The sequence below is a fragment of the Stenella coeruleoalba genome (genome assembly GCF_951394435.1).
Source record: "Stenella coeruleoalba genome assembly, chromosome: 10".
NCBI classification, from domain to species: domain Eukaryota; kingdom Metazoa; phylum Chordata; class Mammalia; order Artiodactyla; family Delphinidae; genus Stenella; species Stenella coeruleoalba.
The window spans coordinates 88,929,522-89,217,879 of record NC_137156.1 but is presented as its reverse complement, the minus strand read 5'-3'; the positions used below and the strand labels follow the sequence as shown (position 1 = coordinate 89,217,879).

The following is a 288,358-nucleotide window of genomic DNA, read 5'->3' as shown; positions in this document are numbered from 1 at the left end:
CGATGGAAACAAATTTCTAATTCTAAGCACTGGAATACCATTGATGGTATTCCAATACCAAGATGTATTTCATTGAAAAAAATCACAATTTTCCCAACAAGTAGACTGACATCTTTATTTGATCATCAAAACAGACCTGGAAGAAAGTCAAAGAAGCTAGACAAGTCCTCCCCCAGTATGAGACAGGTTTTACTTAGATGTCTGTAGACTAATTTTTTCTTTCTATAAATATTTATGGAGTTCCTCCACGTGCCAGGAACTTTGTCAGTAGAAGGAGACATATTGACGCATAAAGTAAAAGTAGTATCCTCAAGTAGCTCAGAACCCATGCATCTCTATTTTCATATCCACGTTTTACCAATCTCTATTTTCTTTCCTTTTCTTTCTTTCACCTTCTAATTCCCTTTTAAAAAATAGTCCTTCAGCAAACACTCACTTCATACTCACTATGTGTGAGAGAATGTACTAGGTGATAGTATCTAGCTGCTCACGGTACATTCAGAGAGACAGACACATAAACCTACAATTACAGCACAGTGTGGAAGCTTAGTGATAAAAGCAGGAAAAAAAAAAGAGGATGTTTTAGTTCATGACCTGATCCAACCTTCAGGAAAACCTACTCTGAGAAGTTGACAACTGATTTAAATAATAAACTATCAATTTAAGTTAGTCAGCTAAGCAATAGTAGGTCTGGGAGAGATGGTCCAAAACTCTACGTAAAGGTAAAAGCAAGAAAAAGGCAAGGTGAAGAGAAAGAGCAGGAGTTGTATATGGAACTAAAAGTTTCGATTTCTTGCTGCAGTCCAAAGGCTGGAAATTGAGCCCTAACCAGACCACTCGGACTGAAGTGGGAAAGAGATCCTTTGATGGAGAAAGGTGGGTGATATTTGGAAGGCCAATAGTCCACGCCAACATCAGCAACCACTGTGAGGTCTTAAGCTCAGAATTTTTGACAGATCAAGTAGAGCATAATAAAGAGGACTCTAGTGCCATGCTTCTCCAGAGATACAGGGAAAGATATGGAGATAACAGCAGGGTTATCTGATTTTTTTTTTTTTCCAAGATGTCTATTAGTGTATCCTCACTCTACTCCCAGCCTCATAAATCCAGAGATTTTGATACATCCTTGAATAGAGAATGGGAAGTAGATGGGGCTCAGCCATATTCATTTTCTTATCATGATTTCACTCCTCTGCTCCATCACCATTTAAAATCAATGACATAGAGGATTTGAATAATATATTATATATGATTGAGTTCATAAATACACAAAAAGATAATACATAATATTTAACTGTAGTGCTTGCAATGCAATAACACTAAATATTAGCAGCAAAGTTTTAACCACTTGTCAACTACTTGGAAACTGGATAACAATCTGAGACTTATTTGGGTATCAATTTTGATTAAAAAAAACCTGAAAGACAACTAGAGGCTATTTAGAAAATTAAAAGTGATAGCACAGCATGTTAAGTCACATGGAATGCTTTCAAACCTTTTTTAGAGGCAAATTCACCATATCTGTATACAAAGCCTTGAAGATATGGTACCTTCTCACAGATTTCTGCTGAGTAATAGCATCGATTCCTTCCCTATATTTATATAAGTTTGAAGTGCCCTAACATTTTTTATTTTTCTCTTAACAAACATTTATTTATTTATTTATTTTCTTCACATCTTTATTTGGGTATAATTGCTTTACAATGGTGTGTTAGTTTCTGCTTTATAACAAAGTGAATCAGTTATACATATACATATGTTCCCATATCTCTTCCCTCTTGCATCTCCCTCCCTCCCACCCTCCCTATCCCACCCCTCCAGGGGGTCACAAAGCACCGAGCTGATATCCCTGTGCTATGCGACTGCTTCCCACTAGCTATCTACCTTACATTTGGTAGTGTATATATGTCCATGCTTCTCTCTTGCTTTGTCACAGCTCACCCTTCCCCCTCCCCATATCCTCAAGTGTGTTCTCCAGTAGGTCTGTGTCTTTATTCCTGTCTTACCCCTAGGTTCTTCAAGGCATTTTTTTTCTTAAATTCCATATATATGTGTTAGCATATGGTATTTGTCTTTCTCTTTCTGACTTACTTCACTCTGTATGACAGACTCTAGGTCTATTCACCCCATTACAAATAGCTCAATTTCGTTTCTTTTTCTGGCTGAGTAATATTCCATTGTATATATGTGCCACATCTCCTTTATCCATTCATCTGATGATGGGCACTTAGGTTGTTTCCATCTCCAGGCTATTGTAAATAGAGCTGCAATGAACATTTTGGTACATAATTCTTTTTGAATTATGGTTTTCTCAGAGTATTTGCCCAGTAGTGGGATTGCTGGGTCATATGGTAGTTCTATTTGTGATTTTTTAATGAACCTCCATACTGTTCTCCATAGTGGCTGTACAAATTCACATTCGCACCAGCAGTGCAGGAGTGTTCCCTTTTCTCCACACCCTCTCCAGCATTCATTGTTTCTAGATTTTTTGATGATGGCCATTCTGACTGGTGTGAGATGATACCTCATTGTAGTTTTGATTTGCATTTCCCTAATGATTAATGATGTTGAGCATTCTTTCATGTGTTTGTTGGCAGTCTGTATATCTTGTTTGGAGAAATGTCTGTTTAGGTCTTCTGCCCATTTTTGGATTGGGTTGTTTGGTTTTTTGTTATTGAGCTGCATGAGCTGCTTGTAAATTTTGGAAATTAATCCTTTGTCAGTTGCTTCATTTTCAAATATTTTCTCCCATTCTGAGGGTTGTCTTTTGGTCTTGTTTTTGGTTTCCTTTGCTGTGCAAAAGCTTTGAAGTTTCATTAGGTCCCATTTGTTTATTTTTGTTTTTATTTCCATTTCTCTAGGAGATGGGTCAAAAAGGATCTTGCTGTGATTTATGTCATAGAGTGTTCTGCCTATGTTTTCCTCTAAGAGTTTGATAGTTTCTGGCCTTACATTTAGGTCTTTAATCCATTTTGAGCTTATTTTTGTGTATGGTGTTAGGGAGTGATCTAATCTCATACTTTTACATGTACCTGTCCAGTTTTCCCAGCACCACTTATTGAAGAGGCTGTCCTTTCTCCACTGTACATTCCTGCCTCCTTTATCAAAGATATGGTGACCATATGTGCATGGGTTTATCTCTGGTGCCCTAACATTTAATAGGGAAAGTTAACAGGAAGTACAACTTGAGGGAATAATTTTAAAACATGACATAAAAATAATTATCTTTTACATATAAGGAGTGTTTATAAGTGGATAGAAAAGGGCACACGCTATAATAAAAAAGAGTCACATGACCTTAACAGGTAATTTAAGAGAGATACATGTAGCTAGCAAGCATATTAAAAATCTCAAGTTTATTAGCAAACAAAAAGGATGAAATTTATAACTAGATGTCATTTTTTCTGATAAGAATTTGAGCTAATACTTATTAAATATTTAATCTATAAGAAGGTGCTGTGTAAAGCTCTACATGTATTAGTACATTTAATACAACCATCTTATAAGGGTGGGTACTATTATTATAATAGTTTTTATAAATGATAAAATTGAGACATACAAAGGCTATGCATTTGTCCTTGGCAGTAGATCTTGAATCAAACTGACAATTATTTAATACACAGCAGAACCTAGTGCTGGAGATGCTATAGCAGAATGGCATGCTTGCAGATACTGCAAGTTTAACTTGGTACAATTTTCCTAAAAAGCAACTTGTCAGCATAAATGAAAAGCTTTAAAGTCCATAAAATCTGGAAAATGCTCCACCTCTATGAATTTGTACTGAAGGAAAAAAGAGATCAGTGATATTTAAGGAAGTTCACAGGAATGTTATGAACAGAGCACAATTTTATAACCAAACATGAAAGGTATTTGGTTACAAATAATATGGTATACCCAGAAAATGAAATCCTGAAAGGTCATTTAAAATAATTAACATAAGGATATGATAAGGTGGGTAAATGGCCATGATATAATGAAATAAATAAAAACGGTATTCAAGGGAGGTGGTTCAAAATGGTAGCATATGGAGATTCTGAACTCATATCCTCGCACAGACACTACAAATCTACAGCTGCATGTGAAGCAATTCCCTCTGGGAAGGACCTGAAAACTAGTTGAACACCTCTTCCACAACAAAGAATAAAGGAGCCACATCGATATGGGTAGGAGATGCAGAGACATGGTCTTGCCAAAAACTCCGTCCTTGGCATGGCAACCCACAATTGAGAGGGATTTCAAAATATGAAGCTTCTTCGTGAGGAGTGAGGGGTTTGTGCCCCACATCAGGCACCTCAACTCTTGAGATCTGCATCAGTGGGATGAGTCACCACAATGCCTGGATTTGAAAACCAAAGGGGCTTGTGTCCAGGAGAACCATAGGGCTATAGGGTATGGAGAGTCTGCTCTTAAAGGGCTCATGCAGACGCACTTGCCCCAGGACCCAGTGCAAAAGCAACAGTGTGAATAGCAACTAGAACACACGAGAAGGAGATTCATTTGTTAGTGTTATAGCAACTGCTGGAGGAGCATGAATTTGTTGGGATCTTTTCCAGGGACAGAGGCACTGGCAGTTGCCATTTTTACATTCTCCATCTACCTTGCTAGTCCTGGCACTGGAGAGTACCATTTTTGCAATCTCTAGAGCTGATGGGCACATCCATCCCCCATTCTGCTCCTGCAGTCCTACCAAAGTCAGCTGGGCATGCACAGCGCACACAGAGGACACCACTAGAGCACCTGGCTCTGGAGGATAGGGGCGGGGTTGCAATTCTGGGCTCCATGGGTCTGAAACTACTGAAGAGGCACTTCTAGGCACCCTCAACAACCAGGACCTTTCAAGAAAAAATCATGCTGCATAGACAATCACAAAGGCTCTAAGAGACAACAATGGGTGAGAGCATACTTAAATGATAAGGCTCATCTCCTGTCCAAGACCACTCCTTCAAGACTAGGAAAGATAGCTAGATAGCTGTTCCATATAATATGTAAAAATAAACCTAGAGAGGTAAGCAAAATGAGGAAACAAATGAATATGTTCCAGATGAAAGAACAAGATAAAACCCCACAAAAGACCTTAATGAAATAGAAATAAGTAATTTGCCTGATAAAGAGTTCAAAGTAATAGTCATAAAAATTATCTCTGAATTCAGGAGAAGAATGAATGCACATAGCAAGAATTCAACCAGGAGAGAGAAAATATAAGACAGTACCAAACAGAAGTCTCAGAGCTGAAGAAAGCAATAACTGAACTAAAAAATACACTAGAAGGGTTCAACATCAGAATAGATGAAGCAGAGAAAAGGATCAGAGATCAGGAACACAGGTCAGTGGATCTCACCCAAACAGAGCAGCAGAAAGAAAAATGAATTTTAAAAAGTGAAGACAGCTTAAGGGACCTAAGGAAAAACATCAAAAGGAATAACATTTGCATTACTATAGGAGGTTCCAGAAAAAGAAGATAGAGAGAAGGAGGTAGAAGATTTATTTGAATAAATGATGAATGAAAACTTCCCTAACCTGGTGAAGGAAACAGACATTCAGATCCAGGAAGCTCAGAGGGTTCCAAACAAGATGCTCTTAAAGAGACCAGCACCATGTCATAGTAAAATCAAAATGTCAAAAGTTAGAGAGAAAATCTTAAAAGCAGCAAGAGCAAACCAACTTGTTACATACAAGGGAATCCCCATAAGACTATCAGCAGAATTCTCAGCAGAAACTTTGCAGACCAGAAGGGAGTGGCATGATATATTCAAAGTGCTGAGAGGAAAAAAACCAAAAAACAAACAAAAACAAACAAAAAAACAACTTTCAACCAAGAATACTCTACATCCAAAATTGAAGAAGTGATAAAAGAGCTTTTCAGGCAAACAAAAGCTCAAGGAGTGAATCACCACTAAACTGGCCTTACTAGAAACGTTAAAGGAGTTTTTTAAGCTGAAAAAAAGGGCATTAATTAGTAAAAAGAAAACATATGAAAGTTAAAAAAAAAACTCACCGGTAAAGGTAGATATATAGTAAAGGTAGTGAACTAATCACTTATAAAGCTAGCATGAAGATTAAAAGATGAAAGCAGTAAATATAACTATAATTACATTAATCAGTTAAGGGATATACAAAATAAAAACACATAAAATGTGACATCAAAAATATAAAATGTGTTGGGGGGAGCAATAATTTAGAGTTTTAGAATGTGTTCAAACTTAATTTACTATCAAAATAAAACAGATTGTTTTTATGTATATATGGAGGCACATATATGTGAGCCTCATGGTAATATAAGATACACAAAAGATAATGAGAAAGGAACCAAGGAGCCTCAGCATAACACTAAAGAAAATCATCAAACCATAAGGAAATAAAGCAAGAGAAAAACAAAAGAACAGAAAGGAGCTACAAAACAGCCAGAAAATATTGAACAAAATAGCAATAAGTACATACCTATAAATAATTACTTTAAAGGTAAATGGGCTAAACTTGCCAATCAAAAGACACAGAATGGCTGAATAGATCAAAAAACAAGACTCATCTATATGCAGCCTACAAGAGACTCACTTCAGATATAAGGACACACATAGACTGAAAGTGAAGGGATAGAAAAAGATGAATCATGTAAATGCAAACCAAAGGAAAGTTAAGGTAGCTAGGCTTATATAAGGCAAAAAACAAAACCCCTGAAAAACTGTAAGAAAATAGAAAGATAGGCATTACCTATGATAAATAGTTCAATCCATCAAAAAGATATAACATTTGGAAACACTTATGTACCCAGCATAGGAGCACCTAGATATATAAAGCAAATATTAACAGCCCTAAAAGGAGAAACTGACAGCAATACAACAACAGTAGGGGATTTAGATGGCCAAAAAGCACATGAAGAGATGCTCAACATCATTAATTATCAGAGAAATACAAATCAAAACCACAATGAGGTATCATCTCACACTGGTGAGAATGGCCACCATCAAAAACTCTGCAAACGATAAATGCTAGAGAGGGTGTGGAGAAAAGGGGACCCTCCTACACTGTTGGTGGGAATGTAACTTGGTACAACCACTATGGAGAACAGTATGGAAGTTCCTTAGAAAACTAAAAATAGAACTACCATATGATCCAACAATCCCACCCTTGGGCATGTATCCAGACGAAACCATACTTCGAAAAGATACATGCACCTCAATATTCACTGCAGCAGTATTTACAATAGCCAAGACATGGAAGCAAGCTAAATGTCCATCAACAGAGGAATGGATAAAGAAGATGTGGTACATATATAGAATGGAATATTACTCAACCACAAAAAGAATAAAATAATGCCATTTTCAGCAATATGGATGGACCTAGAGATGATCATACTAAGTGAAGTAAGTCAGCCAGAGAAAGACAAATATCATATGATATCACTCATATGTGGAATCTATTTTTTTTAAAAAAAGATACAAATGAACTTATTTATAAAACAGAAATAGAATCACAGATTTTGAAAACAAACTTATAGTTACCAAAGGGGAAATGTGGGGGGGGGGAGGGAAAAATTAGGAGCTTGGGATTAACACACACACACTACTATATATAAAATAGGACCTACTGTATAGCACAGGGAACTCTACCCAATATTCTGTAATAACTTATACAGGGAAAGAATCAGAAGAAGAATGAATATATGTATATGTATAACTGAATCACTGTGCTGTACACCTGAAACTAATATAACATTGTAAGTCAACTATGATCCAATAAAATAAAACACACACACACACAAACACACACGCATACACACAATAGTAGGGGATTTAATACTCTACTTACATCAATGGATAGAGCATCCAGACAAAAAATAAGGAAACATTGCCCTTAAATGATACATTAGATTGAAAGAACTTAATAGATATATAGAGAGCACTGCATCTTAAACCAGCAGAATACACATTCTTCTTACAGGCACATCAAATGTTCTTTAGGACAGACCACATGTTAGGCCACAAAATAAGTCTCAAAAATTTTAAGAAGACTGAAATCATATCAAGCATCTTTTCTCACCACAATGGTATAAAACAAGAAATCAAATACAAGATGAAAACTAGAAAATTCACAAATATGAGAATAAATAACATGTACTGAACAACCAAAGCATCAATGAATAAATCAAAGAAGAAATTTTAAAATACCTTGAGACAAATAAAAATGAAAATACAACATACCAATACTTATGGGATGCAGTAAAAGCAATTCTAAGAGTAAAGCTTCTAGACATAGAGGCCTATCTCTAGAAGCAAGGAAAATCTCAAATAAACAATTTAACTTTCCACCTTACAAACTAGGAAAACAATAAATAAAATGCAAAGTAAATAGAAGAGAGGAAATAATAAAGGCCAGAGCAGAAATAAATGAAACAGAGGAAAAAAATAAAGAGAGAGAAAGAGAGAGAGAAAAAGAAAACAGGAAAGATCAGTGAAATTAAGACCTGGTTGTTTGAAAAGATAAACACAAATGACAAAAGTTTAGCTAGACACACTAAGATTAAAAAAAAGAGAGAGGAGTCAAAAAAACAAAATTAGAAATGAAAGAGAAGTTACAACTGATACCAAAGAAATACAAAGAATCACTAGAGACTGCTGTGAGAAATTATATGGCAACCAATTCCTAGATTTGTTGAAATTATATGGATAAATTCCTAGAAACATACAATCTTCAAAAACTAAATCATACAGAAATAGAAAATCTAAGTAGACTAGTTACCAGTAAGGAGATTGCATCCGTAATCAAAACAAAACAAAACAAAGCAAAAAACCCTCAAAACAAACAAATATGCAGTTACAGAATGTTTCACCGGTGAATTCTACCAAACGTTCAAGTATGATTTAATACATTTCTTTCTCAAATTTTCCCAAAAAATTACATAGGAGGAAATGCATCCAAACTCAGTTTACGAGGTCAGCATAACCCTGATATGTAAACTATACAAGGACAACACAAAAATGAAAATTACAGGCCAATATCTCTGATGAACATAGATGCAAAAGTCCTCAGCAAATTACTAGCAAACCAAATACAACAATATGTTAAAAGAATCATACACCTTGATCAAGTGGGATCACTCCAGGAAATTAAGGATGGTTCAGCAAATTCAAATCAATCAATGTGATGCAACACATTAACAAAAGGAAGGATACTGCAGATATACAAAGGATCATGAGAGATTACTACAAGCAACTGTATGCCAGTAAAATGGGCAACGTGGAAAAATGGACAGATTCTTAGAAATGCACAACCTGCCGAGACTGAACCAGGAAGAAATAGAAAATATGAACAGACCAATCACAAGCACTGAAATTGAAACTGTGATTAAAAATCTTCCAACAAACAAAAGCCCAGGACCAGATGGCTTCACAGGCGAATTCTATCAAACATTTAGAGAAGAGCTTACAACTATCCTTCTCAAACTCTTCCAAAATATAGCAGAGAGAGGAACACTCCCAAACTCATTCTATGAGGCCACCATCACCCTGATACCAAAACCAGACAAAGATGTCACAAAGAAAGAAAACTACAGGTCAGTATCAATGATGAACACAGATGCAAAAATCCTCAACAAAATACTAGCAAACAGAATCCAACAGCACATTAAAGGATCATACACCATGATCAAGTGGGGTTTATTCCAGGAATGCAAGGATTCTTCAATATATGCAAATCAATCAATGTGATACACCATATTAACAAATTGAAGGACAAAAACCATATGATCATCTCAATCGATGCAGAGAAAGCTTTCAACAAAATTCAACACCCATTTATGATAAAAACCCTCCAGAAAGTAGGCATAGAGGGAACTTTCCTCAACATAATAAAGGCCATATATGACAAACACACAGCCAACATCGTCCTCAATGGTGAAAAACTGAAACCATTTCCACTAAGATCAGGAACAAGACAAGGTGGTCCACTCTCACCACTATTATTCAACATAGTTTTGGAAGTTTTAGCCACAGCAATCAGAGAAGAAAAAGAAATAAAAGGAATCCAAATCGGTAAAGAAGAAGTAAAGCTGTCACTGTTTGCCGATGACATGATACTATACATAGAGAATCCTAAAGATGCTACCAGAAAACTACTAGAGCTAATCAATGAATTTGGTAAAGTAGCAGGATACGAAATTAATGCACAGAAATCTCTTGCATTCCTATACACTAATGATGAAAAATCTGAAAGTGAAATTGAGAAAACACTCCATTTACCATTGTGACAAAAAGAATAAAATATCTAGGAATAAACCTACCTCAGGAGACAAAAGACCTGTATGGAGAAAACTATAAGACACTGATGAAAGAACTTAAAGATGATACAAATAGATGGAGAGATATACCATGTTCCTGGATTGGAAGAATCAACATTGTGAAAATAACTCTACTACCCAAAGCAATCAACAGATTTAATGCAATCCCTATCAAACTACCAATGGCATTTTTCACAGAACTAGAACAAAAAATTTCACAATTTGTATGGAAACACAAAAGACCCCGAAGAGCCAAAGCAATCTTGAGAATGAAAAACGGAGCTGGAGGAATCAGGCTCCCTGACTTCAGACTACAATGCTACAGTAATCAAGACAGTATGGTACTGGCCCAAAAACAGAAATATAGATCAATGGAACAGGATAGAAAGCCCAGAGATATACCCACACATATATGGTCACCTTATCTTTGATAAAGGAGGCAAGAATATACCGTGGAGAAAAGACAGCCTCTTCAATAAGTGGTGCTGGGAAAACTGGACAGGTACCTGTAAAAGTGTGAAATTAGAACATTCCCTAACACCATTCACGAAAATAAACTCAAAATGGATTAAAAACCAAAATGTAAGGCCAGACACTATCAAAGTCTTAGAGGAAAACTTAGGCAGAACACTCTATGACATAAATCACAGCAAGATCCTTTTTGACCCACCTCCTAGAGAAATGGAAATAAAACCAAAAATAAACAAATGGGATCTAATGAAATTTAAAAGCTTTTGCACAGCAAAGGAAACCAAAAACAAGACCAAAAGACAACCCTCAGAATGGGAGAAAATATTTGCAAATGAAGCAACTGACAATGGATTAATCTCCAAAATTTACAAGCAGGTCATGCAGTTCAATATCAAAAAAACAAACAACCCAATCCAAAAATGGGCAGAAGACCTAAATAGACATTTCCCCAAAGAAGATATACAGATTGCCAAAAAACACATGAAAGAATGCTCAACATCATTAATCATTAGAGAAAGCAAATCAAAACTACAATGAGATATCATCTCACACTGGTCAGAATGGCCATCATCAAAAGATCTAGAAACAATGAATGTTGGAGAGAGTCTGCAGAAAAGGGAACACTCTTGCACCGTTTGTGGGAATGTCAACTGATACAGCCACTATGGAGAACAGTATGGAGGTTAAAAAACTACAAATAGAACTACCATACGACCCAGCAATCCCACTACTGGGCATATACCCTGAAAAAAATCATAATTCAAAGAGTCATGTACCAAAATGTTCATTGCAGTTCTATTTACAATAGCGAGGACATGGAAGCAACCTAAGTGTCCATCGATAGATGAATGGATAAAGAAGATGTAGCTCATATATACAATGGAATATTACTCAGCCATAAAAAGGAACGAAACTGAGTTATTTGTAGTGAGGTGGATGGACCTAGAGTCTGTCATACAGAGTTAAGTAAGTCAGAAAGAGAAAGACAAATACTGTATGCTAACACATATATATGGAATCTAAGAAAAAAAAAAAAGGTCATGAAGAACCTAGGGGCAAGACGGGAATAAAGACACGGACCTACTAGAGAATGGACTTGAGGATATGGGGAGGGGGAAGGGTAAGCTGTGACAAAGTGAGAGAGTGGCATGGACATATATACACTACCAAACGTAAAATAGCTAGCTAGTGGGAAGCAGCCGCATAGCACAGGGAGATCAGCTCGGTGCTTTGTGACTACCTAGAGGGGTGGGATAGGGAGGGTGGGAGGGAGGGAGACGCAAGAGGGAAGAGATATGGGAACATATATATATGTATAACTGATTCACTTCGCTATAAAGCAGAAACTAACACACCATTGTAAAGCAATTATACTCCAATAAAGATGTTAAAAAAAAAAAGGAAGGATAAACATCATATGATCATCTCAAAAGATGGAAAAAAAAAAAAAAACAAAGCCTTTGGATAAATTAAGAAAAAAATTCCCATTTACAAAAGCACCAAAAAGAATTAAATATTTACAAATAAACTTAACCAAGGGAATGAATGGCTTGTACACAGAACACTGTAAGAATCTGGTAAAAGAAATGAGGACACAAATAAATGGGAAGATATTATATGTTCATGGATTGGAAAAATTAATATTAAAAAGTCCATACTCCAAAGCATTCTATAAATTCAATGCAGTCCCTATCAAAGTTCCAATAGCATTTTTCACAGAAATATAAAAAACAGTCCTAAAATTTGTATGGAACCACAAAATAACCCAAATAGGCAAATAAATCTTGAAAAAGAAGAACAAAGCTGAAGGCATGATGCTTCTTGATTTTAAAGTATATTACAAAGACATAGTAGTCAAACTAGCATGATACTAGCATGAAAGTAGATACAGAAATCAATGGAACAGAACAGCGATCCCAGAAATAAACCCATGCATATATGGTCAATTAATTTATAACAAAGGAGGCAAAAATAAAGATTGGGGAAAGGACTGTCTCTTCAAGAAATGGTGTTGGGAAAACTGGACAACCATATGTAAAAAATTGAATCTGAACCACAATCTTACACCATACACAAAAATTAACTTAAAATGGATTAAAGACTTGAATGTAAAACCAGAAGCCATAAAACTTCTAGAAGAAAACATAGGTGGTAAGCTCCCTAACATTGGTTTTAGTGATTTTTTCTCTTTTTTTTAGTTGTCTCCAAAGGCAATGGCAACAAAAGCAAAAATAAACCAATGGGACTACATCCAAAAAAAAAAAAAAAATCTGCACAGCAAAGGAAACCATCAACAAAATACAAAGGCAACCTAGTGAATGGAAGAAGATATTTTCAAGTCATATATTCGATAAGTGGTTTATATCTAAAATATATGAAGAACTCATACAACTTAACAGCAAAAAAAAAATCCGATTAAAAAATAGGCAGAGGGCTTCCCTGGTGGCGCAGTGGTTGAGCGTCCGCCTGCCGATGCAGGGGAAATGGGTTCCTGCCCCGGTCCGGGAAGATCCCACAGGCCGCGGAGCGGCTGGGCCCGTGAGCCATGGCCGCTGAGCCTGCGCGTCCGGAGCCTGTGCTCCGCGACGGGAGAGGCCACAAGAGTGAGAGGCCCGCGAACTGCAAAAAAAAAAAAAAAAAATAGGCAGAGTACTTGAATAGACATTTTTTCAAAGAAGACATACAGATGTCCAACAGGCACATGAAAAGATGCTCAACATCATTAATCATCAGGGAAATGCATATCAAAACCACAATGAGATATCACCTCATCACACCTGTCAGAATGGTAATTATCAAAAGGATAAGAAATAACAAGTATTGGTGAGGAGGTGGTGAAAAGGAAATTCTCATGCACTGTTGGTGGGAACTGAAAACAGTACAGAGGTTCTTCCAAAAATTAAAAAGAGCACTACCATATAATCCAGCAATTCTACTTCTTATTCATCCAAAGAAAATGAAAACACTAATTTGAAAAGATATATGCACCCCTGTGTTCATTGCAGCATTATTTACTATAGCCAAGAAATGAAAAAAAACTAAGTCCAGTGATAGATGAATGGATAAAGAAGATGTGGTATATGTGTATACTGTGCAATTCTACTCAGCCATAAAACAGAACGAAACGCTGTCATTTGCAACAACATGGATGGACGTTGAGGGTATTAAGCCAGGTAAAATAAGTCAGAGAAAGACAAATATCACATGACCTCACTTATCTGTGGAATATGAAAACACAACAAAGAAAACAAAACAGACTCACAGATACAGAGAACAAATGGCTGGTTGCCAGAGGAGAGGGGGTGAAGGGGTGGGTGAAATGAGGGAAAGGGATCAAATGGTGAAACTTCCAATTATAAATAAGCCATGGGGATGTATTGTACATCATGGACTATAGTCAATAATACTTGGCCAATTTTAAAGTTGCTAAGAAAGAAAATGTTAAAAGTTCTCATCACACAAAAAAATTTTGTAACTCTGTATGGTGACAGATGGTAAATAGACTTATTATGGTGATCATTTCAGAATACATGCAAATGTCAAGTCATTATGCTGTACACCTAAAACTGATACAATGCTGTATGTCAAACATCAACAAAGAAAAAATGTAAACACTAGAAAGTAAAACGTGTTTAACCATGCTGGATCATTTTCATACATTGAAGAATAATGAAACAATGAACTGTTATTTTGCAACTGCTCACTTACTAAAAAACAGTATTCAAACTTTAAAAACTATGAACATAAAGTTTCATTTTACAAATTCTGTAATTAAACACATATATTAACACACTCACAGATACAGTAAATATAAGGAAAAATAAACGAAAAAATTAACAGAGGAGAGCCGTTAGAAGGCATACTTTAGTTTTCTCCTTTCTGCATAATTTTTACAAGAATATTAATTTTTTTAATTACAAAAAAAGGAGATTAATATTTAATGTGTGCATTTCATGTGTCTCAGATTTTGAGGCCTGTAGAATCAGGTAGAGTCAACACTGTCACAAAATGACAGCTGTTATCAAACATAGGGTCTCATTTAAATTAATGAGTAAATATCCTTCACAGCAGATGTGTAAACAGGACCCTGATTAATGAATATGCTAACTGCTCTCTGCTACACATATTAACCTCTGTTTGGTTTTTAATTGCCACACAACCTTATGAGAAAATTTATCATTTCCAGTCAAATCCCAAAGTTACAATTGCAGAACTTTTCTAACACTGCTTTCCTGACGTCGAGAATTGTCTGGGATAAGGATGACATATAGTCTCTTGTCACCACCTACAGCTCCCATTTGTTTGCCATCAGCTTTCCTGGAAAGCTCTCAGGCAGGTCCTGTTTAGGGAATGGTTCCTATTCTGGTAAGATGGGAATAAAGATAGCTACCTGCACACAGTGCAGGAAACTGTTAAGCCAGGGAGTCTTTTTTTGAGCCTGACTCCACGTGTCCCTGTCCTGTTCTTTTCATACTTTTCTGTTTAATTCTTTTACAAGAGCTCTGAATTCTGCCACAGTATTCCCATTTGGACTCCCAGGTCTATGGCACAAACGGCAGCTCCTATAATTGCATATTGTAGAAACTGCAAAAGTCCTTGTTTACCTTTACTCAGTACCACACTGCTCAAGCTAGACTCTGAAATCAAGCTTCCTGGGCTTATCTCTGGTTTCTATTTTCATTTCTAAGTCAGTGATTCTCAACCTTGGCTCTGCATTGGTTTAACCTAGGGAGCTTAAAAATTTTCCAGGGCCCACTATGACAGCAAGCACGCAAGAACAATTAAATCGGAATCTTTGGAGGTCTGTCCTAGGCAAATGTAAAGTCCCCCATGTGACTCCATTGTGAAGCCAAAGCTGAGAGGTCTAAGTTTTGGTCTTCTCAAAGTGAAGACAATTTCAATACAGTCAGCCCTCCATATCCTTGGGTTCCACATTCCTTGATTTAACCAACCTGGGATCAAAACTATAAAAAAAAAATTCTAGAAAGCTCAAAAAAGCAACACCTCAATTTGATGCATGCTGGCAACTACTTACATAGCATTTACATTGTATTTACAACTATTTACATAGCATTTACATTGTATTAGGTATTATAAGTAATCTAGAGATTATTTAAACCATATGGGAGGGTGTGCTTATATGCAAATACTATACCATTTTATATAGGGGTCTTGATGTGCAGATTTTAGCGTTCACCAGGGTCTGGAACCAATTCCCTGCAAATACCAAGGACTACTACACTTATTTTTGAGACCTTTTTTCCATTCTATTCCCTCAGGGCAATTCTGAGCCTCCTTAGCAGTATCAGAGACACCTATCAACTGAAATTAAAAGATGTCAAAACTGCCATCAACCCAAACAAATTAGTTAGCAAGGTAATGAACCATTTCCCACTCTAGTCTTCTTTTAGTGCAGCAGAAATGGTAATAACATGCTGGAGATGCAAGACAAGGAGCATCCATGAGCTACTGATTTCTTTCCACTGGTTTCCACAGTAGTAGCAGGAGAGAGGACAGGCAAATATCACGCACAACACTGTTCCAGGCACATGGTTTTATTAACGCTCCTTTACCCACCTCCCCAACCACCCAAGCCTTACCCCAACGGATCTCGCTTATGTCATCTACTCTTCGTCATCTAATCCCAAACTCCATTTAAATTTACTCCAAGTGAAGCTCACTGGAATGTTGTTTCATACTATACAGGTGTTCATTTCATTAGTTAGTGGCTTGTTTTATCTGGCTAAATGTCCCATGACCTAACATCACCAATTAATCACATGTTGTTTCTACTAAGTACATATAAACTCAAAATGTCTTCATATATATGTGTATCTATATAAGTATACATTTGTTTGACTGAAAAAAAAACTTTTTATTTATATAATTTTTTTGGAGTTAATATTTAACTTAGAAATCCTTTTTTTTCTGATACGACCAATGGCCCTCCTAAGCAATATTACTTATTGTCTACTTCAGCTGGTTGTGTAGACAGAGAGAGGTCCTGGATAGCTTGTAGAACAGTGGTAAATGCTGGCAATGATAAACGTTCTAAAATATGTGAGCAATTGCTTTTGTAGTGACCCAGATCAGGTATTGACTCTCAACTAAACCTGCCCTTTTTAAAAAAGTATGGACATATTTACAATGAATATTACTCAGCCATAAAAAGGAACAAAATTGGGTCATTTGTACAGACGTGGATGGACCTAGAGACTGTGTCATACAGAGTGGAGTGCAGTAAGTCAGAAAGAGAAAAACAAATATTTTATATTAACACATATATGTGGAACCTAGAAAAATGGTACAGATGAACCAGTTTGCAGGGCAGAAATAGAGACACAGATGTAGAGAACAAACCTATGGACACCAAGCGGGAAAAGTGGCTGGGGGTGGGGGTGGGGGTGGCGGTGGGATGAATTGCGAGATTGGGATTGACGTGTATACACTAATATGTATAAAACAGATAACTAATAAGAACGTGTTATATAAAAAATTAATAAAATAAAATTCAAAAAAAATGTATTGAACACCTGTGTCAGCTACTGTTCTAGGCCCTAGGGATATAGCAGTGGGGAAAAAAAGAAAAAATATCTCTCTTTGTTGGAGTTGATATTCTAATGTGAGGATTAAAACAACAAAATAACCGAGTAGAAAAAAAAAGTATGATTTTATAAAGTCAGCAAATAGGTACTTATTTAATATAACAATTCTCAAAAATTTAAATGCTATGCAATTTCTCAAAAATAAAATGCTGGGGGGCTTCCCTGGTGACACAGTGGTTGAGAGTCCGCCTGCCGATGCAGGGGACATGGGTTCGTGCTCCGGTCCGGGAAGATCCCACATGCCGCGGAGCGGCTGGGCCCGTGAGCCATGGCTGCTGAGCCTGCGCGTCCAGAGCCTGTGCTCTGCAACGGGAGAGGCCACAACAGTGAGAAGCCCGCGTACCACAAAAAAAAAAAAAAAAAAAAAAATGCCAGGCTTCTCTGGCGGCACAGTAGTTAAGAATCCGCCTGCCAATGCAGGGGACATGGGTTCGAGCCCTGATCTGGGAAGATCCCACATGCCGCGGAGCAACTAAGCCCATGTGCCACAACTACTGAGTCCGCGCGCCACAACTACTGAAGCCCATGCGCCTAGAGCCTGTGCTCCGTAACAAGAGAAGCCACCACAATGAGAAACACGCGCACCTCAACGAAGAGTAGCCCCTGCTCGCCTCAACTAAAAAAAGCGTGCATGCAGTGACCAAGACCCAACACAGCCAAAAATAAATTAAATAAATAAATTTATTTAAAAATAAATAAATAAATAAAATGCCTTTGAACTGGAATAATATCCTTTTCATAACCTGAACCCTTTCATTAGTGATTTTGCAACAATACTCTTATTTTTTCCTTCAAATTAAGCAAAGTTATTTTGAGAATCAAATGAAAGAAAAGTAATTATACTTCTGTTTGTATCTGTGAAAATGGATGTATTTTGAAAATAAGTATTGACAAATGTATCCATAGCTTAAATTAGCTTAAGGAAAGTCAAGTAAAATAAATTAGGCTGCAAGATTAAAAGAAATTATTGTACTATGTCTTTTCTACCTTACTCCTCATTGTTTGGTTTTCATGGGGATCTAAGGCTAGGGGAGAATTTAGAATGCATTAGCTGCAGCAGAAAGAATAGCAAAAGTGAGAGAACATGGAGTTTGGAAGGAACAAAAAGGGAGAGGTACATAGGAAAGAATGGAAAGGATGGGCAATGCTGAGTGTCACAATTTCCAGGACCTCATTCTCCTCCCTTCTTAGTTATGCCTCTGGGGATTGTGGGTGCTGTAAATTTTAAAACAGATGTTTGGCATGACATGAGGTTTTATGATTGTGTAGAATAATCACACCATGAGAATGAGGAAAAGCTCAGTCCCATCCTAATTCAGAGAAAAGCTTTCAGCAAGGTTTTATAAGTTCTAAAAGTATAATAATTCCTAAGTCCCTGCCAAGAAATCTATCACCTTCAAACTTTAAAATACAGTCACTGGCTTCCTTATTGGGGGCAATGGAGAAGGTGAAATGCCCCTTTTAGGAGAGACAACTGGAGTTTCCCATCTTAATCTTCTTTCCTGGGCAGTTCTGTTGTGCCCAAAACACAACATACACATGATATAGAAAAGGGTTCATAGTGACAAGCCTTGACAAATGCACACATCTCTAAAATTTAGATTTTATATGCCAGAAAGTGTGAAGCACAAATTATATCCTTTTGCCATTAAGAGAACTGTTTACAGAAAGGTTTAACTGAGGTCAATGTCTGCAGGAATATTTGTTTAAAACAGACATTTTCATTATGATTAACAAACACTTATATAGCATGTAAGTACCAGGTACTAGTCTAACTTTTACAAATATCCAACTTATATAATCCTCATATTAATTCTACTTAGTAGACAATTCTATTATCAAACCATCTTTTAAAATGGGGAAATCTGAAGTGGAGATAGTCTTAAGTGACTTGTCCAGTGGAGCATAGTTAATAGAGATGGAGCTAGGATAAAATGCAGGGGCCCTGGGGCCAGAGGCCATGCCCCTAGGCACTCTGTCATTTAACCTTTAACTTAGTGAGGAAAGGAAGCCTTTTTGGCCAATGCATGGGCATGCAAAGCCCACCTGCCCAGAGAATTCTGGCTTAGACTGGCAGGTGGGTCATAGATTTAAAGTTTTCTGTTTAACTTTATTTACAATTTAACTTTCATAGTAGATGTTCAGATAATTATAAACAATATATATGCTAACACAAATCAGCAGTTTAAATGAAATAGCTGCAAATGAAATTTTTGAAAAGAAATGAAAGTATTAACAACTATTGTTGGAATACATGTTCCTGGATCCTGAACTGTAGACTTAGCTTTTAAAATCCCCATTTTATGCTAAGATTAAGTAAAGACTTACCATGTGCTAGGTACTTGTCAAAGTTATTTAATTCTAATAACTTATTAACGCCTCATAACAAATCCTACAAGGTAGGGGCTATTACTATTCCCATGAGGAAAGTAAAGACGAGAAATGTTAAATAACTCTTAGCAAGTACCTTAGAGATGCTTGTTTTAGGTGGGTGACTTGGACTAGGGGTACTGGTCTTGGAGACAGAAAGAATGTGAAATGAATTTGAGACACACTTTGGAACTCGAACCCACTTAGTGCTTTCATGGACACTTTAAGGTGAACATGCTAATGCCAAACAAGCCTAATTAGTTGGTATTTCTTGTGAGGGGCTTTTCCTTTTCTATTTAGAAATATGTCCTGACGTTTGTAAAGGGGCTTTCAATTTACAAAGCAGTTTCTTCTTCTTTTTTTTTTTTTTCTTTGGTACACAGGCCTCTCACTGTTGTGTCCTCTCCTGTTGCGGAGCACAGGCTCCGGACGCGCAGGCCCAGCAGCCACGGCTCACGGGCCCAGCCGCTCCGCGGCATGTGGGATCTTCCCGGACCGGAGCACGAACCCGTGTCCCCTGCATCGGCAGGCGGACTCTCAACCACTGCGCCACCAGGGGAGCCCGTACTTTCTTCTTAACAACAGCAATAAGCAATTACAACCACTGAACTGAGTACTCACCATGTAGTAGAGGTGGGGATTCTATGGCTTGAAGATGTTAAGTGCTAAGAACTTCAGAGGTATATGTGTTCTGACTTACTCTTGTAAATGTCTTCTTAAAAAAGTAATGCTATTACTGTCTCCTATTTTACAGATGGGGACTCTCAGGCTGAAGAAGGCTGGTAGCTAGCTAACAGTTTCTCCTAATTCTAGGCCTGGGTTTGTTCCTAACACTACAGTTGCCTCCAGTCAGGTGTGGAATCCAGTCTCAAAAAGTTGAGAAAGGGGCTTCCCTGGTGGCGCAGTGGTTGAGAGTCCGCCTGCCGATGCAGGGGACACGGGTTCGTGCTCCGGTCCGGGAAGATCCCACATACCGCGGAGCGGATGGGTCCGTGAGCCACGGCCGCTGAGCCTGCGCGTCCGGAGCCTGTGCTCCGCAACGGGAGAGGCCACAACAGTGAGAGGCCCACGTACCGCAAAAAAAAAAAAAAAAAGTTGAGAAAGATCTTTACAGGTACAAGAACTCTTCCTTCAGCCAGTGGCCTTGAATTGCCCAGATTGTCTGCATTTATAATCAGAGCCTCATTCCTAAGGGGACTCACACTTTACTAAGCTGTGTAAAACACATGCACCCACACTCACGCACAACGCACAACACACACACACACACACACACATACACATATGAATTATCTCTGGAAATATATAGGAATATGAAATAGTCTCATGTTAAACATATAAGCTATAAATGAGTATGAAATATAAACTTGAATATATATATATATATTCAAAGTTGAATATATATACATTCAAACTTGAATGTATATATATATATATATGTGTGTGTTCCCTAAGTACCTCCTACCAAAAGAATGCTCTATTTCCTATTATGGCCAGTCTCCCTAGCTATTCTTTTAAAACCAAGTTTACAATTCACAGCACTATCAGAAACCTAAAAGAAAGCTCAGGACTTTACTCCTTTTGCAATTTATGAAAGCAGAAACCTACACGCTGAGCCATGACCCATAAGAAAAAAGGAGGCCCTAGCAAATATTAAGGCCTTCAAAAACATGGCATATCTGTCAGCTACCAGCATGCAAACATGTAAAAACTAGAGAAGTAAACGTATAGCCACTCCTATTTCTCTAGTGATTGAACAGAGAAATCTGTACCTGGAGATGGGCGCTAGTTTTGATGAATGAAAAGCAAGCACGGGCTCTGTCCCTTTAATAGAATAAATTTTTAAAATGTACTAGCTAATCATTCCAGACATTGCCTAGCTTAAAATGCTCTGTGTAGATTGGCAAATATTTATACTAAGCCATCATCAAAAATCTGGGGGGCTTGTCAGTCCAAACGGAATGATTCATCTGTAAGATAAGCAATCAATAACAAAGAACTCGAAATTCTCTCTTACAATAATTCAAAAAATGAGAAGAGCGATTCATTCAATTTTTAGTAAATTTTTATGGTTTGCATATAATGTGTCAGGTTCAGTTCTAAGAATTAGGGAGAGATAAACAAGGCAGGTATTAATCTTGTAGTTAGGAGAATTCTAAGATGACCCCCAACCCTGATGCCTCATGCCCTTGTATAAACCTCCTCCTAATAGTAGGTGAGACCTGGAAATAACAAGAAGATATCATTCCTATGATTAGCTTACTAATCAGTTGACTTTGAGTTAATCAAAAGGGAGATGACAACTGGTTGGTCTGACCTAATCTTGTGAGCCCTTAAAAGAAGGCAAAGCTCTAGAGAGATTTTCCTGCTTCCCAGAAGGAAGAAAGCAAATAGTTCCCATGTGCCTAGAGAGAGGGAAGCCTCTGAAAGCTGAGGACCTCAGTCCTACAGCCACAAGGAATTGATTTTTGTCAATATCTTCAAGGAGTTTGGAAGAGGACACTGAGCCTCAGCTTAGAGTGACCCTCCCCCCACCACCAGACACCTTGATTTGAAGTCTTCTGAGACCCTGAATAGAGGATCCAGCTAACCCCCCACCCATGGGAACTTCACAATAATAAATGTATGTTGGTTTAAACCACTAAGTTTATAGCAATTTGTTACATAGCAATAGAAAATGAATACAGCTTTTTGGTAGGACAAATGATGAAATTCTCCAGCCTCCAAATTTTCCCTTTCTTTTGTAATTCCCTAACCTTTCATGCCTGAGATTGTATCCCCCTGCCTCTATAAGTAAGGTGTCAGGAAGGTGAGCAGAAAAACGAAAGAAAGGGGAAGAAATACATGACCTCATCAAATCATATGCTAGACAAAAGGAAATGGAGCCAGTAAACTCATTTTCTCCAGGATGATAAGCCCTGCTACCATGATGATCAATAACATTATCTTCAAAGCCATCAACTGAAGAAATGCAAAATCAAGGGGTAACAGATAAGGCCATCAGAAACACCAGTCCCCAAGAGGAGTGGGTTCCAAATAAATGAAATGACCAACTTTCAGGACACTTTATAACAGGAACCAGAGCATAGCAGGTAGATACCCCTAGGCAAAAGGAAGTTCAGGCAGAGGAATGCACACTTTGTCTCCCTCTGAAAAGTAGTTTGGCATTGATGCATACATTGTAACATAGGAAACTAATTGGCACCAAATGTAAGAAGCAATTTTTACTGTGAGTGTTAAAAGTTTCTTTTCTCTTTGAAATCGCACTTTTAACTTGGAACCACACACAATGCAGACTTCAGCTGCTGCTGTGTCTAGATTTTCATTAAAACACACATGCCATATGCAGTATTTTGATCTTGGAAGTGCTTGATATGTTAATAGTCTTGCTTTCTATTTGTGAACTTGGCATCACTCTTATTTGGTGGGCGTGATGAACGAAAAAAGGCTGGGTGGTGGGAGGACAGAATGCCCTTCACTGAACAAAGGCGAATGCTTCTAAACAGGCTATTATCTCGCTCAGCCATGGTCAGAGAACCTATATATATATATATATATATATATATATATATATATATATATATATATATATATAAGAATTACAGTCGACTTCTGCAAGAGTAATGCTCTATTAAAAAACTCACTTGGCCCTTTTTTTCATTGCTTCCAAAAATTCACTTGAATCGCAAACTCCTTAGGAGGAGATCATGAACTCCTTTCTACTTAAAATCTCTATGACAGAAACCCACAACACCTAAATAAAAAGGGAATTGAAGCTCCACTGTGATGATCATTCAATAGCTAATCTCAGATCCCCAGGCTCCCGTTAAAAAAAAAAAAAAAAAAAACCTTTCTCAGTAGACATCTCCTATGTTCGGAATCTCTTTGAACACTGATTTTCAAAAAAACACCCAAAGACAATCAGTTCAGTAAAAAGAAATGAGCCACCGTACAATAGTTCTGATATAAGTGCAATTAAAAAATATGCCTAGTGTCTTGCTTTGATAGTCATTATAATCATGAAAAATATATCTTCATGTGAAAATCAAATCTTAACATTTTTCTGAAAGTGCAACATTGGAAAACACCTGTGCTAAGAGATTTGGGAAGATACAAAATACAAATGAACACATGAATGGACAAACATGCAAAAATAAGATATTCCTTGCCTTCCAAGAACTCATTATCTATTGAGACAGAGGCATACATGGAGAACTCTGATACTCAGCTGTCCCTGGTTAGTGCTACAGTAACATTATTTTAAAAAGAACACAACAGAAAGACAAATGAGTTCCAGCTGGGGAAACCAGGAAGACTGCTTGAAGGAGGTTTTAAGGAAAGATGTTCATAACTCTAGAATTCAGATAGTGATTATAATAATGGCCCTTCATGTCAACCATGTGTCAGATCCTACGATTGATGCTTTTTTTATTGTTTTTATTTTGAGATAACTGTAGAGTCACATGCAATTTTAAGAAATTAACACAGAGAGACTGTACACCCTTCACTCAGTTATCAAAATGGTAACATCTTGCATAACTATAGTACAGTATCAAGGCAAGAAATCAACATTGACCTTAATCAGACCTCATTTCACCAGCTATACATGCACTTGTGTGTGTGTGTGTGTGCATGTGTATTTAGTTGTGTGTAATTTTATCACATGTGTAAATTTATGTGACCATCACCACAGTAAAGATATAGAACAGCCAGTGGGTTTTTTTTGTGCATGTTCACATTAATATTTACAGATGATATTTACTGCGTTCTTGTTATGTACCATCCTCGGCACTAGGCATTTACCTTCATTGGTGATATAACTGTTCTCTACAGAATAAATGGCAGAGACATCCATTGTGTTTCTCAATTGGCCTTCTTAGGTAACACTACTCTAATATTCCTCTGGATAACCACCCTGTCCTCCACCATTAGTCTTTGTGGCCTCTAGTGATTGACTCCTAACTATAGGTTCAAGGTTGAGCATACAACTCAGATTTGTTTGTCTTGGCCTTGTGATAGGCACACAACTTAACTGGAGGTATTAAGACCTCCAGTTAAGTATGTATTTCTGAAAGTCTTTCCTCCTTCACTGAACTTGACCTGAAATGTTGTAGATGTAGAGGCACCGGCAGCCATCTGAATACTTCATGGAGACTGACAATGATAGCGACATGAAGGAGAGTGGTTGATACATGGAGAGACAACATTCTAATGGTGTCATTTAAACTCCTGAAAGCAGAAGGACCTGGCAACAGGCTACCCTTTCATTTTTCAGTTAACTGAGCCATATTCCTATTTCCTTAAGCCAATTTAAATCAGGTTTTCTGTTACTTGTAGCAAAATACTCCTAACTGATATAAAGATACTCTTATTATATACAATTTTAAATGGGAAAACTGAGGCACAGAGATCTTAAAATAATTTGCTATTTTAAGGAAATAAGATAAAGGAAACCCAGTTTGTACAGAATGCAACCAAGGTTGAAACTAGACACTATGAGTCTAGATGCTCTACTCTAACGGCTAGGATATTATGGACCAATGTCATTATGTCATTTGGACCAATCAACAGGGGGTTCGATTCCTCATTGTATAGATGAGGAAATAGGTCTGAGAAGTTTGGAAGATAATTGTAACAAGTTGCTACATTAAAAAAATACTTCAAAACTTAATGACTCAATACCGTTTTACCTGCTCATGATTCTTTTTGCCTGCAAATTGGTCCAGTACAGCAGGGGAAATCTTCTGCTTGTCTCTCCTGGAGGTCACTCACGTGGCTGCAGCTAGATATCAGATAGTCTGTGGGGTGAATGGTATGGGAAGCATTAACTAGGATGGCCCATCTGTGATCCATGGCTCATTCATCCTCACAGGTAAGCAAGGTGAGCAGTAGTGGAAGAGTTTCCAGCAGCAATAGAGGGGCAAAGAGCAAGTGCTTTTCAAGCTTCTGCTTGTATCACATTTGCTAATGTCCCATTGGCCAAAGCAAGTTGTGAGGCCAAAGCTTTTGTATCGTATCATATTGTACCTCTCCCATATACATGAAGAAAGGGTTACTAGGCAGAAGGAATAGGGACAGGAAGGTGTTAGATGAGATCGAATACAGTGAAAGATCAGGAAAGCAATGTTAAGAGGACACAACGACGCTAAAGGTTTCACGAAGGAAGTGATATCAATGGGTCTCACAGTAGCAATTGAACAGAGGAAATGGAGGGGAGGAGGGAGGATGTGTAGCTAAGGGAAAATGCTTTCAATTAAGTAATGGAGCTGCTTATGTTCCTGGAGTCACATAGGCTGCAATACAGAATGAATGAAGAGAACTGGTCTGAGAACAGTTTACAAAACACTCAGAAGACATGTTGTGGAAGGTTAAGAGCCTTCTACCTTCCAGGCCGAGGGAGCTACAGGTTACTTGGGCAACACGGCATTTTAAACTCTTCGGATTTTAACATTTTCTAACTAATTGCCCTTTCAGTTGCTCTGCCCTACTGCTACTATGAAGGAGTTATATTTTATGTCAATAGATTTAATACCTTTCAAATTAAAGAAAATAAATACAAGTACTTTGAAATTATGCATATGCTTCAGAATCACGTGTTAAGGCCATCTATATCTACATAAAATGTAAAAAGTTATAGATATTTCCTATTTTGGGTAATCTCTAGAATTACCAGAAATGTAATTATGCAACTGCTAATAATCTTGGTTATTTAGCTGAGAGCCATATAAATTTTATAAGGCAATAAATCTTATTAAATGTTCCCTGGAGTATCAATTGATTCGTTAACTTATAATAAATGCTTTTAAAATGCAAATTAAATAACAACTGGAAACACCTCAGTTAAATGTCACCAGGATACCTATTATATACTTCTAGTAGAGACATGTATTTTCTCTTCCCTTTAAAGCAGTGTGTTCATAAGCAGTTAGTCAATAAGATGGTTACTATGGTTGGGGGGTGTCGTGGGGGTGTGTGGGTATGGAGAGGAGGGCTTGGTGAATTAAATTCTAACTTAAAATGATCAATCAGATCATTCAACTCAGAATGTCTTTTTTAAGAGTAAGTCTTTGTACAGCCACTCTGAAAAGCTACTTGGCAATATATCAAAAGTGTCTTGTCCTTCCACTCAACCATTTCACTTCCAGGAAACTATTTCTGAAATAATCAGAAAGCCATTCAAAGACATAGGTGTAAAGACATTCATTGCGGTATTCTAAATGTGTGACAATGTCTAAATCGATCTGGTGTTTTCATTTGATGAAATATTATTCAGAAATTTCCAATGGTATATCTAAAAGATATCTAATTACATGCGGGAAATTCTTATAATGTATCATTAATGGCTTTTGTTATAATATTTATTTTTTTGAAAAGATGTAAAACCATATTTCCAGCTTCATCCCAATTTTATAAAAATATACATTTATAGAAAAACAGACCAAAGCAAGTTCTTTCAGTATTGTGTGGTTATAGCTGTACAGTGGTATAATTAATAATGATTTTTAATTCACCTCCTTTTGGGACTTCTGTGACAATTTTAAATTTTAAAAAAGTCTCTAAAATATTGGATTTCTAATTTGGAGAAATAAACATGTTACCTAAAGAAAAGAGAAACACAGAAGCAACCTTATTTATTGAGCATAATAACGGCTTCAGATTTTAATAAAGAATATTCCAGTTGGTGATAGAAATATATAATCACTGAAACTAAGGGAGAGTAACCCAATCACATATAAGAACATAACTTTGTAGGGTTGTGCTCATGCAGAGCGAAAGAAAGATGAAAACATACTGAGAAAGCTGACAAACAAGAGTGTAAAACATTGCCAAATTTAAAAATAAGCCCCAAAGCTTAGAATTTGATATATTAATTCATCAGGTGGATTGAAAATAGACTATAGCATGTGAAATGTTTAGGTTTTGTTTTTTTTTAATAAACTGATTGATTGATTGATTGATTTTTGGCTGTGTTGGGTCTTCGTTGCTTTGTGTAGGCTTTCTCTAGTTGCGGTGAGCAGGGGCTACTCTTCATTGCAGTGCGCGGGCGCGACTCTTCGTTGCAGTGCACGGGCTTCTCATTGCAGTGGCTTCTCTTGTTGCAGAGCAAGGGCTCTAGGTGAGTGGACTTCAGTAGTTGTGGCACGCGGGTTCAGCAGTTGTGGCTCACAGGCTCCAGAGCGCAGGCTCAGTAGTTGTGGCACACAGGCTTAGTTGCTCCATGGCATGTGGGATCTTTCCGGGCCAGGGCTCGAACCCGTGTCCCCTGCATTGGCAGGCAGATTCTTAACCACTGCACCACCAGGGAAGTCCCTGAAATGTTTAGGTTTTATTGCCACTGGAATCATTACATAAAAGTATGGAATTAATCTATTTAAGCATGACTTTAATTTCAGTACTTTATTAATATCATTCATTTTCAATCCTTTATTCCCACAGATTTTATTTGTTCCATAAGTATATTTTTTGTTCCAAAGTTAATATAGTGACTAGATTTAAAAAGGTACTTACACAAAAGTCCCTGTAAATTTGATTTTCCAAGGCATAAATAATGTTGATAACTCCCATAGGTCTAAAGAGGGAGCTATTGACTAAGAATGGCTGCAATATGTCAAATTGAACAAAGATAGTCTCACTTCACAAAGAAACCCTTGTACATATTACTAACTGAATTTGACACTATCGATACTTGATTGAAAAAAGTAGGTTACTTTATGAAGCAACTTCAGCACTATAAACTTGAAATACTGTTTTTTCACTGACATCATTTTCCTTGATTCAACAGCTGCTCATCCCTACTACTATAAAAAAACTTCCACATTTGACAAGTATTGTTTTAAAGGTTCTATAATAAAACATCATATATTGCCACATCTCTGTTATACATCTTCTTCACAATATTCCTAAGTGATGGTGTTGTCAGTATGGTTAACCTTTGAAAGTGAGAAACTTGGCCTTTGGAGGATCATGATTTCTTAAAAAGTTAATCTACTTAATAACTTGGAATTGCAATGGATTATAATATCTAAAGCACAAACTTGGTACTAAAAAAGCATGGTTGAATAATAACAATTTCTGAAACATCAGTTATCCACAGTATATGTAAGTACTTTTTGACAGTGATGGTCAACTTCAGGTACTAGTTATTCCAACCTAGTGATTCATAAGTCTAAGTAACATTTCTGACATATCCTCATTAAGGGATATAATCAAGGCCGTTTCTGCCACATACAATCCTTAATTCCAAAAAGCATTCGGAGAGCAATGCCAAGCACAGCACGGTTTGTATTTCTAAAACTCCATTCAAATGCTGTGTCAATAAATTTGAATGAATGCATGTAATGTTCCACTGAAGGCAACTAATTCGTGAGCCGACTGGCATCTACTTCTTTTCATCAGCAAAACTAAATATCTTGAGGGATCTTTCCTGGTGAATTGTCAATACTTCTGTGATGAGGACATTTTCATAAAATGACTATGACTGTGACGTATGACATGGATCACAACTATTTCCCTCCTATCTGCTCTGGGAGATCTATGAGATGTGACCGGTGGTAATTGGAAAAAGGTTCAATCTAAAACACTGTTTCTTTCAAGTGTGATTTTGACAAACCCTCAAAATCCTCTAAGACAGTCTGCTAAGATTTTAAGTTGGTCCCATACAGTTATTCAAATATTCTTCAAGAATAATTGATGAAAATATAATAAACGTACATTGACAGTAAAACTTGAGCAGCTAAACAAATATCCAAATTATAAGGAATTATTTTCATTGTTAAAAAAACACACATAAATTAGGCATATAGTACCCAAAGCAATCTACAGATTTAATGAGATCCCTATCAAATTACCCATGACATTTTTCACAGAACTAGAACAAATAATCCTAAAATTTATATGGAACAATAAAAGCCCTATAATTGCGAAAGCAACCCTGAGGAAAAAGAACAAAGCAGGAGGCATAACCCTCCCAGACTTCAGACAATACTACAAAGCTACAGTAATCAAAACAACATGGTATTGGCATAAAAACAGACATACAGATCAAAGGAACAGAATAGCGAGCCCAGAAGTAAATCCATACACCTATAGACAATTATCTTCTACAAACAAGGTCCTACTGTGTAGCACAGGGAACTATATTCAGTATCCTGTGATAAACCATAATGGAAAGAATATGAAAAAGAATGTATATATATATGTATAAATGAGTCACTTTGCTGTACAGCAGAAATTAACACAACATGTATATATGTCAATCCTAATCTCCCAATTCAGCCCACCCTCCCCTTCTCTCCCTGTATCCACCCATCCGTTCTCTACGTCTGCATCTCTATAAAAAGCAACCTCAAAAAAAAATTAGACACATGCCTGAATACAAAAAGTAATAGATAAGTCCTATGTTAAATTTATAGATAGGTTTTAAATTTTAAATTTTTAAGAGGAAAGATAATTAAAAACATATTTTTACAATGGGTAATGTATGCTCTTAAACTCTGATGTTTTCAATGACAGAGAATACATACTGATTTAGCTCTTATCTAGATGCACTATAAAACTTTATTGAAAAGTCATTTTTTGGGTTGAATAGAAAATAACCTTACAATTACTCTTTTTCTTATATCAAGTTATAGATCATTAGCTCAAAGTCACATGGTTATCAGAAAGGAAAACAAAGGAGATTAATTGTTTTGTATTTGAGATCAAAATTTGCCTGAGGGAGATAGGTACCCAGAGTTTAGTAGCACATGTCTAGATTGATTTCCCATATATAAATTTATTCACTATAAAAGAGTGCAGTAACTTTAGTACCTAGGCCATCTGGGATTTGGAATCTGTAATCATTTAAAATATATACCACTTTTAGAACACCTATCAAATGTGAAGGCAACATTACTTTCTCTGACCCAACTTTAAGTTGTATGTTTTATTATATTTTTTTATAATTTACACTGGTGACTTAACATTAAGCCAGTTAAACTCTTTAACATCTCTCTGAATTGCAGCCTCAGTCTCTGAGTTCGTGGTTTAGGATATGAGTTGCAAGTTGGTCAAGAAGTTTTCTCTATGTGATGCTAACTGTCCCCATGAGAATGATTTTATGGCACTGACCTCTCTGCTCTCTGTAAGCAAGCTAACAGGTTTAGGTATTTTCTACAAACAATTTATGGAACAACATGAATTCTTTCTTACAAAAAATAACTATCAAGATCTTATTTTTTACTTTACAAATTTCAAGCATATGGCATTATAACTTGACATCTGTATATATTAAGTGATCCCTACCACAAGCCTAATTGCCATCCATCACCATACAGTTGACTCCCTTAACCCATTCCATGCACTCCCAACCCTCTTCTCCTTTGGTAACTACTAATCTGTTCTCTGTATCTGTGAGTTTGCTTTTGCTTTACTTTGTTTCTTCATTTGTTTTGTTTTGTGTTAGATTCCACATATGAGTGAAGTCATATGGTATATGTCTTTCTTCATCTGACTTATTTCATGTAGCATAATACCTTCAAGGTCCAACCATGTTGCTGCAGTTGGTAGGATTTCATTTTTCTTATGGCTCAGTAGTATTCCATTGTGTGTGTGTGTGTGTGTGTGTGTGTGTGTGTGTGTATATGTATGTATATTTATATATGTATATATATGCCACATCTTCTTTATCCATTCATCCACCAGCAGACACTCAGGTTGTTTCCATATCTTGCTGTAATGGACATAGGGGTGTATATATCTTCTCAAATTCGTATTTTTGTGTTCTTTGGATAAATACCCAGAAGTGGAATAGCTAGGTGATATGGTAGGTCTACTCTTAATTTTTTGAGGAATCTCCAACATCTCTTCTTAATGTTTCAAGACACTTGCATGTACCATCAATCAACACAATGAGTATGGCAAATTTGGTAATTACTATTTAATAACATTTTAAAGCTTGATATAGGTAGTAAACTCATTAGGTTACCATAAACAATTCAAAGGCGGGTAAAAAAAATACTTAAATATATCAATTTAAGTGGAATTATGAGTTTTCCAATGTAATATTAGCTTTCTCACTGCAAACAATTAGCACTAGGGATTAAGAAGAAATTAACATCATGGTAGGTCATAATCATAGAACCCCATGGTTTGAAAGTTTATTCCTAATATTCATCAATGCTAACATATTGCAAGTGTCTTCTTTAGTACAAAGATGATAGCTACATAAAAAACCAGTAAGTCTCATTTTTAGAATTGCCAGTTTGATTCAAAATCGCTGATTAGTTCTGCTGGGAGGATGGGGTCATTATGAGCTATTAGAGAGCTCAGTTATTTGTAACAGACATTTTCAGGGTCAGAGTTAGTGAGTAAGAGCAATATTCCTGTACTATATATAACAGCTGTTGCAGTTTGGAAGTCTATAGGGAAATAAAAATCTATCGAGGTACTTTTCTGCATTTATATTTTATTTGGACAACAGTCATCTCATTTTCTAAAAGGTAAAATCTTCATTCAGATTATTCATTTATTCAACAAGCATTTATTCAGTGTCCAGCATGAAAGTGAGGGCTCAAAAATGAATAAAAAGTTGTCTCCTCTCAAGGTGCTGCATTTCTGAATCAATTTATTTTTAGCTCACTCCACATTTTGATAAAATGGGATTCCTATACCATTATTTAAAATTATTTAAATTCTAAAACAAATGCAACAATGTTACTAAAAAGAGATAACATTATTTTTGAATTACCCACATGCCTCTCAACCAGTAGAAAATTCTAACATGAGCTCCATCCTCTACCTCAGTCCATCACAGCCTTTCTTTTTCTAAAAAAATAAATAAAATTATTTATTTATTTTGGTTGCTCTGGGTCTTTGTTGCGGCATGTGGGATCTTTAGTTGCGGCATGTGGACTTCATAGTTGCGGCATGCATGTGGGATCTAGTTCCCCAACCAGGTATCGAACCCTGGCCTCCTGCATTGGGAGCAGGAGTCTTACCCACTGGACCACCAAGAAAGTCCCCACAGCTTTTCTTAATTAACATTTTTTGATATGGAGCTGGGAGTCCCATACATTTTTCAGATGTTATAAACTAAAGAGTTCAAAAGCCTCTAATAAATTAAAATAATAACCTCTTAGGAACAGAAAACATAGATAAGGATTGATTTTTTTCCTCTTTCTTTTCTTTTTATAGTATCTATATGAGAAGATGGATGTTATGTGAACCTAGTTGTGGTAATCATTTCACAGTCTATGTAAATCAAACCATTATGCTGTTTGCCTTAAATTTATACAGTGACACACGTTAATTATTTCTCAGTAAAACTGGGAGAAAAACGGATTGCTTTCAATTTGGCATTTACTATCAAAGATACTTTAAAAAAGTTACATAAAATATGTAGAAATATATCCCACTACAAAAAAGCATCTTAACAATGAATGGGAACACACCCCAATTTTTATTTCCTCTTTAACAGAAACCACACAAGGAGTAGATGACATTTTATGCCAAATAATATATGCTAGAATCTTATTTTAATATATTATAAAAATAAATCTTTAATATTTTGCCCAAATATTGAAAACTTAAAATCTTAATTTTTTTTCTGTATTCTTCACCTAAATCAATGGCCTTTTTTTCACCTGTTCCCTTTTTACTCTTTTCTCTTCTTTATAACTCATTTAAAGACCACAATGTTTAGTATCTGTAAGTCTTGTAAAGGTATTTAGACAAAAGCAATAAAGTTCTGACTGGGAATAATAACAAATAAGTTGGGGTGTGTGTGTGTGTGTGTCTGTGTGTGTATTTTCCTCTGGATGTTCCTCTAAATAAGGGTCCAGATTCTATAGATAATGGGAGTGGACAGGGTCGTATTTGAGAATAAAAACCTTTTTGGGCCTCTGAGACCAAAATAGTATCATTTGAGTTTCCAGGAAAAATATGGAATCTAATATTTATTAAACACCTCCCATATGTCAAGCATTTTGTTAATCTTACCCTAAGTCCCATGTGCCCATATTCTTTATAAATTATCCCGTATTGTGAAAAGTAAACAAGAATTTTCACAACTGGAAAAGATGCATACCTTCTTTGCTCCTTGTCTGTTTAAGGCAAGGACAACTGATCAGCTAGTTTCTCTTGAGACCCCGCTGATGAGTACTGGCTGCTTAGGACACAATGATGAAAAGGATTCTGAGGTTGAGGCTGAGTTTTACAGGAGGAAGCTGACTGGTCATGTCTGTGTTCCTTGCAGGAACAGGCGATATGAGTGCATATTTACTGTTTCTGACTTAGATACTGCAAACAAAGTAGCGTATCTGCCTCTTACACTTAATTCCATAAGGTAAGTCCAATGAGCAGAATATATCTCACAGACTCTGCAAACTATATAAGAACATCTTCACAAACATACAATTTGATGTTACTTTGTCACCATGTGCCTATTCTTATCCATGTATTTAATAGTTTACTACAGCTTTCCCTATGATATGTTTTAAAAGATGGATATATAGAGCAATAAATAGGAAAAGGCAAATCTAAAGTATTATTAAATAAGAAATGACAGATCTAAAATTAAAAATCAATATTTAATCAACTTAATATATTAGTGACAGGTGAGGCTGAGTTTACTATTTCTGAATGCTTTCAGTATGAATTAAAAGAAGCTCATAATTGAGTAAGATTCATGATTTATCATAGGTCACAGGAATCCATAACTTGTTCCAGCTTTCATATTCCCATTAATATAAGCACTTGTGAAACACCAGACAATTTCTGGCAATGATGGTCAGCTGAATTATACAGATATGAGAACTGAGGAGTTCACATCCTAAAAATCTAAGTTTAAGGTGGAAGCTATAAACGGCCAAAGAACAATAGGTCTTTAACATAAAACTGTTACTTCCACTGCCTCTCATGTTGAAAGAACTGAAAATTAAATTCAAACATCTTTCCACAGCCTTCCAGGTCCTATACGATCCAGTCCTGCCCACCCCTCTGATGTCAGCACCCATCATTCTCCTCATTTCTACTTTGCTCTCCAAGCTCTGGAGTTATCTCCAGTCTCCTGAGTCAGTGAAGTCTGTTGCAGCCTCAAGGCCTGTGCACTTCTTATTTCCCCTGTCTAAAGGGTTCTTCCCCAGATTTTCATAAGCTTGGCATATCTTGTCATCTAGGTCTCAGCCCAAATCACACATCCTCAGAAAATCTGGCCTGACCTTCCCTCATCTCTGATCACTTTCAATCTCATTATCTTGCTAACCTCAAGCACTATTTTAAAGTATCTTGGGGCATTCCTGGTGTCACAGTGGTTAAGAATCCACCTGCCAAAGCAGGGGACACGGGTTCGAGCCCTGGTCTGGAAAGATCCCACATGCCACAGAGCAACTAAGCCCGTGTGCCACCACTACTGAACCTGCACTCTAGAGCCTGCGAGCCACAACTACTGAGCCTGTGTGCTTAGAGTCCATGCTCTGAAACAAGAGAAGCTACCACAATGAGAAGCCCGCACACTACAACAAAGAGTAGCCCCCACTCGCCGCAACTAGAGAAAGCCCATGCGCAGGAATGAAGACCCAACGCAGCCAAAAATAAAATAAAATAAAATAAAATGAATAAAATCATCTTAAAAAAATAAAATATCTTAGTCTTTCAATTATTTATGATTGTCTGTCTTTTTCCATCAGAAAGTAAGCTCCAGGCAGGCATTACTTATGTCAATATTGTTTATTCCTACATCACCAGAGGTGAGACCAGTGCCTAGCCTAGGGGCTAGGAAAATACTTACTAAAGAACTGAGATAGTAAATAAAAAAAGGAACTATTGAATATGAATGCTTTTCCCACTTTATTTTAATGTCAGATTGTCATCTATTCTGAGAAAGTAATGTATTAGACAACATTCCCAAGACAAAAGCAACACTGAGGTGTATAGAGTTGAGTCTTTAATAATTTTATGGTTAATTTTCTTGTTTAGCATCTCGGCTCTGTTATCATTGATAGCTCTTGTTGGAAGGTACTTCTTAGACCACCTTCCCTCTTGACTTAGTTTGTACTAACTTCTAGAAGTTTTCTTTTGTAATGCTGCAGCACAATAAGCTCAATTAGTGAACAAGAGTGTACACAGCTATGAGAATGAAGATTTGTATAGTAATTGCTGACAGTTTCTTTACTATAATAATAACAGTTAAGACTGCTGGAATAAGAGATGACATTAATTCAGAAAGAACACCTTTTTTAAAAATTTATTTTATTTATTTTATTTTTGGCTGTGTTGGGTCTTCGTTGCTGTGCTCGGGCTTTCTCTGGTTCTGGCGAGCAGGGGCTACTCTACGTTGCGGTGCGCAGGTTTCTCATTGCAGTGGTTTCTCTTGTTGCGGAGCACGGGCTCTAGGCACACGGGCTCAGTAGTCGTGGCACGCGAGCTCTAGAGCGCAGGCTCAGTAGTTGTGGCACATGGGCTCAGTTGCTCCGTGGCACGTGGGATGTGGGATCTTCCTGGGCCAGGGCTCGGACCCGTGTCCCCCGCATTGGCAGGAGGATTCTTAACCACTGCGCCACCAGGGAAGCCCCCAGAAAGAGCACTTTTTTTTTTCAATTAATTATTTATGGCTGCGTTGGGTCTTCGTCGCTGTGCGCGGGCTTTCTTTTTAGTTGCAGAGAGTAGGGGCTACTCTTCGTTGCGGTGCGCAGGCCTCTCATTAAGGTGGCTTCTCTTGTTGCGGAGCAGGGCTCTAGAGCGCAGGCTCAGTAGTTGCAGCGCATGGGCTCAGTTGCTCCGTGGCATGTGGAATCTTCCCGGACCAGGGCTCGAACCCGTGTCCCCTGCATTGGCAGGCAGATTCTAAACCACTGTGCCACCAGGGAAGCCCCCGGGAGCACTTTTTTAAATGTAGTTTTTCCTTATTCTGTCAGCAGTGGGAGTGTGCCCAACTATGTATAATAGCATTTTATATCAACTCTACCATGTGTTCATATGAAAGAAGTGATTAGAGTGCCTGCAAAATAAACATTAGCCCAATAAAAGATCCAGTTCTAAGAGTTTCAAACATACTACGGTTTTAAATTTATGTATAATAGACTTCATGTGATTTTTCACGATTTTAGACCTTAAAGATATTTGGAAATGTATAATTATCATAAAGCAATCTGATATTTATCAAGTACTTTCTAAATGTTAGGAGTATTCATACTTGTATAAAAGACTCTCTGACCTCTAAGAGTATATTAGGTAAGAAGAGGTTGCATTTAAGAGACCAAAATCTCAAAATAACTGAGATATAAACACAATAGAAACATTTCTCCTAAGTAAAATAAGGGTCAGTTTAGGGCTGTTCAGTGTGGCACAGAGGCAATGACCTAGAGTTCTTCTGCAATGCTTAGCATTCCTCGTCCTTAGCATGTGGCTTCCATATCATATACTGAGATGGCTAGGCCATTGCCAGCCCCCCACCCCACCCTGGTCCCCAACACAACTGACAGAGTGAAGAAAGGATGAAAGGATGATAAACTTCTTTTTAAGGAGAACTTACACTGATATCTGATTAGACAGACTTAATTCACATAGATGCATAGGAAATTTAGGACACAGAGTCCTTATTCTTCATGACCATGTGCCTAGCTAAATTTTAAAGATTCCGATTCTAAGCAAGAAAGAGAGAAAAGATATTTGGGGGAAAATAGAAGTCTCAGCTATAAAGACAAAACATAGAAACAGTAAAAGTTAAATATCTAATTTTTCAATTATTATTTTGGGTAGTAAATCAGGGTGGATAAGTGAGAGCTTTGGAGTTAGGTCACCTGGATTTCAAGTTTGGGTCCATCTTTTATTTGCATTTGTGAACTTGGTCAAGTATTTAAACTTTCCAAGCCTCAGTTTCTCACCCATAAGTAGAGAATAATAGTAACTTGTATCTTACAGAGTGCTATTGAGATGATTAAATAAAATGATGGACATAGAACTTGCTTACCTTTATGCAATAAGTACTGATAATGAAGAAGACAATGATGATAGTGATGTTAATGGGTAATAGTGGAAATAATGGTATTAGTAGTATTATTATAATTATAAAACATTATGATTACTATGATTAGTAGCAGAGAATGTTGGAGGGCTTCATAGAATAGGAAGTACTGGAGACAGACCAGGATGGACTGGTTGAATTTACAAAGCTAGAAAGGAAAGAGACGTCCCAGATGAGTATATTAATACACCATGACCAAGTACAAGATCAACCTGCAGTGTTCAAATTCTCCATAACTTCACTGCAAAAGGATTTAAAGCACTTGGGACACTGAAGCTTATTGAACTTAGATGTAAACATTATCTAATGATTTGATTATTAATACAATTATTCTACTGCAGAATATTATCTGAGTTGCTTCTTAGGAAAATACAAATTATAAGTGTATTTGAGAGAATCCAACTAAAATCCTTAGATAGCACCTTTGGATGGAAAACAAATAGCCTACTTTTATTTTGATAACAGTAATCTCAATGTTACCCAAAAAAAAATCTAAAAATCCTCACTGCTGATAAACCATTAAGAAAAAGTATGGTCATCATACCTATTTTTAATCCAGTATTTGAGAAAAAAAAATATATGCCTAATCTTTTCTTCAAAATGTGAGAAGCTTTGGGTATACCTTCAATTGCAATACTTAATTTATTCTAGCCTGAAACACTAAAATGTTCACCTGGGTGTGAATGCTTCATCTTTCCACCATTGGAAATCACTTGAAAAGTTCTACCACCATTAGAAAGCCTAATTGAAAATTAATATGCATACATTTTCTTTCATCTTTTAAATATGCAAAAGTAAGCTGTTTCTCAGTGATGAAGAACTAAACAGTAGTTTGAAATGCCACTTATTTGAATTTCATAAGTCAGTCTTTCCCTATATCTTTTTTTCTTCCTTTAATGTCACTCAGAGAATTGTAGGCAAACAGTGGGGAACTAAGCAAAGCTCTCTTTAAGGCCTGAGTCTTAATCATACAGTTTACTCAATCGATGTGATGTGATTACTATCAATTAAGGTTATTTTTATCCCTTACTATGTGCCAGGCACTCTTCTAATATCTTCGCATTCCCTGTCTCATTTAATCCTCACCAGAAATAGATGAGGTTGACACTATTATTGTACCAATTTCAGAGCCCAGATAACTGAGACACAGAGAGAATAAGGACTTTGGCCAATGTCATGCAGGTGATAAATGGTGGAGATGGGATTACAATCCATCCAGCCTGCCTCTACGTAACACATACTTAACTCCTGCATTACTTTGCCTCTCCTGTACACAGATCCACTTCCAAGCCACTGGGTAGAAAGAAATCTTTCCTTCCTTAGTTGAAAATTGTTTTATAGCTATTTCCACAAAGATAACTGTTTTCTTGTATGGCATCTGTGGCTTCATTTCTCAGTTCTACAAATTATTGGCTGAAAGCATTATACATATAGTCTGGCTATAGAAAACATGCTGGTGAGCCCACATTTACACTACAGAATTCAGTTATATCCAGAGAAATGACATAGTAACATGTTTGATTTTCTCACAGAAAAATCTACTTCAGTGTCTACACACTTGCCTGAGACATAGTGAACTCTTTTTCAAGGCAGAAGAGGAAAAACACTGTGCATGGAAAAATACTGGCTGCTTTGTGTGTGTATGAGACTAGCTGGATCTTTACAAGAGAAACACTCCATCTGATAAAAAGCTATGAGAGCTGCACAAGCACCTAGCAGAGGACACGCATAGCTTCTTAATAATTCCTTGTTGTTTTAACAAACACACATCATCATAGCCCATTTTGACAGCCAAATAATGCTACCACCAATGTGTCATGATAAAAACAGAAACCCAATTGAATGTAAATGGGAAAACCCATTTAAAATACGTTGAAATAATAAACATATACCAATCTAATCAAGATGGTAAATAGATTTTCAGTCACTCAAGTCCTTTATGGAAAGAGGACGTGAAGATAAATTAAAGAACAGACAGACTTTTTTCATCAAAGGAAAAAAGAATTACATATGCACATACACACACAGACATAGACATTAGATATGCAAATGGATTCCTCAGTTTATCCAAGTGAACTGCTTGAAATTTATTATAAAGGAAGGATGATGGGTATCTTCCAAAGGATGGAGTATTTTAGAATGAACAGGATAATCTGTGTATGCTTCATTAATGCCAAACCTCCCAGAAAATAAAGAAAAGGCAGGGCTTCCTCAAGGAGCAATCAATCTGGGAAGTGCTTTAAAATTTGCCATCATGCACATCTTCTCCAAATAGGCGCCCAAGGTAATTTTTGAAACATAACCCAACTATATCACCCTCTCCCCTGCTTGACTCTCAATGGTTTCCTGTTGCTTTCAGGATGAAAACAATGCTTACAAGGCTCTGTATATCCCTTCTTCCACCAACCACTAGGTTCCAATTCATAACTCCTCCACCCCATGCTCCAAGCCCATCAATCTTTTTTCAGTCCCTAAAAAAACCCATGTGCTTCCTTATACCTTAGGGCCAGTCTCCAAGTCTCACTGTGGCTATTACCCCAGTACCTAGTTGAATATACAATGACTGAATACATGCTAGCCCCTGTTTCTGCTCTGTTCTCTCCCCTTCCATTCTTCACTTACGGAAGCTTTCTCTTAGTCTAACAACATCAAATGTTACCACATCCCTCTCTTCCTGGCACTGATCAAAGCTGTAACTCCACATTTATTTCTGTGATAGTTTGGTTAGTACCCACTTCCTTTACTAAACTCTTATTTCCATGAGAAGAGTAGCCAAGCCTTTTTTTTCTCATCATTGCTTCCCCAGTGACTGATATAGCAGCTCTCACATCAGGCAACTCATAAATGCTTGTTTGAATATGTGAGTGAGTGAGTAAATGAATGAATAAATTAATCACAAAAGAAAAATCCTAGGAAGAGTGAAGTCCTCCAACGTTTCAATAAAGTAACCCAGGTATCACATTCACTCTGTCAAATAAAGGAAGCAGACGGTAAGAACTCCAACCCACTGGCTAATGGTAAAGTACTTGGAAGTATAGTATTTAAAATCTGTTGTGAAATTTAAATAGTTTTGACTATTTCTCTACTAATAGTTTCAAGCAAAGTATATGCTTGCCACGTCTTCGCCACGCGGCATGTGGGATTTTAGTTCCCAGACCAGGGGTTGAACCCCCGCCTCCTGCAGTGGAAGCGCGGAGTCTTAACCACTGGACCACCAGGGAAGTCCCACATGTCTTATTAATGGTTGTATTTCTGATACTTCAACTTTGGGCTAAGGAAGAAAATCCCACCCAGTTCCAGGGGGAGCAGTACAGCCTCTGGGTCAAAGGAAACTGGTTAAAAGTTATTGGAACTCTACAAAAATACATGAAAAATAATTGTTCCACAGTATTTCATTCTGAAAATATATAGGTGAATCTTCGAAATGGTGATTTATTTCTAACCACTGTTTTAAAAATAGTGTCCTCATGCAAATGTACTGGTAATGGCTTGCGGTAGTAGTAGCTAAATTAATTCCTTTCCAAATTAATGAAGTCAATGAGTCAGACACTTTAGAATTGTAAATGAATTTCAAAAAAAAAACTCTACAAGATAAAATCTCAGATGAATTATATAAGAACATCTTTGTTTTCCTTCTTTATTTTGCATACTTCTGTAGTATTTCTCTCTCTGGGAGAAACACAGATATTTGAAAAGGGCAGCCTTTATCGTACTGTCTCTTCGGCAGCCAAATTCCACAGGTACCTTGTGGCAACGGCATGGAAGTTACAAAATATGATGAAAAACCCACAGTGTGCATTTGCCATATGTTGTCAAATGAATCATTTTTATTTATTTCACAGGGTTTCACAGGGTTTCTATGTCAGTTATTAATTAAAATTAGAGTGATCTCATTATAAGGGTTTGTACCCTAGAGCAAGATTCTCATCTGAAGTGGGAATCTGACCTTTACAGAGATCTTTACTGGCTCAACTCAAACAAAAACATGTTGATAACTCAAGTTATCAAGAATGGATGTTTGCTGAAATTCTTAAATATGTCTGCAATATCCATTTTAATGTCGTACAACATATTCCCTATGTTTAAAGGATTCTGAGGTTCATAGCCATTTAGGGGAAAGTAGAAAATAATTTAGATTAATAGTTTATAAAAAGAAAGAGAATCAGGAACATACTATTGATTCCCTCTATTTGCCATTTCTTCTTTATTCAGTTTAAATTTTTATTCCCACCTCCTCTTTCCAGTCTTTCGAAAATTCCATTCACTTCAACTCATAACTTTTTTCGTCAAATTTTCTCTGAAAATACACTGCCTTGAGAGTTTTCCCAGAGACAGGAGAATGAATTTTTAAAAGAAAAAATTCTGAACTTAATGGCCTTTCAACTGGTGAGATTTTATTTCTATTTTATTTATGTATTTATTTTTGGTAGTGCTGATATTAGTTTGAATGTTCAAAGATGGGAAAAATAAAGAGCTTCCCTCCTAACCTAATTTAAAAAATGGAAAGTAGGTCAAAAGTCACTGTACTGCAGCTGGCTCAAATAATTTCTGACATGTAATACAGGGATGACCATTAAACTGGCATGATTTTTGCACTTATGGCTTTAATATTTTGTCCAGAATAAATGTTCAGCAATAAGGGCAGCCTCTGATAAACAGTAATTTCTGTGTTGTCTTGCAGGGTCAAGAAATGGATTATCCTTGTTGTACAAGCATTCAGTTTAATTAAGCAATCAGTCATTCATTAAGGCCCTATTTAGGCTCAGCACTGTGCTAGGTGCTTTGGGGGAAAAATAAGTACAAGATAGTGCCTGTGCTTAAGTGTAAAACTTATGTATGACTACGGCACTCATGCTAACTAAGGGGAGAAAAAATGGGATGTAAAGGTTTGACAAAGAATGACGACTACAGTAATTATCAACGGCTCCAGGGAGGAGTTTGGATATGATGTGGATAGGAGGGAGTGTACGGGAAATTATTTTGATGGGAACATATTTCAAGGAAGGAGAATGATATTAGAGTTACTGGAAACCTACATTCCACAATCATGCAATGAGAATACAACAAAAGTATGCTTACTGTTAAATGATACAGGGAAAACATCAAAGCCTGTTAGATAACTTAATAGTCTACTACATCTTTACATACACAAATGAAAGTCATCAATCAGCTTTAAAGTATTTTAAAACTCTTCATATCTGATGGAACAATTATTTTCTCCTCCATAATTTTAATAACAGCTTTTTTAAAGATTAATCTAAAGTCTGTTGTTACCATATCTTTCAAAATGTACATATAGTTTTGAAAAAATACACTGGTTTTTCCTGGACAGGATTCGTCTCTATTCATAACTTTACTTAAAACATAAAACATTAATGCTTTAGCCAAAAATAGTTACTTATAATGTTACCATTTTGGAATGACCCTAAAACAGAGTCTAGGTCATATTCATTTTGTGAATAGCTAAAGCTCTTCTCCTTCTTAGCACTATACCTACCCTATTTTTGCCATTATATTACTCATTTGTTTTTGCTTATTTAAAAAATAAACATTTGTTTCTAGACTTCAACTTCTTAAAGCTCATGATTTTGAAGTAATTTTCTACTTACAGAAATGTTGCAGAGAGAGCATAGAAAGTTTCCATATACCCTTCAGCCAGCATCTCCCATTTTTAAGATCTTACCATGGTACATTTATCAACATTGAGAAATTAAGACTGGTACAATTTTATGAACTAAACTACAGACATTATTTGGATTTTCCCACATTTTCCACTAATGCCTTTTTTATCCTGTTCCAAGATCCAATCCAGGTTATCATCTTGCATTTAGTCATTATATCTCCTTGGTCTCTGCTAATCTGCAATTTCTTTAGTCTTTCCTTGTTTTTTCATAAAGTTGATACTTCAAAAGAATACTGGTTAGACAATTTGTAGAATAGCCCTTAATTTGGATTTGTCCAATACTTTCTCATGATTAGACTGACGTTATGTAATTTTGGAAACAGTGCCACGATGTGCCCTTCTAATGACATTATATCAGAGGGTAAGTAATATCAATATGTTTATGACTAGTAATGTTAAGCTTGACCACTTGGTTAAGATGGTTTCTGCCAGGGTTTTCAACAGAAAGTTACTATTTTTCTTTTTCTATAATCTCCTTTTTAGAAGTGATGCATTGAGTCCAGCTCATACTTAGGGGGAGGGAAATTAGGTAACGTTTTCCAAGGGAAGAGTATCAATAAATTTGTGGACATATGTTAACACTATCACAGTGATTAATAAATATATTGAGTATAACACTTTAAGACTATACAACTGTCCTAACTGTCCTTGAAATTTTGCCGACTAATTTAATCATTCACCAGTGGACCTTGCCTACACCAATGACTAAAATCATGATCTAAAGGTGGCTTTCTATTTCCCTCGTTCTGTCTATATTCAATAATTAGAATAATTCTATAAGGAACAGCTCTCTTTTCCACATTTATTTATTCAATCACTTATTTATATCAGAATAGATTTGTGAATATCCATGTTATTCTTTGGGCTATATTCTAATACTATATATAATTATGTAATCGGCTGCTTATATTGCTCCAACTTTGGCCATGGGAGAGTTTTCAAGTTGCTCCTGTGCCCATCTGACATGCTCCCATGATCTTTTTTCTCGTTCTCCTCCTTCTTTGGCATCATAAGATGCACCAAGTTCATCTTATATTTTCCCTGCTCAAGCCCTGAAATCAACCGTCCCTGCAATGGACCCTGATTCCTTTTTTGGAGGATAATTTCTAGAGATCAAGATCTGATCCCTGGGTGTGTTCACTGCTACTGTGGTGTTACTGCTGTGGAAATAAATGAAACCAGCCAAATGAGAACAAGCAAAGTTTATTTATTTAAAGCTTGCTATAGCAAGGGAGTCAGCCCCCATTACTTGTGTTTGACAGAGACTCAAAGTAGATAGGTAGAAGAGCAGAAAAGCTTTATAGTGAAAGGAAGAGAACACTTCGGTTATGCCCTTTTTGGAGGCAATGACATGGGGAAGGCTTATGTAGGTGAGCTAACTAGAAGCAGGACAGCCTATGTGACTGGTTAGGGGTAAATATTTGGTTTTCTCTGGTTGGTCGTAAGTTGGAGGCAGGGACAAAAATTAGAGAATCTGCCTGTTATTAAGCAAGTCGTGGCCACTCTGGGACAACTCTTACAGGGTTTGTTGTTTAGCTTCCTGCACCAGTTGCTAGAGATAGCAGTCTGACTTCCTACAAGTCTGACTTACAGGTAGGCGGCAGGCTTCCTAGGCTGGTTACTGTAGATAATGGATGGGTTTCTTGGGCTGGTTGCTGAAATTATGGATCAGAGTTCTATTTTTATTTCCATGCTCTGGCCATTGTTCATATGCATATTCAAATTTAGGGTGTTTCTAAGCACCCTAAGAGAACAGTTAGGAAATGTATGTATATATTACAGACCCATGTATATACACACATCTCTACTTATTTCTGTATCTATTTATATTTCTGTAGATAAAATAAATATGAATTTACACTGATGCTGACAACTCTAATCCACACAAAGGAGTCTATTCTAGCATCTCCTCTTTGTTTATTTGTAACTAGTTTCTCCAATAGTAAGAAACTTGGCTCTCATCTATGCTCTATTGTTTTATAGATCCCAGGGTGTATGTAAAGTTGTTTCACGATTCTACTATAAGATGTCACTTCACACCTGTTAGGATGGTTATTATATAAAAAAAAAGACAAGAAATAAATGCTGGCAAGGATGTGGAAAGAAGGGAACCCTTGTGTATTGTTGGTGGGAATGTAAAATGGTGCAACTACTATGGAAAATAGTATGGAAGTTCCTCAAAAAATTAAAAATAGAATTACCATATCATACAGAAATCCTACTTATGCAAAGGTACAAATATCCTTTGGTATCTACGAGGGACTTATTCCAGGACCCTCTCACAGATACCATCAAGTCTTTTACAGTTGACCCTCTGTACATCTGCAGATTTAACCAACTGTGGAATGAAACACTTTTCAGTCTGTAGTTGGTTGAATCTGAGAATGCAGAACCTGCAGGTACAGAGGGCAGATTGTACATACCCAAAGGAAACAAAATCATTATTTTGAAGAAACATCTATACCTCCATGTTAATTGCAGCTTTATTCACAATACTCAAGGTATGGAAGCAACCTCAAAGTCCACTGACCAATGAGTAAAGAAAATGTGATATATACATATAATGGAATACTATTCAGCCTTTAAAAAGAAGGAAATTCTGTCATTTGTGACAACATGGATGAACTTGGAGGGCATCATGCCAAGTGGGAAAAGCCAGACGGAGAAATACCATGTGATATCACTTATATATGGAATATTTATTTTTAAAAAAAAAGTTGAATAAAAGAAGCAGAGTAGAAAACTAGTTTCCAGAGGCTAGGGTGTAGGGGAAATAGGAAGAGGTTATTAAAAGGGTGCAAACTGAGCTTCCCTGGTGGCGCAGTGGTTGAGAGTCCGCCTGCTGATGCAGGGGACACGGGTTCGTGCCCCGGTCCGGGAAGATCCCACATGCTGCAGAGCGGCTGGGCCTGTGAGCCATGGCCGCTGAGCCTGCGCGTCCGGAGCCTGTGTTTCGCAACGGGAGGGGCCACAACAGTGAGAGGCCCGCATACCGCAAAAAAGAAAAAGGGTGCAAACTTTGTTAGAAGATGAATAAGTTTTGAGGTTTTAATATATAACACAGTGACTATAGATGATTACACTGTATTGTATAACTGAAGTTTGCTAAGAGAGCAGAACTTAAATGCTTCTACCCTCCTGTCCCTGCAAAATGGAAAGTATGTGAGGTGATGGGTATGTTAACAGCGTAAAAGGGACCCCTTTCACAACGGATACATGCACCATATCATCGTGCTGCACATTTTAAATATCTTATAATTTTGTCAATTATATATCAATAAATCTGGGGAAAAATGGAATCTGTCACTGTATTAATTTTGAGTTAACATTGCAAAATATTGGGGGATTTCAGGGTAGATATGTGTTTTTCAGAGGAAACCAATATTCCATGTTCTTAAAGCAATCTTCTAGACTTGACTCTGTTCTTATTCTTCCTAGCCTCTTGAGCACCAAGCTCACTACTATGAGAGAAGAAAGATCCTTTCTTCCTTTTATAAGTCTTATGAATGAATTTCTCTTTTAGTGAGCTCCGTTTGCAATGTCTCTGTAAATTTTGATTGGAGGGGTTAGAGTGGTCTCTTCCTTGTGAATAAGGATATGGTTGCATGATCTAAATAAAAATTTCTGAAATCCCCCCCCTCCCACTTTTAAATGTACAACAAATTTACTGTTTTCCACACCCATTTACCTTGGTGTGACTATTATAAATTTTTATTACTTTTTTTCCTTCAAATATTGGTTTAAGTCTTAGAGTCTCTCAGAAACTGAAGTATTATTTTAATTTCACCAGGATATACCTCATTATTTCCCCCTAAGTTTATTATAATTCTCAATTTTGTCTATAAATGAAAATTTAGATCATCTCAAGTTGGCCATATGTTATCTGATACTACCAACTTCAGTTTGGTTTTAATACAGAAAGAGATCTCCAGAGTTTTTAAAAAAGTGTTTTCCTATCCAGACCACTAAGTTTTCAGGACCAGAATACAAAGTAAAATTCTAATTATGTTCTAAGGGAAAAATAAAAATCTGGGGGGGAAAGAGTTAGATCTTAAATTAAAAAAACTAAATTGTGTAATTAACTGTGACTTTTTAATTTTAGTTGCTTCCTATGCTTTCAAGTCATTATTAATTAAAAATCAGCTATATTGATAAATCAAAATCTGTGTAAAAGTTTATGGACACAAATTTAGTCTCATTTTTAAAAATTAATAATGCCTATTAGGAATTACAAATATTTTAACTTTAGCAAGGCTAGAGCAGGGCTTTTTAAAAAGTTTTATTTCTTAAAATTATGATTAGCACATAGGAGGTGTTTAACAACCTTGAAAAGAATTTACAACTTTTGTCATTTAAGTTACATTATATAAATATTAAATAAGAATATTCATAAATACACATAAATTATTCCTCAAGTTATTATTAATATTTACTGCACTATTGTAAACAAGTGAAGTCAATGTTCATCTTATAATTCAATTGGAATATCAACAAAAAGACTATTTTAGAAAAGCAAAGCTACTGAGGTCACAAAAATATTTTTTCTATTGGTACATTATCGATTTAGCTCGTTTATATGGAAAATTTTCATCGTTAATATTACTTTGTTTTAGTAAAATAGGGAGACAATCTATTTACATAAACTATTTTATTTTTGTATTCTTTTTTTTATTGGAGTATAATTGCTTTACAATGTTGTGTTAGTTTCTGCTGTATAGAAAGTGAATCAGCTATATGATATATATATATATACGTACATATATACACAGATATATCCCCTCCCTCTTGGACCTCCATTCCCCCCCCCCCACATACCACCCAACTAGGTCATCAGAGAGCACCAGGCTGAGCTCCCTGTGCTATACAGCAGGTTCCCACTATCTATCTATTTTACACATGGTAGTGTATTTATGTCATTAAAACTACTTAAACAGATTTGTTATGGCATTAACAAATACTTTATGAAAGTAATTGTATGAATATAATACCCGCATTATATGTTATTTTTTTAACCCTCATTCATCCCCAACCATCCATTCAAATACAGATCTCCCTCAACTGACAACAGGGTTACATCCTGATAAGTCCATGTAAATGGAAAATACAGGCATATCACAGAAATAGTCCAGGTTCAGTTCCAGACCACCCCAATAAAGCACATATCTTAATAAAGTGAGTCACACAATTTTTTTGACTTCCAAGAGCATATAAAATTATGTTTACACTATAGTATAACATAGACTATAGCGTAGCCTATTAAGTGTGCAACAGCATATGTCAAAAAAAAACAACGTACATGCCTTAAGTAAAAAATACTTTATTGCTAAAAAAGGTTAACCATCATCTGAGTCTTCAGCGAGTCATATATCTCTGCTAGTGGAGGGTCTTGTCTCCATGTTCATGGCTGCTGACTGATCAGGGTGGTGGTTGCTGAAGGCTGGGGTGGCTGTGGGAATTTCTTAACGTAAGACAATGAAGTTTGCCTGATCAATTGACCCTTCCTTTCACTTGAACATTTAGAGGCCACTGTAGGGTTATTAACTGGTCCAATTTCAATATTGTTGTATCTCCAGGAATAGGGAGGCCCAAGGAGAGGAGAGAAATAGGGGGAACAGGTGGTCCATAAAGGAGTCAGAACACATATAACATTTATGGATTAACTTCACCATCTTGTATGGGTACAGCTCATCATGCCCCCAAATAATTACAACAGTAACATCAGAGATCACTGATCACAGATCACCATACCAAACACAGTAATAATGAAAGTTTTCAAATGTTGTGAGCATTATCAAAATGTGACACAAAGACACAAAGTGAGCAAATGCCGCTGGGAAAATGGCGCCAATAGTCTTGCTGGATGAAGGGTTGCCACAATCCATCAATTTGTAAAACACACAGTTATTTGGGAAGCACAATAAAGCAAAGTACAGTAAAACAAAGGTATGCTTGTACTGTAAGTCAAAATGCATTTAATACACCTAATTCACTGAACATCACAGCTTAGCCTAACCTACCTTACAGAACACATACACTAGCCTACAGTAGGACAATATCATCTAACACAAAGACTATTTTATAATAAAGTATAGAATATCTACTGTAATTATTGAAGACTGTACTGAAAGTGAAAAATAGGATGGTTGTCTGGGTATAGAATGGTTGTAAGTGTATCTGTTGTTTACCCTCATGATCACGTGGCTGACTGGGAGCTATGGTTCACCCCCCAGCATCAAGAAAGGGTACAATACTGTGTACTGCAAGTCTGGGAAAGATCCAAACTAAAAATTTGAAGTAGGGTTTCTATTGATTACATATCACTTTCCCATTATCTTTAAAGCTGAAAAATCATAAGTCGAAACATTGTAAGTCAGGGACTATTTGTAACTACAAATCTCATGTGTTTCAATGACAGATAGGCCTTTATCACCCTAATTCTTGAAGACAGATATTATTTTTGATTGTCTAAATGACAAAGTCACTTGAGAAAATCTGAAATCCCTATTTAAAAATAGTTTCAAATCCATATTCCAGCTCTTTCTAACTGTGCTTCCTTAACTGGATTATCTGAAACTCTATTTAACTTCTCTCTATAAATAAGGAGCCTCGTACCTATCTTACAGGTCTGTTGGGAGTGTATAATGAGCATACTCAGCATTATTTTGATGTTATTAGGGGGGTTCGATCCTGGTCTTAATTTTAAAAATCCTGTGGCTACCACAGACGTCAGGAACAGTAACCAATTAATAAAAGAGACTTTAAATGTTATAATTCTGCCATATAAGTTAATGGTGTTTTAATAACAATGGTAAAAAAAAAAAGGTAAATTTAAAACCATGATTAAGTGAGGTCCAATTGGATAAACTATCAATGTTGTCCAAAGTAACAGATTGCATCTCTGAAGGTTTACTGAAAAATAGCAGATCAAGATGGATATTAAGTTTTTTTTAATATAAAGACCACAAAAGGATTATGTGATTTCCAGGTTAAACACTATATTTCTAGTTATTAAAATATAATGTTTCTTGTTAATATTAAGCACAATTATCAATAAGAATACTAATGAAAAAATACTGAGAGATTATTGTACATTTTATCATAAGGGAGACAGTTTGTTATAGTGCAAAATAATTAGGTTTTGAAATAAGAAGTATGTATATTCAGGTCCAAACCTCCACTGATCAACTGAAAAATAGCCACACTTTTGAATCATTAATTCTCCTCATCATTAATATAGGATTAATGAAATTTCTCTTTTACAGTTGTTGTGATGTAAGAGATATTTATGAAGAGATTAGTGTGCAGTTTGGTATCTAAAAAGCCCTCAGTCCATGATTATAGTTCCTATGATGACAATGTCTTCTGCTTTTACAAGCATTCCTACCAAAAATGTAGGGAGACTTTTTGACATGTATCCGCTATGCATTCAATAAATGTATGAATTCATTCATTCACTCACCACAATGTTTCAGGCAGTAGGGCCAGTGACAAGAAGGAAATCAACACATGTGACCACAACGCAAAGCAAGAGATCAATTACTGAAGGAGAGACAGTTCCAAGGATGTGAGAAAGGGAAAATGTGTTGGAAAAGTATCACTTAAGAGCTAGAATTTAAGACTCATCATAGAAGATATATATGGTTCTTAACATTTGAGAAGATTGTACAGAGGACTTAAGACTGTGAAAACTAGAGTAAATTCCATGTACTACCTGAATAAAGTTCTGAGCCTCCTGTGACCCAATCTTTGAGCAAATAGACTCCAGTCACAATAAGAAAGTAATTCCAATTTTCTTAATTGTCTCTCAAAGAACATCAAAGGCACTCAATTTAAAACCTACTTCTGCAGTCATTTTGACCAGCCAGAAGAACCTGGAAGGGTAGAGGGCAATTTCTTCCTACCCAACAGCTGGGATGAGAATGGGATGCAACTTTACTGGCTGGATACTACTTGCCCCAAAGCTGTTGCAGTAAGAGATGCTGGGACACCTGATAGAAGCCAGCAGAAGTTAAGAATTCCTACCACATCAGTCAGTCTCCTGGATCTCTGCCTGCAGGGTCTGTTGGAAACAAGAGTGCTGTGTGGCTGACAAGGTCTTGGTGCTCCGGCCAGGTGTCAGGCCTGAGCCTCTGAGGTGGGAGAGCCGAGTCCAGGACATTGGTCCACCAGAGACCTCCCGGCCCCACATAATATCAATCAGCGAGAGCTCTCCCAGAGATCCCCGTCACAACACTAAGACCCAGCTCCACCCAACAGCCATATGTATGTGTATATATATGTATACATACAGCCGATTCACTTTGTTACACAGCAGAAACTAACACAACATTGTAAAGCAATTATACTCCAATAAAGATGTTAAAAAAATAAAGTAAAAAATAAAACCTACTTCTGCCATCCTTTTCATTCTTTATGTTTTACCCCCTTCTGCTTCCCCTGAAGCATCCCTTCATGTTTCTCCTTCTCTACACAGCATCAAAATACACTTCATCCCAAGAGGTCTTTCCTTTTTCATTTCCTTTGTTATATTTCTCTTTATTCTTATCCCTAGTAGAAGTTACTCTTGACACAATTCAGATTCCCTATTCTGATTTTTCCCTCCACTGGTTAGCATGATCTGCATAAAAAGGTCCCAGAACTAGGGCAGGTGTTCTCTTCCGAGAGATTCAAGGAAAGTACTGCATTTCAACATAATTGGGTTTCTCCTTATATCCTATGCATTTATTTTATGCATTTAGAAACATCATTCTGAGAAGTAATCCACAGGTTTCTTTAGGTTGCCAAAGAAGTTTGTGGCACAAAACAAGTTTAAACACCCTTAAAACTAGGGAGGAGGAGGTACAATGGCAGCAAGTATTTATTCATTCAAATGTTTGTCCCTATTTCACTTGAAAGGACTTGCAGTTTTGCAGGATGCAGTGAGCAGTCTACATGGCCAAAACTTATCATGAGGACAGGAAGCAAAGGGAGATGAGACATTGATTTCCATGAGAACAGAAACAAAAGTGACATACAAATCAGCCACTATCCTGTGCATAAATAGTAGCAGCCTTTTCATAAAAACATAAATGGCACATTCCCTCTATTTTCCCTTCTATCCTCTCTTAGATTACCCTGCTTCTTCTCTCATTAGTTTTCCCCAAATGATCCACAGTTCAAATCTAGCAAAGAAATATTCAAACTTACTAAAACTTCTGATTTCAAAGCAGATTAGTTGCTACCCCAATTAAATGGAAATCAGCTGTCACAGTTCAAATATTTCACAGCAGTTACCCAGCCATCTAATTCCCATCCTGTCTCCCCTTATACCCTCCACACCTCTCCTAATACCTTAACTAGAAATCTTCAAGGAAGTAGATTTCTGAAAGACAACCCTGTCAGCTCTTAGTGATGTTGAAAGATCAACCCACCTGCCACCAGCCGTGTGACAGTTTCGATAGTGTTGCCAGGCCCATAATGGTTCAGAGTATTTGTGAATATATTATTTTTGGCAGGTTCCTCTCCCAATTAAGGACCATACAGAACTCTCCATTCACAGTCAAAATTCCCAGCAGTATTATCCCTTGAGTAGCTAAGGAGTTTTACAACTAGGGAAAAATAAAATCTGTAGGTTTTCAGTGGGATCTGGGAAGGGACACAAATCAGTGGGCAGCTCATTCTTTTACATTAGTGGGTCAGTCTTCAGGGGCAGTACTGGCTGCCAATTTGCAGGATGTTAAGTCACCTTCTGCCACCAGCTTCGTGACAATGGCAAAACTATCCCATAATACCCAAACTTTTGCTTTTGTGAAATCAGCAGAATCCCATTATTCTCACAAATAGAAGACTTAGAACTGACCAAACTACACTTTAAGTTTTTCTCTTGAAGACAGATTGAAAATGGCAGCCCCTTTCAAGTAATGACCACTTAAAAGATCAACCTACTGTATGAAAATTCAGAGATAACATAAATTTAAACTGGTCCTCATGGTTTACAGTCAATGGTCAATGAGAACTGATTTTCTTTTGCAATTTAACTTCCCTGAAAACTTCAAAATTTATGACTAATATTATTGGCGAGTGGCTTATGTTAGCTGATGTGTATTCTATCACCAATAAATATAAAATTCAGAAAATTTATTGAGTGCTTAGTACATACCAAGCATTTCACACGTATGAATCCATCTAATTTCCACCCAAATACTTTTACTCTGGTATGAAGACTATCGTTTTAAAAAGGAGAAAATAAGTGACTTGCTGAAGCTAGCACTAGGCAGAGCCTGGATTCGAGGGCAGGCAGTCTGAATCCAGAGGCCAATTGTGATTTTGACTGTTGGGCAGAGCTCCACATACAAAAGGACCCCAAGGGCTTCCCTCGTGGCGCAGTGGTTGAGAGTCCGCCTGCCGATGCAGGCGACATGGGTTCGTGCCCCGGTCCGGGAAGATCCCACATGCCGCGGAGCGGCTGGGCCCGTGAGCCATGGCCAGTGAGCCTGCACGTCCGGAGCCTGTGCTCCGCAACGGGAGAGGCCACAACAGTGAGAGGCCCGCGTACCGCAAAAAAAAAAAAAAAAAAAAAAAAAAAGACCGCAAACTTAATACTCTTTTCTCATTTTCTTGATATTATTAATAATTTTTGGACAAGGGGCCCTGCATTTCTTTGTTGCACCTGGCCCACAAATTACATAGCTGGTCCTGCACACACATGTAACCTGGATGCTACATTGCCCATATTTCACCACCTAGCTCACAGAAAGACCAGAAAACTCTGCTTTACCCTTACCCAGTGCTCACAGCTCTTATTTGTCCTTCTCTTAACTGAAATCTCATTCTCAGCAGAAAACACCACTCTTTAGGGAGGTCACCTCTCAGGTGACAGTCAGAGTTTTGTCTGCCGGCTACTCACTACGTGCCTGAGGGTTTGGAGGGTCTATTGTATTCCATGTTTCTCGCTGCCATTTCTAGACCATTTCTTTTAGCCTCTTGTAAAATAATTCCTGTTGCCTTGAGTACCAAACTATTTGAACAGGCTACTCTTCTCCCTTTGAAAATGTGATCATTTCTAAAGCCTCCTGTTCATTCTCCATCTATTGACCTGAATCTCTGGAACCAGAGCAATCTTTGGAACCTTCAACATCCACACAGTCAACCCATCCTTTCATTACCTGGTCTCTTACTTCCTTGACCTCTAAGTCTCTGACATCCTTGCAGCCACATACTATAGAGGTTATACCTGGGACTTTGTTATTACCAGAAATGGAACCACTTCCTTAATCATAAATTCATATTTGTTACATTTTTGCTACTGCCCTCACTCCTTCCCCTTGAATTGTTTATTTACTCTTTCGACCTTAATTCTTGACCCTGCTGGAACTTCTCATCTTTTACCATCTGATTTTTCCTTATGCCTCAGCTTTTTCCTTTTTTGATGTCTTCTCTTACTCATTAAGATACCATAGGCAACTTTCCTACACTTATGTCAATACCCAAACTCCAATGCACTTATATCTTTTGGTCATACGCCTCTGGCAAAATGTCATCCTAAATTAATCCTGACCAATGCTTTCTCTACGCCTGCATTTTAAAATCCAAGCTTTACTGGATATAGACCCCTACTAGCTTTGAGTCAGATATACTTATGACCACCAGTTTCCAATAGGTCATGAGCCCTGCCAGGCAATTCAATTTGCCAATATTTTTCCAGGGTATTTGCTCTTAGGTCAAGTTCATTAGTGATATTGCTTGAGACAAGAATTCTAAGCAAGTGATTTACAAAGGAGTGGCGAAAGCAGGATAGGACAGGGTAAGAAGTGAGGCACGGGCCTGGGTTCTGCTGAGTTCCAGCCTCAATCTCAACCCATATGGAGTCTGGAACACAAATGGCACTACATAGGTGGACTACCTGAGGCAGAAACAAGACGTTCAGGCTTTTTTATATGGCCCCTTGTAGCCCCATCCATCAGCCTTCAATGCCCTGTGGCGGGAGATAACCTCCTAGACATTTCTGGGCAAGATGGCTACATTCAACCAAGGGCAATTCTCAGAAGAATGCATCTATGAGTTGTTTGCAGCCGACATTCACAGCAGCTGGAGACGAGTGCACTGCGAAGTACATGAGATTTGAGTGGGAGTACCACATCATCTACTACATTCACTTTTTCAATCTCTACTGTAATTACTTAAAAGTTTTTCTATCTTCCTCCTACCTGCTCAGCTACTTCCCCCACACTGAATCCCTGCTACTAGCTAAGGCATTTTCCTTTATTGCATACTCTTAGAATGGTGTTAATCAAATTCAAAGATCTTATTTCATTTCATATGTGTGTTTAATATCTGTCTCCTCAATGAAACTGAAAGCTCCATGAGAACAAGGACCATTTTGATCACCAGTATTATACGTCTTGGATGTCAAAGAGTGGTCACATACGTTCTTTGACGAATGAATGGATGAAAACAGCTATAACTTCTGTAGAAGCTACTGTGTGCCACAGACTATGCCAAATGCTTTATTTAATTTCCATAGCAACCAGTGAACCATATACTAACACTACTCCCATTCCACAGAAGTTAGTTAAGTTAAGGAAGCCACCCAAGTTTCACACAACTAGTAGGAAGAAGATCTGAGATATTAATCCAAGCAGTCCCTGCTTTTATCTGTTACACTACAGGACATTATATTGCCTTTTAAATGAATGACAGAATGAATAAAGGGCTAATGGAGTAAGGGAAAAGGAAGAAGAGTGGAGGAAGGAAGGAGAGAAGGACGAAGGATGCATGTAGAGCTACACATGTACATGCTACATATGATGCAGTGAGGAGCTTTTGAGGCTCTCTGAGTGAATTGACGTTTGTTTACCCAGTCCTCTTAATCAAATATGTTATCACTCAGTTTATAGCCACACTTCTTCATTTCTAATGTGTCGACTCATTATACTAGATTGTAAAGACCAAATACACGGAGTTGATTTTCCCAAATACTCAAAACTAAGATGCTCAGAAAATTTAACCATGCTAGCCCCATCACAAGTCATCCACCACATAGTCTATGTATTAACTAGCAGATGCAGTTCTGAAACTGGGCCCTCCACCAGGCAATGTCTACAGCGATAACAAAGCATTAAAGGAAAGGTACCAGCTTCACACTGTAAATGTATCACTTTAAATAACTGGAAGCCTAGAGCATCTTAAAAATGGAAGAGAAGACGATACTAATTGTTTGAAACAATTTTGTCTCCTAGGAATCCAGATGGGAAATTAATAGTTGCTCAGGTTTGGAAGGGAACTTAAAGGTCATTCTGTCCAAACTTCTCAGTGGCATCTGTCCCACTCAGGGAATTTTATTATTTATAATTTTTCTTTCCTACAAAGACTCTCATTAATGAATTTATTATTATTTTTAAGGTTAAGATTAGAAATTGAGAGCTGGCTGCTTAAAAACTTAGCTGGATTAAAGGTTTGTTTTATCAGATATCTTTTTCAACAAAATGATTCAAGATGTCTTTAGTCATCATCAGAATGTAGGTTGAGCCTTCATGTGTGTGAGAACATTTTCCTCAATTTATTATAATTTCTGTGATTTATGCACAACAGCGATGGAAACAGCTTGGTGTGGGTTTCCAAGGTACAGTGTGGGAGGCACTGTGTGTGCACAAATCCTGTTATTTGTTAATAGGATTTGTCCACATACCTTCTGCCCAATCTGTCCAGTGCTTTGAAATATTGCAGCTGCTTTTCATTTCCTGCTAAATCCGATTGGCAGCAATGTCAGTGCTACAGCTCAACCTGCAAACAGAAGCATGACTCCAAGCAAGAATACACAGGTGGCAAAACAGTCATTAATGCTACCACAAAGCAAAAATTTTCCATAGCAGGATGCCATCTGGGGATTTTCGTTACAGTGCTAGGCCCAGTTCTAAAGTAGGATGTTCCATCTGTACTGGATCCAACACAGTGGTTCTTAACTGGGGCGATTTTGCTTCCCACAGGACATTTGGCAATGTATGGAGACACTTTTGAAATTGTCCCAACTGAGGGGTGATGCCCATCATATGGGTGGAAGGCCAGGGATGCAACTAAAAATCCCACAATACACCTGAAAGTCCTCCATGACAAAGAATTATATTGTACATAATTTCAGTAGTGCTGAGGTTGAGAGCCCTGTACAAGGTATTCCAAACCAACCTAAAAGCTACAAATGATGGGTTCCCTTCTTTATTGCCATTTAGGATACAAACAGCAATGCCTACTAGGGAACAAGAACTTTTAAATGCATGGGAACTGATTTGGTACTATATTTCTGTATTGGTGACATTTATGAATATATCTCTTGCTATGCACTTTGACCAGGATAAGAAGTATCAACAATAAGGAGAAAAGCAAATGAAAATTCTTACAAATGTTATAGCTGGAAGGGACTTTTCTAGTCCAGCCTTTACAAACTCTATTCCCTGAACAACTAGTTCAATAAGACATATCCCATGATTTATAAGCATCCAGGTCGAATGACATAGAGAAATGTTGGTTTAAACAGAGTGAAATATGCTTTGATTATGCATGACCAGTCTAAGAGCCTTAAATTGCCCACAGGCACCATGACTCTTCAAAGGTGACTATAGGAAAATATATGTATATATTTAAACTCAATGGATCATGCAATCTTTTACTTCTGTAATATCTGTTAATATTGCCTTAAGCAAATGATCTAGTCCAACCAGCATGTTCATAAGTAAAGAAGTATGGTACAAAAGTGGAGTGATTTGCTCAGGGTTACTGACCAAGCAAGGGACAAAGCAAGGACCACATCAAATACCACCTAACCCAGTCCATTCTTCCTTCCACTATGCAACGTTTCTCTAAACAGCTATACGTAGTATTTTAAAGATTAGTTAATTACATTATTACACCATAGTCTATAGTGCTTGGAGTAAACATTACTTTACACAGAGCATTTTCAAATTCATTATCCTGTTTAACCCTCACAACTCACATCAGGTTACCTTTTCTCTGCTCTTCTTCCCTTCTTCATTTCATCATCATCTTTCCTCTCATCATCACTACTGCCACTTCTTGAATATAAACTCAATCACTAGAGTTTATCATGAGGTTATGGTCTTTGTTACCCCAATGTTAAAAACGAGCTGTGGCACACTGGAGCCACTTAATGTTTGTTGAATTGATGGATGCCCCATTTTCTAGATAAAGGAAAGGAAGAGGCTAACTTAAGGTAGTACATATTTTTAAAAAACACGCACTTTTCATGTACCTATTGACCATCTGCATTTCCTCTTTGGAAAAATGTCTATTCAGTTCTTCTGCCCATTTTTTAATTGTTATTTTTTTATGTTAAGCTGTATGACTTATTTCAATATGTTGGATATTAATCCCTTATCAGTCATATCATTTGAAAATATTTTCTCTCATTCAGTAGGTTGTCTTTTCTTTTTGTCAACGATTTCCTTTGTTGTGCAAAAGCCTTTAAGTTTAATTAGGTCCCATTTATTTATTTTTGTTTTTATTTCCTTTCCTTTAGGAGATGATCCAAAAAAAAAATACTGCTGCAATTTATGTCAAAGGGTGTTCTGCATATGTTTTCCTCTATGTTTCACAGTATCTGGTCTTATATTTAGGTTTCTAATCCATTTTGAGTTTATTTTTGTATATGGTGTTAGAGAATGTTCTAATTTCATTCTTTTACATGTAGTTCTCCAGTTTTCCCAGCACCACTTATTGAAGAGACTGTCTTCTCTCCATTGTATATTCTTGTCTCCTTTGTCATAGAGTAAATGACCCTAAGTGTGTGGGCTTATTTCTGGGCTCTTTATCCTGTTCCATTGATCTATGTGTCTGTTTTTGTGCCAGTACCATACTGTTTTGATTACTGTGGCTCTGGAGTATAGTCTGAAGTCAGGGTGCATGATTCCTCCTGCTCTGTTCTTTTTCTCAAGATTGTTTTGGCTATTTGGGGTCTTTTGAGCTTCCACACAAATTTTTAAATTATTTGTTATAGTTCTGTGAAAAATGCCACTGGTATTTTGATAGGGATGAACCTGAATCTGAATCTGCAGATTGCCTTCGGTAGTATGATCATTTTAACAATATTAACTTTCCAAATCCAAGAACACAGTATATCTTTCCATCTGTTTGTGTTGCCTTCAATTTCTTTTACCAGTGTCTTGCAAACGAAAACCACAATGAGATATCACCTCACACTTGTCAGAATGGCAATCATCAAAAAGAACACAAATAATAAATGTTAGCGAGGATGTGGAGAAAAGGGAACCCTTGTACACTATTACTGGGAATGTAAATTGGTGCAGTTACTGTGGAAAACAGTACAGAGGCTTCTCAAAAAACTGAAAATACAACTACCATATGACCCAACAATTCCACTCCTGGATATATATCCAAAAATCCCCCCAAATATTTATTCAAATAGATACATACACCCTAATGTTCATAGCAGCATCATTTACAGTTGCCAAGATATGGAAGCAACCTAAGCATCCATCAACAGATAAATGGATAAAGAAGATGTGGTATATATATGTACAATGGGATACTACTCAGCCGTAAAAAAGAACAAAATTTTTCCATTTGCAGCAACGTGAATGGACTTGGAGGGCATTATGCTAAGTGAAATAAGTCAGACAGAGAAAGACAAATCCTGTATGATATCACTTACATGTGGAACCTAAAAAATACAACAAACTAGTGGATATAACAAAAAAGAGGCAGACTCACAGATACAGAGAACAGCCAACTGGTTACCTGTGGGGAGAGGGAAGGAGGGGAGGGGCAATATACATGTAGGGGAGTAAGAGGTACAAACTACTATGTATAAAATAACCTACAAGGATATATTGTACAACATGGGGAATATAGCTAATATTTTATAATAACTATAAATGGAGTATAACCTTCAAAATTTGTGAGTCACTATATTATACACCTGTAACATATAATATTGTACAGCAACTATATTTCAATTAAAAAATAAATATAATAAAAACACAGTATTCTGAAGGCACTATGCTAGTCAATTTTTCATATATCATCTCTTTGCATTAGTGAGAAGTAGTAGCAGCATCAAGAGATAAGCAAAACTGACAGAGGAAAGGAAAAAAACAGCACATTCTTCAAGAAAGTATCTAATAGAAACTACATAATAAGAAGGAAAATTGCAGTACTCGATATTTTTTTCTTGCTTTTGTGCTTTAAGAGAGTGTAGAGGCAGGCTGGACTTACTTTATACTTCAGCATATTGACTCACATTCATTTGATTTTATGCAAAAGGCCAATGACTTTGCTGGGGAAAATTTCTCAGTGGACCTACAAGAAGGGACAGGATGATGAGCAATGAACTTTTCACGACTATCTGGTTAAACTAGCTGGAATTAAACACTTCAGTAGTTTCATTTCAATTTTATTTTTATTTCTTATGGTCATGGAGTCCAGTCAACTTGATGTTTAACTCATAATTCTCAAAAAACAAAACTAAAAAGAACTTACCCCAGAAGTAAAGAGATGAAAGATCATCTCTAATGATGAATTCCCAAACCTGTATCATTATCTAGTAGATGTGCTTACTGAGGACGCTTGTCAGTTCTTCACCAACACAGAGTCCAGCATCACAGAAGAATATCTTAATGAAAGCGCTTGTTATTAGGAAGCAATGCTTAAAATTGGGATATGTTACCAATTTAAAGGGAAGCAAACCTAAAAGGGCATTATACCAAAAGAAGATAAAACTAGCTTTGAATTAGCTCATTTCTAGACCTAAATTAATGTTTTTAATTTCTAGTAATAGTCGCATGTTTACAAAAATCTTAAATGATCTTGAAGCACATAGCAAGCTAAACTGAAAGACTGCCTCAAGATATTTATTAGAAAATCTATTGGTCCATCACACATTCACATATCAATACACACCAACTATGTAGAAAGCACCAGGCTCAGTGCTGTGGAGGATTAAAGATAAAAGACCATGCTCTTAAGGAAGTTATGTGCTGATAAACAGAATAAGATATAAAAAAAGATAACCCCATGCATATGTGCACAAAACTGGGTAAAAAATGCTCATTGCAGCTTTGTATGTGAAAAAAAAATTGCAGGGAACATAAATGTCCATAAAGAGAGAAATGGCTAAAATAATAGGAATTATTCACTAAGTGTAAAAGCGTATCAGCAGCAAGTAGCTCACAAAACAATCGCAATATCCAGAGTTTGATTGAATAAAGCAAGTTGCTGAATAAACATGGCCACATAAATATTATATATTTATGGGCATATAACATGTATAGGAATGATTAGGGAAAAGTTCTGGAAAGACATAAATGAAATGAAAACAGTGGTTCCCTCCAGGTAAAATACGGGAACTGGGGAGATGGTCATAAAATTATAGTTTTACCCGTAATGTTCAGATCTTAAAATTAGAATATATTTATGTATTGTTTATCAAATGTATGTACACAGAGAGATATAGATATAGGTATATATTAACATGATCAATACCAGAAGGAACAGCACATAAAGTGATACATAATTTTAAATGAGTAAAATGGTTTCTTCCAGGAGAAATTATGCAACATTTTGTGTAGGAGAAGCCAAACCTTCTTAGTTATAAAAAGTTCAGAGCTGGATACAAAGTAGTGCTATAATACACGAAAATTAAATAAAAATGGTTGCCATGGTTTTGGAGGGAGGGAAAGAGGGATGAATAGGTGGAGCACAGGGGATTTTTAGTGCAGTGAAACTATTGTGTATGAATTGGAACGGTGGATACATGGCATTACTCATTTGCAAAATTCAAAGAATTATCCAACACAAAAAGTGAACCCTAATTTACCCAATGGACTTGAGTTAGTAATAATGCATCCACATTGGTGCTTCAATTTTAACAAATTTACCACACTAATGCAAGATATTAATAACAGGGGAAACTGTGTGGCGGTATGGTGGGGAGAAGTAGGAAGTGTACAGGAACTCTCTATTTTATGTTCCATTTTTCTGTAAAACTTAAAATACTCTAAGAAATAAAGCCTATTTTAATTTTAAAATGCTATCATAGAAGAATGCATAAACAGCAAGAAGGACATAAATAAAAGAATAATTCATGCTTTGTGTGGAAGCCTTAGCCAGTGGTTATATTATATCCATGACATGAGTTAACACATAGAAGACACAGAGAGCTCTACTGTGGCTGATACACAGAACATTCAGTGTTTTATCTATTTATTTACTTATTTATTTATCTGATTTATCTGTTTGTTTTGTTTATAATTTTTGATATGTCTTAAAGGAGTAGAATTATGCCAGGAAGGCAAAGAGTTAAAAATACTGCAGAGAAAGAAAGAGCTAGATTGATGACACCCCATGTGAAAAAGAGCCCTTGCTGGGACTGGAAAAGAATATGGGGTGGCTGGAGTGCAGACTCATGTCAAACAGACTGGAGATGGAACCAGAACACTAGGATGAGATTAGACTGTGAGATTAGACTGAAAAGGAGTTTGGGTATGGAAATCAAGATTTTTTTTTCCTAAGACCATGACCTACTCACTTCTGTGCTTCTGGAAGATTGATGGGAATGAGAAGAGATGTAGAGAGGCCAGGAAGGGAACAGTAAATGTGTAATAAAGGTGATGGTCTGGGAATTAAAACGAGTGGGTTCAAATTTTGCTTCTCATACTTTCTAGCTGTGTATGTAAACCCAAGACACACATCTTAAATATTTCCAATCTCAATCTCCTCATAAATAAATAAATAAAAGACAAAAAAGGATGAGTTCTGGGCAATGGAAAGATAAAAGGTGTGATAATGACCCAGCTTGTGTTACTGGAAGAATGGTGATGTTAACGACAAACATAGAAAACAAAGAGAGGCAAGAAGTTTGGGCAAAGAGTTTGATCAGAGACACAGGACTTCAAGGTTTTCCAAAATATACAAAGAGCTCATACAACTCAACAACAACGAAAAAACAAACAACACAATTGAAAAATGGACAGAAGACCTAAATAGACATTTCTCCAAAGAAGACATACAGATCGAAAAGGCACATGAAAAGATGCTCAACATTGCTAATTATTTGAGAAATGCAAACCAAAATGACAATGAGATACCACCTCATGCTGGTCAGAATGACCACTAAAAAGTCTACAAATAATAAATGCTGGAGAGGGTGTGGTGAAAATGGAACCCTCGTGCACTGCTGGTGGAAATGTTAAGTTGGTGCAGCCACTATGGAAAATGGTTTAGAGGTTCCTCAAAAAACTAAAAATAGAGTTGCCATATGATCCAGCAATCCCACTCCTGGGCATATATCTGGACAAAACTATAATTTGAAAAGATACATGCACCCCTATGTTCATAGCAACACTGTTTACAATAGCCAAGACATGGAAGCAACCAAAATGACCATCAACAGATGAATGGATAAAGAAGACCTGGTATATATATACAATAGAATATTACTCAGCCATAAAATGGAATGAAATAATGCATTTGCAGCAACATGGATGGACCTAGAGATTATCATACTAAGTGAAGTCAGAAAGGGAAAGGCAAACACCATATGATATCACTTATATGTGGAATCTAAAATATGACACAAATGAACCTATCTACAAAACAGAAACAGACTCACAGACATAGAGAACAAAACTGTGATTGCCAAGGGGGAGGGAAGGTAGGAGAGGGATGGAGTGAGAGTTCAGGGTTAGCAAATGCAAACTAATATATATAGAATGGATAAACAACAAGGTCCTATTGTATAGCACAGGGAACTATATTCAATATCCTGTTATAAACCATACTGGAAAAGAATATAAAAAAGAATGTATATAAGTATAACTGAATCACTTTGCTGTATAGCAGAAATTAACACAACACTGTAAATCAACTATACTTCAATTAAAAAAGATATTCATCCCAAATCCAACTGAAATCAGAGAGTAGTAAGCAATGTGAGGGGGTAAAACAAACAAACAAACAGAGAACTTTAGAGCTTAGGGGCAGGGGACTACATGTGAAACTGAGACATTAACTGATTCACAGGAAATGGGCACCATAGGTGCAGGGAAAACATGCAGGATAATGCCTGTGATGAAGGTGGAAGGCTGTGGAGGAACTATGTAGGAACCACTCACAATTTGCAACCAGTGGGAAAGGAGCAGGAAGGTAAGAGTAGATTCCACGGAGGCTCTAAAGAATTCTCTCTGAAAACCAGTATCCTTCTATCAGCCTACTTCTCTCTTTCTATTTCATCTCATACAGGGTCTCCACACAAATGCCTTAAAGGCACATCTCAGTCTGCATGGGCTGCCATAACAGAATACCATCGATTGAGTGGCTTAAACAACATTTATTCTCATAGCTCTGGAAGCTGGAAGTCCAAGATCAAGGGGCCAGCAACATAGGTTTTGTTCTGAGGCCTTCTCTTGGCTTGTAGGTGGCCAGCAATGCACCTTGTGCAAATATGATCTCTTCTTTATGTGCTCATGGAGAAAGAGGGAGAGGGAGAGGGAGAGGGAGAGGGAGAGGGAGAGGGAGAGGGAGAGGGAGAGGGAGGGAGCTAGCTCTCTGATGTCTCTTCTTATAATGGCATTAATCCTATCATAAGGGCTCCACCCTCATGGCCTGATCACCTCTGAAAGACCCATATCCAAATACAACACACTAGGGGTTAAGGCTTCAACATGAATTTTGAGGGGAACACAACTCAGTGCACAGCAAGGCACTAGTACTTCTTGCAAGTACATCATAGTTAGGACTCATAATTTTCTGAATAATAATTTTCTAACTATCCCTTAAATTTTAGTATTTTCTGCTACTAAGAATAAGAGAAAATGAAAGATCATTGAGAAATATCTTAACTACTCTATTAAATCCATTATATATTTACACACACACATGCACATACAGGCACACAAAACTACAGTTTATAAACAACTGTTCTAAAAAATAGTTTGTAGTGAAAATTTACCTTGTTTAAGATCCATCATTCTTATGACTTTAAAAACTTGGTGCTTTATGAGATATCTTTAAAAGAACATTATTCTACAAAGTCAACACATTTGTTAGAAAATGTGTTTTGTTTTACAGGCAGGAGTAATCTCATATATTAGAAGAAAAAGTGTATATTTTAATACGCCATGTTAAAACATTTTGAAGATTCATAAGAAGGATGTAATGATATACTGGGGGAAATGATAAAAGTGATGTTGAAAAATGAATATACCTATATTTTGATAATTTTTCTCTCTCTTATTAAAAAATGAACTTTGTCATGTTCATTACTATTTTTCACTACATTATTTCAATTACTAAACCAATGGAGTATTGCCTTATTTTTTATAATAATTTTAAAAGTCACTTCTACATTAATTTTGCTCACTGGCATACTGTATCACTGATTATTTTATTCAGTGCATAGTATTTTACAACTGTTACAGAAGGACAAATTGAATTACAGATGTATAAACTCTATCCGGTATTGTTCACTTATCAGATATTTTATTATTCTACTAATTACAGCATCTATCACTTTCAAGGTAGAGGTGAGGGTTACTAAGGCATTAGTATTAGGCTAGGAACTTTAAAGTTAAGTGATTCACTCTTTTCCCTAAACCAATCTCATTGTTTCTCCATCAGACTCAAATTGCATCTTATGGTTTTAATCAGTGACTAATTAATGCCATTTTCCAAAACATTTCTCTGACATGGTTGAGAACCAAAGCCTAATTTACAATACAAAAACAATGGACCATGTGGTCATGGACAGTGGCTTTTACTCAAAAGTCAATGCCAGCTAATTTCAGTGCTTGGAAAGTTGCACAAGGGATCGATGGCAACTTATTCTTTTCAAGGTCTTTCCATTAACAATCCAAATGTCCAACAGTATGACTGTCATCCTGCTAAGAAAGGACTTCAGAAGGCAACAAACAAGATGAAAGCAATAATGACCATAAAGTGCTTCCCACAGTGCTGTGCACATAATAATTGTTCAATAAATGCTAACTAATGACAGTAAGAGTGCTATACTACCAGATTTAGTAAGGATCTTGGTTAAAGTTCAGAGAATAAGCAATATCAAAAATTAAAAGGACTCCAACTTATATTTGATATGCAAATTTCTAAGTATGTCACAGAAGAATCCTTAGTTCAGTTCCTGGAAAATGGCATGTGTCTCTTATTCATTTACTGAATGAGGGCATGAATCAATGCTCTTCAGGACAAACTGCATATGTGAGCAAAGGAGGAGGCATGAGAAACTACTGCAGGAATGTCCCTTTCATAGTCCTTTGTATAATGACCATGCTAGGCTGCTCTTACCTAGGTAAGCTAAATCCCAATAACTGTCACAGGGATCAAACAAAATCTGCACCTTGCCAGGTTTCCAAGCCTGACAGAATCAGGGCAGCTCCTTAAGAGTCAAAACATAATAATTATTAAATAAAAATCTGGAACAATGCCAAAAAATAGGACTTAACTTTTACTCTGTCTTTCCCTACAGGATATATTAAGCCAAAATTGAGGGGAGGAGGACGTGATGTTTTTTATGGTAAATCCTGAGATTCTGTATTAAATGCCTCTAACATAATAAATATTATTTCTTTAATTTGAACAGTATTTAAATTCCATAGATTATTCCACATTTATATAATTTTAGAGTCAGTCTTGGCAGCATCATAATTAGAGAGAAAACACATTTTTTAAAATTACATTGCTATAAGATTATCTTCTTTGTCTTCCCTTCACTAGATATGCATTGATTAAAGTTTTATCCTTCTGTATATATAACCAGTTTAACTTTCTGTTTTCCAAGCATCCTTAAAAGTGTACTTCTGCAATATCCTGAGGGAAATGTTGCTCTAATTGCTTTTTTTTTTTTTTTTTGCGGTACGCGGGCCTCTCACTGTTGTGGCCTCTCCCGTTGCGGGGCACAGGCTCCGGACGCGCAGGCCCAGCGGCCATGGCTCACGGGCCTAGCCGCTCCGCGGCATGTGGGATCCTCCCGGACCGAGGCACGAACTCGTGTCCCCTGCATCGGCAGGCGGACTCTCAAACACTGCGCCACCAGGGAAGCCCTCTAATTGCAATTTTAAATTATTACGTGTGTATGCTGAGTAGGACTTAGTTTATGTCTCTGCCTATTAGGTAATTTTACCTTGAAGTTTGAAATAATTTGTTATTAAACATTGTTTAAATAATTCCATGACAACACTGCAGCCATTAATATGTCTAGCTATGATTATTTATTCATACATAATATCTATCATGTATGCGTTAATGTCACAACAAGCCAGTCACTAACTCAATGTTAAATCCTATATCTAATTCTGCTGCTGCTGATCCCCTTCACTTTAAAACCACGTTTTGAAATTTCTAATTCAGCATTATGTGAGTAAAACCAAGTTGAGATTATATACAAAATTATGTTAACTCTAATGGGAATTATAGGATTTCAGTCTTGATATATGTTATTAAGCTGCAAGTACAAAACTTCATAGTTACAAAGACCTATAATTTTCTAGACTTTTTACCCACAGAGCCTTCCCTTCCCTTCCCCCTATTTTAAAAATATAATGTGGTGGGGGAGGGATGGAGTGGGAGTTTGGGATCAACAGATGCAAGCTAGTATATATAGGATGGATAAACAACAAGGTCCTACTGTACAGCACAGGGAACTATATTCAGTATCCTGGGATAAACCATAATGGAAAAGAATATGAAAAAAGAATGTATACATACGTATAACTGAATCACTTTGCTGTATGGCAGAAATTAACACAACATTGTAAATCAACTATACTTCAATTTAAAAAAAAAAAAATAATGTAACATAACACAGCACAACATAATACATTACACAGAGTTTTAAGACATAAAGCAGGTAAGACTAGGCCTCTCTGGTTGAAGCAGATGAACAGACCCCCTTCTATCCCTCCCTTTTGAGCTGTTCCTGTGGGGTCCCCTAAGTCTGTTCTGTGGAATCCTGGGCTCCACAGAAAACTGCTAAAATCACATGTCCTTTTCTAGATTTGAACATGACAAAACTAACGACAGTGTTGGAGAATCTCTGGTCCAACACCTGTTGTGTTCAGTTAAGTATCTCTGGATAGGTAGTGCAAGAGAAAACTCCTAAGTGCATTTTAATCATTTTTATTGGAAATGGTGACAAAAGTGGATCCCACAAGAGTTTATTTCTCAGGGCCTCTGTTCCAGAATACAATTGGATTAATAGGAGATGCTAAGAAATCATAAAGAATATAATCTATCTGTGTGATACTAATTTTGATCAATTCAGTTGATCATTCAAATACCTCCTTACTGTAGTCTGTGCCACTTTTGAAGCCTTTTTGAAAATCAAATATAATAGATTTCTTTTCTCTTTCTTAGCATACAGCTGCTTTTTAAAAATAATGTGACATTTGGCCTAGGAAGAAGGAAAAGCAGGGACTGTCTTATTTTGTGATCAATTTCTCTGCCAGGAATTCTTTTCTCTCTCTCTTTTCCTCTCTCCTCCCCTCCCTCTCTGTCTCTATCTCTCCATCTCTGTTCCCTTCTCCCTTACTCTGGAAGAGGCCCTGAAGTTAGGGGGAATATGCATCTAACTGTAAGCTACAGCCACCTTAGATTTTTCAAGAGTTTCTCTCTACATATCTGTGCAGTAAAACACACCAATCCAAAGCCTTCCTCACTTCTGTACATATAGTATTCTAGATATCCTGGAACTCGATAAGAATTCCAATCTTAAGATTCTGGATGTTTTCCATGGAAACTCTTATTACACACATTAATCTTTCTTTTTCCTAAGTAGACTCAACTTGTATAAATTCTTTTTCCTTCTATTTCAAATTAACAAAGACCAAAGCTTTCTTAACACAGTATCTTAGATCCAGATCAGTGATTCTAAAACTAAAACTGTCTGAGATAAATCTAGCATAAAGAATACTTTACTTTAATAATTTTTCTAAAATATCTTTATTTTTTCATAGCATTGTACCTTTGTCAAAAATCAAATGACTATATTTGCCTGAGTTTATTTCTGGTATCTCTATTTTTTTCCATTAATTTCTGTGTCTTTTCTTTTAGCACTACCACGAAATCATGATTACTGCAGCTCTGTAAGTTATGAAATTGGCTTATATGACATACATCATGACTGAATTCCCACAAACTCCCATTACAGTTAAAACAATTCTACATATTTCTGAGAAAATAAGCTAGACTTGGTTTTACATAATTTTTGAAATCATTTTGGCTATTCTAGTCTCTCTGTGTTTCCATAGAATTGGCTTGGAAATATCTATCAACAGCAATAAAAAAAATAGCCTGCTAGGATTTTGATTGAGATTGTATTGAATGTAGAGATCAAATTAGGCAGAACTTACATCTTAATGATACTGAGTGCTCCAATTGATGAACATGGTATAACTCTGCATTTGTCTAAGTCTTTTTTAAAAGATTTCTTTAATTAGTGTTTTGTGGATTTAATAAAGATTCTGTACCTATTCTATTAGATGTATATCTATTATTTCATTTTCTGGTGCTTTTAAGAAATATACTGATTTTTAAATTTTCTATTTTTTGTAGCTCATTGCTAGCATATAGAAGTACATATTTTTGCTACCCACAAACTTATAAAACTCACTTGTTCATTTTGGGATTTTTTTTTACATCTTTGGGATGTCTGACATAGATAATCATGCCATCCACAAATAGAGATGATTGTATTTCTTCTTTCCCAAAATGTATGTATGCTTTTTATCTGTTTATTTTGTAAGGCCTAAAACTTTATTAAAAATGATTTTGAGTAGGAACGATGAGACAAAATTCCCTTGAGTTTTGTCTTATCTTAAAGACAAAAAATTCAATCTTTCAGCACAAGATTGTGGAATTTTTCCACATCCACTTAAGAGAACAATATATTATGTTTCATCTCCCAGGCCTACCTCACAATGAAGTCTGAGGGCTCTTTCCAATCTTTGGTGTGTGAGCCTGGAGAGGATTATGAAGAAAGATGTTGCAAGCAAAGAAGGAACAAATTCAGCCAATTTCTGTAGCCCACAAGTGCTTCCCACTGTCCTTTCACAAGAATTTGCCATACTTTGCCTTCATTAATTTGTCATCTAGTCTTGCCGAACTCTTCTAACCAGTTTGGTTGTGTCTGCTCAAGTGAGCAAGTGCTCAGTGTCCTTCCTGTACTCACTTCTCTCTCCTTAGATTTTCGCTTAGTTGGGTGTTCTGCCATTGGCTTCAAAAAATGTCATGGGGGCTTCCCTGGTGGCACAGTGGTTGAGAGTCCGCCTCCCGATGCAGGGGACACAGGTTCGTGGCCCAGTCCGGGAGGATTCCACATGCCGTGGAGCGGCTGGGCCCGTGAGCCATGGCCACTGGGCCTGCGCGTCTGGAGCCTGTGCTCCGCAAAGGGAGAGGCCACGACAGTGAGAGGCCCGCATATCGCAAAAAAAACAAAACAAAACAAAACAAAAAACTCATGAATTTAAAGTTAGTCTTTTTTTTTTTTTTTTTTAAATTTTAAGAGCAAGATCAATACTCCTTCTAATTCTCTACCTATCAGGACAGAAATTCTTGTGATTCACTTACTCTTACTGTCTAAAACAGGCATTTTTTATTTTACTTTAAAAGTAAGTTTACTGCCCACGGCATAATATAATTAGCTACTGAGTATCTTTTACAAAATAAAATCCACATGATTCCTCCTAATGACTATGAACCCTTGAAATGTTATGAATTTGTGTTTAGCTGAAAACTTTGCATTTGTTTACAGTTCCTATAAAATAAGATACAATTATAATCCTAAGAGAAACAATAAGAACAGGGTACAAAAACTGCCTACCTCATTAATAATTAAAGCCAATCTATGCTTTGTTCTATTTTTGCTTAAATGCTCACCAAAATTCCATAAACCACATGAAAGAAATCATAAAATAAATGAACACACCCTGAAATGAAATGCAGTTGTTGAATCATGAGAAATAAAGCTACAGATGCTGAACCTAAACAGAAAACAGAACAAAGAATTGCCTGCTTCCATCTATCATTTCTCATCTGGGAGTAGAAAGCCTCATGGAGAATCCCACACCACAGTTTAATAACAGTAACCCTGGGTATTGGGCTTTGTATTTCATACATTTAACTATAAGGCATTATAATCTGGAGATGAGAAGAGAGCAGATTTTGGAATCAGACAGATTTGGCTCCAACCTTAAATTCAACTCCATCAGTTAACCATAAGTTACTTCATGGTTAATGAAAGAGACTCCCCACGAAAAGAGACTTACGTTAAAATATTTCAGGATTATTTCCAGATAGTATGGAAATTAATGGCCTAATAAGTTCAAATTGACAATGGATACCCAGAAGAACAACCACTGTGATCACGTACTTGCAATTATTTTGGTGAAATTTGGAAGCGAAATAACATATTCTTTGGCATGGCAGCCTTGTTTAGTGAATAGAAAGCACTGACTTTTTGAGCCAAAGACAATTGGTATCTAATTCCAGCCATGCCTTTATTCAGACAGCAAACTTTTGTAAATAAATCATTAAACTGATACAACCTACAGTTTCTTCACCTACGAAACGAGAATTAAAAATATCTTTCTCTCAGAACTGTCATAAACAATGCATGCAAAATGCCTAAATCTCTGTTCCTCCTCCTCCTCCTCCTTCTTCACTTTAAATATCACAGAGCTTGAGAACACAAAGTTCAAGAGTCAATCCCAAATCTAGCTGCACATCCTTGCCTCAACCAAGATAAGAAACATTACCATGCTGTAACGTATTTCCATGTTTATACTTAACAATTAAGATAAAGAATGCCTGAAATAAAAACTTTACAATTGTGATAACACAATAGTGCTCTGAGGTTTTTTAAAAAATGACTTTTAAACTCAATTTAATTATCAATTTCAGCTTTCCAAAATAATCAGGTAACCAGGAATAAATTAGATTTCAGGTATACTAATGTTGCTATTATCAAATATCAAATTAAACAATGATATAGCAGACTGCATGTCATAGACACTCCCTACTTAAACATGTTCTTAGTTCTTTATACTACTTGAAACCTTTGATGTTTTTAATGATTCATTATATAAGGCTATCTTACTGATTTGCCTTATAGTGACCCTCTGAAAATCTTACAAACTTCTCTAAAAAACTAAATTGTACTTTTCCATAATAAGACAAGTCACCCAGGTTTAAATTCATTCTATCTGAAAGTATTTTTACCAGCTTTATTGAGGTATAATTGATATAAATTGTATATTTAATGTACACAACTTGATGAATTCGAATGTATGCATGCATATACCTGCAATACTATCACCACAATTAAGATAATTCCCATATCCATCATCTCCAAAAGTTTCCTAATGCTCCTCTGTTAAGTCTAAGTTTAAAAGTGAATACCATATGCCCCAGTCACACTGACTTTAATAAAGAACACACTGAATGTAAGGAACATTTACTGGGAAGACATGTTATTTGAATAGCCATGTTAGTTTCTGCCATGATGCTTTCTAACATAAACTCAGCTGACAAGTTATTTTAATTAAAAAAAAAAAAAAAAAACTGTTACTGGTGAGGGGACAAAAAAAAAAAAAATGTCTGGTTTTTCAAGTTCCACTATCAGCAAATAGGATTTTTTTAAAAATACCACATGTTGATTTAAATGCAAATAGAGTAATCTTTAGAAAAACACCTTAGACTTCTTAAGATGTCACTGAACGTCAAAATAAATTGTCAACAAATATCCTCAGCAGACATTTCTTCACCTTTGGTTTCCGGCACTGGCTTGGGCCAATATGATTGTCCATTTCCCACTCAGTTTTGTAATAATCACAAAATACATTTCTGATTCCATCTACCTCTGGCCACTGAATGGGGGTTCCTTTTTCAGACCTCTTGGTTCCTGTGGACAGGCTCTCTGTGTATCCTACAGATCAAATATCAAAGAATTCTGGAAAAGCATTAGAGAAAAATTGCTAGATTACATGTGAATTCTGGTCTCTAGCTCTCATAAAATCAGTCTCATTCTCCAGAGTATCTCTTGTCTTTCACGCTTACTGTGTTTCATCTTTTCTATACTTGATAAGGTTTGTTTTTTCCATGCAGGTTATGAGGTTTGCTTTTACCATGCAGGTTACCGTTATACCTGGCATGCAATGTAAACCCAGTGAGTTGTGAGTCCCTTCACTTTTAAGAGACTCTTTCTTTCTTTTTTTAAAACAGTAAGTAGAAACGTTTTCCATATTGTCAATGTAATTTTAGGAAACATAGAGAACTTCACATTTGTTTCTTAAACTAATTTCACTCAAAATATTGAAATATAACCATGAGAAACTATAGTGTAAGAAAAAAATATTCTTATTAATGTAAGCCAAACCCACAATTCTGATTCTAGTTCTAATAACTTTACTTCAGCCAAGACACTGGTCATCCATATATTGGAATATTTACTTAAATCATTACATGAAAAAGGATAGCATTTGACCCTTCGTTGAACTACAAACAGGAAATCAAGAAAAACATCACAGAGAAAGTACAAAGGGTCATGTGAAACTCAGAATGATATGCCATAATGTTGAATGATTATTAATGATCTTTCCAATAAAATTATCCCTCATCTGGGGCTTCCCTGGTGGCGCAGTGGTTGAGAGTCCGCCTGCCAATGCAGGGGACACGGGTTCGTGCCCGGGTCTGGGAGGATCCCACATGCCCTGGAGAGGCTGGGCCCGTGAGCCATGGCCGCTGAGCCTGCGCGTCCGGAGCCTGTGCTCCGCAACGGAAGAGGCCACAACGGTGAGAGGCCCACGTACCGCAAAAAAAAAAAAAAAAAAAAATTATCCCTCATCTGTCATTTTTATAGTTTTAAGTGTCATTCCTCCTAATGTTTCCTAACCAGCTAAACACAATCACTGATCACTTCATCCAGACAACTGACAATCTATTCATCCCTCCATCCTCTTATTCATCAATCCATGCTTTCATCTTTACTGATTATCTACTTATATAAGTCCCTGTGTTAATGCTGAGAGGGACTCAAAGATGGTCAGTGTAGAACTGATTGTTTACCAGCCAGTTTAGTAAAGAGATCTACTTTACTGTTTAAATGTAAAAACTCTGAGTCACAAAGATCTAAATTCAAATCCCATCTCTGCTATTAGTTATGGGTTATGTGCACTTTGCTTAACCTCCCCCTTGCCTAAATTTACTTATTTGTAATGGAGGTTATAAAATCTACATTTGATGGTAGTAGGATGTTTAAATAAGATTATCATACAACCTGTTTGTTGACCTCAGAAATGGTAACTATCATTATTATTCCAGAGATGGGACGAAAAACATAACACAAATAGAAGCTAAGAATCATCAAATATTACTGATGGAAAGAAGCATTCAGAGACATCAGCAGAGTACAATGACATAAAAAGAAAGCAAAGAAAGAGGTTTAAATTTTCATGTAAAGGAGCATCAAATGCTACGGAAAAATTGAAGAAAATGACTATTTCCATGCCTTGGTTCTTCCTGGGAATACGTGAGAAAGTATGATGGATTAAGTTGTTTTTTTGTTTTTTGTTTTTTGAATTTATTTTATTAAAAAAATTTTTTTTAATTTAATGGCACTCATACCTGGAAGCAATGGCTTTGCATAAATAAGCAAAAACAAAAAAAACAAAAAACCCACACATACATCTTTGTATATGTATACAGATATGTATACACACACGTATATACTCTTGTGCTATGTCATACCCCCCCACACAAGACTGATTTGAACAATTATTATACATTTGGATATTAATTTAGAAATGTTTGGATACTCAGAAGCTCCAAATGAGGAACTGTTGTAAAGCTTTTGCTGGTGCTCTTATTTCTGATAAACATAAAATCTACAATTACTTCTTTACTTTCTGGGTAGTGAATTATAGTACTTATTCCTCTAGATTCCTCATATTATATATATAAAGGAACAAGAAAATAAAATAAGAACAAAAATATAAAGAAAGTACAGAACCCGTTGGGATGCCACCTTAGAGGGCAACCATCAGAGGTCTGAATATAATCTAATTAGTTAAAGCTATATGCTACACCATATAAGCTTCAGTGAAGATATATCCTTAGAGTTTATTACATAACTTATTTGAGCCATTATTTAAAAGTGGAAAATACAAAAATAAGGAAGACATTTGATTCAGGTGGTCTCTAATTGTAATGGAAAGTGTGTAGAATTTATAGTCAGAGAAATCTGGGTATTCAAATTACAGATGAGCTTAATCCCCATGGATAAATTACTTTATCACTTTCAGTCTGTTAAGGACAAGACTGTGTGTCAGGCAAACTCCTCCAAGTGTGCCTGAGATTTTCCTGGCTATAGCACTAAGGACCCCATGTTCCAGGAACCCTTAGCTACAGGCAACCTGGGATTGTTTGCCTAGGACTGTCCTGGTTTTAAAACTAAACATTCCACATCACAAAACCCCCCTCAGTACAGGTAAGCAGGACACTTAGTTACCCTACTACTAATACTAACATTATTATGATTATAGCCTTGAATAAAAGAGAGTACTTTTTATTTGTGTGCTGAGTATGTGTGTGTGTATATACTGATACTTGCTTTGTTGACATGAGTAAAATGTAATATAGAAAAAAGACTGCTACACAAATTCCTATTTTGAAAATGATTTGCTGGGAATGATGCAAAGATACATTTGAGATGTTTGCAAGAGTGTGAGCTGTCTTCAGATGCACAAATATAAGCATGTTTAAGTGTTTAGATGTACTTTTTTTTTAATTTATCTATTTATTTTTGGCTGCATTGGGCCAAAAGGCACCTTTTAGGGACCAACAAGGAACACATGTGCCTTGTGAAGTGGCAAATTTCCATCATTTATATATGGGGCATCTACTATTTGACAAGGCAATGTGCTTTTTATACTCGGCTTACTCCAGCAGAAATCATGGGTGACTGTCAGAAGATAGTTCAGGAGGTTCTTTCATGGGATGAGATACCCCCCAAGTCTAAGGTCTTATGATTTTCTATATAAATGTGGTTTTTTCCCTCTTGCTATTGCTATCCCATTGCAGCAAATATTATCCCATCAACACATTAAATGGCATTCCCACAGTTCCCCAGAAGAAAGTACTCAATACACTTTTTGTTAAAGGAACGCTGGCTGGATGAGTGATATGACTTCTAGAAAGAAAGATAAAGAATTAGCAACCAAATAGACTAAATTTTGGTAATTCAAAAAATAAGTGAGCCATTGAATTCCACTTGGCTGACAAATATTAATTCAACTTAGGACACCAGGGTTTCTACTTCCTAATAATCACTTCATCCTTTTTACCACCTCATATGCCTTTTCAGAGCACAAAGACAGCACAATATTATTCTTTTAGACTTTTTAATTTGGGTCTTGGTGAAAATTGGATGAGACAGGACTACTTTTAGGACAGAATGACTTTTTTGCCAATAAGGTAAATGTCATTTTATTGGGAAAATAGGGCAGATCCATGAAAGGATGTGAAAGCTCTGGCACTTGTCATAGCACCTTAAACTCCCTGGGCCTCAGAATTTTAAATGATAAAATGGGGTGAAGATTAGGCCCCAGTTCTTTACATCCATTTATATTAGAGTCTTTTATTTGTATGTTTCCCCCTACCAGACTCTGAGCTTCAGGCGAATTCACAGTTATGTCTTATTCATCTATTCATAATCATAATGTTAAAATTAAAGAGAACTTATTGGTATAGAATGCAAAGTCTGGAGAAGTACTAGCTTCAGGCACAGCTGCATCCAGAAGACCAAACAATGTTTCAACATTCTATCTCTGTCTTTCTTCACATGTTGACCTCTGACAGCTTTAGGCTTGTCCTATCTTTTCACTTAGCAGTTCTACTGAACAGAACACTTCTCTTTAGCTTAACCACCAAAACTCCAGGAATGAGTTTCATTACCTTGGATCACAGACACATGCCTTAAGCAGTTCCTATGGCTCCTGAAGCTGAATATGCTAACTGGTGAGACATTTTTTATTTACTTGCCCTAGGGAGTAAGAGTCAGGGCAGGATAAGATTTAGCCCCATCTAAACTGGTCAGAACCATTTGGACTAAGTATGGCAGAGGAATATTACCCTAAAAATAAACAGAGAAGAAGTAAGGAATTCCAGAAAGATATTCGGGTTATTACAGATCCAAAAGTGTTTGGTTTTTAAATTATCATCATTAGTAGCATAATGGCAAGGGTACTTGTCAGAAAATATTTAGACTACACAAATGAAATATAAGATAACTAGATGAATTTAAAAAATAAAAGCAATGATAGCCAATATCCTGTGTAATTGTTTCTCCTGCTGAATTTCACATTCTATTGAATTTTTCCGCTTGAAGATATTTATGCTTCAAATATTAGATTAACACTGGTTTCATGCAATTCATTTCTAGTCCAAGAGTCTATGCATTTTTTTTCAAATAAGAACCTCTAAAAAACTAGTTTTCTGCTAAATTATAAATTCTACTAAATTATAACTCAAAGTAAACATGGTTTATCAAATCTAAATACATTTTTTCAATCTTTTGAAAATTATGCTAAAATATTATTAAAAATGCAATAAAGATAAAGAGTACAAAAAAATGAATTACTCTGCAAAACTTAAAATATGGGTGGAAGTGTTTCATAATTCTCTATTTGGGGGTCACTCTACTTAATACATTTCCCTTACAATTAAGTGAATTTGAAGAAACAAAGAATATAGGTACACCTGAAATTTTAAAATATTTCAATTTCACAATATTGATTCTTAAAGCAATTGACATGCAGATTCAATGCAATCCCTATCAAACTACCAATGGCATTCTTCACAGAATTAGAACAAAAAATTTTACAATTTGTATGGAAACACAAAAGACCCCGAATAGCCAAAGCAATCTTGGAAAGGAAAACAGACCTGGAGAAATCAGGCTCCCCAGCTTCAAATTATGCTACAAAGCTACAGTAATCAAGACAGTATGGTACTGGCACAGAAACAGAAATATGGATCAATCGTACAGGATAGAAAGCCGAGAGATAAACCCATGCACATATGGTCACCTAATTTACTACAAAGGAGGCAAGAACATACAGTGGAGAAAAGACAGTTTCTCTAATAAGTGGTGCTGGGAAAACTGGACAGCTACATGTAAAAGAATGAAATTAGAACACTACTTAACCCCATACACAAAAATAAACTCAAAATGGATTAAAGACCTAAATGTAAGACCAGACACTGTAAAACTCGTAGAGGAAAACATAGGAAAAACACTCTTTGACATAAACCACAGCAAGATCTTTTTTGACCCACCTCCTAGAGAAATGGAAATAAAAACAAAACTAAACATATGGGACCTAATTAAAATTCAAAACTTTTGCACAGCAAAGGAAACCATAAACAAGACAAAAAGACAACCCTCAGAATGGGAGAAAATACTTGCAAATGAAACAATGGACAAAGGACTAATCTCCAAAGTAGACAAACAGCTCACGGAGCTCAATATCAAAAAAAACAAACAATTCAATTAAAAAATGGGCAGAAGACCTAAATAGACATTTCACCAAAGAAGACATACAGATGGTCAAGAGGCACATGAAAAGATGCTCAACATCACTAATTATTCGAGAAATGCAAATCAAAACTACAATTAGGTATCACCTCACACCAGTCAGAATGGCCATTATCAAAAAATCTAGAAACAATAAATGCTGGAAAGCGTGTGGTGAAAAAGGAACCCTCCTGCACTGTTGTTGGGAATGTAAATTGACATAACCACTATGGAGAACAGTATGGAGGTTCCTTAAAAAACTAAAAATAGAACTACCATATGACCAGCAATCCTACTACTGGGCAAATACCCTGAGAAAACCATAATTCAGAAAGAGTCATGGGGCTTCCCTGGTGGCGCAGTGGTTGAGAATCCACCTGCCAATGCAGGGGACGCGTGTCCATGCCCCGGTCTGGGAAGATCCCACATGCCGCAGAGCAGCTGGGCCCGTGAGCCACAGCCGCTGAGCCTGCGTGTCCGGAGCCTGTGCTCCGCAACGGGAGAGGCTCCAATACTGACAGGCCTGCGTACCACAAAAAACAAAACAAAAAAAAGATTCATGTACCACAATGTTCATTGCAGCACTATTTACAATAGCCAGGACATGGAAACAACCTAAATGTCCATCGACAGATGAATGGATAAAGAAGATGTGGCACATATACACATTGGAATATTACTCAGCCAGAAAAAGAAATGAAATTGAGTTATTTGTAGTGAGGTGAATGGACCTAGAGTCTGTCATACAGGGTGAAGTAAGTCAGAAAGAGAAAAACAAATACCGTATGCTAACACATATATATGGAATCTAAAAAAAAAAAAAAATGGTACTGATGAACCTAGTGGCAGGGAAGAAATAAAGACAGACATAGAGGATGGACTTGAGGACACAGGGTGGGGTGGCGGGTGGGGCACAAAGTGAGAGTAGCATCGACATATATACACTACCAAACGTAAAATAGGTAGCTAGTGGGAAGCAGCAGCATAGCACAGGGAAATCAGCTCGGTGCTTTGCCATGACCTAGAGACATGCGATAGGGAGGGTGGGAGGGTGGCTGAAGACGGAGGGGATATGGGGATATATGTATCCATACGACTGATTCACTTTGTTGTACGACAGAAACTAACACAATATTGTGAAGCAATCATACTCCAATAAAGATCTATTGAAAAAAATAAAAATAAATAAAAATATTATTTCAAATAATAATTACTTTTAAAAGATCCATACATTAGTTTAAAACATATGAAACTTCCATCATTGTAGGTAAAAAGCCACCAAATATTAGACATTTCATATAAAACTACAGTTTGGTAAAACAATTGCCATTTTAGTATCACTAGGAGTTATACGGAGACATTCTAAGGACATTTCTACACATTAAATTCAATATTCATTTTAAGGATACTTTGCTACAGTCTAAACATTGCTTTGAGAAAGGGTATTTTCTGCTACAGTTTTTCTTGAGGTGCTTATTGTCAGTCAATAGTACTAACAGAAAATTGAGTAATTTGGCTTTTCTTTAGAGTATTCAAGCAGGGGAAAGATGAGGAGCTGACATCAAATTATGGGCACCTTGCCTATTTTACCACATTTTCATTTCTCTCCTACGTTAGCCTCATCTTATTGGAAGAAATGAGACAAGCCCTCATTCATAATTGCCAGTATTCATTCATAATTCATTAAAGATCTTTCTTCTACTTCCTTTTCTTACTCTTTCATTCTACTTTGTGCCTTATAACAAAATCCAGATATCTGTGAAACCACAGTACTTTGAATACTTTATGTATGTTACTGTCAATGTTGCCATCACAATATAATGACTGTACACCTTGGGGAACAGGAATGGCCTTATTTATCATCTTTGTATACAGTATCAGAAACGTGCATGTTAAATTATGTACCTCAAAGCAAACTCAAAGACAAAGGCAACATCAAAATATTGTTAAGTATTTCAAAACATATTAAATTCTGTCACAAATGGAAATTTTTGAATGCCTATGTTTCTGGTAGCAGAAACATTTTTATAAGAACATGACTATATTTACCTACAAATAAAGGAAAATTATATAAAATATCACTCACTAAAATTAATTTGTAGTGAATCATCTTTCAGATATATTCAGTAAGGATTTAACTTTCTTTGGTTTGAAAGATATATGAAACAAAGAGATTTATTTCTAACAAAGCTATGAATGCATAGGGCTATAATTTTCCAACACCGTAGAAGTACTTATAATGAAAATAGTCTCCTGTCATATTTCTCCCACTGTACAACCTTCTCCACTTGAATAAAATTCATAACTTGACTCTTTTGGGTTTTAGATTCTTCCTATGGTTGCCTATAAAAGTCTTACATGACTATATAATATTTACAAGGTATCATTTATAGTCTTTCTGCTGTGATAGTTGAAAGTTAGCTCAAAAATTCCAACCCCATCTCCATCTTCCCTCTCAATATATTTACACATCACTTTTTAGTTCCTGCCTAGAACTTTAAACAAAATACTTAAACCTCAATTTTTCATTCCATTAACTTACACAAAATAACTTTTCCAACATGAGGACATAAGCAATCTTACCCTAGCCTAACAATCCCCACCCATCTCTGCTCACCATCTTTGGTCTCTCAGCTTTCATCTGTATTTTTAGTTTTATGTTACCTGAATTTAAATTTCATATTCTTTTCTGAAACTGTAGCCACATGTTCTGAGTTTAGCCATAACCATTGATTTTAGAAGATGTAAACTCTTAAAACTGCTTACACATCACTATGAGCAGGAAAATAATACACATAATAAAGCCAATTAGGATGCTCAGGGTATCCTCTTCCTATAATGTCTTAATTTTTAAATCACTTAATAGAGTGCAGTTCAAATGTATTCAACGTTTTTACACTCCATCAATTACTGTTTATCTCCTTAAGGTTTTTTAAGTTCTCTATCATACTATCAATTCCTCTGATTGTCATGGGGGTCTTTGTCTTGGATATCTTTGTGCTTCTGCTATATTCTTGACTATTTCTACACAGTAATGTGGTTTTCTTCAGGCAAAATCCCCTTGCTGCTTTTCTGTGCTTTCTTGATTCCAAAGTTTCCTGATCCTTTGCATATCTGAAATGTCTTTTTTTTGTCCTCACATTTGAATGACAAGTTTGTCTAGTTATAGAATTCAGTTTGAAAATATTCCCTCAATGTTTTGAAGGAGTGTGTCTGCTGACTTTTAGCATATAGTGACGTTGGTGTGAATCTCATGCTATTACTCATTGTTTTGATTGTGGTCTCTTCTTTTTCTCTTGAAGCTTTTAATAGTTGTCTCTCTTATCCTTTTTAGCTTCTGAAAGCTCCCATTGCCTTGTCAAGTAAAGGTCTTTATTCAGTCTGACTAGGCACTGTGTGGGGCATTTTAACATAAAATCTGTTCTTCAAAGTGTCTATTATTCTTTCTTATTTCATCAGCCCTTGCTAATTTTGTATAATTCTGTTCTCCCACTGGAAATCCAAGTAATCAAATGTGGTATTTTAGTTTCTGGTTCCATTCTTTATTTTTTGTTTTTATTTATTTGTTTTTTTGTTCTAATTTTTAGGTGATTAATTTTATATTCCAATCCATGTTAAGATTTTTTTAACCATATTTTTTAAATTCTAAGAGCTATTTTTTATTTTCTTATTATTTGTATTTCATTCTGTTTGGCCTTTTTTAGATGAAATATATCTCCAAATCTATCTGGTAGTAACAACTAGGAGTGATTTGGGGGTTTTGTTTATTTTATATATTTATTATACTATTGCCTTCATTATTTCTAATCCTTGGTTAGAAAAGGAAAGCAGCATTATGTGTAGCCTAATACAGTGTTTCTCCAATTTAATGTGCAAGTGAAGCACCTGGGAATCATGTTAAAGTGCTGATGAGGGATATTTCCTTAGCAAGTTCAGAGAGGAAAGAACCCAGACTTTGGAGGCAAAAAAAGACCCCAAAAACAAAAAAACCTCAAAAAACAAAAAACCCACAGAACTTAGCCCAGATAATTGATCTTGTGTAAGTTATTTCAATTCTATGTTTACTTTAACTCTTGGATTACATCATCTGTAAAATGGGGCTAAAAATTGTGAGGATTCCAAAAGCAAAATAAGGCTTGTAAAGCACCTGACACATGGGAGAAACTCAATAGATAGTATTCATTGTATTATTTCCATTAGATGAATGGTCTGGCATTTGCAATAGACAGAAGGAAAAGAGGTGTCAAATGAAACACCTAATGTTTGTCATGATGTGAGAAAAAAAAAAAGTCCTTGTTTAGGTTTTCTGTTTGAGTTCTTAGGTTTTTTTTTGTTATTGTATTTGTTGCCATTTGTTTTTGTGTGGTCATATATAAGATTGAAAGCAAAAAAGAAAAAAGAGAGAGAGACAAACTTGAAAGAATTGGCATTTAGTTAATAAATAACCCTGGAGGCAACAGAGAAACCATATTGGGAAATCATACCACCTAGAAATTCAGAATATAAGCTCTAGAATCAGAATGCTAAAGCCAAATAGAAGCTCCAGCACTGAGCAGTTGTGTGATACTGGATAATTTGTTTTCCCACTCTGAGCCTTGGTTTCCTAATCTCTAAAATATGGGTAATAATGATAATACTTACTTGTAGGATTTTTCTGAGCATTAACATATATGTAAGTGACACTATAAGATAATGTAACTGCTCTAAGTGTCTGGCAGTGTGAGAAAATCCTCTGAATAAAATCCAAAGCTGTCTATAGTCTTTTATAGATCTAAAACAATTAATTACTACCACAAAAAGTGACATTGATTTTCTGTGGTAAGATTTTTCTAATAAACTACGTATATATGAAGTATTAAATAGGAAGACATGAATGTTATGGATCTAAGTTACTAAAATTATGCTTCAAGTAGACCTTAATATTATATCCGTTAACTGCATCTAGAAAATCCTTTTTATTTCCTTTGTTTCCTTGTTTTGGTAGGAATTTTTAAAAAGGTTATATTTTCAAAAATATTTGGAGACATTATACTTTCCAAAAATATAAACCAGAAATAAATCAACATTAAGAGTACTTAGTAAGAGCAGCACACAGGGAAAAAGTAAATAAGTAAATAAATAAAACCTTGGGAAGATATGGGTGGTGTGGTGGAAAGAGGCCAGGAGCACATACTCAGAGAACCTGGACCCGATTCCCCTCTTCTTCCCTTGCTCCCAAGTACCTAAGTCACACTTACAACCTGAGTGTTACCTCCTCATTTATAAATTGTTCAACTACCCCAACAACTTAAAGATTCTAGAATCATTTATCCATAAGTTAAAAGCGCCCTTCTGTAGCATCTTGGATAAAATATGTAAATCAGAAATCTATTCTGATATCTTAAAAACCTCATCCAGTGTGATTCTGAGATTTCTTAATATAACTTCATATTTATATCTCCTATCTAGTACTTTCTTCTTTATTAAGTTCTCTAAGATAAACTTCTGTAACCAGCCATAGACAGGAGTGATAAATGCCTTCCTACATGGGACTATAGGAAAGAACATGAGCTTGCTCCTATAGTTTTTCTAATAAGTGTAGAAATGCTTTTATTGGTCAAACACACCTATCGTTAAGTTTAAGAGTATCCTTTTATCATCTTCACTAAAAAGTGCCTTCCAGAGTTCTGTTCAATTCAGCTTCCCTCGAGTTAAATCTTCTTTAAGGAATATTAACTATGATGATATTCAAGTTAATCATGAATAACTAAAAAGATTTATCTTGCTGTCAGTCTCAGCTCAGTTGAATAACTGAGCATGTGAAATTTAAGGAGCTTAAAAATAGTAAACTATGCTAATTAGAAAAGTCATTTTAGGTGTCAAGCACCTTCAACTCCTGTGGGTGTTTATATATGGATAGAAATTTTCCATTTTCATGATATTATTGAAAAGGGCAATAGTGCCACGTTATGGACAATCAAAGTGAAGTTTAAATAAATGACATTTTGGAGTTCAGTTAGGGTCCGATTAGTTCAATGGGTTGGAGCTGTTTCCTACAATTAGATGGGAACTTTGGTTTAATAGTCAAGAAAGTCTACTGTTCTGGTTCTGTTGTCAGCTACTTTCTGTCCTTAGCTTCACTATCACTTTCCCAAGAAGACTTCCTTGACCACTCTGTCATTTTCTATATTACCCCTTTAATTTCCTTCAAAGTATTTAAATAATCAATGATTATGTTATGTTTCTTTTTTCTTAACCGTGTCTCCCCTACAACAGAATGCCAGTTCCACAAATTAGGGGATTTTATCTGTATTATTTTCTAGCTTATCCCCAGCATTTAGCACAATGCCTAGTGCATAGTATGAGCTTAATATATAGTATGAGCTTAATCTATTTTAAGTAGATAAAGAAATACCAGGTCACACATTTAACCTTTTTGGAAGCTATTTTCATACTATTTTCTGACCTGAAGGACTGTAGACATTCCTGTCAATTTCTGTATATAATTTCTGTTATAATGAAGATTATATTAGTTAAGGGCATATTATCTCAGAACCTCAGGATTCTTCCTGTGACTCTACCATCTTTAATAATGGGCTTTCAAGGTCATCCCCAGAAGAGGAAAGAGCCAGAAGAATGGTACACGGCAGGTACACAGCACGGTGGGTCCACAGCGTGGCTGGTAACCTTTGGCCAGAATTCTGTCACATAGCTACCTGTAACTATACAGAGGTAGGGACATGTGGTCTATCTATGTGCCCAGGACGAAGAGAAAATGAATTGGGTGGATATACAGTCAGGTTCTGCCATAGTGATTAATTTGTTATCTATCATCATTTTTTTAAAAACTTGGTCTTTACTCATATCTATCTAACACAGTATCTGAAACATAGCTTATAATCAATATTTATTAAATAAATTATGTTGCAGTAGATACATTAGATTTATGATTTAAGGACATCTTATAAACTCATAATTGTGTGTCACATCTACACACATAGTATATTACGTTTCAGTATTTTTGTCTTATAGGATCAAGTATAAACATAATACTTTTTTGGATTAAGGAAAATAAAGACTTAGTGACAGTCACTGATATTGATAATTCATCAACTCCACACATAGTGGAAACCCCTTTGAATGTCATTTGGTTACAAATATTTGACAAAATTGGATCTGGCACAAGTGCTCTACTTTTCCATGCTTGCTTAAATTTTACAATTTATTGACTCCACAAGATTATTATTAATCACATCTGACAGATATCAAAGTTAATTTAATATCAACATCACATAAGAAAAGGATCTTTCTAGGTCTCAAAACTTTAGTCATTAGTTTTCACTGTTCCACTGTACTGACTTTCAAAGCTGGTTTTACAAAGTCAGGTGAACAGCTGAGTATATCAAAATATGTGCCTACCTTGTTGTCAGAGTGCTAGCACTTAAATCTCAGCTGTGTGACACTAAAAAATTATATAACTTGTCTGAGTTTCAGTTTTCTCACCTGTAAAATGGTGATCATACAACCTGTTCAGAGAGGCCAGATTGTGTGAAAACACTGTGGGAATATAAATCATTGTAGTGAAGTGAGCGACTATTATTCTTAGTGGGCTTGTTGATGTTTCACCTGCTTTTTATCCATATCAACACCTTCGCAATAAAGTTGCAGGGAAGACCTTTTTTTTTTTTTTTTTTTTTTGCGGTACGCGGGCCTCTCACTGTTGCGGCCTCTCCCGTTGCGGAGCACAGGCTCTGGACGCGCAGGCTCAGCGGCCATGGCTCACGGGCCCAGCCGCTCCGCGGCATGTGGGATCTTCCCGGACCGGGGCACGAACCCGTGTTCCCTGCATTGGCAGGCGGACTCTCAACCACTGCGCCACCAGGGAAGCCCAGGGAAGACCTTTAATCAGCTAAATCTCATTGTTCATACATATAATGCAGATTATCAAGAGATCATATTTTCTGAGTTCCAGAAACAGGATCTTTCATTGGGCTTATTTGCATAACAGCCTCAAAATCTCACCAAGGGAAGGTAAATATTCTTAAGGATGAAGATGTGAAAGTTTAAAAAAACAATAGGCATATTATGGAATCACTGGTATATAAAAGGTCTTATGCTAAGAGTTTCAAGATGCAACAAGGGATTGGAATTAAATTAAAATCAAGATTAATATGATTCACTGTAAAATCAGTTAAAGTGACCTTTATGTTTATCAAGGTATTTGTAACAAGAGAGAAACCATGGAAATTTCTAAATAGGGCAGATTTTGAGATCAGATCATCCTCAGTTTGAATCTCTGCTCTACCACTTGTTAGCTAAGAGTATATACCTAGTCTGTTCAGACTTCAACTTTCTCATCCACCAAAATTGGTTAATACTCATAATATACAGCTCAACAGCTAGAAAAGATGATGTGTTTACAGTGCCTAGCGCAGTGTCCCAATACATGATAGATGTCAAAAATAATAACACTAACAGATGGCATAAGGAAGATAAATCCCCCAATCTCCCTACAAACACTTAACCATCCTTTCAGTCTTTCCATTTTCTCTTGTTACTTTTTTTTTAGCCTCTGTATTCAGTCTGGACTTCCGTGATCAGGGCTGTCTTAGGAGAATTTAGCACCCAAATTTAACATTACCACTATCTTGCCAATTTTAAACTCTGGATAATCACTGTTACTGAATTAACCAGTCTCATCACGAAAACTGTTGCCTGAGAATATCACATCCATTCTCAAACCTACCAAAACCACAGTGCTTTCACTAATAGTCAAGAGATCTCTTTCCACTCCGAATATACACACAGTTGTTGGTTTTAGTTTTACCTAAGAGTTTTCTGATTTCTCAACCATTTTCCCCCCAAACCTAAACTGTATTCTTCCTAGTCTCCAAACACATCATCTAGACTAACAGAGGCACTTCCTCAAACTTTCCCTGATCCCTTCACAGAGGAATAATCTCAATCTCTCCCTTTTTGTTTGTTTTTCATTGTGTGTGTGCATGAATGAATGTACGTGTTGTTGATGTTGATACTCTTACTATGTATTTGTACGTTTATGTTAGTGGGTATATATTTGCCTAACAGCTTGTGTGGTACTTTTTCTGTGTGTTCTTTTGTGTGTATGTTTGTGTGTGTGTCCTTGTATCTCCCAGGCCATTCAAACAGCCCCTAAAAAAGAGTTGTTGCTTTTCTTATCCTATGTAACCCCATTGTGATGCAAATTTTATGGATATTCAGTAAATATTTGAATATACTATGACATCTTCTATCCATTAAACACACTCTATATTTTTCTTTACCACATAACTCCCAATACTTAAACACACTGCTAAAAAACATGATCATGCTGGATTGAATATTTTAATATGCAATTTCTTTAGAGGGAATTGGAATAACAGACTCTGGAATTCAATGTGTCATTTACATATTTTTGAACCTCATTAATCCAGGCCAGAAACACTTAACTATTTTTTTTTCCCTAACTTTGTGAATTAGAGCATGAATGTAAGATCCAAATGTATTTTTCAAAATAATGAAAAGGGTTCATGATACACACTGCTGGTTTATCAAATACGATAACATGTCACTCTTTATATATAAAAGGACTTTATCACAATTTCTAAAATAAAAGGAGTTTTTCTATTAGCAATGTAGCAATACCACTTTCTAATAGCATGATTTAGTATTAAGGGTAAAAATGCCAACACCTTTTGGAGGGAATAGAAATATCTGTAAATTGATCAAGTGATAATTACTTGAACTCTGTTTCTTAGGGATGTTGACAATTTTTAAAAAATTATATTTAAAACCTGCTTTATAAATGTAATGGCTTTATAGAGATATAAATCACATATCACATAACTTTTCCTTTTAAAATATACAATTGTTTTTTGCCATATTCAAAGAGTTGTACAACCATCACCACAATCTCATTTTAAATATTTTCATTACTCCCTAAAGAAATACTGTATCCATTACCTTAAAAAGAAACCCTGTACCTATTCTTCCCACTTCTACCCTCCAGCCCTGCAAAAAACCACATATTCTACTTTCTGTCTTTATAGGACTGCTTATTTTATGGAATTGGTAGCCTGATCCCTGAGCAACTCACAAACCACTGTGGTGGTATAGTGTCACTTCCATTACTACTTCCTATATAACCCATCCATGAGATCCCATAGTGAGGGCGGAAGTTAACAGAGGGATAAGAGTGCATGTATTTCATTTTCCTCTAGAATTTAAGAAATTTGGGGAAATATGCAATTACAGGCACAGCCATGAAATAACAGAAGCAATAGAAACCAAAATAACTCTGGCAGTCAGACGCTGTCCTCAGATTCCAGTAAACACCCGAAAAGCTGAAGAAAGTTGGAAAGTTTCAATACAACAACATTACTTTTTTCTTTTTCTAAATATTCACAGTAGAATGGCCTCATTTCATCAGCCTCTAGAGCTTTTATTTTTAGTCCACTCTGCATTATACTGCCTGTTCATTGGGTACAGGAATAGATGCTGGCATTCAAGGACAAACAAGGGTACAGCAGGAGGACAGGTTCAAAATTGTCAAGCTAATCTATATCCGATAAGGGTAATAGAGCACAAGGTTATTTCTTATTCAATCACTTTACAACTTGAGATTTTACATGTGGAGTGGGCTTATTTGTAACAATGTATCTCCTCATGTTTCATAGTTGGGCGGGAGATGACACAAAATACCAAGAAAAAATGGATAACATATCTAGTCAAAAAAAGGAGGGTATACTTTATTGCTTTCATCTAATGGACATATGCTACTTCCTGTAAATAAAAGAAGGATATGGTTATAAGAAGAGGCTGATAACAGCTTTACTTATGCACCCTTGATATTAACTGAAGAAAAATCATCAGACAGAAGTTAGCTTCTGATCAATGTGAACAGTCAACCTATACAGAGAGAGAGAGAATAACACTTATATTTGACATCTTCTCCAAAGGACTTCAGTAGTAGCTCAGATGAAGCAGAGCTGAGGCAGGTCACCCTGAGGATGAACAGTAATACAGGTTCAAACTACAAAATGGAGGGTAAACACAGTTTACCCAACCCTGTAGCACGGGAAGTCTGAATAGTTGTCAAGAAATACAGGGGAAGGAAAACAGGAACATACTCAATTATCAAAGAAGTTTTTAAACTGTCCTTATAATTTTGATTTAAATTGGTATCTCATCTACCCTAATTTTTTAAAAAAGAAATCACAAATTTATTAATTGTACTGGTGATTTCTACAGAGCTTAATTGAAAATTTGTTTCTTGTCAAAAGGGTTAAGAAAAAACACTTTGTTGATTATCAATAGTACTAAAACAAAATAGGTAGTAATTATACCAGCTGAAAACTTCCATATACTAGAAATACACCAAATGCATTTTTTTGGCCAAATTACTTAGGACCAAACTTTTAAATCAATATTCAGATCAAGCCAAGAACAAAATTGATTAATTCTGTCATAGAATGAACTTCTAGAATAAATATGGCTTTTAAAAAAATCGGTCACTATTTAATCATTTACTACTACTATCATCTTGTTATTTAACTTTATTTAAACTTTTCAACATTTGGCTTTTTATTGGAGGGGCCCCTTCTCATCATTATTTGGTCTAGATTGCTCCCATACTTACTACAATGAGCTGCTGCGATACTAACTACTTGCTTGTTTGAAACCTAGCACTGTGCGGGAATGAGGTTATTTCTGACCAGTTCCGCCAGTAAGGGGTATTGCTAACGAAGGGATATTGTTTTTCTTCCCTTACATGCACTCTTTTAGAAAAAGTACCATACATGCACTCTTATCCCTCTGTTTAAATAAAGTTAAATAGTAACTAATTAAGGTAGAGCTATCTTTAATTCATTTTCTGAACTTAAATATCATCGGGGAAGATGCAATTTTACTGAAGCAACTTATAAACTTAATGTTCACATGCTTTCTCAAGAAGATGTTTTCTAAAGCAGATTAAGATTTTTTGCCCTCGCTTTCTAAAAATTTGTCAAATTTGTGTAAATACTTGTTGTTCACACTATCAATTGGGGGAAAAACATACTTAAATCTTGAAACTAGAAATATGGCACTATGGCAATGTAACGGGCTTTTAAGACATGCAAATTGTTTTTAAATTTTCATTGGCATCTAAGATTTCATGGCATGTATACTATTTTCAGGATCTTCTCTGGAGAAGAATGTTAGAAGATTCTTGACAAATAAATACTATCTCCGCCCCCCTCCAATACCTGTACTTTCTAATCACAAGAGTTTGATTCTAGCAAATAAACTAACATTTTTCTCCATGCAAATCTGATTGTTCACAAGTCTTGTATCTTGCCCAAAGCTAAATCTGGCCTATCTCTATAACATTTAAAATATTATAGTGACAATTAAGTATTAAATTCTTTAGAACAGGTGATCTAAAAGCATTTCAGGATTTAAGTGTTCTTTTTCAATACAAAAAAGTTACAAATCCACATTTAACTGTAGTTTTACTACTCACAGAGAGAAAAATCTATGTGCAGACCAAGCACTAAATGGCTTACCAGAGACTCACTGGAAGACCCACAGTTTCCCATCACTGCTGTGAAAGACAAGCTTCCACGCAATTCTTAATTCGTAACATATTTATCTAAAATTATTAACTGAGCACATACCATATGCTGGTCACTGTTCCAGGCACTGAGGATACCCCGAGAAACAAAACAAACAAAATCTCTACCCTTGGGGGCTTACATTCTAGCAAGGAGGGAAAGAGAAAAATAAAAACCATTGATAAGTGCTTTGGGGATAATAAAGTGATAAAGATGAACAGAGGGCACTGACAAGAAAGTTCTTTCCTGTAAATCAAATAAATCATCATCATTTCTCTATGCTTCTGGGAACTTTCTTCAGAAAGATTCTTTTCTAAACTGTGATTTTGTTTGGACTGCTATTCAAAGTGCCAAGTAGATCTATTTTGGACATTTTCTTGCTGTAAAAATTGTGCAGAACAAATCAGGTATTATGTCTCTAATGCTTGAGCCAATATTTTCTTTTGAAAACATTACAACCTGTGACATAAGGACTATCTGTTTTAGCATTAGATAATTTGCTTAGAAATTATATGAAATAACTTTGGGAGCTTCCATTCAAATGCATCATCCTTTGAATAACTCTAATAATGCTCCATAAGAACATTACAGTCTTCAAAAATACTTTACATGTAACCTAACATTTACAACATGATAATTTAACTGAAAAATTAATATTTATATCACCAAATTAATTAAATATGTGACAACATATGTTGAAAATCAAGAATCAAGAGTAAGAAACCTCTGGAATTTTATCAAACTACAGATACCAATAATAACAAATTTCCAAACAAGTTTTAGTATCATTTTTCTATCAGTTTGCATCAAAGTCAAAACATCATTCTAACCTAAATGGTACATATATACCATTTAAATCAATTTTAGCTAATAAAGACCTTCATTTATTTTAAAAATAGCTATTGCTCCTTTCAGATCCCTTTAAAACCACAAAGTATCTCATTTTTATTTAGATGGAATTTCCATTTCTCCTGCTGAAATTTTTCACTTGTTCAACTTTAAGGTTGAAAATACAGTAAGTAATCATAATGATACTGTTTAGCTTTTAAATATTATCTTGGTTTTCTCTATTTTGAATCAGAACTGTTATTTCTAAATATTCTTAGGGCTACTAGAAATGAATTGTGAAATGTCATATTTTAAAGTGGTACCTGAAAAGAACCTCAAATGAAATCATCATTCTAAGAATCATATCTAAAAGCAGATGGTCCGGAACATGACTTTTCTCTTTTTCTACTCCATCTTTGGCTAAATTCTATTTTGCTTTGCCACACCAAGTCTTAAAGAAGGAGAATCTTAAAATATAATGAGAAACCTGAACAGTAGACAGACGGAAATCATTACCATTTAGAGCAACTCCAGGTGAAATTCCCATCACATACAATGTGAAAGGCAGCATAAATAGTCAGGTTTTTACTACAAAAGCTTGTTTACAAGCTTCATTACAACTGTTGAAAACCTTGCTATTTTGTTCATACACTATGTGTCTGGGCTGCAGATGTATGAATGAAAACTAATATGTATATGCTGAGAGCATAATGACCTTTAGAGCAAGAATTGGGCTAATTATGAATGGGTTATGCAAACCAGGATCTAATTGCTTGGGTTTATTACAATGATTATAATTATAATTATCATAAAAAGAGCAGTTTCTACTCACTGAGTGCTAACTCTTGATCAAGGGCTTTCTTAACCACCTTGTGTGCATCATCTCATGGTCTAAACTCAAATAATAATAAGGCAGTGGGCAGTAGTTCAATTAATTCTCACAAACATCTTTATGATGTAGGTACTATTATCCTCATTTAAAGGTGAAGAAATCGAGGCTTAGAAAAATAAAATAAAATAACTTGTAGAAGTCGTGAATTTTGGATTTGATAAATGGCAAAGCAGGGATCTAACCCAAGTTTATTTGAAAATAAGTTTGCATTCTTGTCTACTATGTTTACTGTTTCCCAATAATCATTTTCCTCTTTGCTGTGAGTGACTTCTAACTGAAACTTCTGTCATCTCAGATCTTGATTTCTACTTTGTATCTGAAACATAAGTATGGGTTACTTCCTTTGCTTGCCAACTTGATTTTTCTATTTAACTCTACACTATACCCCAGTTTTGATGTGCCATAACCTAAAAGTTGATTAAAATGGTTGGGCATCCCTCTTCTTGAATACCTGTTCCCATGATATTTTAGACATAAAACTACTGTTTGAAACTGTATGACCATTCGACTTTTCAAAGGCATGCATTATATCAGCTGTAACTCATACTGAGTTTTGGACATTTTTATATATTTTAAGTAGTTGGAGAGAAATTTAATCATTCTATTCATATTTTTTAATGAAAACTAGTATAAGAGCCATGAAACGTGCTTCATTTTTCATTTTTACTTACCCAAATAGATTCTGAAATCTGAAGATTAATGCTTTTAAACAGGCCTATATAAATCAATTAATATATATTGAGATTAATGTTCTCCTTCAAGATTACATAGTCAAAAGCCATCTTCCGTTTAGGTATTTCCTTTCCATTTACAATTGTATCCATTTCTCTGGTACACAATCACACTTCTCCACCAGTAGCTGAGTGGATTGGTCAGGAATCTTGGTTACAAGAGACAGAAATCTAAATTAACTTGGATTAAACACAAGAAGGGAGTCTTGGCTTATACAGTTGAGAAGTTATAAGTGATATTTTATTCTAGGTATTGCTCAATTCAGGGGCTTAAATAATGGCATCCTACCTCAGTTTCTCTCTTTCCCCCTCTTTTTCCTTTCTTATTTTCTCTCTCTTGGCTTAATCCTAGACCCAAACAAGGCAGTTGCCAGCATGTTCAAACTTATTTCACTTGTACTAATAACAGATCATAACATTTTAAAAAAATTATTATTTTATTTATTATTTTTGGCTGCGTTGGGTCTTCATTGCTGCGCGTGAGCTCTTCTCTAGTTGCGGAGAGTGGCAGCTACCCTTTGTTGTGGTGCACGGGCTTCTCATCGCGGTGTCTCCTCTCGTTGCAGAGTACAGGCTCTAAGTGCGTGGGCTTCAGTAGTTGGGGAGCACGGGCTCAGTAGTTGTGGCTTGCGGGCTCTAGAGTGCAGGCTCAGTAGCTGTGGCGCATGGGCTTAGTTGCTCCGCGGCCTGTGGGATCTTCCTGGACCAGGGCTTGAACCTGTGTCCCCCGCATTGGCAGTCATTCTCTTAACCACTGTGCCACCACGGAAGACCCATAACACTTTTTAAAAGCTTCTTTTTCCCAGAAGTTTCCCCAGATGCTCCAAATTGGGGCTCACATACACGGTTTGTGTCACATGACTATGTCTAAACTAATCATGTGGTCAAGAGAGGGAATACATCTACTGCCCATGCCTGGATCACATGACAGCCTGCCCTGGACTAAACTGTCTTCCCCTCACCAAATTCATATAGTGAAACGCTGACCAGTGTGACTATATTTAGAGTTAGAGTCTTTAGGAGGCAATTAAGGTTAAATCAGGTCATAAGGGTAGGACACCGATCCAAAAGGATTTGTGCCCTTATTAGAAAAGACAGCAGCGAGCCCCCCACCTCTTTCTCTGTCATGTGAGCACACAGCAAAAAGGCAGACAACTGCAAGTCAGGAAGAGGCCTCAGGAAAAGAACTTACCAGCACCTTGATCTTGGACTTTCCAGCCTCTAGAACTGTGGGAAATAAATTTTTGTTGTTTAACCCACCATGTCTATGGTGTTTTGTTATAGCAGTTTGAGCAAACTAGCCACAGACAGCCAGAGATTGGATCAGTCTACCCCAAAGCTTAAGGCCTAAAGAGCAGAAAAACGGGATTCTGCAGAACACAACTCAGAAGCTATTTCCAAAAAAAGGTAAAGTAGATATTGGTAAATATAGTTATCAACCCAGTTTTAGCTAAGCCAGAGTCGTGGGACTCCACAACTAGGCTTCTGATACAATGGAATTATGTGCAAAGTTTTGTGCTGTATGCATCAGTGCAAGTACTTGGGGAGATGATTCACAGAGTTCATCAGATCATCAATTGTTACATTAGTCCTCAAAACTGTCTGGATCTGTGTTTAGTAGAAGGGCCAGAAGGATGTGGAGCCAAGGAGGAGAAGGTGTAAGAACGGATTGTGGATCTATTTAAAATGGGAGCTGTTTTACTTTATTTAGCATGATCACCCTGGAAGATAAAAGGATTCACTCTAAGGGTTATAGCAACAAGTGCCAAGTTTATTCTTATCCTGTGAGTTACTTCCTCTACCTCGTGTATCCTAGGGGAGAAATGGATTGTTTCATTCCTGTATTTTTTTATTTTACTGAAGTATAGTTGATTTACAATGCTGTGCCCATCTCTGCCGTACAGCAAAGTGACTCAGTTAAACACGTATATACGTTCTTTTTTTATATTCTTTTCCATTATCGTTTATCACAGGATATTGAATATAGTTCCCTGTGCTATACAGTAGGATCATTCCTGTATTTTTAATGTTACCTATTATTAAAAAGTATTCAGTTACCTTAAAAATAGGGCAGAGTGATAGAAACTCTGAAAAGTTAGTTCAAATGACAGTCTCTCCAGGAGCATGCATATTAAACAGACATTCCTTCACCCACAGCCACTGCTACAAAGAGAAACAAAGCAAAAAATCCTGAACAATATGCTCATAAATAAATATGGTTGTCAAAATGATTACTTTGTAATGCAAGTGCTGATTGGGAGAGCTGGCCTGGGTGAGGTAGAAGTGTTGCCTTTTTCCTAGTTTTTGGAAGTCTGAATAATCTTAATCATTATCTGTTCATATTCGCATAAAAGCAACAAATAAAAGTGAGGGAGAAGAAAATAACTTTGGAATAATAATCACTGGGTCACATTGTTATTTTATGACCATATGTCTCACAAAATTAGCAAGATAATTGAAGCTACAGAATTTGCAACTTGCACAAAATAATGAATTATGTAATTTCCAATCATTAAAATATTTTAAACATGCCATTGTGTACATAAAACAGATTCATCCAAAATACAACTGACACCCAAGTCACCTGAATGAAAGGTGATTAAAAACATAACAACCTACTGTTGTTTCTAAGCAGAGAGTAAAAATCTGCTTTTATTCTGACACTTTATTTTACATCAAACCAGTATCTCATTTCCATAAAGGAAAAGTATAATTCTTACCAGTTTATTTCTTAGATGATAAAAATATTTCTAGACTATCACAATCTTATATCCAAGTTGAATTAAAAGTATATTCAGGGGGCTTCCCTGGTGGCACAGTGGTTGGGAGTTTGCCTGCCGAGGCAGGGAACACGATTTTGTGCCCCAGTCTGGGAAGATCCCACATGCCGTGGAGCGGCTGGGCCCGTGAGCCATGGCCACTGAGCCTGCGCGTCTGGAGCCTGTGCTCCACAACATGAGAGCCCACAGCAGTGAGAGGCCCGCGTACTGCCAAAAAAAAAAAAAAAAAAAAATAGAAAAAGAAAGCTGGAGTAGCAATTCTCATACCAGACACAACAGACTTTAAAATAAAGACTATTACAAGAGACAAAGAAGGACACTACATAATGATCAATGGATCGATCCAAGAAGAAGGTATAACAATTGTAAATATTTATGCACCCAACATAGGAGCACCTCAATACATAAGGCAAATACTAACAGACATAAAAGGGGAAATCGACAGTAACACATTCATAGTAGGGGACTTTGACACCCCACTTTCACCCATGGACAGATCATCCAAAATGAAAATAAATAAGGAAAAACAAGCTTTAAATGATACATTAAACCAGATGGACTTAATTGATATTTATAGGACATTCCATCCAAAAACAACAGAATACACATTTTTCTTAAGTGCTCATGGAACATTCTCCAGGATAGATCATATCGTGGGTCACAAATCAAGCCTTGGTAAATTTAAGAAAACTGAAATTGTATCAAGTATCTTTTCTGACCACAACGCTATGAGACTAGATATCAATTACAGGAAAACATCTGTAAAAAATACAAACACATGGAGGCTAAACAATACACTACTTAATAACCAAGTGATCACTGAAGATATCAAAGAGGAAATCAAAATATACCTAGAAACAAATGACAATGGAGACACGATGACCCAAAACCTATGGGATGTAGCAAAAGCACTTCTAAGAGGGAAGTCTGTAGCAATACAATCCTAACTTAAGAAACAGGAAACATCTCGAATAAACAACCTAACCTTGCACCTAAAGCAATTAGAGAAAGAAGGACAAAAAAAAAACCCAAAGTTAGCAGAAGGGAAGAAATCAAAAAGATCAGATTAGAAACAAATAAAAAAGAAATGAAGGAAACAATAGCAAAGATCAATAAAACTAAAAGCTAGTTCTTTGAGAAGATAAACAAAATTGATAAACCATTAGCCAGACTCATCAAGAGAAAAAGGGAGAAGACCCAAATCAATAGAATTAGAAATGAAAAGGAGAAGTAACAACTGACACTACAGAAATACAAAAGATCATGAGAGATTACTACAATCAACTCTATGCCAATAAAATGGAAAACCTAGAAAAAATGGACAAATTCTTAGAAATGCACAACCTGCCGAGACTGAACCAGGAAGAAATAGAAAATATGAACAGACCAATCACAAGCACTGAAATTGAAACTGTGATTAAAAATCTTCCAACAAACAAAAACCCAGGACCAGATGACTTCACAGGGGAATTCTATCAAACATTTAGCGAAGAGCTAACACCTATCCTTCTCAAACTCTTCCAAAATATAGCAGAGGGAGGAACACTCCCAAACTCATTCTACAAGGCCACCATCACCCTGATACCAAAACCAGACACAGATGTCACAAAGAAAGAAAACTACAAGCCAATATCACTGATGAACATAGATGCAAAAATCCTCAACAAAATACTAGCAAACAGAATCCAACAGCACATTAAAGGATCATACACCATGATCAAGTGGGGTTTATTCCAGGAATGCAAGGATTCTTCAATATACGCAAATCAATCAATGTGATACACCATATTAACAAATTGAAGGAGAAAAACCATATGGTCATCTCAATCGATGCAGAGAAAGCTTTTGACAAAATTCAACACCGATTTATGATAAAAACTCTCCAGAAAGTAGGCATAGAGGCAACTTTTCTCAACATTATAAAGGCCATATATGACAAACCCACAGCCAACATCGTCCTCAATGGTGAAAAACTGAAAGCATTTTCACTAAGATCAGGAATAAGAGAAGGTTGCCCACTCTCACCACTCTTAGTCAACAGTTTTGGAAGTTTTAGCCACAGCAATCAGAGAAGAAAAGGAAATAAAAAGGAATCCAAATTGGAAAAGAAGAAGCAAAGCTGCCACTGTTTGCAGATGACATACTATACAGAGAATACTAAAGATGCTACCAGAAAACTACTAGAGCTAATCAATGAATTTGGTAAAGTAGCAGGATACAAAATTAAAGCACAGAAATCTCTGGCATTCCTATATACTAATGATGAAAAATCTGAAAGTGAAATCAAGAATACACTCCCATTTACAATTGCAACAAAAAGAATAAAATATCTAGGAATAAACCTACCTAAGGAGACAAAAGACCTGTATGCAGTAAACTCTACAACACTGATGAAAGAAATTAAATATTATACAAACAGAGGGAGAGATATACTATATTCTTGGTTAGGAAGAATCAACGTTGTGAAAATGACTCTACCACCCAAAGCAATCTACAGATTCAATGCAATCCCTATCAAACTACCAGTGGCATTTTTCACAGAACTAGAACAAAAAATTTCACAATTTGTATGGAAACACAAAAGACACTGAATAGCCAAAGCAATCTTGAGAACGAAAAATGGAGCTGGAGGAATCAGGATCCCTGACATCAGACTATACTACAAAGCTACAGTAATCAAGACAGTATGGTACTGGCACAAATACAGATAAATGGAACAGGATAGAAAGCCCAGAGATAAACCCACGCACATATGGTCACCTTATCTTTGATAAAGGAGGCAGGAATGTACAGTGGAGAAAGGACAGCCTATTCAATAAGTGGTGCTCGGAAAACTGGACAGGTACATGTAAAAATATGAGCTTAGATCACTCCCTAACACCATACACAAAAATAAACTCAAAATGGATTAAAGACCTAAATGTAAGGCCAGAAACTATCAAACTCTTAGAGGAAAACATAGGCAGAACACTCTATGACATAAATCACAGCAAGATCCTTTTGGACCCACCTCCTAGAGAAATGGAAATAAAAACAAAAATAAACAAATGGGACCTAATGAAACTTCCAAGCTTTTGCATAGCAAAGGAAACCCTAAACAAGACCAAAAGACAACCCTCAGAATGGGAGAAAATATTTGCAAATGAAGCAACTGACAAAGGATTAATCTCCAAAATTTACAAGCAGCTCATGCAGCTCAATAACAAAAAAACAAACAACCCAATCCAAAAATGGGCAGAAGACCTAAATAGACATTTCTCCAAAGATATACGAACTGCCAACAAACACATGAAAGAATGCTCAACATCATTAATCATTAGAGAAATGCAAATCAAAACTACAATGAGATATCATCTCACACCAGTCATAATGACCATCATCAAAAAATCTAGAAACAATAAATGCTGGAGAGGGTGTGGAGAAAAGGGAACACTCTTGCACTGCTGGTGGGAATGTGAATTTGTACAGCCACTATGGAGAACAGTATGGAGGTTCCTTAAAAAACTACAAATAGAATTACCATATGACCCATCAATCACACTACTGGGCATATACCCTGAGAAAACCATAATTCAAAAAGAGTCATGTACCAAAATGGTCATTGCAGCTCTAGTTACAATAGCCCGGAGATGGAAACAACCTAAGTGTCCATCATCAGATGAATGGATAAAGAAGATGTGGCACATATATACAATGGAATATTACTCAGCCATAAAAAGAAATGAAATTGAGCTATCTGTAATGAGGTGGATGGACCTAGAGTCTGTCATACAGTGTGAAGTAAGTCAGAAAGAGAAAGACAAATACCGTATGCTAACACATATATATGGAATTTAAGAAAAAAAAATGTCATGAAGAACCTAGGGGTAAGACAGGAATAAAGACACAGACGTACTAGAGAATGCACTTGAGGATATGGGGAGGGGGAAGGGTAAGCTGTGACAAAGTGAGAGAGTGGCATGGACATATATACACTACCAAATGTAAGGTAGATAGCTAGTGGGAAGCAGCCGCATAGAACAGGGAGATCAGCTCGATGCTTTGTGACCACCTAGAGGGGTGGGATAGGGAGGGTGGGAAGGAGGGAGACGCAAGAGGGAAGAGGTATGGGAACGTATGTATATGTATAACTGATTCACTTTGTTATAAAGCAGAAACTAACACACCATTGTAAAGCAATTATACTCCAATAAAGATGTAAAAAAAAAAAAGTATATGCAGATAAATCAATTTGCAGCCTAAACATCAGAGCTTATAAGGACAATGATACCATTTCCTTAGGGTCTAGTGGGGAAAAGTTGCCAAAGAAATGAGGTCCCCAAGAGGAAAGAAAGTTCCAAACTTACATTAAATTAACTTTACCACAGTCTCAAATGCCCATGACATCAGTTAAAAGGCACCCTTTTAGAAAGTTTTGGTTTGTTTTTTGTTCTTTTTTATAAAACACTTGCTACCAATAACATACATGAATATAATTAAACAATAAAGCAGCAAACACTCTAGAGACCTTTGGTAAAAGTGAATACCACCTCCCGCCCTGCAATGATTATACTTCGTAGCAGAAAAGGCTCACAGGCTGATGAGAGAACTTGCCCTCCCAGTCAGAAGGGCCAAGAAAACTGGCTGGACATGTGAAGTAGAACCAGATGGCAAGGATGAAGGCCAGTGACAACAGCACTTGTGGTCTGGATTGCCACTGGGGTCTGAAGATAGCAATAAGCACATGACTCAAAAACAGATGGTTGCAAAGAGATCTCACTGCAGTGGAGGAGACTTTCAATAATGCGAATGGGGAATAAAACTAGGACTGTATGTCTATGCCTAGTGGCTATTTGAGGGACCAAGGAGAAGCAAGTGGAAAACACTGAAGGACGTTTTTGTCTTTATTGCTTCTAATAAAGAAGGCTATTTTTTCAGTTATAGTGTATTCAGAGTATAGCACAAAAGAAAAAAATACGTATGATTGATAGCCTACCACGTTAAAACAACTACTATAAGCACTGTTGTCTTTTTTTCTTTTCTGATACAAGCTTTTTCTTTAGCTCATATGATAATGCAGATATAACTTTAAAATATTTTCTACCTTTTATAAATAAGCATTTTTTATGTTGTGAAAATACCTTGAAATCTGTCCATGAGAGCACAGCCAACTGTGCTTTGTTCCAATAAATCAGAGTTGGGGATAAAGGCATATGAGAGAAGTAGAGTGGGTATAGATTGTGTAAGGAAGGGAAGAGACACCTATGGATGAATTTTAGGAATTTCTCTCAGATATTGAGAGATGTAAAACTTGGGAGCTCCAGCTTCAAGAATGCTCCTGTTAAGACAGGCATTTTCTTCATTTTTAAATTAAATTTTATTTCATTGATTTTTTAAAATAGACTTTATTTTTTAGACTAGGTTTAGGTTCACAGGAATACTGAGCAGAAGGTACAGAGATTTCCCATACACCCTCTGTGCCCAATATACATACACAGTCTTCCCCATTTTCAAAAGCCCACACCAGTGTGGCACATCTGCTGTAATCAATGAACCTACATTGACACATTAATACCTAGAGTCCATAGTTTACATTAGGATTTGCTTTTTGTGTTGTATATTTTATAGGTTTTGACAAATATGTAATGACATATATCCACCATTATAGTATTAGACAGAGTAGTTTCACTGCCTTTAAAATCCCATGTGCTCTGCCTATTCATCCCTCAGTCCCCCTTAACTCCTGGGCAACCCACTGATCCTTTTACTGTCTCCATAGTTTGGCCTTTCCCAGAATGTCATATAGTTGGAGTCATACAGTGAGTATTCAAACTGCCCCTTTTCACTTGGTAATATGCATTTAAGATTCCTCCATGTCATTTCATGGCTTGATAGTTCATTTCTTTTCAGCACTGAATAATACTTCATTGTCTGGAGGTACCACAGTTTATCCATTCACTTACTGAAGGACATTTTAGCTGCTTTCAAGTTTTGGCAATTATGATTAAAGCTGCCATAAACATCCTTAGGCAGATTTTTATGTGGACAAAAGGTTTCAACTAATTGAAAAATGGATAAATAACCAGGAGTATAATTGCTGGATCATAAGGTAAGAGTATATTTAGTTTTGTAAGAAACTGCTAAACTGTATTCCAAAGTGGCTATACCATTTTGCATTCCCACCAGCAATGTATGAGTCCGGAATTGCTGTTGTTAGCGTATTACGTTTTAGTCATTCTAATAGGTGTGTAGTGGTATCTCTCATAATTGTTTTAATTTGCAATTCCCTGATGACCTATGATGTGACACATATTTTCATATGCTTATTTGCCATTTGTGTACCTTCTTTCATGAGGTGTCTGTTAATTTTTAATTGGGTTGTTTGTATTTTTATTGTTGAGTTTAGGAGTTCTTGTACATTTCGGATAACAGTTCTTCATAAGATATGTCTTTTGCAAATATTTTCTCACCGTCTGTGGCTTGTCTTCTCATTCCTTTGACACTGTCTTTCATGGTAGAGAAGTTTTTAATTTTAATGAAGTCCAGCTTATCAACTTTTTTTCATGGATTGTACCTTTGGTGTTGTATCTAAAATGTCATCATCATACCCAAGGTTTTCTCCTATGTTACCGTCTAGGATTTTTATATTTTGCATTTCACATTTTGTTCTATGAGCCATTCTGGGTTAAATTTTGTGAAAAGTGTGAGGTCTGTAACTAGATTTTTTTTTTTTTTTTGCATGTGGATGTTCACGTATTCCAGTACCCTTTGTTGAAATTAAATTTTATTTTTACCAAATAAATATATGTAAATAGTTTAAATATAAATCATAATTTTTCCATTGCTTCTTCTGAAATGTATTTCCACTTTATGAATATTATTAATATTAATATAATATATAATAAATATAATACTGCTAAATTATTTATCAATTTCTGATGTTATTTATTCATAACAATTATCATTCCTTATGTAAATTCATTACAAATATATATTATGACTAGTAAATAGTTCCTGCAAAGCCAAATACTATACTTTAATAAATTTTCCTCTTTTGCATTGAAATTAGTATCTCCTAAAGTTATTAATTTTCCATCATATCTTGCAAATGCCTATCAGTATTATCTTTCTTTTTTAAATAAAGAACTGTTGAAACATACTGGAAAATACATCACTTCAATTTTTATTTTCCCTCCACAGGTCCTTCACTCTCATGCTTCAATGTGTACATACTCTGTTGGGTTTTTTGTTTTTTGCTTTTTAGGAAAAAATACAAATGTCATTGGAGATCCATATGCAATTGAGTGAATTTTGGCAGAACATATCTTATTTCATAGTCTCCCTCAATCCTATATATCCACCAGCCCCATCAATGTACCTATATACATATCATATTCACAGATAAAATTGCTGTGGATCATAGCTTCATATTTTGGCTGTGATTCATGTTTAATTATATTAAAACAAGGCTTATATATTTTCTCTGACAATATCCTCTCATGCCTTCAAACTACTTATTGAATTTTAATTACATATTTAATTGTTTAGGACTAATGTCTGTGTTCTCAGCTTCCTCCTTTTTCTAATCATTTGAAGACAGTACTTGGTATATGGTAGATTTGCAGAGCTTATTATAGACTTTAATGACTTTTACAAATATATATATGATACACACATCATGTAATCACTTTCCTAATTGAGATGTAGAACACTCCCTCCACCCCAGAAAGTTCCATCCAGCCCCTTTCCAGTCAATCCTCATGAGCAAACTGGGAGTTACCTAGGTAGCAACATTTATATATCACTTTAGTTTACATAAACAAAAAGACAATCAAGACAACATTACTGAATCCTTTCTGCAATGTTTCAGCCAAAGCTAATTTAAAGTGATTATTCTTTTTTGAATCCACATTTTCAAGGAAAGATAAATAATCATTAGAAATCCACATACAATTGAGCACATTTTTTGTAGAATTTAATATAAAATGAAACCGGCTTCAAAAACTTTCCCTTTTTGTTGGGAATGAGAGTAGGTGAGAGGACAGTGTTAGCTCAGAAAACATTCATTATTGTTCAATATGCAGAGCAGCAGGGGAGGGAAATTAAAGCAGAGGAGTGGAGAAGAACAACAGCAGTAACCATGCAAATCAGCAACCCTCCTTAGTGGAAGTGGAAGCACCCAAGGGGAATAGCATCTTAGAGTGTTCCACCTTCTTGATCTTGCTGCACTCTGTGAGAAAATACGGCAAAGCAAATACGCTGCTAGAAACTGAAGGAAAAATAGGTAAATAACTAACTGAAATAGAGCCACCCTGCTGCATTGATAAAGGGGGCTGTTCTTGGATTTACTGGGGCTTGAAGCCTATTTTACATATTAGTTTCCTCACATTATCAAGATAAATATCTTTAGTCCAAAGACAAAGAGATTTCCCAAAAAGTGTCAAATAGTTTAATAAGCAAAAAAGAACAGAAATTGAATGAAAGAAGTAGCAATTACTTGTCAGCTAATACTAGGTAGGCATTGCACAAAATCCCACTTCCTTAGCTATTAATATTTAAACTTGGCAAGCACATTACAAGAAAACAATGAAGCAATCTGACAATTTGGCAAGCTCCCCCACCTAAAGATTTACAAAAACAGAGAACAAGTAGAATATGACATTTGGCGATTGCTGTTTCTGAAGTGAACTGCTAGTACTTCCAAAGCAAGTAATTTCTCAGAAAGCAAAGCAGAAAAAGCAAGCAAACAATAAAAATACCACTGATGAATCTGTAAACATAAGCTGGTTTTTGAACTGAAATATAGGGGCCTCCGTAATGGAAGACAAATTTGGACTGAATAATACGGGAACGAACTCAAATCGCTACTCCAAGTCTATCTGAAGCAAACGTAAAAATTCATTATTCATTTTTGAAAAAACATGAAGTTCTTAGTTCCAGCTGGGACCAGAAGTTGAATAGCCAAATCAGAGAACCAAAAGACATGAGGACTTTGTGATACACACACCTCTTTTGGAAGTGTGAAACAGGAAGTTTTTACGGAAGTATAATTAGTAATCATTTCAGTCTAGCCTTATCAAATTTAAGAAATGTAATACTGCTGATTAGAAAGTGAAAAATACTATCTTCTATTTCTAATAAACCAAAATCACTCCCAGAATCAATTATATATTATTCTATACAAGCCAAGCATGACTCTCTAAGAAGTAACATAGCTCTTATGTGTATTAGAACTGTGTAGTTTTCTCTGCATCACTGTATACCTAACGTGTAGTACCGAGTCCCGTACATAGCAGGTGATCAACAAGTTCTTACTGAATAAATTAATATCACATAAATGCATTTCACCATACTATGATCAAACCAAGTCTTAATGATTCTTAAGAACCTTACATAGAAAATACATCAAAGTAAACACTCTGACTTGGGGTGCGTGTATGCATACACACACACATATATGTGTGTATATATATATGTATGTTTTGTTTGAAATATAGGGAAAAAGAACAGAAATGAAAAAAATATTTTGAATGTCAGAAGTCCAAAAATGGGTTCCATTTTTGAAACTAAAAAGTGAGACACTTTGTAAACTTAGAGATACACCTTATTTCTAAAACGACATCTACGGCAGTGAAGATTGTAATAAGTCCAAATTAGTTACGATGAAGTCATTAACTGTCGAGAAGATACAATCGAGTTTTGTGTACCAAAGCAACATTTGAAATGGTCAAAAGTTATAAATATATTCAACACAAAGAGAAATAGAACATAAACTAAAAATTGAGTTAAGTGTTTATTACTCATTTGATTTCCTAGGGAAGGCACCAGTCTGTGTCTAGGCATTTAGATTTTTTTCATCTTGCTCTAAATCAAATATTCTCTTAAGTTTAATAAGCAAATTTAGATATTTGCTAAAATTTAGGTACATATATGCTTAATTTTGTTTTGAGTATGCTAGTAAGACTTCTGCCTAAGGTTTCAAACATATGGGGAAGTTTTTTTCACTTTAAAAGTAAATTTACGCATGCAATAATTCTTACTTGTCTATATTTCTCAGGGCAGAGCTTTATTCGCCACCACGCCACTGTTTCTGAATTGGTTCCTCCCCGTTATCTTCAGTTTAAAAATACATATTATGACAGTGCTAAGAAATTTTACTAAGGAAAAAAATCTCTTTAACAAGTCTTCAAAAACTACTGATAAAATCTGTGTCACTATCTTTATGTAAACAATGAATTTCAAAGGTCTCCTATTCTAAATATATACCACTGAGAGATACAACAGGTGTTTTCTGAAAGCACTTCAAAGAATTAATAGGAATTTCTTTTCACATCCAAAGGAATAACAGGAAGGCTGTGATGTAGGAGCATCTGCTTTAAACTACTTTCATCAACATAAATTCCAAAACCGAAGTCCCTGGAGAATAATATTTATAATATTTTAAATTTTAAAATGCTTAAATATTTGAAATTTTGCAGAGAATTAGAAGTCTAAAAACAAAAATGAAGCATTTCATCATTCAGTTTTCTTTTTCTAAATGATGAAATATCTCAAATATATGAAAATTACATAAAATTTAAGACAAACTTTGCCATAATTGCTCCATTTTAGCTTAAGCAATAAAACACTAAATATTGCATAATTAGTTAAAGCCCAAGGTAATCTAATTGTGGTTAATTTTATGTGTCAATTTAACTGATCACTGGATGTCCAGATTAAACATTATTTTGGGTGTGTCTGTGAGGGTGTTTCCAGATAAGATTAGCACTGGAGTTGGCGGACTTTGTAAAGGACATTGCCCTCCCCGATGTAGTTGGGCATCATTCCACCCTGTTGAGGGTCTAAATACAAGAAAAGGAAGAGGGAGGAGAAATTCACCCCCTTTTCTTCCTGCCTGCCTGCTTTAGCTGAGAAATCTCATCTCATCTACTCAGGACCTCAGACTGGGAAATACACAATAGGCACCCCATGTTCTCATAAAATTATGCTACTGGTTCTCTTTCTCTGGAGAATCCTGCTTAAACTAATTCACCAAAATTGACCACTATTGTGAATGTAGTATGAATACATTCCAGACTGCTTTTTACATTATTATTATATATTACAATTTATTTAACAAGCTGCTATTTTATGATTCAGGACTTTAAATAAATAAAATCAAGTTATATATATCATTTTGTAACTTTCAAAAATCCAGTATTGGCTTTGAGATTTATTCATGCTGTCATATCTTGATTTAGTTAATTTATTTTAACTGCACTAGATAGCACATTCTCATATAAATATGCATAATCTATTAGTTCATTCCCTTACTGAGGGATACTTAAGATTGTTTTTTGTTTTTAAAATTATTATTATTATAAGCAATGCTGTAATGAATATCTTTGTAAATAACTCTGGTGCCAAGAATGATATTCAAAATATTTAATATTCAAAATAATTGGATACTACCCAGTAAGAATACATGCTTCACCACTCAGACCTAGCTAGCCATAAAAAGAAAACGTATTATAACAGAGTGTACTGGCTCAATATCAGCCCTGATTTATGGAGTATGGACAGATATTTCTCTAGAATAGATATCTGGAAGTTAAATTGCATAATCAAAATCTCTAAAATTTTCTAATTTTTACTTACTGCCAAACTGTTATTTTAATTTCCATATCCATGGTAATTAGTAAGATTAAACATTTTTAATACGTTTATTACCCAATAAATATATGTTTCTTCTTCAAACTGCTTACTCATAAATTTCATCCATTTTGCTCTTTATTGTCATTTCTCTATTGATTAGTAAGAGCTCTTTATATTTTCTCACTAAAAGTCTTTTGCAGATATTTCCACCCAGATCATTATTTTTCATTAAACTCTGTCATGGTATCTTTTATTCTATAGAGATCGCACTAGATCTTCTTGCATTTTTTTATCAAAGTGAAATATTTCTCTCGTTTAATTTGTTCTTCATTGTATAGGTCTTCTTCTAAGATACATACTTAATTTTTAACATACTCATGTAAACAAATTTTTGTCTTTAAAACAATTCATTCCAAACTTCTCTTAAATCTGTTTATTTAAGTTTATACTGTCATACTTTTTGTTCACACTGTCAAATACTTTTCCTTCTCACAATTTCGGACTACATTTTCTTCAGCATTTTCCAATTTACTCTTATCTGATTTCTCTCCTTAAGTTCCTCATGATTTCTGGTCTTAATGTTTTTTCAGAATTGCAGTGGACATATTTTCCCTGAATTCTAAAATTTTTGGCTGCAGTTAAGTAACTCTGGGCTTAGTCCATTATCTTAATCTAACCTCTCTTAATTTTGCAAAAACATTTTTGAATGCAAAAAACACTAACTGGCAAAAAAAGTCCACACCTGAGAGCTATTTAAAGAAAACAACAGCAAGGTGTAGACTTAAGAAATGTGATTTCTCCATGAGGCAGATTAAACATGCGAAGATTAAGGGCAACACTAAAGAGAGAAAATGGAGAGGAAGGTGGAAAAGGCTGAAGGAGTCAACAAACTGTGAACAAGACTGACCTTGAATAAAGGGAAGAAAGGAGGAAGGTTAAATAAAAGAATCCTCAACGGTGTGCAAGTTCAAAAAAAAAAAAACCTTGGCAGGGCTTTTGGGGAGTCCTTACATATGCCTTGGTATCCCTGTGTGATCACTGACTGACTGGGAGTAGCCCATGTGACATGAAGCTTCACTACAGGCATGAAATTGTGAGACGCTTGAGTCCCTAGATTAAAATCTTTGCAACTGGAAGTCTGAGAGGCACATTCTCACTGCGGCCAGGGTGATATATAAGTTTTCCATGTTTTATTAAGAGTTATGTTATTTGAACTTCATCAATTTTCGTTATGTTTTCACTTATTTAGCATGTAACCTTCAGAATGGCAGGCATTGTGGCCAATATATTTTGAACAATACCTGCAGGCTCTTGGTCATTCATTTTACTGTAAATATACTGATTATTACTAATTTAAAATAACAATAATCCTATTGCTATCATTTCATCCAACTGAAATTTTGATAGTACAGAACTGTCAATTGTACTTGTTGTTTATAAATACTGGGAGAACAAAAGGGTTTCTTTAATTCTCTCCATTAACATGCTACATGGATATAATCTTTTCAACACATTCAGTCAAAAAAGTATATCAAAGATCAATAAATAAACAAATTACACATGCAAAAAGGCATATTGGCCAGTAATACTCATGATCAGTACTTTTTCTAAAATTTCCAAGGACTAATTTTATAATTGTCATAAAATGTTCTGTAAACATTTTCATCAGATTTTTCTGTATTTATTTTTTTCTCTTTCATCATTTTCTCATAATTCTTTTCTCTTATGACCATATTACTAATTTATTTAGGCATACTTAATTCAACTAGTTTTAAATTTTCAGTTAAGGCCTCATTTCTTCTCATACTTTTATGTTCTTTTCTAAAACTGCTATAATTTCACGGTTTTGGTATTATGCTTTTATGAGATACATATGGTATTCCAGGTACAGTCTGCCCAACAGCGGAGACAGGCAAGCAATTGCCTCTCCTCTTGGTTCATGACAGGATGCCTTTTCAACCCCAAATCACATAGCAGTTTTTAACTGGCAGCACAGACTGCAACTCACATCTAATGTGCTATCCACAGTCACTTTTCTCTTCACCCCTGTCCCCTTTGGATATCTAGACATTGTAGAGAAATCTAACATACTTTTATTATTTCTCATTGAGCTTATCTCACTTAACAAATGCCACTCTTTATACAGTTAGCAACCTGTGTGTGGAATCTGAATTTACTTTCTCTACCTTAACTCTTGCTTGTAATTTAAAGCAATATTAGTATATTTATGAAAATATTATAGCTGAGTATATAGTAGGCTTTGCTAATAGTCAATAAATGCATGTGGAATTAGTAGTATTAACATAGGGACTTCTTTTCATCTTGATCTTTAATAAAAATGTGACATTACATGTTATGTGGCATAAGCTATACTGAAAACTTAAGTATATCTTATACTGTGTAGTATTTCTTAATTTTAAATGTATACTCATTAAACAAACCAGAAAATATAGAAACCACAGACAAATATACACAGAAGATAAAACTGAAAATAACTCTAAATCCTAAAAATATTTACCCATCTGTGTTTGCCTATATATATATATATATATACACATACATAACTGTATACAAACTGTAGTCACATGTTTAAATGCTTTATATATATGTATATATATACATATATATACCTACATGCAGCAATTATCCATACTTACCATCATACTTTTAAGCATTACAAATATTTATATATTTAAGCATATATATGTATATGTGTGTGTGTGTGTGTGTGTGTGTGTATATATATATATATATATAAATAGATATGTGTGTGTGTATATAGCAATCCTACTAGGATCATTTCCTACAGAGGGAAGTTTTTGGATTTCTGAACAGATGTAAGAGAACACAATCTGAGCATTTTTGCCTAACTCCTGAGTGGCCTTTTTATATGCTTGCTAACATCCCATTACTCCCTTCTTTTAGACTGTCTGTCTCAGGAAGCCAACTTGAAAGAATTAAGGCTCCACACTTTTTGCCCAAGAACCTGCATATTCTGCTTGATATCCAAAAGGGGCTATCATGTACAGAACAATTAGAAAATGACATTGTCTTAATTTTATCCTGGAAGTACTGGGATAATGACCTTCTCACCAAGCTAAAGTGACAGAAACCCCTAAAATATTCCTTAAAATGTGGGCCAAAAAACTTGAAAGAGACCATTATGTTTCTGGAAAGCCTCAAACTAGAATATCAGGTATCTCAAAATCATCATATTCAAGTACTAGGAGGGCCCTTAGATATGAACTAGTTTAATCATTCATTTGACATGGAGGAAACCAGCGATGGATTAGAGAGTGTTAAGGCCTTTATCAGAATCACATAACTGGTATGGAGTAGAGAGCATTACCCAAGCTTCTCACTCTGGATTCTCTTCTTTCATTGGAGGTCACAAACTGGAGCTCCTATTCCACTTGCAGACAGGTTTATTTGGCTGGTGGTGTTTTCTTTTTCTAACAAATTGAATTATATGCTAAGATTTAGATACTAAAAGATGAAAATCTGGAAAAAAATGAGAAAATCTAGCAACTATGGACCCCAATTTCTAAAAAGGTCTCTGGTTTAATTAGTGCTCCCAACTTCAGAAGAGATATGCCCTTCTGAATACATGGCTGTCCCCATCAGGCCTATTTGATTCAGTTGGGTCACATCTGTCATCACTGCAGATATTTGAGTCTGTGACTTGTATACTATTCCAAGTGGCATCCCTGCCATATTAAAGTGAAGATGAACTTCAGAAGGAAAGTGTGTTTCCTATAACATGATTCAGATCATCAACTCACTTTCCAACTGCTTTCATGGTGGTAGGATTTTTGTAAGTGTCCTACTTCTTTAGTGCTCCAGGATTGAAACAATACAGTGTATGTCGCCTGTGTTCACTTAATATATTTTTTCCATGAGTGGAATCTAAACTAATCTTACTAGATGGAGTACCTTTCATGCTATACTAAATGAAGTTCAGGGACTTCCCTGGTGGTCCAGTGGCTAAGACTCCATGTTCCCAATGCAGGGGGCCCAGGTTCAATCCCTGGTCAGCGAACTAGATCCCACATGCCACAACTAAGAGTTCGCGTGCTGCAACTAAAGATCCCACACACCGCAACTAAAAGATTCCGCACGCTGCAACGAAGACCTGATGAAGCCAAATAAATATTTTTTTAAATATTAAAAAATAAATAAATAAATGAAGTTCAAAACCACTGTTATCCCAAAGCAGTAATAGAAGAATTTTCCTGTCACGGCCCTATGGTCATTCAGTCTCTTTTCTGATCCCTAGCTTTTTTTTTTCCTTTTCATTTAAGTAAGAGTCTAGCATCTTTGTACATGATCCTTTGTCGTTACAAATACTTAATGTTTAAACTATTAGTTTTCAACATCCCTGTTTCATAGGAGATGTCACTCTCTCACTAGGAGTGAGTAAGGAGAAGGAAAGTGAATCATAGCACTTAATGTCTTCTTTGCTTAACACTCCAGTGGTGACCCTATGGTCCATTTCTCAGAAACTTCCCTCTTGAAAGTCTCTGAGGATTGGCGTCGCAGAAGTTATTCATATTCTAATCAGTTTTCACCCACAACAGAGGCAAAAATGTTAGTTACTTGCAGCTAGGATTGCTTTTATGACATAATTCTGGCCCATGATTTGTAAGCAGTATTTCCTGGATGAAGTTTCTAAGAGATAGATCTCACAACTGCCATAATGTCTAAAATGAAAAAAAAAAAAAAGTGGGTCATATCAAATGTTGGCAAGGATGTGGAGCTGTGGAACAGACACTCAGTGGGAATATACATTTGTAAAACTTCTTAGGAAAACTGTCCGGCAGCATCTACCAATGTTTACCATTAAGTATGAATTAGGCCTTCCACTCCTAGGTATATCCCCAACAGAAATGCATATGTCTGATTATCAAAACACAAACACACAAGACTATTTATAACACAATTCATAGTAGTCCAATACAGAAAACAACCCAAATGTCCATCAACAGTGAAATGGATAAATTATGAATAATCATAAAATAGAATACTGTACTATAATGAGAAAAAACAGGCTACAGCTATACCCAACACAGGACGAATATCAGAACTATAATATTTAGTAAAAGATATCAGCCATAAAAGAGTACTAACTGTATAATTCCATTTACATAAAGTTCAAAATTATGAAAAACTATGCTATGCAGTTAGAAGTCAAGACAGTGACTGCCACTGTCTGGAATGGAAATGGGGATCTTTGCAGGGGTTGGTAATGTTTTAGATCAATCTGGCTGTTGGTCACACAGGTGCATTCAATCTATGAACATTCAACTATCCGAGTGCTTAAGACTAGAATTATGTTATACTTGAAGTTTACTGAAAGAGAGAAAGATGAAGAAAAAGAGAAGAAGCGAGAGAGCTGAGAGTGAGGGAGAGGGAGACCATAGCTGGCAGGGTCCTTTTTTCCCTCTGGTCCTACCAGACTATTTCCAGCTGAAACACAAATGAGTTATGGATGTGTAACAGTCATAAAGAGACCATGAAGATAAAACCTGTGACCCAGAGAGACAAGTGGGTGAAGACAGATAAAGTACCCAGGGTCTCTGATCTCTGATGACATCATTGAACAACTGTGCCAACGCTGGACTCTGATTTCCGGACTTCCTGTTGCCCAAGGCAAATTAACTCTACTGTTTTTGATGTTATCTGTCAGATTTTTTTTCTTGGCTGCTTTCACATGCAATTCCTATAGCTATTACACAGTTTTATTCTAATTTTTAGCAATTTTCTTTCAAGTTAGTAGTCCCATCACATGTAAATTTAACCCAAACCACTAAATGGCCAGGTTTAGTGGTTTGGGTTAAATTTACACGTGATGGGACTACTCCTGGCCATTTTTGGTAATCCAAGAGAGATTCTCATGGTGGAAAATGCTTAAGTTCAAAATAAGGTATCGTTAAAGACAAACTGGTTGGGGTTCAAGATGGCGATAGAGAAGGATCTGGGGCTCACCTCCTCCCATGGACACAGTGAATCTGCAACTATGTATGGAACAATTTCCTCTGGGAAGAAAACCTAAAACCTAAGCAACTCCTGTGCCTCTAGAGAAGGCCCACATCCGGGTGAGTAGGGGAGGCTGGGACACAACCCACATCGTAAACTCCTTCCCCTGCACAGTGACCCACCGATGGGAGGGGACTCAAAACCCCCAGCTTCTCCCTGAGGAGCAAAGGGCTTGAACCCCCCAGCAGGCGCGCCAACTTTTAAGGCCTGCACCTGAGAAATGAGCCCCCCCACAAAGTGAAAACCAGTCGGGCTCATGTCCACGAGACCCACTAGGCTGTGACCATCGGAGAAAGGCTCTCAAAGTGCTGGTGCGGGGACTCACCTGCCCTCGGGCGCAGGCAGAGGCGGCTGCACATCCAGAGGCGCCAAACTTGCTGTGAAGGAGGCTCCTTTGCTCATCTTCAAGCCCGGCCTGAGGGGCAGACCTGTCAGTAGCCCACAGCCAGGGTCCTGCTGCCGGTGGCCACCATCTTCACGTCTCCCTCTGGCAGCGGGCACCATCTCGCTTTTTTTTTTTTCAAAACTTTTTTCCTGTGGGCGCCATCTACACACCCACTTCTACTTCATTCCAGTCAGCAGGCGCCATCTTTGTGCTATGGCTGGTGGACATCATCTTTTTTTTCTTCCTTTTTCCTTTCCTGGGCAGGTGACATATATCCTCTCACTCTGCCTTCCTCCCGCCGGTGGGCGCCAGCTTCCCGCGCTCCTCTGACTGAGCGCCCAAGTCTCGCGGCAGGCGACTCTTCTGCGTGACTTGACTGGTAACCCTGGTTTCTGCGACTGCCGCCCGCGAGACGCTCCTGGAACCCTGGACTCTGGAGGCTGAGGCAGCTTGTGTTCCTGGGTCCCGCAGGGCTGTAACAACCAGAGACGCGGTTCTGGGCAGGCCGCCCCGGTAGAGCTCAGCACAGACAGCGGGCTGAGATGCACCCCATCTTTCAGTGAAATTGTCCTATTCGTTTATCCTCACAGCTGCAGCGTGAGGGGCGGCTTCTAATTAAACACGTACTAAGGGCGACTGTGAGCCTTTCTAGAGAGCTTGGAGGCTGTTTGCAGCTCTCTCACAGCTGCGCTCCCAACCGCTATTATCTTTTAGAGGCGCTTGTGTTCCCGAGTCCCACGGGACAGGAATCACTGCAGACAGTTTTCAGCGCCCCCAGGGCTCGGCACAGACAGCTGACTAAAATACGCCTGTCTTTCTAAGAAAGAGGCCTGCTTGCTTGTGAGGAGCTCCGGCCTGAGGGCAGCTCAGGTCAGTTGCGAGCAGAGGCTGCTGACAGACGCCGCCATCTTGGCGGCCCCTCTGCCCGCGTAGTTCGCCCGTGTCCGGCACACGGGAGCTTCCACGCTCCTCTGGAACCTGGTATTTGCCGCTGCCGCACACGGGGCATCTGCAGACAGCCTGGCTTCGGCGGCTTCTGCGCGCGGCCCCACAGGACTGCGTATGTGCGCTTCTTTAAGAGCTGCCGTCTGAGGCTGGGCTTCCAGTCAGCCGAGTCAGTGCGGGCCGAGACCTCCCTTCTCTTCAGGACGCTGACAGGGCTGGGCAGAGCCTCACCCACTGGGAGCCGCGAAAAATAAAATAGGCTGCTGGACGGTCACAAAGCCTGAGAGACAACCGAGAGCCGGGGCAGGGCTGCAGGATAAAGTCCATCTACACGAGGCCTCTCCTTCCAGACCAGCAAGGTGGCTGCTTCACTGAATGCACGGAAGCCGGCACCGAGAGTCGAGGAACGTGAAGAAACAGGAATATGTTCCAAGTGAAAGAACAAGATAAAAGCTGAGGAAAAAAACTTAATGAAAAGGTATAGTTTAATTTTTTTATTATTCATGCTTTAATTATTGGCAAAGGTGTCTGATATTTTTGGTAAAAACACAAATATGCTCGTGTTTGCAGAGAGACTAGATTGTTTTGCATCCTCCTCCCATCTTTGATGTGCCCGTTTGACTCTCCTCCACTTACCTGAAATAGAATTAATTATAATCAGTTGTTTCAGTCCATTCTTCACACTAGTTCATGAGGTCTTTGAATGTAAGCACCTGGTTTTAATCTCAGCACTTAGCACTGTTTTGCAAAGGAAAGACATATTACATATATATTTGCTATGTGTTGCATGAATGTATTAGTAGATTTTAAAGCCATGTCGTATTTGGGGAGTATAATGGGTATATGTCATTTTTTTGCTGCTAATTATTAATTCCCCCTTTTCTTTCGCAAGAGTCTGCGAAGGTTTTTCTATAAAAGGCCAGGTGATACATATTTTCAGTTTTGTAGGCCAAATGGTTCAGGGCACGATTATTAACTTTGCCTTTGGAGCTGGAAAGCAGCCATAGACATTTCATACACGAATACACATAGCTATACTCTAATAAAACTTATTTAACAAAAAAAAAAAAAAAGAAAAAAAAAGCAATGATCTGGATGTGGCCATGGGCCACAGTTTGCCAAACCTTGTGTTTGAACTTGTAAGTAAAATTTCAACTGCTTACTCTTACTAGTGAAGCTAAAGGGATCAGAAACTTCTACTCCATTCTCTAAGATAAATGGAAAGGGTTGAGTTTACAGAACGTTGCCAGAGTTCATCTGGATTTTGAATCTGGAGCAAGTGATGCAAGGAATTAAAGAAAGTAGGAAGCCCTTCATTGTAACAGTGGGGCGTGCTGACCAGATTTTTCCTGCCTTAACATTATGGTACTCTGGGCTTCTCACATTTCTGGAGCTCTGATCCTTTTTAAGTGAGTTTGACAATGCAAATTTTATATAAAATCTAAATTTTTAGATTGAAAAATTAGGAAAAGCATAGGGGCCTTACTACTGGCTGATCCATTTAGACTCAGCATGAGTTTACCATTCACACCTCACTGCCTTCCCTATTATGAAGCTTAGTGTCAGTTGCCGTTTTGCATCACATATATGCTGTTGTTTTTCTTAACGTAGAGTTCTTCACTCATTTATGTTCCCTCCCTAGTGTGTGTGTAAATCTGAAGGTTCACCTGTTGAAATAGGTCATCATAATATACCTTTATTTTTAAGGTGATGCCATATCTAGAGCACTCTTGTCTAAATACAATTTATAAGTGGTCTTCTTAACCCAAGTTAAACACAACAATCCAGAAATGAAGGTAAATCATATTCTATACGCACGGAGTATGTGGAATGTCTCATTCCATACATTCTGAGTAGGGATATATGGCTTTTCTTTTAACCATAACCATAAAACAATGGGCTTTAATAGTTTAGGGACAAATAACTCCACCCCTTTATCTCCCCTACCCACCCCACCAAATTTCTCAGAAATTGTGGTTCACCATCACATTGTGTACTTTTCAATTTGGATCTGATATTTCTGGACACAATTTCAGTAATCTTACACATCCTCCTATCTGGAGTAACAAAATACTATTAGATAGAGCCCATTATTAAGCAAACTATTTCTCCTCTATTTTTCCTCTCTGAGGAGGGAGCTCCTTCATGTAACACAACTGGCTCTTCTCTTCCTTTTCACTCCCTCTGTCCTAGAGGAGTATATTTAATTTTCTGCTTTGAGGGTTGTGGAAGAATGTAGGAATGTGCGTACCAGTCCCAGCATTTCTGGGAGCAGGGCTTTCCTCATAAAGTTTTCTGTCTTTCCTACTCTGCAATTCTGCAAGTTTACAAGGGACAGCCTGGGATTGTCAACTCCTGTTTCTGGGAGGGAAATCAGCCTAAGCTAGAGGTACTGTGTTAGAAATCTCATTTTTCTCCAAATTTAAAAACACATTTTCCAATATCAATTCACCAACAAGAAAAGGATATGTTTTGACCCCCATCTGCATAACTCCTTTGTCTTATTTTAAAATACATTCAGAAGCCAGACCGGGAGGGTGCGTCATGTCACTGGACACCCTCAGGATCACCACCACATGTGAGAAACAAATTATTACCCAGAGTGTTACTTGGAGGCCTCATCCCTCCACATTTTTCACTATTAGTCAATTTGATCAACAGGATTTGATTTAATCCTGACCCAAGTAATCAATGCAAATATCTGTCGTTAAGCTTATTACCTCCGTGAGAAGCCACTGCTCTGTGTTAGGTCAGCTCTCTCATTATAACTATTTATTTCGGGGCATCAGTTTACCAGTTACAAGACCATTAGTCTTTTCAGAAAACAGCAAAATTGAACCACGTTTTGTTTTGTTCCTAAGTACCATTACATTTAGCATTTAAGGAGCTACATGTGATTTCTGGTCACAGGAGCAGGTATTTAAGGCCCTCAGTTTGAAAACAGCACAAATACATCACTATGCCCTTTTCATTAAACTGGCAAAAGGGACAATTTGGTTACATGTATCCTCAAAGCCATCTTATATCTAACATACGTCAAAGAGCTCCAGGAGCCCCAATCAGAAATTCATCTCTACCCAGCTAATAGCCCTTTCTTACTGCTTTTCTTGTCAGTGAAAAGATTCTTTTCTCATTCCCATATTACATTTTTAGAATTGAAATTTCACACTTCGCCCTCTGGAACTAGATTTTGGTGATTAATATGGGTACACTAAGAATTAGTAGTCAGCATGCATTTCATTTGTGGTCCCTAAAAATCATAATTATCTGATGCATGATATAGACTACATCTCAGCAAACTGCCAGGCTATTAATAAGGGTAATGGGTTGTTACACATTACAGAATAATTTTATCTTAATTTTTGAAGTTCAGGTTTATGTTTTAAGGAAGTTCAGGTTTTTGAAGTTTATGTTTTAAGGAAGTTCAGGTTTTTGAAGTTCAGGTTTATGTTTTATGTATTATTTAAGGAAAAAAGGAAGGAGAAATAACATTACTTAACAGAAAAAAAGAGAATGAATGTTTTATTGCTTGAAAGAGATTATTGTGGCTGTCTTCTAGTAGCATATACTCTGAAAATACATATAACGAAATAGACTATTCTGGAAGGGAAGAGAAACGTGTAGTTCAGTGCGACACTCTAAAATAGTAACCACTTCTTTATTTTATATTCAAATTATATACTCAAAATGTGAAAAATAGTATAAATAAGTTAATTTTAGGAATTCTAGGTGTATTACCAATTTAAAAATCTGATTCAAAATAATGTTCTTATATTTTCTAGCATTCTTTTAAATATGCAGTTATTTTCTGTTTCTAAACTTGATGTTTGGGTAAAAACGTAGGGCCCACTCCAATGCTATTGATTCCTGTCCTTTTCATTTTTAAAAAATAGTTCATGAATTCTTAAAATCTTATTTTTCCTAAGCCATAGAAAATCTGTCATGGATATCTTATTTCAAAGGGGTAAATGCAAAACTAATGATAAATGAAAATTGTTTGAAAGCATAAACCCAAAGCATGGCACAGGAGCAGATTCTTATTAAGACTATTAGAAGACTAATAGAAATCCTTACTACAGGTCTCTCAACAAATACTATTCCCTCATTCATAAAATTTTTCAGAATTCCATGCATGCAGATTTTTATTAGTGACTTAACAGATAGAGAGCATTGTGCAGGGGGGAAAATGGCTGCCTTGGAACTGCTACCCAGAGTAAATATTTACAAACCTGCCAACCTGGCATTGATTTTTATAGAGTGAGTACAAACAAGAAATCTAAAGCCTGTCTTCTTCCTCTGAAGAAAAATATTTTCAGTGGAGAAGTTGGCCAGTATATCCAAGTATAAAATGAGAGGTATGCACAGTGTTTTACTGCATTATATGGTAATCCCTCCACAAAAATAAAAAGATCTACAATAGAAAAAATCACAGATTTTGAAAGTTTTCTTTCATTATATATCTTATGTCATTTTTTATGTACACTAGATTATAAAATAGTCTATATATTATAGAAAATGTATACTTCAAACTTAGGAGTAAATACAGTCAGTTCTACAAATTCCATTTTACAGTAGTAATAAATGCCTACATGATTTACTGAATGTATATGAAGTAAGTAAACCCCAAAGAAGTCACTTAAAATCCTCCATTCAAACCTATAATTTTAAAAATCTGCAGTTACCTGTTAATATTCTTATCTTAATTTGATTCTTGCTCTCGGAAATTGAATGAGAGTAGATAGTCTTATGAGATTTTTCTTCTTGTCCAGAAACACCATCATATACAACACACATACAAAAGTCAACTCCCGGTACCATTTGTAAGAAAACAGCTTAGGGAGAGCTAAAAAGTTTTAATTTCCCTGTGCCACTATCAAGCTGCAGCTGTAGGAGCAACCCTGAGCCTTTGTAAAACCACTCAGCTTGCTTTTGTTTCCAGGCATTGGCAGAGCCTACTCTTCGGGGGAGGTGAATCTAGGATCATAAATGTGAAGTGCTGTTTTATGGATCTCTCGTGCGTCTAAGCAAGATTAGGAATCAACAAACTTTCATATATGCTAAGAGATATAACGGACTGGCACTGCCACATGGTGCGTCACCACAGATTTTACACACTTACCCTAAGAATTTATCAACCAAACAATATGTAGGAGTTTGCTTTGTAATTTAATTTTAAAGGATATTTAACAGAGGGTTGCTGCTGCTTCTCCCTTATGCCTAGCATCCAATCTGTTGGCATGTCTGGTAGATTTTACCTCTAAAATAACCTCTCCCTGCTATCACTACTACAGTATTAGAAATTGTGAAATCATTCCCTATATTCGTTTGCTAGGGCTGCCATACCAAAGTACCACAGATGGGTGGCTTAAAATACAGAAATTAATTTTCTCATAGTTGTTGAGGTTAGAAGTCCAAGATCAAGGTGTTAGCAGGTTTGGTTCCTTTTTCTTTCTTTTGCTTGCAGACAGCCACCTTCTCACTGTGTCCTTACATGGTCTTTCCTCTGTGCACATGGGCCTCTAAAGTACCTTTTTACCTGTCCAAATTTCCTCTTCACCAAAAACACTAGTCAGATTGGATTGGGATGCACCTTAACAACCATTTTAACTTAAGCATCTCTTTAAAGGCCCTTCTCACCAAATACAGTCACATTCTGAGGATTTAGGGGTTAAGGGTTCAACATACCAATTTTTAGGAAACAAAATTCTGCCACAGACACTATCCAGTTTTCTCTTTATGCCAAACCCCTTTTCCAAACAAAAATTTCTCCTCTGTCAAGTACATTCCTGACCACATCATTCTATTGCTGATTATCTTTCAATGAATTCCACTGTTTCCAAAGAGAAGTTCCAATGTATAGCTTGGCATTCATATCCTTCTATTTTCCAGCCTACCTTTCCAACTACAATATCATCTTTACATCTGATCTGCAAAACAACTAAAAGAATTGGTCTCTCTTCTACCCTGAAAGAAACATCTGATTCGTGATTCTGCTTAACACTGCTCCCTACTCAAATGCTGATAACTCCTAGACCAAATATTCCTTAATCCTTCTTTATAGGGGCTATGCATTGACTCTTGAGCAACATCCATATCCCCATTGTTTGGTAACAGTCTCCTGTATCTGTAATTCCACTCAGAGCCCCAAGAAGGTTTGTGGAATGTCTCTTCCCTATCTCTTAATATATGCAGTTAGGGTGGGCTGATCACAAACCTTCTCACCACAGGTGTAGGTGGGTACATGACTCAGGTCTTGCCAATGATTGTATTCCAACTCCCAGGCTACAGGTATTATTCAAATACAGACAATACATTTATCTAATGAGCACTAATCCTAGGACTTCTGCTGGGACACTAGAGATAAAGGAACTCTTTTAATTGACGTTGTTAAACTAGCAAAAATAAACCTGGGCTGTCGGCACTTTGTCACTCCAGTGGGATAAATAAAAATAATTTAAACCCTGTGAATATTTTGGTTGAACTGCAGAGCATCAGTAATACAGAGCAATTTTAAATGCTACCAGAGGGAATATGTTATTTAGAAAGGTATGACAACTGGACTAACAGCAGATTTCTCATCAGAACAATAGAGACAGGGGAGTTATATCATCAAACATAAGAAAAAAAACTGTCTAGAATTTTATACAAGCTAAAGCAGGAGTAGAGAATAAAATTAAAAACTTGTCATACACATAATAGCCAAGGTAATTTACCATCCACAGACCTAAAAGAAATAACTACTAAAGGATGTGCTTTATTCAGAGGAAGTGATCCACAAGTTAAAGGAAAGAATGAAAGATAAAATAGTAAAAATAGAATTCAGTAAAGTATGTTCATAAGTTTAATGAATGTGCAGCTGAATATACGCACATCCTATGACCTAGCAATTTCTAGTTATATATCTAACATAAATGGACACGTTTTTATATAAATGCACAATAATGTTCAAACACTATTAATATCAAAAAACTCCAAATAAACCTAAGTGCACCCAGAGACAAATGTATAAATTGTGCTATATCTGTACAATGGAATATTATACATGCATGGGAATAAACTAATGATAAACATAATAGTATGGATGAATCTCACAGACACTATGTTAAGCAAAAGAAGTCAGCCAGTAAGGGGCACATACTTAAAAGATTATATTTGTATGGAGTTCAAGGATAGTTAAAACTAATTATGGAGTTGAGCAGTCCCAACAATGTTAACTTTGGGGGGGCAGGTAGAAACTGGAAGGGAGCACAAAATATCGTGTAGGGTTCTAGGAATATTCTATTTCTTCACCTGCATGCTGGTTACACATATGTGTTCACTTCATGACATTTAACCAGATGTTTCACTTATTCTATGTGTGTAAGTCAAAGTGCTTTATGTTAAAATAACAAAAAAATACAGAAATAATCATTTAAAATATAGTAAAATCTGAAACTTCCAAACCTAGAGAGGAGTAAAGTAAGTTTGTAAAACTTAATCAGTTCAATAGAAAGCGAGTAAATAAGCAAGGCAAATAAAATATTTTGTAGGGGACAGTGATTTATTCTTATCCAGCAAATGTTTACAGAGCACCTACCAGGTTCCAGGAACTATTCTAAACACTGAGGATATGTATCAGGGCAAGGAAATAAAAAGCCAGAGGGAGGGAGTATCCATAACAAAGTGGGAAAAAACTCACTAAGTAGATGGCATTATACAAGTACTTGAAGAGGTGAAGTTTCAAATCCAAAATAAGATAGTACCAGAAAGAGCAAACAGCAAGTGCAAAAGTTCTGAAATGGTCAAGTTAGCTACACAAATCCAAAGGACAGAGGCAGATGAGTGTGGCTGAGCAGATTGAGGATGGGCATACTGAAGCAGAGTGAGAATAAAAGCCAGATTATACAGGGCTCTGGAGGGAGCTGCTGAGAGAATGCACATGGGAAGTAAGAAAAATGAAAGATGGCTCTAAGGGTGTCAGCCTAAGGAAATGGAAAGCAGAGTTACCATTTACTGGAATGAGACATACTGTGGAAGAAGCAAATATGTCAGTAACGACAATAAATATAAATGGATTAAACTCCCTTGTTAAAAGAAAAGAGTTAATGGATTTATTCATTTGACACATACAATATTCTTACCTATATGAATGTGTATATACTTCTGAGGTAATTTATGTAAATGTATCTCTTTCCTTTAAACGTCAAGTTTCTTGAAATTTTTTTACAAGAGTCTCTTGAGGCAAGAGATATTTTATAACACCTTAATATATGCAAACAGTTTGTTGTATCTAATTCGGCAACAGAAACAGTTTAAATTTAGGGAGGCAAATTTATCTTTGTACTTATTTTGTTATGGTTTTTATAAGCGTACAATGCAATGTAATTCAGAAATGTCAAGTTAGTAAACCCTTAGTAAATGTTTGAAAATGGCAATATTCTTCTTATTATTATTATTACTATTCATAGGTATAGCAGCTCATTCTCCTTGTACACATTAAAATCATAAGTTTCCGCCTTTATTATACTGAAACCTAGTACTAAAGATGAAGTAATCATCTCCAGCTACTTTGTATACCAAGAGTAGACCCATTTACTTTAGATCTGCTTAGGTAAACAGTAGAGAAAAAGAGATTTTGAAGCAATGAAACTAAAACCCTTAGTGTCTGTTTCCTTTTGGGGGGCTTAAGTTTGTGCTAGTTATATTTCTCAGTTCATGGCACAATAGCAAGCTGAAAGACCCTGTCTTTTTTTTTTTTTTTTTTTTAACATCTTTATTGGGGTATAATTACTTTACAATGGTGTGTTAGTTTCTGCTTTATAACAAAGTGAATCAGTTATACATATACATATGTTCCCATATCTCTTCCCTCTTGCGTCTCCCTCCCTCCCACCCTCCCTAAGACCCTGTCTTTTATTCTCCATTCCCCACTCTCATTCCCCTTTCTGTTCCCTGGTAACCATTTTATTTCAGATTCCTGTCTCATATGTATATGTGTTCTTAAGAAGTTTGTATTAATGTGTTTTTTTTTCCTCTGCAAGTGTTCTCACTTTACATAAATGGAATTGTGCCATAGATCTTATTCTGTTTTGTATGTTCTCACTTATCACTCTTTTCAAGGTCTTTCTATGTTACTGTAGGTATGTACTTCACTGCTTTTAACTTCTGCTTAGAATTTATTGCAGACACAGTGTCCTACTCATGTCCTCTATTCTTACTGCATCAGTGCACATCTGTGAACTTGCAGATACCTGTACCGCATTTCATTGCCTGAGGGCCTGGCCTCCAGAGACCATACTGCTGTCCACAGTATGCCCAAAGAGCTAAGGACATTATGCTTCTTGAAAGCAATCCTCAATGACCAGAGTTGGTGTATAGATTCTCCAGCAACCTCTTCTCTTGTCCGTATGGTATTCTAGGCCAACCTCCAGAGTTTCCCCAAATGGTTAAGCTTCAGTAGCTGGTTGTTGAATTAATGATTCATTCTTTATTGGCTGCTGCCTTCCCATTCATTTGGCACTTCTCTGCTCTCTTACTTGTTTCTTACACATCCCTCAAGAGTATCTTTGTCCCATAGTCTGCATCTAGGTGATCCCAAACTAAGAGAGTATTCCATCCACTTCATTATACTAGCCTATTACCCTAGTGATGGATTCCAGTGATGAACTCCAGATAACTGCCTACTCAACACAATATAATAAGCATTTTCAGCAAGTCCCCTTATTGACGTATGAGATAACTTGTCTGGGTCATATACAGTGGCAGGTTTGTTGGGTCGTGTGGCTCATATGTAAACAGACTAAGAACTGCTAGATTTCTCTCCAAAGTGATGCACATGGTTTTCTAAATACCCTCATCTTGGTCAACCCTACTTTATACATTTGTTAAGTGTTTGAAACTTATTGATGGTTTAGTTTGAATTTCTCTAATACTAATGAATTGGGATTTCTTCACGAGCTTTAGAAATTGGGATTTCTTCATGAGCTTCATGAGCTTCTGATCTGTGAATTGTCCGATCATATCCTTTTCCTATTTTTCTAATTCCATTCAGGACTTTCTTGCATTCTTTAAATCAATTTATCAAATTGAGACATTGCAAATATCATGTCCCAATCTATTATTTGATAACTTTGTGGATGGTATCATGTTTTGAACAGAAATCCTTAATTTTTGCCAGTTATTAATCTGTTATTTTCTCTGTAATATATGTTTTGTAGGTGTTGTTTAAGTAGCTCCTTGTCACTCCTAGGTCATAAAGATATTCACCTAAATTATCTATTACCTTTAGAGTTTTATACTTCATATTTATGTCTTTAGTTCTTTGATTCACCTTTGTTTATGGCTTTAAAAAGTTCCTAAATATTTTAATATATCTATACAGATTAACCAGCTGCACATTATTAAAGGGTAAATGCAAAGTAAATGAGAATCAACAGCAACAGCATAACTTGTTCTCAGTACTTCAGTGAGCACAGCATTTGAATAACTCTTGTTCCTCTCTGAAGGCCACAGTTCTGAGCTTAAGGTATGCCAAAACTACTAGATGACATTCTTGTTTCCCTGGTTTTCATCCCTGCTGCTAGGTGAATTACACTCTTAAAAAGGATACTTTTTCCTTTGACAAATTTGGGGGTTCTGCATTACACATTTTGACTATTTTTTCTCTATTGCCTCAAAAGGAGCAACTAGCTCTCTTTCTGATATTCCTCTGACGTACAAACTATTTCCAAACGAAAAGAATGAGCTTTGTCACTTGCGTTCATTGGGTGAGACCATCAGACCAGCTGGGCTCTGGAGGTGTCCCACAGAGCACGAGATTCCCACCTCTGCCTCCACTGCTGATTTTGTGGGACTGTTGAGTCTCCTCCATTTCCAAATCTATAGTTTCAATGACAGAAAAAACAGACACAGCCTCCTGAGCAACCTGTTCTTTTAGCTTTCATGGAGTTAACCTCAGTCTGTTTCTTTCTGTTAAGAGAAATAAATACTTTTCACAGATTGATTGTAAAGAGCTAGAATCTTCTTTCAGACATCCTACTAGATTTCAAGATACATGAGTCAGGATATAGCAATAAATAGTACACAATACAATGATACAAGCTTGAAATTGTAGGATTGTTTAGCGTGCTTACTATGGATGTTTTTATTCTTTTAATAATGTATATGAAACAAAACAACAGATAGTTAGAAAGTTAATATTCAGAATTACATTTAAGTACTGGATGGAAAGTTAATCCTCACCTACTCAAATCCATCAAATTGGGGTTATAGTGAGAATCACTGTGGGAGCTTATTAAAATAAAGATTCTTGACCACCAGCACTAGAGATTCTGATTCAATCAGGGCCTTTGTTGGAGACTAGGGTTATAAACCAGCTAAGTTTGTTTATCTAGTCAGTGCAAACCACTCATCTTATAAATGAGAAAACACCAGTTAATAAAATATACCCTATGGCAGGACTGCTAATTGCCTACTCAACACCCTTTCTGTCTTTCTTCCTCACTTGCAGGCAAAACACTTTATTTCTCAGTCTCTACATGCAAGAGTCATGATGTGACACAGTCCTAGTCAATGAGATGTAACAGAAGCTCCTGATACAGCTTCTGAAAAAAAAAATCCGTGAAACATGACAAATTTTGGCTTGTTAATCTGATTTTCTTTTCCCATATTTCTTTTTTTTTTGTCCTTTTTACCATGCACCCTTCTTTCTTTTCCTGCTTGGAACATAACTGATGGTGATAGATCTAGCATCCATCAAACGAGCATGAGAATGAGCTCTAAACTATATGCCAAACTGACAGACAGAAGGAGTCTTGGTGCCTGATGACATAATGATGCTACTATAACAGACATGGACAGTCTACTTATATCAGAGCCACAGATGACCACAATTTCTCTTTGATATAGACGTTTATAATTTCCTTTGTGAAATTATACATGTGCCTGTGTAGGCATTTGTGCGTATGTTGTATATGGACACATAGGCAGACACATAAATATACAATCAGTGGACTAGAGCAAAAATCATGAGTACCAACAGAGCTAAAACATAAACTTCCATGACCCTTTATCTAGGGACTAAGACAGAGGTGGATGAGGGACACTGTATTAGTAAAACTTCTGGTAGTTGCAAATAATAGAAAGGCAATTAAAAGTTGCCTTTCAAGGATGAGCTCGTTTAAGTCATGGCTTGATTTAAGATCTTTCGTAATGTCATCAGGATGCTGTCTTTCCCTCTCACTTTTTTAGTCTGCTTTCCTCTATCCTTTGGCACACAACCTTTCAAGGGATCAAAGATGGAAACCAGCAACTTCTCACATACATCTACTAAATTAAAAATACAAGGAAAACAGAATATGCCTCCCTTTTTCCTAATAGTTTCAGGCAACTGCTTGTGACTAAGAAGTCTCAGTAAGATCATGTTCACATGTCTGAACAAATAACCATGGCCAACAAGATAAGGTAATCTGATGGCCAGGTCTGGAATGAATTGGCCCTACCCAAGCAACACGTACTGAGAGTATAGAAGGAGTTGTATACAAAGAAAAGTTATCATGAAGAGTTTGTGATGGGAAGCGGGGTGGGGATTAACACTGGGCATATTAAAAAAAAAAAAAAAAAAAAAAGACAGATGTCCACCACATCACATGATCATTCTGTCATAAGCTCAAGGTAAATAATAAGATTGGAAGGCCACAGTTTAGTCTAGCAAGGTTCCACCCAGTACCTCTTCTCAAATGGTACTAGAAACTCTAGATGTCGTTTACCATTTTAAAATATGAATTTCCAACTTTTGAGAATAATCATTGGAAGATGCATCAGAAATACCAGACCTTAATAAGCTCTAGAAGGGAACTGCTTTGACTTAACTTTTCTTAATGTACTTTTCAATGTGATGATCTGATAGATGTCTAAGATGGCACAGGATAAAAAGGTCATTGTAAGAATCTAAGATACCAGGCTAAAATTACATATATATTGGTGCATGTTTGTGTCCAAATAAAATAAAATTATATGCTAATGGATATATGTTTGTGTATAAAATCTGTGAGTATAAAATATTAGTAATTTATCTACTACTCTATCTCTAGCAGCTAGCACACAGCCTGAAAAACAGTAGAAATTGAATAGATGTGTGATGGGTGAATAAACTAATGGACGAAAGGAACTGAGCTGGATGTCTTTGCATCTCTCCAAGTTAAGTAGGTGATGTAAGGACACAGGAAAACAACCTGTAAAGTTTACTTTGGCAAGTTAGAGAGCACTGTATTCCTAACTCAAACCCTGACTCAGCTGACAAGATATTGGAAAACAGTCAACTTAAAGGTTTTTGCATTTTTTTCAACTTAGGGAACACAGTGGTAAACAAAAACATTTATCAAATACAGAGTCATAAATATCTAGGTAGCTATATTTTGCATGAATGACTCACTCCAACCTTATCATTATAATGCTTGCATAAGTTCAGTAGAAGCACAGAATCCATAAAAAGGCAGAAAACAAATATAAAAACAAGGTACTGTAAATATAGAGGAGTACCTTTACAATTATATTTCTCACCAGGGCCACATGAAATACAATATTATACAGAAAACTATACATCTGCCAAATGTTCCAAAGGACAGTGCATTACCATCAATTCCAATTCATCCTTCCAACAAAGAATTACACTTGTACCCAAAACTTTACTCTGCTTCTTTCTAGAATGCTCGTTACTTAATTTTAATATTATTTTCTGTGAACTACTATTCATTTATTTTCCTTATAGATTAATTTCTATTTTTCATAAATTTAAATTTAGAATTAATTAGGTAGGCATAGGCATTAATGTGCCATTTAAGTAACATAAAGAATCTCATTCTTTTCTGTCCCTATCAGGACATTGTGATAATAACTCAGATTTTTACCTCTAATTATTTCCTTACTAACATTATTGGCTTATGTAAACTGCCTTAAACATGGAGATTTATAGGATGATGAAATCCAAAAGAATAGAATACTCTTTAAAAAGTATTAAAACTATCAATGAGGCAAAATTCCAAATGTATTAAAAAGACAAGAAAATAAATATGTGTTTGTATATGTGTGTAAGAAAGGTAAAAATCAGTCCAATTGTATTTTCTAGAAGGAAAAAGGAAAGGTGGTCACCTCTAAGTGATGAAACTGTGACTAAAAAGTATATACTTCTTTTTTTTCACACACACACTGTATTTTATTTTTTTAAGAGATAAATAAACTGACACTAAGCATTGTAAATGGATGACCACAACAAAAGCAACAATGATTGCAACTACCAAACACGAAACACACTCATACTATGTCATAATATTGACATTCTGTCCAGTAATCCTCCACTGTAACAGCTCCTTTACTTTGCAGTGAAAATTGATTTGTATATTTTTTTGCCTCTGAGTCCTTGTGGGATTTTTTTTTATTCAAACAGAAAGTCACAAAAATTATAATCATCCTCATCAGTTCACTCAGTCCCATGTAATTAATTTTTTTTTCATCTTGATCTTTTGTTAGCACTTTTATGAATTCATCAGTTTTCCATTAGAGTTCTGAAAACGCTTATTCATTCAGTTCAGCAGTATAGTCAGTTACCAGAAACCTGTACTTCTCAGAGTCTTTTCCATGAATTCCTTTAAGATGAAACCCTTTTATAGGAACATTTTTGCGAAAGCATCACAGTACACCCAGAACTGTCTGTAAGTGACAAAAGACTTAAAAATGACCACAGTTAAAGATTTGATGAAAGTTCATAATAATGCAATAGACAAGGAAATTTAGTTATTTCTGAGATATACATTTTAAAGTAATAACTAGAATTATGACTTATAACATTATACCAGCACATACAAGATTTTTAGAAATTTCATGTAATGTCTGAAACATTTATATTAACGTATTACCATACAAATAACCCAAAGAAATTTCAGTATTAGTTGTTTTTTGTTTGTTTGTTTATACTGCAGGTTCTTATTAGTCATCAATTTTATACACATCAGTGTATACATGTCAATCCCAATCGCCCAATTTAGCATACCACCATCCCCACCCCACCGCAGTTTACCCCCTTTGGTGTCCATACGTTTGTTCTCTACATCTGTGTCTCAACTTCTGCCCTGCAAACTGGTTCATCTGTACCATTTTTCTAGGTTCCACATACATGTGTTAAAATAGGATATTTGTTTTTCTCTTTCTGACTTACTTCACTCTGTATGACAGTCTCTACATCCATCCACTTCTCAACAAATGACTCAATTTTGTTCTTTTTTATGGCTGAGTAATATTCCATTGTATATATGTACCAAAACTTCTATATCCGTTCGTCTGTCGATGGGCATTTAGGTTGCTTCCATGACCTGGCTATTGCAAATAGTGCTGCACTGAACATTGGGGTGCATGTGTCTTTTTGAATTATGGTTTTCTCTGGGTATAAGCCCAGTAGTGGGATTGCTGGGTCATATGGTAATTCTATTTGTAGTTTTTTAAGGAACCTCCATACTGTTCTCCATAGTGGCTGTCTCAATTTACATTCCCACCAACAGTGCAAGAGGGTTCCCTTTTCTCCAGCATTTGTAGTTTGTAGATTTTCTGATGCCCATTCTAACTGGTGTGAGGTGGTACCTCATTGTAGTTTTGATTTGCATTTCTCTAATAATTAGTGATGTTGAGCAGCTTTTCATGTGCTTCTTGGCCATTTGTATGTCTTCTTTGGAGAAATGTCTACTTAGGTCTTCTGCCCATTTTTGGATTGGGTTGTTTGTTCCTTTAATATTGAGCTGCATGAGCTATTTATATATTTTGGAAATTAATCCTTTGTCCGTTGATTTGTTTGCGAATATTTTCTCCTATTCTGAGGGTTGTCTTTTCGTCTTGTTTATGGTTTCCTTTGCTGTGCGAAAACTTTTAAGTTTCATTAGGTCCCATTTGTTTATTTTTGTTTTTATTTCCATTACTCTAGGAGGTGGATCAGAAAAGATCTTGCTGTGATTTGTGTCAAGGAGTGTTCTTCCTGTGTTTTCCTCTAAGAGTTTTATAGTGTCCGGTCTTACTTTTAGGTCTTTAATCCATTTTGAGTTTATTTTTGTGTATGGTGTTAGGGAGTGTTCTAATTTCATTATTTTACATGTAGCTGTCCAGTTTTCCCAGCACCACTTATTGAAGACACTGTCTTTTCTCCATTATATATCCTTGCCTCTTTTGTCATAGAACAGTTGACCATAGGTGCGTGGGTTTCTCTCTGGGCTTTCTATCTTGTTCCATTGATCTATATTTCTGTTTTTGTGCCAGTACCATATTGTCTTGATTACTGTAGCTTTGTAGTATAGTCTGAAGTCAGGGAGTCTGATTCCTCCAGCTCTGTTTTTTTCCCTCAAGACTGCTTTGGCTATTTGGGGTCTTTTGTGTCTCCATACAAATTTTGAGATGATTTGTTCTAGTTCCGTAAAAACTGCCATTGGTAATTTGATAGGGATTGCATCGAATCTGTAGATTGCTTTGGGTAGTAGAGTCATTTTCACAATACTGATTCTTCTAATCCAAGAACATGGTATATCTCTCTGTCTGTTGGTATCATCTTTAATTTCTTTCATCAATGTCTTATAGTTTTCTGCATACAGGTCTTTTGTTTCCCTAGGTAGGTTTATTCCTAGATATTTTATTCTTTTTGTTGCAATGGTAAATGGCAGTGTTTCCATAATTTCTCTTTCAGAGTTTTCATCATTAGTGTATAGGAATGCAAGAATTTTCTGTGCATTAATTTTGTACCCTGAAACTTTACCAAATTCATTGATTAGCTCTAGTAGTTTTCTGGTAGCATTTTTAGGATTCTCTATGTATAGTACCATATCATCTGCGAACAGTGACAGTTTTACTTCTTATTTTCCAATTTCTTCCTTTTATTTCTTTTTCTTCTCTGATTGCTGTGGTTAGGACTTCCAAAACTATGTTGAATAATAGTGGTGAGAGTGGACATCCTTGTCTTGTTTCTGATCTTAGAGGAAATGCTTTCAGTTTTTCACCATTGAGAATGATGTTTGCTGTGGGTGTGTGGTATATGGCCTTTATTATGTTTAGGTAGGTTCCCTCTATGCCCACTTCTTGGAGAACTTTTATCATCAGTGGGTGTTGAATTTTGTCAAAAGCTTTTTGTGCATCTATTGAGATGATCCTATGGTTTTTATTCTTCAATTTGTTAATATGGTGTATCACATTGATTGATTTGTGTATATTGAAGAATCCTTGCATCCCTGGGATAAATCCCACTTGATCATGATATATGATCCTTTTAATGTGTTGTTGGATTCTGTTTGGTAGTATTTTGTTGAGGATTTTTGCATCTATATTCATCAGTGATATTGGTCTGTAATTTTCTTTTTTTGTAGTATCTTTGTCTGGTTTTGGTATCAGCGTGGTGGTGGCCTCATAGAATGAGTTTGAGAGTGTTCCTTCCTCTGCAATTTTTTGGAAGAGTTTGAGAAGGATGGGTGTTAGCTCTTCTCTAAATGTTTGATAGAATTCACCTGTGAAGCCATCTGGCCCTGGACTTTTGTTTTTTGGAAGATTTTTAGTCACAGTTTCAATTTCATTACTTGTGATTGGTCTGTTCATATTTTCTATTTCTTCCTGGTTCAGTCTTGGAAGGTTATACCTTTCCAAGAACTTGTCCATTTCTTCCAGGTTGTCCATTTTATTGGCATAGAGTTGCTTATAGTAGTCTCTTAGGATGCTTTGTATGTCTGTGGTGTCGTAACTTCTCCTTTTCATTTCTAATTTTATTGATTTGAGTCCTCTCCCTCTTTTTATTGATGAGTCTGGCTAATGGTTTATCAATTTTGTTTATCTTCTCAAAGAACCAGCTTTTAGTTTTATTGATCTTTGCTATTTTTTTCTTTGTTTCTATTTCATTTACTTCTGCTCTGATCTTTATGATTTCTTTCCTTCTGCTAACTTTGGGTTTTGTTTGTTCTTCTTTCTCTAATTCCTTTAAGTGTAAGGTTAGATTGTTTACTTGAGATGTTTCTTGTTTCTTGAGGTAGGCTTGTATAGCTATAAACTTCCATCTTAGAACTGCTTTTGCTGCATCGCATAGATTTTGGATCATCGTGTTTTCATTGTCATTTGTCTCTAGGTATTTTTTGATTTCCGCTTTGATTTCTTCAGTGATCTCTTGGTTATTTAGAAACATATTGTTTAGCCTCCATGTGTTTGTGTTTCTTACGTTTTTTTCCCTGTAGTTCATTTCTATTCTCATAGCATTGTGGTCAGAAGAGATGCTTGATATGATTTCAATTTTCTTAAATTTACTAAGGCTTGATTTGTGACCCAAGGTGTGATCTATCCTGGAGAATGTTCCGTGTGCACTTGAGAAGAAAGTGTAATCTGCTCTTTTTGGATGGAATGTCCTATAAATATCAATTAAATGTATCTGGTCTGTTGTGTCATTTAACGTTTGTGTTTCCTTATTAATTTTCTCTTTGGATGATCTGTCCATTGGTGTGAGTGAGATGTTAAAGTCTCCCACTATTATAGTGTTACTGTCAAATTTCTCTTTTATAGCTGTTAGCAGTTGCCTTATGTATTGAGGTGCTCCTGTGTTGGGTGCATATATATTTATAATTGTTATAACTTCTTCTTAGATTGATCCCTTGATCATTATGTAGTGTCCTTCCTTATCTCTTGTAACATTCTTTATTTCAAAGTCTATTTTATCTGGTATGAGTATTGCTTCTCCAGCTTTCTTTTGATTTCCATTTGCATGGAATATCTTTTTCCATCCCCTCACTTTCCGTCTGTATGTGTCCCTAGGTCTGAAGTGGGTCTCTTGTGGACAGCATATAGATGGGTCTTGTTTTTGTATCCATTCAGCAAGCCTGTGTCTTTTGGTTGGAGCATTTAATCCATTCATGTTTAAGGTAATTTTTTGTTTTTTTTGAGGTACGCGGGCCTCTCACTGTTGTGGCCTCTCCCTTTGCAGAGCACAGGCTCTGGACGCGCAGGCTCAGCGGCCATGGCTCACAGGCCTAGCTGCTCCACGGCATATGGGATCTTCCCGGACCGGGGCACGAACCCGTGTCCCCTGCATCAGCAGGCGGACTCTCAATGACTGTACCACCAAGGAAGCCCCTATGGTAATTATTTATATGTATGTTCCTAAGACCATTTTCTTAATTGTTTTGGGTTTGTTTTTGTGGATCCTTTCCTTCCCTTGTGTTTCCCACTTAGAGAAGTTCCTTTGGCATTTGTTGTAGAGCTGGTTTGGTGGTGCTGAATTCTCTTAGCTTTTGCTTGTCTGTAAAGCCTTTGATTTCTCCATCGAATCTGAATGAGATCCTTCACGGGTAGAGTAATCTTGATTGTAGGTTCTTCCCTTTCATCACTTTAAGTATATCATGCCACTCCCTTTGGCTTGTAGAGTTTCGGCTGAGAAATCAGCTGCTAACCTTATGGGAGTTTCCTTGTATGTTATTTGTCGTTTTTCCCTTGCTGCTTTCAACAATTTTTCTTTGTCTTTAATTTTTGCCAATTTGATTACTATGTGTCTTGGTGTGTTTCTCCTTGGGTTTATCCTGTATGGGACTCGCTGCACTTCCTGGACTTGGGTGGCTATTTCCTTTCCCATGTTAGGGAAGTTTTTGACTATAATCTGTTCAAATATTTTCTCTGGTCCTTTCTCTCTCTCTTCTCCTTCTGGGACCCCTATAATGCTAATGTTGTTGCGTTTAATGTTTCCCCAGAGGTCTCTTAGGCTGTCTTCATTTCTTTTCATTCTTTTTTCTTTATTCTGTTCCACAGCAGTGAATTCCTCCATTCTGTCTTCCAGGTCACTTATCCGTTCTTCTGCCTCAGTTATTCTGCTATTGATTCCTTCCAGTGTAGTTTTCATTTCAGTTATTGTATTGTTCATCTTTGTTTATTTGTTCTTTAATTCTTCTAGGTCTTTGTTAAATATTTCTTGCATCTTCTTGATTTTTGCCTCCATTGTTTTTCCAAGGTCCTGGATCATCTTCACTATCATTATTCTGAATTCTTTTTCTGGAAGGTTGCCTATCCCCACTTCATTTAGTTGTTTTTTTGGGGTTTTATCTTGTTCTTTCATATGGTATATAGCCCTCTGCCTTTTCATCTTGTCTATCTTTCTGTGAATGTGGTTTTTGTTCCACAGGCTGCAGGATTATAGTTTTTCTTGCTTCTGCTCTCTGCCCTCTGGTGGATGAGGCTATCTATACTTTCTTCTTTTAACTTTCTTTGTTTTCCTACTTTTTTTGCAAAAAAAAATTTACCATGAAATTAAGAAAATAATATTTATACTATAATATAATGTGGTATTTAGTCCTAAATATCTTTAGAACCTCTCAACGGCCTCATTTAAAAAAAAAGAAAAAAACTTTATTGATCTTATCTTGATTTCTTTATTTTTTATACTATGGTTAAGATAATTAAAAATGAAATGATTGAAAGATAAAGCATGATGATAGAACATAATGAAGAAAAAACAGTCTCAGGACAAAAAAAGGTAGGACAATAACAAAAGAACCATTCTTCATATCATTGGAACAGTAGAAGAGAAAGAGATTGAGGCTGAAAGAGTATTTGAAGAAATAATGGCTAGAAACATCCCAAATTTGACAAATACAGATCTATAGACACAAGAAGTTGAATGTGCTATCGAATCAAACTTGGGTCCACGCGACTTCCCGCAGTAAAGCCAGTCTACTGACACTGGCTTGTGTTGAAGGAAAGTGCAGCATTTATTATAAGGTGCCTAACAAGGAGTCTAGGGCAGCTAATGCTCAAAATAACCCAAACTCCCAGTGGGTTTCAGGAAAGCATTTTTAAAAGCAAGGTGGTAGAGAGCAGTTGCAGGGTGTATGATCAGCTTGTGCACAATTCTCTGATTGGTTGATGGTGAAGTAACAGGGTGGTGTCACAGGATTCATTATTATCAATCATCAGCCTCCAGTAGGTCTGGGGGCTACATGCTGATAGTCATCAAGTAGTTAACTTCTTCTATTTGATGGGGATTTTAGCATCTGTAAAGCAACTAAGGATATTTGCATCAGAAACTATTATCTAGATACTTCAGGGAGGAACAAAGATTCTGTGACTGCCACATGGCTGATTTACTGTTTAAATTGTAACAGTTCTCCCCGCCCAACTGCTACTTTCGTCACTGCATGTTCACATCCTTTCAATTATTAATTCTTGAGCCAGGCTTTTGTGACTTGGACTGGGAGACTACAACTTTTCTTATGAACAGGCAGAGGACATGTGGGGAGGGGTCTATCCCACAAAGACTCCATAGGGTCCTGCTCGGTTACAGATGAACTCCAGAGAGGACAAACCTAAAAGAAATCCATACCAAGACACACTGTATTTAAACTTCTAACAAATAAAGCAAAAGATCTTAAAAGCAGCCAGAAAAATGATGCATTACCAGTAGGCAAAGACCAAATTGAATGACATCAGAGACCTTGGGAAGCCAAAAGCAAGTGGCACAATATTTTGCAATTGTTGAAAAAAAACCTGCCAACTGAATTCTATATTTTTCAATACTATTGTTCAGAAATGAGGAAATAAAACCATTATCAAATGTAGGAAAATTAAGAGAATGTGTTGCTTGTAGATCTTTCTTTAAAGACTGACTAGAGAAAGTTCTTCAAACAGAAAGAAAATGATAAAATAAGGAATCTAGGAGCATCAGAAAGGAAGAAGGAACAACAAAGAGAGCAAAATTATGGGCACAAAATACTCTCCTCTTCCTCGTGAGTTTTGTAAATAATGTTTGAGATGAAAAGAAACAATTATAACACCATCTGATACTCAAGATAATAGTATTTAAAAAGGGGACGATATAGGGCCTAAATGGAACTGCAACATATCAAAATTTGTGTCACACAGTTAAAGCAGTACTAAAAGGGAAATTTATAGGACTAAGTGATTATGTTGAAAATGAGGAAAGATTTCAAATCAGTAACCTAACTTTCTACCATAGGAAATTAGAGAAAGAAGACTAAACCTAAAGCAAGTAGAATAAAGGAAATAATAACAGAATTCAATGGAGTTTGAAAATAGGAGAACAACAGAGAACATCAATGAAGCAAAAAACTTGCTCTTCAAAAAAGTTAACTAAACTTGAGAAACGTGTAGTAAAAATAACAAAAAGAAAGAAAGAAAACATAAACTAACAATATCAGCTATGAAATAGGGAATATCACTACAGAGTCTACAGTCATTAAAAAGTTGATGGAATACAGCAAACAGCTTTGTGCTCATGATTTTTTTTTTTTTTTTTTGTGCTCATGATTTTGACAAAAGAAATGGACCAAGTCTTCAAGTACGACAAACTACTAAAACTCAACCAAGAGCACCACCTGCAAAGTTGTGAACCAAGCCTAGTTGTGCATACAGAAGAATCCTTTGTAACCATGCAGAGCTCCTCACCATCCAGGACAGAGCCTGAGATAGGCAGGGAAGGAGGATGGGCTACATGCCACATTTTAGTCCTCCCTGTACCACTATGTTTCAGGATGGGACTTCAAGGAGTTTAGAAGGAACTCAAGAAGCATTTTAAAATTTAACTTGGCATTCCTAGTGATATTGAAGGTATACTTATCAAGCTAAGAGGATAGAACTTTGCATTTGACATTTTGTTATCTTTATTTTATAATTTTTAAACATTTAGAACTATGGTAGGTGAGCCTCTTGGTATATTGTGTAAGGGACTATTGCCTTGAGCCCTTCAACAATGAGTGGCAAGTCCAGGCAGCACTTGTGTGCTGAACTCTGTAGACCCATTGGCCAGGGGAACAACCTGAAACCAACCTGAAACACCTGAAGGATTTTATGTTCTAACATCATCATATAAAGGGTTAACATATAATCATTCCAGCAAATCCTCCTAGGGTTCTAACCAATAATTCTAGACTTTGAGATTTTAGAGAGAAAGGAAGGATGTGGTCTCAGCTCAATAGCGTACAGATCCACTTACAATAAAAACCATGTACCAGGAACCACATTAGATGCTTCGATTGAATTGCATTATCTGATGCTCACAACAACTATGTAGGTGAGCTGCAATCTGCTTCATTATATAGATGAGAAAGCCACAGCTCAGAAGGTATGTCCCAGATCACAGAGTTAGAAAGAGACCAAATACAGTTCTGTCTCACTCCAAGGCCAATGCTTGTAACTACCATTCTTCATGGCAGTAGATATATTTGGAGATCTGTAGGATAACATTACCCTGAGTGCTAGGTTACAGGGAAAGTTTCCTTTGAAAAGGCCACCTCACGCTGGGGAGACATTTTACCAGGGTTGATCCCCAAAATCTACTCCAAGTCTAAGAGTTTATTAACTTGGCCTATTAACCTCTATTGGATTTTTATGTTATTATAGTAATGTCATTTCTAAGACACTATTAGTTTCTGGCATCAAATCCAAGGAAAGGGAAAAGGTCAATGAAACAAGGCTTTAGAATATCAGAGGAAACATGAACAAAAAATTGGATTTATAGAAAAAAAAATCTTAAGAAAAAACATAAGGAAACTCCATGGAGACTATGAGTCTGCAACCTAGTCTGACAGTTTTATGTTGTACTGTAATTCAACATAATGGAGGAATGCAGGCTCTAAAGTGTTCATATTAAATTATTCATGAATAATAAAATCATCTTCATTTTAGCTGGTCACATATTTAAATTATTTTATGGCCTTCCAAATGGTGAGAGTGGCAAGGATTGAATGATGTTAATTTAAAAGCAATGGCTTAAGTTACTTAAGATTTAAATAATTCCTATTTTGAGAGAATGGAAAATTACTGCTGAGTAAATCAAGGAAGGAAGATGTAAATGCATGAAATATCACTGAGAAATGATTGTATTCTAGTTAACACTTATGTAACAATTCATCTTTTAAGGAGTTGGCTCTGGGTTTAGTGCAGTATTTTGTTAATTTTATACAGAAAGTAATATATTTAGCTGCTAAAATACTAGTGCTGTCTAAATGTCGTAGCATCTTCATCTTTGAAATACATGCCCACCAGTCTTCCAAAAAAATATGTTTATATTAATTCGCCATTGAACAAATGATACAGCCTGTAAAAGAAAGGCAAAACTTTCCTTTCCTAGCTTTGCTTTTCAGATAGAATAATATTGTGCCATATCATCTAGTATTGTTACTTACATAAAATTTTCTTCTAGGATGAAAATGCAAGGTGAATGATAAGTTTCCTTTTGAGTTGGTATCCTCACCACAGAAGATAAACCTCTAATACACTGTAAAATCACAAACTGCCTAATGTAATAAATTTCTTTTCCGGAAAGCATTATCTTTCACCTACTTATTTCTTCCATCTTTCATCCATAGAGTTTTACATTATTTTCACTTTGTATATCATGAGCCAGTCACACTTCATAACTAAACAATCTTTACCCTTGACAAATCCATTAACCAAAGAAAGAAAGACCCTGGCTTTAAGCTGGTCATCATTTGTTCTCTTGGCTATAATGCATATGTGAGTTCCTATGGACAAATACATGCATCCTACCTAATTCTATCTAATCCAGGTTTATTTGACTTTGTATCTTCTGCCCACTTTATTTTACGTTCTGTTGCTTTTAGATAGATAGTATGTAAGAAAAACTCACAAGCTTTAAAATTTTATATATATAAATTCTTTTCAGTTTGCCTAACTATTCTGTGAAAATATTTTTCCCAAAAAATCCCAGAATAAAATTTAAAATCCTCATTTGCCCTCTAACTCCCTAGTCCTTCAAAAACTCTTCTCTTTAAATCATCTAACAACATATACATCCAGCTACCAAATATAAATATTTACATATGTATATTATAACCAGCAAACTCACCTTCTCATTTCTTAATGCAACTCATTCCAAATTTATTTCCAGTTTATATCAATAAAGGGTTTTTTCCCCACCTAAAGCCAAAAAATGCAATAAATTTAAAGTCTCCTGCTTATATTCCAAAAAATTATCCCGTGAAAGATGACAGTGGAGTTTTACTCCTCTAGAGAAAGAAACCAATCTCCAAAATAATGTCCTAGGAAATGATTTTTCCCTGAGATTTTCTTCTTTATTTTTATAAAGGAAAAATAGTACAAATAGAGGAGGCATTTGAGCAAATCAAATGGTAAGAAGTTCCATGTTAGACACACTTTGCTTTTTCTATTTAAAAAAGGACAGTAGTTTTATCTTATGCTGTAAATACTCCAGAATATTTAAAAAGGCATTTATTCACTCTCATGTTTTCTGACATTGTTAGTGTCTTTTCTAGGCTTAGTTATTACTTAAATAATGATAATAATCATTACCACTCATGAAGATTATTTTTAGTGGACATGAAAGAGAAAAAAAAATCTTTAAACTGATCTTGAAATAACTGAATCTTGAAATAACTAATCTTGAAATGATCCTTGAAATAACTGGACTTATATGTTAAGAATAATTCAAACCCCCAACAACTTCCTCTAATATTAATTAATTTACAATGGGAAAATCAATCAGTTAAACTCACCTGAAAATACAAACATCTGCTGGGAACAATGTATCCGTGTTTGTGAATAGGTAATATGATATAGATTTTGCAACAAATAGTGCAACATTTAAATCTTTCCTAAAATCATGAAATAGAGATCAGCTTTCATTTCATTATCACAAAATCCGAAAATTTTCAGAAATGTTAAACTTTTACACACTGTGTCCTAGAATGAAACCTTGTTTTTAATAATTCCAGTATTAACAAATTCTAGCATTTGGAGTAAGACAACCTGAGTTCAAGACCCAATTCTTGGCTGACTGACAAATAGCAAATTATTTAATATTCTAGGCCTGCCTCCTCCTGTGTAAAATGGGCATGATAGGGTTTTGTGAACACTAAATATTATCATGCATGTAAAACACTTAGCACCGCCCATTCCTGGCTCATGACATGTGCTCAATAAATGTGATTTGCTACTGCTGTACATGCCGAGGCCTTGGAACACTTGTTCTTTCTGTCATATGTATAGTGATTCCCCTGGATGTAGTCTAAAAGGTGTGTTTGTCTGATTGACCAAACCAGAGCATCAACTGCAAAGACAAAAGAAACATGGTACTCCCATCTGCCACGTTCAGCAAGTGATCCTTCTTATCCTCACACCAACTATGCAAAGTAGGCACTATTGCAGCCTTATCTTAGACAAAGAAATATATGTACACATGGTCACAGAGCTCAGTAAAGGGCAGAGTTTTGGCCCCCATGGACTTTCCTTTGCACCATGCTGCAAACGCACACATTAAATTGAGAGGGGAAAGGAACCATCAGACCCTCCCTTTCACCTGTTTCATAGACAGGAAAGAGTAAAATATTGTTCTACGGTTTGTCTCCATAAAATTTTTGATGTGGGTGGAACTTGAAAGCCCCTCTGACAAACTCACAGATACCTGAGTATGCTGAAGTTTCTCTTAAGCTCCTGTTAAATGAAAACACTCTTTGGAGAGAACTTATTATGTGATCCTTGAGGAACAGTTAGTTGACTGATATCTGAGTGTGTGTGGCTGGCAGAATGGAAGGCAGAATTGGGAAGTGGAGGGGTTTAAAGTGGAAAAAGATATGGAGAGAGGTCCAAGATGGAGACTTAGCAAAACACCAAATGGAAAGATAATTCCCATATACTGAATACTTACTAGGCAGATACTTTATAATTCATCTTTAACTTGGCTATAGTAGCCTAATCATTAGCTACTTTTATTGTTACTAAAATCATCTTCTGTGGGAAACATAGTAAAGAAATACACTGGCTTAGAGGAAAATAATTCTGCCTTTTAGTCACAGTTCTGCCATTTAGTACATGTGTTGCATGGGACAAATTACTACATAGCTCTGATTCAATTTCCACACCTCACAGTGTTGTTATGAGTATATGTTAAAGCTCAAGAGAAAATAAAATAATGTTGGATACATGCAAATTATTATCATGCAATGACTGCTTAAACAAATATTTAACAAGCAAGTCTTTATGCAAGGCACTGTTTTATTATAGAGTAACTGAGGTAAACCAAACGTTCATCTCGGCAGGAATGTCATGTAACAAAATTATTACTAATTACCACTTATTTTTAATTCTCATAGAGAAGCAAAATATAGTGCTACTAAGATGGGATTCCAAGACTTTTAAACAAAGTCACGCATCAGTCAACTCCTAAGCCTAGTGCCCTTGTCAAGGCATGTGTGCTCGTGGTTTCCACGTCAGATCATGCTGTCATCTGTGGGTAGATTCACATTCATCTCACTTCATCTCTAAATTGATCTGAACTTGAACCCAGGCCTCAGGCTAATGCAAATTGGGATGGATCCAGTGGGCAAGCTCAGTATTTACACACCTTTTCATATTCACAAAGGTTTTATCATTCCTACTTGAGTTCTAGCCTAAAAGAATAATTGGGGAGAAAAACCTATTTTTAAAATTCCAAGGAAAATATAATTAATTGCTGCCAAATTTTGGCTGCTCCTGTAGTCTGAAGGGCAGATATTTTACTGAGAGAGAGTCTCAGGCACAACCCTTGGCCCACACCAGTATATCTCATATATCAAGGAAGTGAATTCTTCCAAGTATTTTAATCATGAAATCATAAAGCAGTTCTATCCAAGTCTTCCCTCTAGGCTCTCATCATTGCTTCTATCAGTTATATCACCTATCATACCTTCATGTCCAAAGCTCTGTCCTTCAACAGCAAAAAAGAAATCAAAATTATAAAATTTGGACGTATTCCCATTTATTTTCTTCTAATAATTTCCTTCATTTTTAACACTGCAGTCTTTGTCCTTTGCAATCACTGCATTTCTTTAATCTGTCACCTTTCTTGGACTCTGCTTGCTTACTTCCATAAATGACATCAGGAGAAAAAAAAAGGTGAAGTTGAATTTGATGTTGGGTCAATGAGGATTTGAATCTTTTATTTACTACCGTAATCACAAAAGAGAATTGCTTCCTTCAAATTACACTCATAAATTACCAGCTATTACGCCTGAGTGTATTGTGCAAAGGTTGATGCTGACTAAAGTTTTAGAGGGGCAGGAGAACTTGTAATTTATGTGTCACGTGGTCATGACATAACTACTTGTCACTTGCTTGAGTAGCTACAGAAAGAGAAAAAGAGTGCTAATATACCCATATGGTTGCCAAAACTTCCCCTTGCAAACCTTGTGATGCATCCAAAAACCTAGAATGTGAGGTTTGAGACCAATTTGCTTCTTTAAAGAGCTACTCAGTTTTCAATTTTCAGCTCCAGAGAACCCAGTTATTTCCCTTTAGGAAACAGAATATATGAGGCCAAATAATGAAGCCTACTCATTTTTAGGCACAGGAGATTATCGTCCTCCTAAAGTAAATCAGCAAAACAAAGCCCGTAGATACATGCACAACCATTCATTTACTCCATAAGCAATAGTATATTTATTCCTATCCAGAGGTGGGAGGCAAAATTAAACTCATAGAATATGGACAAGGGATTATTTAAATCTATTTTCCTCACTAAGCCCATCATTCAGGGTTTATGAAGACTCTTAAGCCAAGGACTCATTATTTACCCTGCAGGTAAGCTGACCCTTAGGTGTGCAACTCTTTCAAAATAAGGATAACTTATCTGCATTGTTAGTGGGAACATGTAGTCATTGATGCTAGCTCTAAGATTAAGTTTTTCAGTAAAAAAGTTCACCTAAGTCAAGAGTAAAGTGACAAGCCACAGAATAACAGAATATAATTGTAACTTGGAAACAAAGAAGCCTCACTCAAAATATAAAAACCAGCTCTCCAAATAAATAAGAACACGACAGATAACCTAGTAGAAAAAGAACTGACAAAAAATTGAAAAGGCATTTCATAAGGATGAAATCCAAATGGGTAATAAGCTAATTAAACTCTGCTCACCTCCTTAGCAAATTAGAAAATAAATATTACAATTGCAATGTGCTATCAATATACACCATCAAGTGGGCAAAAAATTAAAGTGTCTGAAAGCAGCGAGTGTTTGTGAACACATGAAACATCTGATAACTCATATATTGTTTGTACAACATATTACATTATACAAATAAGTTGTACTTTAAAAAATAACATCAACCATTAAAGTTGATTTTATATATATATATCCTAAGACACAGTGCTAGGTATACACTCTGGAAGTACACCTGTACATTTGTACCAGGATCAGGTAAGAAGGTCAGTAGCAACATTGTGCATGATAATACCAGACAAGAATAACCCAAATGTCCATGACAATAGAGGGAACATAAAATTATGGCATACTCATATGAAAGAAAACTATGTAGCACTGAAAATAAATGAGCAACAGCTACACAAAACTTCATGGATAAATCAAGTCCAGGAATTATATTGCAAATATTTAATAATTGATATGACATTGGTTTTGAACAGATGGGAAACATGCCAGATATTAATGACTCATACAGATCTGCTGGAAGAATATCAATGAGCACTGGATAAATCTCAAGAAACATCATGTTGCTCAAAAGAAAAAATAAATACTTGTATAAATTTATATAAGTATATAAGTATACTTATATAGAATATATAAATATATATTCTATAAAGTTCAGAAACAAAATTAATTTCACTCTTTAGGAAAGCATCATGATTGATACAACTAAAAATAAAATTATTTTCACGGAAGTCAGTAGTAGTTTAAGAAGGGAGAGAGTGGCTTAAAAGGTGATAGCACATAGTATTATATATGTAATCGGGGCTTTTGGGGAGCTGTTAATATTCTGTTACACTAAAATCATTCATTATATATCTATTCTCATACCTGATATATGCATTTTAATGCTGTCTATGTGTGTGTGTGTGTGTGTGTGTGTGTATTTATTTTACAATAAAAACATACAAACAAGCAAAATAAAAAGAAAAATACCAAAGACATATATTTCATTTGTGGGCATTTTCTTCTAGCATTGGGTGGAGATATTTATTGAATCATGATGTTAGGCTATCATTTTTTTCAAGATTTCCAAAATTCTTACGCAGTTCATACAATTATTTTTGCCTTCACATTTAATTGTCGCAGCTACTTCAGAACTTAATGCTGCTGCTTCTTCTCTCACCTCTTCCATCCAGGCAAGAGTATCTTAGTAACCAGTGTACTGGCACAGGCCAGGAGTAACTCCCTCACTTCTCACAACCACACTTGCCGTCTGCCCAGCGAGTGCTCCAGTCCCCAAATCCATTTAAAAGTTCTTCTTTCTAGGGCCAATTCTGGTACCATTCATAGGCTGGGATTCTCCAAAGCAGGTGCTAAGGTAATTTGCAGGGAGAATGATTCAGGTAACAGAAATGATTCAGAAACAGGAGGCAAGGCCAATATAAGAATCCAGAACTGAGGGTGACTTATACTCAGTCATGCAGAATGCTGGGGGATAAAAAACATTAACTCCTGCACCTCACTGATCAAGAGTAACCTAAGGAGGGTTAAGTTCTTTGCATCTCCAGGTTGAGTGCTGAGGAGCTTATTTCAAGAACATGAAATAAGTGTGAGAGCTGAGGTTCTCTTAGGTTGCCCCTTGTCGAAGTTGGGAACTGGTCACCACGAAAGTGGTGAAGTAATTGGTAGTGACATATACAAGTGGTATCTGGTACCCTGGTCTAAATCTGTTTAGGGACTTCCCAGAATCTATGCACCTTCCTTCATAACAGAATCTACATTACTTTGAGGAAATCCTCAACCTCCACTTTCAACTCCTGTGATTAGTTTGGGGTTGAAGCCACAGCAAGCTCTAGAAGTGAGTGAATCAGACCTGGCCATTCACTGCCAGTCTCTACCTAGGGACCTTCGTTGATAGTGTCAAGAAAAGAAGATTTTCTGGTGTTAAAGCTAGGAAGATGTATGCCTGGAGGTGCTGAGGATTACCACATGAAAGTAGGCTGCCTATGAGTGAAGGCAACACAAGGGAAAGGAGGGTGCAGAGAATGAAACAAAAATTTCTAATACTGTCATTTCAATGTATACAACCATGCCTGAAACCAATATACTATGATATTTTTAAAACATGAGCCAATGAATTCAGGCTCCTCTCTTTTTCTTACCAGTTCTTAGGCACCTCAAAAAAGCTGTTGGGTCTAGGATTTATAAAAATTCATTTTCAAATAAGAATGAGATTTGAATTAACTCAAAATGGATTAAAGAGTTGAATGTAAAACTGAAATCGTCGAAGTCCTGGAATAAAACACAGGTCATAAGCTCCTTGACATAGCCTTGGCAATGGTTTTCTGAATTTGATACCAAAAGCAAAGGCAGCAAAAGCAAAAGTAAACAAGTGGAACTACATGAAACTAAAAAGGTTTTGCACAGCAAAAAAAGAGAAAAATCATCAAAATGAAAAGGCAACCTACTGAATGAGAGAAAATATATGTAAATCATTTATCCAATAAGGGGTTAATAACCAAAATATATAAAGAACTCTACACCTCCATAGGAAAAAAAACAAATAACCCTATTAAAAAGTAGATCGAGGATCTGAATAGCCATTTATTCCAAAGAAGACATACAGATGCCCAATAGGTGCAGGAAAAGATGTTCAACATCAGTAATCATCAGGGAAAAACGAATCAAGATAGCAGTGAGATATCACCAAACATCTGTTAGAATGGTTATTATCAAAAAGTCAAAAAATACGGAGTGTTGGCAAGGATGTGGAGAGAATGAAACCCTTGTGCATTGTTGGTGGGACTGTAAGTTGGTGCAGCCACTGTGGAAAACAGTATGGAATTTCCTCAAAACATTAAAAATAGAACTACCATATGCTCCAGCAATTTCACTTTTGGGTATTTTATTGCAGAAATTGAAAACACTAACTTTAACCCCATGTGCACTGCAGCATTATTTACAATAGCAAAGATATGGTAACAGCCTAAGTGTCCATGGGTAGATGAATGTATAAAGGAGATGTGGTATATATACACAATGGAATAGTATGCAGCCATAAGAAGAAGGAAATCTTGGGAATTTCCTGGTGGTCCAGTGGTTAGGACTTGGTGCTTTCAATGCCAGGGCCTGGGTTCAATCCCTGGTTGGGTAACTAAGATCCTGCAAGACGCGCAGCATGGCCGGAAAAAAAAAAAAAAAAAAAAAAGAAGGAAATCTTGCCATTTGAGACAACATGGATGGATCTTGAGGGCATTATACTAACTGAAATAAATCAGACAGAGAAAGACAAATGCTGTATGATTTCACTTTCGTGTGGAGTCTAAAAAATAAAAACAAGCTCATAGATACAGAGCACAGATCGGTAGTTGCCAAAGGTGGGAGATGGGGGTTAGGTGAAATGGGTGAAGGAAGTCAAAAGGTATACATTTCCAGTTATAAAATAAATAAGTCATGGGGATGTAATATACAGCATGACAACTGTAGTTAATAATACTATAAAGTATTAGTATTAATGAGAATACTAATAGAGAATATATCTTAACAGTTCTCGTCACACACACAAAAACCATGTATGTTGATGGATGTTACCTAGACTTGGGGTGATCGTTTTGCAATACGTGGACGCTTGGACAACACAGGTTTGAACTGCACAGGTCCACTTCTACTCAGATTTTTAAAATAAGTGCTATACTACTACAGAATCCATGGCTGTTTGAATCCAAGGATGTGGAACTAATACAGAGGGCCGACTACAACGCTGTGTTGACTGCACGGGGGCCTGCGCTCCCACCTCCACATTGTTCAAGGGTCAACTGTATATACAAATACCAAGTAGTATCCTGTGTCCCTGAAACTAATAGAATGTTGTATATTGGTTATACCTCAATTGAAAAAGGAAAAGAATGGGATTTGAACCTTAATATGTTGTGGATGAATTTATGATGTTGTTTTTACACAATTACTATAGACATCCAGTTCACGTGTGTAAATCCCTGGTCTTTTTAATAAAACCTATCAGATTCATCGAAGAAGTGAATCTGTCTCAACAGACAACTGTGGCTCCTTAGAAAAAAGAGAAATGTAAATAAAATGCATTCTAAGGATTTGGATAATTGAAAGCATAACATAGGGCCTGGAGGGCTCTTCATTAAGTGTTTCTTTGACCAGTATTTATTGTCTTAGCATTAAAGTTAGTAACTGCTTTAAAAAAAAATTTACCCAAACTTCAAGAATGCACAGGGCAAGGCAAGGACGAGTATCTAATTACCTACAGAGTGCTTTCTTATTTTCTTTAAAGGCACTGTAATGCAGCAGAGAATCATGTTCCTGTCTGTGGAACACGGAGCTGTTAATATACCATTTAGATGCAGTAGTTTTCTGTGGCTGAAAAGATACTTTGATTTTATTCCCTCTTAACAGTTTTGATTTTCTGAAAATTATGATGGAATTGACTGCGGGCAGCTTTGAGAATTCATTACATGGCATTAACTAACAAGAGGATATTGTAAAAACAGGTGTGGCATCACCTTGATATTGACTGAATATGCTGGGCAGAGAGAAAGATGGAAAAATGGACATAGGGAAAGATGTGATCTATTCACGTTAATATCATATGTACAAAGAAAATTTGTGTTCACAAATTACAGTTCACAAATTGCTTTTATACACTTATTTAAGTTTCATAATCCACTCAGGAGGTAAGAATTTTTATCCAAACTTTAGAGATAGTTAAGTGACATTAACCACTGATACAGAGTCAGAAATAGAGCTGAGTTAGAAAATCTGTTTCTTCTTTTTTCTTTTTCTAATATTCTTTCCACTCCACTGGAATTGAGGTTTTTGTTAACAAAGGAATGATGTTTTGATAAAAACTGGCTAGGATTTTAGATTTGTTCAGCCTTCTGTGAATTGTTATTGCACTTGTCGTCAGTACTAATCAACTTACCAAAAAAAATTTTTTAAGGTTTTGCATCCTCATATTATTCTGCAGAATTTCAGAGGATCTTGTACATATATTTACTAAAGCACTAATCATCTTGGATTACAATTATCTCCATGTACTGGACTTCTGGCTGACCATGCAAACACATTGCATACCCTTCTTTTTTGTTAATGTTCAAAAATCAGGTAGTCGTGTGCTTCAATTGATGTTAAGTCCCTCCCCAACCCCACAGCAAACTCATAAGGTGAATTTTGAGTGTTGAAATTTTGAATCTTGAAAACCAGTTAGTATTTCTGTCACCCTTGTTAATGATGAGTTTGGAAATGGTCATAGGATACAATTCTGATCAATGAAAAATGAGGGATGTCTGCTGAGAGATGTGTGAACAATTTTTATTTACTTTTTAAAAAGAATGTAAGATAGTTACGGCTCATCATTCTCCCTCTCCCTTCTGGATTGTGGATGCTGTTTTGTGAGGATGTTATGCTTGGAGGTGCTGCAGCCACATTGATGCTATGAATGGAAAGCCTATGAGTAAAGATAGCTCACTAAGTATGGCTGAGAGAAAAGATGGGAAGAAAAACAACGCTTAAGCATTGCTCTCACCTTTAAGCTACTGGATTTTCCAACTTTTACTGTGCAGAAGTGCAGAGATTTTGTTTCTTGTAGCCTAAAGCATCATATAAGAAACACCATGAATATTTCTTTGTAACAAACTAAATTTTGAGTTACTTGGGGACATACACTCTAGCCTACTACAACGCCAAGCATAGATTGAGTTCTCAAACACTGCTAGTTGAATGAATGCACGAATGAACAACTTTCGAAATAGTGTTATAAAGAAAGAACGATCATGCTAACACTGCCACTTTTTCACCGATTTCTGACAAATAGCTAACTATCAGAATTTTCATTGTAGAAGACTTTAAAGAGGTAGAAAGTCTGAAAATATTTGTTCCATAGGATTAACAACTTGAAATTTTTCAAGTGTGTAGTAATTGAGGTTTATTGAATTCATATAGAAGTAGCTGAAAGTCTTTGTGTTTAAGACAGGGTATCATTCATTTAAACCAGCGATTTCTGTCATGCTCTCCTTTTAGAATGTCTATTAATATGGGTCATCTGGTAGAAAAAGGGCATCACTTTGTTCTCTAGATTCTCTCTCAAGTATGGGAAAGCTCCTAATATGAGAATGACATCTAGCACAGAGACTCAAATAACATGTGAGTACACAGATGGATAAAAAGAAGCCCACAAATGATTGATAAGTAAATGGAGTTATTTGGAAGTTTCATCCTAAAGTTGAAAGGAGAATTTAAAATAAAAAGGAATTCAGGTTTCCACATGGTGAAGGGTGCTAAGCTCGAGGTGACCCCCGCACTCTCTTCTCTTCCTGTGTCACTGAGTGGGGGCTGACTTTTCTCAGTTAAACTTGTCTTATTCCTTTCAGCTGTCAAAGCCATTTTGTCATCATTCTTGAATAGATCATCATAATTTCATTTAAAATATGTACAAACAGAAAGTGTGTCTACTTAGAAGAAAAATGTTAATTTAGTTTGTTACATTTTTTTTAAATGAAGGAAAATTGCCTCCCAGAAAAATATATCTTATATATTATATCCCTAACTTTGGGCTAATATTTCATCTGTAATTTATATATTTTCATCCAAGCTTATCTTCTTCAGCATTTTTTAAAATTGGGATGTTAAATGCAGTGAATTACATGTCTGTTTTTGATTTACATTGTTTCTGGTGTACAAATAATAATTTGATCTCTGTGTACACTACAAAGTAGTCAGCACAGTAAGTCTAATTATTATCCATCACCATACAGTTGATCCCTTCAGCCATTTACCCACCCCTTACCCACTTCTCCTCTCATAAACACCAATCTGTTCTCTGTATCTATAAATTTTGTTCTGTTTGTTCATTTTTGTTTTTTAAATTCCACATATAAGTGAAATTATATGGCAGTTGTCTGATTTAGTTCACTTAGCATAGTGCCCTTAAGAGCCATCCATGTTGTCACAAATGGCATGATTGCATTCTTTTCTTTTTTATGGCTGAGTAGCATTTCATTGTATATGGGTATATATCAAATCTTTATCCGTTCATCCATCGATTGACACTCAAGATATGTTGTTTCCATATCCTAGTTATTGTAAATAATGCTGCAATAACATAAAGGTGCATATATCTTTTGTAATTAGTGTTTTTTTCTTCAGATGAATACCCAGAAGCGGAAGAGATGGATCATACGGTAATTCTATTTTTAATTTTTTGAGGCCTGTCCATACTGTTTTACATAATGGATGTGCCAGTGTACATTCACACCTTTTCTCCACATCGTCTCCAACGCTTATTTCTTGTCTTTTTGATAACAGTCATATTAACAGTTGGGAGGTGATATCTCATTGTGGTTTTGATTTGCATTTCTCTGAAAATTACTGATGTTGAATATAGTTTCATGTGCCCATTGACCAACTGTATTTCTTCTGTGGAAAAATGTCTATTTAGTTCCTGTGCCCATTTTATAATCAGTTTATTTGGATTTTTTACTATTGAGTTGAGTTTAAATATTTTGAGTACTAACGCCTTATTTGGTACATGGTATGCAAATATTTTTTCCCATTCAGTAGGTTACACTTTTGTTTTGTTGATGAAGGTTTTTAGTTTGATGTAGTCCCACTTGTTTATTTTTGCTTTTGTTTTTGAGGTCACATACATGAATTCCACACCAAAACTGATGTCAAGGGGCGTGGTGGTTGAGAGTCTGCCTGCCGATGCAGGGGACACGGGTTCATGCCCCGGTCCGGGAAGATCCCACATGCTGCAGAGCGGCTGGGCCCGTGAGCCATGGCCACTGGGCCTGCGCGTCCGGAGGCTCCACAGCGGGTGAGAGGCCCGCATACTGCAAAAAAAAAAAAAAGAAAACTGGAGCCTACCACCTAGGTTTTCCTCTAGAACTCTTATGGTTTCGGGTCTTACATTTAAGTTTTTAATCCATTTTGAGTTCAGTGTTGCTTATGGTGTAAGATAGTGGTCTTGTCTCATTTTTTTGCATGCATCTGTCCAGTTTTCTCAACACCATTTATTATAGAGACTGTATTTTCCACATTATATATTCTTGGATGCTTTGTTGTAAATTAATTGACCATATGTGTGTGGGTGTAATTATGGGCTCTCTATTCAGTTCCATTGATCTGTGTGTCTGTTTTTATGCCAATACCATACTGTTTTGATTAGTATAGCTTTATAGTATAGTTTGAAATCAGGGACATGATACCTCCTGCTTTGTTCTTCTTTCTCAAAGTTGCCTTGGCTTTTGTGGTTCCAAACAAATTTTAGGATTATTTGTTCTAGTTCTGTAAAAATGCCATTTTTTAGATAGGGATTGAATTGAGTTTGTAGATTGTTTTGTGAAGTATGAGCATCTTAACAATATTAATTCTTGCAATCCATAAGCATGGAATGTCTTTCCATTACTTTGTGTCGTCTTCAGTTTCTTTCATCATTGTCTTAGTTTTCATTGTACAGGTCTTTCACCTTCTTGGTTAAATTTATTCCTAGCTATTGCATTCTTTTTCATGCAATTGTAAATAAGATTGTTTCCTTAATTTCCCTTTCTGATAGTTAGTTGTTAGGGTATAAACATGCAATAGAGTTTTTTTTTTTGTTTTTTTTTTTGTGGTACGTGGGCCTCTCACTGCTGTGGCCTCTCCCGTTGCGGAGCACAGGCTCTGGACGCGCAGGCTCAGCGGCCATGGCTCACGGGCCCAGCCGCTCCGTGGCATGTGGGATCTTCCCGGACTGGGGCACGAACCCATGTCCCCTGCATCGGCAGGCAGATTCCCAACCACTGCGCCACCAGGGAAGCCCTGCAATAGACTTTTGTATATTGATTTTGTACCCTGAAGCTTTACTGAATGGATTTATTATTTTTTACAGTTTCCTAGCAGACTCTTTAGGGTTTTCTATATATAAGATCTTGTTATCCACAAATAGTGCCAGTTTTACTTTTCCTTTCCAATTTGGATGCATTTTACTTCTTTTTCCTGCCTAACTGCTCTGGTTAGGGCTCCCAATACTCCCAATACCACATCTTCTTAATTCAATCATCTGTTGATGGGCACATGGGTTGCTTCCATGTCTAGGCAATTGTAAATAGTGCTGCTGTGAACATCGGGGTGCATGTACCTTTTTGAAACAGTGTTTTCATGTTTTCCAGATACATACCTAGGAGTATAATTGCTGGATCATATGGTAGTTCTATTTTTACTTTTTAAGGAACCTCCATAGTGTTTTCCATAGTAGCTGCACCAATTTACATTCCCACTAACAGCGTATGAGGGTTCCCTTTTCTCCACATCCTCACCAACATTTGTTATTTGTGTTCTTTTTGATAACAGCTATTTTGACAGTTGTGAGGTGATACTTCATTGTGGTTTTGATTAACATTTCTCTAATAATTATCAGTGTTGAGCATCTTTTCATGTGCTTGTTAGCCACCTGTATGTCTTCTTGAAAAAAATGTCTATTCAAGTCTTTTTTATTGAATTGTGGTTTTTTTTTGGTATTGAGTTATATGAGCTGTTTGTATATTTTGGATATTAACCCCTTGTCGGTCACATTAGTTGCAAATATTTTCTCCTGTCCTGTAGGTTGTCTTTCTGCTTTGCTAACTGTTTCCTTTGCTGTGCAAAAGCTTTTAAGGTTAATTAGGTCCCATTTGTTTATTTTTGCTTTTATATATTTTGCCTTGGGAACCTAATCCAAGAAAATATTGTTACAATTTATGTCAGAGTGTTTCACCTATGTTGTCTTCTAGGGGTTTTATGGTTTCATGTCTGACATTTAGGTAATTAAACCATTTTGAGTTTATTTTTGTATCTGGTTTGAGGGAATGTTCTAATTTCATTGCTTTACATGTGTCTGTCATTTTTCCCAGCACCATTTGTTGAAGAGAGTGTTTCTTCTCCATTGTATATTCTTGCCTACTTTGTCATAGATTAATTGCCTGTAGGTGTAAGGGTTTACTTCTGGGCTCTCTATTCTGTTCCATTGATGATGTTTGTCTGTTTTGTTTTGTTTTTTCCCCCCCAATACCATGCTGTTTTGATTTCCATAGCTCTCTCCTTGTATTTATCCCTTTATCGTTATAAGATGCCATTCTTTGTCTTCTGTTATAAAGGTTTTGTTTTAAAGACTGTTTTATCTGATAAGAGTATGGCTACCTATTCTTCCTTGTCACTTTTGTTTGCACAAAATACCTTTTTCTGTCCCCTCACTTTCAGTCTGTGTGTCTTCCACCCTGAAGTGAGTCTCTTGTAGACAGCATATTGAAGGGTCTTTTTTTTTCTTTTTTATCCAAACAGCTACCGTACGTTTTTTGATCAGAGCATTTAATCCACTGACATTTAAAATTGTTGATAGATGTGTACTTACTGCCATTTTAGTCCTTGTTTTTTCCAGTTGTTTTTGTAGTTCTTCTTTGTTCATTTCTTCTTTTTGTTTTTCCCTTTGTGGTCTGATGATTTTCTTTTGTAGTATGCTTGAGTTCCTTTCTTTTTGGTTTTTGTGCATCTATTGTAGGTTTTTGTGTTGTAATTACTGTGGGGTTCATATATTTTGGCCCATAATTATATCTACTTGATTTAAACTGGTATTCATTTAAGTTCACACACCTTCTAAATGATCCCCATTTTTTACTCCCCTACCCCACATTTTGTGTTTTTCACATCATATTTTACACCTTCATGCTTATCCCTTTACTGTTGTAGTTACTGCTGCTTTTACCTTTTACTTTATTTTTGTTTTGTTTTTTAATATGCATATGAGCTTATTTAAGTGATCTTCAATCCTCATTATATATTTGCCTTTCCAGTTGGAATTTTTCCCTTTCCTATAGATTCTTCCTTTGTTTTCATTTAGAGAAGACCCTCAACATTCCTTTTAGGATAGGTTTAGGATTGCTTCTTGTACCTGGATATCTGTTTACAGGTTTAGTTTTGGGAAGTTTTCAGTCATAATTTCTTCATACATAATTTTGATCCCCTTCTCTCTTTCTCTCCTTCTGGAACCCCTATTACACATAGGTTGGCACATTTTCTATTATCCCACAGATCTAGTATGTTTCTTTAGGTTTGTTTCCTTTTTCATTTTTCTTTCTGCCTGCTATTCTGATCGAGTGATTTCCATTATTCTATCCTCCAGATCACTTATGTGTTCTGTATTGTTTAGTTGGCTACTCATTGCTTTTAGATCATCTTTTATGTCAGAAATTGAATTACCTATTTTTGGTTGGGCCATCTTCATAGTTTCTAGTTTGTTGTTAAAATGATCTGTGTTTATATCAATGTTCCTTCTTAATTCAGTTAGCATTCTTATTACTTTTTTTTTTTTAATTCAGGGTCTGGTAGACTAATTATCTCTTTCATTATTTTTTCAGGTTTATCTCTTGTTCTTTCAATTGGGAGCAGTTCCTCTGCCTTTTCATTTCACCTAACTTTCTCTGTCTCTATGAAGTTAGGTGAAACAGTTATCTATTTTGGTCTTGAAGAGGTGTTTTATATTTTATTGGGAGCATCCCAGGGTAGACTGCATGTGCCCAATATCTTTGGTACAAGGGCTGGATCTGATGTGGATGCCAGCCACACCTTTCCACAGGGTGTGCTGGCCACTATCACCTTGACAGGGGTGTGGTCTGTGTTGGAGCAGATAAAGCCTGCTCAGGGTGTGAGGCAGGACCTCCTCTCTGCTCCATGGCTATCTCCACCCTGTTAGAGGCAGGGTCTGATCCCCATTTGCTAGAGCAGAAGCCCTGAGGGTCGGGCTTGAGCAGGCTCTGTTCCCTTTAAGTGTGTGTTTTTCCTTCTCCCCGCACCGGGGCCTTTGCAGGGAAGTGCTGAAGGAAGTGAGGCTCCCTGCTCCCAGCGTTCTGATGTACTGTCTGTGGAGGCATCTGTGGCTCCACTCAGATGCAGAACAATGTTGTGTCTTTTCCCCTGTTGTGGTCGTCCCAGATTTAGTGCAAGGTTGTGGCGTGGAGTGGGCAGGGTTGGAGTGTTTGCTGGGCTGAGTGTGGGGGTTGTGGCCTGTTGGTCATGGGGGCTCAAGCGACTGTGCTGCCACTAGGGGTCTGGGCTGCCTCTGTGGCGCTGTTTGCATATGTGCCAGCAATCGCTGCTGCCTCCCCACCCGGACCACACCCCAGGCCCCCCTTGTTGCCTCTGTGTTGCTACAAGTCTTTTCCTAGGACCTGGCTGCCCTAGATCCCACACCAAGCCCTGACGTGGAGTAAGTGGAGCCAGCGTGTTCACCCAGTTTGCTGCAGTGTGGAGAGGCAGCAGCCGGTAGTGCAGAACTCTCTCCATCCTGTTTGTTGACAAGCCAGCACCTGCATGCTCCTGGCAAGTGGAGTCTAGGATTCTCCACACCCTCTTTCTGTTCCAGTGGTTCTCCCGGTATCCAAAGGGGCTTGTCTCCTCTGTGTAGGACCCCAGGATTGGGATGCCCAGTCTGTGGCTCAGCCCACTCACTCCCCAGGGTGAGTCTCTGCTCATGTGTTCTTTCTTTTTCCTTTTAGACCCCTCCCAGGGGCACAGGTCCAGACCTGATGCTTTTTTTCCCATCCTACCCAGTTATGTGGCTATCTTTCTTGCAGCCTTGGTTGTACAGGAATTCTGCCAGTTTCCAGTTAGTTTTCCATGAGGATTGTTCCACATGTAGATGTATTTTTGATGTGCTGGTTGGGGGAGGTGAGCTCCACATCCTCTTACTCCACCATCTTGATCCCCCTCTCACCAAAGTCTTTACTCTTGACCTTAACAAATTTAGTGAAACGCTATCCTAGGACTTAATTCACCCCACTTCATTGCCAGTCACATTTTATCTTGTTGGCGTCCTGCATATAACTGTATTTAATCATGTATGAACTTTCATCCTCAGAGGTTGGGATATGTATTATGAACTCAAGTATCAGTCTGAGAGGAACATGGTTTAAGAAAACCATAATAGATGGAAGCAAAAAAAAAAGTAGTGGCAGATGTTACCTCCATCCAGGGCTGGTACAGTGACTCTTAAAATTCTGCCATATGGTGAGACTCATTCCACCCTCTTTGTTCAATTTTCCTTCCTTCCTTCCCCATATACTCAGCTGCTATAGTAAGTCTCTAGCCTTATATCTCTGTTACTTACCATTTCAAAACTATTCCTTTCTCAGTAGTGTCTTATTTAATAAAATAGCATGATATAGAACTCAAGGCAACTCTGGCATAATTGGACATTCTCAGGTAACCTGTTTTTTCCGTGAGGCTAATTTCAGGATGTTCTACTATCAAGCAACTACAAGATTAATTAGGCAAACAGTTACCAACCTATACCCACCTCTGAAAGCACTGAAGTATGATCTGGATTTTATGGAAGGTGATATTAGAAGACTAGGAGGAAGTTAACCTGAACTAGTAATAGCAAAATTCCTTGTCTTCCCCAATCAACTCCCCTCTCAATATTCCTCCTCCAGTGACATCCTCACCTCCTCTTCTTTCTCCCCCACAATCACTCTCTGCCCAGTCACTCTACACAGCTCCACTCATCAAAGTCCCTTTGCATTGCTCAAATGTCTGCCCCAGTAGTACAAACCCAAACCATCTTACTGTTCGTCATATTTCTGCCCCACCCCAGAGGGCTTCATTCATCTCAACATAGAATTTTAATGATCAGATCCAATATCATATTTCACTTTATAATAGCAAGAGGGAATCCATTCTTTTAAGACTGCTTCTGATTTATGATGTGAATTTCAAGCAATCAATGTTGATTTTTGCATCTATAAACTAAGAATGTAAATTCTGGTAATTTCCAGTGGCTCAACAGATATCACCAGCTCAAGGTTTTGTGTTCCCAAGGCTGGAGTTGCCCCTGGAGGGAAATAGAGTATGCAAAATGACAGCTGATGATCCAGATTAACACTGCAGATGTTCATGACTCTTCGTGGGACATTTTTCAAAAATTAAATGCCTTTTGTTTCCTATATTTATATGCAAACAGATTTCGCAACACTCAGAATTCTGGCTTCTCTTTAAAGACTGGGAAAACACTGGTACACATTCCACACATCAGTACTCACCAGGGTTTGAGAAGGAGCTGCCGTCTTTCTCGTGGGTACCTGACCTCCCGTCCTCACTCCTTACTGTTTTTCGCCTGGTCCTCTTCACTTGCTTTTCTTGCCAGGCTAGCTCCTATAGCCATTTACGTTTACAACCCTGGCTTAGAAGTAGAGGTTTATATCAGATTATCATAAACATTAGAGAACTACTTACCATTAGATTATAAAGACTCCAGCAAGGGGTATTTGTGAGAGAACTCTGTATATGTACACAGAAACAGAGACATGTGCCCATGAAAATTTAAGCCAAATGATACATGATATAAAAATATGTTAATATACTCTGAAGCAATGGTACATTTTCCACCTTAAGTTGAATGATATTTTTGCTTTAACTAAAAGCATTATGTGAAGTAATAAAAGACTAATAAATTTAAAATTTGTTTGGGGAGAACATTAATGAACTCCATAAAATGTAAAATAATACAAAGGACTCTGAATATTTTAGAAGTTTTATTTAACAGAAGATACACTTATTTTTCCTCAAGTTCAAAATAGTTCTACTAATTAACATTTTTAATCAGAAAGGATTATTTAGAGGGTTACAATAAAAAGATTAAATTATTAGGCCTACAGATCTCTGTTACTGCACTTCATGGATGTTCTCATAATAAAATATAATAGTTTAAAAAACGAATTAATTCCATGCTTCCCCTTCAAGAGATAGACTTGTGTAGTTACTATAGCAACTACATACAATCCCAACTATTAAATTTCTTATTATAGGAAAATAAATCAACAATGACTTAGGTTACTTATGATAACATATGGCTTTGGAAGATACCTATTTATTTACCCAATATTATTACGAAAACTGCTTTACTATAAAAAATCAAAGGCAAATACTTTCTTAAAAATGAGTATGCAAGAAGTGAAGAAAGTGCTAGCAAAATCAGCCAGATTGCCCTCACGCATGGCTCCACCATGTGTCTAGACTAATTACATGTACAATATAACCCACTCTGGCCAGTCATGCCTGCTGTAATAGTGCATGTTATGTTCCTAAAGCGTACCACTAACCTTTGCAATTTCCTTTAAAATTAAAACAGCAGTTAACTTTCTTTCAGTTCAACAAAAGGTTTATGCCCTGGATTTTTCAGAACTGGATTAGCATACGAAAACGTAAATCAATGAGGACTTTTTCCAAGAAAAGCTGTCCAGTGAAATGTTATTTATCATTTGGGGTTTATCTAAACAATTGCTTGATCTACATTACAACCAGTAACAGGTTTGACTCTTGTGGCTTTTTGTTTTGCTTCTTTAATTTTTGTCTCACGGATTCAAATGCTTTGTTTTACAAATGAGCAAACAGTATTAAGGGTAGTTATAAGGCAGGAGCAAAAAACACAAGCCTAGGTCTAGGCAATAACAACATTCTCATCTCTTCAAATCAATTTCATTCAGTTCTAATGGCTTCTGATTACACAGGCTGAGATCTCAGTATCCCACATAGGCTTGTCTTGGTTTTGAAAGAGAATTGTATGATTGAAAAATACTTTCCATTTTGTATTCCAACCTTATTCACTTTATTATCCAGAATATGTTGCAGTCTTTTCATAAGAAAAAACAAACAAAAAACTCGGTCCAAATACTGCTTCTAATACCCTCATCTCCTTTTTCCCTTCAATCGGGGAATCAAAAAAGAAATAAAATTATTTGGCTTTTTGTTTGTTTGTAGCCAAAGGACTGAAATAAAAATGAAGCTGTGTGATATCTGCTAGCCAAAAGGGTTGGTTTTATATTTCACATTGAAAATGGGTCTCATGCTTTACATTTAAAAAGAACATGTTATATTTTTATCTCAGTCCTCTTGTTCCACTCACTGAACGACAGCATCAAAAATTTGGCTCAGTGTGTCAAAAAATTTACTTTTATTTCAACCTAAAACTAGTAAAGTGTAAGACATAAAGGTAAAGCACCAGAATGCTTCGTAGTTCTCTGAATTTTCACATCTGAAAAAGCCATGGCTATTTGTATTATTTTTTTAATATAGGTGAGGTAAGGTACTGAAGGAAATCAGAATGTGTCACCCCAAAATATGCTACTTTGGAACACTGATTATTTTGAATTAAAAGCACTTTTGAAACAGCAGGTTCAGGAAGTTCACTCTGACCCTCATTTTTCTTCCTAAAATCAGGAAATAATATTCCCATATATTATCTGGGAAAGGCACCCTCCCTGTACCAGGAGAAAGGAAGACATTCTTACTAGCCCAGAGATAGCACTGGAGGAATCTGCAGACAAACATTACTCCATTAGTTTTCTCCCATATTTTTGCCCAATGGTTGCCACCCTTGGAAGCCTAAAACTGCTTTCCTTTGTCTTGTCATTTCTTTACAAATTTATCGTTCTTTGTTGAAGATGCTATATAAACTGCAATCTTAAGCACCATTTTGAGTTAATCTCGTTTCGGTTTCTCCCGTGGGATGTGTGCTGCAGGGGTTAATGGCTTTTTTGTTTGTTTTTTGTTAATTTCTCTTTCTGTTACAGGGATCTCAGAATGGTAGAGGGAAAATTACTTTTTCTCCTGTACAGTATAAAAATAGTTCTATTAGATCCCATTTTAGCCAACTTGTTAGATAGTCCCATTCACTCTGATGCATCTGGATTCCCTTTAAATAGAAACAACACTGTTAGAGATTGAAGAGGCTGACCTAATTGACTCCTATAATGACTGAAGGAAATGACTAATTCAGAACATATTGCAGTTTTTCCATTCATCTCCATTGACTTTGTAGCACCTCAATTTCTGCCCTGCCCCAGCCCCACCCAGTCTCTTATTTTTCCGTCATCTTTTCTCTCACTGAACCCTCAAAGGAAGAAATTCGAAATAATCCTTAGCAACTAATCTGGACACATTTCAACAATGGCTTCTGCCACATTAAATATAGTTCTACACCCGAGAAAGTCAACCATAACCACATCTAATTTGCAGATTAGGTAGGAGTGGACAAGCATTGTGTTCACATCTCCATACTGGATTTTCACTTTATTGAATGTGTCGTCACAAGATCAGTCAAGCAGTGTTTAGCTGGACCTTTGCCTCATATACAAGCCTGATCCACTCAGGGCAGCTTCTAATGAATAGTAATACTAAAAACAATAGCAACACTTTGCCTCCTTTTTCACAGTGTTCAAACCATTTCTTTAAATATAGTCAGTGTCTCTCCCTGTTTTCCAATAGATACTGAATGCTTACAAATGTGTAATTACTTTCGTAGGCAGCAAATATTACTCAGTGCATGATTGCTGAAGTGGCATACCTCCTGGCATATGTTTTACCAAGGGCTGGCATAAGCCGTGAGTAGTAGAGAATCTGATCATGCTTGTTTAACAAGGTAACCTTATGTTAAATTTTAGCATATAATTTTCCAGGTGGTAATATTCTTTCTCTGAATGGTTGGTTGACTTGCTGTAGGTATAACTATTTTGAGACAAAGCTCACCCATGATCTAACAGATTTTCCCTGCCAAAGACTAAATTCCCACCCTTCACTTGAAGATTATGGTTTTTCAAAGGGGGCAAATATCTACATTTGTTTAGATTAGTCTATTCTATTTCCATCCCCTTACTTTCAGTCTGTATGTGTCCCTAGGTCTGAAGTGGGTCTCTTGTAGACAGCAAATATATGGGTCTTGTTTTTGTATCCGTTCAGCCAATCTGTGTCTTTTGGTGGGAGCATTTAGTCCATTTACATTTAAGGTAATTATCGGTATGTATGTTCCTATTCCCATTTTCTTAATTGTTTTGGGTTCGTTATTGTAGGTCTTTTCCTTCTCTTGTGTTTCTTGCCTAGAGAAGTCCCTTTAGCAGTTGTTGTAGAGCTGGTTTGGTGGTGCTGAACTCTCTCAGCTTTTGCTTGTCTGTAAAGGTTTTAATTTCTCCATCAAATCTGAATGAGATCCTCGCTGGGTAGAGTAATCTTGGTTGCAGGTTCTTCTCCTTCATCACTTTAAATATGTCCTGCCAGTCCCTTCTGGCTTGCAGAGTTTCTGCTGAAAGATCAGCTGTTAACCTTATGGGGATTCCCTTGTGTGTTATTTGTTGTTTTTCCCTTGCTGCTTTTAATATGTTTTCTTTGTATTTAATTTTTGACAGTTTGATTAATATGTGTCTTGGCGTATTTCTCCTTGGATTTATCCTGTATGAGACTCTCTGTGCTTACTGTACTTGATTAACTATTTCCTTTCCCATATTAGGGATGTTTTCAACTATAATCTCTTCAAATATTTTCTCAGTCCCTTTCTTTTTCTCTTCTTCTGGAACCCCTATAATTCGAATGTTTGTGTGTTTAATGTTGTCCCAGAGGTCTCTGAGACTGTCCTCAGTTCTTTTCATTCTTTTTTCTTTATTCTGCTCTGCAGTAGTTATTTCCACTATTTTATCTTCCAGGTTACTTACCGTTCTTCTATCTCAGTTATTCTGCTGTTGATCCCATCTAGAGTATTTTTCATTTCATTTATTGTGTTGTTCATCGTTGTTTGTTTCATCTTTAGTTCTTCTAGGTCCTTGTTAAATGTTTCTTGCATTTTGTCTATGTTATTTCCAAGGTTTTGGATCATCTTTACTATCATTATTCTGAATTCTTTTTCAGGTAGACTGCCGATTTCCTCTTCATTTGTTAGGTCTGGTGGGTTTTTATCTTGCTCCTTCATCTGCTGTGTGTTTTTCTGTCTTCTCATTTTGCTTATCTTACTGTGTTTGGGGTCTCCTTTTTGCAGGCTGCAGGTTCGTAGTTCCCGTTGTTTTTGGTGTCTGTCCCCTGTGGCTAAGGTTGGTTCAGTGGGTTGTGTAGGCTTCCTGGTGGAGGGGACTAGTGCCTGTGTTCTGGTGGATGAGGCTGGATCTTGTCTTTCTGGTGGGCAGGTCCACGTCTGGTGGTATGTTTTGGGGTGTCTGTGGACTTATTATGATTTTAGGCAGCCTCTCTGCTAATGGGTGGGGTTGTGTTCCTGTCTTGCTAGTTGTTTGCCATAGGATGTTCAGCACTGTAGCTTGCTGGTCATTGAGTGAAGCTGGGTGCTGGTGTTGAGATGGAGATCTCTGGGAGATTTTCGCCGTTTGATATTACGTAGAGCTGGGAGGTCTCTTGTGGACCAGTGTCCTGAAGTTGGCTCTCCCACCTCAGAGGCACAGCACTGTCTCCTGGCTGCAGCACCAAGAGCCTTTCATCCACATGGCTCTGACATGTTAACCTTCAAATGGAAGAATCCTTTCTTTGTGTGAATAAAGGTGGCCTTCGAGGTCCAGGTTTCAGGGAACTGGCACAAGGTGGCCATCCCTGGTTTCACATCAACATGATCTCAGGCACAAACCTCCTTGTTTTTCCATTTTGTCTTTAAGTTACTTGTTGAAACAACCGGCCCGCCGTCCCCACGACTGTCGCGGCTTCGGCCGCCAGGGCCCCTCCAGAGCTGGCAGCCTCAGTGAGGCTGCCCTCCCCTTGGGCTCCGGGGCAGTTCCGTGACGGCGGAGGGAAGAGACCCTGAGCCGGGAGTTAGATTAGTCTATTCTAGATAGACAGAGCTATGTGGATTTCCAAAGCACCCTTCAAGAGGTGATAAATTATATTAATTTATGCCCCCAGTCTATGAGCTGACTTCATGTAGTGACATAGGAATCATACCAAATACATTTTTACTCGGATTTTTTTTTAATGGTTATTGTGTGTTTCAAAATTTCCATGCTGTGTTCCATTCATCAACTGTGCATCCTCAAATTAGATATGGCCCCTCCCAGAGCAACTGCCTTGCATTACTGTTGTCTAAAGCTATAAACATGGTCATCATCTTTCTGATTTTGGGTGGACTTGGAGAAAAGCATGCCCAAAGAGCCTGGGACACGTATCCCTCTTCTTCAGGATAAAACAAAAACAGAAAGTGAAATGGCATGTCCAAGTTGGAATATTTAAGTGTTTGTTTGTTTCCCATCACAGAGAATGCTAATTTTTTTTTTCCACTTCTATGTCACAGTTTCAGAAATTCATTTTTTGATATTAAATCTTTTTATTCTAGTTAATAAAAAATAAATCACAATAAAATGTGTATATGGAATAGCTATTCATCTAAATTATATAGGTTTTAAAAAATGTTTTCATTTATTCTCTTCAGTTGTTAAATAAGACCTGATTTGATATTACTTTTTCATAATTCCTGAGTGATATTGGATACATAATCACTTCATTTTGATGCATATATATGCAGGAAAAAAGTAATGTCTTCCACAGAGTAAAACTTGTATTTTTAAGGTATTTTGCAGAAATGTGCTCCCTAAAATCTTTGTTCCTAATCAGACACTTCAAACCACATCTCTCATCCATCATCTCTCTCTTCCTCCCTCCCCCACTCCTCTCTCTTGCTCATGCACCCATATTACTTCACTGTATAGTCTTTAGAAAAGCTATAATGTAAAACACTGTCTTCCATATGGGGGAGCATAAATAATCTATGGTTTTAAATATAGTGGCTGTCTTATGACTACATTTTTATAACAAAAAGTCGACTGAATCAAGTACTGTGACATAGAATGACCTTCTCTTTCAATCTGCAACAAATATTATTAAGAAGGTTTTTTTTTTCTAATAGTTATTGCAAATGGAATTACTTGTAGCTGATTATTTAACGGTTGTGTGAAAGGCTGTGTGATGTCACAAAAGAAATACTAAACTGAATTTTAGACCTTGAATTAGTGATGTCAGATTTCTGATAAATAGGATTAAAAATCAGTTAAATCTAAAGTTGTCTAGATTACTAAGACACTGATAACAGTTGAAAATAATAATTTTGGTCCTATTTTTTCTCTTTTTAAAACTCAGTAACTCACAAGTTAATTTACTGATCTCAAACTTTTGTATTTAAAAAAGAAGCACTTGAATTTATGCAATAATTCTTTTCTTTCTTCAGTTATCTTTTATTACACTTTTATCAAAGTTAAATTTTTTGCATTGATTGGTTTGAACATTTTCATTAGCATTCAATATTTCAAAAGATTACACTGACCAAAAAAAAAAGCCCTATGTGTCAGATATCCAGAAACATCTTTGAATGGTAACAATATGAACAGATGAGAAAACTTGCAGACAGTTATCCAAATATACCAACTTCCAGCTGTGCAATGGCAATGCAATCGTCTGCCAGAAGTTAGTTTGCTATTTCTGTAGAAACAACCTGGTGATCACTGTCCTTATAGGAGATCTTATAGGACACTCTGCTGCACATATACAGTTGCATAATACATTGACCTGGAATGTACTTTAAACACAAGAAGCAGCTGGTTAGTTTTCTTTAAAGGAAAATGAGAGAAAGACAGGAAAGGTAAGACTTTCAAAAGTAACGATTAACACATTAACTGCATTATTTTCATCCTTCATAAAATTTTATCCATTGAAAACTGAACATATACTTTTGGAAACATTTTAAGGAGTTCAGAGATCTTTTGGAAGTTTGTCTAGGAATAGTCCAATTCACAGGGTAAGAAAAAATGCCACAGAATAAATGTGATTACTATTCCTGAGGCAGATGAATGGCTACAGTTTCAGAATCTTATCAGTCCCTGAACTTGAACCTCAAGCCTGTAATTCCAGAAACGATAAGTGCATAGTGCTGGGAATGCATCTTCCTTAGATCCTTTAGAGTTCGTTTTTCATCCTTGGCCCTGCTAATATTTGGGACTGTTCTGTGCATTGTAGTATGTTCAGCAGCATCCCTGGCCATCTACCCACTAGATGCCAGTGGCACTTCCCATCCACATTTGTGCCAACCAACAGTGTCTCCAGATATTGCCGACGTCCTCTGGCAGAGAAGGGCGAATCTGCCCCCAGTTGAGAACCCCTGAGCTAAAAGGGGAAAAAGTAATAGCCATTAAAAAATAAAACCTAGAAATTATAGTTATAATACTGCCTTAATTCAGGTTCTTCTAGAAGACAACCCTAATGCAAGTATTTAATGTCATATAGTTTATTTGGGAGGTAGTCCCAGAAAGTACCAGAAGAGGAGGAGGAAACTGAGCCAGTGAAGGGAAGAAGCCAGTAGAGGTTAGTTAATGAACAGATTTCTGCCATATGCCACTGGGGCTTAATCCTACCAGGACCCCTGGGAGACTGTGAAGAACATGCCTTAGTTTTGTCCCCCTAAAAGTGAGGGACCTGAGGTATTTATTCACCAACTTCCCTCCCTAGTTGCTTGCAGCTACTCCTGAGGTCATTGATTCTCTGGCCCTTAATGCCTGCCTTATGGAGGGTCTGGGCATCCCCTGTGGCCAGAGGAAGCCCCCAGGGAGAGTGACAGGTGTTTGTAGCAGGAAGCTTTTGGTTTCTACAGCATTGGTTCTCAAAGTGTGGTTCTGGGCTGTGAGCATCAGCATCACCTGAGCACTTACTAGGAATGCAAATTCTCAAGCAGCACCCAAGATGCTGAACAGGAACACTGGAGCTGAGACCCAGCAATCTGTGTTTTACCAAGCCCTCCAAGTGACTCTCATGCCACTCGAGTGTGTGAGCCACTGGTCTAGGCAGGAGTTCTCAACCAGCGGCAGTTTTGTTCCCCAGGGGTCATTTGTCAACATCTGCAGACATTATTGGTTGTCATAACTTGGAGAAGGAGAGTACTACTGGCTGGTGGATAAGGCTAGGAATTCTGTGAAACACCCTACGTAGAAGAGGACAGCCCCATAATAAAGACTTAAATTGCTTAAAATGTCAACAGCACCAAGGCTGAAAAATCTTGGTTTAGGTGAATGAGGAGTGATGAAGAAATAAGGGCAGGGCATCAACAGTAGCTCCCATATTACGAGCTTCACTTTTTTGTGTTTGTTTAATTTTCTTCCAAGAGCTGTTATGGTTTCAATATTGCAAACATCAAAAACAGCCAATTAATCCATCCATATTTCATGTACACACTGCTGTTTGCCTTATGTCTTTTCACTCTGGTAAGACACTTCGACTCAGTAAGCTTCCTTTTCACTGCTCTTCGACTAGTCTCCTTGGAATGTCCTTTTCTCTTGAGGGAGACATTATGCTCTTGCAGAAATCCCTTATCTTTCTTTGCTGTATATAGCTAAAATTGCTGTCACCATCCCATTGTCTCCTGTCATGTTTTATCTAGCGATTTCTAACCTAAGGGCTCCCTTCAGGAATGCGGGTTCCCTTCCCTGTGAGTGGGATTCTGTCTAATCATCAATCTGCTCAGTTCCCAGCTCCTATAAACTTCAATAGCTCCTCTCTGATTTTAGTTCCTCAGTTAATAGCTGCTCTCTGATTTTAGTTCCTCAGTTTCAGGTGAATAAAGCTGCCATTGAAATTCTCTGATATCATTCAACATTATAACAAGGCACCTTGAATACACACATAGTAACTAATGTGCCTTGGAATTCACTTCAGGGTAGCATATTCATTTAGAATATATAGACCCACACATGGTGGATGTGCTGTTCTCACTGCTGCTGTAAACGCCAACAGTCAGCAATCATTCTGTTTCAAGCAGGGTATGCTAAGTACTTTGCAAACTGTGACAGACAGAATTTTAGCTCCCATGACTTTGCCCTCTGGTGTTACCTTCATGAATATGTTACATGCATAATATAGTTGGCAGATGCGATGAAGGCTACTGATGAGTTGACCTTAAAATAGCCATGGTAGCCTGGAGGCCCAGGTGAACTCAGTATCATCACATGAGCTCTAACAGGTAGAACTAGAAGGGAAGTCAGAGAGATGTTGAACACAAGAAGGGTTCTTTGTGCTGTTTCTGGCTTTAAAGATGAACGGGGCACAAGCCAGGGAATGAAGGTGTCCTTTAGAAGTTGAGAATGTTTCCCGGCTCACAGCCAGTAAGGAAATGAGGACCCTAGTCCTACAACTACATGGATCCAAATTCCTGTAACAACTTGAATAAGCCTGGAAACAGATTCTCCCCAGACCCTCCAGATGAGAGCACAGGCCAGCCAAGACATGACACCTTAATTTCAGCCTCCTGAGACCCTAAACAGATCCCCCTACTGAGCCTGCCTGATCTTCTGACCTACAGAACTGTGGGGTAACAAAATGCGTGTTAAGATACCAAGTTTGTGGTAATTTATTATGCAACAATTGGAAGCTGATGCACAAACAATATTTCCCTTTATGCTCATGGCAACACTCAAGGGAAGGCTTTCTACCTCCATAATTGAGAAAACGGAGGCTTAGAAATACTGAGTATCTTCATCGAGGTTTCAAAGTTGATACGTTAGAGAGTTGGGGACAGAATTTAGATATTTGCCACCAAAGACCATAGCCTTACCTCCTATTTAATGCTGCCTTCAAAAGGCACGCTGTCAGAAGTCTAGAGCAAGTTGTCTTAATTTATTGGTTTATTTGGTGGTATTTCCTAATGGATATGAACAATTGAGTCATTCACACTAAGATTAGATAGGTCTAGTTAGGAAAAAATAATCCATAAATCACACAGGCATTAGAATATATGACTTCCCAGGTTTTTGGCTGCTAAATGCTATCTAAAACTGACCTGGAGAATGTGATAAGATAAAGCTTGCAATACGGTTGAAATAAGCATAAACAGAACACTATGCTCCAGTTAAAACAATTCATTTCACTAAGTACAAGGTAAGAGTATTGATGCTATAGTAGCCTTTATGGATATGTGGTCTTCTTTCATTCTTTCCCTAAATTCTTTCAAATCTAATACTAGATTAATTCTTTTGAAAGCAGCTGATTCTCTTAAGTCAACATTAAAGACCTCCCCACAAAGACATTTTAAAAACTGGAAAATTTGTCATAACATTATGCAATGTTGAAAGACCTTTTCTTCGTTCTTCAGGTTCTTATTTAATGATGCACAGCAGGTATCATAAGGCCTTTTATATAAATACAGTTGTACTTAATTCAGCGAGAGAAACGTGAAAGTGACGCATTAAGTGCTACACATTTTTATTTCACGTGTAATGCCTAGAGAAAAGGAAAGGCTACCAGAAGAGGTTAAAAAAATGAAGATGAATACATAAAATATGTTCAAGACAGAATAACAATCTGGGACAAGCTGCTGCTGAACAAACATTTATTATTACCATCCATCTGAGGTTTCATAGAAAATAGACACCAAGCAGGAAATGCATGTCTGATAATCAAATATGCAAAGCTCCTGACTCCTAACGATAATCGTTTCCCAGAGAAACACTTGAACCTATTTAAGTAACATATAAATAACTCAAAGCTTGTGTTGGGATAAAAGGAACAGAGCTCAGATCTGTACACAAGCAGACCAAGAAATAAATTCCACATTATTTTGGCAGGGATACCCCCTAGAACTTCAGGATCTCTCTAGTTTGTCCTAAGCTTAAAGGTTTGAAAGTATTTTTCTGGTGAGCTGAATGGTTGGGAGATCTGACCCTTTCTCACAGTCTATCCTGCTACCCCCTTGATCTGAGCCATCGTCATCCCCCAACTGGATTACTTCAGAGCCTGCACATGAGTCTCTTGCTTCCACAGTTGACTCTTCTGTAAACTGGCTGCAACATACTAGCCAGAGCAATCCATTTAAAATGAAAGGAAGTCGGGCCATTCCTCCTCTTAAAACCATCCACTGGATCCCCATTTCATTCAGAATCAATGTCTAGGTCTTCAAACACACACAGACTGTCCCACCTCCTACACTCCTTGCCTCCTTGACCTCAGTCCTTACTGCTGTCTTTAATCTCACTCTGTTCCACACACCTCGGTCTCTTTGCTGTTCTTCAAACAAGTCAGGCAAGCTTCCACATTAAGGTCTTTGGTACTTCCTGTGCAACTCTTCCTCTCCCTGCATGATTCTTTGTTCAAATGTTCAAATTTCTTAAAGCAACCTGCCCTCCCACTCATATTGACAAAAACAGCCTACTACATTACACCTGATTCCTCTTACGCTGCTTTAGTTCTTATTTTGCCTCATACTACTCACCAACTTCTACCACACCGTATAATTCACTTAGGTTTATTGTTCATTATCTCATTTCTTCCACTAGAATTGAAAGTCTAAGAGGACAGAGTCTTTGCAGATGTGTAGAAGAGTAGTCTCCAAGAGAAATATGAGAGCCACATATATAATTTAAAGTTTTCTGGAAGCTTCATTAAAACAGTAGAAGGCAACAGGTGAAATAAATGTAAAATGTATTCATTACATGTAAAAATCTAATGTATCTGCAAAATATATAATTTCTATATATGGCCCTGGCCACATTTCAAGTGATCAACAGCCACACATGGCTATTGATACTGGCATTGGATAGCCCAAATCCGGAAAAATCCCGACACACAGTTACTTCTGAATATGTTGGAAAAAAATGACTAATGAGGTTCTGAGTGTCCCCTCTGAAGTTACCTGCACTGTGGCAATTGATCACTGTTCTGTCCTTGTCATGGTCCACATCTCAGTGTGACAGGCTCAGCACTCTCTCCTGTAGCCCATCACTGGTCACACTGTGCTTAGTAAGCCACTGCAAGAGGTTTCCCTTCTAAGTCCCACGAATGACTAAATTCTCTAACTTTATTTTCTAAGATATATCAGCAGCAGTTGCTATCTGTGCCCTACTCATATTTTGACCCTTATCACCTAGAAGAACCTGTTTTCTTCTAACTGTAAGTTCCTACTCTTCTTTCCCTGATAATATTTTCTTTCCACTGGAGTACATTTTGCTACATACACCATAGGCTGAAAATTGACCCCCACTGGGAGCGTCCTCAACCAGTGACTCATGAGATCTGGTATACATACGCATGAGTGTTGGTGGATAAATCCTTGCCCATTGGGTGGGATAACTCAGAGCTGTGTGTTTCATCCTGTCTCAGAATTTCCACAGAAGCATCAAGTTCCGTTTACTCATGTGGTAGATGATTTGAAATGCAACATTTATTGGCTGCCTTTCCTTCCCTTTCATACTTCTCCACTCTTTCAGCATTTCCTCAAATCATCTCCCAGGAGTTCAGTTGCATTCAAATCCTTGTCTTACATTCTGCTCTGAGGGAATCCAATCTAAGACATACCCTCTGAAAAAGGTCTCCATGAAACTGATACAAATGAAAATTATTTTAGTGGCCTAGAAATATACATTGAAGTCAAGGAATAAACTTAAGAATGTGATGAAATCTGTATTTGGTAAACTGATCATGTCTTTTGAATAAGAATAACAAGTACAATAGAAGAAATTATTGTAAGGTACTTGTAGAGAGAGGATTTTGAACTCCATTCAGTGAATATATATAATAAATTCATTGTCAGTGTTAGTTAAAATAGGCAAAGTTGGGAGATTATAAATTGGTACAGCCACTATGGAAGACAGTATGCAGGTTCCTCAAAAAATTAAAACTAGAACTACCATAAAGTAATTCCACTTCCAGGAATATATATCCAAAGGAAACAAAAATACTAACTTGAAAAGGTATCTGCACCTCCATGTCTATAGCAGCATTATTTACAATAGCCAAGGCATGGAAATAAACTAAGTTTTGTCCATCAGTGAATGACTGGTTAAAGACCTTGTGGTGTGTGTGTAAGTATGTGTGTGTGTGTGTGTATATATATATATATATATATATAATTCAGCCATAAAAAATGAGGAACCCATACCACTTTCAACAACATGGATGGATGGTCCTTAAAGGCATTATGATAAGTTAAATAAGTCAGAAAGAGAAAGGCAAATACTGCATGATCTCACTTATATGTGGAATCTAAACTACTTTAAAAAAAAACCCACCAAACTCAGAAAAAGAGATCACATTTTTGATTATCAGAAATGCAGCATGGGGTTAGGGGAAATTGGAGGAAGATGGTCAAAAGGTACAAACTTCCAGTTTTCAGATAAATAAGTACTAGGGATATAAGGTACAACATGATGACTGTAATTAACACTACTCTATGATATTTAGGGAAGTTGTTAAGAGAGTAGATCCTAAGATTTCTCATCACAAGCAGAATGCTTTTTGTATCTATATGAGAAGGTGGATGTTAGCTGAACCTATGGGGAATCATTTACCAATATATCTAAATCAAGCCATCATACCATACACCTTAATCTTATAGTGATGTATATCAATTATTTCTCAATAACAGTGGAAAAAATAAAAAGAAGCAAAGACAGACAGTTTCCAATTCAACAGTACCTACTCAGTGTAGATTATGGGCACAGCACAAGGATAAGTGATGAAATGTAAAACATTAAGTGCTATTCAATTTAACTGTGGTTATTATAATCATTGTTATAAAAATAAAAGCAGATAACATTTGTTCAGTTCCTAAGATACATAAAAGATTTTACATATTTTATCTCATTTCAACTTCCCAATAAACATATGGACAGAGAATTCCATCTCCAGTTATTAAAAGTGGACACTGAGGTTCAGAAATATGAACACATGCAAATCTAGAGAACAGATAACTGGTAGAGTCAGGAAATATATCCAGATATATCTGACTTTGCTGTATTTTGGTAACTTAGCATCCATTTTGCCTTCTGCTCACAGTCACTTGGCAGTCCACCTCTCCTCCACTCATCATCTGTACAGCAGGTGTGGGGCCTTCATGGGGAGAGCATGCGGTACAGTGTCAGCCTGTGATGGCTCATGATAGACTGGAATCAACAAGGTGCCATAGCACATGTGCTAGGACACCTGGGAAAGGAACTCACATCTTTCCTGGAGGATTTAAATCTGAGTTAAAGATAAGTTTTGCAAGTGCTAACATCATATGCAAACACAAGAACAGCTAGATGCAGACAAGATGGATGAAGAAACTGGTTCCTGTGGGGACATCTCTTGAGCCTCTTCCTGAATTGAGTGTAACACCACTGCTACTCCCATAGGATAACAGCTGCATGAGACAGTTAATTCCATTATCAGTTAATCCAGTTTTTGTTTGACTTTTCTGTTTCTTACAACTGAAGAGAAAAGGACTAATACAGAGGCCTAAATTCTCTCTCGCAGTCACAGGCTTTGTCTTCTAGAACTGTGTGACCTCTTTCAAACACGTAGGGTACAACATTCTGGGGTCATTTTGTAAGGATGTTATTACATTTACTTTTCTTTCTTTTTTTTTTTTTTTAAATCTTTATTGGAGTATAATTGCTTTACAGTGTTGTGTTAGTTTCTGCTTTATAACAAAGTGAATCAGCTATACATATACATACATCCCCATATCTCCTACATTTACTTTTCTTTCTTTTAACACTACACATAATTTTCCCTTTATGGAAATCTATACATTCATGATTTTTCATTCTATATATTCAGAGATCTTTTTAACAGACAATGCAAATTTGTTTTCCATTCTACCAGAGTAAGTTTTATTGAAAAGGATATATACTCTTCCAATTATTATGCTTTCACCCTTGCCTTCATACAGCCTGTTCTCAACATAACAACCAGAGTGATTTTGTTTTGGAAAAACGGCAACAAAATGATACCACTACACACCCACTAGGATGGCTATAATAAAAACATAGACAGTAACAAGTGTTGGTGAGGATGGGAGAAATTAGAACCCCCATACAGTAATGGTGGGAATGTAAAATGATGCAGATGCAGGGTGGTGGTTCTTCAGAAATTTAAATATGGAGTTACCATGTGACCCAACAATTCTACTCCTACATGTATATTCAAAAGAACTGAAAAAAAGGTACTCAAACAAATACTTGTACATGAAGGAGGAAACAACTGATGAATGGATCACCTGATGACTGGATAAACAAAATGCAGACTACACATATGGTGGAATATTATTCAGCCATAAAAGAAATGAAGCACTGATATACACTACAAAGTGGATGAACCTTGAAAACATTATGCTAAGTGAAAGAAGCCATACACAAAAAGTCATATATTGTGTGATTCTACTGATATAAAATCTCTAGAACAGGTAAATCCATAGACACAGAAAGCAGACTGGTGTTTTCCGTGCCATGGAAGGTTGAGGGATGACTGCTGAATAGGGAAAGGGTTTTCTTTTGGGGTTACAAAATATTTTGGAACTAGATAGAGGTGGCAGTTGTATAGCATTGTGAATGTAGTAAATGCCACTGAACTGTGGACTTTAAGACGGTTATTTTATATTATTTGGATTTTACCATTTTTTCTAAGCGGGGGAAAAATGGCAGTTCAAATCACTCATCTGGTCAAACCCTCTGATAACTTCCCAACCCACTTATGGTAAAACACAGTCATTACCATGCCATGCAAAGAACCCACACAGTCTGCTCCTCTGTCATTTCTCTCTGGCCCTTGTGTTCTACTTTCTTCCTCTTTCATTTCACACCAGTCTCCTTGCCATTCCTTAAATGCTCAGATATGCCCCCCCACCCCTACTCCCAGGGCTTTTGAACTTGCTGTTCCCTCTTCCTGGAATGCTCTTCCTCCAGATGTCTGCATGACTCACTTCTTCCCCTCTTTCGAAACTCTGCTCAGCTGTTACTTTTAAAGTGAGTTTTGGGGGTTTTTTTTAACCAAAGAGTTTAAATTGTGTACCCTCACTCAGCCGGGGGAGTTATCATCATCCATTACACTATATATTTTATATTTTATTTAATTCCATTCCAGAATGTAAAGTCCATGAGGACAGGACCTAAGCCAGTGGTTGGCACATCGTAGGCACTGTAGTCGTTCTACAAATACTGACTTCCATCTATCTCTGTGCTCCACGAATCACTCTGATTACAACAGTTAGGTGGAGAAAAAGGCAACTGTGTTATTTGCGTGACTCACCACTTGGGGTGAGTGGTTTTGGAGCTGGCAGTGAGGGCAGCACCTTCCTGGTCAGGGCTCAGGCAACAGCTTCTTTGGAGGCCCAGTGCTATAATGAGTTTTGAGAATCATTCCTAGAAGCTAAGAACAGAGTTTGTTTCTTCAGTCTTCCCAAACATTCTCTCAGCTATTGAAGCCCCTTAAGGAATCCCTCGGTGCTTAATCTAGTAAGAATGTATGGATTCTGTTTCTTCAAATGAGAACCTTGATTGATATAGTATGATACAGGTGAAGAAAATCCAGAAGTTAGTCTGCGTTCACTTTAATAAACTGTCCTATTGTTCAGTCAAGCAAATATCTAATATCTCAAGAGTGCTTACTTTTAAATATATATATATACACACGTATATATAATAGGTAAACAAATATATATATTTATATATAACACATACTAATTAGTAACAGCAAACAATAAATTATGTAGATATATATTATACAGATATAGATATAAAATTCGATGCAGAGAATTTCTGCTCCCAGCACCCTTTTTAAAACGTGTGCTAAAATTTTAAAACATCTACCCCAAAAGTGAGTAATTTACTTGTTTCTGCTGGATACCAGAATTGGTATCCATGAGCAGCACTATTTAGTTAGTTCCAAATGTCATTTTACTCCATTTCTGTACCAATCAACTGTTGTTGCTTAACCAAGAACCATGGAATCTTGTTGGTGACAATAAGCAATTATCACACGTCTCTGGGTCAGCTGGTTGGTGGCCAACTCAGCTAGAGAAAGATGGCCTGAGTGACTCCACAACAAGCTGTAGGTCTGGCTGAGTTTGACTCCTCACTTAGGTCTGCTCCCTGTGAAGGAGCAACCATTTCCCAGCGAAAGATCTTTTCATTTGATTGCAGAAGAGCCAGTGCAAATAGACAAGTCTTCTTAAGGCCTAGGTTCAGAACTGGCCATGGTCACTTTTCCACATTCCACTGGCTAAAGCAAGTCTCATGCAATATAGAAAGGCCAAGAAGTGGAAAGCACACTCCACAGCCTAAAGACTCCATCATACCATCTCTAGCTTTCATATTTGGAGGCTCAGATCAATCAGAAAGCAGGCTCTAATTTTATTATTAGTTCTATTAACATTACTTTTGAATAATTGGGGAGATAAATTTGATAGCTTTGGGTTTAAGAAATTAGCAATCAAAATACACTTAATAATGTAAGAGCTTACTTTTTATAAGTCATTTACATGTACATTATAAGGAAGTTTATGGAAACTCCTGAATACCACCAGGCAGTACATTTCCCTTTTGTTTAACAAAGGAATACCTTTACCGGGCACGTAGGTCGAGTCAAATCCTGAGTCTTTCAATTTCAGGAAGGCACAGAAGTTGACCATAAATTTATAAAATATGACATTTTAATCAAGCCCCAAGCTCTTGGCTAATTATATTCTACTGCACTTAAAGGAAAAACAGGAGATGTCAGATTGGTGTAGAAATGAGCACAAAATTGTCCTTAGTACTTCACTGATCATTATGAATACCATGATATCAAATTACCCAGAAAAGAGACAGTAGTAGATCCTTTATAAAGTCATATTTCCAATTTTCTTTTCAATTTCATTTTGGAGTAAATTTGGATACAGGTTTATTCAAAAGCTGACATTTCCTTTCAGTTCATCTTTTCTGTGCAAAGACATGTAGCATTGGAGACCATTAAGCTACGGAAGCATGAAATCAACTAGAAATTATTATTTTAATTCTAGGCACTTGTGCATAACCAGATGCACACTGTGCCAACTAAACCTTCATCAGGACTCTACGTAGTATTCTACATGCTAATGGGGCTTGAAGTTTGGAATGCGGATGTGTGGGGATGCAACCAAAGAGCTACGCTCCAAATCAAGAGATTAGTTGCCTATCCCCAGAGAATTATCAGCTACTGAACTAAGAACTGAGGCAAATCATATGACACTCCTCTGTGGTCACTTGGCTTTTCTCCTCGGTGATGTAACTGAACTAACCTGACCTGGTTTTCTAAAGACATATTATATGAGATGCTCACAACGCACTGCTGTTCTATTAAGAGATTTTTCCCCTCCCAAAAAAGCTAGTGGGGGCTTCCCTGGTGGCTCAGTGGTTAAGAATCCGCCTGCCAATGCAGGGTACACGGGTTCGAGCCCTGGTCCGGGAAGATCCCGCTTGCCATGGAGCAACTAAGCCTGTGTGCCACAACTGCTGAGCCTGCACTCTAGAGCCCACGAGCCACAACAACTGAAGCCTGCGCGCCTAGAGCCCATGCTCTGCAACAAGAGAAGCCACCGCAGTGAGAAGCCTGCGCACCGCAACGAAGACCCAACACAGCCAAAAATTAATTAATTAATTAATTTAAAAAAGCTAGTGATATTTACTATATCCAAATATGCAAAGGTAACTGACCAAAGGTTCTAGCCATTCTTTCGGCTCAAGGAAGCAATAACTGAGTTTTTTACATCATTCTGGTCTACATTTTTTCCACAAAGTAATCTCCCTTTCCAATGAACTATTTGCTGATATAAGTTACAATTTAAAGGGAGTGGATAGTAAAGAGCAGAAAAGTTATTATGTATTTTATTACTTTTTTGTCTCCTGGAAAGAGGAGGGTCAGTGTGGACAGCAAGGAGAATTGATAGTAAAGTAAAATCACTGGCACTCACCACAAAGTACCTGTTAAAAGCAGGGCATGTTGGGACAAAGTGAGAGAGTAACACTGACATATATACACTACCAAATGTAAAATAGATAGCTAGTGGGAAGCAGCTGCATAACACAGGGAGATCAGCTCAGGTGCTCTGTGACCACCTAGAGGGGTGGGATAAGGATGGTGGGAGGGAGATGCAAGAGGGAGGGGATATGGGGATATATGTATGCATATAACTGATTCACTTCGTTATACAGCAGAAACTAACACATCACTGCAAAGCAACTATACTCCAATAAAGATGTTAAAAAATAAAAGCTGGGCATGTTTATCTTCTTTAGACTTGTATTACATTTGAAAATGAAAATATCACAGGACTAGAAAAGGCTTCAGAAGGTACCATGTCCGTTCTTACATTCTCAGATCAGACCACAAAGAAACAAGCAAGGGAGTGATTAAGATTTGAATTGCAATTCTGTATTTTTTTTCCTCCTGCAATCTAAGAAGCCCTAGGTTTAAAGAAATCAAATCCTGGTGTTTTGTGTCACTTACTAAACTGAATGTCTCAGAAAATCTGCATTTCTGACATCCTCAGCTTTATATCTAAAATCTGGTCACAAAGAAGATAGATTAAGAATATAAAATTATGAGAGAATTATTTATCCCCCCCTTTTTTCTTTCCAAGGTAGGGATTCCACTTAACTTCTTTTCTTAGGGATATTAAATGATAGAGAGAGAGGGAGAGGGAGAGGGATAGATATATATATAGAGAGAGAGAGGGAGAGGGATACATATATATATAGAGAGAGGGAGAGGGATACATATATATATAGAGAGAGAGAGAGGGAGAGGGATACATACATACATATATATATATATATATATATATACACACACACACACACACACAGAGAAGAGATAGATAGGAAGGAAGAAAAAAACTTCTTTTTAAAATATTGCAATCAATACTTTTGAAAAAAAAAAACACTGTTCTTTCTTTAACCAACTGTAGTTCTTTGGATAGGAAATATATGTTCCAAAAAAGAAACTAACCCGAGAAAAATACATTTCCCAGCTCAAGGTTCTTAAAGATTGTGTGAATTTTTCCAAAGGTATCCATCTTGCTAAGACTTTTTCTGAATGATTTTATCTAGACAAATAAGAGACTGCAATGTTATGATTTTAGGTCCTCTAGAAAGGATGTTTAATGACCTTGTGCCTCATTTTTCAGCATTTAAAGTATCAGTTCTCAGCAGAATTAAATTAAAATTAGAATCCCATAAATTTTGCCAAGTAACAACAAAAGGATGTGTGACCATCCTGTTAATGATAGCATGCTTTGCTGAGTTACCATCGGAATTGAACTGACTCCTGTGGGATGTGCTACATTGAATTATAAAGGGATTCTAAACCATAAACTTTTCCAAAGTTGTAACACACAGGACTATGAAAGTATATCTCCCAAGCTACAATTTGGGGAATTAAATCACATAGTTGCAGAATATCATTACAAATGTAATAGAAAAATAAGATTTTACTTTCATATCCTTGAATTTGCTGATTACACTTATTCACTTTTTTTTCTGGAATATGTCAGTTGTGTAGTTTTGTTTGTCTTAAAGTGTGTCAAGCTAGTATTTATTAACTTCTTTTCAGTTTTAGATTTCTGTTGAATTTTTAAAGAAAAATTGTGGTTGTGTTTTTGCCTAAGTGTTCAAATTTATTTATAATACTATTCATTATGTACTAGAAGCTATCTAAATCGTGCTTAAGATTTTCAAATGCCTGATCTAAAATGGAAATTGCATTCAGAGACACAAGAGAGAATTACTGTGTTTTTTTAAATAATTTACTAAGCTAAGAAAACCCAACGACCAAAACCCTTGGATACACCCTGTAAACTTGATGTGTCAAATATCAGGGTAGTTTTCTATTTCCATTTGCAAATAAAAGATGTGGATCACAGTTAATCCTTGCTGTAAAGACTGCATCCTTGACTTCATCAGTTATTAAAAAGCTAGGGAGAAAACCAAAGGCAGCAGTGAAAGGGGCTGGAATTATTTGGGAGAGATCTTCCGTGCTATAATTTTCGGATAAGGACTGAATTATAAATGAACCTGTGAAACTTGGCAAGGTACTGCCTTTAACTTCCATGCTGTGCAGTATGCCTGTGCAGAGGAAAATCCCGTTCAAAGAGATTAGCAGAAGTGATTTGTATGTGATCACAGCAGCTGAGATGATGTGTGACTCTTCCCTAGCTTAAAGTGGATTAGCAAGACTTAAAAGATGGAAAATTGTTTTGTGTGAAGCTCACCATGCTTTTGGAAACATAAATGAAATAGTCTTAGGAACTTAAATCTGATTTCTATTAGTTGGATATGGTGAAAACCCCCCTCTAAAAGTTTAAACAAAAAAAGGATTGCGGCTTGCCTATATTCACATTGGCTAATGATTGTTAAACGTTTGAAAACAATTTCTTAGGATTTTTTTTTAAGGTTTTGGATTCATTTATGTGAATATCACTTTACATGTTCTGGGATGTAGTTCTGGGATATAGTTACATGTTCTGGGATATTGTTCTGTGAAATAGAACATTGGGTAAGAAATAAAATAATCAAATTTTGCTCCCAGCTAGCCATTGTCTATCTGGATGGCCTTGTGTAAAACACTTACCTTTTCTTAGTTTTTGCATTCTTACCTATAATATGGGAAAATGTATACCCCACAACGCTTAAAATTTTGCAGAGTGTATCAATTATACTGTGCATCTGAAACAGTTTTTAAAGCAATGAAATATTCTTTAAGTTTTAGGTATTACTGTTTTTCATATCTTTGCTTGTAACTATTGACAACTTCTATTATGTTCACATAATAAACCTATGAATCAAAGTATTATTTCTCTGAAAACCTCTATTTCATAACAAAGAGAGGAAGACTGAGGATGAGTTATATAGGACAAAGCAGATACTGGGGTGGTTGAATATTGTTTTACTCCCCTTCTACCATCAAGATATATCATTCCATCTCACCAGGTAGTTTAGGTTGCCTGTAAGCTATCAGACCTCACTTCATTTTTCACAAATATAAGAAAATAAAAGTTATAGCACATGTTTAATAGTGACCCATGGACTATATATCTTTTCCAAAGAAACAGTGTCTTAAAAAGGCAAGAGGGCCCACAAAGGGCATATGTCTTTATTTTTATTTGGCCTCCAGATGTCCAGCATTTGGTGTTCTCTTTTTTTGTCAGTCTTTACCAAGAGCAAGATACTTTTCAGCAAACTATCAAAGTTGTTAAGATTATAAATATGAGTCAACCATCTGTTTTTATATCCTCTTTTTCTTCATTGACTTTTGACAGGTGCTTAGAGAAAGAAATATTTCAGAGCCCTGACGTTTTTGTAAAAAATAAAGAGACCTATTGACCAAGTACTACGGCACTCTGGTAAAAGTTTAATCTCAGCTTCTAGAATTTGGAGAATCCAAAAAACAGCACCTGGTCTGTTCAGTGATCACTTTACCAGCCACCGTGTTTCAACAAAGAAGGAGAATCCTCAATTAAAAACAAAATCAAATAAAAAAAACAAAACAGAATACACTGAAAAGACAGATGATCGCAAATCACAGCAAAAGTACACGTTACTCAACCACGAACATTCTTCTAAAATTATAAACTTTTTGATCTGATTCAGATTTGTACCTTAGATATCTATACTGGTTATAAAGTGGAAACTATGAAGAATTCATATATTCGAAGTAGAGGAATGGTCCTTGGGAAGCATGGCATAAAATCTAAGCCAGAAAATTATACATACCACATTGATCCTTTTCAGTCACTATCTCAATTAGTGATTTAATCCCAGTAATTTTGTGTCCATTTTTCTGATGACAGACAGATATTTAGGGAGCTTAACAAACAGAAATTTGTTTGACTCTCCAACAAATTTGTTTGACTTTGAAATTTGACTCTCAAAAGTCTGAATCCAAAGACTATTCGGACTCCCATAGAATACACCATGATGAAACAAAGTAGTTGGCCATTTTTACCAATTAAAAAATAGCTTACAATTATCATTAATATTATAAACACATTTATGACATATTAAATGCAAAAATATAAGACCATAACAAAAAAACAGAATACTATAATGTGCACGTGTTATTCCTCAAATATTATAGTACAGTATATTATAGTATATAATATACTATGCGTATAGTATAGTATAATCAAGCCTTTGCTGATGCAGCTTCCATCTAGTTGTGGACTTAAAGAAAGCCTATCTAGAATTATTGGATAACTGCTGGAAAGCCTACATCTTCAATGAGAAAAGTCATAACCATCTGAAAGATGAAGCTTTTGTAGTGGATATTTGAGTGAGGTGCAGCAATTCAAATACCTGTTGCTAGGCATATCACCCACTAGACCAATGTAACCAGGCCCAATGCCTTTGTTCAAACTGGTGAGAATGAAGCAATCTCTTTTTCAACAGATTTGCACATGAGAGAATGGAAGCCTGTTTTAAATGACCACATGACTCTGATAATGATTTAGCAGATTTGAAAAATAAGAAAGAAACCAGGTAATCTTTAGAGCACCTGGTTCTAGCCATGCCTAAAGACAGGAAATCTATTCCTAGGTTTTTGCATTAGATAAGTCAAATAAATTAACTTTTACATTTAAGATAGTCTGAATTGTGAGAGGATCCTTAAGTCCTTCAAAACTTTAAGAATCTCTCATTAATAAGAACTGTTTAACAATGGAATGGATAAATGTAACAAATTGCTATTGGAAGCGAATGCCATAAAATAAATAAATTTGCTCTTGGGAGCAAATCTCAGATGATTTAATGACAAACAATGTAAGACAGCAGGAAGAGCTTAGATGCAATATATTGTCGTGAAAATAGAAGCAAAAGAAAGTACAAAAATATTTTTGAAAGAAAAGCAATGGGTGGGAGGAAAAAAAAGATCAAAAATTATTATTTTCCCCCCACATTTAGTATTAAACACTTCATCTTTGTAGCTGAAAAGAATAGAACTAAAAGGGAAAAATACAAGGAGTAAAAACATGATAGCTGCCAGATTAGTGAAACTTCCCATCAAAACGATGACAATGTGTGCCGTTCTAATATTATGTAAAAAGTATTAAAATATAATCAACCTGTAGGCTAGCTCCAGATGGAGAGAACAGAACTGAATACACTGTACGATGTTTTCTCCCTTGCTCCCAAGCCCCTTGCACAGTAGTTGTGGGTTCTCAGAATAATACCATTGAGGACACACTGTTGACCAGCAAACGTTAGAGTGAAGCTATCCCATGCCATCATGGTCAAGATGCATTGCAGACTAAATCTAAATCTGGCTGCCAACCCCCACTACACAAGCTTTTCACAAAGGTTAGGAAGCTACAAATTTAGAACTTCCTAAATGTACTCACCTCGAATCATATTTATCTTACGTTGGCACATCCATTCACGGATTTGGAACTTCACATTTGTCTTCCAGGTTTTATCATGTCATTTGCTAGTCCATTGATGCCCCATGGTAAACCTGAGAAACCCCAAATTCTTGATAGTTGTACACCAGGAAGGGAAACAGTTATTCTTCACTCTTGCCACTCAGTTAAAACCATTATTTACCAAAGGCTAAAACTGAAACTAAAGATCTGAAGTCATGCTCACTAAATGGAAAAAAATAAGTTAATTAGTTGAGGAAAAAAGAAAAATAATTATAAGCAAAAGAAAGGTCTTATCCAGATGGACATTCGAAACCTATCCTGCCTCAAGATAAAAAATGTTTGCACTCTTGAAAATAACTTCTGATGTTATTTATCATTATTACCATATAATGATCACAGTAGCTTCATATGAGCTCTGATTACTAGGCACTGCTTTGAGCATTTTACAGGTAGTAACCTGTTAAATCCTCACAACAACCCTATGGGGAACTACTATGATTATTTCCAGTTTATAAAAGAGGAAACTGAGTTATAAACAGGTTATATGACTTGTTAATGGTCACACAGCTACACTCCCGGTTCTATAGCTGAACAGCTCTACCATTACTTGCAAGTACCAAAAAACACTCTTGCAATAGGTCTCTAGGCTCTGTGGATTGAATCCATGTGTTTTATGCAACTGATTCTGTGTTGTATATACCCAGTGACCTTGATGGTACTAACTTGAATATACCCTTTGGGCTTAGAATTGTTTAAAAAAACTAAAAGTTGGAGGCTAGTGGTACCATATATTGAATCCCATCAAGTTAATTTAAATTAATAGCTGAAACATCATTTATATGCAAAGGTTTTTGTTTATGTTTGTTTTTTCCCTCATTAGCACCAGCCTCATTGAGCTTCTGAATACATCTCATTGTTTTTGCAAATTACAGCCCTTGTCTATTTATGAAATCATTCTCCGTGTTGAAAGAAGATACATTCTCCAAAAAAGTTCATACTCAGAGTAGACTGAATATGTAGATTATGGGCAACTAACAATGACATGTCTGATAACTTATCCAGAATACAGACCTTTATGATGTTTTGAGCTGCCTTTACTTCTATTGGTTAAATTCCGTTGTTTATAGAGACATATAAATATGTGTATTTAATGCAAGCAAAGAAACATTGAGTTCCAAGCAAAAGATGCAGATTTTTTAATGATATTTATCAGTAAGCTGATGAGTCATCACTTAAATTTCAGTGTTTTGTGATTGAAACTGAACTGTTCTTTCTCTAAAAGTAGGTAGACAAAACTCATGCCTGCAGAACGTTATTTGTTATAATGCAGGCACTGAATTATCAACTAATCGCATGTATAACTAGTGAGTATGACAATTTTTATTTAGGAATCAACTGGTGCTTGCAAAATGCTTTCTTGTAATCATTCAATCAGCATTTATTGAGTGCCTACTATATGTCTGGTACTCAATCTAGGAGCAGGTGATACAACTGTGAACATAGCAGACACAGCCAAGAGACAAACAAGAAACAAACAGGAGACTAATCCCCAAAAGTAGAGATTGTGTTAAACGTTAAGAAGATGTACTGGGTTGACTAGTGTCCCCCAAAATTCATGTTTGCTGAGAACCCCTGAATGGGTTCCCATTCTAATCAAGCTGCATCTAATTCAATCATACTGAATCAGGGTGGGCCCCAAATCCAATACTACTGTTGCTTTTATAAAAAGAGGGAAATTTGGGTAGAGACATGGACACATAGAGATGAGGTCATATGAAGACAGAACAGAGATTGGAATGATGTGCCCACCTGCCAAGGAATGTCAAAGAATGCCAACAACCTCCAGAATCTAGGAAGAGTCAAGGAAGGGTCCTCCCCTGACTGTTCGAAGAGAGCCTGGCCCTGCCATCACTTGATTTGTGACTTCTACATTCCAGAACTATGAGAGTACAAATTTCTGTTGTTTTAAGCCACCAGTTAGTGGTACTTTTTTAAGACAGCTGTGGGAAACTAATACAAAAGGCCTGAAGAAAATAAACAGATGAGTATAACAGAAAACAATGTGGCAGGAGCTATAGGACAGGGTGGTCAGGAAAAATGCATCTGCCAGAGGGTGACTTTAAGGGGAGACTTGAAGTATGAACCAGCTTGTAAAAAAGGCAGAGGGGAAAAACATGCCAGCCACAAGGAATAGCAAGAACAAAGGTCTAGAATCAGAAAAGAGCTGGAGGAACTAAAAGGAAGGCAGTGGGGGCTGGAGGAGAGACCGAGAAACCAAGAGGTTGAGATGCACTGTTACTGAGTCTAAGCTCATACTGTTCGCCACACAACAGGCCAAACCAAGAGATGGTGAGCTCGCGCCCCCAAAAAACCATCTTGCCTGAGTCAGAATTCAGGCTTCTTTTATACTAAAAGAGGAGGGAGTAAAGTCAAACATATCCTGGTTGCGGTCAGACTCCAGAGGGGATGTGTTCATTTCTTCCTCCCTGCAGTCATTCACAGGTGGGTCTGGTCAGGATGTTCCCTGAGAGCTAAACAAAGGTATTTCAGCTTAATGCTCATTACCTGGACGGCAGGGTTCCCAGATATGGGCCATTATGGATAATTTAAGCTTATAGGCAACATCCCTTTAGTAATTAACTTGTAATAGAATACAAAAGGTTCCTCCCTAGTACAGCATGAAAAAAAGAGGTAGAAGCGGTGAACATGACACAGCTGTAACCATTTCCTAGTCTCAAGGAGCACCCACTCTAGTGAGGAGCAAACCCACATTACTGATAGCTCTGATTAATGATAGGAAGTAATAAAAGCTCTAAGCAATGTACAGCGTTCCCAGAGAGAAAGCAGTTTTTTCCTTCTCTGCGATTAGTGAAAGATTTGCTGACAAAATGCCATTTGTACTAGGTTTTAAACATACAAATACAATTTACGTATTATCTTAGGTCAGATTCCCTAAAAAAAGAAAGGCTGAGATGAGGATTCTCATTCTAGAAATTCATTAAAGTAGCGCTTTCCTTTCCGGAGAAAGGAAGAAGCTAAGTAAGGATGTGGTTTCAGGTGATGTCTAGCCACAGTCTGATTCCACAAGGGAGTGCAAATTGCATAGGAAATCTCTTTTGCCTGGAAGCAAATAGCTGAGCTTTTGTATCTCCTGTCCATGTAGTCATTGGCTCTGGGTCAGCTGGGGGGCTCCATTCCCAAGCCCCTCCAAGGGAAGCAGCTTCTATGCCTAATGGCAATACCATGAACAAGGATGTGAATGAGAGCCTTTGGGCGCCATTCTTCTAAAAGGGATCCTGGAAATATGAGCAGAGCAAAAGGGCATCAGCTAGAGATAGGCAGATATGAGCTGGTCAAAAGGAGTTAGAGTTATGTGAGTGGGAAGAATAATAAGGGCCAAGACGCTCCTATTCAAGTCGACTCCAGCTCACAGACGTCACACAATAAATAAGGAAGGAACTGGCCAGACCCAGAATGGGAGTCTCTGTAGGCAGTCTCTCCTAACTTTGCTCATCTCTGCATCACTGTAGTTATTACATTCAGCTTCTATTAAAGGATTACAAGAGAAAGAGTTTCGCTTCTTCCTGCTAGGTCTCAGAATGAGGAAATCAGTGACAAGATTTTTAAGTTCTAATGTTAACAGCAGATGCTGAATCAAATAACAGTGATTATTTCCAGACAAAACACCTACAAGAAGAAGAGAAGGCAAAACACACTGTCTCTTTTTTACGTCTCTATCCCGAGAGACAGATGAATGATAAGTCATCCCATCCTTAGGGATGGCAATACTTGTCCCAATTTCCCTTCAGTGAATCCTTGAAGCATCTATTTTGTGCACTTAACTCATGGTCATTGAAATTTATTTACCATCCAGCAGACATCATCAATCCCAGGGAAGTGAGTTCCAGGAAAGTAAAGATAATTTCATTGAAGTGTTTTGCCACAGTAAGAATCTGAATAACATTAGTCCTGATACGAAACCAAGCTTATAATATAATGAAATAAAATAATGCCATTTTGTTTGAAGTTTTTAGCTTCCTGATTTATCAATGTAGTCAAGGAAATATTGAAATAATTTTTCAGTAGAATGTATGATATATGTGTGCATATACATATATATATATATACATACACACACAGATATGATATATTCTATTAGCAATGATAGGACGATAGGGCTAGTTCACTTCTTAGAGATAATGATGGAAATATGTTGATTATTAGCATGAATACTGGTTGTTTATTAAATCCAAGGGGACTTATGGATCAATAGCAAATTGAAAGAAAATCAGAATTAGGAGATTTGTTTCTTTTTTTTTTTGGCTGCACTGCACAGCTTCGCTTGTGGGATCTCAGTTCCCCAACAAGGGACTGAACCCACACCCTCAGCAGTGAAAGCGAGGAGTCCTAACCGCTGAACCGCCAGGGAATTCCCAAGATTTATTTCTGAAAGTCACATTAACTGTTATTGTTTTCAGTGCCTGCAAGGCATTATCTGTAACTATTTTAGCTCATGTGATTTTTCCCCCTATTTAATCGGAGGAAACTTTCAGTAGAAAGTTACTATTATTTTTGCATTAATATCAACACAGATCACTGTACTATCACTGTTGGCAGTTTTCACCTTCTAATAAATATTTTATAGTTATTTTTTATACAAGCAGTTATAAATAACTTCTTACAGTTGAAAACTTAACAAATTATTTTACTTCATTTTGGAATGTTCTCCGGGATAAAAAATATGATTGATTATAAAGTTAGAGCTAACAAATCTTTTGCATATTCATCCAGTTTTATTCTCTCTGTGTCTTTTTATGCTCCTAATCATTTGTAGATTACATGGAGATTTTAAATAGTTTGCTTCAGTTGCAAAAATTATTGAAGAGTACTAACTATTTTATATATTTCAGATGTATCATTATAAAAGTTATTTGGTGGGAGTATACCAAAATTTATATAATGAGTACATTTACAGACATAAAATACTTGCTCTGAAAAATAGGCTATTAATTCTATAACAGGCTACTAAGATTTAGCAATTTGATAAATTATATTTACTCATTATTCAAATATATAATTTATTTTCTTATTCTGTTCATAAAATGTAGTAGCACGAGTCAGATATTATTTCTCATTTTTAGAGAAACATTGGGATTCTTTTATAGCTTTGCCCATATTCTTTTTTAAATTCTTTAAAAAAATTGTTTTTTTTATTGAAGTATTGTTGATTTACAGTGTTTCAGGTGTACAGAAAAGTGATTCAGTTATATATAATATTCTTTTACAGGTTCTTTTCCATTGTAGGTTATTACAAGATATTGAATATAGTTCCCTGTGCTATACAAAAAGACCTTGTTGCTTATCTATTTTACATATAGTAGTGTATATCTGTTAATCCCAAATTCCAAATTTATCCCTTCCCCCATCTTTCCCCTTTGGTAACCATAAGTTTATTTTCTATGTCTGTGAGTCTATTTCTGTTGGTAAATAAGTTCATTTGTATCATTTTTTGGATTCCACATATAAGTGATATCATATAATATCTGTCTCTGACTTACTTCATTTAGTATGATAATTTCTAGGTTCACCAGTGTTGCTGCAAATGGCATTATTTCTTTCTGTTTTCTGGCTGAGTAATATTCCATATACATACATACATATATATACATTGCATATATATATATATATATATATATATATATCACATCTTCTTTATCCATTCATCTGTCATTGGACATTTAGGTTGCTTCCATGTCTTGGCTATTGTAAATAGTGCTGCTGTGAACGCCAGGGTACATGTATCTTTCAAGTTAGAGTTTTCTCTGGACTTGTGCCTAGGAATGAGATCTGTGGATCATATGGTAACTCTATTTTTAGTTTTTTAAGGAACCTCCATACCGTTCTCCATAGTGGCTTCACCAACCCATGTGAGGTGATACCTTATTGTGGTTTTGATTTGCATTTCTCTAATAATTAGTGATACGGAGCATCTTTTCATGTGTCTGTTGGCCATCTATATGTCTTCTATGGAGAAATGTCTATTTAAGTCTTCTTCCCACATTTTGATTGGAATGTTTGTTTTTCTGATATTAAACTGTATGAGCTGTTTGTATACTTTGGAAATTAATCCCTTCTTGGTCACATCATATACAATATTTTCTCCCATCCCATAGGTTGTCTTCTCTTTGCCCATATTCTTAAAGACCTTGTCAGCTCTAGCTATTCTATTCTGGATGAACTAAAAATTACATTAGTTTAAATCCCTAAAATTCGTAAGTGGTCTAGTCATGTAAACACTTAGATTGCAAGGGCCTATCCCTTAGGCAGTGTAAGAAAGTCTTTAACAAATATAACTATGTAAAAATTTTTCAGTTTATTTCTTATATTAAACAAATATTGATGAGTTTATTCAGCATCTGTTGAGAGCCAGAGTAACAGTTAAGATACTGGAACTAGAACCCTCAATTTCAGTTCAATTCAGTGCTCCATCACTTATTCTTCTGTCACCTTCCTCAAGGTATTTAAGTTCTCAACTTCAGCATCCTCATTCATTTTTTAAAAAAATTTATTAATTTTTGGCTGCGTTGGGTCTTCGTTGCTGCCCGCAGGTTTTCTCTAGTTGCAGTGAGTGGAAGCTACTCTTCGTTGTGATGCGTGGACTTTGCATTGCGGTGGCTTCTCTTGTTGCAGAGCATGGGCTCTAGGCACGCAGGCTTCAGTAATTGCAGCACGCAGGCTCAGTAGTTGCGGCATGCGGACCCCAGAGCATGCGGGCTTCGGTAGTTGCAGTGCACAAGCTCAGTATTTGTGGTTTGCGGGGCTCTAGAGCATAGGCTCAGTTGTTGTGGCACATGGGCTTAGTTGCTCCGCAGCATGTGGAATCTTCCTGGACCAGGGATCAAACCCATGTCCCCTGCACTGGCAGGTGGATTCTTAACCACTGCACCACCAGGGAAGTCCCTCCTCATTCTTTAAGTTGAAGAAAATAATAGTGCCAAGTGTACATGGTTGTCATGGAGATTAAATAATATATTGTATATAATGTATTTGGCCCAATGTCTGGCATATAATAAGTGCTCACTTAATGTTGCCCATAATTACAGAGTTTAGCCAGTGTCTAAGTGCAAAATAATAAAAATATTTGTCTCAGTTAACAATCAGGAGAATGTACATAAGTTAATATCTTGAAAATATAAATTATCATTTTCTAGTTAATATAGTATAACAACATAGAAATGATTCAAAATTTAAATAGCTTACTCCATCCAGAACAATAACTTGTTTATTTTTAAGTATCTTAATCTGTACATCTCATATAGTCTTTTCTTGAGAAAATTACTTTAACACCTTCATAAATATCCTCACATACCTTAGATAAAACCTGTTTTCTCATATTCACCCATTATATTAGGACTTGGAATTATCTATAATCATGGATTTTTTACATTAAACTTTTTAGTAAAGTATAACAAACATACAGAAAATGGACACAGTGATGAATTTTAAACTCATTAATTTTTCTGCAGAATAAAAACCCCCACGTAACTACCATTCAGATCAAGAAACAGAATTTTACCAGCACCTCAGTAGCTCTTACCACACCACCTCCTGGTCAGTATCCCCTTAAATTTAATCATTATTCTAACTCCTATTAGTTTTGCATATTTTTCAAATTTGCGTAACTGGAAGTACACAGTATGTACTGTTTTGTTTTTGGCTTCTCTTGCTTATTGTTACGCTCATGAGATGCATCCACTTTTGTTTTCTTCATTTTCATCGTGGGTAATATTTCATTGCATGAATCATGATTTATTTATTCACTTTGTACTTGATGAAAATTTGGGCTGTTTTCTGAACTTAGCTAGTATGATAATGCTGCAATGAACATTTTCTTATACATATTTACTAGGGGACATAGGTATGTACTTCTTTTGGGTTTATACCTAGGAGTGGAATTCATGAGTCAGAGGGTCTTGGGAAATTCCTGAGTCAAACTGCATCTATTTAGCTTAAGCACATACTGTCAAAAGGAAAACATTTTGACAGAAATGGGACTTAGTGCTATTACCTATTTTATTGATTGGAAAACAATGACTCGTGGTTAAGGGACTTGTCAGTGGATCTAAGAAGTACCAGTCATAAATGTGGGAGTAAAAGCAGATCAGATACCCACTGTGTGCAAGACATGTTGCTCGGTGTTATGGATAAAACGGTAAGAGAAAGGAGCCATGACCTCTGCTTTCATGGCACACAAAATATAGTACAGGAGACAAATGTATCAATAAAATGTCAATAAAATGAAAAGTCACATTGACAAGTTTATAATTATAGACAAGTTGAGTGATTTGAATAAAAGAAGCATGATCCTAGGACATCATATAACACGTAATATCATTTGTTCTAAACTAGGAGTTCACAGAAGTCTTCCCTCAGGAAGTATGTTGAAGCTAATTTTCAAGGAACGGATAATAGTCAGGCAGGAAAAGAGGAGGCAGAAGGGCCTTCCGAACATAAGAAACAGTATGTGCACAGAACCCATGTGGGGGAAGAGAACGGCTCTTAGGACAAGACTGGGGGAGGGCGTAGTGAGCAGGGAGTCTGCAGAGACAGGCAGTGATAATAACACACTTGTCCTTTAGCCACTGTTAAGGATTTGGATTGTTTCCTGAGAATAAGAAGTCATGGAAAGATTTAAATGTGGGAATGGGGAGAGGTATGGAAAAGATCATGCTGGCTGCTATGTCATGAACAGACCAGACAAGGGCCAGCATGAATGCAGGGTACATAATCACAGAAGACATGATCCTATTTCAGACAAAGGTGAGGCAGTGGAGACGATGAGAAGCTGACTGATTACAGTGGTATATGTAAAACCAACAGCACTTGATAAGGGAATGGATGCGGGCTGTGCAAATAAAAAACACACCCAGAATGAGCCCTGGGTTTCTGGTTTGCTCAGCTGGATAGATAGGTAACTGGTTAATCCTGGGAATAAAATCATCCTAGCTGTTGATGTCGCTAAATCTAATGTAGCTTTTTTTTTAAAAAAAAAAATTACATTTAAGTCCTGGAACTAAATCCAAGAACAAATTGACTGAACTGTTTTTGATCACCTTTGGAAATGCTCATTCTCCTCCCGACACGCCCCAGATGCTGCCAGCAGCTTTCCGTCCCTGGCATCAAATCTTCAGTATTTTTAAAGCTATTGATTGTGGATTTCAGCAAGAAACATAATTTTGGAGGTGTTTAAAGATAATATCTGTTGTACGTGCATATGAAGTAGATCAATGGTAATCACCCACTTGCTATCTACTGTTCAATTTGAATGCTACTGAGATATTGTTATGAATTTCTTCTCATTTCATCTCCTACCATTAAACACACTCTATGAATTTGTTCTGAGTTTAGTTTATTATTATAAACCTAATGAAAACATTTCATCTACATAGAGCTGTCACAGAGATGTCTATGAGTGTTTTGTTTCAATATAACTGTAGGTAAGAAGTACTTAAATAGATATATCTTCATAAACAAAAATGTCTCTAAATTATACATCTGCAATTTGGGATTTGTTTAGTACATACCTTGTCATATTTAAGCTGTGAGTGATTCGTATATTGTTCTAGTCAGAAATTATGTCTTGGATGACTAAAGAGTGTTTTTAAAAAACTAGAACGTATTGAGAAAATAGTTAAGCATATATTTTTATTTCCTCTCCCTAACTCCATTTTTGATTTTAAATTAATTCTGCGTATCACTGCCACATTAATTTTTCTAAAAATACATTTTGCATCCCATCACTGAATTACTTAGGGATAAAAGATTCTTCCCTATTACGTACTACATGAGACTGTTTCACATTTTAGGTCTTCCATAAACTTTTCTTAACCTAAAAACACCCATTCATTTCTCTCTCCTTCTCAGAATGCTGGGTCTACCATATTCAACCAACCCTCTTTGTCTGCGTTAACCTTGGAAACTTGAACTTTTGTGCATTGCTCCCTCCCACCCTTACCAGGTCCTGAAAAAGCCAAAAGGCCAGAACCTCTCCAAATACTTCCCATCCCTCAAAGTTAAGATTAAATCTAACTTCCATTAAACCTTTCATCATTATTCCAGCACACAGTGATCATTCATTTTTTCAGTTACCTCGATTCCACACATAATTAGTGCTAGTTGGCTTAAGCGATTAATGAATTGGTTTGTAGGATGATATTTATCATTAATAGATACTATATTCTCTAAAGGAAAGGACCTTTGTTTATATATTTATGTGTCTGTATCACAGTGCTGCCCATATGGGGACTCAATAAAGAGATGCTAAATTGATTACTTGATTGATTAGAACACTCTGAGCTGTTTATTAAACATAATCCAGTAATTTTTGTACATTATTATTTTCAAAGTTATAAGTACCCAAGGGATAGAAAACATTCTATTTATGTCCAATCTTTCCTTGTAATTTTGCGGCAATTGGAGAGAAAGCCAAAAATGAAACCTAAAATGAAAGTAACTGAACCATTTGGAAATTCAGAGTTATTGAAAGAAAGAGCTGCGGAGATTAGTCACACTCTTACTGCAATTCTGAAGCAGCATATGGCTGAATATTTCCTCATGAAGTTTGTTCACTGAACTCTGTAAGTGAATATAAGCACCACAAATGCACATCAAGATATCATCCAAAAATTGCCACTAACAAGTGTAGGAACATGTACAACTCTAACTTTTCAAAATTGAGTATCAATTTGGGAATGCGTGTACATAAATATATGTGATGTGCATCTTAGAAAGTGTTATATATGATCAATTTACACACATGAGATAGCCATCTATATAATATATTCATTTATTGTTCAGTAATTATGTATTGAGGACCTGCCATGTGACAGGAAATATACTAGTTGCTAACCATACAAAAATGACCAAGAACAAAAGACATGAACTCTGGTATGATGGAGTTTACAGTACAGATGTACAGAAAGATAAATACTAAGGAAGCACATACAAAAAGGATAAATCTGGGGCTCCCCTGGTGGCACAGTGGTTGAGAATCTGCCCGCTAATGCAGGGGACACGGGTTTGAGCCCTGGTCTGGGAAGATCGCACATGCCACAGAGCAACTAGGCCCGTGAGCCACAATTACTGAGCCTGCGCGTCTGGAGCCTGTGCTCCGCAACAAGAGAGGCCGCGACAGTGAGAGGCCTGCGCACCATGATGAAGAGTGGCCCCTGCTTGCCACAACTAGAGAAAGCCCTCGCACAGAAATGAAGACCCAACACAGCCAAAAATAAATAAAATTAATTAATCAATTTTTTAAAAAAGCCAAGCATTTGAAGCCCTTTAAAAAAAAAAAGGATAAATCTGGATTATTTCATTTATAGGAAATAAACAAATGTCATTGTAGAAAATGACAAGCAGAACCTGCAGAAGGGCCTCTCTGAGGAAATGAAATTTAACTTGGTCCCGGAAGGATGAGAAGCAGCTAGCTGTGCAAAGACACCAATTTATTATTTTCTTTACTAAATATGTTAGTAGTAGTTAGAGTGAGACATGAAGCAAAAATTTTATTTTATGAGATCTTAACTTGTTCTTATGGTCCCATATCAAAGTCTGCTCAACAAGGAGATTCTATGATATAGGCAACTGATTGTATGTTGGTTTCAAAGTAATTATAGTTATAATTTGAAGAAGAAATATAGTAGAAGATTTTAAGAACAAGAGTATAAATCATTATCCTCATAGTTCTCTTTTCTACTCAAATGGAAATACTTTTCAATTCCTTCTGACATGCACCTTATTTTTCTAAAAATGACCTAATGATTAAAGAATTACACTAATGTGTAATAAGATTTATGGAAAACAACCAGGCTTGGAATGAAGGTGTTTGTATTCGGGTTCAATCTTTATCATTCAATGGCTGTCGCCTCTCAAAAAACTCAATTCTTCTTGAAAGAACTGAATCACTTCCCTGATACAATGAAGGCCTTTATCCTCTGAAGTTTCCTACCCACGTTCCTGAAGATCATAGAATTTCACAGAATGCCTCAGTGACTACCCAGCTAGGGAAGGAGAGAGGGAATAAACAGGGTATTGGAGCAGGAAGAGCTTTATGTCTCTTTCTCCTACTTCAATACATAAAAATAATGCGTAAGTTCTGATGTTATGTATTTTACATTTGGGGATGTCAAATGAGCTTTAACAGAAGAATGGGTTCTGTCTCTAAAATGATGTTGTAAACCATTGGACTAGTTGATTTGAAGACTTCATCTTCAAACAGCAGTTTAAGAATCCATGTTCTAGGACTTCTCTGGTGGTGCAGTGGTTAAGAATCTGCCTGCCAATGCAGGGGACACAGGTTCGAGCCCTGGTCCGGGAGATCCCACATGCCGTGGAGCAACTAAGCCCATGTGCCACTACTGAGCCTGCGCTCTAGAGCCTGCAAGGCACAACTACTGAGCCTGAGTGCCACAACTACTGAAGCCCACATGCCTAGAGCCTGTGCTCCGCAACAAGAGAAGCCACTGCAACGAGAAGCCCATACACCACAGTGAAGAGTAGCCCCTGCTCGCCTCAACTAGAGAAAGCCCACGTGTAGCAACGAAGACCCAATGCAGCCAAAATTAAATAAATTAATTTTTAAAAAAAACTATGTTCTTCAAAACTAAGATTAAAAGTATTTTCTTAAGATGAAATAAACTGGTAATGATAATCTCCAGATGTTCTAGCATGACTAGTTTAAATCACTGGTTAAATTACTTTATTTAAATCATTAGTTTAAATCACTTTTAAATAAATAAATTTATCTGAAAAAAATGGGAACATAAAGGTAGAGGAAGTTCAAGGCACAAACGATTGCATACGTGAACCAAGTTATGCTTCCCTCCAAGGCATTTGTGCACCATGTACCAGCTACTTCCATGCACCTTTGCCATCCTAGGTATTCTTCAAGTCACCACTACCTTCAGCCACCTCCTCAGAACACAATATTGACCTTAAATAGAAATGAAACTTAAGAGGTTCACCTTGCCATTTCTATTCTTACATTTTAAAGGCTCACTCAGATGAACTGTATGGTTATTTTTGTGACAGTAAAGGCAGGTAGAAATTGCGATTAAAATTTTAAAACATTGTATTTCGCCATTCATACGATGAATGAAATCCAGTGACCAAGTTTTGCATAGATTCCATGAGAAATCACTTCTTCATCAGGTATATTATAGCAGAAAAGAGCAGAAATGTGGCTCTTTCTGGCTGGTGAGCTTCTGTCAGAAACAATGGCAACAATTTGAAAGGAAACCATTTTATAGCGATGAAGCATTTTCAGCAATATTAAAAACATATACATATTTCCAATAAAGTCCTTGTAAAGCAAGATCTAATAGAATTTTTTAAAGCCAGTTTCATTCATACAAGGCATCTGCTGTGAAGAGTGTCTTGTTGTTACATAACATTGAAAAAGAACTAAGATACATAGGAAAGAAAATAGGAATTGTTTATCTTTAAAAACTGAATTACTAAAAATGTTTTATGCCAACTTATTCTCTGGGAAATACAGAAAAAGTGCATTTTTCTCTCTACCTCAGGTGATAAAATGTTCGTCTAAAAAATCAGAAGTGTTTTCGTATTTCACATGGGCCCTTAAGAAACATCCTTTCTTCAAGTGAATTTTTTCCCTGTTGGCTTTAATTAAGTTTAGAATAGTGCATCTAGATACTAAAAAATGAATGCAAATCGAATTACTGTCTAGACCAACAAGTTCTAATATTTCCCCTTACAGCTGTATTCTGCTTTCAATGTGTTCATGAAAAGTTTCTCTTAAATCAAATTTCTGATAATCAATCACACTTCAAAAGCACTAGGAGAATTTGTTATTTAAGAGGACTCTCCGTTAAGAGTGAACTGCACAACTAGTAATCCTTGGAGGTAACACACAATCTGCTTTAACTATTGTAGAAATCTGTCTTTACATGCGTTAGATATGCTTTAAGTGTAGAGCACTTGGGCAGTGCAAATGGCTCAAACACCTCCCAGTGTTAGCTAGGAAGATGGTGTCAGTTAAAACTGTAAGAGGGTTATTCACCCCTACCCTTACCACAAGCACCATCGTACCAAAAGTGTCCAAGGCACCTGTCTGCTGCTAGTGCTCTCCAGCCAAAGCCCACCAGTGTTACAGCTGTAGGTGAACAAGTTAGGTTTATTATCCACAGCAGTGAGAGACAACACTTGCCATGGGAACCATGGGATGACTCAGTAAGAGAGGGTTAGAAAACACTATATTCTTGTTAAAGAATTTGGGATCATGTTAAGTGATCTGGGGGAGAGTTTAAGGATGTGGGGCTCTGGTCTGGACTGGATATTCTCAGGAGGTGGGGTAATTCTATGAATGGATGTATTAATAAGTCTTATCTAGAAGAAGGGAAGACTAAATCCTTCAGCTCTAGAGCAACAGTCACGCATACCATATGGGAGAATGAAGTGTTTGGTGTTTCATGGTTTAGACAATGTTCATGTTTAGTCCGTGTTCAAGCGTGATTACACAGTGGTCTTATTTTTGTCTTGATCCATCATGCTCATGGGGTTGCCGCGTCTGATGTTGATGTTCTCTAAGTCAGTTTATGTTCAACAGGGGAACTCCGCGGCATGACTGCAAGCATCAGATCAGCCTGCAGCAACACCAGGTTCTATCTGCACGTCAGGGGCTAGAATTCTTTCTCAGTGTGAATGTGTTCAGACTTTAGTTTGTTGTTATTTGTTGTCTCATAATCATGCTTATTTTAAAGAAGCTTATGTTTACTCCTCCAGAGTCATCTTAAGTAGATGACTTTTCAAAATGAATTCTTCTCTAATCATTCACTTCTTCCTCATTCTTAAACCAATAAGAGAGGCATTTGCATTATCAAGTACTTTTTTAAAATTATAAATAACTTTGGAAACTTTATAGTCAAACAGTTATTTTTATCTTTTATATATAAATATGTAAAGATGTACTTTTTTCCTAATCAGAGAGCCAAAGAAATCAGAAATTTAGATGTCTTGATAGAAATGGAAAACTTCTATACTCCTTTTAATAATGTTTTTAGTTTCTATTATCTACACTTGTAACATTGTAAAGCCATTCAGAGTTGGTGTTTCTCCACTGTGGAACCCTGATAAAGGTTTTTCTTAAGATTTTCCATTTCTGGTTCCAGCCAGACTTAATCACCTAGTGGACTTCGTAATCAGTCACCTGTATTAACTGAATCCAGCAACGTAGTGTATCTAAAAGCAAGGACTCTTTCCTCTCACAGTCAAGCATTGAAATACTAGAGGATCACACCAGAGAACTCAAAAGAGAGTGAGCAGAATGAAATTCTGGTGCTTTAGTCAGAGAGAAAACAATAGGAGACAGCAGAAGCAATGATAGTTGTCTCAAGCAGTTACAGTAGTGTCTTCATTTCTGTTGCTCCAAGGAGCAAAATCCATATGACAATATATTAATTACACAACGTGTAGAATTCTTCATTGGGAATTGGACTGGTGAGCTTTAAATGCCTGTCCAACCTAGGACTTTGGGTTATGGTCTGCAAACACGGATAGTGCCTGGTTTATGGCACCATTATCCTAAGCCGTTTGTGCACTCAACTGTAACAAACATTTGCCAGGTGCCAGGTACTGTGCTAAATGCCAGTGATATAGTAGAGTCTACAACAGACAAAGTATCTGTCCTTATGAAACCTATTTTATAACAGACAGGCAACCAACTCTACAGAGGTCAACATATAAATTAACACAATCTAAGTATAGATTGTGATAAAAAGGTGGTTTTAGAAGAGGGGAAAATTAATCCCATTTTAATAATATTTAAACCTTAACTTTGGATGGTTAGATAATCAGTTAATGAGGTAACAGGCAAATTTTCCTACTCCTATTTTTTTTCTTGGCTTATGTTTTGACTTTTAACTTTGATTCCCAAATATAGATCATTACCATTGGGATGACTGAATAGAAGAATATAGAGAAATCAATGTAAACAAATCTTTATGATTAAAAAAATTAGATTTCAAATCTGTTGAAAAATTGTTTGATTTAGACCATCAGCAACATCTAATTCAGCACAAATATGGATCACAGACCATGGTATCACCCGCTCAGAGTATTTTTTTCTTATTCAAGAATCTTTTTTCTGTTTCTTGGCAGAGAACTTATACTGATAATAATTGTGTTTATTTCTGGTTTCTTAAAGATTTCATTCCATGGAACACCAAGCAAATGGCCCACCACATCTTTATATGATCTTAGATATGATACTTGCACCCAAAGTATAAAAGCAACTAAGCAACTTCCATATCACAAAGTAGCACAGGTAGTTGAATAAAGCAGAAGTGAATGGATAAATCCTATTTTAATAAGGTTCACAAATCTTTCACTTAAATAGAAGAGAAAAATAAAAACAGAGAGGAAAATTTATATATGATTTCTCAGCAGTACAAAGAAGCTACTGTGAAACTGATTAAATGGGAGATTTAGACCTATGAAAACAAGATTCAACAACAACAAAAAGCAGCAAGATTCAACCAAAAAATCTCTGTGTTGCTTTAAATAAAACCCATTAGGATGAGGTGGGGTTGTCCCATGAGTCAACCTACGCCAAAAGCTTATGTTTAAATACCAACCATAAAAAACATTGTGCAATTTGAAGAATTCTGCTTCTCACGATGAAGCACATTACAGACATCTTCAAAAGGTCCATAGATTTCCCTCATGTAAGCAACGTATAAATTTTTTTTGTTTGGTTTGTTTTGAAATTTCATGACCCGATTGGGCTTTTGGAGAATAAGTAGTATCAAAAGAAACTGTTGACTTGAATTCTCATTACTCAAGCATTTGAATAGTTATCACTTATTTATCTCCCACAACAAATCTAGATGAAAGGAATTGAATTTGAGGCTAATCCATGTATCTTAACTACATACGTTGAATATTTTCATCTCAATATATTATATATCCAAATAGTCACACCTGCAAGATGAGTATACATGAGGATCTAACATAATTTTATCTACTAAAATGTGTCCTTCTGATTGAAATATCTGCAGCCAAACCAGTTCACTTTTTAATTATGTGAGTTTCTTTCTCTTCATTTTAAGAACATATTATAATTTTCATATAAAGCTATTTTTTAAAAGTTTTCATTACTTTATTCCAGTTTATCAATCTCTGTAAATTTCTGTTGACTTTCTTTGCATTCATGTATATTAATTCACATCAGAGGATATTTTTTCTCATTTATGTGACATTAAAAATATACAGTGATATTTGTTTGAAAAACATTACGTTAAGATATATTAATGTGAGCATGTCCCTAGTCTATCTCATGTGATCCTGAGAGCAGTGAGCTTACTTATTGTTAAATCCTTAGAAATCAAGTTTCAAAACTGTCTTTCTGCAAATGAAATGAGAGTTGATTTAGAGAGGTTCATGTGTGAGTTACTAACATTTTTTTTAACATCTTTATTGGAGTATAGTTGTTTTACAATGCCATGTTGGTTTCTGCTGTATAACAGAGTGAATCAGCTATACGTATACATTTATCTCCATATCCCCTCCCTCTTGTGTCTCCCTGCCACCTTCCCTATCCCACCCCTCTAGGTGGTGACAAAGCACCGAGCTGATCTCCCTGTGCTATGCAGCTGCTTCCCACTAGCTATCCATTTTACATTAGGTAGTGTATATACATCAATGCTACTCTCTCACTTCATCCAGCTTACCCTTCTCCCTCCCCGTGTCCTCAAATCTATTCTCTATGTCTGCATCTTTATTCAAGTCCTGCCCCTGGGTTCTTCAGGACCATTTTCTTCTTGTACATTCCATATATATGTGTTAGCATACGGTATTTGTTTTTCTCTTTCTGACTTCACTCTGTATGACAGACTCTAGGTCCATCCACTTCACTACAAATAACTCAATTTTGTTTCTTTTTATGGCCAAGTAATATTCCATTGTATATATGTGCCACATCTTCTTTATCCATTCATGTGTCAGTGGACACTTAGGTTGCTTCCATGTCCTGGCTATTATAAATAGTGCTGCAATGAACATTGTGGTACATGACTCTTTTTGAATTATGGTTTTCTCAGGGTATATGCCCAGCAGTGGGATTGCTGGGTCATATGGTAGTTCTATTCTTAGTTCTTTTTTTGTTTTGTTTTTTGGTTTTTTTTGTGGTACGCGGGCCTCTCACTGTTATGGCCTCTCCCATTGCAGAGCACAGGCTCCGGATGCGCAGGCTCAGCGGCCATGGCTTACGGGCCGAGCCGCTCGGCGGCATATGGGATCTTCCCGGACCAGGATATGAACCCGTGTCCCCTGCATCAGTAGGCGGACTCTCAACCACTGTGCCACCAGGGAAGCCCTAATTTTAGTTTTTTAAGGAACCTCCATACTGTTCTCCATAGTGGCTGTATCAATTTACATTCCCACTAACAGTGCAAGAGGGTTCCCTTTTCTCCACACTCTCCCCAGCACTTATTGTTTGTAGATTTTTTGATAACAGCCATTCTGACCAGTGTGAGGTGATACCTTATTGTAGTTTTGATTTACATTTCTCTAATGATTAGTGATGTTGAGCATCCTTTCATGTGTGTGTTGGCAATCTGTCTATCTTCTTTGGAAAAATGTCTATTTAGGTCTTCTGCCCATTTTTGGATTGGGCTGTTTGTTTTTTTGATATTGAGCTGCTTGTATATTTTGGAGATTAATCCTTTGTCAGCTGCTTTGTTTGCAAATATTTTCTCCTATTTTGAGGGTTGTCTTTTCGTCTTACTTATGGTTTCCTTTGCTGTGCAAAAGCTTTTAAGTTTCACTAGGTCACATTTGTTTATTTTTGTTTTCATTTCCATTTCTCTAGGAGGTGGGTCAAAAAGGATCATGCTGGGCTTCCCTGGTGGCACAGTGGTTGAGAGTCCGCCTGCCGATGCAGGGGACACAGGTTCGTGCCCAGGTCCGGGAAGATCCCACATGCCGCGGAGCGGCTGGGCCCGTGAGCCGTGGCTGCTGGGCCTGCGCGTCCGGAGCCTGTGCTCCGCAACGGGAGAGGCCACAGCAGTGAGAGGCCCGCGTACCGCAAAAAAAAAAAAAAGGATCATGCTGTGATTTATGTCAAAGAGTGTTCTACATGTTCTTAGTGTTTTCCTCTAAGAGTTTGATAGTGTCTGGCCATACGTTTAGGTCTTTAATCCATTTTGAGTTTATTTTTGTGTATGGTGTTAGGGAATGTTCTAATTTAATTCTTTTACATGTAGCTGTTCAGTTTTCCCAGCACCACTTTGAAGAGGGTGTCTTTTCTCCATTGCATATTTTTGCCTCCTTTTTCAAAGATAAGGTGACCATATGTGCGTGGGTTTATCTCTGGGCTTTCTATCCTGTTCCATTGATCTACATTTCTGTTTTTGTGCCAGTACCATACTTTCTTGATTGCTGTAGCTTTGTAGTATAGTCTGAAGTCAGGGAGCCTGATTCCTCCAGCTCTGTTTTTGTTTCTCAAGATTGCTTTGGCTGTTCGGGGTCTTTTGTGTTTCCATACAAATTGTGAAATATTTTGTTTTACTTCTGTAGAAAATGCCATTGGTAGTTTGATAGGGATTGTAGATTGTAGATTGTTTGGGTAATAGAGTCATTTTCACAATGTTGATTCTTCCAATCCAAGAACATATTATAACTTTCCATCTGTTTGTATCATCTTTAATTTCTTTGCTCAGTATCTTATAGTTTTCTGCATACAGGTCTTTTGTCCCCTTGGGTAGGTTTATTTCTAGGTATTTTATTTTTTTTGTTGCAATGGTAAATGGGAGTGTTTCCTTAATTTCTCTTTCAGATTTTTCAGCATTATAGGAATGCAAAAGATTTCTGTGCATTAATTTTGTATCCTGCTACTTTACCAAATTCATTGATTAGCTCTAGTAGTTTTCTGGTAGTGTCTTTAGGATTCTCTATGTATAGTATCATGTCATCTGCAAACAGTGGCAGCTTTACTTCTTCTTTTCCTATTTGGACTCCTTTAATTTATTTTTCGTCTCTGATTGCTGTGGCTAAAACTTCCAAAACTATGTTGAATAAGAGTGATGAGAGTGGGCAACCTTGTCTTGTTTCTGATGTTAGTGGAAATGGTTTCTGTTTCTCACCATTGAGAATGATGTAGGCTGTGGTTTTGTCATATATGGCCTTTATTATGTTGAGGTAAGTTCCCTCTATGCCCACTTTCTGGAGGGTTTTTACCGTAAATGGGTGTTGAATTTTGTCGATAGCTTTGCTGCATCTATTGAGATGATCATATGGTTTTTCTCCTTCAGTTTGTTAATATGATTTATCACATTGATTAATTTGTGTATATTGAAGCATCCTTGCATTCCTGGGATAAACCCCACTTGATCATGGTATATGATCTTTTTAATGTGCCGTTCGATTCTGTTTGCCAGTAGTTTGTTGAGGATTTTTGCATCTATGTTCATCAGTGATATTGGCCTGTAGTTTTCTTTCTTTGTGACATCTTTGTCTGCTTTTGGTATCAGGGTGATGGTGGCCTCATAGAATGAGTTTGGGAGTGTTCCTCTCTCGGCTGTATTTTTGAAGAATTTGAGAAGGATAGGTGTTAGCTCTTCTCTAAGTGTTGGATAGAATTTGGCTGTGAAACCGTCTGGTCTTGGGCTTTTGTTTGTTGGAAGATTTTTAATCAGAGTTTCAATTTCAGTGCTTGTGATTGGTCTGTTTATATTTTCTATTTCTTCCTGGTTCAGTCTTGGAAGGTTGTGGTTTTCTTATAATTTGTCCATTTCTTCCACGTTGTCCGTTTCATTGGCATATAGTTGCTTGTAGTAATAGCTCATGATCCTTTGTATTTCTGCAGTGTCAGTTGTTACTTCTCCTTTTCCATTTCTAATTCTGTTGATTTGAGTCTCCTCCCTTTTTTTCTTGATGAGTCTGGCTAATGGTTTATCAATTTTGTTTATCTTCTCAAAGAACCAGATTTTAGTTTTATCAATCTTTGCTATCATTTCCTTCATTTTTTTCATTTATTTCTGACCTGATATTTATGATTCCTTTCCTTCTGCTAACTGTGGGTGTTTTTTGTTCTTCTTTCTCTAATTGCTCCAGCTGTTAAGATTAGGTTATTTATTTGAGATTTTTCTTGTTTCTTGAGGAAGGATTGTATTGCTATAAACTTCCCTCTTAGTATTGCTTTTGCTGCATCCCATAGGTTTGGGGTCATGTGTTTTCATTGTCATTTGGTTCTAGGTATTTTTTGACTTCCTCTTTGATTTCGTCAGTGATCTCTTGTTTATTTAGTAGCATATTGTTTAGCCTCCATGTGTTTGTATTTTTTACAGTTTTTTTCCTGTAATTGATATCTAGTCTCATAGGGTTGTGGTCAGAAAAGGTACTTGATACGATTTCAATTTTCTTAAATTTACCAAGGCTTGATTTGTGACCCACGATATGATCTATCCTGGAGAATGTTCCATGAGCACTTGAGAAGAAAGTGTATTCTGTTATTTTTGGATAGAATGTCCTATAAATATCAATTAAGTCCATCTTGTTTAATGTGTCATTTTAAGCTTCTGTTTCCTTATTTATTTTCATTTTGGATGATCTGTCCAATAGTGAAAGTGGGGTGTTAAAGTCCCCTACGTTTATTGTGTTACTGTCGATTTCTCCTTTTGTGGCTGTTAGCATTTACCATATGTACTGAGATACTCCTATGTTGGGTGCATAAATATTTACAATTATTATATCTTCTTCTTGGATTGATCCCTTGATCTTTATGTAGTGTCCTGATTTGTCTCTTGTAATAGTCTTTATTTTAAAGTCTATTTTGTCTGATATGAGAATTGCTACTCCAGCTTTCTTTTGATTTCCATTTCCATGGAATATCTTTTTCCATCCCCTCACTTTCAGTCTGTATGTGTCCCTAGGTCTGAAGTGGGTCTCTTGTAGATAGCATATATATGGGTCCTGTTTTTTTATCCATTCAGCTAGTCTGTGTCTTTTGGTTGGAACATTTAATCCATTTACATTTAAGGTAGTTATCGATATGTATGTTCCTATTACCATTTTCTTAATTGTTTTGAGTTTGTTTTTGTAGGTCTTTTCCTTCTCTTGTGTTTCCTTCCTAGAGAAGTTCCTTTAGCATTTGTTGTAAAGCTGGTTTGGTGGTGCTGAATTCTCTTAGCTTTTGCCTGTCTGTAAAGGTTTTAATTGCTCCGTTGATTTGAATGAGATCTTTGCTGGGTAACCTTCATTGTAGTTTTTCCCTTTCATCACTTTAAATATGTCCTGCCACTGCCTTCTGGCTTGCAGAGTTTCTGCTGAAAGATCAGCTGTTTACCTTATGGGGATTCCCTTTGTTCTTATTTGTTGCTTTTCTGTTGCTGCTTTTAATGTTTTTTCTTTGTATTTAATTTTTGATAGTTTGATTAATATGTGTCTTGGCATGTTTCTCCTTGGAATGCGCTTCCTGGCGTTGATTGACTATTTTTTCCCACATTAGGGAAGTTTTCAACTATAATCTCTTCAAATATTTTCTCAGTCCCTCTCTTTTTCTCTTCTTCTTCTGGGACCTCTATAATTCGAATGTTGGTGCATTTATTGTTGTCCCAGAGGTCTCTGAGTCTGTCCTTAATTCTTTTCATTCTTTTTTCTTTATTCTGCTCTGTGGTAGTTATTTCCACTATTTTATCATCCAGGTCACTTATCCATTCTTCTGCCTCAGTTGTTCTGCTATTGATTCCTTGTAGAGAATTTTTAATTTCATTTATTGTGTTTTTCATCATTGTTTGCTCTTAGGTCTTCTAGGTCCTTGTTAAACATTTGTTGTATTTTCTCCGTTCTATTTCCAAGATTTTGGATCATCTTTACTATCATTTCTCTGAATATTTTTTCAGGTAGACTGCCTATTTCCTCTTCATTTGTTTGGTCTGGTGGGTTTTTACTTTGCTCCTTCATCAGCTCCGTATTTCTCTGTCTTCTCATTTTGCTTAACTTACTGTGTTTGGGGTCTTCTTTTCCCAGGCTGCAGGTTCGTATTTCCCATTTTTCTTGGTGTCTGCCCCCAGTGGGTAAGGTTGGGTCAGTGGGTTGTGTAGGTTTCATAGCCAAGGGGACTGGTGCGTGTGCTCTGGTGGATGAAGCTGGATCTTGTCTTTCTTGTGGGCAGGACTGCATCCAATGGTGTGTCTTGGGGTGTCTGTAAGCTTAGTATGATTTTAGGTAGCCTCTCTGCTAATGGGTGGGGTTGTGTTCCTGTCTTGCTAGTTGTTTAGCATGGGGTGTCCAGCAGTGGAGCTTGAGATGGAGATCTCTGGGAGCGCTCTCGCCACGTGATATTACATGGGTCCGGGAGGTCTCTGGTGGTGCAGTGTCCTGAACTCAGCTCTCCCAACTCGGAAGCTCTGGCCTGACACCCTGCTGGAACACCAACACCCTTCAGCCACACAGCCAGGTACATTGGGAGTTTCTTGCCTTTTGGGAAGTCTGATGTCTTCTGCCAGTGTTCAGTAGGTGTTCTGTAGGAGTTGTTCCACATGTAGATGTATTGTTGATGTGTTTGTGGGGAGGAAGGTGATCTCCACATCTTATTCTTCCTCCATCTTGAAGTGTAATAAATTTGAGTTACTGACATTTTTAAACCTCACCTTCAGCCCTCTCTGGAATCACACAATCTGTTTGAATGGTTGTCTAGGGTCTTCATAAAACAAGACTATGACATGCTGGAGGCTGCCAAGCATTGATGGGCATAAACCTAAAATTGGCCAGACAATGTGAAGCAACTAAAAGCTTGATTAGAGAAAAAGAGATAAGGAACCATCTCACACATGAAAATGGCTATAATCTACACTGTATTTTCTTATTTTAAAATTTAGGATTTGATTCTTAAAAATGTTGGAAAATGTTATATTAAGATTTATTTAATTTCCTTGATATAGCCATAACTGTTTCCTAGAAAATAATTACAACCATGTCTACCTTATTATATTTATTAAAAATAGGATGAACTTCTATTATTAAAACAGCTATCCTTCCAACTGAGGTATTCCTATATCAATTTAAATAACATGGATAAAAATTATCTCACTTTTCTTCTTAATTTTTAATAAAAAAACTATGTTTACTTCAGTCCTAAAGAATGCATGCTTCAACAAGTATAGGGTACCTGAATATTTCTATGGTAGCTAAGAGAAAAAATAACCTACGTGTTTGTAATCATGAAATGAGAGCTCTCTTCAAGTTGAAAGATTCAAACTCATTATACTTTTTAGCTTCATGGTAAATAAGTTTAATTTGTTTTGTCACAAGGAAGGAAGTGAGGGAGAGAGGGATGGAAACGAAGAATGAAAAAGAGGCTTTAACGTAGTCAGGAGAGAAAGTAGAAAGGTTTTAAGACACACAAAATCTTTATAGGAATATATTTAATGCAGTATTTCTCAATATGTGTTACACATGTTACTTAGGCTAAACATGAATATTTTTATTTTAATGTTTATTATAATGCCTATTAGAAAAATATAACTAAGGAATCAAACTAGTGATTTAATGTCTATTACTGCATGGGGGGAGGTAGAATTATTTAAGTAAGATGAGGAGTCACATTAATAAGTTATTGAATAAATGATAGTTTAGTTGATATGGAAAAAAACATGAAGGTAGCCCACAAATGACTAAGGTTTATAAAACTTTACTATAAAACTGCTCTTCAGAACTGGGGATGAGTAAACTGAAAAAGTGTCAGGGAGGAAATAATAGCTATCTTTATACATTTCCAATACTAATTCACACCAATGGGAGGAAACTACAGAATACATATTTCTAGTCCACAGAAAGAGAGAGTTGTCATAAGTCCAGTACCGCTAGAAGATAAAGTGTACTGATTCCAGTTCCTCATTACCAGTGGAACATAGGAACAGGCCTGCCAAACATTTAACAGTAATGTGTAAAGGGAATTGAACAACTGGAAAGGTATTGTGCTCAGAAGATCTTTTTCCAATCCAGAAACTTTGTGAGAAAAACATAAATACACTATTACCTCATTTTACACATTTACTAGGGATAATGATAGCAGAGGTAATTTTCATAAACAGAACTTTATTATCCAGTAAATTCAACCTTCATGAAAATAGAACGTGGGAAAAGTTTTGAGTTTACTTTCACGTACTATTCATGTTCTCTGAGATAGGAAAACTTTAAGAATCAGCACAACTCATGGTCATTACAGGCAAACATTCCATGATAGTTTTTCTGACTCAAAAGTACACATTTATCAAATTTGTCTTTCCATATTACAATAATCCATCATGATTTTTGGTAACAATCACATGCTTTCTTGTGTTGGTATTAAATTATTTCATGGAGGTAATCTTTATTCATCAAGAGTTTGGGGGCAGCAAATAACAAAAATCCAACTAACTGTTGCTAAAATCACAGCTATGATTATTTCACTTAATAGGAAGTCCAGAGATAGGAAGTTAAAGACTAGTTCAAATTTTAATGTAATCATCAGTGACTTAGACTCTTTCCATTTGCCCATTCTTTTTGACACATTGGCTCTTTTGGTTTTGTATGTTTCATTGCCTTAGTTTGTTTGTCTTAGGTTTATTGCCTCATAGCTGCAAGCTCCAGATGTCACAGTTATATTTAAAATTAGAAAGAGAGGGGAGGGTTTTCTCCTCCTGAGTCTATGTCTTCTTATCAGGAAATAAAAGCTTTAATTGAAGACCCGCCCCCCCCCCAAAAAAAAAGATATCTCGTTACATCTTATGGGCCAGAAAATGTTCCCATGGCTATAAGTGACACTGGAAAATTTGTACATGGCAAATAGGAAAGATGGAGACAGGGGTTCACTTAGAACAGTCATGATTTACTCCCTGATATTGGACATATTACTGTTCTTCAAAAAAACAAAACAAAACAAAATGAAAAAACAACTGTGGTTCTGATAGCCAGCAAGAAAGGGGGAGTTGTGGATAAGTAATAAGTAAGGTCTCTCACATAAACCTTGAAGGAGCTCTGCGTTCCCTGAGCAGAAGAAAAGGATCTTCCTTTTTATTAATTTACTCAATGCCATGGGAAAACTGTTCATTTTTTAAGTACTGAATAATCCCATTCATTCACCTATCAATTTATATTCATATTTTGACAAGGGGCATATTTATTTTTAGGGAGGAAGGTAATTTCAGCAGGAAAAAAAAAAAAAGAAACTGAAAGAATGAACAGAAATTTTTTGCCATGAGACTGACTTAATGATTCACTAGATGAATTTGTCAAGAGAGCCATGTCTAGTAGAGTTTAAGCCTTTGTGACTGAAGCAGTCATGAACACATCAAAAGAAATGGAGAAATAGTGGAAATTCCTTCAAATTTAAAAACTTAAGTTTTATGTATATTTAACATTTTAAACTCTCAAACTTTAATTTTTGTGTGTTTATATTTGCTTTGGATTTTAAATTAAACATGAGTTAGAGTTTCAGAGTTGCAAATTACAAAGATTAAAGAACCCACAAATTTTCCATTAACCCTTCTTCAAGTTCAATGCTTTTATTAAACTATGTCCAATCTGCTCATAATCCCACCTAATGATGTTTTCTACAGATGTTGTATTTTTTAGTTCTGGGATTTCTGATTGCTTCATTTTTACACTTTTTATTCCTTTCCTGAGAAAATGCCTTCACCCATTATGTCCATGTTTTCTTGTAAATTATTTAACATACTAATAAGTTATAAAGCCTGTGTATATCTGAGTCACCTTTGGGTCTGCTTCCATTGGCTCTTTATTCTCTTGAATGTGATGGCACTTCCTGATATTTTCATGTGTATAGTAATTTTTTATAGTATTGTTATATTGAAAATTGAATATAATGCTTTGTAGAAATGCTAGCTATTGTTAGGTATCTCAGAATTTTTTCTAGCACACATTTATATTGTTTACAGATAGCTTTAATTCTGTGAAAGTTTTTACTAGGTTTTGTTAGGGCAGGACTCTTTTGCTTTTGCCCTTGGTCCTTGGGCATGGCCCTTACTGGAGACTTCATTCCTAAAGTATACCCCTTCTAAGTTTTACACAGAAAGCAAGGTTTTTATCAAACCACCCCAACTTGGCAGGACTCCAACACAAAACTCTTATTCTCCAGTGTTGAAGCTGATGAAATCTTTGCTCACATTTTAAGGATTCTATTTGTTGCTTTCTGCTGGGTCCCTTGAAGTCTTGCTCTATACATTTACACTTTAGGAATAAACTGAAAATTTTACAGGAGTCTGTATGCATATTTAGGTCTTCCTGTTCTGTGTCTAACTACTTTCTATCATTTTCCTCTCAATTTTTAATCTCTTTGTCAGTTTCACATTGTTATGTCTAACTCTACAGTCAAGTAAGACTGCATCTTTCACCTTGAACTCTGGGGTGCTCACATAGACTGGAGAATTCCCTCAGGGAAAAGTCAGTTAAGTGTGGATCTCACCTAGTTTATTTCATTTCAAGAGTTCTATTTCTCTCTATTCTCTCTGCTTCTGGTGCCTCTTTAATGCCTTCAAACTCTTTTTAATTTGCATCGGCAATTTTTAATGTTTCACTTGTGCACAACTGAAATTTGTCTTTAAAGTCACAGAAGGAAGGAAAGGCAGTTGTCACGGCATGAATTCAAAGATATAGGATGCTGGATAAAATCATAGGACTGCTCCTCTTTAGCCTTAGGAAAATAAATAATGTGGCACTAAATTAGATATTTATTTTTAATTATATTTCCATGTAGACATCACCCAGATATCTGCTGAGCCACAGACTTTCTGGGTAGATACCAAGGATGCATCATTGATCTTACTTTGGAATAAATCCCCAGAAGGCAGATATCACCAATGGGTGGGAGCTCTAGGGACAAAGTCAGTTCTCATTCAGAAAGTGGACAGAAATTTAAAGCAGTCAAATATGGATCCTTAAAAACTGGAAAAGAAAAATTTTATGACATTTGATTTGAAAATAAAAATTATCTGCATATCAAAAACTATAATTATCAAGAACAGAATCAGGCCTGCTTAAACAGTACTTACAACTTACTGATAAGATTATAAATAAAAAGTGAAACTCTTCTGTCCTTGAAAGAGATAGAAGACTATATTTTTTCCTGCAATATTATAGGAGAGCCACCAGTGTTTCACCCTGTGTCTCTTAAAATGTCATTTCTTCTTCTATCCACATTCTGCCACTTTAAAAACAGTAAAAGCTGTTCAATATGGCAACTTCTGCTAAGTGAAAAGATGCACTGTTTATTGACTAAAAGATTATGAATGAGGAGAAAGCTGAATATTTTTTAAAAATACTAATTTACCCATAATGGGATCATTCCCAGTACGTAGAAGGAAAAATAAAGACTGGGATTTTCTTAGAAACAAAAATAAAGCCCAATGATGTAAAACATTCTACACATAATTTCTAATTTCAAAGCATCGTTAGAAACTCCTGATCAGTTTGTAGCAAGAGAGCAAACAGAGAAATTTGGTGTAACAGTAGAGCATATTTCTAGCTACTTTCATTTAAATAACATCAGCCTTACCAATTGTTACTTTTCTTTTTCACTTAAAACACTGATTGCAGGTTAAATCCTAAAAGCATGAAAGTAATAACAAGTCTCAACTCAGGTATGAGCACAATGATTTGGGACTACTATTTCTGTCTTACAGAGAGGACTTAGAAGTGATGCTACCTCTTTTAAACATATGACCCCAAACTTACCTGATTCCATATAAGTGTGTAAGTAAAACAAGTTCTGTATTTTCTCAAATAATTTTACAAGTTGATGATAAATTTGATTTTAAAGATAAAACTATTCCTTTAAAACTTAAACATAAGACCTGACACCATAAAACTCCTAAAAGAGATCACAGGCAAAACATTCTCTGATATAAATCGTACCAATGTTTTCTTAGGTCAGTCTTCCAAGGCAATAGAAAAAAAAGGGGACCTAATCAAACTTACAAGCCTTTGCACAGCAAAGGAAACCATAAACAAAATGAAAAGACAACCTACAGAATGGGAGAAAATATTTGCAAACAATATGACCAATAAGGGCTTAATTTTCTAAAATATACAAACAGCTTATACAAGTCAACAACAAAAAAATCAAACAACCCAATCAAAAAATGGACAGAAGACTTAAATAGACATTTCTCCGAAGAAGAAATACAGATGACCAAGAGGCACATGAAAAGATGCTCAGCATTGCTAATTACTGGAGAAATGCAAATCAAAACTACAATGAGGTACCACCTCACAATGGTCAGAATGGCCATCATTAAAAAGTCTACAAATAATAAGTGCTGAAGAGGGTGTGGAGAAAAGGGAACCCTCCTACACTGTTGGTGGGAATGTGAGTTGGTGCAGCCACTATGGAAAACAGCATGGAGATTCCTCAAAAAACTAAAAATAGAATTGCCATATGATCCAGTAATCCCACTCCTGGGCATATATCCAGACAAAACTGTAATTCAAAAAGATATATGCTCCCCTGTGTTCACTGCAGCACTATTCACAGTAACCAAGACACGGAAGCAACCTAAATGTCCATCGACAGATGAATGGATAAAGAAGATGTGGTACATATATACAATGGAATACTACTCAGCCATAAAAAAGAACAAAATAATGTCAGTTGCAGCAACATGGATGGATTTAGAGATTATCATACTAAGTGAAGTAAGTCAGAAAGAGAAAGACAAATACCATGTGATATCACTTATATGTGGAATCTAAAATTTGACACAAAGGAACCTATCTATGAAACAGAAGCAGACTCACAGACATAGAGAACAAACTTGTGGTTGCTAAGGGGGAAGGGAGATAGCAGAGGGATGGAGTGGAAGTTTGGGATTAACAGATGTAAGCTATTATATATAGAATGGATAAATAACAAGGTCCTACTGTATAGCACAGGAAACTATATTCAATAACCTGTGATAAACCATAATAGAAAAGAACTTTTTAAAAAAATGTATGTATATGTATAACTGAATTACTTTGCTGTACAGTAGAAATTAACACTACATTGTAAATCAACTATACTTCAAGAAAAACTATGCCTTTTAAAACATTAAGCCTAAAAATTGCATCCATTTTCTTTAAGAAATGGATTATTAAAATCAGTTTTGAAATGAGATATTAAATTTATTTAAATCTTGGATTTTCTGTACTTAATAATTTTTCTTAAAGAAAAAATTAAAAACAGGAAGAGCTAGAATATGCCACCAGGACAAAACTGATCGGAAGTGTCTTCAATCACAGACTCTGGACAACTAGTCTTGTTTTGAATTTTCCAAAGCTTGAAGTCTCCCTGGTACTAGAGGATGAGAATAATGTGACATTGAAAACAGCCAGTCAAAAACAGGGAATCCCAAGTTACCTTTGTTCAGTTTGGTTAAAGCAGCATGTGTCTTTAGCATCTCCAAGTTTTTTAGCAAATGCATCAGCTTGAAAGTCAAATCTGTGGCTTAGGGCTGTTAGGTGAAAAGAAAGACCATCATGATAAGGTGGAAAAATAAACTGGAAGATGATTAAGATGATTAAAAATAAACTGGAAGATGATCCAATAAGTAGTCCAATTAGAGCATAATGGCTGCCATAATAACCAAACACAGCAAAAAGCTCTTTTTCAATCAATTAGTACAGCAAACAAGAAAAAACACAGGAAATAATTCATCTGGCTAATAACGATATTTTTGTGTGTCCCAAATTCCAGTGCCCCAGTTCATGGCTTAGTACAGCAAGCACCTCCTCATTATTACATGTTTGTTTCTTATTCTGTAGTGCCCAAGTTGTAATCCCAACCAGCAGCTTCACTCACCTGCAGAACCAAGTTCTGGGCGTCAGAGTGCAGATCCTACGTATTCTAATCCTCAAATGAGGAGTTTTGCTGACCCTAGAGCCTGGCCTTCCCGTATCCAGGCAAGCTGCTGAGTCACGGTCTCTCTCACTATGGAGCATACCCGCTAGATTCATCTGACTAGAAACAATTGTTCTTTTTTTTTTCTAATGTGTTTTGTCCAAAGCTTATAATTATTTCATCAGGAGGGTAGGTCTGATATCAGCTATTCCACCGTTACCAGAAATGAAACTCCATTTTGTTTTTAGATATGATAATGTTGTTCCAGTTATATCTAAAGAAGAGAAACATTTATTAATTTTGACAAATGTATACTGAAATATTTACAAAGGAAATATATATGTCTGAGATTTGCTTCAAAATATTACAAAAGTGGAGTCTGGATCAAGATGGTAGAGTAGGAGGATTCTGAGCTCACCTCTCTCTGCTCATGGACACACGATAACTACAACTACATACACAACAACTATTTTTGAGAACAACCTGAAGACTAGCAGAATAGAGTTTCTGAAACTAAGGATATAAAGCAAAGTCCATGTCAAGACAGGGAGGGTGAGCTCGGGCATGGTCTAACCAGAACCCACACCCCTGGTGCAGTGACCCATAAACAGGAGGGGTATCACAACCGTGGAGGTCCCCCCTCCCCAAGAGGCAAGGACTCCAAGCCCCATGTCTGGCTCTTCAGCCCAGGGGACCTGCACCAGGAAGATGAGCCACCATAAGTCTGGCTTGGAAAACCAGTAGGGCTTGCATCTGGGAGACCTGGAAGATTGTGGGAAACTGAGACACCACTCTTGACTCTTGCACAAACTCACTAGCTGATACTCACAGTGCAGAGGCAGCATCTTGAAAAGCACCTGGTTTATATGAGAAGGAAATTCCTTGACTAATTTTAGGCGTGTGCTAGAGAGGCAGGGGTCTGATGGAGCTTTCTCTTGAGATGGAAGTGCTTGCAGGTGCCATTATGATTTTTGTGCATATCTGTCACTCTCCATCAACTTAGCTAATATCCTGTGCCCCACCCCAGAGTTCCCCCAAGGACCCAACCTGCCTAAGTTGCCCATCCAGGCCTGCCCCTTCAACATGGCTCCTGCCCTGTCTCACCCAGTGGGCCGTCTCTACCAGCACTGGCACCCCTCCACAGCAGCTCCCATTCTGTGGGGACAGTCCGGCATGCCAGTGTGCCCCTAAGAATTTCAGCCAAGTCTCACAGCCAGCTGGGCCAAGGGCCAGTCCCACACATCAGCATGCCTGCAGTAGTCATAGCTGGCCCTCTCAGCCAGCTGGGCCGGGTGCCAGACTTGCCCAACAAGGAATCCACAGCATTTGAGGCCAAGCCACACAGCTAGCTAAGCCGGGGGCCAGCCCTGCCCACCAGCACAAATGTAGCAATGGCAGCCCAACCATAACAGGAGGGCACACACAGTCCACACAGGAGATACCCCTGGAGCACCTGGCTCTAAAGACCAGAGGGTATTGCGCCACTGGGCCTCACAGAGCAGGTTCTACATGAGCCCACTGTTTCCAGACCGACAGAGGTAGTGGATAACACCTAGTACATAGAAACAAATGCAGAAAGTTAGGCAAAATGAGACAAACCACCTTCCAAAGGAAAAAAACAAAATAAAAGACAATCAAAAAAGAACAAGACAAAACCTCAGAACAAGAACTAAACAAAATGAAGATAAACAATTTAATAGATAAAGACTTCAAAGTAATACTCATAAAGATGCTAACCAAACTCAGGAGTAGAATGTCCATAATCAGACAACTTCACAGATGAGCTCTGCCAGATATTTAAGGGAGAGTTGGTACATATCCTTCTCAAACTGCTGCAAAAAAGGTGAAGAGGGACGAATGCTTTCAAACTCATTTTACCAGACCAGCATTACTCTGATGCTAAAACCGGATAGAGGGAAGAGATATGGAAACATGTGTATATGTATAACTGATTGACTTTGTTATAAAGCAGAAACTAACTCACCATTGTAAAGCAATTATACTCCAATAAAGATGTTAAAAAATAATAATAAATGAAAAAAAAACAGATAAAGACACTACAAAAAAGAACATTACAGGCCAATATGCCTGATGAACCTAGATACAAAAATCTTCAACAAAATACTAGAAAACTGAATTCAACGATACATTAAATGGATCATACACCATGATCAAGTGGGATTTATTCCAGAAGTGCAAGAATAGTTCCATATCTGCAAATCAAGCAGTACACCACATAACAACATTAAGGATATAAATCATACAGTCGTCTCAATAGATGCAGAAAAAGCATCTGCAAACTTCAACATCCATTTATGATACAAAAAATCTCAACAAAGTGGATATATAGGGAACATCCTTCAACATAATAAAGGCCATATGTGACAAACACACAGCTAACATCATACTCAATAGTGAAAAGCTGAAAGTTTTCCTCTAAGATCAGGAACAAGACAAGGATGTTCACTCTTGCCACTTTTATTCAACATAGTATTGGAAGTCCCAGTCACAGCAATCAGAAAAAAGAAAAAAAGAAGAGGCATCCAAATTGGAAGAGAAAAAGTAAAACTGTCACTATGTGCAGATGATATGGTACTGTACATAGGAAACCCCCAAAATCACGTAAAACCTATTAGAACTAATAAATGCATTCAGAAAAGTTTTAGGATACAAAATCAATATATAGAAATCTGTTGCCTTTCTATATACTACTAATGAACTATTAGAAAAAGAAATTAAGAAGAGTTCCACTTAAAATTGCATCAAAAAGAATAAAATACCTGGGAATAAATTTAACCAAGGAGGTGACAGACCTGTACTCTGAAAACTATAAGACATGGATGAAAGAAATTGAAGATGCCACAAATAAATGGAAAGTAGCAAATTTTGAAGGAAAGTTAGCAAAACCTGGGCTCAGAAAGTCCAGTAACTACATCAGGATCTAGAGAAGGAGAGGAGCTGATAGACTTTCTCAGATCAAGCTAGAGTACCTGGATTATCAGTCTCACCAAGGCTGCAAGAAATGAGGAGGAACAGTTCCCTAAAGGAAAACAGAGTTGCAGCAACTGGAAGAAAGTGAAACGGATGCAGGTAGGAAAAGCTATTAGGTATCACCATCCAAGACAGCAGGAAATCATTGCTAACACTACATTAAGAATAAAAAAATTATAATAATACTGTTTTGCTTTAAAAAAAATTCCAGCAGTAGTTAAAGCAAAATGTTCACCAGCATACCCATATTAAGGACAGGTAGGAAATGTTCAAACATCAGCCAACAGAAATAGATTTTCTCTTTTGCTGTACCTGCAGTAACTGGTTGAATTACTCAATATGGTAATATAAAGCAGACAATATGGAGACTCAGATGAAGAACACAGAAAGATTCTGCTCACCGCTGGAACCGGTGTCACACCTTTGAATTACAAATGGAGATTATCCTTCCTTAAATTCTTAGAGCCATTTTTCTTGTATAGAATCCAAAATAAAGGCCAAAATTTCCATTTCATTTTCAGCGAGGTAATTTGGCCATGAAAGAAATAAACCCCACAGATGTGTTCATCATAACTCTTTAATTAAATATTCTAGAAATCAACTTGAGCTAGCTTATAGAGATATAATGGGAATTCATTATGAAGATTCAAAGTGTTTTGTATTTTCCAAGGGTGAGGATGTAGCAAGGCCTCAGAGAAGGATGGTAACAAGGAAGAGGAAAGTATCTGGAAAACAGGAATTATTTGATCTCTATTTTTTTTCTCTGAGAAACGACCCGTTCTTCCTTTTGCTTCTGATTGATAAATAAGGGCACCTTTGGAAAAAGAATATGATTGGCCCAGTTTAAGTCATTCATCTTCTTTCCTGGACATAATCACATGTGTCCAGGAGAGTAGTCTTTTATTTCAGAGTTAACTGCAGCATCCTATTCCTATAGGTAAAAGTATTGATGAATAGATCATACAGAGCCTGAAAGGCATTGCAAAAGTTACCTTGTTCAATGGATATAAGCTGTGTAAACTTAAGCTAACTTTTGTCTGTGTGTATGTCTTTTTCATTTCCCTTTTTTTTTAAACAAAAACTGGGTTTGAGTTTAGAAACAATGTAAAGATAAACAAAATGTTAGAAATATGTGATATGGATCACAAATTAATAATAGTGAGATAAGGAATTAAAAATCTTGCTGGGGGAACTACCAAAAGAGAATCACTGTTAAGAACAGTGTGGCCAGAGTGGCCTTGTAGCCGAGAACAAGAAGGTTGGTCCTTAAGGATGAAGCTCGGAGGCAGTCACAGCCACCTTCAGGGTGGATCTGTAACACCAGCAGTTACTGAGGTGGGGCTGAATCATCAAGCCTGAGCTAAGAAACCAGACCCCAAGGTCACCAGCCATAGACTATAGTAGCAGAAAGAGCTAGCTGTCCTGGAGTAAAGCTCACTAACTGTACCTCAGCAGACACCACCAGTGTCTGACGAATACCAGATCCGTCGCCCTGGAGAGTAGACCAGTAGTAGGTAAAACCTCAGACAGCTCTTACTCCATGAAACATAGTGAAGACCTGTCACTTACGTCCAGATGCCACCTGGGGGAAGACTGAAGGGGAAAGGTGAGGCAGCCCTGATAGAGCCTTGACTTCTAACCTGACTAAATATTTAACATAGAGGGTCTACTTAAAACTGAAATGTGCTGTTAAAACTGGAAGATGCTGAAATATTGCTGATAAACAACATATGTCTCCTCACTGCCTAGAAGGATAAGAGTCTGTGACAATGTCTAGGTCAGTTGCATAAAATAATTAAGCTATAATTTTCATGCACATCTGACTATATGTACACTTTGACAATCCAGTTACGTTGGAAAAAGCCTAATAACTTGGATCTAAATGGTAATGGTAATCCCCTAGTAATGGTAATGGATTATCAGCTCATCATAACTTTCCAAATCTAATATTTTGACTAGCCATTTGCTAAAAAATGCCATTAGGATATATGATTAGTCATAAATATGCCAGTTAATTCAATGAGATTTCTGTCCTTTGTTGTTCAACAGAGTCCTTCCTGTTGAAGGACTCCCAAAGAAAAAGTGTTTAATAACTTAGTGCTTTCTATTTATATTCAGAGAACTTTGTATTCTCTATAAACATTTTTACAAGTGCATAAAACATATTTTGTTCCAGTGCTTCATGATCTAAATTGTGATTCCTTAAAAGCATGGTGGAGCATATATTTTTTTAGAAAACACAACCCCAGTGATACCCCAAAAGGTGTGCATTTAACTTTTAAGGAACTTACCACATTTGTTCTCTTTAACTGTCATTTGATTTAGCTACTATAGACATCTGCTACAAAGCTCTTTCAACTTTCTATTAAGGCAAATTACTGGAAACCTGGGTTACTGTGGCAATGAGGGATAGCCCTTATTTTTCCATATCAGTCATCTCAGCAGTGTTAGTCTGGTGGTAAGTGCTAACCAGTAGGGGAGTGAAGACCAGCATACCTTTACAAAGCTTTAGATTGTGAATCCTGGGATGGAACCTCTCAGATGGAAAGGCCTGTTTCCATGGCAACAGGAGCAGCTCCTACTGTTTCAGTTTGTCACTCATCATAGCAATGTTTGCCTTGGGAGACTGCGCTAAGCATTTCTAGCCGCATTTTGTTGTGGATTCAAGAGATTGGATGGCAATGCTGCTATGGTTACCAGGGTTTTTGTCTTAGGGGAAATCCTAGAATAAAGTAATCTCTCTGGTTCCAACAGAAATTTTAAATAACTAGCTGTGGAATAGAAAGAAAAGAAGTTGTGATAAGTAATTCCCTTCTGGGACGATGATAACAAAGTCTGACAAGTCTGACTTCCTTTTTTTTCTTTTTTGGTGCTTGTGGTGATGGGGTGGTTGGAAATGAGAAAATGAGAATTGGGAAAGGTTAAGGAAAATTAGAACAAGAAGGAGAACATAAAATGATTGTTTACCATTTCTTTAAAAAATAAGAATAGAAAAGAGAAGGGCTCAAAGAAAAATGTATAGTAAATATTCATATATTCAAGGAATTTCTTTTATCATTCTCTATATAACTTAATTTAAATGATTTTCTCCCCACACTTATAAAATAATTCATTTTCCTAGTCAGATGATGACCTCTTCCCCAGCACTGATCATTTAGGGTGTTGAAGGAATAGTATAGAAAAAGGAGAACCTTCAAGCTGACAACATTTTTAAAGATTTTATTTGTTCCTTATTCCCACTCTTCATGGGTCCCAAGATTGATGCAAAGAAAGAAATAGCCATTGAGAATTACAGAAAAGGCTACAACCAATATTGTTATCTTTTCTCAAATTATATGGTTACTATTACATCCCTGGAGTATCAGAACACTGCAAACCTGACAATGATTAGCACAAATTTATTTTATAGAAAATTATTAAAAGCACAGGAAACTGTAGTACAAACATTTACAGATGAACACTATTTTTATTATTTTATTTTGATTTCATGATCTCATCTTAGTATTTCTCTTATATAAGATTCTATGATGTGATAAGTATTGAATCAAACACATTACCTGCATTGTTTCACTTAAATTTCACTAAAAACTTTTGAGGAAATTATTATTATTCCTATATTCAGAGGGATTACAGCTAGCTGGCAGAATTACTTGAAATTAGACACCGAGTTCTACTACTACATCTATCCTAGGATAGAACATCCTCATTTTTTAATCACCCCAAATCAAATCATACTGTGTGTACTCCCTTATTATTTCCTGAGCATGAGTGATCTGTGAATTATCAAGAAGTTGTCAACAGTGAGATGTTATTGTATATGTCTGTAAAGAGTGATAACTTCCTGCTTCATTTGTGGACTTTGACAAATCTTTTACATTGATAGAGTTATAATGCATTCTTTTGATCTCAGCAAATATTTAATGAGCAACTAATTAGTCTGTGATGAACTCTTTAATAGGTTATGAATATATATGATATGCATTGTTTTTTTTTTTTGTGGTACGCGGGCCTCTCACTGCTGTGGCCTCTCCCATTGAGGAGCACAGGCTCCGGACGCGCAGGCTCAGCGGCCATGGCTCATGGGCCCAGCCACTCCGCAGCATGTGGGATCCTCCCGGACCGGGGCACGAACCCGTGTCCCCTGCATCAGCAGGCGGACTCTCAACCACTGCGCCACCAGGGAAGCCCCGATATGCATTGTTTTATCAGAACATTCTTTTGGAAAATACAGCATAAGATACTTGAACTATATTTAATATTTTGGGCCTAGAAATGGAGTGGATGTAGCCACAGTTGATAGGGCACAAAATACCTAGGAGACATCTGAGAAGAAACCGTGTTCTGCCCATATGGCAGCGACTGACTGTTCACCCATTGAAACGAGAATTTGGCTCTAACTCCCTAGGCACCTGTTCAATGGTGTATGTTCTCCATAAGTTATATCTCCTAATTCCAATTCTGAGAATAAGTAGAAGGGGGTCTGTAAGAAAGTCCAGCTTCCCCCTTTTTGTCTTTTCCTGGATTTTGGTCACATTGCAATAAGAATTATTTTTTTAATGCTATTTTCTCTCATAAACTTTATTCCCAGCATAAATAACTTCATGAAGAGCTTTTAGAAGAACTTAGCGTGAAATATAAGGGCATTTTGCCAGAAGTAGTCAAGGAATGTACAGTACAGGAGACATGGTAATTGCAGGTGTTGAGAAACAATTTCATCTTGCATGTATATGTACACATATGTGTATCCATAATTGTGTATGTGTGTGTAAATATATACATAGCTAATACCAAGATTTCAGAATTTTTTTTTTAAGGTTTCAGAATTTAATAAGAAGGGTAATGAGAGCCTATAGTAGTGCCTTTGCATAAGTAGTATTCTGTAGATACTTTTGGAATGCATGAATGATGAACGGCAAGAGAAAATGATGAATATCACTGGACTGCCTTAGTTAAAATGGAAGTTTATTATAAATCTCAACTCAGAGTTTAGAATTTTCATAATCATTTTTCTTTATTGTATTTCTCCTTTGCTTAATATTCTAGTTGCTTTTACATTTTATGATTAAAAGGTAATTATTTTGTTATAAACAAGTAGTACCAAGATCTATTTTATGCCTTGCATATGTGCATTCTTGAGTTTAGCAAATTGTTTACTCTTTATCTTCTATCTGGTGCCACCTCCTTGGAACATTCAGTGTTTTTCTTTCATTCAACAAATATTTATGAAGACCTTCTCTGTGCACTATGCTGGATTTTGATGGAGGGGAGATGAATGGGTGGAGGGGAGATGAATTAGTCATACATACATCTGTGAAATCTCACCTAGAGTATTGTGATTAAAGGTCAGTGCATTTTAAATTATCTTAATTGATGAATATATTAAGATCAATCAAAAGTAAATGCCTACCTTAAAAAAAATTAGCCTAACTTGTAACTTCTAACAAGAAATTTGTCATCTGACCATGCACATTTACTGAGCATCAGTTATCTAAGTGAAGCTTTACTGCAGAGAACAGACGTGAATCATAGAATGTCATCCAGAATATGAACTGTCCCATGAACTGCCCAGTGCCCCACAGTCTTGAATTCTGACATTCCATCAGCTTGGCAGAACATTCCTCCCCTGGTCCTCTGTGTCGAGACCCAACTCAAAAATCACTTTCCACTTATGCCTTCCCTGGCAGTTTTGTCTCCAAGAATAGGGTTAGTACCCTTTCTGTGCAGTCCCGTAGCAATCCAACCATAACTCTATTATGGAACAGACTACGTTGATATTTTCATTAAAGTTTTATTTCTAGATAATTTAAAATATACTCAAAGAAACCATGTAGAAAAAGCTGTAATCCAATCTTGGGTGGGGATTTAAAGAAATCTGCTGAGAGCAGAAGCTAATTAAGGTAGAGTATAAAGAATGAACTTTCTCCATCCAGGAAAAAAAAAAAAGATAAAGAAAAAATCTTTCGAGAGGAAAAAGTCATATGTGCCGAGCTCAGGGATAAGAGGGAGCACCAGACAAACTGAGAAAATGTAAATAGCTTGGGAGGGTAACAGCTTTGAGGAATTTAAGAAGAAGATGCAAAGTTGAGCAGAAATTAAATAATAAAGAGCCTTGTATGCCTCTGAGATTTGACCTTCACACAGAGGATAAAGGCTTGAGAGAGAAAATGATGGTCTCATTTTGATTCACATCTGCTTCCTCTTCCCAACCGGCACTATCTTAATTTAAACAATTAATATGTGAGCAAGAAAAGAAAACCCAGTGAAGGAGATAGAGGAGGAGTTATCATTGACAAGAGATGAATCCTTTGTAGCCAGAAAACTAGAGGATATAAAGTGAAATAGAAGCCAATGCGGAGCTTAGAGTAGGGATCATCAAACTACACCTGTGAGACAAGTCCAGCCCACAGCCTACAAATAAAGTATTATTGGAGCACAGCCAAGTCGACTCATTAATACACTGTCTATGGCCACTTTTACATATGATGGCCAAGTTGAGTAATTGAGACAGACATTATCTCATAAAGTCAAAAATATTTACTATCTGGCTTTTTACAGAAAATGTTTGCCAGTCCTTTTTTTAAAGCAAAAGAGCAGTTGATTAAAAATAGGACTACCAGGAGTCCTTTGGATTTATCAGCAAGTAGGTTTTGGGAGACTCCGTGAGAGGAGTTTTCAGTAAAACAGTTGATGCTAAATATAAAGAATAGGATAAAAGAAAGTGGAGAGAATAAATGCAGTAACCTTCCCACCACCAACTCATTCCTGCCCCATTCTCAGCAATAACATGTATTATCTCCATTCACTGACGAGGAAACAGTTTCAGAGATTTTGAGTAACTTAGCCAAAGTTGCACAGCAAGTACTTAGGGGTTGGAACTGGAATCCAGTTCTGTTTAATCAAAACCCATGTTCTTTCTGCTAGATTGGATTTTCCCTAGAATTTAAGTTCGAGAGCCCAGAATTCAAGCCTCATGAAATTGTTTTAGATTCCAAAAATCGTGAACTTAGAAGGCAAAGTATTCTTGCAGAGAAATGAGATATGAAACCTCATCTGTTATCCCTGTCAACATGCACACTGAAGGAGTGAGACTGTTTAATAACTACGTTCAATTAACCCCAAATCATTCTCTCTGCAAATGTAAAAAAATCTTACTCCCCAGACCCTCCTAATTTACAGAAACCACCTACTCAGAGTAAGTTTTCATAGACATAATGGAATTCACTTACAACATCTATTCTAAAATATTGTGCACAGCAAAGAAAATGAATAAATGAAACCTTTTAAATTAATAGCCATTAAGGGAACAATAATAACAACAAATAACAATGGAGAGAGACATTTCTAATGAAAGGAAAGAGAAAACTGGTAGACCAGAACCTTCCTATCCTATAAAGGTCTACATGAAAAACCTGAATAAAAGAATGTAAACAATTTTTTCTAACATGTAATTCACTATTGTCCAAATTCAGAGATTCATGTTAAATGAGACATATTAGCCTCATTCTTCCTCATTCCTTTATCAATTTTCAGGCCAACACTTTTAAGTATGATAGATAGGAGGGAGAGGTTGCTATAATATATGTCACCATTAATTAGAAATTACTTTAAAGCGGTAGCACTCAGTGGGGGCAATTTTGCCCCTCCGGGGACATTTGGAAATGTCTGGAGGCATTCTGGATTGACACAACCTGGGGTAGGGCAGAGTACTACAGACATCTTGTGGGTAGAGGCCAGGGTGCTGTTAAACATCCCACAAAGCACGGGACAGCCTCCTGCAACAAATTATCTGCTGGCCCAAAATTTCAGTTATGCCCAGGTTGACATATGCCACTTTAAAGGAGCACCACTGTAGCACAATGGCATTCCAGCCAATGGCACAGTCTCCAGCATTTCAGACATACTAATTATGCATAGGCAAATGGTATCTGCAAAGTCATGAAATATAACCCTTAAACTCTCACAGTTGGAAAGGACAGCCTAAAAGAAAGAATTATGTAGGGATGATTGAAAGATTAAAAATATTGTATTATATAAAAAATAATAATATATCAATATTACCATGTATGATTTTTAAGAAAAAGTTGTCCTCTTCTTCAAAGATGGTATTACGTATATATCAAAGTGTATACATAAACCCTTTGGACAGCAGCCTATAGCTGCATAAAAACAGTACATTAAAGACCCGTATGAGGCATGTTGCCAATTCATCCACAAAGAGAGAGATAAATGTGTGACTGAAAAAGTACTTGTCGAACACAAGCTGCAGCTGTGTCTAACTAATACCTAATTACTCAACTAGAACATATTATACATCAGGCAGAAAAAAGGTGGGTAATTTGCTATCATCTACTGAGATGATTTACCAAATTACTGCATAAAAATACACTTAGCTCATATTAAAGTTATGACACTAACCAAACACAAGCATATTCAGAATTAATGGTGATTTGACCTAACTTTCCTTTGTGGGGATTTAGAAAATATACTCCACAGGAATAAACCAAAGATAGTATAAAAATCTTAATTGGAAACCTGAAATTGATATCAGAATTCTTCCGGAACTAGTATAAAAGATTTCAATAGGGCTTCCCTGGTGGCTCAGTGGTTGGGAGTCTGCCTGCCGATGCAGGGGACGCGGGTTCGTGCCCCGGTCCGGGAGGATCCCGCATGCCGCGGAGCGGCTGGGCCCGTGGGCCATGGCCGCTGGGCCTGCGCGTCTGGGGCCTGTGCTCCGCAGCAGGAGAGGCCGCGGTGGTGGGAGGCCCGCGTACCGAAAAAAAAAAAAAAAGATTTCAATAAAGTTTGGTACTCAAAAACTATAATATGGGAAAATGTCAATAATAATTTAAAAATAAATTACATTTGTTACTGTTTTGGTTACTTATCTGTTATAAAACAAATTTATATACAGATATTCGTGTATAATTTAATCTGAACAGAAATGTAATGGTGATGAACACTATCTTCTTGGGTCTTAATAATAAACTCTATGGAGACGTGAATTGGAGAAAATTCTTCTGACAGCTAACTTTGTCATCAAGTGAGCACTAGAAACGTCCTCTGGTAAATAGGTTCATTACTCTTAATTCTTCACTTCTGTCCTGTATTCGAATTACTCCATACCATTTGTCACAGGACTTTGCATTACCTCGCACTAATGAATATGTTTCCTCATTCAACTGATGTTGAGTTTAGCCGCATGACTTGTTTGTCCAATAGCATGTGGATTAAAGTGATGGGCCCTAGACACAAGCTGAAGCCTTTAAAGGCATTTCATAACTCTGCTCACCTTTTTTGTTTTCATGCCATTTGCCATTAGAGAAACATGCCTCACGTGACTATTAACTAATTAGAGAAATGCAGAGCCGACCCACGACTTGAAAGCAAAGAAGGTATTTGTCGTTGTAAGCCAGTGAGATTTTTGAACTTGTTTGTTAACAGCAGAAATTACTATTTCCCTTAATAAAGGCTTTTCCAGAAACGTTTATACTATGGATGTTTCATGTTTACCGCCCCAGCATTTGTCTCCCTGATTTTTAATCGAAGATCCACCTTCATTCCATATCTTTAGGAAGGAGTTTCTGGAGTAAACCAAGTCTTGGCATTTTTCTGGTCACTGTAATTTGATTCAGTTATGGACATAAGATTTTAGTTTGGCCAATCACAATAAATTTCAGGACTTCTGGAAAAGCTACCAGAAAAGAATTTCACTGTTTCCTTATAGTCTCTTACTAGAAGAATGGGAAGTTTAAGCTGCTTTCCGACATCTTCCTGACACAAGGAGAAATCTAGTACTACCTAGACTTAAGCCAACCAAGTTGAAAATAGAGTCAAGAAACAGAAAGAAACAAATCCTGAGGATGTGGCCCAGTCTCTGAACCCAACTATACTTGAAAATTAATCTAGCTCTGGATATTTATATGTGTTGACAATTTCCATTTATTCCTTAATCTAATTTTAATTGAGTTAATGGTCTCTGACCACAGAGAGCTTCCTAAAGGATACAGTATCTATGGTGTCAATTTAAAGGATAAGAAATAGAGAAAATATTTTTTTTGTCTTTTTAAAAATTAATTAATTTGTTTATTGAGGTAACACTGATTTATAACATTATATGAGTTTCATGTGCACAGCATTATACTTCTACTTCTGTATACCCTACAATGTGCTCACAAGACAAGAAATAACAAGTGTTGGTGAGGATGAGGTTGGTGGGAATATAAATTGGTGCAGCCACTATGAAAGTCAGTATGGAGGTTCCACCCAAAAAATTTAGAATAGAACTACCATATGATCCCGTTATCCCACTTCTGGGCATTTATCCAGAGAAAATATTTTTCTTAAACACAATTTTCCTTTATTTGAACTGAAACACTCAGTTATTCTGTAATGTGTACAAAAAGAAGAATTTATCGCAGGAACAGAATAATTATAAAAGCATATGCAAAATACATGTCTAAATCTTCTATTCATATAATTTTCTTGTAAAAGTGAGTATCATTTTGACATAATTATAGTTTATCCAAATCCCAATGTAAAATTAACATTTCAAAGATATAATAGAATTATAATATTTTTCCTGCAGGCCAAAATATTTTATCAGTTCAACCTAAATTTATAATCTTCCAAACTTCACAGGAAGTATAAGAGACTATCTAAGGGAGGCGGGGCTGCCGAGGAGGAGCAGGAGGGGCGCCTGGCTTCCGGCAGCTGCGGGGGGGCCTGTCCCGGAGGTGGCGGTGGCGCCATCTTGTCGAAGGGGGGATCAGGAAGTGTGGACGGCGGGGGCGACAGTGGAGCCTGGAGCGGAGGCCGGAGGCTCCTGCCCGCCGGCCCTGGGGCAGCAGCAGCAGCCAGGGCCGCGGCAGCAGCTGGGGGGGCCGGGGGGAGGGGGACAGTCCCGGGATGGGGGCGGGGCCCGGAGCCGGGGCCCTGCCTGGGTGAGGAGCTGAAGCTGCTCCAGTTCCTTCTCCCCCGCGGCCTCGAGCGCTTCCGCATTGCCTGCGCCTTCCTGGACCAGCTGAGATGCGAGTTCCCGCTGGCTGAGGCCAGAGGGGCCGGGACGAGGGCCGCGCCCGGACTGCATCTCTCCCCACAGGGGTCGGTGCCTGGGGATCCCGTCTGCATCCACTGCAACATCACGGAGTCATACCCAGCTGTGCCCCCCATCTGGTCAGCGGAGTCCAGTGACGCTAACTTGGCTGCTCTCTTGGAGAGGCTGGTGGACATAAAGAAGGGGAATACTCTGCTGTTGCAGCATCTGAAGAGGATCATCTCCGACCTGTGTAAACTCTGTAACCTCCCTCAGCATCCAGATGTGGAGATGCTGGATCAGCCCTTGCCAGAAGAGCAGTGTACACAGGAAGATGTATCTTCGGAAAGTGAAGATGAAGAGATGCCTGAGGACACAGAAGACCTAGATCACTATGAAATAAATGAGAGAAGAAGCGCCAGCTGAGGGCAAGAAATCTGAAGATGACGGCATTGGAAAAGAAAACTTGGCCGTACCAAAGAAAATTAAAAAGACCCAGAGGCAAGATTACTTAAATGGTGCGGTGTCTGGCTCGGCGCAGGCTACTGACCAGGTGATGAAGGAGCTCAGGGATATATACTGGTCACTGAGGTTCAAAGGCAGAAACTATACAGTCGAACTCGTGAATGACAGCCTGTATGATTGGAATGTCAAACTCCTCAAAGTTGACCAGGACAGTGCTTTGCACAACCATCTCCAGATCCTCAGAGAAAGGAGCCGACTTCATCCTACTTAACTCTTCTTTTACAGATAACTTTCCCTTTGACGTGCCGTTTGTCAGGGTTGTGTCTCCAGTCCTCTCCGAGGGTATGTTCTGGGCGGAGGTGCCATCTGCATGGAACTTCTCACCAAGCAGGGCTGGAGCAGTGCCTACTCAGTAGATCATGCAGATCAGTGCCACACGGGTGAAGGGAAAAGCACGAGCGCAGTTTGGAGCCAACAAATCTCAGTACAGCCCGACAAGAGCACAGCAGGCCTACAAGTCCTTGGTGCAGATCCATGAAAAAAACGGCTGGTACACACCCCCGAAGGAAGATGGCTAACCCGGGAATGCCATCCCCTTCCTCCTTCCCTAGGCATCACTAGACCAATTACCTTTTTTTTTTTTTTTTTTTTGCCCTACGCGGGCCTCTCACTGTTGTGGCCTCTGCCGTTGCGGAGCACAGGCTCTGGATGCGCAGGCTCAGCGGCCATGGCTCACGGGCTCGGCCGCTCCGCAGCATGTGGGACCCTCCCGGACCAGGGCACGAACCCCCATCCCCTGCATCGGCAGGCGGACTCTCAACCACTGTGCCACCAGGGAAGCCCCAGGGAAGCCTCTGGACCAGTTACCTTTGAATGCTGTATTTGGATCTCCCTCTGCCTCTGTGGTTCCCTCCCTCACTTTTCCTGGACATGATCGCTCTGCCTATTGCAGGACAATGATGGCTATTCTAAACGCTAAGGAAAAAAAAAAAAAAACAGACACAGAACTGTTTCAAGTACTCAAGACTGACTTACAGACCAACCAGCCACCTGGCTGGAACCTTTGCTAGCAGGCATTCTTATAAAAGAAACTTTCGAGCCTCATTATACGGCTGGAAACTCAGCTGTGCTCCAGACGAGAGCCTCCTTACCTATGCTATGGATTTTTAATTTATTTTCCCTTATTTCATGTACACTGCTTTTTTTGGTTACAGTGTATGATGGATGTTTATGAAAAAAAAATGTATCTTTGGGAACACAATTACAGTTTGTTAACTTGAAAAAAAAAGACTATCTAAAACTCTACTAAATTTAAAATGAACAAATTTAATACCAGGTTTATAAACACGACACAAAAACACCTCAGATGAAGGAGAGAATAAATTATATCTGTCCTAGAGTCAAGTCTACATAAACCTATTTTTCTGGATAATATAGGTGAAGTGTTTTTTCTGTAATTGAGTAAAGAAAACTTAATCAGCTTGCCTCGACACAGTAAAAAGTTTTCTTTGGCGACCATCAGTAAAGTGGCCAAGTACCTGATAATTATATTATCAGATGTTAATATTTCACTTCTGGTTGCTTAGCAGCCACCTGTATTTTAGAAAATAATATTCTATTTCTCTGACTATATGATGCATATCATTTTATATTATTTGGAAAATACTGAAAGGTATTAAGGAAATAAAAGCCTGCCATGTTCCAAACACAAGATAGTTATTACTGTTAACAGTGTATTGTATTTCTCTCCAGAATTTATTTTCTAGAATTGTATATATAATCATCTGCATCTTGTTTTTTTAATATACACTTATTATATTTGATATTTTCCTATGACAATCATTTGCTAAAAAAAGAAAAAACTTTCAATAAACATACATCTCACTTTAAGTAAGAGCCTAATTCTTGCAGAGGTCTACATGAATTGCATCCTCTCATTATCTATCTGACCCAACTACCTCCCACTCCTTAACTTTACTCTGGTCGCAACAAATCCACTGCAATTCCTCCAACGTGCCGTGATGGACCCAAGTTAATGCCTTTGTAGTAGCTGTCCCCTTGGCCTTCAGTCCCTCCTCTCCTGACGTGCATGGTTCATTCCACCTCCTCCTCCTCCAAATGGCAAAGTTCTGTGGGATGTACCATGACCTATCAGGTGACTGTGGTCATGGTCTCTGGAGTCAGAATTCACATGCTAGCTGTGTGACCTTGGGAAAACTGCTGAACCTCTCTGTCCTTTGGGGAATAACAATAACTATTCTCAGGGCCCAAACTCCACTCTGTTTTTTTTTTTTTAAGTCTTTACGGAATTTGTTACAGTATTGCTTCTGTTTATTTTATGTTTTGGTTTTTTGGCCATGAGGCATGTGTGATCTTAGCTTCCCAACCAGGGATCGAACCCGCACCCCCTGCATTGGAAGGTGAAGTCTTAACCACTGGACCACCAGAGAAGTCCCCAGCTCTTTTCTTAATGCTATTTTTTCCACAGTCCATTTGTATTTCATAGCATACTCTATTACTTACTGGTTATTACTGTTATTATTATAATTTACTGATATGTTATGTTTATTGTGGACTGTCTCATCTCTCACTAGATTGTAAATTCTACAAAGGTAGGTTTTCACCCTGAAGTGTTCCTCAAACAAAACTGCACTAAAAAATACACCCATATACACAAAAAATTAATACTAATATAGAACCTAGAATGCCATCACTGTCCTAAGCTTTTAAAATATATTAATCATTTGCTCCTGCCACAACCCATGGAATAGGGATTATTATTATGATCTCCATTTTATAGATAAGAAAGTTGGGGCATTCAAATATATAAGCAACCTTCCCAACTGGTAATGCTAGTAAGTGGTGAAAGAATTTGAACCCAGGCAGTCTGGCTCCAGACAGAATATTCTTGATCACTATGCTATGCTTCTACTGAATATGTATCGATTGAATGAACTGAACCAACCAAAGAAGGAAGCGCTGTCATATCAACAGGATCACGTTTCTTTGGTAGTCTCTACCTCCTTCTGAAAAAAAGTGAATTCTAGTTCTTCTAAGATTATCTTTTTCTCACCAGAGGAATGCAGGCAAGAAGGTAGAATAGTGAGGTTTTCATTTCTCATCTCACCTTCAACATGAGATGGGCCACCTTCCTGTTGGCTGAGTGTCCAAATATGTTGGATTTTCCTTTATTATTTTCGTCACCTTCACTCAGTTTCCAGCTCCACACTAATGATTTGCATCTGTAAAGCAAATAACCTTTGCTAGCCAGTGTGTTTTCCCTTTAACTTGAGCATGTTACCTTTTTATTTTAAATAAATATAGCACAACTTGCTAGTATACTATTAATAGCAGCAGTTTTCGAACAACTACATCATAACTGTGTTCAATTCACTGGAATACTGTGTTCTTTTGCCACTCTATACATACTGCCCTTTAATATAATTTCTTTTATTGGGATACGAGTTGCTTGCTGGATGCATTATGAAACTCCACAGGGCTGTATTACGAAAGCAATACTTTCTAGCTGTGCGCAGCTCTGCTCTAGCTTTGCTTAAGTATGTCATATGAGGGAGGGAGGAGGGCTTCTCCTTTAGTTCTTGAAAGGGAGTGGCAGAAACTACTGTTCACTGCCCCTCTCACCAAAAGAAAACAAAAATACACTTAAACTTAGCTGTCCTCTAGGACTGCCTAGAACACTGTTTCTCAAAATAGAACCCACAGACAACAACTGCATCACAGGCAGCTTGAGTGCTTGTTAAAAAAGGAGGACCACTACCCCTCATCCTGACCTTTTAGTGAACTGAAATTTGAGGAGGTAGGACAAAAGGGTTTGCATTTTTAACAAGTACCCCCAAGTAATTTGTGTGTGTATAATATATACATTAAACGTTATTCAACAAATAAATGTTCAGCCTCTACTAGATGCCATTTCCTATACTGATTTCTGGGAATATAATAATAAACAGAAAGAGATATAATCCCTGTCCTCATAAAATTTCAGCCTAGTGAGGAGCCAGATATTTGTAAACAACCACCACACAAACAAGCACAGACTCTCAACAGGGATCCGGGCTATGAAGGAGAGAAATTCAGAAATATGGACAGTTGGGCAGGAATTTCAAGGAAGGCATCTCTGAACTGAAACCCAAAGCTGAGTATAAATGAACTCAGGAAGAGGGGAAAAGGGAGTTGTGTTCCAGCCAAGAGGAAAATGATGTCATAAATCACACGGTGGGTAAAGGAGCTTGCAGAGAGAAGGACGAATGCACAAAGCCCAGGGCGTGATAGCAACAGGGAAGGGGAAGCAGATTGTGAGAAGAAGCCATTGAGGTGACAGCTGAGTCTTGTAGACTAGCTCCTCCTTTATTCTACAAATACAGAGGGAACCTCTTGGAGGCTTTAATGGGGGAGAGGACACTGGCAGTGTTATAGTTGACATTCGTCTTATCCTAGAGCTGCGCTGTCCAATCAGGTAGCCACTAGCCACAAGCCACATGTCTATTTATGTTTAAATGTAATAAAATTAGAAGTTCAATTTCTCAGTCACACTATTTACATTTTAAGTGCTTAAAAGCCACATGTGGCTGGTAGCTACCTATCTGACAGCACAGATACAGAATATTCATTGTCCCAGAGAGTTCTATTGGCACAGCTGCTCAAAGTGTAGTCTGCAGACCCCAGCATGGCAGACATCCCCTGAGAGCTAGTTAGAAATGCACAATGTCAAGTCCCACACTGCATTTGAAGGTGATTCTTAGGTGACCTGTATGCATATTAAAGTTTGAGAACCATAATTCTAAAAGGTAACTGACCTTTTAATGGAATCCTATTAATCATTTGCTACTTTTTTAAAATAAATTTATTTATTTATTTTTGACTGCATTGGGTCTTCATTGCGGCACGTGGGCTTTCTCTAGTTACAGCGAGCCGGGGCTACCCTTTGTTGTGGTGCGCGGGCTTCTCATTGCAGTGGCTTCTCTTGTTGCAGAGCATGGGCTCTAGGTGTGTGGATTTCAGTAGTTGTGGCATGCAGGCTCAGTAGTTGTGGCTGTCGGGCTCTAGAGCGCAGGCTCAGTAATTGTGGCACACGGGCTCAGTTGCACTCAGGCTTAGTTGCTCTGCAGCACGTGAGATCTTCCCAGACCAGGGCTCGAACCCGTATCCCCTGCATTAGCAGGCAGATTCTTAACCACTGCGCCACCAGGGAAGCCCCTCATTTGCTACTCTGAATGGGGTGAGAAGCACAGAGAAAATTCCAATATAGAGAATGACTGAAGAGATGAGGATATTGCCTGGTACCAATTTGAGCCTCAATTTCATGAGATCTCCTCAAGTCCCCTTGGGAACTCAGTGAAATATACACACCACTTGGTTCCAATCAAATGCTTTACATCTGGGGGGAAAAAAGATTGTCTTACAGTTCTTTCCAAACATGATTTCCAGGTATTGCCCTGCTGTCTTCCCTTCCCATCCTTTCCCCTGTACTATCCCTCTCTAACGTCTTGCTGTTGTGAGTAGGATTGCTACGTATCATACCAACAGAATACAGGCTGTGATGCAAAAAGCTTAATTATCTTTTTTAGCGTTCCGGTGAAATGTTACTTGTTAGATCATTAAAAGAAACTAATGAACTCACTGGCTTCCTGAAATTGTAGTTCCGTTTTTCAGAAGTATGGTTGCCTATTTATTTTTAACTGTACTATTATTCATACAAATAGATCAACTTGTGGTTGGTACCCATTTCAGATGCGTGCTCCACTCCACTTCTGTTACACAGTCTGTTACATGACAAGATACCTGAGGAAACTCACCAAAATCCCAGACTTCTAAACAAAGCATTGTAACATATGGGAGGATAGAAAAAACTTCCAAATAGCTAACCTAGGCTCAGGTTTAATATTTGAGCTAAAGAAAGACTAGGAAAACAAAATGATAATAATCTTAAAATGAACACTTACTAATCATTAAGGACTGAATGTATCCTCTCAAAATTCATATGTGGAAGCCCTAACCCTCAATGTGATGGTATTGGGAGAGAGGGCCTTTGTGGGGTATGAGGGTCAAATGAGGTCATGAGATTTGAGAAAGTGTCTCTCCTTGACCAAATTTTAGTCAGGTTCCTTTGATCTTCTTCCCAACTGGGCCTCAACTTTTGTCCTACTCTTTCTACCTCTTGCATTGTACAATTTTAGCAAGAGTCCTGCTAAGTCAATTTAGCCAGAATTTCCCACCTCAATATCTGATCACCCTCCATAGCTAATTGGGTTCCTCTTCCCCCCGCCTTACGCCAGGTGACATCTGATCTCCCTGGCCCCTTAAGCAAGAATCCTGTTAGGTTCATTTAGCTAGAATCCTCTCTTACCCCTGATGTTTCTTCTTAGCAATATTCCGTCTACTGACCCCCACCCTGATCCTTGGCTACAAATTCCCACCATTTCTTGCTGTATTTAGAGTTGAGCCACCTCTCTTACTTCAAAAACCTCATTGCAGTAGCCCTCATACCTAGCCTGATAATCCTGAACACAGCTTGCCTTACCACTTTAACAAGGCTCACAATAATTTTTTCTTTAATAGGGTGGGATTCTCATGATGGGATTACTGGTATGATAATAGAAAGATATCTCTCTTTCTCTCTCTCTCTCTCTCTCTCTCTGTCTCTCTGTCTCTCTGTCTCTCTCTGTCTTTCTCTCTCTCTCTCTCTCTCTCTCTCTCTCTCTCTCACACACACACACACACACACACACATTCTTTCTCTCTGTCTACAGAAGCATGGAGGAAAGACCATGTGAGGACAGAGTGAGAAAGCAGCCATCCACAAGTCAGGAAGACAGCTCTCACTAGAAATCAATTTTACTGGCATTTTGATCTTGATCTTGGACTTTCCAGCCTGTAGAACTGAGAGAAATACATTTTTGTTGTACAAGCCACACAGTCTGTGGTATTTTTTTATGGCAGCATGAGCAGACTAAGACACTATGTGCCATGCCCAGTGCTACATACTTCACAGATATTGTCTCATTTGATCTTTACCTACATTATTACTAAGCTAAAGTTACTAATATTATAAATACTTTACAAATGAGGAAACTGAGGCTCACTGAGGTTAAGTGACTTCCCAAAATCCCTCTGTTATTATTCCAAAGCCATCTCCTATTTACTTTGAATCTGAGTCCAAAGATACCCCATGCAAAGCTTTAAGCAATAGGTATGTTAAATGCTAGCAGCTATAGAGCCATCCGAAGCACCCCAAGTACTTGAAATGTTAACACATTTTGACATCTATATTAAACTATTACCTGCATTTAAACAGATGCTATTATTTTTACAGGTATAATTAGGCTTTATGTACAAAAGAAATATATCTGTGGCTATTCCTTGTTTTTTTTTTATTCTTTATTTTATTCCTTGTTTTTATCCAAGAAATCTTACTAATTCGGGTTCATGTAGCACAGACAAGATGGCTTGCTAAACATATAAATGCACATCAAAAGCCAAGTCCTGTATGGATAGGAAACCTGAATTCTAATCCTATTTTGTAACTAATTATGGGATGTTGGGCAGGTCACTTTAGGACAAATCTCATAGGACAAGGTGTTCCCTTATGGGAAAAAGGGGCTGTTGGTCTTTAGCATTACCCCTCCCCCAGAGTTAATACTCTTTGATTTTTGTTCTCAAAGGAAGTCTTATCAAGAACTCCATTATCTCAGCTGGCAAAATAAAATGTTTGATCTTTATAACAGGTTTAGGTCCTGCCACTTGATTACTTTGAATTTTGGTCCCCAAGGTAAAAAAATGAAAGAATGAAAGAGAGAGAGAAGAAGAAGAAGGAAAAGAGAGAGAGAGAGAGAGGGAGCGGGAGGGAGGGAGGGAGGAAGGAAGAAAGAAAAAAAAAAGAAAAGAAAAGAAAGAAAGAAAGTCGGTCAATCATATGTGCTATTCTACAAAAGAAAAATAAAATAAAATAATAAGAAAGTTCAGACGTTGATTAGCTGATAGAATCTGTCCTGCTAGCAAATGTAAAATAATTAGCTATACTGGTTAGGACTTATTCAGTTACAAGTGACAGAAACCCCTTTCAAAATGGATAAAGCAAAAAAAAAACAACAAAATATTTAGTGATACGCACAAATGAAAAGTTCATGGGTGGTATGGCTTCAGGCAAATATCTTTGCCTGCTGGCAAAGCTCTAGGCTTATACTCTCATCTTCACTTTCCCAGAGAGATGTCCCAGAATTAAATCTCATGGGCCAGAAAGGGCCATGTGCCACATTTGAAGCAGTCGTATGGCCAAGATAGGCCATATGCTTATACTTTGAACCAGAGATGAAGGCAGCCTCACTTTTAAACACCTAGAAACCACAAGGAAAATCCAGTAAAATTACTGTAAGATTCGAGAATGAATATTTGGCAAGCAAAAAACAGTAGTCATCCACCTTATCAAGAAGAATATTAACAGTAAAGACATAATGGTAAGTGACAAAGTGGTTTCCCCATCTTACTAAAGATAATAATAGCTGTAAATTATTGAGCATTTCCTATACATCTGGGATTGTGCTAAATGCTGTACACATGTTATCTACTTTATCTTACCCACAGATGAAGAAGCAGAGGCTCAAAAAAGTGATGTCACTTGCACAGAATCCCTAAAGCTAATAAAAGGCAGAGCTAAAATACAATATGGATTTATCTGATTTCCCAGTTCAGGTTCTTGAGACTCTTAACCACTATACTGCTTCCATAAGAACTAACTTGATATCTTATTTTCAGAGAATACAAGAAAACAGAAGCTGCAAAGTAAAATAACTTCATTACGTGGCTTCAAAATATGATGTTTGTTTGTAACAACAGAAGAGTACAGTAGAATATGGTTGACTAATAATGTCCATAACCGATCTGTGACAAAATCAGTATCATAGTGTCTTAAATAATTCAGTTACCTTATTTCCAAAATACAACAGTGTTCCAAAAAATGATTTTCACAGTAGATATGTACATGTATGGATGTGTATGTGTGTGTACACAGAAAATTAGAAATCAGTGTTTCCAAAAGAGTTATTAACAATTAGAACATGAGAACCATCCACAGCTCTTACTAGTTATATCAGAATTATGAGTTATATCAGTTACTAGTGATATCAGAATTATTCAAAGTCATACTGGGACATCACTACCCAGTAATTTGAAACTTGGCTGTTCATATGCCCGCAACCCACCAACCTCTACAGCCAGTCATTAAGTTACCACTTACGTAAACAATTTTCTACAGTAAGATTTGGCAAATGATGGTCTATCATTCAAATCCAGCCTGATGCCTGTTTTTGTCAGTAAAGTTTTATCAGAACATAGCCATGCACATTAATTTACATATTGCTTATTGCTGCCTTTGCACTACAATGGCAGAGTTAAACAGTTTCTACAGGGACCATCTATCCCCAGAGGTTGAAAATATTTGCTATCAGTCCTCTACAGAAAAAGGTTGCCATGTTCTAGAATATGGCATGCATGCTTCAAGGAGGATTTGAATGTTTAAAGATAAATTCCAAAAACCCAGAAATTTTTCTCCTAGCTTGTAAATCACTGGGAAGGAAACTAATATTTTATTAATACATATTGAATTTCTCATGCTATAAAAGGAATGTGATATCATACCTCAAACTGACCTTTGAAAATGCAGTAATGATGTGTTTATCAGGCAAGCCGCCTCAGAACAGTTGAGATGCCAGGAGTGTCCTCTCCTGCTTTAGGGCATCTTACTTTATATTGTTTCTATTTAGACCTTTAAAAAAGGAGTTAACGAGCTGAAACCTTTTCATTTACTCTCTGTGGGGCAACTGTCAATTGGAGGCTATGACATATACTTTTTCTTGAAAAGTTTCCTTAAAATCTTTTAAACCTTAAAACTTTCCTTAACAGTTTCCCTTGCATTGGTTTCTACAAATTATATATATCTTGTTCCCCTCCCACTAAATCATGTTGACCCTGGAGTCATATATAAATTAGACATGTTCAACTCTTAACAGGCATTCATGGCTACTGAGGGACTTGTCCTTTGAAAGATCAACTAGGCACTTGGCCTTTATTGGTCTGTTCTTGGAATTACTGTGTTTCATCTGTTTTCCTTAAGCAGCTTGGGCTCTGGATGACCCACTTTCAATAAAGAAGGCTATTTGCTTAACGGAAGAGCATACTGTATTTTCCCTGATTCTGAATTAAACTCTAGGGATAATGTTTCCGTTTTTTACACGCAAACTGATTACTCCAATCTTCCCTGATTGGGTGGAACGAGGATATTTTAGATGTGAAATTCAAGTTCTGATACTTTATCCTAAACTCTAGACTGCACAGGGAATCCCTGATAAAATTTCTAGCAGTTACATGAGACATATTAGGCATCAGGGTATACCACTGAGAAATATCTCTATGGTGTGCAAGTTGCTGCAGACATTTCACTTGTGCTATTTAAATAAACTAGTCATGTTTCATCATGCACCATGTTTCACTGTTAGGCACACAAACCTTAAGAATTTTCATATTTTCAACAAGCTCAAGAGTAAAGCCATGAATTTGAAAATGTATAAGTGTTCACCCCAAGCCAGAGCAGAATATAATCCCCCTCAAAGGAGGAACACATTTTTGGCTACCAGAAAAGCAAAACAAACTACAATCCTTAGAATATTTTAAAATCAGCACAAGAAAGCTGTTGACAAGGAAAACAGGATTGCAATGTGGATGAGAGAATCATATCTCCCAGTTAAGATCTTACTAAGAACAATTCATTCATTTCTGCATGTTGCTCCACTTATAGAAAGAAGTTGTGGCCCCCATTCCAATTCCAAATAGTCCAAAGGAGCATTTGCATCAGCCCTCATATCTGTAAATTACACTCCTGGAATGTCAATTTCCTGGTACTGAAACTGCTAAAATGCAAATAGGAATGCTTTCACTAATCCTACAGTTACATATGTCTTGATAAGACTGCCTTAAGGCTTGTTTGAAAATATACTGAGTGAGTTCGATATATTTTTTCTCGACCAAGCATCCATCCAAGGAGAAAACTGTGTCACCATGAGGTGGCAATCTGTTCCAGCAGTCAGCATATGACAAACAAACCAGCTGGAGACAGGTCTTTCTTTACCACTCTTAGAAGAAATGCATTCTCTTTCCACTGAGGATGCCCACCTGCTCATGGGTAACCTTGGAGCTTTAAGTGTATTTGCTCCAAAAAGGCAGAGTCTGTCTGTAGGTGCAGTCAGCACAAAGAGCAGAGTTAGGGGACTCAGAAAGACAAATCCCAAAGGGCATCATTTAAGTCCAAGAGTGAAGTGCTACCTAATGGAAGAACCACCGTAACTTTTTAGTTAGTTGAAGTTAATAAGTTCACTTTTTGCTTAAGCTGTTTAGAGATGGGTTATTGTCACTTGCAAGAGGATAATCACAAGGACAAGGTATTTTTACAAATGCTCAAAACGTAATGAAAGCTCTATTATGATATGCTTATCAGACATCAAAATTTTGAAGATATGTGATACCTGACAGGAACATTTTGTGAGGGAGGAGGAGGAAGAATCTAGAAGCGTAAGCACAATCCATAGGCTCTGAATGGAATGCAGAATAATCAGGTACCCAGAACAGAGAGGTGGGGGGCTGGTGACGGGAGGGGCATTAAAAAGGGAAGCGAGCAGAGGTAGAAGACATGTTTTCATGTACTTGAGTGCAGTGTTTGGGGTTAGGAATGATTTAGCAAAATGTGAGATCTACAGTTTTATGCAGAACTCAATCTAAACTACTCCAACAAAACTATTTCTCCACTGATATTACCTCTGCCATGAGCCAGGGTGTCCATTATGTTAATATTCTTTTCATATTTTTTACCTTATTAAGAAATACCTCTACCACTTATTGGTTGAGAGCTTTCCAACCACTACACTGAGCTACTTGATGACATTTCTCTGTATGGATGAACAGGTGGGGCCTGGAATGGCCAAACCCTTGAGCACATCATTGTGAACCATGAAAAGCCATGAACAGTAACAATGGAAATCAGTACAGTCATATATGTTTTGTTCAAGTCCTTTTACCTCCCTAAGACTAAGTTTACTCATCTGCAAAAAGGAATAGAATATAGAGATGATATATTATAGAGATTTGCAGTGAAAATTACACTCAGTATAAAATAATATATGAAAATGGTCTATGTGGCACCATAATACAGTAGGTACTAATTAAATTATAGCTGCTGTATTTTCTATAAACACATTTTACATTTGTTTGCCAATTACATTTGCCTTTGTCTGTAAATGCACATATTTAAGACAGAATTTACTTTTCCCGGACAAAATGTATACATGAAAGGATCTATAAAAGGAAAAATCTTGATTTTTCAGAATGTCGTATTGTTGTCATGGTTAAAATACTGGAGTTTCAGAAGAAAAATGCTTAGAATCATGTAAATATCTAATTAACCCATCCTCCTAATCAGGTTATTTATTTTTTATAAAGCAGTTATTCACACTGAAATTATTGAATGGCACAATAGAACAAAATTGGGTTTGTGCAATAATTTGAGGCAATCATGTTTTTATAAGTAAATAATATGCATAAATGAAACAGATTAATAATCTAATTAAATTATGACTTCTTTTAGAGCCCGTTAATGTCCTAATTTCAAAAATGTGTATGTTAATCATGCTGTTTAACAGTGCAATCACAAAGGTCAGTGTACTTTACAAAAGCTGATAAGGGTCTAACAGACTTGCAAAAGGTATTAGTCTCAGCAGAAAGCTAGCATTTGGAAGTCAATGAAAAACCTGCAAAGTTGTGAAAGCAAATACAGAAAGAAGTGTCTATGCATAAAATATTCAGCAAGATAATAAGGTAATACGGCATTGGTGAACTTTATTTTTTTATTGAAGTACAGTTGATTTACAATGTTGTGTTAATTTCTGCTATACAGCAAAGTGATTCAGTTACACACACACACACACACATTCTTTTTTTATATTCTTTTCCATTATGGTTTGTCATAGGATATTGAATATAGCTCTCCGTGTTATACAGTAGGACCTTGTTGTTTATCCATTCTTACATATAAAAGCTTACATCTGCTAACCCCAACTTCCCTCTCCAACCCTCCCTCAACCCTCTCCCCCTTGGCAACCACAAGTCTGTTCTCTATGTCCATGATTCTGCTTCTGTTTCATAGATAGGTTCATTGTGTCATATTTTAGATTCCATATATAAGTGGTAACATATGGTATTTGTCTTTCTCTTTCTGACTTACTTCACTTAGTATGATAATCTCTAGTTGTATCCATGTTCCTGCAAATGGCATTATTTTGTTCTTTTTTATGGATGAGTAGTATTCCATTGTGTGTACCACATCTTCTTTATCCATTCATCTGTTGATGGACACTTAGGTTGTTTCCATGTCTTGGCTATTGTGAATAGTGCTTCTATGAACTTTGGGGTGCATTCATCTTTTTGAATTATAGTTTTGTCTGGATATACGCCCAGGAGTAGGATTGCTAGATCATATGGTAGTTCTATTTTTAGTTTTCTGAAGAACCTCCATAGTGTTTTCCACAGTGGCTGTACCAACTTACATTCCCATAGCATTGGTGAACTTTAAAAATTGTAATGCAGAGTGCATATGGAAGAGAACAAAAAAAAAATTTCAATGGCTAAAGATTTGTGACTTTTTTCTGGGATGAATATAGTAAAAATCAATTAAAAAATTGAACATAAGTATAAAAGAGATACTATGTTTTTCTGATAATAAAAATGGCAATTAAATATAAAGTACTTGCTTCTCATCCAAGTCTCCTCTTCCTCTTTACCCCAAACCCATCCTTTAGCACAGCCTCTACTTTCTCTCTTTTATAATACACTTTCTGAAACTGAAATAAAACATACAAACACAAAAATGCATACAGAAATTTATAATCATTTTTGAAGCTTTTATAAATGGACTCACACAATATGTATACTTTCTTTTGGGGTTTCCTTCACAAATTATTATGGTTGTGAAATTTTCTTCCATGTTGTTACATGTAGTAGTAATTTTCATTGCTCTAATGTATATACCACAAGTTTTGCCATTAAAATAGTGTATTGTTACAAATAGCCTGGACCACCTTTTCTACTTATGTATTTTTGGAATATAACTAGGAGTGGAATTGCTGGGTCAAAGCACTGTGGAGCTCATCCTTTAGGTTTCCAAACTGATCGTGCTAACTTACGCTATTGCAAGCACTGCTTGGATGTTTCCATGGGTCCATAAACCCCTCATTAGTATTACCATGTTTACTTTGTTTTGAATTTTAGCCATTTTTTATATGTAATGACATCTCACTGGGTTCCTGTTTTATTGAGGTATAATATACATGCAACAAAAGGCACATAAGTATCGATGGGTTTTGACAAATTTATTTACCCATGTAACTACTATCCAAAGCAAAATATATAGAATATTTCCATTATCCCAGAAAGTTCTCTTGCCTTTTTCCATTCAATTTCATACTCTCACCTTAAGAATTACTGTCTGATTTCTGTCACTATAGTTTCTCTTTTTGGTCTTCAAATAAGTAAAATCCTACAGCATAAAATCACTTATGTGTGGCTTCTTTTGCTCAACATTGTGTGCCCGACGTTGTGTTTGTAACATTTGTCATGGCATGTGTCAGCATTATTAATTTCCTTTTCGTTGTCAAGCAATATTCCATTGTATGAATATACCACAGATTGTTTATTCCATTCTCCTTGTGGATGAGCATTTGAGTTGTTTCAAATTAGGTTATGATGAACATTTTTATAAATCTTTTGCAGACAGAGCTTTTAATTTATCTTGGGTAAATACCTAGAATGGAATTCCCAGGGTGTGAGATAGAATGTATATTTAATTTGATAAGAAACTGTCAAACAGTTATGCAAAGTATTTGAACAATTTAACCTTCCTACCAGCATTTATGAAAGTTACAGTAGCTCCACATCTTTGCCAACAATTGGCATTGTCACTCTTAACGGATATATCCATTGCAGTGGGTGTAAAATGATATATGATTGTGGTTTTAATTTTCTGATAATTAATGATGTTAAGTGTTTTTTTTACATGCTTGTGCTTATTGATCATTCTTATATCTCCTTTTGGGAAGTGTCTGTTCAAAAGTTTTACCCTTTTTATTGAGTAATCTGTCTTTATAACATTGATAAGTAGAAGTTCTTTATATATTCTAGTTAAAAGTCCTTTCTCAGATTTATGCACTGTAAATATTTTGTTTCCGTCTGTGACTTGCCTATTCATTTTCCTAATTTTTTTCATAAATAGAAGGTTTTTTTTGTTTTATTTGTTTTTTAAAATTTTATTTATTTATTTATTTTTGGCTGTGTTGGGTCTTCGTTTCTGTGCAAGGGCTTTCTCCAGTTGTAGCGAGCGGGGGCCACTCTTCATTGCGGTGCACGGGCCTCTCACTCTCGCGGCCTCTCTTGTCGTGGAGCACAAGTTCCAGACGCGCAGGCTCAGTAGTTGTGGCTCACGGGCCTAGTTGCTCCACGGCATGTGGGATCCTCCCAGACCAGGGCTCGAACCCGTGTCCCCTGCATTGGCAGGCAGATTCTCAACCACTGCGCCACCAGGGAAGCCCAGAAGTTTTATCTTTAATGTTGATAAAGTTCATATTATCAGTTTTTGTAATGACTAGTGCTTTTTTGTGTCTGTCCAATAAATCTTTGCCTACTCAAGATGACAAAGACATTTTCCTACAGATTTATGGTTGTATATTTTAGATGTAGGCCTTTGATCTATCTTGAATTAATTTAATTTTGGAGTGATATATGGAATTGATTCAGCATTATTTGTTTAAAAAAAACTTCCCTATCCCATGGATTTAATTTCGCACCTTGGTTTAAAATAGCTGGCTGTATATATAGGTCTATATCTCAACTCCGTTTGGGTCTACTGATCTATTTGTTATTGCTTATACTGATACTACAGTCTTAATTAACGTAGCTTTATAGTGGTTCTCAATAGCAGGTAATATGTCTTTCAACTTTGTTCATTAAGAAAAAAAAGTACATGCTTTTATATAAACATATTTTATTATATTTTATATAAATATACATATCCTTTGCAATTGCATTTTAATTTTAGAATAAGTTCATGAATTTCTTCAAAAACTACTGCTGGAATTTTGATTGGGACTGAGTTGAATCTACAGATTTCTGACTGCTTTTGTGATTTATTATTTATCTTTTGTTTTCAGCAATATGACATATGGCATATTTTTCTTTGTATCTGTGTTTCTTCGGTTTTATACCACTTCTTGAATCTCTGCCTTGAACACTCTATTCAGTTTTTTTAACATTCTTAATCTCAATATTCTCAACTATTGTTTCTGCCCAATTCACTCTTTTGTCTGCTTCTAAGACCCCAATTACATGTTTGTTAGACATTTTTGTACTATATTCTAAATATCCATTATGTTCTTCTCTAAATTTTCTATCCTTTTGGAGCTTCACCTTCAGTTTGAATATTTTCTTTTGACTTATTTTCCAGCTTCTTCTTTCTTCAGCTGTATCTAGTCTGTTGATAAACCCAACCACTTAGTTTAATAAAATCTCCACTGTTGAGATCTTAACCACTCATTTTATCACTTAAGTTCTAGAATTCCCATCTCTTAAAATTTCCAGTTCTCTGCTAAAATTCTCCATCTTGTCACAATTTCTGAACATATTAATTAAGCTATAGTTTATAACTCTAATATGTGGTTGTTCTCTTGGCTTTTTTTTCTTGTTTTTGGCCGGTTCTTGATGTTTTGCACCTGATTGTTTTTTATGGAAGTATAGTTGATTTAAAGTGTTATATTAGTTTCAGGTGTACAACATAGTGATTTGATATTTTATAGATTATACTCCATTTATACTTATTATAAAATATTGGTTATATTCACTGTACAATACATCCTTGTATGTTATTTATTTTATAAGTGCCTGATTATTTTTTATTGCTCACCCACATTGCCTACCATTGTATAGAAAATTAGTATCAATCATTTGAAGCTTTAACTAATGTCATCTTTCTCCAGAGAGGAATTATTTTTGTTATCATGAAGCAGGGGGGTACATCGCCATAATCCACAGAGGAGATGAGATGATTTTAAGCTGGGCATTAGTTATTATGAGAGCTTATTTAGTTCCCATTCAACATCACATGTAGAATGCACTACCTTTAGATACCAACTGACATATCGGGGTATTTACCCAGAGCCCTTAATACCATAGTTTCCCCAGCAACATAAGACAGCCCATATTCTGCTCAGTTGATTACCCTATAACCACTGCTTTAGCATTTGGCATTAATCTTACTGGTAAAAGTGGCTCCAGATACTGAAATAACCTCCCTTGGTACTCCTCATTTTCTGTCTCCTGGTTCTTTAAGTTTTCAATGTATTGGTACCTTTTTTATGTCTTAAAACTGATAATTTCCTAAATATTTTTCTAGCTTATTTCATTATTCTCAGCAAAAAGGCTGTTCCGAAAACTCCTAGTTAGTCATTACTAGAAGCAGAATTTCTTTATCATTGCTTAAAAAATAAATATTTGTAGAAGTTAATGGACCAGCTTTCAAAAATATTAAAATATTATCTTGTCTGATAAATCTAATAGAGACAAGATTTCCCTAATGTAAATTTAGTTCAATGACATGCAGAAAATTTAGCTGAGATATGTCAGTCTGTAATTGGTAATTTATGATATTGCTTGATGATAAGGAAAAATGCAACTCATGAGTATAACTTACTGAGAATAGAGCAAGATGAAAAAAAAAGGAACCAAAACCAAAAAAAACAGCATAGTAAAAGCTGAAAGAACTGAGCTGAAATTTACACCACCACCCACAAAAGACAAGACAGATCTTACAGTTCAGATGTATCCAGACTGGTTGCCTCCCAAAACAAAAATATCCACACTCCCAAGAGGATTATAATAGAAACCAGAATGTATAAAATATAACATTAACAGTGACCAACATACAACCCAAAATTGACATGGAAAGACGTAGGAAAAAGAGACTCATTTTTAAGTGAAAAGACAACAGACAAGGTCAAGATGACCCAGATTTTGTAATTATCCGACAAGGACTTTCCAGCAGCTATTTTAAATATCACTATTTGTTATAACTTTCATAACAAATATACTGAAATGAATGTAAAGATGAGAAGTATCAGTAGAAAATGAAACTATAAAAATAACTAAATGAAGCAATTATACTCCAATAAAGATGTTAAAAAAATAACTAAATGAAAATTTTAAAAGTAAAAAGTACACTATCTTACTTACATAAATAGTTCACTGAATGGGCTCAAAACCAGACTATGTATATATATATATACATATATATATAAAAGGTCTAAAGTAAGTTACATTGTTGTCCTAGAAGAAGAGAATAAAGAGTTTAGGGCAGAAGTGTATTTGTAGAAATAGCATTTCAAAATATGCTAAATTTGGTGAGAATCATAAATTTATAGAATCTAGAAGCTCAGTACATTCCAAATAGGATAAATTCTAAGGAAAACATGCATAGATACATAATAATCAAACTGCAAAAAAATCAAAGACATTACAAACAAAACTTAAATATGTTAAAGAGAAGAGGAAAGCCATTTAAATAAATCACTGGATTTCTTATCAAAAATCCATCAAGAATAGTAGTTAGTGAAATAAAATGCTGACAGGAAAAATAAAAACATAAAAGCTCCGATTATATATCTAGCAAAAATATCCTTCAGGAATGAAAGGGAAATAAAGATGTTGTCAAATCAAGGAACAACAAAGACAGTTTGTTGCCAGCCGATCTAAACTATAAGAAAAAATTTAAGGAAGTTCAAGTTGAAGGAAAATAATAGTAGAGGAAAAATTTAATCTTCAGGAATAAATGAAGAGATTGAGAAAATTCTAACAAAATGCATGCTGATAAAAAGAATGAAACTGATTTGCATAGCTAGATACAAATATCAAAACCTTAAATTAGATTTTTGGCCCTAACTATGGAGATTTTTCAAATGTTATTTTAATTTCAATTATAAATGAAACCATCAATTCACTAGATATATGTAGTAGAAGCTGTGTCGTGCTGCCGAGATACTTCCTAAAAATTGAACAAGACTTAGGGATCTGTGGAACAATAGGAAAAGGTCTAAAGTAAGTTACATTGTTGTCCCAGAAGAAGAGAATAAAGAGTTCAGGGCAGAATTGTAATTGTAGAAATAACATTTCAAAATATGCTAAATTTGGTGGGAATCATAAATTTATAGAATCTAGAAACTCAATAAATTCCAAATTAGGATAAATTCTAAGGAAAACATGCATAGATACATAATAATCAAAATGCAAAAAATCAAAGACATTACAAACGAAACTTAAATACGTTAAAGGGAGGAGGAAAACCATTTAAGTCACTTTTGTCCTAAAGGACAAAAGTTCTTATTTCCTCAGCTGCCAAGACTTGTTGGCTACTGAACACTCACAGAAGAGACCTGCTCAAGAACTGCCCTCATTCACAGGAGCTCCCTCACCCCCATTGCACCTCTGTCCCAGGGGCCCCCACATTCAGTGACTGGTCTGTGCTGGGTACAAAAGTCCAGCCGCCTCGCCGGAATTCAGGACAAATCTGAAGGGTCACTGCAGCTCCACAGCTCCCCACAGAATCAGCCTCTGTTCTCACATCACAGTACAACTTTTTTCTCTGCATGATCTTATTTCATCCCTCCCTGGTAGGTGTTGCTCGAAAGGCACTCCCCAAAAAACCTTGTGCATGCAAATCTCTGTCTCCTAGTCTATTTCCTGGGTAACCTGACCTAAGAGAGTTTATCATACACAGAGCCCTTCTAAAGCTGAGTCCTTTGAAAATACTGCGCAAGATGAGGGGGTGAGAAAAAACAAGCATAACAGCAACTTTCAGTTGAAAATAATCACTTAGATTGTTTCTCTCAGTATGATGGGCTAAATAAAACACATTCATGGAAAGCCAAATGACAGTGTTGAGACCCACTTTCCATCTAGACTCTACCAACTCTAAGAGCCATGCGTGGGTTCCATCTACCACCAGTCTGCAGTGCCAAAGATAAAATAATAGAACACGACTGGAAATATAAGAAAAAATGAGAAAATGCTGCCTTAAGCCATAAAGCGTGTAGGGAAATAGGTGCTGAGTTATCATAAGAAGCCACAGTTATTCACTGGCATTCACAGCAAATAGACCAAATCTTCCTTAAGAGGCAATGACAGCTTTATGCTGGAAAAACCATCTCAAGTTCTTTTCTTAGGTCAAGCACATTTAAAAAAATTACAAAAACATTCTCAATAAGTCTAAAATGGGGATTAAAGGTGTTTTGGTTGAGGTTTTTGCTTACCCTGTTTCTTCTATTTGAAAAAAAATCCAGTCTTCTTAATAATCCCTTTCATTATATAGCTCCCTAGAGTTTAGAGCACACTATTGTATACAGTATCTCATTTATATTTTTGTTACTGCCCACACAGTACACGATTATTGTAGAATTATTGAAAAACACAGAGAAGCAAAAAGTAGATAACAGATTATAGGTAATCCTAGTAACAAGATAAATATTGGAGGCATATTTTCTTTTGCCTTCTTAGTATTTCATCCTCCCAAAGAGCCCACTGTTTTTCCTGTAGCAAACTCAATTCAGTCCTCCGCAATTCAATCCAAGTGTGGGTATGACGTACCCTACCCTTTACTCAACAAAAGCATGTTTGTCTCAGGCCTAACTAATCAAATCTCAAAATGATTGGTTCAGGGAACAGTATGAGGCAAGACAAGCCAGTGAATGTTGGGATGTTTGAGGCAGCAATTAAGGAAGATTTTTTTTTTTTTTTCAGCTGGGGATGCTAACCTGGTAGGCAATGGATTTGCATGTGGCCATTTTAGTCAACATATGTGGTGGTCCTACCTGAGACTAAAGCTAATACAATGGAAGCAGAGTACAGGTGAAGCCTAAGAGTTCATTTAAGCCTTTGAATCCAGTTGTGCTCAAATCTCTTTTGAACATTTCAGTTTGAATGAGTTAATACAGTCCCTTTTTTCTTAAGCCTATTTGAATTTCATTTGCATTACTTACAATTGAAAGAGCTCTAATAACACATAACTGTTCATGATTTGCTTATTGTTTTTCCTGGTTATGTTTAGATAAATATACACAGTTTAATAAACAACAGAAAAACAATAAAATTTGGAAGTATTTCATCTTTATTCATAAAGCCATCCAGCATAGCAGTTAAGGCAAATATTATTAATTCTATTTTACAGATAAACAAGGAAGAAAGGACAAGGCTAATACGTTATATCTTGGACTGGAACCTATGTCTTTCTGATATCTGATATTTTTTATATTGTATGACATTGCCCTTCCCACTGTCTCATTATTCTAACAATTTATTTCCTGAATATTAATAAGGATTACCTACCATCTGAGAGTAAAAGTGAAGGAAGAAATTGTGAGTTTATAAAGAACTTTATCAATCCTCAGAATGAGAATTCTAGAAAATAATGATATTGCAAAGAGAGCTAGGACCTCCAAAATTATGGATAGAGGTTTAAAAATATCCATCCCTTCATTCAACATCTATGTGTTTTGTGCCTTCTTTGTACCAGTGTCTGTCTCAGGACACTGGGAATGCAACTAAGATCAAACCCTAATTCGTCCCTACCCTCATGGAGTTAGAGAACAGAAGGACACAGAACACATCCAAGTATGTACACAAATGACATGAAGATTCCAACTCTGACATGTACTTTGTAGAGGAGATATTTTGCTGCTAAAAGAGTTCATATTAGGGCAGTTTGATGTAATGAGAGTTAAGGAATGTCCAAGAGAGGAATGATGCTTAAACTGAGATCTTCAGGATGAGCAGACTTAAAAGGTGATGGAAAAATATTCTAAATGGAGGCAACAGCATGTGCAAAGATCCTATGAAGGTGGGGGGGGTTGATGAAGAATACATAGGACCAGGAGAAGGTCTGTGAGTCTGGACTATTTAAAGCAAATGACTGAAGCTGTGGCTGGCTTTCGTTTCTTTAGAACTTAGATTTCTAAGATTAGGTATCAATTTTTAAAGTGCACTCAATACACTCTGTCCCAACATATAAGTAGACATTTTCCCCACACAAATTAGCTACCTGATGTTACAAAAATCTGTAAAGAGATTCTTTTAAAAGAATATAACTAAGTTAACAGTTTTTTTTTTTTTTTTTTTTTTTGCTTTGCAATATGTAGCCTATCCTTTTCTTGCTTCAATTTAAAATATTTTAAGACAATACCTTTTCTGTGCTAATGCTTCCTAGAATTACACAATTTTATATATGGAAGAGATCTTAAAGATTTTCTAAAATAATCCTTTAATTTTAAGGATGGAGAAATTAACCCCCTCAATGTGACTTACACAATCACCCTGTTAAAATGGCACAAATGACTAGTTATTTCTCCAAAAATCATTTTTGCCAAACTAAATCCCAATTTCTATATCCACCTATTATCTTGTCAATTCTTTAATCCTTTTCATTGACTCTCTCATTTTCCCACATCTTTTGTTAAGCTGTAGAGCTCAAAGCACGTCACGTAGTACAGTAATGACAGCCAGCGTACTGAAATGAAACACCAAAATGAAAACTGCAGAGTTTTTCACATTGTATCCCTAAAATATTTGTGCCTATATGTTACGAATGTGTTTAATATTGCCATCTAAATAAGACTGTAAGTCTTACTACAGACATGTAAAAAGCTCTGTGATAATACAACTACAATTGACTTTGTAAACTCATATATTAGGAGGCATATGTTACTCAATCTATTTTTAATAAGAAATTGTCTTAACAGTACATTTGAAAAGAGATCATAAATACGGGAGCCAGAAAGAGATAAGATTTGTAACTAGAGAGTTAAAACCATCTGCTATAAAACTAATTGTTTAAATTTTCCTTTTCTTTTATATAAGTTAAATATTTCACAATGAATTGCCTAATAATTAACAGATTTATTGGCAGCCTGAAAATTCACATTCGTTGTAAATTTATTCAGCCACTTCCCCTTGCCCTTAAATCCTTTTCAGAATCAGTTTTAGAGTTTAAGTCTGCCTTGGTTTTTTTGTATCACCTTTCGTTTATTTTATTTTTTGATAATAAAATGGATTAAAAATTCTGAGCAATTATAAATGAAGCCATCCTCCAGCTATCATGAAATAATTACACCGAGAAAAATGTTGCTTTTGCATAGTGTCACATAAGAGATAAAGTAACATAAAAAGCAAGCAAATTGATTCTCCATATTGCACATAAATTAATAATTTATCATAGTAATATCGGGAAATAATAAAAATTAAAGAGTACATAAAAATTATAATGAAAAGCAACCATCCTCACAATTGCACTCTTTATGTCATTTTTTTGTAATTTTGAATAAAATTTTTACAGCTCTATTTCTTATGTCATTAACCTCAGTCAGTATAATAGTTTTGTCAAGGTAAGATGGACATATCATCACCCATGCCCTTCCATCCTATCTTCTCCCACTACTTTTAACCTTCTATCTTTTCTCAGATATTTCTTTGTTTGCATATTTTTAAGATTAAAATTAACATTATATTCTGGGTGTACTCTGATGCTTTCACAAAAATGTTCCTATGAAAGGGTTTCATCTTCAATGAATTCATGGAAAAGACTCTGACAAGTACAGGTTTCTGGTAACTGACTATACTGCTGAACTGAATGAATAAGCATTTTCAGAACTCTAATGGGAAACTGATGAATTCATGAAAGTGCTAACAAAAGATCAAGATGAAAAAAAAGCTAATTACATGGGACTGAGTGAACTGATGAGGATGATTATAATTTTTGTGACTTTCTGTTTGAATAAAAAAAAAAATCCCACAAGGACTCAGAGGCAAAAAATATACAAAAAAAAAAAAAAACCAAAAAAAATAAACAACATTATATTCTATTTTCATAATTTTGTCTGACCTTTTGTACAGATGTATTTGTAAAGTTGAAAACTAATAGTCTGTATCAATATTATTATGAATGTCCTAACTTCACATGTCTTTGCCATATTGAGAACTTTCTACTTTATTGTAGCTTATTTCGATTCCAGAGTAGCTGTGAGGAATAAGTCAAATAAAATTACTTTTCTTACACTCCTTTACTTCAAACCATTCCACATATTAGTCCGCTTCATATTTTCCTATACAAAATTTGATTTTTCCTGAACAGTCTATTTGCCTTTCCTTTTTCTTCTTGACCAAAAACCAAAACAAGAAAAAGCTTCACCATAGCTTCAATTTATCATATACCTATTGACAAAAATATCACATATTATATAAGATCTTTTCCCCCAAATATAAAAATACCAAAGTGCTATAATCTTCTCCAATCTTAGAGTCATGTGGTCAAAAGCTGTTAACCTAGAACTTCTGCACTCTCCTAGGCTATAACTATACTTTCCTGGATCTCATGAGCTTTGTTTTTCTTGGTTTTCTTCCTAATTTTGCTAGAGTATTTCAAGAAATTTCTATGAAAAGATACACAAATGGTAAATGCTGACAGTCTTGAACATTTTTAATGTTTGAATTGATTGATATTTTGGATGAATATAGAATTCTAGATTTAATATATTTTTTTCTCAGAACTTTAAAGGTATTGCTTCTTTAACTTTTATCATTTCATGTTACTGATACCTGCCTGCTTTGCTTTCCTTTGTACATATCCTATCTTCTGTTTAAGTATTTTTCAACTTAGTTTCAGAGTCTTCTCATCATTCATGAAATCACATAAATGTGACAAGGTGTAGAAATTTTCATGTTCATCAACGAACACTTTTATGTTAGAGACTCGTAGTTCCCTTCCACAGTGTGAGATTTTCTGGTGTAATTTCTTTGATGATTTTTCTCTTGTCTGTTTTCTTAACTCTTTTTCCAGGGCTATAATTCTGATGATGCATGTTCTATACTAGCTCTCTGTTTCTCAAGTTTTTTCAAATAGTTTCTGTGTCTAATATTTTAGCTCTTCATTCTGGGATATTTTATTTAGATTAATTTCCAACTCTTCAATTGATTTAAAAATTTTGCAATCATATTTTTAACTTATAACAGTTATTTTCATGCTCTATAATGCTTTATATCACATAATCTATTCTTCATGTTTTATGAGTGCAATTGTTTACCACTCAAGGAAGATTAAAATTAGTTTTCAGGTTTTATTATATTCTGTTTTGAAGACATCACTGTTTTATTTTTAAGAGATAGTTTTAAAGAATTATTTCTGTATCCTAAGGAGGTCAGTTTTTCTTCAATTTACACCTATCTTTTTCATTATTCTAGCTTTCTTCATAATCAGGTGATATCTAAGTACCATTTCTTATTTAAGAATAAAGAGCTGAGGGGACTACTTTAGGTAGCTAATATGAGTTTCTTTTGCTTTTTAATAACCTTTTTTGTAACAGATCTTTTTGTAACAGACTTTTTTGTAACAGATCTTTTCTCAGAGTGGCATGCCAGATTAGGAAGTCTGGTGTTAACTATAAAGCTTCAATTTAGGGTGATCACGCAAGAAAATGCTAGCAGGCCAAGCATGGTTCTATTAAATGACAGAATTAAGAAGGGTTTTATTCCAAGTCGCCATCACATGTACCAAATGTATTAGTTCTCCCAAGAGACTGCATCTGATTTCTTTATAGAAGACCCTCCTGGATTGGTAGTGGCTGTTTATACTGGGTTGTTTCCTGGTCAATCATTCCCCCAATTCCTACATTCATTCTCATTATTTCTCTCTTTCCTTTCTTCTAACTCCAATTTGAGCACCTTTCTGAAGTTTTGTTTTGAAGACCGAATCTTACCTCCACAAGAGTTCTCTAGGGTCATATGTTGGGCTACAGCTTCTAAGAGTCTGAAGTACATTCATTGTTCAAACAACAGACTTTCTAGCTTGCAGAAATGTCTTGAGATCTCACGTGTTAATTCTCTTTGTCGTTCTGGGTTTATTATTATTTGTACTTCAATGCCATGATCATAATGGGATCTCCGAGGAAGAGATCCAAACTTTCCAACTTCCAAAATTGAGCTAGAAGCTAAAATTATTTATGTTAATATGTTCAGCGAATTTTCATCCCTTTTGTAATGTTGTAGCTGAATTTCTTTCTTCTGTGTCATTTGCTGTGATTTCTTGAAATGTGCTTTATAATATTGTTGTTACACATTACTTTTGAGTGGTTTGATCTAACCTTTGTATTTTTAAGTGTCACTTGAGGGAAATAAAAGCACACATTAAGCCAAATACTGGAGCAAAATTGGTAAACCCTGATTATTTATAAATTAGTAGCTTTTTAGAATGTACTGGAGTCTACCATAAATTATATGGGCATATTCTTTTTTCCTTTGGCTACCATTTCACCATATTGACAGCAAATTAGTGGAAAATTCATCTATCTGTAACAGATGCTGTCAGAACCGTGCCCATTCCCCCATTACTAATTCAGTGTTCACTGCATCTTCCAGCCTGCAGCACCTACACTGCTTTGCCTGAGGGTTTTCTCTGGCAGGATGAAACCTGCTTTTCTGACTATACAACAGATTAAAAGTGCTGAGGATTAACAACCTCAGGAACAACACGCAACTAATGAATGACTGACAGGTGTTTGGGGTATAAATACCTGGTGGCAGGTATTTATTTCTCAGGTGGCAGAATTCTGAGAAGTGGCTTCCAGAGTTTCTCCAACTATTTATGTGACTGTCTGTCTTGAAAAGTAAGCACTGACAATGTCTTTCTTTCTCTGCTCAAGTCTCCTCTTCAGCACCTGGAGTTACCTCCCAAATAAACTACCTGCAGTCAAATCTTGTCTCAAGTTCTTCTGGAGGCACCCAAATTAAGACACCATGTGACACAGAAACTTTAGTTGCTTCATATATTAAGATTCTTTAGCAAGTAATAGTGGATACAGGAGATAAAGCGCTTGATTCCTAACACTGATCTCACTTTCTAGAAGTTTTACTAATGAGTTAACAAAATCCCATTAGTACTCACTGTTAATGCCTCCCCAAACCCAGAATGAAGCAATTGAGTGGACATCCACTTTATTTTTCCTTTTTGTATTGAGGAGTATTGGAATCTGAAGGTCAATATAAAGAAGACAACAAAGGAAATGACTCAATCAACTAAAGGCTCTACATATTAAATTGAGAAAAAAGTCCAAAGCCCAAGGGTACGCCAAAAGTCTCTCCATGAAATAAACACCAGCCTTCAAATTAGACAGAGTGAAACCTGCTTCAAGACCTTAACCAGAAGCTGAAAAGTGCGAGAACTCTACTGAGTTCTCACTCACGTCATCTTTACATCCCTCGTTCTACTATCCAATATAAATCTGCAGGAACATGGTCAAGATACACAATCCCCAACACCTATCTCTACCTTGAAAGGAAAAGCAAACTAGTGTCAGATATTCCAAGAGGAGAGTCAAGATTCATTCACTCTGTATATAAACAAAAAAATTTATGGGCAGAATAGTCAAGCATAACCCAGATGAAAGAAACCACGTGGCAATAATGGAGATATACTACAAAGCAGGGAAAGAAGGAAGGAAGGGAGGGAGGGAGGAAGGGAAGAAAGGGAGGGAGGAAGGGAAGGAGGGAGACAGAAAAAAGAAAGAGAGTAAGTAAGGTGTAATAGGAAAACAAGTAATCCAGTTCAGAAAAAATTAAAATTTCAAGGAAAAGAATAAAATTCCTCATAATTATTTTTCACAATAGACAACAAATCAATTAGAACATGAATTTGATAAAAACACAAAACAGCAATGAAATAAATGATAGTGTGAAATGAAACTCAGATTGCAGACCCTCCCAAAGAAACACATTGACCAACAGAATGGCATCATCATTACAGAGCTAAGAAATAAGTTAAAAAATAAGAAGGGGCCGAATAGAGGCCACACTAAAAACTGAATTGTTGACATAAAAGAAGGCTTAAGCAAAGTGAATACAAATTAAAAAGTCAAAGGGTTTAAAATTATAGACATTGATATAAAACTAAAGAAGCCAGAAATGAGATAGATTTATATATTTTACTTTAAATGAAGAAAATACTACAGATTGAAATAACCCATCCTTTTTCAAAAAAAAGTTGATGTAGACATTCCACACCTAGAAATAGCCTAGTTAGTACCTCAAACATAAAGAATTCTTTTAAATACCCAGAAAGAAAAACAAACAAGCAACCAATAATGGAGAAATACAAAGCAGCTGGCTGTCCTCACCTCTGAGGCAAAGTTCGATGCCAGAAGACAACAGAGCAACATATACCAGTGTCTGAGAGAAAAAGAATATAAATCAAGATTATCCACAATGAAAATGTCGATCAGTTATTTAAAACAAAAATAAAAAGACACATGTGGATGGAGAGGAGACCTGGGAGAATGTCCATGTCCGAATTGTTTATGATAGGGAAATGCAGGCTAAAGAATATGAATTCAACTACCTAATGCATTTTATAATCACTTTTTTGAACCTAAATGTCATTTACAAAATATTTCTTGAAACAGATATTTACTTGTTCATTCAAGTAAATTTAATTCAAATAATAAAGTTATTACTCTCAAATTAAAAAATAGCAGTAATTATATAAAAAATATAATATAGATTACTTACTTTTTAATGTAAGTCTGTCTGTCTACCTGCCTATCTAGCATTCTATTTACCCTGCTACTACATGTAAAACAGGAAATGACAGTCACCTAATGTTCATAGTGGTGCATTTTACAGTTTATTTTATTGCCGTTGTTTTAATTTTGATCTTACAATAACATTATAATTGTTGGATTATTTTAGTTTTTATGCTGTGCAGTTATAATTTTAACAAAATTAATAGAGTAAGAAGTTGAGAGACACAGAATGAGAGATAGAGACAGACAGAGAGTGAGAGAGAGAAGAAGGAGGAGGAGGAGACTGGAAGTAAAGAAAGCAAGCAAATAGGCTACGATTTCCACAGCAGTGGAAAATATGGAGGAGTATTATTTTATTATATGCACTTTTCTAAATTTTATGAATACTCAAAAGTAATTTTTTAATAAAATAAAATGAACATTTTTGAAACTCTGCTTTCAGCAGCAAATTGTTCCTACAATTAAGCTTTTAAAAGTTCAAGAAACAGGGCTTCCCTGGTGGCGCAGTGGTTGAGAGTCCGCCTGCCGATGCAGGGGACACGGGTTCGTGCCCTGGTCCGGGAGGATACCACATGACGCGGAGCGGCTGGGCCCATGAGCCATGGCCGCTGAGCCTGCGCGTCCAGAGTCTGTGCTCCGCAACGGGAGAGGCCACAACAGTGAGAGGCCCGCGTACCGCAAAAAAAAAAAAAAAAAAAGTTCAAGAAACAGCCAAATATGTCCAAAAAAATACAGTGTAAGAGTCATTGAGCTAACCTAATTTATAGCTAGAAAAGGGGTTAGGGGAAACTAGTTTCACATGTTATCTGCCAAACTTTTTCATCACAAAATTGATTAAGGATGGGTTGTATGTTTATTAAACAGCAGTTTCCACTACCACAGAGATGTCGGCCTTCTCATCTGCCCAGACTGAGTTTGCTTTGCCCTCGCATCGAATAAGACATGGAATCCAGCCCCTTCACTAGTTTCTACAAAAAATATGAAAATGTCAATTTATTTTTGCAAATTTTATGGTCTTTACTGAGATTTGGGAGTGAGTAGATGTCCTCATGTTACATTGCAATGTATTTCATTTGAAAAATATCATTTCAACTTTTCTCCTCTCCAAAGTTCCTTCATCCCATGCTTTTGGCAGCAATTTTCTTTTAAAAATATTTTACCCACAAGGCAGTGCCTAGCTACTATTTTATTATACAAGCTTCTACTCTGGGATGTTCTTCAGGCAATTAAAATCCCTCTCCTCATGATAAAACATAGCTCATCAAACATGGCCCAGATCCTTCTGCCACATTTCCAGGGCCCAGCCCATCACTTCAAGGAATCACAAGTTACACTTTTTTACAGTAATCTTATGAACGTGGAGATGTTTGATATACAATAGAGCAATCCTATGGATAAGTTCACAATAAGGAGACAATCAAAATCAGAACATAGAAGACAAGTGGACAGGTATATGTAGAGAAAAGTAGACAAAAATTCAGTAAAAACATAAAATGTTTAAACAGTACCATCCCCCAATTTGAATGAACTTTTATAGAACACTGTAGTCATCAAGCACAGAATACAATTTTTTCATGTTCTTTTAGAATATTTACTAAGATTTACCATAATCTGGACAATAAAAATGTCCCAATCAATTTATAATAAAATTTAAAATATCAAGCTTAAACCAAAGGAAAATTTTAAAGGAAGTAATAAAAATAGAAAGAAAATAAATGAAGTAAATAACAAATCAATAATAGAGAAACAATCAGAAATTGAATTTTGAAAGGATTAATAAAATTGATAAACTCCTAGCATGATGGATCAAGGAACAAAAAATACAAATGACATAATTCAGGAATGAAAGAGGAGACATCAGAACAGATCCTGCAAAGATGAAAAGGACAATAATGACAATAAGATAATACTATGAACATTATGCTAATTAATTCAGAAACTTAGGTGAAATAAATTCCTTAAAAAACAAAAATTACAAAAAATATTGCAAGAAGATATTGAAAATCTGAATAGCTCTATATACATTAAACACTGAGCTCCTAATCAAAAACCATCCCACAAAAATATCCTGGGTCTAGAGGCTTTCACTGGTGAATTTTATTAATCATTTAGGAAAGAAGGAATGTCAATCTTAGACAGCTCTTTCAACTTAAAAGTAGAAGGAACACAACCCAATTTGCTTTATAAGAACAGCATAACCCTAATATCAAAACCCGACAAAGAAAAAAATTACTTATTATCACTCATGATCATAAATACGAAATGCTTAAGGCACTATTAGCAAAGAGCATCTAAAAATATATGGAAAGAGAATATATCATAATCACATAGAATTTATCCCAGTAATGTTAGGTTAATTTAACATTAGAAAATCAATCAATATTACAATGTTAACAGATGAAAGGAAGAAGAAAAACATACCATCATTTTAATAACTGGAATAATAAAAATGTTTAGTAAACTAGAAATAGAAGGAAAATGCTTCAATCTGACAAAAAGCCTAAACCTCTACTTAATGATAAAACATTGAAGGCTTTGTCCCTGCATAACAAATGAGACAAGAATATTTTCACCCAACACTTCTATTCAACATTGTACTAGAAGTCTTAGCCACTGAAATAAAATAAGAAAAAGGAAAAAAAAAGCATACAGAGTGGAAAGGGAAGTTAAATTTTTTAATGATTTCTATATTACAGAATTGTGTACATAGAAAACACCAAGAATTTTTTTTTAATATACTACAATTAGTGAATTTTGTAAGGCCAAGTGATATAAAGTCAGTAATCAAAATTCAATCCTAGTTCTATATCTTGTTAATGAGCAATGGGAAAGTGAAATTTTAAGAAAACTCTTTGCATGTCAAAATATCAAATACCTAGGAATAAACGGGGTAAGTTCTCTATACTGAAAACTACGAAACATTGTTGAGAGAGAAACCAAAGATGATCTAAATAAATGAAGAAATATACCATCATACGGATTAGAAGACATCAATGTCTATTCTCATCAAAACCAATGATGTCTATTCTCATCAAAACCAATAATGTCTATTCTCATCAAAACCAATAGCTCAAGTAAATCCTGATCAAAATCCTAACAGGATTTTTAGAGAAACTGACAAACTGGTTCTAAAATTTATAATGAAATGCCAACAATCTACTATACCAAAGCAATCTTGAAAGGGTAGAACAGGGAATTCCCTGGCCCTTCAGTTGTTAGGACTCTGTGCTTTCACTGCCGAGGGTGCGGGTTTGGTCCCTGGTCAGGGAACTAAGATTCCACAAGCTGTAAGACTCCTACTACATAATGTCAAGACTGCATATGAAACTACGTTAATGAAGATAGTGTTCTCTTGGTTTTAAGTACAGTTAAATGATAAATGGAACAGAATAGAGAGTATGGAGATACCCACAAATATTTTGCAAACTGAGTGTTGACAAACCCCAAATTTTTTGTTAGAAAAGAACCTTTTAGAGAATGTTGTTGGAAAAATTGAATATCTGAATATCTGTTTTCATCTATTTAAGTTTTTTAAATATTTAAAAAGAAATAATCATGCAAACTAAAAAAATTTTAAAGTGATTACCTCAAGAATGGTATATATAATATATATTTTTTTAATTTTTAATTTTTAAAAAATTTTTATTGGAGTATAGCTGATTTACAATGTTGTGTTAGTTTCTGCTGTACAACAAAGTGAATCAGTTATACATATACATGTATCCACTCTTTTTAAAATTCTTTTCCCATATAAGTCATAGCAGAGTATTAAGTAGAGTTCCTTGTGCTAAACAGTAGGTCCTTATTAGTTATCTATTTTATGTATAGTAGTACATATATGTCAATCCCAATCTCCCAGTTTACCCCTCCCCCACCCTTTCCCCTCTGGTAACCACAAGTTTGTTTTCTACATCTGTGACTCTACTTCTGTTTTGTAAATAAGTTCATTTGTACCATCTTTAGATTCCACATATAAGCAATATCATATGGTATTTGTCTTTCTCTGTCTGACTTACTTCACTCAGCATGACAATCTCTAGGTCCATCCATGTTGCTGCAAATGGCATTATTTCACTCTTTTTTATGGCTAATATTCCACTGTATATATGTACCACATCTTCTTTATCTATTCCTCTGTCTGATGGACATTTAGGTTGCTTCCATGTCCTGACTATTGCAAATAGTGCTGCAATGAACATTGGGGTGCGTGTATCTTTTCAAATTATGGTTTTCTCCAGGTATATGCCCAGGAGTGGGATTGCTGGGTCATATGGTAGGTCTGTTTTTAGCAATGAGCCTCTATACTGTTCTCCATAGTGGCCATACCAAATTACATCCCTACCAACAGTGCAAGAGGGTTCCCTTTTCTCCACACCCTCTCCAGCATTTATTATTTGTAGATTTTTGGATGATGGCCATTCTGAGCAGTATGAGGCGATACCTCATTGTAGTTTTGATTTGGACTTCTCTAATAATTAGTGATGTTGAGCATCTTTTCATGTGATTCTTGGCCATCTGTATGTCTTCTTTGGAGAAATGTCTATTTAGATATATCACCCATATTTTATTTTTTTTTTAATTGGGCTGCATGGGCTGTTTGTATATTTTGGAAATTAATCCCTTGTTGGTTCCTTCATTTGCAAGTATTTTCTCCCATTCTGTGGGTTGTCTTTACGTTTTGTTTATGGTTTCCTCTGCTGTGCAAAGGCTTTTAACTTTAATTAGGTCCCATATATTTATTTTTGTTTTTATTTCATTATTCTAGGAGGTGGATCAAAAAAGATCTTGCTGCAATTTATGTCAGAGAGTGTTCTGCCTATGTTTTCCTTTAAGAGTTTTATAGTATCTGGTCTTACATTGAGTCTTTAATCCATTTTGAGTTTTTTATTTTGTATGGTGTTAGGGAGTATTCTAATATTCATTTAATGTAGCCGTTCAGTTTTCCCAGCACCACTTATTGAAGAGACTGTCTTTTCTCTATTGTATATTCTTGCCTCCTTTGTCATAGATTAGGTGACCATAGGTGCATGGGTTTATCTCTGGACTTTCTATCCCGTTCCATTGATCTATATTTCTGTTTTTGTGCCAGTAACATACTGTTTTGATGACTGTAGCTTTGTAGTATAGTCTGAAGTCAGGGAGCCTGATTCCTCCAGCTCCGTTAATGACCTATCTGAATGTGTTTTGTTTTATTATATGCAAGTTTTATTTTTGTAATTTTAAAATTCATATATACATATTTTTCAGTAGAACATAAATATCAATGTTTTCCTTTTATGAGAAATCCACATTCATCTTAAGAGTTGTCCTCATCCCCAGAGTTTGACATCAACAGTTACAATTTTACTATATACACTTTTCCTGTGGACATGGTTAATTGATAAAGGGCTGGACAGTTGACACCAACATGGGCCAAATTCTGTATTCCATTGATTTGTAACAAAGACACTGATCATCCTGTTTGCTCATACAAACATGAAATTGAGAGCTGTGGCATGGACATATGAATGGAGAAATAGAAAGCTATCTGCAGAGATGAATGCAACAGACAAGTGACTATGTTTTCTGAAGGGGAGAAAACAAGTGAGTAGTCACTTGATTTCCTGATAGCTTTGCAGTTCCTGATTCTAGCCAGTCCTTAGGAAGTCCAGTCACACTCCTTGCCCTTATGTTGTATAAGACATGTCTATATCCAAGTGATAAAGTATTCACGTTTGCTTATGAAAATATACATTATCAGACATAATACATCTTATTTGTCCAGTCCAATAAGATAGCAGAGTCAAGAGGAAGACAAAGGACTGGTAGACTTTGATAGAAGCATCAGTGGTGTTCGGAAAAAGTTCCTAAGAGCAGATTCTGCTCAGATGCAACTCTGTGAAAGAAGGAGCAGGGTTTGGGAAGGGATTTATGAACCTTGATAGAAGAGATTTATCTTAAGATTCAGAATCATTAGGGTTAGTGAGCTAGGGTGGGTGAATTGGATTGTCAAACTCAAGAAAAAAGGGAATAACCTAATGTCGATAATTTAGGGGAGTCCCTTATCTTAAGTCCCAATATTTCACATGAATTCATTTCCTCTAAGGGTAGATTTATTCCAACATGAAGTAAAGAAACAAATGTGCAAATGAACAACAGAGAAAGATGGACTAAATGACTTAGAGCAGTGGTTCTCTAAGTGTGAACCAAGAACTAGCAGTATCAGTACTACTTGGAAACTTACTAGAAATACACTCTCTGCTCTCCTCCCTAGACCTCAAGCACCAAACCTATATCCTGTTTCATATATTTGGAAGCAAAAATTGGGATATAGGCTCAGAACAGGGTTTGATTAAATGAAATTAGGATGCTCCCTGAAACTTCAGCACACATTTACCAAATTTCACTGCTTAGCTACCACAGTGAAATTTCATCTTCTCCTTAAAAAATACCTCTAATAACACAATTTATTTTTTCATTATTATACTATTTTAGCTATGAGCAATAATTACAGTCATAATTTACTGAGCAGTAAATTCAATTTAGTGTTATCTACATAATGAAAAGATAATACAATTCAATTTAGTATTATCTCAGGGTTAACCCAAGTATCAATACAATAGTATGTGTATCATGGAAGATACACAAATATTTCTTATATTAATATGTATGCATTCATTTTCCTGTGAATTAGAAAAATACTGCTTCCATTTATAGTTTTCTTTTTAAATACAATAGTCAAAATATGGGTACATTTATAGAAACATTAAGTAAATTATAGGTGATATGTAAATATGGCGACGATTGTGAAAGTATTCATGGGAAAATAATATTTGAGAGAAGTTGTTTTTTATCATTCAATCATCAAAATAGTGCCATAAGACAGGTATTATCTCCAAGGATCAGAGAGTTTCTGTAACTCTCCCAGAATCCTACAGCTTGTGTGTCCAGATTTAACATTTAAACCCAGAGCTGATACCCAAATCCATGTCCTTAATCTTATGTTATATACTCTTCTGCATTTCCAGTTTTATATTTCCCCAAAATATATACATTTGACCCTTGAACAACACAGGTTTGAACTGCGTTGGTTCACTTATATATGGATATTTTCAATGTAAATACTAGAGTAGACAAGATCCGAGGTTAGTTAAATCTGTGGATATGAGGAATTGCATATACAGCAGGCCAGCTATAAGTTACACATCGGTTTGAGACTGCATGGAGGGTCAGCATCCTAACCCCTGCATTGTTCAAGGGTCAAAATGTGTATACATGAAATATATACAAGTAACTGTCTATATATCATTATCATGATAATTTTTAATCTTTTCCTAATTTTAATTGTTTCAATCGCACTACCCTGTACTGTATGCATATTATTAAATATCCTCTCTGTCATTATTCCTGGGTTAAACTTTTTGAAATTCTCTTCATATTATAATGTAAATTTCTATAAATTAGGATTGTGTCTGTTTATTTATATCATGAAATAAAATGCATACACAATAAAATGCTATGTGCATACAGTACTTGGTCGTGTGTGTGTGTGCGTGTGTGTGTGTGTAATCCTTAAATATGACCAAATTTGGTGGCATATGGTACGCTAGTAAGCAACCAAAAAAATATCAGATAGCATTTTCCTTGGTAGTGGACAATCTTTGATGGACACATTGATTCCATTCATTGCAACTGAGGAATAAAGTGCTGGAAAGAGAAAAATTATGTTTCCTGTCAACGAGGAGTTTTCCATTAGTGAAAGAGTAAGTGAAACTTGTAACACAATTATAAGTAAACTGTGGGTAAATGTATGCTGTATGTGGGTCTGTGTTTTGTTTGTAAGTGCACATTTACAATTTAGAGAGGTAAGGGTAAAGAGAAGAAGGGAGGAAAGAATGAAGAAAGTGTTAAAATTTAGATTCTCTACAGAAGAGCAATGACTCGTTCACAGTATAAGTGATTTAGAGATGTGGAATTCTGTGGCGAGTGAAAAGAGCAAGTAATTGGCATAGGGAACTTGGAGAGCAGACAGGGATTTCAGGCCTTCATTACTTATTTATTGCATTTACTCATTTATTCAACAAATGCATAATGAATGCCACTACAGTATGTGCAAAGTGCACTGGGAGGTGCTGGAATATAAATAAATCCACGTCTAGAGTAAAACAGAACAGATCGTAATGGTAGGTAGATCTTTGGAGAAATACAAATGGTGATGATCTTGATTACAAATTAGAAAAGGGGAAGATACTTGTCCACATAAAATAATGATGTCAATAACTATAAAAGTGAAAATAAATAAAAGATTGTGAGATAAACTTTATGTTTCTGATATGAACCTTTGAAATCTCAAATGGACACTGAAAGTAATTTTAACAGAGAAGTGTTTTTCACACACCCAAATAAGCCTCTCACTTTAGCTTTTAAGGTTACTCTTTCAAGAATATCCTAAATCATACACATTAAATTCACATTTTTTTAAAGAGAAAATAGCATTTATTTGTACTTTTCTGGGAGAAACCTAAGTTTATATCCTATTAAGTATATAATCTTTCTAAGCATTTAGTTCCTTATGTAACATGGGTATGATAATACTACCTACCTTATTTGTTTTCTCATCAATAATATCAGTACAATAGTAACAACTGCCTTTAAAGACAGTTCAGAGTTTCAATAAAATAAACTATATAAAGAATCTAGCTCAGCAGCTGGCACATAATTAGGGCTCCATAAATATTAGCTAATGTTGTCATTATTATCCCAGTTAACCTCAATACATTTTTGCTAATTTTGAATGTACGCTGAGAAACTTTGGGGAAAGAAATCGATCCATTGCCAAGCAACTGAATAATTAAAAACAATATTACTGTATTAATGTGCAATTAGGTAATCACTTTTAGGAACAAAATTGGCTAAAAATAAGGAAACTAAAATTCTTTACAACTTATCCCATAAATCTCTATAAAGTTAAGGTTATTTTGTGATCCCAGAGTCCCCAATCATTTATGATAGTTTATGTTATGGGAATTCAATGACGTGGAAGTATAATTCAGAACTTTTGCATCTGACTATGAAAGAGTGACAGGTATGAAACTTGCCTTTCTGAAATAAGAGATAGAAACTTGACTGAATATAGGAAAGGACTGTTTTCAAACATTTGAACAAGAAGTGTAGGACTATGATCCCTGAGGGAAGAGAAAGAAGTAGTCCACCTTAAAAACTGCCACAGCTTGCTACTTAGAGCCAATTTCAGAACAATGGCACAGGAAGGAGGAACCTGAGCAGAGAATGGAGATCTTGATAAGCTTAAGATACACTGATTGGAGTTTGGGGAAGTGAAATCAGCTGTAATTTGTGGGACAGAGTACTGAGTGGGAGGGAGATACAGAAAAAAAGGGCTCCAGTAGTCTGCATAGGAGGTTTGCAGAGTTTTCAGCTAAATAGTAATCATCATTTTCAAAGGGAAATATTCCATCAGCTGAAGCAAAACAAAACAAACAGAGTTGGATATCTATAAGCAAAACCTTCTAGAACTCACGGGAAGTAGTGAGACCTTGTTGAACACTGAGGCAATCAGCAGAGCTGCCAGAGAGTCACACCTAAATATTAAGACTAAACCAGCTTTACTGTAAAGGTTACTGTAAATATGCTCTAACAAAGCTTAAAAATAAAAGAGGGTTTTTAAGAGAAGTAAAAGGAAAAAGATAAGCTGATCAATAAATAACTGAGCTGCTTGACTAAAGAAACTTATATCATAGATGTACAAAAAAGTAGCATACATTATGACCCATAATTACAAGGAAAATCCGTCAATAAAAACAAACCAAGAAATGGCAAAGATAATGGAAATAGCAGTGAAGGAATTTTAAAAAAGCAATTACAGTTATTCTAAATATGCTCAAGGATTTAAATAAAAGCATTAACATAATGAGGAGAAAAACAGGAGATAAGAAGAAGAACCAAATGGAAATTCTGGAGGTGAAAAACACATCATGTGTATTTAAAACTAATAGAATGTCTTAATATCATATGAAATACTAAAGAAGAAAAGATCAATGGACTTGAAGTTAAAAATAATAGAAATTACCTAAACAGAAGTCCAGAAAAACCAAAACACTAAAAAAATAAACGCACAGACTTCTGGTTTCAGTTTTGACATTTAAAGACCTTGAAACTCATCATGCTTGCCCTTATAAACAGAAAAATCCAAACACTGAAAATCAATGACTTTTCTTCAATCCATCAGTTAACCAAGCTTGAGGACAAACTAAGACTCCGAAATCTGGAGAGAGAGAAGAATAAAAGGAATCACAGCCAAGATTTACTTAATTGGGGCAGAAGATAGAAACTAGTAGGACCACTTAAGTGATAAATTTAAGGAATTGCTGGAGGCTGAGTGTGGACTAGCATGAAAGTGGGAAACTCCTGGGCCCTCACCCAGGGATCTCTGACACTTTAGTGAGCTTTACCAACTGGTGAAGATCAGAGAATGATTCTCTCATGGTTCTGGAAAGGAGAAGGAAAGATGAATCCTTGAGAAATATGCCCAGAACATTCTCCATAGCAAAGGCATGCTCTCCAAGAGAAAAGACTTTACCAGATTCTTCCAGCTGGTAGAAAATCATTTTGTCCCCCTCTCATCTGCCTGTCTTCTTCTAAAGGGGGAAAAAAAGCTGTGCCACTGCAGAAAAACTCTTGAAGGTCAAAGCCCGACCCAGAAACACATAAATGATTTAGCCATAAGATTATACAATGCATCCCCTCCCTCCACATTACAACCACACCAACAGGGCTCTACATAATAACAGTGAATTACAGCTGAAACAGCATAAAGTCACAGTGTCTCTAAGAAGAAGTACTTAGGGAAGCCCAGACCAGATTCAACAAAGGAGCCAAAGATGGCAGTTGAAGAATTTGAAGGCTCTGTAATCTACAGCTTCAGCTAACATTAAACACAGACCAAGTCCTAGCCAAGATGAAAATAAATCCTCACATTAAAAGCCTGTTTACCGGGCTTCCCTGGTGGCGTGGTGGTTGGAGTCCGCCTGCCGATGCGGGGGACAAGGGTTTGTGCCCCGGTCCGGGAAGATCCCACATGCTGCGGAGCGGCTGGGCCGGTGAGCCATGGCCAATGAGCTTGCGCTTCCGGAGCCTGTGCTCCACAACTGGAGAGGCCACAACAGTGAGAGGCCCGCGTACCGCCAAAAAAAAAAAAAGCCTGTTTACCTGTTTTTTTTTTCCTAATCTATGTGTCCGAAGTGAGGGAAGTTAACTAAATTTGTTGTGGCAATCATTTTGCAATGCACACAAGTCATTATGGTGTACACCTTAAACTTATATAGAACTATATGCCAATTATATCTAAATAAAATGAAAGAAAAAATAATTATATATGAGAAAAAAGTCTGTTTGCCTCAGTTCTTATTACATGATAGAAGATATCCAGTATTCAACAAAAAATTACAGGCATGCTAAAAGGCAAGGAATAGCACAGTCTAAAGCGACAAAGCAAACAACAGCATGAAATTCAGATATGACACAGATGTTGGAATTATCAGATGATAAATCTAAAATAACCATGATTAAGAAGGTATTTTTTAATGATAAATTTAAAATAACTATGATGAAGAAGGTACACTACTTCTATATTAATGGATAGGATGACTCAGTATTGTTGAAATGTCAGTTCTCCCCTACTTGGTCTATAGATTCTGCACAATATCAATAAAAATTCCAGTAAATTATTTCATGACTATCAACAAACTGATTCTAAAATTTATATGGAAAGGCAAATTAACCTAGCATGGCCAATACAATATTGAAGAACAAATTCAAAGGAATGGCATTACCCCAAAATTCAAGATTTAGTATAAAGCTACAGTAATCAAAGAAGTATGGTATTGGCATAAGGATAAAGCTTATAGATCAATGGAGTAGAACCGATGGTATAAATCATCAATATCAGGAATAAAAAAGCAGCCATCTGTACAGATCCTACAAACACTAAAAGAAAATGAGAAGAAAAGATTAAAGGACAATTTTTGCCAATAAATATGAAAAGTTAGATGAAATGAACAATTTCCATAAAAGAAACATTTTTACCAACAAAAATGTAAAATACAAAAGGAAAAAATATGAATAGTCCCATATGTATATAAAAAAATAAAAATGCTGTTAACCTTCCAACAAGGAAAAAAAATCAAATCAAGATCGCTTTACTGATGAATTATTTCAAACATAAGATAAAAATGTTAGACAAACTATTTCAGAAAATAAATGGAAAGAGCAATTCCTTTTATCTTATTAGGCCAGAATTAATGAGATACTAAACCAAGTCAAAGGTAATCCAAGGAAAGAAAAGTAATGTCCGTAGGTGCAAAAATATTTATCAAAAATTAGCACATGAAATCCAGCAACATGTAAAATATATAATACCAAGTGGGATTTATCCTAGGAATCAAAGACTCCTTTAACATGAGGATTTTAATAAACATACTTCACAATATAGTCAAAACAGAAAGGAAATACCATATGTTTACCTCAAATGATACATTAAAAGCATTTCATAAATTTTAGTACACATTCATTATAAGAACTTTCAGAAAACTAGGAATTAAATAGATTTTCTCAATGTGATAATGAGTATCTATGAAAAACTTACAATATTACACTTAATGGTGAACAAGTGAATCTTTGTCCTTTAAGTTTGGGAGCAATGCAGGGATGTCTGCTGCCTCGACTTCTGGTCAATATTGTACTAAAAGTTTTGGTCAGTGCAAGAACATAAGAAAAAAAGAAGTCTATAGAATAGAAAGGTAGAAAATGGAAGAAGTAAAAATGCCATTATTCCTGGAAGATATGATTGTGTGCATAGAAAATCTAAAAGAATATACACACAAAAAACTCATACTACTAGAAATAATAAGTGGATTCAGTATGGCTGCAAGACATAAGATCAGTATACAGAAAAATAAATGGCACTTTAATATCTTATCAAGGAACAATTATAAAGTAATTTTTTGAATATCATTTATATCTGCATTAAAAAACACCAACTTCCTAGGGATGAATGCAATGGAAGTTGGGCAATATCATTACAATGAAAACTACAGCATTTAAAGAAATTAGAGAGGACCTAAATAAATATATAGATATACACTGTTCATGTTTTGGAAGATTCAATAGTATTCAGATATCATTTTTTTTCCAAATTGATGTATAGTTTCAATGCAATCATTATCAAAATTTTCCCATCTTTTTTAGTATAAGTTGATAAACTGTTGTTAAAATTTATACGGAAATAACAAAGATTAGGAATGGGCAAACAATTTTGAAAAAGAGAATAAAGTCAAATTCAAAAGAAGAGCAAAATTTACCCCTGATTGCAAGACCTTCTATAAAGCTCTAGTAATGAAGACAGTGCAGTTTTGGTATGAGAGTAGACAACTTGCTCAAAGGAACAGAATAGAGAGTCCCGAAATAGACCCATAGTATGTAGCCAACTGAAATTTTGACAAAGGTGCCAATCGAGTTTAGTGTGGAAAGGAAAAAGCTTTTTAACAAATGGTGCTGGTATAACTGAACATCCATACGGGAAAGAAAAAAAAAATCAACATATTTTACTCCATATCCTTTCTGTACAAAAATAATTCTATGATAGTTCTTAGATCATATGAAAAAACTGAATTTGGCTGAATCTCAAAAATATTATGGAGAGCTAAATGAGCCAGATGCAAGACTACAGACTCTGTGAATTCCATTTATGTGAAGTTGTAAAAGAGGCAATACTTGATCTACAGTGTCAGAACACAAAAGAAGTGGTTGCCTGGAGGTGGACATGAGTGCACATTTGACAAAACTCATTAAGCTATACACTTAAGTAGGTTCATATTATTGTATATGAATTGTATCTCAAAAGGGTCATTTAAAATATCATTTAATGTCTAAAATTACAATAAAGTTAATAAACAAACTGCATTTCAATCACAAGTTATTACAGGACAATACATCCACTGATTAAATCAGAGAAAGTTTCCAGAACATGGAGGAAACTTTGATATGGTTTTGTTTCTTCGATGCCTGAAAAACTGCTTTGTATTCTCAGATGACCTACAAAAGTTCAATGCTAAAGACAGATGCACTTTACAGTAGTTTGACATGTTCATTCTTACACTGCACATATGTATTGAAAGAGTGCATATAGTATTTCAGTGATTCATCCTCGCCATAGTCCAATTTATGAATGTTAATGCTGAAACTCATATATGAGCCGGGACTAAAGGAGGGGAAAAAAGTGAGGGAGAGAGAAAGAACACTTTTAAAAATAGTGGAAATTAGACATTAATAGTGTATGTTGATTTTTAATCCCTGTCACAACTCTAGGTGAATGCAGCATTTTCTGCAGTGATTTTTCATTTAATGTCTACCCTGAGTCTCAGTAATAGATGAAAGGAAATTAGCTTATTCAAAAGAAGTTTTGAAGGAAAGAAGCTAATGTTAGTGAGATTTTAAAAATTCCCAAGTGTATCTGACTCATTCATTTAATAATGTCAGTGCTTAGTACTGAGTCTGGCACGTGTGAAGCATTTAATTAATGTTAGTTCTCGTGGTGATGATAAAGATGGTAATATACGGTATGGTACTCTTTCTACCTCTCAAAGAGTGAAAAATATAAATAAACAGAACTAAACAACTTTTGTTTTCATTATAACTTATTCTCTAATAGTACTAAACGTGATGACAAGTTACAAAGAAAACAAAATTGTTTTGTTTTTAAAGGACCGTTACACTTCACTTGAAAATTTGTTTGTTTCCAGATAGGAAGTTTGGAGAGATTCAGATAAAGAGGTGGCTTTTTTTTTTTTTTTTTTTGCGGTATGCGGGCTTCTCACTGTTGTGGCCTCTCCCGTTGCGGAGCACAGGCTCCGGACGCGCAGGCTCAGTGGCCATGGCTCACGGGCCCAGCCGCTCCGCGGCATGTGGGATCTTGACGGACTGGGACACGAACCCGTGTCCCCTGCATTGGCAGGTGGACTCTCAACCACTGCGCCACCAGGGAAGCCCAAAGAGGTGGCCTTTGACTTGAGAACTACCATGAGGATCTAGACTTATAAAAAAGGGAAGAGAGACCTGCCTAGATGGTAGGAACAGTATGGATAAAGGCACTGCAGAGAGAAAACAGGCTACATTTAGAAAACAAAAAGTACTCCACCTGTCTATGGCACAGGATTAAGGAAAGAAATTCCTGCTGCTACAATATCCAACAGCCACAAATTCCTGCCATCATTTATTAAGTACCTTATCTGCATTACTTCATGTCGTTTTTACAGCCTCCGTTTGTCCCTTCTCTGTTGACTAACTTGCCCAAATTCTGAAGCAAGTAAGGGGCAGAATTAGAATTTGATGTCTACATGACCTCATATCCCCCACTGGAAGACTTAAGAGGTGTAAAGAAATGACAGGGTTGGCGAGAACTCAAAGATTTAGGACAAAATTGAGGGTATGTGTTTATTTCTGTGCTGGGTCATGCACTTTACAATTAAGTCAGTGAGAAATGATGGCTTGTACCAGCTTTTAAAAAGGAAAACACAGGAAATTATATTGTTTTAAGCAACTACTAATTTATATAATATTTCAAAATATATCCAATACTGAAGCACATGTGGTAGTTGTAAAATCAGCCAAAGTCAAGGACTTTTATTAATACACCTGATAATTAGCAGAAGTTTAAACCTTTCTTCGGTTTCTGACATTTAACTCTTGCCCTACAAAATGGGGTCCTAGAGCTGAAAGTAGCTCCCTGATGGCATTGGCCAAATTGTCTATTTAGACTCTTAGTTCTTTTAAAATACTGGGTACCAAAATTCCTTTGAAGTTAATAGCTTTAAAATATAGGCTATTAACCAGAACTGGCATGCACTGCTGGTGGGAGTGTAAAATGATATAACCACTTTAGAAGTGAGTCTAGTGGATTCTCAAAAAGTTAACGAGAACTAACTCTAAGACCCAGCAATTCCATTTCTAAATATTTACCCCCAAAGAAATAAAGCATACAGGCACAAAAATGAGTTGTATAAAAATGGTCATAAACACTTATTCATAATAACCTCAAATTAAAACTAACCCAAATATCCATCAAAGGGAGAATAGATAAACAAAGTGTAATATATTCCTACAACCAAATACTAGTCAGCAGTAAAACGGAACAGGTTACTTATATATGTAGAAGCTCAAAAACATGTTGGTAAGCCAAAGAGACTAGAGACAGTATGCGAACAGTTTGATTCTATCTATATGAAGTCCTAGAACAGACAAAACTAATCGTTGGTAAAAGAAATAAGAACAATTGCCACAGGTGCTGCTTGAGAAAGTTTATGACAGAAGTTTCTGGGAAGTTGAGAAAATTCTATGTCTAGATAGAGTGAGACTCAGTGAGTCTTGACATGTATGCATTTGTCAAGACTCACTGAGTTTAAGATACATGCTTAATAATTTATACATAAGTTTAAAATGTTTAAAATATTTGCTCTAACATCCCATTGGAATCAACAACTTCAAAATGTTAACTACTTTAAAATCCCTCTGGAATATACTTTGGAGGAAGCGTATGCTTTACAATTGACCAACTGAATTTGGATCTGGACATAGTCTTAATAACATTTGAAATATTTTTAAAATACTTAAGTGAAGATCAAGTTGCAGAATTAGTGTGTGTATATCTACAGTGTAAATCCACTCATTCATACCCAAAATGTTCAATGAATGAATAAAATCTGAAATGATACACAGTGAAGTACAAGTGTGAGCTTCCAATGTGAAGTCTCAGTTTAGCAGTAAACATTAGGAGACAAGGAAGGATAAGAAGGGAGGAAGTATTTCATACTGCTCAAACATTTCAAAGAGAATGTACTAATTTGTACCAATATTACAATTTTTAAGGGAGGAAACGTTTCAATATGTATAGCAAACAAATTATACATTTTTAGATTACTTAGCAATAGAATAATTATTTCTTCACTCATACACTCAATCATACTCATGGTGATTTAATGACCTGAACATTTTTAAATCATGTTGTCATATTTTACTTTTAGTTAAATTTACAGTTCTTCAAGAATTAATTCTCAACAAGATTTCTTCTTCTGTTTTCAAATATACAGATGTACTACTGTTTCTTCAGAACACAATTTTTTTTTCTATGTTGGATATAGAAATATTAATTTTGGATATAGGCAGCTAGTATTTCAAGATCACTTTTACTGAAATATAAATTACATACTATAAAATGCCCCCATTGTACATGTACAGTTAATGACTTTTGGCAAGTAGATGCACTCATATAATGCCCATCACATTCAAGATATAGCATGTCCATCACCTCAAAAAGTCGTGTCTATCCTTTCCCAATCAATGCCACATCCAACGCCCAGCCCTATTCCACCACTCTTGTTTTCTGTCACTATAGATCAGGGAACTGAGTTTGCAAAGTCCATAAAACATTAGGCATCTCTGGTCTCCATTTTAATCAAGATAAATGATTTCAACTGATAAGAGGTAAGAATATGTAATTCAGAAAAGACTTTCTTCTGCTGTCCCGTCTATGTGTCCCTCCTCTATGCAGAAACGTGGCAAAGGAAAACGATGGCAGCTGATGGCAGCTGAATCTGCGCACAGCATATGTTAGTACACTTGAACACTCTTGTCTCTGTTCATAGTTCTTCAGACTACGATGCTGTATCCAAATATACTATACACTATACACTTATATGCCTTTATCCAGAATGTACAAATAAAATAAGCTTTTTTGTTTCAGTTATTAGAAATGTTCTTAATCCTGCTGAGTTAGTTTGAGGGTGGTTGATAAAGACACAGGAGGTGATAGAGTTAAGCTAATATTTAATTGTTACATGTTGTGTAGAGAGATATGCTTGCAGCTTCACTGAAGATCTTTCAATAACCCAAACACACAAAAACATAAGGTTCTTTTCACCAATTCAGTTCTCCAAAGCAACTGATATAGAACCTAGGCAAACAGCAGAAACTGAAAATAAAATATTTTCTTACCCCTTCAAAAAATTATCTGTCAGAATCCTGCCATATGTATCCTGAAGGATATATAAGCAACGGATAGTTTGCATACATCATCACCACCACTTGTACTGACATAGTCATTCCTGCCTTGAAAAGCCTACCTATTTTCTTTGTCCTGAATCTTCACTTTGCTCTTGAGATTCCTCTCTGTTATCAAACATTTGTAGTGAAAAAAATGTTTCCTGGGTTGAGTAAGCAAATGATAGTTATTATCCCTTAGAGTTGTGCAGTGCACAACTTGAACAGCCATATGTGGTGAATATGTGCATATCCTCAGCATTTTGCAATAGAAAATGATCCACTAATGACTGCCAGTTCTCCATTCTATTTTATAGGGGCTATGCTCCTATATATATGCTCTGCACTGCGTTTACAGTGCTCTGCACTGCGTTTACATTTCCCTTGGCAATACTACAGCTTTATGCAGAAATTGCATAGAATATGAAAAGTATTCTATTATCCCATAAAAATCTTCCAAAATAGGGTATTAATATATTCACTGTTGAAGCAGTCTCTGCCCAGATAGTGCTGATAATTGTGCACTGCAATGACGTGGCATAATCTGGCTGGTGCAGTGAAAAAACTTCAAATGTTAAGCCAGTTTCTGTAGCTCTTCTGATGATGCTTTGCTGTGTTGTGGAGTGGCGTGACTTGCATGAAATGCTGACAGCACCGTAGACTTAACTGTTATTTTAGAGTTTTTGAAAAATATCCTGTGTACTCTGAGGTACATTTAATTATGCTTTTATATGCTTGTGACATATGCATTACTATTGTCCTCTGTTTGAACTGTAAACTCCTTGAAAATATTTAATACCCTTTTCAGCATTACTCATAATTTCTAAAAATCCTTCAATAAATTTTTGGATGGCTGATTAATTGAAACATGAATGAAAGTATGTGTTTTAGTATCCCATTGATTAAGTGGGTCATTATCTTATTAAAACAGAATAATGTATTACTAAAACATGAATTATTTAATACCATTCAACTCAAAGTCACAAAATACTTCAATTCACTTTTAAAGAAGAGAGAAAAGAAGTTGAAGCATGTGAAAAAAATACTATATTCTACATCTGACAACTGAATTACTAGTAACTTAAAACAGTCATTTCTGGAAACTTAGCCTTATAACCTATACTGCTTTTTATTTTTGTGTATAAAAATACCAACAGACATTGTAATTTTTATTACTTTTTAGCTTTCAAATTTTCCTCTATATTATCTTTGATATTAGATACCACACATCAGGTCTCGTATCAGATTTTTAAATATTATGTTAAAATTAAAGTGGGTGACGTACAGTAATCAGAAGCACTGAAAATTACCCTGTATCTAGCTGAATTCCATTCTATGTGTCACAAATTCTAAAAGACCAACTTCTCTTTATACAAATTCATTTCAGACAGTAAGTTTCTAGATAGTAAAAAATCAAATCCACTTAGTATCATCCCCTGTTTTCTCTCCAGCATAGTGGCAATATTCAGAGAAACCAAGCCTTAATCTTTTGGCTACATTCTGAAGGTGTTCCCATGTGGGACTGAGTTAGATTGCATAGTGTAGAAGATGGATTATTCAAAGAAATATATATATAATGAAAGATCATGCTGTCCTTTTACTTGTGACTCTAATATGCAATCATTGCTTCTCCAATAAATCTATCTGTAAATTCTTGTGCATTCTTACATTTCATGTCTAAACGTAACATAGCTACTCAGAAAATATATGTATAAGATCTAACATTTGTCAAATGTTTCCTATAGGTCAGGTATATTTAAGTGCTTTAAATGTATTTTCTCATTTAATCCTCTCCAAAGCTCTATAATATATGCACCCTTAGTATCCCCCACCCCCTCGCATTTTACAGATGAGGAAAGTGAAGCCCAGGATTGCCCAGTATCCTGCAATTAAAATAATGGCACTGAGGCTTGACCTAAGTTAGTGTAACTCCAGAGTCAGCTGTTAGCTTTCACATTACACTATTATTTGAAAGAGCTCATATATCCCATAACATTGTCTCTTGCTTTAAAAATATAGTGCTTTGGAATTGAGTAGAAATTGTGAAGCCATAGAAGAGGAAACATAGGCTTGATTCACAAAATTCTTTTACATATTTTCCCATGTAGAAATTGGGAGCATTATATATGTTTTAACTTAGAAATAGATATAATTAGGAACAAAGACACATGTCAGCAATTATATAATAGATAAGACTTAAATACAAGACATATGGGCCTGGTTACATTATTTGTCCAGAATACAATTCATCATGAAACCTGAGTCCTTGTTGTATTAGACAATAATGATAAAAACTCTAAGTTACGGGCTTTTTGATTATTTTGGTGACTTCATCCAAATAGATTGGGATGGTACAGAGATGTATCAATTACACAGAAGATAAATTTCAAAATTTTAAGAAAATGCTTTCAACGCCAACTTCTTATCTCATGAAATCAGATAAATGATAACCTATAATGACTAAACACTTTCTTTTCAGAGGAACGTCAGATCTGATTTTTTTTAATCTACTCATAAGCCATCTTGTTGGCACAGCAGTCACAGACATTAGATCAAACACAGACTCTGGCAACAACGCATAGTGTCCTTCATAAAATATTGTTATGTATCCAAATGCCACATTATATAAAATTGGCATAAAAGAATTCACATTTCGGTAAGCTAATAAAATTGGTATCCAGAGGCTCTAATTTTTATTACAGGAACACTGTATACTCAGCACTTGGATATGGGCATGGCCAATGTTCTGAAACAGTTCCAACAAGAGAAGGAATAGAAAACCCTACCAATAAATCTAGCCAAGAAGAACTAAAGAAGCGATGTTAATCCAACCAAGAATTTGCTTTTGTTTTCTAATTATAACTATCAGCCAAATCTGAAATGTATGAAAGCCAAAGAGTCTGAGAAAAAAGAGACAAGATAAAAGAAAAGAAGATAGAGGAAAGGAAAAAAATGGACAAAAATAGAAAGAAAACAATGGATGTAAAGAGCTGGTAGTCATGGCCAGTGGAGATGTAGAGAGACTAGGAAAAATTACTTGAGTATACAGCAGGTGTAAGTGGTGGTCATAAGCAGAATACACCATTCATAAATGTATTTTCATATGCTAATTAACTGGCCCTTAGGAGCTCCCCTCACAAAATTCACTTTTTTTTAGAACTGCCGTCCAGTAATCAATGTTATTAAAGACGATCCTGATTTTGGAACCTGTCAAGCAAAGTCAAGCGTGTTCTACGTCTTAAGGAAGAACAGAGTACATTACATTTAAAGAAAAAATTGCATCCAAGTGGATAACATTTAAAGTTATGCCAATTAAAGAGAAAATGCCCATTTATCCAAACTTTCATTGTTCTCCAGTGCCTAGTAAACTTGGCACACCGTAGAACTACATCACAGTAAAACCCTGTTGCTGAGATGTGGGTCTCCTAATGCATCATTTAGATTTTCTATAATTTTACCAATATCCTCAATGACAAAAGGAAATTATGTAACCTAAAATGAGAAACGTCTACTAATAACTTCAGAAAGAAATTTTAGTGGAAATGTTAGTGGTATTTTACCATATGGCATATAGACGATTCATTTTATTAATGATACTATTAACACAAACAATAATATGAATAAATAATAGAGTCTTGTACATTTCTTAAAATGACATTGGCTCAACAAAGCAGAAAAGTACTACATTCTTAAATCAAAAACAGTAATGGAAAGTCCACATTTTATCTGATTTTTAAAATGACTTACCATGCATCAGTAGCTGTACTTTCCTTTTCACCAGAATTGATCAAAAACTCTAAAGATAGTAGCCACTGGGCATTATTTGAGGCGCATCAGGAAGAATTCTTCCCTTCCCCAGCGCACCAAAAGATGGACAGCAAAAACCTGTCTGTTCCCTTCGTATTTTTTAAGATAAAAATTATTGCTCATTGTGTGTGTATGATTTGTCATGAGACAGAAGGAAGAAGTGGTGTAATAACCGATGGCCAGGAACCTCAAAGATTGAAAAGAGACTGAAATCGTAATACATACCAAACAGAAGTTGACGCATGCCCTCAATTCTTTACCACCTTGCCATTATCTCCAAGCAACCTGTTAGACAATCAATTGTGCTTAGTCATCATAATAGTAGTGGTTGAAAGCTAGGTATACACAACGGAGCAATAGCTTTGCAAACATAATTGAATCTACAAAGAAAAGTACATCATTGTTATAAATCAACTCAAATACATTTTTTAAAAAGCAGAGTGGTGGAGATGAAAAAATTCTAAATCACGCAACAATGTATCTTTTAAAAAATACACCCTGGTCTTCAAAAACCTGACTGAACTATTCTGAATGACAAAAAGAACTAAGGCATTGGCTTTTGATTTTCCTGCTGAGAGCTTATAGGAATTATTCAGTCATTTGAATGAAAGCTTCCATGTTTAATTGCAGCAGATGGTCTCAGTCTTTTTCACCTGCTGATCATAGAATGTTCATGTGCAAACATCCAAAGAGATGATCTTTTCTGTGATAGTTTTCAAATATAAGGAATTTTTTTCCTCATTTGAGAATAATTATTTCCATGAATAAAAGTGAAAATCCAGCTATCGCTTATACAATTATTGTATTTGATAAAACTTAAAACACCGTTAATTATAAGACAAACCAATAACTTATATTCCCCTGAAAAACAAGAAGAAAGTTGCCAATTTGATGGATTATACATTCACATTGCCTGAAATTTTTTTAAAGATATCGTAGAGATGTTTTAGACTTAGCTAACATCTTTAACATATCACGTTGTGTACACATGAAAAGGGAAATATAAACCAAATAAATTGGGTAGAGTATTCTCAAAAAGTTTTCACATTCAGAGTGCAATTCTCCTGAATCCCTTTTCTACTCAGTCATCCATATCCATGTTCTTTTTTATTCCCACAGTATCTTCCCCATCGACAGCATTGGTGATACAGCACTTCTCAAAAGATTGCTCCTCAGTTGTCTCCAGTTTTTTCCTTTAAGCTGCTGCCACACTTCTGGTAAGTTTTTAGTCAGTGCTTTCTTGACCTTACACAAGGAATTAATGGGAGGTTTCAGACCACAACCAGGACTCATATTCTTTCTTTAACGTGTTCATACATGGTGTGTCAACTGAAAGGCCAAGGGGTAGTTGTTTTCTCATCGTGTCATCATGAGTGAAATCCAAGTTGATGCGTGCACAGCAAGTGACAACTTGCACTGCACCTGCTGCCCTGTTGACAGTGATTGTTACATCCTATTGATTAATCGACACTGTTTTCAGAGTCACTAAATATGTAAGGAGATGTGTATCTTAGCAGCAATAAAATATGAAATTTGGTGAAGTCAACCTAGAACTGATTTCATATTTTTCGAATGTATTTGAATATTCAACATGAATAATTTGAGTTAAGTAATTTTTAAAAATTGCCCCAAATATGTCCCTTTACCAGGACGTAAGTTTATCTCCTTTAAAGGGGGAAAAATGGTTAATCAAATATTGCATGCTACAAAATTTACTTATGTATGATACTTAGGATATATTTTCCACCTCCCCCCACTAGCATGTTAGCCTCACCAGAAGAGGGATTTTGTCTGTTTCATTCACTGAGACATCCCCAGTGTTTTGAATAAGACCCAGTACATGGTTAAGTACTTAATGAGCATTTGTTGAAAAAACTGGATCACAGAGAATTTTGATAATTTAATCTTCATTAGAATATAGTTGTGCCATTACTACTTCCCTTTTTTATTCCTTCATCATGATTCTTATCATATCACAGATTGTGATTATTTGAATAAATCTTGAAGTTCTGAGGTCAGGAATGGTGTCTTACTGCTATCTTTATGAGTAAGGCCCTTAGTGCCTATCATGGTATAAGGCATGCAGTAAGGGCTCAATAAGTTTTTGTAGAATTCTAAGCAAATAGCAAAATATCATAGTTTAGAGAAGTGTTATGCTAAATAACTTTTTAAAATTAAGAATTAATAATTGAATTAGAGAAGACAGGATTCATCAGTGAAACCAAAGTATTAAACATGTAACTTTACCAAAAATTCAATATCTAGATTTGATTTTGAAATATTCAATGAGACTCCATCACTGAATCATCCAGGTACCGATGCTTGATGATTAATGTTGTGTACATTGGGTTTTTACATTACAAGCGTTTAGGTAACTGTGTTTCACATTTAGAGATTTACTTTGGACGGTGTTAAATAGCAGAGATGCAAATTCAATTTAAAAGGGTCTGTGTTAGCTGTGTATTGAACCTCCTGCAGCAATAATAGTAACAATGATAACCGTAACAGTAGCTCCATGAAAGGGTTCAGTCTGGCCAGTACATTAAGTTTCTTCAATATTTAATGTTTATAGGCAACATTACTCATGGAAGTGTATCAGCTATTACATTATAACTCTAAGCATTCCTAAAAGATATAAGGTCCCTTTGTAAAATGTTGAAGTAAGTAGTTACACAATTTTCTCTATTACATATTCAGGATTCCCAAGACTCAAAATTCCCAATCTTCTTCATAGCCACTTAGAAGCTAATGTTGATCCCTCTCATTCATACCACCCAGCTTGAGTTGCAAAGGGTCTTTACTATATGATGCAAACGGTATGCTATTGCGGAGTGAAGAGTGTTAGCTACAATAAAAAACACCAAATGTTTATGCTTTAGACTCTTTCAGATGAGATACTCAAACAGCATCTAAAGAGAAAGAAAGATAGTATACTTGAGTGCATATGTTTTAAATTATCCACTTAAAAGAAGCAATGTGTAGTGAAGGTTGGCATGTGGTTTGCTATAGGACTTGATCTTCAGGCATAGCGCTTATTAACAACGGAAAGAAATGCATTCAGAGACTGTAATTCTTCAAAGTGAAAGGAGACTAAATATATATATTTTGAACTGTATAATGTCAGTTTCAATTGAATTGCATGTTTAAAAATAAAGCTACTGGGACTTGCCTGGTGGTGCAGTGGTTAAGAATCTGCCTGCCAATGCAGGGGACACAGGTTTGAGCCCTGGTCCTTGAAGATCCCACATGCCGTGGAGCAGCTAAGCCCGTGGGCCATGACTACTGAGCCTGCGCTCTAGAGCCCGTGAGCCACAACTATTGAGCCCACGCGCCACAACTACTGAAGCCCGTGCGCCTAGAGCCTGTGCTTCGCAACAAGAGAAGCCACCGTGATGAGAAGCCCGTGCACTGCAACGAAGAGTAGCCCCTGCTCGCCGCATCTAGAGAAAGCCCCCGCGTAGCAGCAAAGACCCAATGCAGCCAAAATAAATAAATAAAAATAAATAAAATAAAAATAAAGCTACCTCCTTCAGAATACCTAAGTGTTTATCAGAATATAGCCTATATCCAAAACTGGTATTATTAGTCATATTAAATAATATTTAAGAGCCATAGCTCCAGTAAAGAAAACTAAAAATTGACAACTGAATATTTCATTAGAACTTGTCAAAAAGCTGCAATCAATTAAACATAGTTATATACAATACACTGGAAATATGGACTATAGAACAGCTGATCAGGCCACAAAATGTGAAAGTTAAGATGTACAAAATATAAGTTCCTGCAGTAAATATTTCTCTTAATGATACAACTAAGTTGCATTTTAAAACTGAAATGAGAAGCCTCAAAGGGTGAAACATTCTGGATTGCTTCTCAAGGATACCCAGAAGTTTAGAAGGTTAACTGAAATGTATAAATATTAAAGGTTCTTTGCCACCTTCTAACATTTTTATAACTCTACTCATTGTGAGGTGGAGAAAGTGAGCAGAAAAAATCAAATCAAGAAAGCCTATATTAAAGAGGTAATGGTCATATTCGGCAGTGTATCAACCCCATGTAAAAGGAAGTATAACTGCAATTTATGAAAATCTATGTGGGAGAAGGCAAATGATCAATGACTAGTTCAATCAGGGATCACTGAAAGAAAACACAACCATTTTGTGCACTGCGTAGCTCTCAGATAATCTATGACTTGCAAGTTTTGCTGCCCTTCTTTCTTCCCACACAAAATGGTTAGCCTCTCCATTCTGCCCACTGATAAATTACAAGTTTCCTGAGCTGACAAGAACCTAAAGAGAAAAATAAAAGTCTTGTGTTCTTGAAGGCACTAGCAAAGCCCCAGGTTGATTCCCTGAAAATGAATTCATCCACTCTCATGTGCTTCTCATGTACTGTGCATTGCCATAAATGTCTTAAATCCATTTTTGATACTGCGAAGCAGCATATTTTATGAAGTATGTGATAAATTCACACATTTGAGATTAGAATTTGGCTGATTGTCCTTTCACACACTAAATAAAAACCAGGTTGATTGCTGTAGCACTTTGTCAAAGATACCAAATGAAATTCATATATCAAAATGGAACTAGGACAAACTCACTCCAGATTCACTGTAAATATATAAATCAATTCTTCAAAAAATGTCCTTCTGTAAACCACCATTAAAAACCACGGTGTCTTTCATGGTGTTAGAATCTCTTCTGAAACATAATTTTCATAAACTATTTGAAAAATAGTTCCAGTGGCATGATCTAAATAATTTAAATGGCATTTTCTTTGTGTTTAGTGGTACCAAACTTTTCCTCCTTGATCAGCCTTCTATAAAATATTTATAAAATTGTATCTAAAATGTAAAATCTTTAGTGTTCTTGCCCTTTGTTAACTCTCTACAGAGTGATATAACTAACAGCAGTGAATAAAATGTGAGATAGGGCTTCCCTGGTGGCGCTGTGGTTGAGAGTCCGCCTGCCGATGCAGGGGACGTGGGTTCGTGCCCCAGTCTGGGAAGATCCCACATGCCGCGGAGCGGCTGGGCCCGTGAGCCATGGCCGCTGGGCCTGCGCGTCCGGAGCCTGTGCTCTGCAACGGGAGAGGCCGCAACAGTGAGAGGCCCGCGTAACGCAAAAAAAAAAAAAAAAAAAAAAAAAGTGAGATAAATGCATCTGCACAAAAATTATATTGCATCTAAGCAGAGTTTGAAGAGAAATATATATTTAAGTTAAAGAGAATTATTTATGGCTTGGCAGTAATTGTTGTAACTGTCATACAATCATCCATATTGATATTCTTTCCTGAAATTAAATTTAAAATAAATTGAATAGTTTTTTTGGTAACAAGTCTTTTGGGTTGTTTTTTTTTGTTTTTTTTGGTAACAGTTTTTGAGAAGTTGACATAGACAGTTCATTTTTGTGTTTTGAGACTAAAAATAAGACCCATAAGAACACAAAAAGTGGCTTGATGTTGAAAATCTCAGTAGCCAAACTTTTCCTGTTCAAGATTTGTCAAATCAAAGAACATCATTACTGTACCTGATCTACCTTTCTACAAAAGTTATGACCTATCAGCACTTATTCAAATAGGGTTGAAAGTGGTCTTTACCTGATTGGATAATATAAATCTTGGGACAATAGTAGAAAAACAACTGAGGAGGAGAAACAAATCTTTTAGTGATCCCATAAATCATGTAAAAGAGCCTTCAGCCCCTATGTACCAGGGTTAAATTTACACATTTTAGCACACTTTAATATAATGTGTGGACAGAGATGAATATTGCATAGGGGGTTGATTTATACTAGTTTTAGAAGTTTCTATAAAACTAATTTTGTGTTTCCTTATAAATTAGTATCATATACCTACTGGAATATTTAATGGAAAGCTTTCATTAATATTTAAACTACAAATGAACACAAAATACAGAGACCTTCAAACAGTCACCATTTTCTACATAAAATTTTGCCAATTCTTTTGAGTTTAGTATCTTTCTCCAAGAATAAATCAAGTATTAATGTCAAGGCATTTCTAGTAGCAATAGATCTAGATGTCAAGGACAGTCTGACATTAATTAATCCATAATGAAAAGTGAAAACACAAAGGAAAACAGACTATTCCTTATTCAGTATCAATTTAATTAATCAAATAGTTAGACATAGTAGGACATAAATGTTGAAACAGAAGCTAACTATCCATTTGTCCAAGTTATGGAACAGGTTGGGTTAGATACACTGAAAGGCTTCATGATTCTAGGATTCTAAAATATCACAAGGATAAGAATAAGATTAAGGATTAAAGAGTACTAAGTCTCTAAAGAGAAAAGGAAGCATTTAGTAAAAACTCACTGTAAACAAGTTTTGTTATGCAGTTGCCTACGTGAACTCATGTTTGGTCATAAACCTGCCACATCATGATGGAGTAACTGCTACTGAATCAGTGGATACATACCCCAGCATCTTTCAGTTGGGATTATCTTCAGCTGCACTCTACCCTGTCTCCCAGGGTTCTCCAGTAGTTGTTAGCCCCAGTTGTCACAGTGGTAAATGTCCTGATAATGCTACACCATTGACGCCTTCCTTTTTCCCTACCTCAGTTTTCCACTTCCTACTGGTGTCTCAGAAGTCACTTGTCAATTAAACTACTTTTGTAGAACTCCTTGTCTCTGGGTTGGCTTTTAGGGGAACCCAAACACAGGGCAAACACTAACTTGAGAATGAATCAAAGAACTTTACATGTGAGACTGACTTATGTTGGACAAAAAAAAAATCAACTTGCTGGTTATTGACTAAAAGTGCATTTTATAAAGTATGAATAGAATATGTCAACGACTGAACACTGCTAGGTATTATAGCAGGGTTAGAAAGTCTTGCCACTGTTGACATTTTGAGATGGGTAATTCTTTGTTGTGCAGACTGTCCAGTGCATTGTAAGATGTTTAGCAGCATCTCTGACCTCTACCCACTAGATGCCTATAGCACTCTCTCTCCTGTTGTGACAACCCAAAATATCTCAAGGCATTGACAAATGTCCCAGGGGGGCAGGATGCAGAAAGACAGAATCCTATTATCTCCCTTTAAGAACCACTGGGTTATGAAATGACTTCACTTAATTTAACCAATTAAATTCACTCATCCAACTCTTACATATAGAGTGAATACTACATACCAGGCATTGCATTAGTAAGATGGTGAAAAACACTACATTTCCTGATTTCACTGTGTTTATATTCTAGTCAAAAAAAAATAATTAAAACAAACTATTGCCTCACACTGAGAAACTGTCCATAATTCTGAGGCATTTTCTAATGGATACTGTAGAATGAATCATTTCTTTCCAAACTATTTCAAGTGTGAGCATATGTCTGCAAACGGTGTATGATTTTAATTCTGATGAGGCAAAAGACGGTTAATTTTCATACTACGAAGTCTGCCTGGTGGGAGTAAAGGATGAGATATTTGCCCTTTGTTCTTGCTTCATGCCTTCTGTGCCGAAATACTGTGGGAGACTGAGCACATTTTGCTTTCTTTCACTACTGCAATTTTACTCTTTTTCTTTCCTCATTGCAAGTACTTAGCCCATACCTTCCACCTACCTTCTCCCTGTAAATTTTTTTTTAAAGAGTATACATGCTTCTGTTGAAAAAAATTTAAATGATTATTCTAACAGCAAAAATGGAAGAAGCTTTGGAAGGTGATTTTTTGTTTATGTTTAGTCTTGGTTTCTTAGAATTTCTATGCAATTTTCCCTCCTAACCTCATATAACTTTCTTTTTATGAATCATACAAAAATCATCTTCACTCTATCCTGGTATGACAGTTGCAAGAGGCACAACTGGTCTCCCCTGATATCTCTTTGTGCTCATCAGTTCTGCAGGTGTGGAAGTCCTTATCCTATGATCACCTGATACTTTCTACCTAAGGGCTTCTTCTTGTCCTGTTGAGCTCTACATGGGACAAAAAAAAAAGTGGAAAGTGCAAGGGCATTAATGCCTTCACAACAGCCCACAACCAGCAATACATGAGAGCTGGAGAATAACTATTCCAGCTTCTCAGTTGTTTCCCACACTCCCTTCTAGAGTTTTCCAGAGGAATTGAACCACCACCGGTGCTACTTACTGGCTTCCTTCCCTTCCCTCTCTCAGTTCCTCATGCCCCTATGATACAGTTTGGATCATTTCACCAATAAAGCATTCCAAAACATCCTGCATTGGAATGATGGGCCTAAAGAAAGATCACCAATTTTTGGAGTTTACAATGTAGGGTGAATTGTAGAAATTATTATTAATGTATGAAATATGACTATTCTCTTAGACACTAATAGGGTCTGTAGTTGAAAGGAGAAACCAGGATAGGGATATAAATTTATAATATATCTGCATCTTTTCTCCACATTGATTAAAAAGTTTTCTTTCTTATTTTGTTTTTCACTGGGGGGGGGGGACAGTAATGTTACAATAGTATTAAGTTCCTTTGGCATTCTGACCTTTTAATACCTTGGATATTTTTAATGTCATACTGGTCGCCTGAAAGTTAGAATTCTGACAATCACTTATTAGGGAGGTATGTAAGAAAAAACATAATTCGTTCAGCTTGAAAATAATCCTTCATATTCACACTCTGATCTGGCGAAAGCTACATTAGTACAGAACATCATTACCTTGATAGTTCTAAAGACACAGGGAAGCATCTGGTATATCTGGCATGACTGGATTTTTTGCAGAAACT

The 288,358-nt window shown here is 36.3% G+C and overlaps 1 long non-coding RNA gene and 1 pseudogene across 2 annotated transcripts; both read left to right on the top strand.

Moving 5' to 3' along the window:
• The first annotated feature begins 114,175 nt into the window (after positions 1 to 114,175).
• LOC307192872 lies at positions 114,176 to 280,956 on the top strand. The gene is made up of 3 exons (XR_013830193.1): positions 114,176 to 114,516; positions 115,107 to 116,265; positions 280,764 to 280,956. It is a non-coding gene; the product is annotated as an uncharacterized lncRNA (long non-coding RNA).
• On the top strand, positions 228,785 to 230,563 carry LOC307192767 (ubiquitin-conjugating enzyme E2 Q1-like; annotated as a pseudogene). Its single transcript has one exon. The product of its transcript is annotated as a ubiquitin-conjugating enzyme E2 Q1-like (transcript).
• Positions 280,957 to 288,358: the final 7,402 nt, after the last annotated feature.